Source organism: Pongo abelii, chromosome 3 (genome assembly GCF_028885655.2).
Source record: "Pongo abelii isolate AG06213 chromosome 3, NHGRI_mPonAbe1-v2.0_pri, whole genome shotgun sequence".
NCBI classification, from domain to species: domain Eukaryota; kingdom Metazoa; phylum Chordata; class Mammalia; order Primates; family Hominidae; genus Pongo; species Pongo abelii.
The window spans coordinates 121843221-122131578 of NC_071988.2; the positions used below are offsets into that span (position 1 = coordinate 121843221).

A 288358-nucleotide genomic window follows, 5' to 3' on the forward strand; every position below is an offset into this window, starting at 1 on the left:
GTATCACTGATCATTAGAGAAATGCAAGTCAAAACCACAATGAGATATCATCTCAGACTAGTCAGAATGGCTACTATTAAAAAGTCAAAAAATAACAGATGCTGATGAGGTTGCGGAGAAAAGGGAACCCTTCTACACAGTTGGCGGGAGTGTAAATTAGTTCAACCATTGTGGAAAACAGTTTGGTGATTCCTCAAAGAGCTAAACGCGGAACTACCATTTGACTCAGCAATCCCATTACTGGTCATATACCCAGAAGAATAGAAAGCATTCTTCCGTAAAGACACATGCACGTGAATGTTCATTGCAGCACTATTCACAATAGCAAAGACATGAAATCAACCTAAATGTCCATCAATGACAGACTGGATGAAGAAAATGTAGTACAAATACACCATGCATAGTATGCAGCCATAAAAAAGAATGAGATCATGTCTTTTGGGGGAACACAGATGGAGCTGGAGGCCATCATCTTAGCAAATGAATGCAGGAACAGAAAACCAAATATCACATGTTCTCACTTATAAGTGGGAGCTCAATGATAAGAACTTATGGACACAAGTAAGGAAACAACAGATGCTGGGGTCTACTTGAGTGTGGAGGCTGGGAGGAGGGAGAAAGCAGAAAAGATAGCTATTAGGTGCTGAGCTTAATACCTGGGCGATGTAGTAATATGTACAACAAACCCCCATGACATGTGTTTATATAACGAACCCTCACATGTACCCCCAAACCTATATTTAAAAAAACAACAAAAAATGAAACAAAACAAAAAAGAAATGCGTTGGTGTGAGGGATATCAGTATGCTTGAAAACCAGTAGTAGGATAGCTCCTTTTAGGTCAGAGAAGATGGAGGGGATAATGAAATGTAATTGGGCTCACTGATATTAATGTGAGTAGTGGGATTCTCAGACTTGTAGAGGACTTTAGTAACAATTATTCTGCTAACACTATAATAAGCCACAGGATTCGAGTGGTAATCATAGAATTTTGATCTGCAGGGATCTTTAACAATGCTTAACTGATGATGGGGCCCCTCAAAATAAATGGATGGGCAGCTTGCTAAAGAGATACTTGGCATATGTAAGTGGAAACATTTTTGGCCCACAGTGAAGAAACCTAAGCTGAGTCCTTGAAATGGGCTTCATGCCTTCTATCCAGTTTCTAAATCTAAATTTTTTCGAACACCTAAAGTTTCTTAAATGAGGTGTTGTCCAGGCCCCCTTTGAGGAAAGACATTGCAATATGGACTTATTAATCCTGTAAATCTTTGCGGAAGACATCCTCACAGTTGATCTGAATGCACTTACTACGGTAACTGTTCACCGAGGAAAGGCAAATGCTCTGACTGGGGCTTCTTAGACATTTTTTTGTGAAAGGAAGCTGTTTCCTGGAGATCCCTATTGGCTCTGTGTCCTAATGAGCAGAAGCTTACAGCAGACAGGTAATAGATGGAATCTTGCTCAAATCTCATAGTAGCTCTAGGAGGACTGGGGATAAATATTACAATTATTTATTATCCAGAAAGTTTGGGGAAATTAATATATTTAATAAGAAGCAAATTCCCTTATTGTTGCCCTGGCTTATGAAGTAGAGGATGTTATGGCAGAAAAACTCAAGTGAAAACCCTCGGAACTGCCTTCCAATCCTTCTCTCTTTCCCCAATAATATAATGAACCAAAAGCAATGTCCCATTCCTGGGAATATTGCATAGATTAATGTCATTATCAAAAATTTGAGAAATGAAATGGTAGTTATGCTTATCATATATTATTTAACATGACTGGCTCTTGGAAAAGCCAGAAGTGTCATGGGGAATAACAGTGGACTATAGCAAACTTAATCATTTGGTGATTTTATTTGCAGTTGTGGTGTCATTCTATTTCAATCTGTAAGGAAAATTAGAAGCAGTTTGCAGTTACTTGGCAGGGACTACAGTATACCATCACTATTTTGCCCAAGGGCTAAGCCAACTCTCCTACTATATAAGCAGGAAGTAACAAACACTCTTGATGTCTTCATAAGGCATATGCATTCTAGAGAATAGAAAAAAAAGTTTTAGGGTCTGAAATATGGGTGGGTCAGTGGGCATAATGTGATATCCTTTGTGAAGTGAGAGACAAATTCCTACACCTTACACAATACCCGCCACTTAGAAAAAGGTATGCACCTAGGACCAGTTAGAATTTTGTAGGCAATGCATATATTTGGGTATAATCCTGTCACCCATTTATTGGTAATTCATAAGGTTACCTGTTTTGATTGGGACCTATAGGAAGAATGGGCTCTGCATCAGGTCTATATTGGCAGTGCAGGCTGCTCATTTACATAGAGAAAGAAAGTCTGTATGACAGATACAGATGCTCTTCAAGCCTCTGGCAAACACAACAGGAAATTCGACAGCACAGATATCTAGGGTTCTGAAATAAGGCTGTGTCTTTTTAGACTGACAACTTAAACTTTAAATGGTAAAGCAGTTTTTGGCTTGCTATGGGCTTCGATAAACACTAAACACTTGACCATGGAATATAGATAACCATGCAATTCAAACTTCACCTTATACATGAAGTATTATCTGATCTACATAATTTAAAGCTGAATATGAGCAATAGAATTATACTAAAAAATTGAAGACATATACATAAGTCCAGTCCTGAGCATATTCACTGACTACAGAGGCAGGTGGCTCAGACACATATTCTGGCTGCTTCTGCCGCTTTTCTATCTTTTTGTCATTCACAACAATGACTTCATGGGGAGTTCACAATTATTAGTTAATTGTGGAGACAAAAGCATAGGCCTGATTTAAGGATAGATCATCATGCTTTGCTGACACCAGCTAAAGAAGTATAGACACTGCATAACAATCACACTCAGTGGTGACCTTGAAAGACAGGTGACAGTATAACGGAACTGACATCACTTAATGATTATATGAAAGCTGATGGAAATTTGTATCTCTCCTGAGAGAAGACCATGTATTTTCAATTGGATGAAGGACAAGAGAGAGGTGCAAAGCATGTAGGCTGTGCTGGATACCTTTCACTGGAAACTACAAATCAACTTCCACCCTCCGAACCTCATTCTCTGTTCTGGGAGGCAGATTTGTGTGGATGACATCATAGGCTTCTCTGACTTTCAGCCGAGTATGGTCAGCAGGAATACCGGGCAGGAGATAACAACAAGAGTGAGGTTGGTGTATTTACTCCCTGGTTCTTTTCTTGTGAGCTCACGTTAAGCTAGCCGTGTCCCTTGACTCAACATCTTTTTTGTTTGTTTTGAGGCAACTTCTTCTACATTAGTCTTCCCTTTTGTGTTTCTGGTTACTGCTTTCTCTCCTTGTCCTTTCAGGCCTAAGGGAGATTACAGCACAACTTTAACAAACCCTGAGTTAATGCACAACCCTTATGGTTCTGATCCACCCTTCCTACACTTTTGTAAACAGAACCTAATTTAAAAAATTCTCTAAAATTACCCAATTTGAGAGTGCCATCTGTTTCCTATTGGGAAATATACCTCACACAGTCATCTTTCCTCTGAACCACACACTGTTTATTATTTAGAGCTCACACAATTGCAAGTGACAAAAATATTCCAACTATCCTTGCTTAAACTAAGAAAGCATAGAGATTTATTGGCTTGTATCAGCAGAAAGTCCAAAGGATGGTAGTGTCTTCAGGCATGGTTGAATCCAAGAGCTCACATGATGTTGGCAGAGCTCTCTCCTCTTGGCTCTACTTTGTGTTGCCATCCTTTTCAGGCGAGTCCTTTCCACAAAGTGACAAATATGGACACTGGCAGCTTCTGGCTTACAGTGGCTTTACAAATTGCAGTCCCAGAAAAAAGAACATGAGAGATGCTGCAAGTTTTCTAACACACATCATGCTGTGATTCCAATGGAGAACTGCTGAGTATAGTTGAGGTTGTTTCCCTGGCTGTCACATTGATAGTCATGTAGAACGAGTTAACAAACTCCGCAGTTTGGCTGAGGAGTGGCTGTGAATAGAAAAGAACATTGCTTGGCTCAGAAGAGTATCATCTCCCAACCCTCAGTTGGAGTTCTTTCCCTTTGAAGTACAGGTTTGAAAATAAGGAAGAATACTGATAATAGAGACAGTAGGGCAAACTAAAGGCCTACTTCTGTTTTAAATGGACCGCTCCTCTTTCTAGATACAGCGTCACATGGTCACCTTAGACTAAAAGCTAATTTTGCAGATTCATTTGGAGTGGACTCACAGCCTCAATCTTACTGCCAAATTCATTAATATGGTGAAGAGGGAGCCCCTGGGATGAATAGTGAAGCAGATCTGTTCAAAAGACTTCATACAAGTCAAGAAAGCTCTTTGCCAACTTTGAATTTCGTTTTTGGCAAACCACTCTGCAAATATGACTTGGAGCAGTTTACATGAACCTTTGAGATGAGGAGGCATGTAAAAGAGCCAGCTTGTCTAGGATGGAGGGGGTAGTGGACCCTCTATAACACATAATATGTAAACCAGCTGGGTTATAGCAGTAGACGGAGCAGTCAGGTAGGGTGGGGTGAGCTCCTGAAGGGAATTGCCCACATTTCTGTAATTAGTAGAGCTATGGAAAACCTTAGGGATTTCATATAAAAGTACAGCGTGAAAGTGGCAGTTATGGAAAGTAGCTTTGGCCATGGTATTAAGAGACTGGCGGGAAGGTTATAGCTGTCTAGGAAAGGAGTTCCTGGGGTCTAGACAAGGGAATTAACAGTTTACTAGGGAAAAGTAAGACAAAGAGGGTAAAAGAATTATGCCAAAAATAGAATATGTGTTAAGAAATAGTAGACAGAATTCATTTGCCCCTTACATTCCTGTTTGCACACATCAGGCCAGGAACGAAACTGCCATAGAAATACACATTGTCTCTTTCACAGAACATACAACATTTTGTATTTGGAGATTTTGTCATGCTTTACCCAGCAGACTTTTGTTACCTTCTTTATTTATTACTATGTATTTAATAACTCCTATGAAAAGTATCATGAAATTTAAAACATAGGTTTTGGTGTCAGCAAGCCAGATTTTGAATACCTGTTTTGTCACTTACTAGCTTTTTGTTTTTGGCCAGATAACTGAATGTCATGTGTAACATGTAGAACATCATTCCTGCCTCATGAGATTGCTGTAGGTATTAAATTAGATAATGTGTGCAGAGTGGCTGGCAAAACATTCACTCAACAAATGGCTGCTAGTCTTACCAATTCCTTAATTAGAAATTGACTTGTTAAAACCAGGATGACATCATACTTACGGTTACTTGGCGTGTATATTGATATTTATTCCCCCATCTCCCCACCTCATTTTAAATTGTTTGAAAAAACTGAGTTTGTTAAGACTCACCATCTTTTACTTTTTAGCCTGTTTGGGAAAAGAGTTTGTGTGTGGCTTTTCTGTGGTCTGATTTTATTCCCCATGTTTGGGGTCAAAAGATGGTATATACTTTGTCTGTCAGCCTGGCTCACAGATTGTGCTAGAGGAGACATAGATCATCTTGGCTGAGATTTGGAGATCTAACTGCAGTTTTAAATTTCCAGTCTCTACACGGGCTGGTCCTTATACATTTCAATTTTCCAAATTTTCAGTTTTCATTTTATGTGACCTAATTTTCCTTAGGTAAAAGAGAAATCTTAAGATGTGCATCAAAACATAAAAAGGAACATAACTGTGCAAAGTAGAAGTACCTCACTAAAGTCACATTAAAAAAAAATAAGAATGGCTTTATAAAGCTCAAATCTTTTTTGGTTTTAATTAGTAGGTGTCTATCTATTCAAAATCTTTATGTTAGACATAGTCAGGTTGTAAAGAACAGAGGCATGCTCAGAGTACAAAGGTAATTATATTTATTGGAAAGGTATATTGGAGAATGTGCAAAACTGATGGGCAGCCAAGTCTACCCAACACTAGAGTACCATTAGGGAAAACAGAGTATCCCTGATGACCTGGCTAGTGGTCAAACTTTCCAGAACTGGTGCCTATAAATGTTTCACCATTCTGGGGTCTTAGATTGTTCATCTCTGTTTCTATTGCCTCCACCTCCAGAGGGGGACAGCCCACAAAGACAGAGATTGCAGGACAGAAACTGGTTGAGGAAATTTGGGTAGATGACCTTTGGGGGCATCCTTTTTTTTTTTCCTCTTCTTCCACCAAAAACACCTAATTGTTGGTCTGGTGGTTCAGGTGCCATTCTTTTATTCAAAGTGCAGGGTCACATGTATAAAGCATATGGCCACATGCCTCAGAAGCTATCTGGTACAAGTTACGTGCATTTATGCCTATTATCTCTTTTCTTAACAGAGGACATGGTCGTGGCAAACATTCTAAGTAACATAAACTCTGCAGTATATGTCATAACTCGGAATATAGAATCTAGAAACTTCTAAGAACTTAAAACACATATCCCACCTCATAGCCATTAAGAGGACTACTATCATAAATGAGGTAAATAACAAGTTTGGGCAAAGATGTGGAGAAATTAGAATTCTTGTGCTTTGTTGGTGGGAATGCAAAATGGTGCAGCTGCTATGGAAAACAGTATGGCAGTTCTCAAAAAATTAAAAATAGGATTCCTGTATGATCCAGCAATTTCTACTTCTACTTGGTATATATCCAAAATAATTGAAGGCAAGGCATCAGATAGATATTTGCATACTCATGTTCATAGCAGCATTATTCACAATAGTCAAAAGAAGGAATCAACTCAAGTGTCCATAGATGGATGAATGGATAAACAAAATGTGGCTTATTACATACAATGGAATATTATTCAGCCTTTAAAAAGAAGGAAATTCTGTCATATGCTGCAATACAGATGGACCTTGAGGCTATAATGATAAATGAAATAAGCCAGTCACGAAAAGGCAAATACTGTCTGATTCCACTGATATGATGTATCTAAATTAGTCAAATTAATAAACAGAGTAAATTGGTGGAGAAAAGGGGTGGGAGAGGGAAGTTATTGTTTAATGAGTATACAGTTTCAGTTTTGCAAGGTGAAAAGAGTCCTGGAGATGGATGGTTGTGATGGTTGTACAACAATGTGAATGTACTTAATGACATTGAATTGTACATTTAAAAATGGTTAAGATGAGGCTGGGCGTGGTGGCTCATGCCTGTAATTCAAGCACTTGGGGAGGCTGAGGAGGGTGGATACCTTGAGGCCAGGAGTTTGAGACCAGCCTGGGCAACATGGTGGAACTCCATCTCTACTAAAAATACAAAAATTAGATGGGTGTGGTGGCGTACGCCAGTAGTACCAGCTACTTGGGAGGCTGAGGTAGGAGAATCACTGAAACATGGGAGGTGAGATTGCAGTGAGCTAAGATCATGCCACTGCATTCACTCCAGCTTGGGTGACAGGGCCAGACTCCGTCTCAAAAAAAAAAAAAAAAAGGTTAAGATGATAAATGTTTTTAAAAGTTAGTTTAATAATTGTAAAATACCTTATATACCCAAACAAACCACATGAACATAATGCACACACACTCAGACACCAATACATGATATTACTTCTGTAGTGAAGTTAGCACAGTGTAGTGGTAAAGTCTGCAGTCTCTGTAACCAAGATGCCTAGGCTCAAATATGACAGCCATATGACCTTGGACAACTTAACTTCTCTGGGCTTCAGTTTCCTCGTTTGTAAATAAAAATGCTAATACTGTTTACCTCATAGGCTGTTACAAGGATTAAATGAGCTCATACAACACTCACAACAATGTCTGCAAAATACTAACTGTTCAAGGAATGGTAGCTGTTCTTACTATTTGAGTATGCATAAAGTATAATATTTTATTCTTAACGAATTGAATAACTCAAAGATCAATAACTTTGACAGGTACATTTCCTTTTAGAATCTGAAATACAGAACTTGTAATAGAGGATCCTAATCTTCTAAATGTGACAAAACAGTTGCTTTGGGGACATAATGGGTTGGTTTATTCAGGTCAGAACCATTCACATGTACACCCTTGTATTCTCTATTTGTTAAGTTAGCAGTATCTTTTGCTTGTTGTAATTATTTTCAATTTCATCATTCATTTAAACAAAATATATTTCCTCATTTGGATATTATGCCTCAGCCATTAGTTTTTCACTAACTTTCCTCTATTAGTTACTCTTGCCTTGTATTTGTTGTAGAATAATTTAGTGAGCTTCTAAAACATGGCTGTGGATATTAAGTTTTGCAAATAGGACTAGGCTGGACAAAGAAGGATCATATTTGCATAATGGCCTCAGTACAGCTAAACTTAAAGCATTATTTGCATAATGGCCTCAGTACAGCTAAACTTAAAGCATTTTCCTGTGCATAACAATGACATTCAAATTATTATGCAGCTCAGAATGCAGCAGTCATCTAATCCAGTCTGGTGTCCCAGTTTAATATAACATATTATGGTCTTTTTATCCCTGAACATACCTAATGATGTTACTGCTTATCAATTTTTTAATGTCACAATCCATATAGGGCATCTTAAATGATTGTGTGTGTGTGTGTGTGAACTTTTTTGGGTATTTGATATTCTTTTTTTGTTTGTTTTGTTTTGTTTTTTGTTTTGTTTTGAGACGGAGTCTCACTCTGTCGCCCAGGCTGGAGTGCAGTGGCACGATCTCGGCTCACTGCAAGCTCCGCCTCCCGGGATCACGCCATTCTCCTGCCTCAGCCTCCCGAGTAGCTGGGACTACAGGCGCCTGCCACTACGACTGGCTAATTTTTTTGTATTTTTAGTAGAGACGGGGTTTCACTGTGTTAGCCAGGATGGTCTTGATCTCCTGACCTCGTGATCTGCCCACCTCGGCCTCCCAAAGTGATGGGATTACAGGCGTGAGCCACAGCTCCCGGCTGTGTATGTGATATTCTTATTTACAACTAAAGAATATTTTCCTGATTTGTTTTTCTCCTATTGCAATTATTTCCTCAATCTGTATTCTTATTAGTACAAGTTATTTTTAAAAGCATAGTAAATATGTATGCATTAATAGTAACCAACAACAATTTGTATAGAGGTATACTATGATTCTAGAATACATATCATGTGATTTCAACGTTTCCTTTTTAATTAGACATATTGAGAATATAGGAGTTGTCATGACTTCCACCATGTCATGCTTTACACTGGAGGATGAAAAAATCTGAAAGTGTAGGTTTTATTCATGTTCTCTTTTTCCTTGAATAATATTGGAAACGAACATGAAATTTGGCATCATAGAGGCCCAGATCCCTGGTTTGCCATTTACTAGTTGGGACTCTATTTAATCTCTCTAATCCTCAGTTTTCTTATTTATAAAGTAGGGTAATAATACCTACCACATAGAATGCTAAATGCAAAAATATCTTTTCTAATTATGCATGTATTTCCTATTCTAATGCCTTAAATTTCTTTATGTCAGTTTAATTTTCCACAAGGCATAATTTTTCTTATGTCTGAAAAACTTTCATTTTATAAGATTGTGTAGCGAATTTCTTATGGAGAATAATTATCAGTTTTTGTTTGTCTGAAAAAGTGTTTATTTCACTTTCCTTTTGAAACATATTTTTGCTGGGTATATGTCATGGTCTGGACTTTAGTAACCCCCCAAAATTCATATGTTGGAACTTAATCCCCAATGTGACAATATTAAGAGGTGGGGCTTTAGGACATGATTAGGTCGTACAGATAGAGTCCTCATGAATAAAATTAGTACCCATGTAAAAGAAGCTTGAGAGGGCCTGCTTGCCCCTTCCATCATACAAGGACACAAAAGGTGCCATCTATGAGACATAAACTCTCATCAGACACCAAATTTCTGGTGACTTGATCTTGTACTTCCCAGCTTCCAGAACTGTTAACAATATCCTTCTGTTGTTTGTATAAATTACCCATTATATAAATTCTATTTTTTTTTTGAGACAGAGTCACTCTGTCGCCCTGGCTGGAGTGCAGTGGCATGATCTCAGCTCACTGCAACCCTGCGACCCAGGTTCAAGTGATTCTGCTCCCTCAACCTCCCAAGCAACTGGGATTACAGGCATGAGCCACCATGTCTGGCTAATTTTTGCATCCCATTATATAAATTCTGTTATAGGAGGCTGAGCTAAGATAATGCATTATTCTAGTTTGACAGAATTTTTCTTTTCAGTAGTTCATTGTCTTCTGTTGTACCTCACTTTTGATGATAAATTTTCTCTCATTTGTATGCTTGTTTCTGTGTATGTAATATGTCTCTATTTCTCTCTGACTGCTTTTAATATTTAGTCTTTTTCACTGTTTTTATTAATTGGGTTGGGATGTGCCTCGATGTGGTTTTCTTAATGTTCATTCTGTTTTGAGTTCACGTAACTTCTTGGATCTGTAAGATTATATTTTGCATCAAATTTAGAAAAATTTTGTCCACTATTTAGTCAAATATTTTTCTGACCTTCCTTTATTTTCTAGTTTCCTGTGACTCAAATTTCATGTATATTTTACTTCTTGATGTTGTCCCACCACTAATGTACTAATCATTTTTGCTTCATTTGCTATGTCTTCAATCCACTAATATTTTCTTCTGAGGTAACTCATTTGCCATTAGTTTTACCCAATGTATTTTTATTTAATATATATATATTTATTTAAATATAAGTTGTTAATGATAATAGAGAAATTCTTGTGCTAGTTAGTAGTTTTTTAGAAGAAACATAATATTTTATGCTTATTAGAGCTGGAGTATGGGTTGGTCCAACCACAAGAAGTTAGAGTGAAAAAAATAAACATCAAAAGAAAATTAAGTTAATAATTTTCCTTTGAGATACCAAAAATAGGGATCATAGGTCCTAGATAAACAAAAGAACAACACTATTTATGATAATGTTATTATAGAATTAGAAGTTCTGCCAATCCCAAATTACTTATCATATCCAATTTATGATGTCTGATATGCCACAAAACTAAATTCATTCCTTTTGATTAATGCTTTACTATTTTTATTTAAATCAGTAATTTCCCCTAGAATAGTTATAGCTGTAAATCTCATAAATTACCTAGGGCAAGTAAAAATACAGTAGTACTCCCTTATCTGCTGTTTTGTTTTCCATGATTTCAGACACCCATGGCCAATTCCGGTCTGAAAATATTAAATGGGACATCCCAGAAATAAACAATTCATAAGTTTCAAATTGCATGCCAGTCTCAGTAGCATGATGAAATTTCTTGCTATCTCACTTAGCCCCACCCAGGACATGAATCATCGCTTTGTCCAGCGTATTCATAATGTATATGCTACCTGCCTGTTAGTCACTTAGAAGCCCTCTCAGTTATCAGAAGGACTGTCTTGGTATTGCAGTGTTTGTGTTCAAGTAACCCTTATTTTACTTAATAATGACCCCAAAGTACAAAAGTAATGATGCTGGCAAACTGGATATTTCAAAGCAAAGCCATAAAGTGCTGCTTTTAAGTGAAACAGTAAAATTTCCCAACTAAATAAGAAAATAAAAAAAATTAGATGCTGAGGTTGCTATGATTTCAGGCAAGAATTAATCTTCTATTCATGAAATTATGAAGCAAAAATAAATTTGTGCTACTTTTGGTGTTACACATCAAACTGCAAAAGTTACAGCCACAGTGCTTAATAAATGTTTAGTTGTGATGGAAAAGGCATTAAATTTGTGGCTGGAAGACGTGAACAGAAACATGTTCTGATTGACAACAATTGCATTTGGTACTATCTGCGGCTTCAGGCATCCAATGGGGGTCCTGGAACATACCACCCAGCCCCCAGCAAAAGTAGTTTTTGATATTGGAGAAAGAGACAGAAAGAGAAAGGATAGTAGCTATGGAAGTTGCATTGTGGATTCCGAGAATGGAAGGAATTTAGAAAATGTAGGCTGTTTATGATATACTTTTCCATCTAAAAAGAAACTCCCACTGCAGTTTAAGATTTATAAATTAGACCTGCATTGATGTAAGACCAGAATAGTTTATATAATTTACAAAATATATTATCACCTTTAAAAAACAGATCCCAACAAGGTGTGACTTCTTTAATTCTGGCATGGCCAGAGACTGCAGGGCAAGGTTTGCTGGGTCAAGAGTGACTTTTATTCTCTAATACAATTACTGAGGTTTAATTAATATACAGTAAACCGAATATGTTTAAAGTATACAATCTGATACATTTTGACATGAATATACTCATGGAATTATAACCACAATTAATGAATACACCCATCATACCCAAATGTTTCTTCTGATCTACTCTCCCCATTATAAGGCAACCGGTGATCTGCATTCTGTCACTATAGATTAGTTTCAGTTTTCTAGAATGTTGTATAAATACAATAATCTAGTAGATATTCTTTTCTGGTCCGGATTTGTTTTTTCACTCAGGATAATGCCTTTGAGATTCATCCAATTTTTTGGTGTATCAATTTCTCTCATCTCAGGGCTAAAACTCCTGCATTGTCTAACGTGGACTCCAATTGTGGATGTATTTATTTTTACTTGCAGATACATCAGTTTTTGCCTTATTTTTATTTAAATTATGTAGTCAGGTGCATACATATTTTAGGCTGCTATGTTCTCTGTAATAGTTGATTAGTTTACATTATGAAATAATCCTCTGTCTCTGGTAATATTATTTGCTCTGAAATCTGCTGTCAGCTTTCTTTAATTAGTGTTAACACAGTACATCTTCTTACATCTGTTTACTTTTAACTGTTTGTAAATGGATTTCTTGTAGGAAACATACAGTTGGTTTTGTTTGCATATATTCTGACAATCTCTGCCTTTGAATTGGTATGTTTATGTTATTCATATTTATATTTAGCCCAATTTCTCCTCTCTTTGTGCCAGTGTGTCACCTATCATATTTTGAAGGCAGTAACTATTAAAACTTCAAATTATACTTACTTCTCTTTGCTCTTTTTTCCAGACTAAGGAAGTAAATTTATAATTATAACTTGGCATCCAATATGTTTTTTTTTTCAGTGCCATAATGCTTTGGCAACTGATAAGAACCACCATAGTCTGCTTAAAAGGTATAATTCTCATTGTAAAGCTATCCAGTAATATTCCTTGTGTTGACCTAAAAGAAGAAACTGAGACAAAATTAATATAGTTTCTTTGCAACACACTTCCAAGTTTTAATGGGGAGTGCTCCCTTCAGCCTTTGTTACAAGCATATTTTTGAAGGCAAGAAAGGGGAACGAGTGGGCTGATACAAAATTGTTCATCAGGAATTCTCACTGGTTTATAGAAATAACATTGATTTGTGATTAGCTGTACATTGTCGAGCTATAGGATATGGTATCAGGATGAGACATTATTAGGTTAATTTATAGTTACTGGTGGCAACAGCAAGCAGTTTCAAGAGAATATTACATAGCTCAAGGGGGGAGATAAAATGTGATTGCCTTCTCATTTTAATGCCTCTCTGGGCCTGATAATTTAAAAAGTCTTGCATTCCTCAGATTAGATACATACATACACACACACATGTTTATATATGTGTAAAACATATTTATATCATACATTCATATTATAATATATCTATATTTATATTAGATACTATATCATATATAATAATTTTATATTACATATAATATATAATAAGATATTTCATATCATAATATGATATATATCTCTCTCTCTCTCTCACTGGTTATGTAGCTGTCTTTGTAACCAGGGCTAACCCCGAGAAACTAACTCTGCTGAGTGTACTAATATCCTTCAGAGCTGAGGTTTGTGTCTTTGAACATGATTCTCTCATTGAGGTACTATCACCCTTTGAAGCCTTGAATGGGTGCTCTACCTTCCCAAATAGTTCTATTTTCTCCCTAACTACAACAGAACATGGTTTTAAATGAATATTTCTTAGAGAGTGTCTATGGGGCATTTAAACATTGGAATCATCTAGGACATGGCTTGTGAATATAGATTTCTGGGCCCAAATTTAGGCTAACTGAATTTATTTCAGGCATGAAGGCTCCATGAATCTGCATTTTTAGTAAGTTTCCCAGGTGATTTTTCATGTACATTCAAGTTTGAAAACTGTCATTCTATATCATGAACTCTGATAATTAAACAGATGTTGTACATATCCTCTGAATTTATAATAATGTTTATAAAAAATTTACCCTGGTATTTTACTTTTTACTCCTGTATTACTATATTATAGAGGTCACTGGCAAAAATAAATTTTAAAATTTTGAAATTTAAAATAAATAAAAATGGAAGTTATAATATTTTATGCCTACATTCAAGTAGGTTGCATTTTTATCTCCTCATTTTGTAGACTTCTGTTCAAAACTTTGGGGGAATCTTGGTAGATGTCTATTTTCAATAAGTTCATAAGAAAGAACAAAAACAAGCCAGGAAGGGTGGCACATGCCTGTAATCCCTGCTACTTGGGACACTGAGACGAGAGGATTGGTTGAGGCCAGAAGTTTGAAACCAGCCTGAATTTCTGAAGGAACTTAAAACAGAATTACCATTCAACACAGCAATCTCACTATTGGATGTATACCCAAAGGAATATAAATCATTCTGTCATAAAAACACATGCATGTTTATGTTCATTACAGAACTATTCACAATAGTAAATACTTGAAATCAGCCTAGGGCCTATCAATGGTGGATTGGATAAAGAAAATGTGGTATTATATACAGCAAAGAATACTACACAGCCATTAAAAAGAATGAGATTATGTTTTTTGCAGCAACATGAATGGAGGTGGAGGCTGTTACCCTAAGTGAACTAACACAGGAATAGAACCAAATACCACATGTTCTCACCTATAAGCGGCAGTTAATCATTGAGTACATATGGATGTTAAAAAGGAATAAATAGGCACTGGGTGCCTACTTGAGTGTGTAGGGTGAGAGGAGGGTGAATGTGAATGTATTAGTCCATTCTCATGCTGCTATAAAGAACTTCCCGAGACAGGGTAATTTATAAAGGAAAGAGGTTTAATTGACTCACAGTTCTGCGTGGCTGGGGAGGCCTCAGGAAACTTACAGTCATGGCAGAAGGGGAAGCAAACACATCCTTCTTCACATGGCAGCGGGAGATAGAAGAGCAAAGGGGGAAACCCCTTATAAAACCATCAGATCTCGTGAGAACTCACTCGCTATCAAAAGAACAGTATGCGGGAACCACCCCCATGATGCAATTATCTCCACCTGGCCCCACCCTTGACATATGGGGATTATTAGAATTCAAGGTGAGATTTGGATGGGGACACAGAGCCAAACCATATCAGTGAGGATTGAAAAACTACCTATTGAGCACTACACTTATTACGTGGGTGATAAAATAATTGGTACACTGAACCCTCATGACATGCAATTTACCTCTGCCACAAACCTCCATATGCACTCCTGAACCTAAAATAAAAGTTTAAAGAAAAACAGGAGAAACCAACCTGGCCAACATAGCCAGCCAACATTTTTTAATAGACCTCATCTCTATTAAAAGAAGAAGAAGAAGGAGGAGGAGGAGAGGAGGAAGAAGAGAAGGAGGAGGCAGCAAAACAAATTTTGTTGGGGAATTGATTCTCAACCATGATTATGTCTTGGCTACACTCCAGTCCAATAAATATGAATATGGGATGGAACTCAGGCATTACCGTTTTAAAATGTGATCCTGGTATGCAAAAATCGTTGAAAACCTCTCTATTGAACATGTGTGGGAAGCACTTGGAGAGCTTATTAGAACACGGATCCTTGGCTCTACTTGCAGTTAGGTCTAGGTGGGGCTGAAATTTTGTGTTTTCAACACAATTTTTTGTATTTGTAACAAAATATTGCTGCACTTAGTAGCACACTGCTTCACAGTGATGGTATGGTTGCTCAAGACTTTTAGACAGGTCTTCATCACTGAAAATATCACATAGCTTTTAGTAATTAAATCTTAGACTCAGCCTATGCCTACATTAATAAGTTATTCCTTTGAGACAAAATTATTATTTAAAACAGCTTAATTATGGCTTTTTCTTGAGTATTTGAGAAAGCACAATTATCAGTCACGTACACTAGGTGATGCTGACCATAAATGCTCTGATCTAAATTAACATAGCAGCCATGTGATCTGGACCACATGGCCAAGACCTACTGAGATGACCACAACCTGCCAACAAGTGTATTGACCTGCCCTTCCCTTTTGCTGTAATTGTTGTTTAATAGATACATTCTTGGTATAAGATGGGGCCTGATTCCTATGATTGAAGTTTCTCTTTTTTTCCCAGATTTTCATCTTCTCAAACTTCCTTGGTACCAGTTCTCTAATTGTGTAGACACAGAGGAAGCGGCAGTGAGGAGATTCAGGTCTAGCCTGACTTTGCCATTAGCTCTCTGTAAGTTTAAGAAAGGAATTTTAAATTTTCTGGGCCTCATTTTCCATATCTAGAAAATGATTTGGACAAAATGAATCTTCTTAAGTTCCTTTCCAGTTCTAAAATTGTCTTCTGTATAGTTTCACAAAATACTATTCCCAGAGTAAACAAGTTGTTTATTATGTGAAAGAGTTTGTGATGGTTCAGTAATTCAGTATACTGAAAAAAAAAAGCATTAGCTTTTCAGCTTTTGGGGCACAGTAAATACAATTAAAATGGGTATAGTTCCATTGTGGCTTTGCTGGATCTAGATGTGGCCAGGAAACCTCTCCACAGAATATATTTGAAACAATTAAAATCATCAGTTTTAATCTTCCTTTGGCAAAATGAAGGGGCTGTGTTCTGCTGGCAGAAATTATGATCTTCTGTATAAAAGTCCATGTGGCAAATAAAGAAACCTGAGAACATTATTGTCAGATTCAAAAAGGGAAGATTAGTGGTTTTTAATAAGACCATGATTTGGAACTTTGAATCTGTTACCCCCATATAGAGCTGCTAGGTAATGGCCAGTGACCTGTTGTAAAGAAGGATTTAAAAGGCGGGATTCCGTTTATTATTCATTTTAGGGATAACAAACTAGAAATGTATAATGCTTAGAAAGAAATAAGAAGCATTTTAATTGTTTTATAGAAAAAAAAGAGCACTTGTAAATGAGTGGAATTCTTGAATGGTTAAGAGTGAGTTTTATAATTAACATTTAATAACAAACTTCAAATTGGAAGGAAGTTGGAGGGAAACTTCTAACAATTGCTTCTTTTCCTAGTATAGCTCCTCAGAGGCAAAGACTTTAATATCTTCTGTTTTCAGTTCTTATTATTACTTTCACGGCTTTAAATAATATGCTTCTACTACTATTTCTTGATTTATCAGTGTTTTCTAATCTGACAAACTTGACAAGTTAATGCATTTATTTATATGTACAATGGTTACTGGTGTATTTGGAGTTATTTCTACAATTTCATGTTGTGTTTTCATTTTCTCCACTTAAATGCTTTTCCCTTCCCCCACCCTTTTCTGCCTCCTTGGATTTATCAAAATTTTAAAATATTTCGTCTCCACTTTCTACTACTTATTTGCTTTTACTAGTTTAGAAGTTGTAATTTATAAGTCTTCTGGATATTTAACACACTTAAATTATTGATTTTCAAATGTTAAACCAAATTTATGATAGACATATAAATCCAACTTGGTCATGATATAGTATTATTTTCATCTATTGCTGCTTCTAAGATGATAAAATTTTGTTTGGAATTTTTTACACCTATGTTTGTGAATGAGATAGGCTTATAATTTTCTTTTCTTTTACTGCCATTGTTGGCATTTGCTATGCAGGCAATGTTAATTCTTACTATGCAGCCATAAAAAATGATGAGTTCATGTCCTTTGTAGGGACATGGATGAAATTGGAAATCATCATTCTCAGTAAACTATCGCAAGAACAAAAAACCAAACACCGCATATTCTCACTCATAGGTGGGAATTGAACAATGAGAACACATGGACACAGGAAGGGGAACATCACACTTCGGGGACTGTTGTGGGGTGGGGGTAGGGAGGAGGGATAGCATTGGGAGATATACCTAATGCTAGATGACGAGTTGGTGGGTGCAGCGCACCAGCATGGCACATGTATACATATGTAACTTACCTGCACATTGCGCACATATACCATAAAACCTAAAGTATAATAATAATAATAATAATAATAATAATAATAATAAAAGAAAAAAGAAAAAAAGAAAAAGAAAAAAAAAAAAAAAAAAGAGGGAAGAAAAAGGAAATGCACCTAACCTACTGAATATCATAGCTCAGCCCAGCCTACCTTAACTGTGCTCAGGACACTTACATGAGCCTACAGTTGGACAAAATCATTGAACACAAGCGTGTTTTATAATAAAGTGTAGAACATCTCAAAAAAAAAAAAAAAAAAAACCAGTTGAATTAGTTGAAGACTGAAATACTTGTTCAATTCTCTGGAAGAGTTTGTATGCAATTAAAATCATTTTTTCTTAAATGTCTGGCAGAACTCAGTAGTGAAACAATCTAGACTTGGAGTTTTTTGGTAGGAAGTTTTACATTACCGACTTGATTAATTTAATATTAAAACATATTCAGGTTTTAATTTTAGTTTTTTTATTTTTCACTGTGTCTATTCTGATGAAATGTTTTCAGAATATATCTCTACAAGTTTCAAAATTTTTGCTCTTGGATCTGTAATAATTTCTGTTGTTTCATGACTAAAACTGGATCTCTTTCTCCTGACCACACTCTCAATTTTGTATTTATTTTCTATTTTGTTAACACATTTTCCTCAAATTTTTCTCCCAAGATTTTGGCATGTCTCTTGTGTGTGTTTCAACAACTATATTTTGTCATAGGTAGCAGTAGCTTGCTCATTTGCTTTTCAGTGTTTTCAGAAAAGGACCTCAGCATATCCAGTTCTGTTCTGAGAATGTTCCGAATTAGGTGAAACAGAGGCAAGACCTTATGTCATTCCTTCAGAGAATTCCCACACAGGTCAAAACACACAAACACAATTTCTTTAGAACAAGGTTAATTTTGCTCCCTTTGATACCAAAGACTCACATCAGAAACACTGGATGCTGTCTTCAAATAAGTCAGTGAGTTGGAGTTGTGCAAGGGTAAGTTAAAATGCCACAAAATTCTTCTACTGTGTGTAAGGGCCCTTATATTTTATAATTGTGCATTTCCTTGATTATTATAAACCTTTGATTAAAAAAAAATCTTTCCAAAGTTCTGACAAATGCGATTCTGACAGCTTTTGCCCATTTGGGGGCCCATCATTCTTTGAAATTATTTATCTTCTAACTACTTGTGATAGATTTTTTGATCACTTTTTAGGGCTATATATTTCCTCAGCATAATGTTTTAGTTGCATCCTATACATTTTGATCTAAAATATTTTCAGTTTATAAAAAAAGGCAGATCTGAGTGGAGCTAAGGGTGGACTGTAGTGGATTCTGTGATGTGCTTTCTAGATTTCCCTTCTAGAAAAAATGACTTATTCCTTCAGTTGCTGAGAGTCCTCCTGGCAGATTGCCTACAGCTCTAGGTTCCCTTCAGGTACTCCCTTGGATGATGACAGCTGACTCACTCAAGGTTACATTTCTTCCTTCAGCACTTTGTGTCCAGTGCCTGATTGGCATGAAATATAAATTCCTGACCTTTTTCCCCCAGCTTGGGGCAATGCTGAAGGGTCAGCTTCAAAACTCTTCATAGAATCATCTGAGATTTCTGTTCGAATTTCATCACAGCTGGACTTCTCTCGTTGCTCAATCTGATTTCTTCTTTTTCCATCTACGAATACTGATCCTAAAAGTTATTTCTAAAAATCCTCTGGCAGAGTGATCTTTGTGTCAGTCTTCTTTTCAAGGATTAAACCATGAAGAAAGTCTTTCTAGAGAAGTTGTTAGCCAACTTGGGAACTAGAGTAAATGTACACAAGAATGTATACAGAACCAACAGCTCATATTTTTGGAGCAAAGAAGGTATGTGCATGTGTGTGTGTAAGAGTGGAGTCATTGTGAGAAAGTATGGCAGTATGAGAGATAAACCTAGAAAAGCAAATTTTGGCTAGATCACAAAGTATCTCATAATCTATTTGCGAAGTTTGAGACCTTAGATCCAAGAATATGGGGGAATCAAGAATCCATTGAAATAGTAAAGTATAATAATAATAATAATAATAATAATAATAAAAGAAAAAAAAAATTAAAAAAAAAAAAAAAAAAAAAAAAAAAAGAAATTATCATTTCTTGAAATGTGATGGCACTTAGCCAACAACAAATGTTTGCAGATAGAAATGATCACTAAGTGATTACAGAGTTTCCAACTACCCACTTCCTCATTAGAAGTCCATTCCACTGTTGACTTACCCAGCAGGATTCTGGAAAATGTTTTTACTCTATTGGGACCATGCAGCCTCCTACTCATGGCTTGTAGGCAAATGGAACCCATAGGGAAAATTCTTCAGACTGTTAGTTTCAGATATGCAACCAGATCACTGCTGTGTCTTATTAAAGGCATAAATCTGAACTTGTGCTGAATATGTACAAAGGAAATTTGATTTATACATCTTTATAACATAAAAATAGTTAGTCCAGTTTCCAAAGGCAGCTTACCTGTCTCTTAAATGATCAACACCATGGTAATAGTTTCCAATAGGTAATACTAGGGACAGCTAGAATGCAACAATTATACATTAAATGCAAAATAATACTCACTTCTTCAATTGCCAATAATTCATCAGATATGGAAAAATGCTGATTTGATCATTATAAAAATTGCAGTTAAAAATTGAGCTATTTGGTTAGGAATCTCTATAAGTATCAAGGGCATCAGAGTAAGTGTGGGTGGCAAAAGGAGAATGAATGAGAGGAAGAGAGGAATGTGAAGGGATATATCTACCTATGCTTGATCAAAGAGAAAAATGATGCTTTACTAAAGATTTGAGCAAGCACTTCAAAACTCTGCCACCAGCAGGAAAGTCAGCAGAGTCACTTTGACAATGCATTCAGCCAAATGTTGCAAATCCTGTTGCATAATACAATACTTCAAAAGCAGTATTGTAACTCCCGAGTGACAAACTATTAATTTTACCACTTCATTGTATCCAGGAACAGAAAAACGTGTGTGTATGGAGTTCCATGGGGAAAAAAACACAATAACTGGTGGGCAAAGTGGTATTTTTTGGTCTATATTGGGCTCAGAGTAGCTGCTGCAACAATGAAAAACACCACAATTTAGTAGCTTAACATGAGAAATTATTTCTCACTGATTTAATAGTCTAATAAGGATTAGTTGTATGTGCCCACCTACCTGTTTGGGAGGGTGGAGAATGTCATCTATGTCTGTGGAGCCACCGCCCAAAGTCATCTCTGTATTCTGGCAATTTTGGAGGGTATTTAACTTTCTCTTCCACATGAGCCATCACTCTCCTCAGAAAATAGCAGTGAACCCCCTTTTGAGTTACTTTTCTGATAATTTCTTCATTAGTAAGGCCACATTTGAACTGTATCAAATCTTCTGCATGTTGAAATAAAAACCATTGTATTCAGCTCAATTTGACACAAAAATATTATTAAGGATCCTACGTTGTTGAAGTACTGTGCTAGAGTCTGTGAATGATGATAGTAAAATATTATTAAGGTCTGTAGGGAATTCATAGGGAATGTATTCTAATGAAACCCAATTTCAATACACTACAGTAAGTGCTGGTCTCTTTTAAGAATGCTAGAAGCTTAATCTTTCTATATTTTAAGATGCCATAATTCCTTAGAGGATTGTCACAAATTCAAATACAGTTGTATTGACATTTAAATTAAGTTTACATATGTCATGTGTCAAAAAATGAAACAAACTCGATAAAACTTTAGTAAATCTCTGAAATGTAACCACATAGAGAAATTGACTTTGTATCAAAATTGTTTGATTTTAAAGGAAAGTCTTCCCCATTCTGTCTTTTGGAATAATAGCATCAAGCAGTCAGGCTAGCCAAATGTCATTTTTATTCCATAACATAACACACCCAGTCAGTCTTTTATTAACCTACTAATAATTGATACTTTGTTTTAATTAGTTCAAGAAGTTTTACCCAGCACTTAGGAGTTTGACATGTCAAATAACAGTACAACTGCAGCCATTTAATAAACAGTTTATCTTGACTATGTCATTACTTCCTGTGTTCTTTAGTGGCCTCCACAGCCCAGATGAACCGTTTCTCATTCCACTCTCACACTTTTTGATAAAGAATGAAATGCATTTAGGATCTTCATATGTAACTAGATATTGTAATAGAAAGAAACTAAACCAAAATGGCCTGGGACTGCCGTTATATGACCTGAGATATGTATTCAACCATTCAGTGTCTCAGTTGCTTCATGTGTGAATTCAGAGTTTCAGATCAACAGTTTCAAGAGCCAGTGTATTCTGCTTGCTGAGTCTACTATTCTAACACATTTTGGTAGAATGACGTCATCTATGCAGGGAATTCTAAAGTAAAAAATTCCAGTGGGTATAGGCTATTTCAACAATAGTCCTTGTGTTATTTAGATGTAAACTTATGTATATGGGGATAGTATATTTACTATTTGGAAATTAGTTTTCCCTACAGTATCTTCTGTTATTCTTTAGCCTCTTTTGTGCTATATCTTGCTTCTTATCCCCATAAATGCAAATTATTAACTCCCTGAAACTTATTCCATGAACTACATGGTTAAAAATTTGCACAGTTCTTCATGTTTGGCAAAATTTTACTGAGGAAAATAATGTATTAAAAATAAATAGGCTTGGTTTGGGGAATGCTTCCAATTTTGAATCTTTGGCAGGAATGGGCTTCTACAGGAAAATAAAATTAGCCAAAGCTCTAGCTGAAAATCTTTTGAAAGATAAAGCTATGGGGCTTAATCTAATGTATTCAAGGTGTCCATGTACTTTGAGAGCAGCTAATAATAAGCTCCCTGGAAAATATGATGAAAACGTTGGCAGATTATCAGAGTTCAAAAAAATCAACTTCATGCACATCCAAGACTACCATTTCCAAAATAGATTCTAGTATTTCAGGTTTATCATTTCATTTGGAATGTTAACTTTGGGAGTGTGGGAAGCGTTTTTCATAATCGCAGGGAAGGGGACAGTAAGCTTGCCTCCCACATTCAATGTGTATCCTCATACTGTTTTATTTTAGCATCTGAAATTCAAAGTAGCTTCCTCCAAAGCAAGAGCCCACCCAGGAGCTGAAATGCAAGGAGTATATGGAGAAATTTGTGGTGAAATTTTGCCACAGTCCCTGAAAGCTTCCTTTCTTGTATTTTTCTGAAATTGATATGTTCTACTCACCGAATTCAACCTTTAGGAATTCTGTCACAACACTGTATTTTTCTCAGAGTGATTGGGCTTCAAGAGTGACTAAAGGTATTACTTTGCTGTTCCAAAATACAGAAAACCCAATAAAAATATTTCAGATCATGAAAATCTTCCTAGTAATTCAGTGATACCTAAAGTTCATAGAAAATAGTTTAATTTTCTTAACTGAATAAGTAAACTCTCTTTTTATTCAGGAATTATATAACTTCCAGCAGTCATTTTCAAGTTAAGGAGGTAAAACGAAGGTTATTTTAGAATCTCTTGTGACACTTTGTCAAACCACACATTCTCTCCTCTCAACAGGCCCCACTCTTTCCCAAAGATTGTAGCACATTCCTACCCAGGGGGCAGCATGGATAGAATGTGCCACTGTGATCAGTAGCTACTTAGAAGAGTGGGCTGTATCTCCTGAATATTGGGGTTGGAAAAAGGTTGAGAAACACAGCTCCTCTGTCTTCAAGAAATAGTTCTCAACAGTGTCCCTAGATCTCAGGGGATTCATGAAGTTAGTAATGGAGACCTACAGGCAATGTTCATTGTTTTTTAAAGCAACCTTATAGAACCTGTATATCTACTGACAATAAAGCTGCTCCAGCTGCAGGCTAAAACCTTGTCTCTTGTCTTCAAGCTAAAGTTATATAAACTCCTGGTGATATGCTAACTATTGCAAGCTCTTTGGAAGTTCTGAGGAAGTTACATGTTCCCTAGTGAATAGAAGTGGAAAAATATATTTCTATTTGTCTGTTCATTTGATAGAACATTTCAAAAAATGAGACACATAGATAAAACATAATTAAAAGGTCACTTGGAAACTAAGTTTTGGAAAACATTGACCTAAACTAAGGTAGAACTGAGCATAGAGAAGATATCTGTTGATTTCTCTTTACTTAATAACTTATTTATTAATAGTAACACACACGTATATATAAGCACATATATATGTACATTGTTCCAAAATAGGACTGAAGAAAGAACAGCATATCTATTAAGAATAGAGTTCTGGCTGGATATGGTGGCTCACGCCTGTAATCCCAACACTTTGGGAGGATGAGGTGGGTGGATCATGAGGTCAGGAGATCAAGACCATGCTTGCCAACATGGTGAAACCCCATCTCTACTAAAAATACAAAAATAGCCAGGTGAGGTGGCACGCGCCTGTAGTCCCAGCTACTCAGGAATCTGAGTCAGGAGAATTGCTTGAACCTGGGAAGCAGAGGCTGCAGTGAGCAGAGATTGTGCCACTGCACTCCAGCCTGGGCAACAGAATGAGACTCCATCTCAAAAAAAAAATATATATATATATAGCTGTAATCATTTATTAATTTTAATTCTTATCTTTTAAAATTATTCATGTTTATTTATTTCCAGTAAGTTTGAATTCCACATGCTTGCACTTCCTGGGATGGGCACTGTGGGTGGTGAGATTGTGGGAGGCTCAACTTCAGAATGTGTTTTTACAGAATTCATATCATCAGCAAGTTCTGGGTCTTACATAAGGTAGGAATGCTTGTCCTTAAAAGTATATCTGCAAATACAATGCTATTAATATTACTTTTCTGTATAATGAATTATAAATTAAAGTGTGGACATTGGGTCTCTCTCATTCTATTGTAGAATTAGCAAAAATTTCCACCAGCAAACCATTATTAGAAAGGTTGCTGATGAGGCATAAAAATCATAGAGCAGAAGTAAGAGGCCTTGGAAGCTACAGGTATTAACTTTTGAGAAACAGAAAGTTAGTTCTCCTTTTCTCTGTCTTCTTTCTAATTCCATTTAGAGTTGGAGGAAAAGACAAAAGATGACAGAGCTTTATTAAATGGCAGTGAGGGACACAGATATGAGAAGGTGACATAAATTTAAGCTGAACAAGGATCCGCATCCACTGTCTTGATCTCTAAGGGATCTAGTCAGAAAGCAATAAAAGCTGACTTGGTAATATTCTTGCGTGGAATAAGGGTGTCTTCTAATTCTAAAACTATAGTGTATTCTAGAAGAATTCTGCTTTTTAAAGCAATCACCAAGAAGTTCTTGAGATTCCAGGTCATCCAGTTAAGGAGCTTGAACAGGGAGCAAAAATACATTATCAACATCAACCTCAATTTATTCACTTGTTTATTTAATAACACTTTGACATTCTTGGGGTGATAGTAAATTACATTGTTTTCACCATTCAGCTGGTGGCCATAGTGGCTCCTTGATCAAGTTTTGACAAAAGGAATTTGGAATAGAGAAAGAGAGAAAAGAAATGAAGAAAGCCAAGCATTTAGATTGTGCAATAACATTATATGGACTCATCTTTTTGAAATCCCTTCCTTATCTCCCTGTTTCCGTTGTGAAGCAGGAATAATAATTGGAAACTCAAAAGCAATTTGGCATGTGTAAAGTATCTTTACTCTTGTCAGTGTACATTCTATCTGGACAGCTGCGGAGAGAGGAAGTCAAGGTGGAAATGACTCAAAGACCAACATAATATAGATTCTTCATTCTGTGGTCTATCGAGTCAGAGGGCACTTAACAAAGTCAGGAGGGAAGTTTTCCTGGTCTGTATGTGCTCTGAGTGTCTAACTCATAGCCAATGGCCTAAAAAATCAGCTGCATGGAAAAAAAATCAGGTATCACTGTCCCTCTGTCAGCAAATCCAAAGTTATACTCACCCTGTTTAATTCAGTGACTTTTCTTTTTAATCTTTTATATTCTTCCTTCTCATCACATTGCTTAACCTAGTGCTCTGTATACACAATGGCCACTCAACCATTGTGCGCAGGTTGGAAACAGGATAAATCTGAAAGAGTAGCATGGCCTATAGCTTCCAAGGCTTTTTATCTCTGTTCTATGATTTTTATGCCTTAGAAACAACCTTCCTAATACAGAATTATTTTTTAATAGTTCTGTAATGGAATGAGAGAGACTCAATGTCCAGACCTGAATTTATACTTAATTATACAGTATAGTAGCAGGCTGCCGTGTTAGCACAGAGCCCTGCTTCTGATGGTAAGACTAGCTCATTCCAGTGAGGGGCAGGACTCCTCACGTGGGTGAGGTTGGCTTGCAAATTCTAAGGCCTGGCTGAAATATCTCAGTGCTATGCTGCAGTGTGAGACTCTTCCTATCAATCAACTTTCCTTCCTTTTTCCTCCCCTTCCACAGTGGGCTTTCCCTGCCTCCTCCAGCTTCCTCTGCTTTTCCCCACACAAGGGTTGTCTCCAATAACTCTCTTGCAGGTCTACTACTGTCTTGGCATCTGCTCCCCAGAGGACCTGAGCTAACACAAGAAGAAAGTAAGCTTTCTCCCATGGCTTAGAGCTCTAAATCTGAATGTAAATGTAAAACACACTAGGGAAAACCAAGAGATAAAAAGCAGATATCCAAATAGCTTTTCAAACTGTGCTTGGCTATCCTCTCACCTTCTCAACTCCTCTTCCTCTATTCAGCTCTAGGCAGGGGTTAGCCAACTTTTTCTGTAAAGGGCAAGATAGCAAATGTTTTACACTGTGTGGACAATATGGTCTTGGCTGCAACCACACAACTCTGCTGTTGCAGTGCAAAAGCACTCATGGGCAATGCATGGATGAATGGACATGGCTGTGTTCTGATAAAACTGTGTTCTGTTAAAAAACAAAAACAAAAACAAAAACAGGTGGCAGGGTATATTTGGCCTGAAGATCATAGTTTTACTGAGCCCTGTTCTTTCAGGTTCATATTGGAAATTGCTTTTGGCTGACTTATTCAGCCACTTATTAAGGCCCCTGGATAGCAGATCATTTAAGCTAAAAAGAAAGATCAGAGAAATCTGTGTTCTTCATTGGCATCTGCTGCTTTAGAAATACTTCACCCTGCAGTCAGCATTGGAAATTCCCTTCCCTGGGGATCCTGTGAGTGTTCCACAATGCCCAATCCCCAAATCTCTTTCATTTTGCTTACAGTTGCTGAATACCCCACTTTCTATTCTATTCTATTTCTATTCTAACAAATGAGGCTTCATTTTTCTTATTGCTGGAAATTTTCAAAACTGAAATATAGCAAGAGGATGGATGCATCTTACAAAAGCTTCTAGCAATTACAATAGGGGTCACTATAGCAACTCACATTTTGTTTGGATTAAAGCATTTTGGGGCCCAGGAGCAGTGGCTCACTACTGTAATCCCAGCACTTTGGGAGACTGAGGCAGGTAGATCACATGTGGTCAGGATTTTGAGACCAGCCTGGACAACAAGGTGAAACCCCATCTCTACTAAAAGTACAAAAATTAACCAGGCATGGTGGCATGTGCCTGTAGTCTCAGCTACTCGGGAGGCTGAGGCAAGAGAATCACTTGAATTCGGGAGGTGGAGATTGCAGTAGCTGATATGGCACCACTGCACTCCAGCCTGGGCAACAGAGCAAGACTCAGTCTCAAAAAAAAAAAAAAAAAAAAAGCATTTTGGAGTGGGAACTGTTGAAGAAAAAAATTCTGTATGCAGCCAACTGAGGTTTTGACTTTATCTAGAAAACTACCCTGAAGTTTTCCCAGAGTAGAGGGATTGAGAAAAAGGAATTGGAGCTGAAAAAGGTCCTGTGGCCTCAAACAAAGCCAGGTATTGGAGGGGAGTCAACCAGGTGACCAAGTACTCTGTGGCTGCAGTTGAAACGGGGAGGTTTTACTTCCCTGATTATAATTAATTGGTGGTAAACATGGATATTTTGTCATTAGTATTGTATATACTATATCATTGCTTCATTTATATCCTTACTTGGATATTACACTTTGATTGTATGATTCTCCAAGAGAAGATTGTAAAAAGGGCACTGGGTTTATTTGAATTGCCTTTGGCACTTGTTCTTCCAAATATGGAAAGCAAAAGAATGGCCTCAGTTCTTGGACAACATGGGATAGTGGCAACAGCAATCTTGGCCCACTTCTTGAAAGAGATTTGTGACTCAGAATGGATTTCCAAGGCTTGTATTTGCCTCTCAGCACTTGACTCTTATCCCCTGTCCTTCCCTCCTTCTTTGTTCTTGTTGAGGATTGAGACAGAGCTAAACCTGCAATATAAGTAAGAGGTGGTAAAGCTTCACTTATGTAATGTAACAATGTACAATACTTTCAATGAAGCATCGTTGTGAAGGCTAATCGTCAAATCAATGACAACATAGCATATAATTTACATAAATCAGTAGTAGTTATGAAGCGGCAAATTAAGAATAGTCATAACAATTACTAAAATAACATCATCTCATTTGATTTTCACAATGGTCTGTGTAGTTGTCATTATAGATTAGCAAATTTTGCCTCATAGTTTAATTTTGATTTAATTATTCTATCAAGTTCATAAAGCTGATAATTTGTAAAGTTGAAATTGCTGGCTAGTTTTCTGGCCTCTAAAAACTGGGACACAGGAGTTAGGTGCAAAGACTTGGGAACCAGATGACCTGGGTTTGATTTCCACTTCTGCCTCTTGTGTGATCAGTGACTGAACCTCTTTGTGTCTGCTCCACAGAGTCATTAGGAGGATTAAATGAGAAGTGTTTGGATAATGTTTCCCCCCATGCTTGGTATAAGTACTACATCAGTGTTTTTAAAAGCAACAAATATACCATGTTGCTTCTAAGAAAGTGAATAAATTAGTTGAACCTAGGGAATTACCTGATCTCCCCAAGCTTCATTTTCTATTTATTTGCAAAAGGGAGATTATAATAGTACCTACCTTCTAGACAAGGCTAAATCAGAATGAATGTAAAAACCTTTATATCATACCTGGGATTTATTAAGAGCTCAGTTTCTGTTAGCTATTATAGTTTTTTTGTTGTTGTTATTATCTTCTTATATGGAGCAAAATATGTGCAAATAGATTAGTCAGATCAACATTGAAATATAGGAATGTGAATGGCTAACATAGATAACAGAGATGATATTTTAAAGTTCTTAGGATATCACACATATTATTTAAATATTAATCTAGCTGGCTGAAAAATATTTTCAAAAACATTTTAAGGACATTTCTTCTCATAGAGATACATCTTGTTCAGGCACAAGACAACTTAAGAATAACATAAAGTTGACTAAAAAGATACTAGACTTAAAGGAGACCATTGTATAAAATATTAAGGCTTTCCTTAAGTGTCAAGAGTTTGGACACATCAATAGGACAGCAGGCTTTTAAAACTGCTAAATTAAGTCAGAGTTTCTGCAACATAGAGCACCTCTGCATGAGAGGGAAATTTGTGAAATATCCTGAATGGCTTACTAAAAAAGACCCAGAGGAAATTCCTACAACCTACAAATAAAGCTTCAAGTGTTGACCACAACTGCCCTCAAGCTGCTACTATGAATACGTCAACCCACAACCATTGTAGGCTGGGAAGACCCAGGGCTCATGCCGTGATCCAGCCCCTGCCTGCCTCTCCTCCCCTTTCCTCTCCTTCACTCAAGCTGGAGTTTTCTTGGTTTTACCAGTTAGCTATGTTTGTCCTCACTTTCAGGTCTTTGTTCATGCTATTCTTTTATGTGTGGAATTTTATTTCCTTACCTTCTGGTTAACTCTTTCTCATCCTTCTCTCTTAACTTGGGCACCATTTCTTCAAGGAGGGCATCCATGAAATCCTCACAGAGATTAGTGCTCCATGTACACTGTGTATTTCCTTCTCTTATAGCACTCAACTCTCTTATAATTATTTTTCTTACTATATTTTTTAGTAACTATACGCACTAAGATCCTCTAAAGTTCTGAAGGGCAGGCACTATGTTCACTCTGTATTCTCAGTGCTTAACATAGAGCCTGACAGACAGTAGGGGCTTAATAATTATCATATTTAATTGAATATAAGATACATTGATTGGAAGACAACCCATTATTTCATGAACCCATTAAGAAAGAAAAGAAACCCTGTGAATTAAACTATGGAACGATGCCTTTATCATCACTTAGCATTCTTTTTCTATATTTATTAGAAGATCTCATTTAGTCTTATTTAGACATCGATTTTTATCATGTCACTGTTGCATATTATATATATATATATATATATATATATATATATATATAAATTGGTTGGTAGATTCCTGAACTTCTTTTTCGGAGCCTCTTATGAATTATTTTTATACTTAATTTAGGTTATTCTTTTTTCTCCCCACAAAATATTATGCTCTGTGCCATCAAGAGCCTGATATCTTGAAAAGATCATCCCCTATTGTTAGGGAGAATTTCTTGCAAATTTCATACCCATTCCTCAAATATTTACATGCATAGGCAGTGACAACCTCATCATGACTGCTGCAGGGTCAGAATGGCTTTAAGATACATTCTATTTCTACGAATGTTCAAAGTAAAAAAAAAAAAAGTAAAACAATGAGCATGGCATTTACCAAATAAATGCTGTAAATTATATAAATACGTGTAAAAAGTTCTATGCATGTATGTATGTGGGTAGGTAAGTAAGTAGCCAGAATATTTTCAGAATATTTTGTGTGTAATATGTCTGTGAAAAATGAGAAGTCCTCATCAGCTTGTTTATAGCAGGCCTCCTTGAGAATTTCAAGGTCAAGGCAAGCATGCTGCACTCTGTTTTCTTCTGCTTCTGCTTCCTGCCTCTGTAGGGCTGGAGTGAGAAGAGGGCTAGGGCTTTTGCTTACAAAAGCTTTGCTTATGAAGGAAGCTTGGCCATCTGTTTTTGTGAAATTGGGCACTTTTTCTTCAGCCCCTTGCCCTCTCACTATAACATCTGACTGGATCCTGATTCTGTTGACTTGAAGACTATAATTCTTATCTAGTCAAATCCCTTTATTGTGTCAGAGAGAAAATTGATGTTCATGGTGGTAAGAAGAAACCCATTTGTAGTTAGAGGTGGACAGTTATAAAGCAGAGTAAATTGAGTAGATGCTCCAGGGAAAGGTCTTAGGCTAAGCATTGGGAAGCCTAAATGCCTGATGTGTACATCTATAATACACATTGTTTGCAAGCATCTGTTATGGACTGTATCATGTCCTCTCCAAATTCATTTGTTGAAGTCCTAACCCCTAGTACTTCAGAATGAAACTATTTGGAGATGGGGCCTTTACAAAGGTAATCAAGTTAAAATGATGCTGTAAGGTGGGCCCTCATCCAAACTGACTGGTGTATTTATGAGAGATTAAGACATACAAAAAGAGACACCAGAAACATTTGCACATAGAGAAAAGACAGCATGAAAAGGTAGCAAGAAGGTGACCGTCTGCAAGCCAAGTAGAGAGGCCTTAGATCTTGGACTACCAGCCTCCAGAACTGTGAGAAAATAAATTTCTGTTTTTTAAGCCACTCACTCTGTGGCACATTTTGTTACAGCAACCCAAGCAGATTAATACAATATGTTAATGAGAGGATTCAGACAGGTAATCGCGAAGGAAGGAGAAGGTACATACTTGAATGTCATTAGTAACTTACAGCAAGATTGGCTATTAGATAGTATTATTCAAGGAGTCTCAGAGGAACAAAATCCTTCTTCAAACCACAGCTCTCTTCTTCCCAAGGTGTTCAAGGAAGAAATGAACCAAAAAGACAAGACTGCAAAACTTCATTGCCGTCAGGGCTTGGTGTGGAATTTCCTCAGAGAATCCTGGTTTGCTGGACTGAGAACAGAGAGGGGTTCTTTCCCTCCCCTAAATTCACATCTATCTCAGCTCCCATTTGGTTATAGAAGAGGACCGTACACAAAAGAAGAGAAAATGTCATTCTGGGCACTTTCAGGTTATTTCTTTTTCTTTTTTTTTAACTTTTTATTTTTAACTTTTTATTTTAGGTTCAGGGGTACATATATAACTTTGTTACATAAGTAAATGGTATGTCACGGGGGTTTGGTGTACAGATTATTTTGTCACCCAGATAATAAGCATAGTATCCAATAGGTAGTGTTTTGATCCTCTCCTTCCTCTCACCCCCCCACCCTTAAGTAGACTCCAGTGTCTTGTTCTTTTCTTTGTGTTCATGTATATTCATTGCTTAGCTCCCACTTACAATATGTGGTGTTAGTGTTCGTTCACTTAGGATAATGCCCTCCAGCTCCATCCGTGTTGGTGCAAAGGACATGATCTTGTTCCTTTTTATGGCTGTGTAGTATTTCGTGGTGTATATATACCACATTTACTTAATCCAGTTTACTGTTGATGGGCATTTAAGCTGATTCCATGTCTTTACTATTGCTAATAGTGCTTCAATGAACATATGCATGCATGTGTCTTTACGGTAGAACAATTAATATTCCTTTGGGTATTTACCCAATAATGGGATCGCTGGGTCAAATGGTAATTCTGTTTTAAGTTCTTTGAGAAATTGTCACACTGCTTTCCACAATGGCTGAACTAATTTACATTCCTACCTGCATTGTATAAGCATTCCTTTTCTCTGAAACCTTGCCAGGATCGTTACTTTTTAATAGTAATAGCCATTCTATTTCCTCATGAGCAAATCTAGGCCATTTATATTTCTCCAAATAAAATACATTTTATTTAAAATTTTACATTTATTAGTACAGAGTTAGGCAGATTTTTCCTTTCCAATTAAGAAAAAAAATACTTTATATATTTATTTTTGACCTTTACTCATTGCTTGTTTTGTTTGTGTTCTCCCTCTTTTTTCTTTCCTATTGTGTTGGTTCCCTTTGAAATCTTCAAAACACTCACTCTCACATGTTGTAATTGCCTCTTAACCTGTGATTTTTGTTTGGGTTTTCTGTGTCATAGACGTCATATTATTTTCTGGGCTGATCCTCTGATTTTCATGATAAATTAGTTTTCGACCTATACCTTTTTCTGAGTCTTCATTATCTTGCTCTAGTGTGTCCTACAGCTTTGCTTCATAGGCTGTCTTTAACTAGCTTGTTTACTCTTCGTTGAAAAAAATAGATCTTCAGCTGGTGTTTGTAAACAAATAGAGTATATGGATTGCCTTTGATCTCATTTACCACTCACTTGAAACTTTGTTCTGTTTGTTCAATCTTCTGACAGGCATGGCAAGAGAGAAAATTATACCACACAGTTTCTATTTCAGTTTCCAGAGTTAGACAGGCTTTTACCTAATGCAACCCTATTGAGGTTCAATCATATGGCACCCTCTGCTCAAGCTACCCCATTTTAGCTTTCTTCTGTAACAACTTGAATCAGTACAATAAATGAAAAAGAATAATGCTCAGAATAGTCTACTCCAAGGTCTCTTTTTATGCATGTACTTAAGAACCATTTCTATTTTCTGGCCAGTTGTTTTATGAGCACTGCAGTCTCTTTGTGGATATAGAGACTGGTATGATGTCCTGGGGGAAGGGGGAAGGAAATATCACCCTGCTTGCCTCAAAAAGCAGAATCTATCCAGCGATAGAATTCATGTGCAATGTTTTAGTTGGTTCATATCCTTTCTCTGAGTGGGACAGGAGGGAGAAAATAAAAAGATATTTTCATTTTCATTATCTTGCTTTTGCAGAACAACAGGTTTGTTTCCTTTTTAGAAGCAAAGTATGTGTGGGACCATGATTGTGTTTCCCAGTCCTGTTTTATCACTTTAATTCTAGTTTCAGGCAATTGTATGAATTTTCACCTTCCTCTCTAACTTTTATGTGGGCAGTAACTATACTTGTCTTCCCATTTTAATTCTGATATAATCTCAGTGTCAGGAATATTCTAGGTGCTCAATAAATAATTTATTTAATGAACACATGAATACCACAATTGTCACATTAGTGGGTCTTTAGGAATGAACTAGATCAAGGAAAATTTGATAAAAAGTAATCTAAACAAGGCTTCCCCATTATGATTTCACCTCTTAGTGCCAATTTTACTTCTTTCCAAACTAGTAATATCTCTATAACTCTAACAAGGGTTAATAACTTGATTTGGATATTTTGATATGTGAGAAATTGTATGAAGATCAATCATTCATTCTAAAAACATATATTGAGCACCTATTTATGGCTGGCACTATGCCATCATAGAATTCTTTCCAGCCGCATGGAGGGTAGAGGTTTGGGGTGGCTATACACTAAAAAGTAGTTACAAGATATTGTGAGATATCAGAGAGTTATGTAAAATTTGCCGTGAGATACACTTGAGCTCTGCTTTGAGTCTTCAGAGAAAATAATGAATACTAAGAGCTATAGGGGATGGAGCTGTAAGGATAGGAGTGTTTCTAGGAAAGGTAATAACACCCAGAGTCTGGAGTAGTCAGGGGATTGCATGTAGTTAATTGTGATTGAAAACAGAGGGTGGAAGATAACCGGAAAGGCGTTAAATGCAATTTCCTATAGATCACTGAGAACAGTTTTCACCTAGAATGTAAGGATAATGCTAGATTCAAGAGGGTGGTTGACCATAAGCCATAGTGATAATGACTGGGAAAGATATGTGAGTATAGGGGTATGAGGAGACTATGTGGGTAAGAGTTGCAAAATTGGATAAAGCTTCCCTAAAGAAAATGAATTTAAAGCTGCACTGGATACACTAGAAGAGATAGTGCTAAGAGAATCATTATGTTCTTACAGGAGGAGGTGTGTGCGTGTGTTTGTGTGTGTGTGTGTGATTGTAGACACACCTGAGTTAGAGTTGGAGCTGTGTGGCTGCCTCAATTAGTCAGTGTTTGTTTGCCATCCCTTGAAGTCATGGCATAACACACTGGCTCATATCCAAGAGAGAAAAAACGCAGATAAAATTAAAGTATACGCTAAGAATGCTCAGAGAATGGAACAAAATGAACTACCAGTAAAGCTGTTGGGAAAACATGGTCATAGATTTTCAAGGACACTGATCTGATGTCAGGGGAGTGATGTGCTAAGGAAATGGACAGACTTAAACAGTAATTATAAAACTGGAAACCTACTATTAAGTAAAGGATTTAAGTGAGGCCTTAACTATAGAGTCTCTTGTATAATACCCCATCATGATTGTGCCAAACCTCTACCATTTTATTCAAAATAAAATTCCATTTCATCAACATTAGATTCATTTCTTTCAACATCTACTGTGCCCTTTGGCACAATCTAGGTTTTCTAAATTTTTATTTCTTTATTTTCTCATATATTTTATGTACACACACACATTTTATATACATATATATGTAACTCATATATTTTATGTACACACATGCACACATTATATATATGTGTACATCCTCAGATAATTTTAAAATAATTTTCACATTACATTGAGAAACTATAGTACACTCGAAAAAATTCTTAAGATTTTATTTATATAGCTTAAATGTCCTAGGGGTGAAGGTATACAACATTTTTCTTTTACTATGTCTTCCAGTTAGAGCCAAATTACTGCCTAGCCCAGAGCGAGTACTTATAGTGATGAAATGGCTCTCTCTATTCAAAGAGGCATCCATTGTGTTTCTTTATGTAAGAGATATGGGGTAACAGATCCTGTGATGTGATAAGAACAGATCACTATTCCAGCTAGAAGGTACCTGCCACTGGACACGGTGAAAAGGACCAAGGGTATGATTAAGAGAACGAGACTGTGATGATACTCAGATTTGTTTCCTTGATGTAATTTCATCTCTAGACTTCTTTCAGGAAAGATGGGCACAGCATTATAACAACCACCAGGGGGCTGCTGCTGAAAGGTACCCTAGCCTTTTGCAGGGAGTTTGAGCTGCTTTGTTTAAGTTTGCTTTAAAAAGTAAACATAATTTTAAAAGAAATTAATAAAAATAGCAATGAGCTGGGTGCGGTGGCTCACGCCTGTAAAAATCCCAGCACTTTGAGAGACTGAGGCAGGTGGATTACCTGAGGTCAGGAGTTTGAGACCAGTCTGGCCAACGTGGTGAATCCCCATCTCTACTAAAAATACAAAAATTAGCCAGGCATGGTGGCACACACCTGTAATCCCAGTTACTCGGGAGGTTGAGGCAAGAGAATTGCTTGAGCCCAGGAGACGGAGGTTTCAGTGAGCCGAGATCGTGCCACTGCACTCCAGTCTGGCTGACAGAGTGAGACTCTGTCTCAAAAAAAAAAAGGAAAAAAAAAAAAAAAAAAAGCAATGAGACAAATACCATGTTACTTTTTGTTTACAGACATATTAATTTCATTAATTAATATACTGTTTTAATTCTGGGTGTTCTGATATGTTGGGCAAAATGGGAGACATGATGACTTCACGCTGCCTACTAATAGAAATCATACAAGCTCATCTGCACTGACAAACTTCAGTGGCACGAATTCAAAGAGGCATCAACTGTGAGAGTCTTTAAGAGATATAGGGTAACAGATCCTGTGATGTTTTCAATCGGGATTTTGCACAGGGCACATCCATTTTGTTCAAAATGGAGTTTTATGTATCTGTTGTTTATAAAAGTTGCAGAAGAAAACTTTAAGGCATCACTCAGGGAAGATATTTCTTCAGAGAAATGAAATGGGTTCAGGAATATTATTTCCTAATGATCTTTCTTAATGCAGGGACTAAGTTTAGGGAGTCCAGGAGAATGGCTAATTAAAATGCCCATTACATTATTTCTCTGATATATGATTTGTTTAAAACTATCCATTGGTAACTGCTCAGAGTTGACTTTCGGTAATTCTCTGATGAGAACCTGGAACCAAAATACAAAGATGCCTTGACCAGGTATTTTGTACAGAGTTAAAAAATGAGAGCATGTTCAGTTGTATTTTATTTCCATTACAAGAAAGTTAAACCTGAAATCCATGTCAATTTTCAGAAGTCCTCATTCACCTATGAGCTCCACCCCTTAAGGTTTTGGTTTTTTCTTTCTTTTTTTTTTTTTTTTTGGTTGTAATTAATTTCTTATAGAAAAGAAACTAGCTTTCTTGCCAAGAGCAATCAAAAACCTAAATGCCTTTATCTTTCTTGCTCAAATCTACAGGGCATCAAATATTGACCAAAATGTTTCTTCAAAGGAAAATATTAGCTTAGTAAATGAAGTTCATTTCTAGCCATCCTTGAATGTTCACTGTTTTCCCAAAGTTATTGACAGTGCATCTATATAACAACATGCATTAATTTAATATTTAATATAGGTCTTTTTTCTCCATGGAGATTAAAGCACTCTACAAGGATTTTTATTTTAGATGAATTCAAGATACAGACTTGATAAAGCACAGGACAACTTCAAGTTTTATGTATTTCAAATCCAATATACAATGGACTCACACCTGGATTATTAGAGCTATGCTAGAATAAACATGATTTATTGGTTGAAATGGAACTCACATTTTTTTCACTTTTTAAAAGTATTTTATTTTTTGAACATTATTTTTTATTATAAAAGTGATGTATGTTCATTGTGAACATTATGGAAATAAAAATAATAAAATAAAAATCACATATAACTATTTAAACCTCAGTTAAACTTTTAGACTATATCCTTACACACATTTCCTATGCACTAGTATGTATTAAAAATAATTAGGATATATGACATTACTTATTTGTGAGTGACACTTCATTTAAAATGTATCACATTTTCCCATGTCATTAAATACTAACTATAGTATTCCATAGCATAAATGCACCATAATTCATTTAACAATTTCTTTAACACTATATGTTTAGTTATTTCTAACTTTTCTACATTGTAAACAATGCTATGTGAACATTTCTGTAGACAAACATTTGCACACAATTAGAGTTATTTTCTCCAGTTAAATTTCCAAAAGGAGAATTTCAGGGTCAAATTTTTTTTACAAGTTTTCATACATAGGCTAAACTATCTTCCACAATGGAAATATATGTGAGTGTCTATCTTTATCTTTGCCAACACTAAATGTTATTATATCAAGTTTTTAATAATCTCTAATTTGATATGTGAAAAAAGATTGTTCTTTTACCCTTTGTTACTTTGCTTACCTGAAAATTTTGAAATAATTCATATATTTATTCACCATTTACATTATTGCTTTATACCTTACTTATTCCTACACTTCATTCTTTTTTTTCTATTGGGGTGTATTAAATTTTGTATGAAGAGAATTCTTTATATAAAATTAGGATAATATTGTGTCATGCATTTTACAAGTATCTTTCCAGCTAATCTTTATCACGTTTTGTTATTGAATTTTTCATTTTTAAATTGTCAATTTCTCAAGTGTTTTCATTAAAGTTTCTATATTTGCTTGTACAATTAGAAAACCTTCCTCACAAAATGTTCAATATTCATTTTTATTTTACATATTTGATGATTTGCTTTGTTTTTCATTTTATGCAATTAATGCTTTAATAAATCTGCAACTAATTATGGTTTATCATGTGAGGAGAGGATTTGATCAGTTTTTTTCTACTGTTAAGGAATTGTTCCTGTATGTTTATTGAATAGTACACTTCTTCCTACTAGTTTTAATATTTTTAAATTCAGCTGAAGCTTTTATGTTCTGTAGTTTTCTCCTGAGATTAATTTCTGCTCTACTGATTTCTCTATTCTTCCACATTTATCACAATATCTTAGTAATGCATTCTCGTATCTGGTATTGCAAGTCCTTCTTCAGTAGTTTTTCCCATAATGTTCTTTGTCATTCTTGACTCTTTATTCTTACGTATACTTCAGAATTACTTTATTAAATTGAAAAAGATTCACTTAAGAAGATATGTTTCACTGTGGAAAAATGCCCAGGATACATTAAGCAAAGAAAGCAAATTATGTAACAGTATGTATATTATCCCTCTTACAATGAAACAGAAGTCAGAAAAAACACAGAAGTGTATGTGTATGCTCACGTGTAGGTGAGAATGTTTCTTATAGATACATACAAAAGTTCTAGAAGGATGGCCAGAAAAGTTATTAACAATGGTTACCTGTAGTGAGTGGGAATGGACATTGTGGGGAAGAGGAACTTCTGCTTTTTCACTATAAAGAAAAACAAAACAAAACAAAAAAAATAATCTTTCCTCTAGTCAGTTCTACCTAACCAATGTCAATTCTGGAGAGAAATTTGGGGCAGCATGCAAAGTTTGGGGGTCACCTTTAAGAATTAGTACCTTAGATCACCTCCAAAAAAAAAAAAAGAGTCTTTTCATGCAATTTGAATTTTCTACCATAAACAGGCATTAATCTTAAAAATTTTAAATGCCTTTGAAAAAACCATCCAAAAAATATTAAAAAGCTATTTACACACAAAAGGACAAAAACTGCATAATTTCACTCATATGAGGTACTTGGGTAGTCAGATTCATAGAGACGTAAAGTAGAATGGTGGTTGCCAGGGTGTGGGGGAAGAGGGGAAAGGGAGTAGCTGTTAAACAGGTAGAGAGTTTCTATTTTGCAAGACGAAAAATATTTTAAAGATGGATGCTGTCTCAGTGGTGGTTGTACGACAATATGAATGTACCTAATGCCACTGAACTGTATACTTAAAATGGCTAAAATGATGTTTTATTTTATGTATATTTTACAATAGTTTTTAAAAGCTATTTACGATGATTCACCTCTGGGAAGTTGTATTGAGGAGTCAGGGTGTAGGCCAAGGACAATACTTTTCACTTAACACCTTCTGCATGGCCTGAATTTTTCATGTGAAGCTAGTGTTGTTTTCATAGTGCAAATAAATTAGGAGTCTTTCTAAGATTATTCTGATTTGAAGGGCTGCCTGATTAAGTAAAATTTAATGTTATAGCTAATTTTAAAATGTATTTGAAATTCTAAGTGGAATTATATTACATTTATGAATGACAGGGCTTCTTTATTGTTACAAAGACAATATTTTGTCCTTTAGTCATATTGAAATACTTTTCAAAAAACATTTGAAACTTATTTTATTTCAATAGCTTTAGGGGTATAAATGGGTTTTGATTATATGGATGAACTGTATATTAGTAAAGTCTAGGATTTTAGTGAACTCATCACCCAAGTAGTGTACATTGTATCCAGTAGATAGATTTTCATCTGTTACCCTCTTCCCATCTTCCCGCTTCTGAGTCTCCAATGTCCATTATACCACTCTGTATGCCTTTGCTTGCCCATAGCTTAGGTCCCACTTATAACTGAGAACATGTGGTGTTTGGTGTTTGATTCCTAAGGAACTCACATGTATGATTATCAGAAATAGAATGTTCAATTGAAAAAACTCTCACCTTCGTTAATTCTCTCTCGGTTCTTCTCTACTCCATTATCATTCAATTTTTAAATTTTCCTTCTGCTGATCCTTTAAGTGTTGGCGCTTTTCACTGTTTTATTGTCACCATGTGAACTCTTCCTGCAACTCTTCCATCACCATGTACAAGGGGTCTTCAAAAAGTTCACGAAAAATGCATACTATGAAAAAACTATGCATGAATTTCAATTTCTCTTCCACCAAAAAAAATTATGCTAACTTGTTATAACATGTCTGAACAGGATTTAGTTTGAGGCATTAAGAGGGTTAAGACATCAGTTTGAAAAGTGCCCCTATCAAGGCAACATGAATTCTGCTAAGATTGACGCATGAACAAACATCAAATTTAGGTGAAGCTTGGGTGAAAGAATGGTGAAAATCACTGATGCTTTATAAAAAGCCTTCGAGGGTAGTACCCCAAAGAAATCAGCAGTTTACAAATGGATAACTAATGTTAAAAAGTGATGAGACAATGTTAAAGATGAAACCCACAGGGACAGACCATCCACATCAATTCACAAGGAAAAAAGTTCATCTTGTTCATGCCCTAATTAAAGAGGACTGACAATTATCAGCAGAAAGAATAGACAACAGCCCAGCTCACACAATTCTGACTGAAAAATTAAAGGTAAGCAAACTTCCACTTGACGGGTGCCAAAACCATTGGGCCCAGATCAGCTACAGACAAAAGCAGAGCTTTCAATGGAAATTTTAAACAAGTGGGATCAAGATCCTGAAGCATTTCTTCTAAGAGTTATAACAGGAGATGAAACATGGCTCACTAGTACAATCACAAAGACAAATCACAATCAAAACAATCGTTACCAAGAGGTGGAAATGGTTCAGCCAAAGCAAAAGTGAACTGGTCAAAAGCAAAGGTCATGGCAATAGTTTTTGTATGCTAAAGGCATTTCACTTGTTGAGTTTCTGGAGAGCCAAAGAACAATAATATTTGCTTATTATGAGAGTGTTTTGAGAAAGTTAGCCAAGCTTTTGCAGAAAAACATCTAAAGAAGCTCCAACAGAGAGTCCTTCTCCACCACAACAATGCTCCTGCTCCTTCAAAAAGGGCAATTTTGCAAGTTTCAATGGAAATTCATTAGATATCCACCTTACAGTTCTGATTTGTCTCCTTCTGACTTCTTTTTGTTTCCTAATTTAAAAAAAAAATTAAATGTCACTCAGTTTTCCTTTGTTATTAATGTGAAAAAGACTGCATTGACATGGGTAAAATCCCTGGACCCTCAGCTCTTTAGGGATGGACTAAATGGCAGTATCTTCACTTACAAAAGTGTCTTGAATTCATTGGAGCTTATGTTGAGAAATAAAGTTTATATCTTTCTTTTTATTTTTTAGTTCAATTTTTCCACAAACTTTTTGACATTTTCTCATATATGCTGATGACTTCTAAGTCTATATTTCCAGCTGGGGTATTTCTCCTGAGATCCAGGCATCTAATTCTCCCCACATGTCCACTTAACCCAAAATATGTGTATAAAAAATATGTATTGCAAACTCTACTTCTTCAAAATCAAATTCACTCTCGATTCTCTTATGTTTTTAAAATTGATTCAACCAGTCATTTAAGTGGGTCATCTGGGAAGCATCTAAGGGATATCTCCTTTGCTCATCTTTTATATCTTAAACACCATAGAATTCTGTCAATGTTTTCATTATTCTTCCCTTATGGTAATTGTCTTAGTCCAGGTACTAATAAAATTTAAATAGAACTATTTTAATAACACCACACACACACAGACACACACACACACACACATACACACATAGAGACATTCACAACACTAGACCAGGGCCTCTTAATAGCATCAATTTTTATCTAATTTTTGCTTTTATGGAACTTATTTATAGGGGCTAAATATTTATTGAATGGATATTTAATGGGACTAAAATGTTATTGAATTATGAATGTCCTTATTTTTTAAAACAAGATAGAGGCTTTGGAATTTAGTTTCTCTTTTCTTTTCTTTTTCCTTTCCTTTCCTTTCCTTTCCTTTCCTTTCCTTTCCTTTCCTTTCCTTTCCTTTCCTTTCCTTTCCTTTCCTTTCCTTTCCTTTCCTTTCCTTTTCTTTTCCTTTCTCATCTTGTACCTTCTTTGGAGGTTTCTTGCAGGTTCTTTGGGATTTTGTAACAGAGAACTAGAATAAGAAGAAAAAAAGAGAGACATGGGATAGGGATCATCATGGCGGACGGGAGGCCGGACTAGATTGCAACTCTGACTCGGACAGACAGAGCATGGTTTGGAGGCTGGCATTGTAAATTTTAGCTTCAGATTGACTGCAAGAACAAACCAGCAATCCTGAGAGGACCCACAGACCCTATGAAGGAAGTGAACTGCTCCTACAGGACCCAGGAGACACCACAAATACTGTGAGTGCCTCAACTGTGGTAGAGGAAAAGGGAGAGCCTCCTCTCCTGAACACACACCCTCACTGCAGAAACTGAAAGTCTGTTTGTGTGGAGGAGCTTCCAATCTTAACCTGGAACTGAGTCAATTTAGAGAGTCAAGTGAAATACAGGGGTAGAGAAAGCAGCAGAATGGCTCTGGGAGCTCACTAGGTCCCCAGGCAGGCCATTCCTGCCTGGCACCACAGAGATCCATCAGGAGGGCAGCCAGAGGAGTGAGGGGGAAAACTGCATAGGGAGAAGGAAATCTCCAGCTGATCTTTGTAACAATTTGAACAGGGAGAGAAGCCTCCTGGTCAGAACTCTGGGGAGGGCACAAATCCTATGTGTAGACTCCACAGGCAGAGGAAGAACCAAGCCCTTTACTTTTGCAGCTGGGAGGCAAGTAGTCCGGGGCAAATTTTCAAGCCCAGCTCACCCACCACCTGGAAACAGACTCAGGCCTATTGGGGCTGGGGAATGGTGAGAGTGAGACCAGTCCTTCGGTTTGCATGGAAGCTGGGTGAGGCTGGCTTTCCCCCACTTCTCTGACAACTTGCATGACTCAGCAGAGGCAGCAAAATTCCTCCCAGGTACATAACTCCATGGACTTGGGTATCTCACTCCCATCCCCCACAGCAGCCACAGCAAGACCTGCCCAAGAACAATCTGAGCTCAGACACGCTTAGCCCTGCCCCCACCTTGGTAGTGAAAGACAAAGGGCATATAATCTTGGTAGTTCTAGGGACTTGCCCATCACTAGTTCCTCTTCCTACTACCACAGCTGTGCTCTCTGGAAAGCGCCACCTCCCAGGAGAAGGCCAACAAGCATAAAAATAGAGCATTAAACCACCAAAGCTAAGAACTCTCATCGAGTCCATTGCAACCCTCAACCACCTCCACCTGAACAGGTGCTAGTATCCATGGCTGAGAGACCCATAGATGGTTCATATCACAGGACTCTGTGCAGACAACCCCCAGTACCGGTCCAGAGCCAGGTAGACTTGCTGAGTGGCTAGACCCAGAAGAGAGACAACAATCACTGCACTTCAGTTCACAGGAAGCCACATCCATAGCAAAAGGGGGGAGTACTACATCAAGGAAACACCCTGTGGGACAAAATAATCTGAACCACAGCCTTCAGCCCAAGACCTTCCCTCTGACAGAGCCTGCCCAAATGAGAAGGAACCAGAAAACCAACTCTGGTAATACAACAAAACAAGCTTCTTTAACACCGCCACAAAATCCCACTAGTTCATCAGCAATGAATCCAAACCAAGAAGAAATCCCTGATTTAACTGAAAAGAATTCAGGAGGTTAGTCATTAAGGTAATCAGGGAGGCACCAGAGAAAGGCAAAGCTCAGTGCAAGGAAATCCAAAAAAACAATACAAGAAATGAAGGGAGAAATATTCAGGAAATAGATAGCTTAAAAAAAAAATCTAAAATTCAGAAAAAATTGGACAAACTTTTAAAAATACAAAATACTCTGGAAAGTCTCAGCAATAGAATTGAACAAGTAGGAGAAGGAAATTCAGAGCTCAAAGACAACATCTTCAGGTTAACCCAATCCAACAAAGACAAGAAAAAAGAATAATTAAAAAAAATGAACAAAGACTCCAAGAAGTCTGGGATAATGTTAAACAACCAAACCTAAGAATAATTGGTGTTCCTGAAGAAGAGAATTCTAAAAGCTTGGAAAACATATTTGGGGGAATAATCAAGGAAAACTTTCCCAGCCTTGCTAGAGACCTAGACATCCAAATTGAAGAAGCACAAAGAACACCTGGGAAATTCATCACAAAAAGATCATCGCCTAGGCACATTGTCATCAGGTTATCCAAAGTTAAGACAAAGAAAAAAATCTTAAGAGCTGTGAGAGAGAAGCACCAGGTAACCTATAAAGGAAAACCTATCAGATTAATAGGAGATTTCTCAGCAGAAACCCTACAAGCTAGAAGAGATTCAACCTCCTCAGACAAAACAATTCAAACTCCTCAGACAAAACAATTATCAGCCAAGAATTTTGTATCCAGAAAAACTAAGCATCATACATGAAGAAAAGGTACAGTCTTTTTCAGAAAAACAAATGCTGAATTTGCCACTACCAAGCTACTGCTACAAGAACTGCTAAAAGGAGCTCTAAGTCTTGAAACAAATCCTGGAAACACATCAAAACAGCATCTCTTTAAAGCATAAATCACATAGGATGTATAAAACAAAAATACAAGTTAAAAAACCAAAACCAAAAAAAAAAAAAAGTACTCAGGCAACAAAGAGCATGATGAATACAATGGTACCTCACATTTCAATACTAACATTGAATGTAAATGGTCTAAATGCTTCACTTGAAAAACACACAAGGAATGGATAAGAACTCACCAACCAACTATCTGCTGTCTTCAGGAGATTCACCTAACACATAAGGACTCGCATAAACTTAAAGTAAAGGGGTCAAAAAAGGCATTTCACGCAAATGAAAACCAAAAGCAAGCAGGGGTAGCTATTCTTATATCAACGAAAACAAACTTTAAAACAACAGCAATTAAAAGAGACAAAGAGGGAGAGTATATAATGGTAAAAGGTCTTGTCCAACAGAAAAATATCACAGTCCTAAACATATATGCACCTAACAGTGGAGCTCCCAAATTTATAAAACAATCACTAATAGACCTAAGAAATGAGATAGAAAGAAACACAATAGTGGGGGCCTTCAATACTCCACTAACAACACTACACAGGTTCTCAAGACAGAAAGTCAACAAAGAAACAATGGATTTCAACTATACCTTGGAACAAATTGGCTTACCAGATATATACAGAACATTTCATCCAACTACTACAGAATACACATTCTATTCAGCAGCATATGGAACTTTCTCCAAGATAGACCATATGGTAGGCCATAAAATGAGCCTCAATAAATTTAAGAAAATTGAAATTGTATCAAGCACTCTCTCAGACCACAGTGGAATAAAACTGGAAATCAACTCCAAAAGGAAGCTTCAAAACCATGCAAATATATGGAAATTAAATAACCTGCTCCTGAATGAGCATTGAGTCAAAATGAAATCAAGATGAAAATTAAAAATTTCTTCAAATTGAATGACAATAATGACACAACCTATCAAAACCGCTGGGGTACAACAGAGGCAGTGCTAAGAGGAAAGTTCATAGCCCTGAACACCTACATCAAAAAGACTGAAAGAGCACAAAATGACATTCTAAGGTCACACCTCAAGGAACTAGAGAAAAATGAGCAAACCAAACCCAAACTCAGTAGAAGAAAGGAAATAACCAAGATCAGAGCAGGACTAAATGAAATTGGAATGAAAAAATACAAAAGATAAATGAAACAAAAAGCTGGTTCTTTGAAAAGAAAAATAAAATTGATAGACCATTAGCAAGACTAACCAAGAAAAGAAGAGAGAAAATCCAAATAACCTCACTAAGAAATGGAACAGGAGATATTACAACTGACACCACTGAAATACAAAAGATCATCCAAGGCTACTATGAACACCTTTATACACATAAGCTAGAAAACCTAGAAGAGATGGATAAATTCCTAGAAAAATACAACCCTCCTAGCTTAAATCAAGAATTAGATACCCTGAACAGACTAATAACAAGCAGTGAGATTGAATTGGTAATTTAAAAATTACCAACAAAAAAAAGTCTATGCCCAGATGGATTCACAGCAGAATTCTACCAGAAATTCAAAGAAGAATTGGTACCAATTCTTCTGACACTATTCCACAAGATAGGGAAAGAAGGAACCCTTCCTAATTCATTCTATGAAACCAGCATCATCCTAGTACCAAAACCAGGAAAGGACATAACCAAAAAGGAAAACTACAGACCGATATCCTTGAGGAACATAGATGCTAAAATCCTTAATAAAATTGTAGCTAAATGAATCCAACAACATACTAAAAAGATAATCCACCATGATCAAGTGGGTTTCATATTAAGGATGCAGGTATGGTTTAACATATGCAAGTCAATAAATGTGATACACCACATAAACAGAATTGAAAATAAAAATCACATGATCATCTCAATAAATGCAGAAAAAGCATTTGACAAAATCCAGCATCACTTTATGATTAAAACTCAGCAAAATTGGCATGCAAGGAACATACACCAATGTAATAAAATCTATGACAAACCCACAGCCAACATAATATTGGATGGGAAAAAGTTGAAAGTATTCCCTCTGAGAACTGGAACAAGACAAGGATGCCCACTCTCACCGTTTCTCTTCAACATAGTACTAGAAGTCCTAGCCAGAGCAATCAGACAGAAGAAAATAATAAAGGGCATCCAAATCGGTATAGAGGAAGTCAAATTATCACCATTGCTGATAATATGATTGTTTCCTTTGAAAATCCTAAGGACTCCTCCAGAAAGCTCCTAGAACTAATAAAATAATTCAACAAAGTTTCCAGATACAAGATTAATGTGCACAAATCAGTAGCTCTTTATACACCAACAGCAACCAAGCAGAGAATCAAATCTAGAACTCAATCTCTTTTACAATAGCTGCAAAAACAACAACAACAACAACAAACAAACAAAAAAAACACTTAGGTATATATCTAACAAAGGAGTCAGAAGTCCTCTACAAGGAAAACTACAAAACACAGCTGAATGAAATCATAGATGACACAAACAAATGGAAACACATCCCATGCTCATGGATGGATAGAATCAATATTATGAAAATGACCATACTGCCAAAAGCAATCTACAAATTCATTGCAATCCCCATCAAGATACCACCATCATTCTTCACAGAATTTGCTCTAATTGCACAGAATTAGAGCAAACAATTCTAAAATTCATATGGAACCAAAAAAGAGCCCACATAACTAAAGCAAGACTAAGCAAAAAGAACAAATCTGGAGGTATCACATGACCTGATTTCAAACTATATTATAAGGCCACAGTCACCAAAACAGCATGGTACTGGTATAAAAATAGGCACATAGACCAATGGAACAGAATAGAGAACTCCAAAATAAGCCCAAATACTTACAGCTAACTGATCTTCAACAAAGCAAACAAAAACATAAAGTGGGGAAACGACTCCCTTTTCAACAAATGGTGTTGGGATAATTGACTAGTCAAATGTAGGAGAATGAAACTGGATCCTCATCTCTCACCTTATACAAAAATCAACTCAAGATGGATTAGGGATTTAAACCTAAGACCTGAAACTATAAAAATTTTAGAAGACCACACTGGAAAAACCCTTCTAGACATTGGCTTAGGCAAGGATTTCATGACCAAAAACTCAAAAGCAATTTCAATAAAAACAGAGATAAATAGCTCGGACATAATTAAACTAAAGAGCTTTTGCATGGCAAAGGAAACAGTCAGTAGAGTAAACAGACAACCCACAGAGCGGTAGAAATCTTCACATCTATACATCTGACAAAGGACTAATATCCAGAATCTATGACAAACTCAAGCAAATCAATACCAAAAAATCCAAACAATCCCATCAAAAAGTGGCCTAAGGACATGAATAGACAACCCTCAAAAAATCATAATCAAAAAATCAAAAAACAGTAGATGTTGGCATGGATGCAGTGATCAGGGAACACTTCTACACTGCTGGTGGGAAGGTAAACTAGAACAGCCACTATGGAAAACAGTGTGGAGATTCCTTAAAGAACTAAAAGTAGAACTACCATTTTATCCAGCAATCCCTACTGGATATCTAAACAGAGGAAAAGAAGTCATTATATGAAAAAGAAACTTGCACATGCATGTTTATAGCAGCACAATTCAGAACTGCAAAATCATGGAACCAACCCAAACGCCCATCAATCAACTAGTGGATAAAGAAACTGTTATATATATGATATATATATAATATACGTATATAATATATATAATATATATGATGGAATACTGCTCAGCCATTAAAAGCAATGAATTAACAGCATTTGCAACAATCTGGACGAGATTGGAGACTATTATTCTAAGTGAAGTAACTCAGGAATGGAAAACCAAGCATCGTATGTTCTCACCGATATGTGGGAACTAAGCTATGAGGACACAAAGGCATAAGAATGATACAATGGACTTCGGGGACTTGGGGGGAAGTGTAGGAGTGGGATGAAGGATAAAAGACTAAAAATATGGTGCAGTGTATACTGCTCGGGTTATGGGTGCACCAAAATCTCACAAACCACCACTAAAGAATTTACTCATGTAACCTAATACCACCTGTACCCCAATAACTCATGGAAAATTTTAAAAAATAATAAAAAGAAAAAATAGGCAAACATATCTCTTTTTACTATTAATTTGCTTAAAAAAAAGGGAGAGACATGAAGTCTTGAGATAGGTCTCGACAAAGAATTTCTCAGGGAATATTTGGAGGAGATTTGAGAAAGGTGGGTGCAGTATATGAATAAAATGAATGAGACAGGAAGGGGAGATTTCAGAACATGTTGCTGTGGTCTGAAAACTCCTTATATGTTGACAAATTCATTTAAAAGAAGAGAAATTGCAAGACATAATTTGCAATGACTTTTTGGTTGCCTAACTGTGCACCCAAATTGGGCAACTGTCATGAATTTACTTCTGTTAATTATGATGTGCACCCTGACAAGAGTCACAGATTTAATGCAAATACAGATGATTGAATGCAGAATACATAAATGAAATGGAGAAACAAACGATTGAGTACAGAATATGTAATTGAGTGAACAAATAAGTAAATGAATGAGTAAGAGCCTGACCAACATCATTATACAAATGAAAGGTATTTTATATCTCCATAGAGTTTAGTGCAGGTTGTCCATGGGTAAGGGAGTATAATCAAAGATTTCTTTAGCATTTGATTTGGGAGAGGTGATTTTGATTAAAAAATTTTTAAGCTCAGCTGATATTTATTTAAAAATAATAAAGGTATGTCAATAGAACTATATCCTGATGAACCTACTGGAGTAAATTTATGTAATTGCTTGTCAAAGCACTAAAAAAAGTTTGATGAAATTACTTAATGTTTTCCAATTAAATTGTATTTCCAAATATAATGATTTCCACTTTAATGTAGTTGGTATGGAGCTTTGTGAGTGTGTGCTTCTTTTATTATGGATAATGTTCAACTCCTTTTTATTTGCCTCCTAGTTATAATGGTAAAACTCATATTAACTTAGTGAAGAATGATTGTTTCTTCATTTGCTCTAGCAGATTTATCCAGTCACCAAGTAACTATTTAAATATGTGCTGCAAGATTGAGGATTTCAAGACATGGTTTTGATATTCACATATTAGCAATAGATTTGTCACTGTCACAAATTTATGTCTGTTCACTATGATGTGAGCAATTTTATCAGGAAAGAGCCTCAAGGAAGCATTAATAGTGTAAGAGCAAGAGAATGATGATGCCATTTGGCTCACAGGCAGTTCCTCTTCATGAATTTTCAACATGATGAGCAGTTGGTATAAATTGAAAATAAACTTACTTTAACTATATTCTTGATAATTATTCAATAGCTTGATCAGTATTGATAAGCAGAAATACCTGCTAGGTCTATATGCAACATATTAGATTTATTTATTTATTTCAACTATTATTTTATATTCAGGGAATACATGTACAGGTTCGTTACCTGAATATATTGTGTGATGCTGAGGTTTGAGGTATGAATGATTTAAAAGCCTCCTTTTTTTTTTTTTGAGAAGAAAGCTAGAGAGTGGAAATATCTAGTAGGGCAACTGATTTATCATTTAAGGTCATTCTTCTTTATTATAATGACACAGGTAACTCTTTTTTAAAGGAATTAATTCGATATTTTATCAAATATTTGAGTCTGTCACTAAGGACTGGTTCTGAACTATATGATATTTTAAAGTACTGCTCCATTTCCCTCCCCCAGTCCTTATCCTTGTGGGGTACTGGAGTTACTAAATCCCAGGATTGGAGTCCCTACAGTACCTAGACTTGTGCTGTTCAGTGTGGTAGCCATTAAATATGGTGGTTATAAAATATTTGAAATGTAGCTAGTCTGAATTGATTGCAAGTGTAAAATGCATGCCTGATTTCAAAACAGTTTGACAAAAAAAACCTTTTTCATTGTCTTAAAAATATTTGTATATTTATATACAACTTGAAATAATAGCATTTTGACATATTTGGTTAAAACAAATTTCATATTCATAGTTTTTGATGTAGCTACTAGTGAATTTTAAATTATACATGTGGCTCACATTTATTTCTATTGAATATCATTGCTTTAAGACTATAAAGAAGTTGTCATAGGACTGTGGAGTCTAATGATATGATTTGTCTAGATGATATGATATGATATGATAAGTCTCAGTGGACACTTGAGACTTAACAACTTTATAGCCCAGAACAATCTAATAACAAATTTCTCCATATAGGTACCTATTAAATTCCCTTTATTCTCCTCTCAAGAAGCTAAGTTGATAACAGATGATAAGCTAAGAGTTATAGGTTGATAAGCTATGTTGATAAGAGAATTTGCTTTTAAGTCTTTGGTGACTGAATGATTTCTGGTTGACATGATGAGGAGTTTCGGGAATCCATCAATCAAGATTACATTCCAGGTGAGGATAGAAGGCTATCTGACCATTAAAGTTTAAAGAAAGCCAAAATTTCAGCCTCTTTTATGGAAATGGCTTTGAATCAGAAGTCAGAGACCTGGGTGAGATCACTTGGTTGGCTATGTACAAACTGTGTGCATGTTTTCCACTGAAAAATTATGTTTCTGGGAGCTAACAATGTGTTACCACAACTGTAAAAAAGGGGAAATTAATAATTGCAACACAACCTATGCACAGGGTTACTGTGACAAATAGAATCATAATTCTATGATTGCAACTCATAATTACTCATAATTGTCAGAGTATTCAATAAATTATTTTGTAAAGCCTTATGTATATAAGGTGCTGTGATTTTATTACCTTTCAATCAACATACAGTGAAATAGAGTGTATATCTGTTTTATTATTTTTTCAAAGAGAAAATATATATGCAATATTTTTTATAATAGAGTATATAATGCCACTTGCCAAGGCTAAACTAAACTGAGATTTACTTTTACCCTCTGCTCCTGAATGCTAGCCAGAGATAAGAACCTTTAACCATTTCTGTTTTCAGTTCTTCCAGGATTCATCATTACAATTTTAAATAATAAGCATGTACTTTTTCGTATAATAGCTTTACACAGCAGCTAATAACCCCCTGCTGTGAACGAAAAATAGTTTCGCTCACTAACATTACTTCACACTTTCCCTCCTCTTGCCTCCCAAGTTATAGACTTATATTAGTATTTAATGCTCGTATTGCTTATCTTTTAAATTTTAAATAATATGATTAAATCTTTCTCTTTTTCATTAACTCAGGCAGTATTTTATGGTTGCTGTTTCTGTAAAATAAAGACATTAATGTCTCTATTGTGTCTTGCAACTGTCTTATTTTATATCCCCAGTGTTTATAATATTTTAGGCTCAACTTTAAATTCTATCTACAGGCTTATTCAAAAATTGAGAATCTATACATCTTCCATTATTACGATTAGATTTTAAAGTATTCATTGGAGAACCTCGTAGTAAGATTCAGTTTCTCACAGTCTTTGGACAATTCTGTTGAGGCTTTCTTCTTGTGGACTTGACAAATCATGCCTAGGTATGGTACAGCAAGTCTCGTGTTATTCTACACCAACACATAATTTGTGATTAAGATGATAACGATAGTACAAGATGCACTTTTGTTATCATAGCTTTCACTTTCATGAGAATTTTTGCCTACGTGTAACTTGGTAATGTCTTTTAGTAAAGAGTGGAAATCTGCCTCCCAATACCCATAATAGAAAAGTACAGAATGTAATTGCTTTTTGTTGCTGTCAGTCATATTGGAGTAATATAAGTAGGCAGGTCACCATGATGGTTAGATGTAGTGACTGACCCTGTATGAATTAATTTTTTAAATACATCCCTCTTAAAAAGGGGCAGAGTGGGTTGAGTTAGAAAATAACCCAGGCCTTTAATATAAAGGAGAGAGACTAAGCTGACTGAAGTTTGAGAATCCAGTGTAGATAACAGTGGATTATTAAATAATATTAAGTTCGGTAGCAAATGAAGGGATTTTTCTAGAAATCTTTAGAATAATTTTGTATCTTAAGGTGTAGACCTTTTACTGACTTAGCAAAACACATTTTTAATTAATTGGGCTCAGCTAGAAGAGGAGAGTCTTCCTTGGTCTTTGGTTAAAGAGTATCTCCTAAAATAGACCTAGAGAAGGAAATATAATCCTCTGTCATTAAATTGTCCCTTAAGGATGCTATTTTAAGTGTCAATATTGCATTCACTCTTTGTGAAATATTGACTGTATTTTTCCTCCCTTCGTTCATTAAAAGAACAAAATAAAAAAGATCTGTTGCATCTTTCTTCTGTTTCTTGTTTTCATAAGATACTACCAAGCTGAAATATATTTATAGTTTCTTCAACACCTATAGGAAAATAGCACAAACTTTTCCAGGATGTGATTTCTTTTTATGCTTCAACCTTATGTACCTAATTACATGTCTATGTTAGCTCTCTGCCACATTTAATTTTTTTTGTTTTGATGTTATTATTTTGTATGTTTGGCCTATATGCTATAAATTGTGTTAAATGATTTGCATGCATTATTTTACTCAAGCTTCTCAAAACTTTAATATTGGCATTTTAGAATTAAGATAATAACTGATGGAACCTAGACATGAGCTCATGTCTAATGACTGAGCTCATCATTTATTCCACTGTTATGCAGTGTACTGTATGTAGCTTGAAGTATGAACAATGCCATATAACTTTAAGTTTTCCATTTAATCACATAATTTCACCTGCTCATATTAGTAGTAAGTCAAAAACCACTCTCCTCCTTAGGCTATATTACTTATCTTCTATACTACAGAACAAGATTTGGAAGTAGTTATCATTTAGGAAGTCTTTTTGTAACTTCTGTGCATAAAATAATACCTTGAACTAGTAGGAGGTAATAAAACTTTATTGATGATGATGATGATGATGTGATGATGAAGATAACTATTAGCGTTTGATATTAATAGATGATTTCAATTTCCATTTCCTTCCCACACACATTTCTTAAAACTTCAACCTTTCAAAGCTTCCCACACTTCTCTATCCAGGTAGTTTGACTTCAATTCCATATTTCAAACTCTGAACCTCCACAGAGTGGGAAGCTTAGCTATCAGAACTTTAGAGTTATTGTTCTTTTTTTGAAGTATAGATTTATGTCAAACCTAAGGAGTGTGTCATATCACAATAACAGGATGGAGCTAAGACTTAACACATATTTCTAAGACACCAAATTGAAGTTCAATACATTTCTGAACCACAATTCTTAGATAATAGAGGTATTAATTAAAACCTGCCCCTTGTAGCATGAATGCCACAAATAGTGGCACTGAACTCAGCAGATAAGTGGGCTTTACTGCAAAGCCAGAGAAAACCTCAATAGTGCCTCCTCCTACCCTGTCAGATCATCTAAGCTGTTTGACACAATTAAATGACATTGCAGTGGGAACACCAATACAGTGGCTAATAGTTTGTTTTAAATGCTTTCATTTGCTTTTGTTTTAGTTTCAAGCAAAATACTGTAAATTTTGCATGTTGCTTACATTAATAATTTAAATGCACAGAGCATCAGCAGCAGCAGTTTTTTTGCTAATATATTGCCAGCACACCAAAGAAGCTCTATCCTTTATCATAACACACACACAAATATTATTCTAAAGATTTCTAGAAAAATCCCTTTATTTGCTACCGAACTTAACTACACACACACACACACACACACACACACACACACGGATTTGGTTTATATTTCTGGACAAGGGCATGTGCAGATATCTACAAACATCTGATATTGGAAAAGACCAATCAAGACCTGACACTAAAGTTAAATGCATAAGTAAGGTTTTGTACATAAAACATTGCAAACATTATCTTGCATTAAGTGTGCTTAAGTTGAGATGTTTCAGGTTGACATTTGGCTAACAAAGTGAACATATTCTAGAAATCAAATCTGTAGTTAAAAAATTATTTTCTCGAATTACTCATCCTTATTGTCTTCCTCTTCATTATCAAAACATATCTCTAAACACCAGTGATATTCAAAATACATAATCATAGGTGTGGCATGGATGATTGACTTATCAAAACATACGCTTTCACTGTTGTCAGGCATGAACCCTTTAGGGGCTGGATTCTGGAGAAATCTGAGGGTCTCAGGGTGGGGATGAGGAGGGCATCTGGGGAAGGAGTGGGCCCAGGATAGCAGTTATTTGTAAATACATTTATGTATTCATACATAAATGTGATACATTTCTGTAGTATTTTGTACTAAAGCATTTCTATATTTTAAGTCTCAGACAAATGTCAACCTTGCTAAAAGCTCATTTATATTAATAGGTGGTACTAGAATTATGGTGCTTAGAAATTTAGATGGCTCTAATCTAGTGATAGAATAGAAGGGTTTAGAAATTTTCCCAGCTATTGGAGAGAAGTCTCAGGCTTACCAATTAATCTGGAATGTAAGTGTGAATATTTGTAGCCCTTCTAGTCACTAGAATAAATGAGAGAAAATGTTAATATTTTTATGTCCCCAGTACTTCATAATCTCATTTAATTGTCTCAATAACCCTGTAGGAAAGTATAATCTTTTGTGGGTGCTGCCATTAACAAAGTATCACAGACTGGGTGGCTTAAACAATAGACATTTAGGGTGGGTGCCGTGGCTCACGCCTGTACTCCCAGCGCTTTGGGAGGCCAAGGTGGGCGGATCATCTGAGGTCAGGAGTTCGAGACCAGCCTGGCCAACATGGGGAAACCCCGTCTCTACTAAAAATACAAAAAAAAGCCAGGCGTGGTGGTGCACGCCTGTAATTCCAGCTACTAGGGAGGCTGAGGCAAGAGAATTGCTTGAACTGGGAGGCGAAGATTGCACCACTGCACTCCAGCCTGGGTGACAGAGCAAGACTCCATCTCAGGAAAAAAAAAAAAAATAGACATTTATTTCCTCAAAATCCAAAATCAAGGCATCAGCAGGGTTGGTTTCATTCTGTGATCTTTTTCCTTGGCTTGTAGGTGGCCACTGTGGATGTCTTCAAGTGGTCTTCTCTGTATGTGTTTGTGTGTGTGAGTGTGTATGTGTGTCTGTGTTCGAAACTCCTCGTCTTATACAGACATCAGTCATGTTGGATTAGGACTCCCTCTGGTGACCTCATTTAGCCTTAGTTATCTCTTTAAAGATCTTATCTCTGCAGTCACATTCTAGGTAATGGGAGGACACAATTTGGCCCATAACAGAAAGTTAGTAATATCCTTCCCCCCTTGTGAGTTTCTGAAAATATTTTTTAAAATCAATTATATTAGAGTATATCTTACATACAAAAACATACGTAGTTTATGTGTATAGCTTGAGTTTTGGCAAATATATATGCCCATGTAACCAACACCAAAATCAAACTACGGAATATTTTATCATACGAAACAGTTCCCTTGTGCTTTTTTCCTGGCAATTCTCCATCCCTGAGCTCTGGGCAGCCAGTGGTCTCATTTCTTTTCTAGCATTTCATATCATGAAGCCATGAAGTGTGTGCTCCACTGTATATAGCTACTTTTGTGCAGCACAATGCATAATGTTTTTGAGATGTAGCCATTTAACTCAGGGTATATCAATAGTTTCATTTTATTGCTGAGTGGTATTCAATTGTATGACTATACCACAATTTGTTTACTGTTTACAGCTTTAGGCTGGTATGAATAGAGCTACTGTGAACATTTCATTATAGGTCTTTGTATAGACAGGACAAATGTATTTATTTTTCTTGGGTAAATATGTAAAAGTGGCAATGCTGTATCATATGAGACCTATATGTTTAACTTCTAAAGAAACTGCCAAATTGTTTTCCACATGGTTGTGCAAGTTTACATTCCCACTAGCAACACAGGAAGAGTTCTAGTTTCTCTATATTTCCACCAACACTTGGCATCAATGGCCTTTATAATTTTAGTCATGCCTGTGGATATGTCGTGGTAGCTCACTGTGGTTTTACATTTTCACTTTCCTGATGATTAAGTGATATTGAGTGTCTTTTCATGTGTATGTTGGCAAGTCACACATCTTTTGTGAATTATCTGTTCAAACATTTCCCCCATTTTTTAGTGAACTGTCTTCTTATTTTTAATTTTTTGCACTCCTTACATATTCTAGATACAAGCCATTTGTCATATACATATATATATATATAAAATGTAAATCATCTGTTCTTTGACTTGTATTTTTCAGTTTATTAATTCCCATTTAAAAAGCAGGAATTTTTAGTTCTGATAAAATTCAACTTATCATTTTGTTTTTAGTTTAAATTTTTTTGTATCTTATCTAGGAAATCTCTACTGATTCTAAGGAAGGCAAACGTCATAGATTTGAATTTAATATTTAAGTTTATGACACATCTTGAGTTATATTTGTGTGTGGTGTGAGCTAAGTGTTGAACTTTTTTTGTTTTTGTTTTTTGTACTTGGGTATCCTATTGTATTGAGCCATTTATTAAAAAGACTTCATTTCCCTCATTGAATTACTATGGCACACTTATAAAAAAAAATCAATTGACCGTAAATGTGTGTGTATATGGGAGAAAAGCACTTATTTCTGGAATCTCCGTTTTGTTCCGTCAATTAAATTCTATTCCCCAGTCAGCACCACGTTGTCTTGATTACTGTAGCTTTATATTAAGTCTCTAAATCTAGTAGCATGTCCTCCAACTTTTTGCTTTAAAAAAAATGGTTTTAGCTATTCTAAGTACTTTGCATTTCCGTATAAACTTTAGAACCATCTTATCAATTTTTATAAAAAGGACAGCTGAATTTGGATTGGAATTATGATGGATCTATATATCAATTTAAATGCAAGTGACATCTTAATAATATTGAGTCTTCTAGTCCATGAGCCGGTGTTCTTTAATTTCTCTCAGAAGTTAGACAGTTTTAAGGGTATAAGAAGTGCATATATTTTGAAAAATTTATCCCTAAGAATTTTATATTTGTCGACATTATTCTAAGTATTACTTTTTTAAATTTTAAATTTTCATTTTTTTGTTACTAGCAAAAGATATCAGTGATTTTTTGTATCGATCTTGTACCCTGCAACTATAACACATTCAGTTATTAATTCTAGTAGCTTTTTTGTAAACATCAGGATTTATGTATGATCTTATCATCTTCCTTTCCAATCTATATGTTTTTTTCTTGCATTATTGCATTTGCTATAACTACCCTGCCACCATGCCAGAACAATGTTGAATATAATAGGTAAAAGTGAATATGCTTATTTTGTTTCTAATTTTAGAATTTAGCATTTAGATTTAGATTTTAGCACTTAGATTTTTACCATTTATGTAAGAGTTAGCTGTGGGTTTTTCATAAATGTCCTTTATCAGATTGAGGAAGTTCTCTTTTAATCTTAGTGTAATGAGAGGTTTTATCATAAATAAATATTAATTTTGTCAAATGCTTTCTCTACATCTATTGAGATAAGCATATAGTTTTTCTCCTTTATTCTGTTCATATGTTGAATCACAATCCCAATAATAGATTTTCAAATATTAGACAACTTGGATTCCTGGATTAAATCTCACTTATTACTTTTTAATTTGATAGATTTGATTTGCTAATATTTAGCAAATAGTTTTGATGTTTTTGTACATGAGGGCTATTAGTCTGTAGGTTTTCTTTTGTAATATCTTTGACTGGTTTTATTATCAAGTAATAGCAACATCATGGAATTTGTTGTAAAGTACTCATACTTTCTATCACTCTGACTTAGTCTATTGTCATTAATAAATTTTTCTCGGGGTTTATGGTTCACAATTTACTCCTCTGGGGCATGTATATAATTTTGGATCAAATGGTGGATAATTAGACTTTTATGTTGTTGAGTTGTTGTTATGCTCCATTTTGTTGTCTTTATAAAAGATTGTCAGACTTCGTTCTGGAAGCCTGTTAAATATTTTGTGGATTAGCTTAATTCTTGCAAGGCTATTTTTAAGCTGTGTTAGGGCTTAACTACAGTTGTGTATACTCTAGGGGTGTTTTAGAACAACTACTAAGATACGACCATTCCCAGGACATTAAGAAAGGTGACCAGTGAGAATTTTTGAATATGGTTGACCAGACTTTGAATGTTTCTCTGCTCCATATAAGATGTAGACATTTTCAGCATACAACTATTTAGTTGCTCTTTCCTGGTTGTTCTTTTCCTGGCCTCATGGAGTTTTACTCTAAGTGTGTTCACGCCTTCCTATCCCATTATTATCAGATACAGGATCACCTTTGCAGTTGTTTTTTTTTTTGAGGTCTTTGTGTAGCTCCCTCCTCCCTGGTTCCATTCTCCACAAATTGCAGCCACTTTTGTCTCCTGGTTCCAATCGCTGTCATCTCAGGTTCTAATTAGGGATCTTCTGCTATACAGCTAATCTGGAATGTGTCAGTCAGAGCATTCATAGGGCTCATTTGTTTTGTTTCTCTTTGCTCATGAATCCCAGTTCAGCTCTTCTTCTTGTCTACTGTGTGAAATAGCCGTTCATTTTTCAAACTGTTTACAGTGAGATAGGACTGGTCTCTGTTTTTAATTACGACCTGGAGCATAATGCTTTCATCCCTTTTTATAGATAAGTGCACTGAGGCTTAGAGAGACTAGGTAGTTTGGAGATGGAGAATAGGGATTTGGGCAGAGGTTGGAACTCAAATTTTTCCTATTTGCTCGTTGTACAATCTTGGGCAAGGTATTTAACTATCTGCCTTGATTTTCATATCTTTATAAGGGAGATGTTTCTGCTGCTGCTAATCATATATAGGAATAGTTTCTTACTGTTATTGTGATGGTTAACTGAGATGGTGACTGTGAAGTTTTCTACACAGTTCTTGGCACTTAGTGAATGTTGGATAGGGTATTAACTAACTAATTATATTGCCCATGATCACTTTGCTAGAATTTCTCTTTTTTTAAAGGAAAATATGAGTTTGAATAGTCATGTCTTCTTACTTATTTCTAAATGTCAGAATTCTTGTTCAGACTTGAAAACACTTTTAAACAGTTCTTGGAAGCTTTAAAATTATTCTTGGTGACCTTGGTAGAAGCTCTGACTTCAAATTCAGGAATGTAATATGGATGGCAAAATGAATATTTTCCCTTATTTATCAAAATATTTTTTTCTTTAAAAAGTATTTAGAACAGAAAAAAAGTACATTCAAGCCCAAAAGACAAATTCTCTAGAAATAGGGGCAGAGTATACTCATTTATTGGAACATGAGAAGTCCTGTGTGTGCAGAGAAATTTTAAAGAAAAGATCAGGGGATAATCCATCCATTAAGAATTCTCCATTAAGAATACTCATTATAGGTGTAATTAACCACAATGATGGATATCTTTAACATTAGGCAATAATTGACAGTTTCATAGTGGTGAGACTATTGTCACCCAAAATAAACTTTTAAAGGTCATATTCACTTTTCTTTTCAACCTCATAAAATCTTGAATGACCACAAGTAGAGCTCAACAGAGAATAATCAGGCAAAAAATCAGGAATGTTCATCGTCGAAGGTTTGACTATGTCCTCGGTTGATACTCATAAATTTAAATTTGGTAGGTAGAAAAGAAATAACACACAGATTTGTCAGCCATATGTAACAGAATAGTTCAGTTCAGCAAGGGGAATTCAGAATTCTTTCTCTGCTGGCTGAGCCTGTATGTCAGCCAACAACAGCCACTTAGTCTCAGGTGACAACAGTGCCAGTTAATTAGCTTTTGTTTATGTTTTGACTATTGATAGGCTTAAATCATATTCATATTATCACGCAAAACAAACACAGAGAAAGTCTTGCCTTTGATCTAAATACAGGCACTTCTTTGTTGCAATGATGTTTGAACTGTATATCAGAATAAAAAACTTACAGTAAGCCAGGCATAAAAAGTAGATCATCTAAATCAGATAATTAAAACATATTTTATTAATGATAATTATGGCTTGAAAACAAAATATCCTATCTCAACAGAAGTTTAAGTTGGTTTACAAAAATGCAGACCTTACCTTTGAGATTGATATAAAATGCCATGGACATCTCTGTAAACTTCTCAATCCTCCTTTGACCTTTTTGAAAGATGTAATCTTGTAGTTGTTAGATTAATGCATATTCTTTGTATGCACTTCTTGAACTAGAATAAATTTTATTCTTTTCTGACCATTAAAATTGTTCCCTCTTTCTAATTCTTGTAAACTCTTTCCTAACAATGCTTATGAAATGTAGAGAAAATGGTTTTTCTAGGATCCAAAATAACATACTACTTATAATTTAAATTGAAGGAGAGTTCATTTCTTTGCAATATGCTGTATGTAACATGGCTTTTGCTGAAGATCTCAGTAAATTATCTAGGTGTGCTGGGACTTTTCTTTCTTTCTTCTTTCTTTTTCTTCCTTTTTTTTTTTTTTTTTTTTGAGACAGAGTCTTGCTGTGTCACCCAGGCTGGAGTGCAATGGTGCCATCTCAGCTCACTGCAACCTCTGTCTTCTGGGTTCAAGCGATTCATGTGCCTCAGGCTCCAGAGTAGCTGGGAGTACAGGCGTGCGCCATCATACCACGCTAATTTTTGTATTTTTAGTAGATATGGGGTTTCAACATGTTGGCCAGGCTGGTCTTGAACTCAGAATTTAATTTTTCTGAAGACAAATGCTCTCCGATTGGCATGCTCCAGTCACTGTCTCACCATTTAAAGACTTCTAGATTAAAATTAAGCATGGGCACGACAGCTCCAAAGTGAAAACATACATAGTGGAGATCCCTGCCTTCTTCTCTCCTCTCTTCCTTTCCTTTCTTTCTTTTTTTTTTTTTCTACTTCCTATCCTTCTCAAAGAGACATCAGTCAGAAATATAGATATGCTTATGCTTGCTTGGTGTCCTTGATTATAAATAGTCCAAACATCAGGAAGCTAAAATCAAGGTGATTATATAACTCCTAAAGATGGAAGTTGTCAAAGTACATCACCACAAAACAAATTTTAAAAGGCTATTTTAAATACAAGATTCCATCTTCACTAAACTGCCCCTTAGATCACTAAGATAATTTAGCATCAAAATCAGTTTAGATAATCATACATTAAAAAGCTGCCACCGGCAGCTTATTAGTTCCAAGGCTTCCCAAAAAACCTCAACCAACTTGACACTTTGATCTCACGTGTCAAAAAAGTGGTCAAGGTTGATCAGTTAGCTTTTAACAGAAGAATTTGCTCCTGATGGAGTGGCAGCTATAATCATATGGTATTTTTAGAACAGTGATATGATGAAAAATAATATCATAATTATGTATTTATAAAGTGTTGATTTTCTACAAACCAGAGGTTTAGCAATGATTGCTAGAACAAATAATTGCATTTCTAAAAGAAATAAAAAATGCATGGAGATAATATCAATCAAATGAGTTAATGAAAAATCATGATCCTATTATCTTAATGAATGCAGTATACTGTTATAAATGCCCTTACACTTACATCTTCATCACATGGTATGAATGACAAATAGAAAGACCAAAGAACTGATAAATTACTGTCCCCCTAACAGAGTCTGATATATGAATCCTATGTCCCTTTCTCACTTACTACAGATGCCTTTCATTAGTGAGTTCATATATTCTAATAATCCATCCAAAAATATTCATAATTATGGGAAGACAAAAATATTGCCATATTCACAGTCATGTTATAGTATTTTTAGCGTATTGAGTACAGTAGTTATTTATTAAAAGTAACACGAAAACAGGAATAAAATACTTATATGTACAAAGTAGCATGGTATGATTTCTACCTAATATTTAATAATACACATGCAAATTTTCCCTGCATTAACATAGTGGTAAACAATAAATACTAACAGTAGGTAATATAAGAACACCGAGAAAAGTAGGAAAGTCTTCATGGATAAAAATTCTTGGCCCGGAAAACTTTAAACATTAAGGAAAGGCGTGCCTATCAGGGAGCCCACCTCTTGGGCTGTCAGATTCACTGCTCACAAATTCCCCTCCTAAAATTCCTTTTCCTAGGAACGCTCCTATAAATGGAGTAATGGAATTTTTAAATGTGAGAGGACAGGAGAGCCCTGGGGTTCTTTCTGATTCCATCAAATTATTGCATGTCAGCTGGACATCACTTTACTGGGACAGATGACTGGTACAGGCCAGCAGCAGGTATGAAAGTCGGGATTGATTCTGCAGGACTTTCTCCTTTTCCACCCTTGGTGCATAGAAGCTGAAGATTAAGCCTGTGAGCAACAACAACAACAACAAAGTTCAGATTCCAAGAAAGCGAAGAAGAAATAGAGATGCTGGGGGAGTCCATTTCTTAGTGAGAAATGGTTGTCACTAGCTCCATTTTTTCCACCTAGTAGAATCACTTGACTGTCCCTCAAGCACTTCAAACTTGACATATCTGAAAAGAAAAGCACATTTTCTTTCCCAAATCTGTTCCCCTCACTTCACAATCTCAGTCTTTGGTATTTCCTCCATGATGCATTCAGGCATCCAGCCTGGAAGTGTGGGTATTGTCTATTCTTCCTCATTCCCCATTGGCCACATCCAATCAATCACCACATTATGAAATTTTTAACCTCCAGACATTTTTCTCTATTCTATTCTGCCTCTTCATCTTCCTCCATACTGCGGCTCCCTAGCTTAAGCCTTTCTCTTTTTCCGGTGGAATACTGCAATAGCCTCTGACTTCTCTGCTTCTGGTCTTGCTCTTCTTGAATGAGTCTTCCACATTAAACATACACTGGTGTATATCAAGCACAAATCTCATATTCCTCTTCTGATTAAAGTCCTTAACTGTACCCTATCACTAATGGGATACAGTTCAAGATCTGTTGCTTGGGGTGACAATGTGAGTAATTAAGAAACTTATGGGCAACTTTAAAGCTTTGCTGCTGTCTACTCATCAGGGAGAAGAATGAATAGGCATCAGAAGAAAGAATGAATGAATACCATTTGCCACTTCTTCATAGGAAAGGTAGCCAAGCCTTTGGTTTAGTATTTTGCATTTTTCTCTGCAGTGTAGGAACAACTTTCAGTATTGGTCTATAAAAGAGCAAGAGATGGAGACTTCTGTGTCCCAAGTAGGAAAAGGGCAGTGGCCCAAACTGGCAGAGATTAGGTGGTGTTGTGTTGCTGACGGCAGTGTTGGTGGTTTGCTAGGTTCTGGGGACAGCATGATATGGTGTGTGTGGTGAGGTGTGGGGAGTGGTACTAGTGGCGGAGACCTGTAACCAACTCTTTCCTGGTTTGGTTGGTGAAGGCAAGTCCTTTGATAGGGATGGCCAAACTGTTGCTTTACATGGGGGAAACAGGACATTGGCTGCCATGGCCTGTGGGTAGCAGCTACAGGTATCCATGTCAAGCCTTAGGATAAGGAAAGGATTGTCGAAAAGGATATCCATGACTTCTTCCCAGAGCATCTGTGGCTGCTAGGCGGTCGAGCACATGCCAGAGCATGGTGTAGCTTAAGTACCATGATTAGAAGGATGATTGCAGACAAGGCCTCTCCTTCAATTATTGAACTAGCTTTTTGGGCATATTTTATATCCAAGGTCAAGTGAGGGGTTCCTCAAAATGATAAATGACTTATTTTTTTATTTTTATCTTCTTTTTTTTAAACTTTTAGGTTCATGGGTATATGTATACAGGTTTGTTATATAGGTAAACTGCATGTCATGGGTTTTTTTGTACAGATTATTTTACCCATGTAATAAGCATAGTATTTTTTCAATCCTTACTCTCCTCCCACCCTCTACCCTCAAGAAGTCCCTGGTGTCTGTTGTTCCCTTCTTTGTGGATAAAGGACTTTTGATGTCATTAGTGAATGAAGAAAGTTAGTACTTCATTCTAGCCTCATACAGTCTTTCGTGATTTACCTTGGGAAACAAGGCTTCCTGTGATCTAGTACCCTCTACTACTTGAGCCTTGTTTCCCAGCAGAGGTCAACGCTTCTCAAGCTGTTTATAGTGAAGGACAATGTTGGTTTCTAACAATATCTAATCAGCTACAAACAGACATTTTAAAAAATATACAATAACATGAATGTTGCAGCTGTATCAGATTGCTATAACAATTTTTAAAGTTTTATGATTTCTTTCATATGCCATTCAGTTTCACAATTCTTTTCCTATTTGTACATGCTATTCCCTGTGCCTGGAAAATCTTTCCTCTCTTCACCTAGGCCACGGTTTTTTTTTTTCTCATTCTGTAAGTTTTAGCTCAAATACCATCTCTAAGAAATTTGCCATTAAACTTCACGGTATCATGTCTGTCTTTACATAACACTATGTTATCATTTACCATATTATACTAAAATTATTTTTCTTATGTGTGTGTCTTTCCACTTCTATAAGCTCCTTGAGAACTGCAACCATGACAAGCCCTTTTTATATCTGGGCTAGTACTTGACAAGGATTAAGGTCTGTCACTTTTTGTTCAACTGAGCCATACTCCTCCATAGATGAGTTTTCAAGTGAAGTCAAGAATTTGTAGCATAGTTCAACTGGTAAACATCTGAATTTGTCCTAATAGGATAATGCTCATGATTGATACTGTTTCAATTATTTTCTCAAAGATCAGCAACCTAAATAAGAACAAACTCTAGTTTCATCAGCATGCATTTCACATTGACAATCTTTCTCAAAGAATAAATCTTGCTTCATTAATGATTCTTTACAACCATACCAGTATCAGTCTTTGCTTTTTTTTTTTTTTTACAACATTATAATCCCTCTAAAATTAGTGTGTTGGCTTCAATAATAATGGTACAGGACTGAATAGTCACTGAATCTCTCACAACCTAGATTTTCATATATTTGTGGTTTTTATAATGAATAAATGTCTATTTTATAATAAGATTTCACAATAGTTTTCTTTAACACTACTGACAGCAATTTATAAACAATCAGAATGGCCATAGGAGAAAAGATCATTTTGTCTTGGTTTTATAGATGTGGAACCCAGTGTAGAGCATTATTAAGAAATTCATTCAGGATTATAGAGTACGATCATAATATACAGTTGGCCTTCCATATCTGTGTGTTCTATGTCCACAGATTCAACCAGCTGTGAATTAAAAATATTCAAAAACAGTAAAAATGAACAATGCATTAATAAAAAATTATACAAATTAAAATATAGTATAACAACTATTTATATAGCATTTACCTTGTATTAGGTAGTACAAGTAATCTAGAGATAGTTTAAAGTACTACATGAGAGAATTCTTGTAGGTTATATGCAAATACTATGCAGTTTTATTTACATCAGGGACTTGAGCAACCACAGATTTTGGTATCTCCAGGCCTTTTGAAATCAATCTTCCACCTCCATGAATACAGAAAGGCAACTGTAAATATCCTTTATTTATGATGTTTTCCTTTTAGCTTGTGTTATTTCATTTTAAAATGAAAGAAAAATAATTGAAAAACATGTTAAGCTCTTCTGGAAGTTCACAAAGCTACTCTTAGATTATCAGGGCACCATTTAGAAAATTACAGAAGTACCAGGGAATTGTATCTTGGAGAAAAATGGAAATAACTAACAATCCACATTGCTGAGGGTCTGTGGGAACAGACTTTCATCCAAGCTACCAGACTTTCTAACACCACAGTTCTTCACTGGTCTGAAACCCCCTTCACTCTTCAGCCTTCCAAGGTGTCTTGGAACAGAAGGAAGTTGAGACCTACTGGTGAGGGAGCAGCCAGGTAGCAGCAGATTCCTCCTTGACAACAGTGCAGAGTTGGTCATAGAACAGTTAAATGGCTATCTGTTCAATTCTAAAATTGTTATTTTTCCCTTTCAATTTTATAACTTAGACATGCTTTCATGCTATTAAAAATTATTTCGAGAACTATTTTTACTCATTATATAGCGTCATTGTGTAAAGTATAATTTATTTTATAATTTCCATATCATTAAACATTAAGCTTCTACATATTTGCTACCCCTCTTGTATATGATTTCATGCTCCCATGAGGCAAAGCTTTGCAGAAGGCAAGGTTTATAGCTCATAAATGTTTCAAAATTCCTGTCTGCCCTGCCGAATCACATTAAACATAATACTGTGCACAAAATAGATGATCAATATATGAAGCAACAAGCATAACATATATCTAAAATCTTGTTTTGATATGGAAATTTTTAACATAGGTGATTATTTCTGTATTACTGTTTGCTGTTGCATGAGGGTTCAAGGCTTTTTAACTTCTTTCCCGAAATCTTCTAGGTTTGATGAATTCATTTCTATATATTCTGAATCTCCAAGCTGATATCTAATTTCACGTTGACAACCTAGACAGTAGTTACTCTTTGGTTATTAAATTCAAAGTACAGTGATAGAAATATCTTAAAGAAAAAAGTGAGACAGACAATAGAATTGAACAGATGTCAAACTTGTTTCTTCCCATTACTTTCTGATCTTTACTCTTCAGAACATCATTATATAATTCCAAAATTACAAAGAGGAGCAATAAAAGTTATTTAGCTTTTCAAATCAAAAGCCTTGCAATCTGAGGCTAGGAATATTTTTTAAAGTACAAAAATGTAATGGAATGGGAGTTGAACAAAAATTATTTTTATTAAGCTGGTTTGAAGATCAACACTGTTTCTTGCCTTCTATACACCTTTTCTTTCTTTCTTTTTTCTTTTTTTTTCCAACTTCAGAAGACTTGCTTTTTCCAAGTTGGACAGTTAGTTACTAATATTTGAGCATTTTGGTAATTTAAAAAACAGCCCTTTACTAGCCACTGGGTTGCAAAGCAACCATAGCAAGTAGGAAGGAAGGTTTCCATATATCAGCTAGGGCTGGACAACGTATCTCATCCTCGGCTTCTCAAACTTTGCACCTGAAAGTGTCCATTGCATAGGATGGACCAACTTCCAGATTCCTTTTTTTCCCTTTAAAACTTTTATTTTAGTTTCAAGGGGTACATCTGGAGGTTGGTTACATGGGCAATTGCATGTCATAGGGGTTTGGCGTTCAGACAATTTTATCATCCAGGTAATTGGCATAATACCAAATAGGTAGTGTCTCAATACTCATTCTCTGGTGTCTCTTGTTCCCTGCTTTGTGCCTTCAGTGCTTGGCACCCCCTTAGAAATGAGAAGATAAAGTATTCGGTTTTCTGCTCTTTGGTAACTTCACTTAGAATAATGGACTCCAGGTTCATCCATGTTGTTGCAAAAATAACAATCTGGCTTTCTTATATGGCTGTATAGTATTCCACAGTGTATGAGTACCACATTTTCTTTATCTAGTCCACCACTGATGGGCATCTAGGTTGGTGGGCATCTAGATTCATTCCATGTCTCTCTTATTGTAAATAGTGTTGTGATGAACATACATGTCATGTGATTTCGTAGTAAAACAATTTGTATTTCTTTGGTCTATATCTAGTAATGGGACTGCTGCGTTGAATGGTAGTTCTATTTTAAGTTCTTTGAGAAATCTCCAGGCTGTTTCCACAGTGATTGAACTAATTTACATTCTCACCTGCAGTGTATAAGCATTCCCTTTTCTCTACAACCTGGCCAGCATCTGTGACTTCTTGACTTTTTAATGGTCGCCATTCTGACTGATATGAGATGGCATCTCATTATGGTTTTGATTTGCATTTCCCACATGATTAGTGATATTAGGCACTTTTGCATATGCTTGTTGGCCCTGTGTATGTCTTCTTTTGAGAAGTGTGCATTCATGTCCTTTGCCCATTTTTTAATGGGGTTGTTTTTTACTCTTTCAATTGTTTAACTTCCTTATAGATTCTGGATATTATACCTTATTGGATGCATAGTTCGTGAATATTTTCTCCCATTTTGTAAGTCATCTGTTTACTCTGTTGATAGTTTCTTAGGCTGTGCAGAAGCTCTTTCGTTTAGCTAGGTCTTGTTAGTTTTTGTTTTTGTTGAAATTGCTTTTGGAGTCTTCGTCATGAAGACTAATGCTCAGAATGGTATTTCCTAGGTATTCTTCTAGGGATTTTATAGTTTTTGTTTTACATTCAAGTCTTTAATCCATCTTAGTTGATTTTTGTACATGATAAAAGGTAAGGATCCAGTTGTAATCTTCTGCCTATGGCTAGCCATTTATCCCAGCACTATTCCTTGAATAGAAAGTCCTTTCCCCATTGCTTGTTATTGTCAGCTTTGTTGAAGATGAGATGGTTATACGTGTGTGTCATTATTTCAGAGTTCTCTAACTTGTTTCATTGATCTATGTGTCTTTTTTTGTACCAGTATCATACTGTACTAGTTACTGTAGACTTGTTGTATCATTTGTCATACTGTATTAGTTACTGTAGCCTTGTAGTATCATTTGAAGTTGTATGTGTGTGGCATTATTTCAGGGTTCTCTAACTTGTTTCATTGATCTATGTGTCTGTTTTTGTACCAGTATCATACTGTACTAGTTACTGTAGCCTTGTAGTATCATTTGTCATATTGTATTAGTTACTGTAGCCTTGTAGTATCATTTGAAGTTGTATGTGTGTGGCATTATTTCAGGGTTCTCTAACTTGTTTCATTGATCTATGTGTATGTTTTTGTACCAGTATCATACTGTACTAGTTACTGTAGCCTTGTAGTATCCTTTGTCATACTGTACTAGTTACTGTAGCCTTGTAGTATCCTTTGTCATACTGTACTAGTTACTGTAGCCTTGTAGTATCATTTGAAGTTGTATGTGTGTGGCATTATTTCAGGGTTCTCTAACTTGTTTCATTGATCTATGTGTCTGTTTTTGTACCAGTATCATACTGTACTAGTTACTGTAGCCTTGTAGTATCATTTGTCATACTGTACTAGTTATTGTAGCCTTGTAGTATCATTTGAAGTTAGGTAATGTAATGCCCCCAGCTTTGTTCTTTTGCTTAGCATTGCTTTAGCTATTTGGGCTCTCTTTTGGATCCAAATGAATTTCAGAATAGCTTTTTTCTAATTCTGTGAAAAATGTCACTGGTAGTTTGATAGAGACTAACATTGATTCTGTAGATTGCTTTGAAGAGTATGGCCTTTTTTAACAATATTGATTCTTCCAATCCATGAGCACAGAATATTTTTCAATTGGTTCATGTCATTTCTGATTTCTTTTGACAGTGTTTTGTACTTCTCATTATAGAGATCTTTTGCCTTCCTGGTTAACTATATTCCTAGGTATTCTGTTCTTTTTGTGGCTCCTGTGAATCAGATTGCATTCTTGATTTGTCTCTCAGCTTGGATGTTGTTGGTGTATAGAAATGCTACTGAATTTGGTACATTGATTTTGTATCCCAAAACTTTGCTGAAGTTGTTTATCAGAGCTGGAAGCCTTTGGGAAGAGACTATGGGGTTTTCTAGGTATAGAATCATATAATCTATGAAGACAGGTAGTTTGACTTCTCTTCCTATTTTAATGCCTTTTATTTCTTCTCTTGCCTGACTGCTCTGGCTATGACTCCCAATATCATATGAATATGAGTCCTGAGATTGGGCATCCATGTTTTGTTACAGTTTTCCCAGGAACGCTTCCACATGCTTTTTCCCATTCAGTCTGATGTTGGTTGTGGGTTTGTCATAGAAGAATCTTATCATTTTGAGGTATATTTCTTCAATGCCTAGATTGTTGAGGGTTTTTAACATGAAAAGATGTTAAATTTTATCACAAGCCTTTTCTGACTGCATTTATTAAGATGATCATGCAATTTTTGTTTTGAGGTCTGTTTATGTAATGAATTGCATTTATTGATTTATGTATGTTGAATCAACCTTGCATCTCAGGGATGAAGCTTTCTTGACCATGGTGGATTAGCTTTATGACATGCTTCTGGGTTCAGTTTACTAGTATTTTGTTGAGAACTTTTGTATCTATGTTCATCAGAGATATTGACCTGAAGTTTTCTTGGTTCATTGTGTTTCTGAAGGTTTCATGATATCAGTGTGATGTTAGCCACACAGAAAGAGTTAGGGAGGAGTTTCTTCTCATTTTTTTGGAATTGATTCAGTAGGATTGGTACCAGATCTTCTTTATACACCTGGTAGAATTCAGCTGTGCATCTGTCTGGTCCAGGGCTTTTTCTGGTTGGTAGGTTTTTTTTATTACTGATTCAATTTTGGAATGCATTATTGGTCTGTTCAGGGTTTCAATTTATTCCTGGTTCAATCTTGGGAGGTTGTATTTTTCCAGGAATTTATCTATTTCTTTTAGGTTTTCTGGTTTGGGTACATAAAGATGTTTGTAATAGTCTCTGGATTTTTTGTTTGTTTGTTTGTTTGTTTTTGTATTTCTGTGGGGTCAGTGGTAATCTCCACTATCATTTCTGGTAGTGTTTATTTGGATCTTCTCTCTTTTTTCTTTTTTAGTCTAGCTAAAAGTCTATCAGTCTTATTTATTCTTCCAAAAGGCAAACTTTTGGATTTGTTGATCTTTTGCATAGTTTTTATCATCTCCATGTCATTCAATTTATCTCTGATTTTGGTTATTTTTCTTTTGCTAGCTGTGGGATTAGTTTGTTCTTATTTGTTTAGTTCCTCTAGGTGTGATGTTAGACTGTCAATTTGAGATCTTTCTAATTGTTTGATGTGGGCATTTAGTGCTATTAACATTTGTCTTAACACTGTTGAAGCTGTATCTCAGGGATTCTGGTATGTGGTATCTTTGCTTTCATTAGTTTTAAAGAATTTCATAATTTCTGCTTTAATTTCATTGTTTACACAAAACTCATTCAGGAGCAGATTATTTAATATCCATTTAATTGTAGGGTTTTAAAAAATCTTCTTGGTATTGATTTCTATTCTTATTGCCCTGTGGTCTGAGAATGTGGCTGGTATGATTTTGGCTTTTTTGAAATTATTGAGAATTGGTTTCTGGCTGAGCATGTAGTCAATTTTAGAGTATGTGTCATGCATGGATGAGAAGGATTTATATTCTGCTTTTGTTGAGTGGACTTTTCTGTAGATGCATGTTAGTTCTGTTTTGTCAATTGTCAAATGTAGGTCCCAAACATCTTTGTTAGTAATCTTTCTTGATTATCTCTCCAATATCATCAGTGGAGTGTTGAAATCTAGTATTATTGTGTGGTTACCTATGTCTCTTTGTAAGACTAAAAGAATTTGTTTTATAAATCTAGGTGCTCTAGTGTTGGGTGCATATATTTAGGATAGTTAAGTCTTTTTGTTAAGTTGAACCCCTTATCACTGCCTTTCTTTGTCCTTTTTGATCATTTTTGGTTTAAAGTCTGTTTTGTCTGAAATAAGAATAGCAACCCCTGCACTTTTTTGTTTGTTTGTTTTCTATTTGCTTGATAAATCTTTCTCCATCCCTTTACTCTGAGCTTATAGGTGTCCTTGAATGTGAGATGGGTCTCTTAAAGACAGCATACACTTGGGTCTTTCTTCTTTATCCAATTTGCCACTTTATGCCTTTTAAGTGGAGTGTTTAGCCCACTACCATTCAAGGTTAATATTAGTATGTGTGGTTTTGATCCTGTCATTCTATTGTTACCTGGTGTTATGTAGACACGATCGTGTTTTTGCTTTATAGCGTCAATGGTGTATGAACTTTAGTGTGTTTTTGTAGTAGCCAGTAATGGTCTTTCATTTCCATATTCAGCACTCCCTATGAACCTCTTGAAAAGCAGGTCTGGTGGTAATGAATTCCCTTAGTATTTGCTTGTCTGAAAAGGATTTTATTTCTCCTTTGCTTATGGGGTCTGGTTTGGCTGGATATGAAATTCTTTGTTGGAATTTCTTTTCTTTAAGGATGCTGGATATAGGCCCCCAGTCTCTTCTGGCTTGTAGAGTTTTGGCTGAAAGGTCCAGTGTTAGCCACTGCTGGGGTTCCCTTTGTAGGTGACTGGCCCATTCTCCCTAGCTACCTTTAATAGTTTTCTTTTCACATTGACCTTGGAGGATCTGATGACTATGTGTCTTGGAGATGGTTGTATTATATAGTATCTTGCTGGGGTTCTCTGAATTTCCTGAATTTGAATATCAACTTCTCTTGCTAAGTTGGGGACATTTTCATGGACAATATCCTCAAACATGTTTTCCAAATTGTTTGCTTTCTTTCCCTGTCTTTCAGGGATGACAATGAGTCATAAGTTTTGTATTTTTCATAATCTCATGTTTCTTGGAGATTTGTTCATTTTCGAAAATTCTATTTTCTTTATTTTTATCTGACTATATTAATGTGAAGAACTAGTCTTTGAGTTCTGAGATTCTTTCCTTGACTTGGTCTATTCTGCTGTTAATACTTCCAATGTGTTATGAAATTCTTGTGGTGAGTTTTTCAGCTCTATCAGATCAGTTTTGTTCTTTCTTAAAATGGCTATTTCATCTTTCATTCCTTGTATGGTTTTGTTGAATTGCTTAGATTCCTTGGAATGGGTTTCAATCTTCTTATTCTCAATGATCTTCATTGCCATCCACATTCTGAATTCTATTTCTGTAATTTCATCCATTTTATTCTGGTTAAGAATCACTGCAGAGCAGCTAGTTCAGTCATTTGGACGTGAGGAGGCAATCTGGCTTTTACAGTTTCAGGAGTTCTTGAGCTGGTTTTTTCTCACCTATATGGGCTGATGTTTCTTTAATTGTAGTGTAATTTGAGTATAGTCAGTTGGTTTCATTTCTGTATGTTTTCAGAGGGCTGAGGCTTTGTGCAGGGTCTTTATTTGCAGTTGAGTTCTTGTCCTTGGTTTTACAGAGGACTATATTACCAAAGTATTATTGGTGTTGAAGTTTGGTTTGCAATTCAATAGATAGTGCTTAAACATAATGGCTGATAGATAGGCTCTTACCCAGCCATGCAGCCCCTCTGTGTTTCCTCACATTTGTAGCCATGCTCCTCCTCAGTGCTCTGAGAGTGTGTGATTCTCTCCCACTCAAGTGCTGGTCATAGATCTCAGCTTAGCACTCCCAGACTGTGCACTGCAGGCCTGAGACAAACTTAGGATTTTTTCTGTCTCCCCAGCTTGGTGGCAGCAGGGGCAGGGACCTTGGCATGCCACTCAGAGCCACTGCCAATTAGAATAAACAGCTGGGGAAAGGTGGTTGCATTGCAGGCCCAAGCTGGGGGCTCATGACTGGTGAAGAGCGGGAGGGCAGGGGAAGGCAGTCTTGCCTCTTTTCCATAGGGCACTGCGGCATGCTGGAGGTACACAAATTCCAAGATTCCTAATCCATCCCTAATTACTGGCTAGAGAGGGATAAAATTCTGATACTGACACATATGTTTGGATGGCACTCCTCTGACCCTGTCTTCCGCTACTGGTCAGACAAGCACAGCAGGTACCATTTATTCTACAGGAAATTTCTGAGTGTCTGTAACAGAACAGTGTTAGTAATTAGGGAGTAGACTTAGGCCATGAATACAATATTTCTCATCATGGACACTTTACCTAGAGTGACTATCATTGTGGTCAGGCCAATTCTGGACATGTATTTATTTTATTTTATTTTATTCTTTATTGTTAGTTGCCAAAAGGTAGATTCTTCTGAAAGTTTTATAAAACCTCAAAAACTAAGTGACAACACTTAATTGATACTTCTTGTAACAAGTCAATTAAAGTCAGAAGAGCATTTCCTTACTTAGTTCTAGGAAAGTAAAAGTCAATCCCATACCAACTGGGAAACTTAATTCCAAAGCAGGTTTAACGTTGGCCTCAGCTGTTTACTAAAATAAGAAATGTACCTGCCTTGAGCTTACTCCTGGTCATGACATGGAACATACTTTTGAGAAATTTCCATTTTTTACTGATTCACAATTATTTTAGTAAGATTGATCATTTGTATCTGGTTTTGTCAAGATATCTGGAGGGCTGTGTTGCTTGGCTGGTTACACAGCAAGACTATGCCTACATGACCAGCTGAGTAAAAGGAAACCTGGCTGAAACTGAATTTTAGATCATCTTGTTGGAGGTGTTTTTTCCCACACATCCATGGCTTCTGGACCCAGAGAGAAAATGTATTCTGGTATGGTCCTTACAGAGAGAGGGCAATTGGACCCTTCACCTAGCTTCTCTGAACCCATTTCCCTGAGCCAGCCTATGGCTGTGATACACGTCTTTACTTTAATGCAGTTTCTATATTTTATCTTTTTCTTGCAATAAACTGCAAATTTGCAAGCACCGTCACTTGGATCCTGCCAGTCTTTGTTAGCAACAGAAGCCTGTGTAAGTGCCACATGTAGTGTGTGCTTACTGACCTAGGTAGGCAGACTGAATTTACAAGGAAACATTAACAACAGGCAGAAAGAGCAAATTGTGTCATTCCTTAGATAGGCAAGAGAATTGGACAAATCGTCTACAACCACCAGGTCATTCATTTTTTGGCAATTTTTGTTAGAGTTTGTTTTTAGACAAATAGACAATGATCATTGCATTGACACAAACCATTAGCTTTTCAGCTTTTGAAATTCTTTAAAAACAATCTAAGCTGCACCAGGCTAACAAAACAGATATTAATGATTGTCTCCATGAATGAAATTGGGAAACTTACATAATTATTGCCTAGGTGTGGAGAGAATTCCTCAAGCTGTCAGTTCTTGGTTTTTCCTTGTGCAGAGTGCTCACCTGAGAACAGAAGATACGTTTTGATCTATAAGCTCAGAGACTGAGTAAGGATGAAAATAAAGTTTCTTAGCTTTTTTCTATTTTTCAAGGAAAGTTCAACTTTCCTGCAAGAATGTCATTACAGCCACCATTTGCCTCTTGGTATTGTCTAGAAATTAGTCACCAAAATATATGAACTTTTCCCAGACATCATCTGTTTTCACTTCAAAGTAGCAATAGGAAGTCCTGAGTGGGATAGGTCAGGGGGCAGTGGGGGCGGGAGATGTGAGTTGGGAGATGATAACATTAGAGAAACCCTGGGGAGTAAGTACTGATTTTTGCTTGTTACATGAGCTGGCTCTGCCTAAGCAAGCCCATGTCATGTATTTAAAGTGCCATTTTATCAGGAAGACATTCTAGGGTCCTTCTGTTTAAATAATTCAGTGAGGGTTTTGTGAAAATGAATTTATAGGCCAATGTGAACACTTGGGTGATATACAGAGCAGCGCAGGTGCCATTACTCAAAATCCCAGTGCTATTCCACCATCCAATATACAGAGAAATATTAATCTAGGATGGTGGCAAGCTGAGAGGCCCCAAGTATTTTTCACATGCCACTGGATTCATGACCAATATATTTCGCATTACTTGTGTCCTTCAGGTAGAATCTAGTATCAACCTCAGTCACATAATATAAAAGCAATATAGGTCAAATCTCCAGCTTTTAGAATAATTCTCATCATTTTGCTCCAGCTTTTGTCTGCCAGTTGTTAGGAAATCTGTCCTCTGGGTACTCTGAGGATGTCACCTGTTACTTGTACCATCACGGCAATAATAAATACTGCCAGAGACCTCTGAGGAGAACAAATTCAAGACTCCTCTTCAAGAGGTCCTTTGGTTCTATGCTCTGACAAATGTTGGGCATAGTTCTGCAGCACCCCCAGCCCCTGCTCCAAGGCAATCTTTTGCTAACTATTGTTCGTTTTGCAAAACACACAGCGCCTGCTTGGAATCCATGGCTATGAAGTACTGGAATGAGAAGTAAATAAAATAAATATTGATTCATCCCCTAGCATCTGCCAGAAGTCATGCAAAGCAAGTCATTGAAAATCTTTACAATTCTTAATATTCTTCCTCAAGGTCTGTCTAATTGACAGACTAGAAATTTTGAGAAAAATTTAATAACAATATGATATCAGTAACAAGAATAATGATATTTATAGTAAAAGAAAACAATCCACACACATATCTAGTGAACAAAAAAATCCAGAGGGAAATATATCACATGCCAGTAGTGGTTGTATGAAGGTTGTTTCATGGGTAGTTTTAAATTCTTTTTATTCTCTACTTTTTTCTATTTTTCATTATGCATAATCTGGTCAAATATTAAAATGGTAGTTTCAGCCATGAAGAAATATTAAAAGGCAGTAATATATGTTAATTTGCCAAATTAACAACATGTTAAAATGAGGGAAAGACCATTTGCAGTTGAAACAGTCAAGGAAACTTTGGTGGAAATGTAGATAATGAGACAAATATTGAAGGGCTGGGGACAGAAGAGGATTCTACATATGGCTTTATAAATCTGTGAATGTTTTGTTCATTTTTACTCTGTGGTCCATTTTTTTGTTGTTAATGAACTTTTATTTGTAAAAATAAATAAGCAAACAAAGATGACTATGCACTTAATGAGTAATTGCCATAGCACACTAATTAGTTTGCTAATGACATATTAATCATATGTAATTACCATTAGAGGGGTAAGCGTACGTGACAAAGGAGAGCAAGAGACTCTCTCTTGCTTCTAGAAAGCTGGGTTCAGAGAGAGAGACAGTCAGGGGACAGGGAAGGGAATGAATGAAGTCAGAGAAATATGCATTATTATTGTATATCAAGTGCTTTCAAAACTGAGCTAGAGAAGGCAGGCACATCATGGAAGGTGTTGCAGACATGCTAAGGTGTTTGAACTTAATCTTAGGTTATTACTTATCAGAGTCTTCCAAGTAGAGGAATATTCTAATGAATTCAGATCTGATTTTTCTTACTCTAAATGGTTCAAAATCAACTGATGCCTTGAAGCTAAGTTTAGTGATGCAATGTTTTTCTTCTTCCGTAGAGTCATATATTTCTAATTTCAAGATTTTTCTTTATAATTTATATGACTTGACATATTAAAAGTGAGATAATGTGTATTAACTGTCTGAGATGATATAAATAAGAATCATGTTTAAAACGCATGTCACACATACATTTTTTAGTCAATCATGGTGATGTTTAACCTGACAAGATCGCTTACTAAAGCTGAGGAGTAGCTTATATGTTCTTATAAAGGACTCCTTGATCTGCAACATTTGATGCCCATTTTTTTCCTGAAAGCATCTTCTTGTTATACCCTAGTAAGCTTTCTCTTTTACATTTAAGAGAGTTCCAAATTTAAACATGTATGAGTTACAATTTCAGCAGAAGACCTTATTCAATGAAGAATATATTTAAAGGAAGCAGGGAGTATGGATGGATGAACATCAACCATATTACTTACTCCATGACCTAATTGAAAAAGAGGGATTTGGGGTCAAAGAACTCTCTTCCCTGGAGAAAATGACCAGAACTTTAACTGTGGCTCATTGAGGCTTCTAGAAAACCAGAAGATTTGGCATCCACTGGCATTTTCCCTAAAAGTGGGTGGCTGCAGAGGGCTGTTTCCTTGGAAACATTGTTTATTGGTCTGTACCAAAGTAAAATGTCCAGGGTTTCTACACTGAAGCAATGACAGATTCAAATAATTTTTATGACCACTGAAGCTCAAATTTCATTGTGTTACCCATCTATGCTCATTAATTAACATTGTATTTCTTAGGTCTTGAAACAAATAAAGTAAATTGTAACAGCCATCAATTCTGAGTAGCTGGTGGTCAGATATTTGTTCTATCAATTGTTTTCTGTATTTTAAAAATTTCTAAAAATTTTTATATAGGCAGCAGTAGAAAAATTGAGTTAAGCTTGTGAACTTGTATCAAACCTAACCATTTAAGTTTTTTTTCTACTTATTTTTTAGGAAAGATGTCAGTATTAGGCAAGAGAAGTTACTTAAGTAAAAATAATTTTAGTAATGTAATTTCTCTTGAGTGTAGTGAGCATAGCATTATAAAGAAAAGATATTTGAATACATTTTGAAATGCAGTGGGAAGAAATTTGTTTGCTAGTGTTTGGGGAGCCACCAGGTTCTGTTAATGATAGACTTGAATAAAAATTGTGGTAGTACAAGGAGCATTTGGATAGCATTATATTTTAGATGATAAATTCTGGGCTACTGAAGTCTTCTCTGAATCATCAATTTCAGTGTTGCCTTATCACCAAATATTTTCCATGGTAATCATCTGGGTTGCCCTTTGAGAGGTTATTTTGCTAAAAGCAATGCAATTTCTAAATTGAAGTTGGCAGAAATAAAAGTACCCGAGAATATATCTTACTATTTCCATGATAATATCTCCCTCTTAGACCTGTGACCTGACAAGTTATTTTTGAAGAAAAGGAAGTTAGGTGGACTAAGGGTCTATTTAACTAGTCTGCCACCGTCTATTCCACTTACTGCTATGGTCACCATGAGACTGGGAGAGAGCCTACATAGAATTTTCCCCAGGCCTTAGAGTCTGCTATTACATTTGCAACGAAGAAACACGAGGTTCTCTGAGGTTTTCCCCCTGCTGGAAGTCATGACTCTAGTGTCAGTTGTTCCATTTCTTTGGTAGAAATGGGTGGTAGAAAACTGATCCCAGCATCCTCCTCACAAGGAGAGCCAGGAGCTTCTACACAGGGCACTTCCAGGTATGTTTAGCACCCTAATTCACCACTTGGAGAGCCAACATGACTGCAGAGTGTTTGGAGTATGTGTGATGCCTGCTTGCAAGCCACAGGCAGATTCTGAGGTCTTTTCTTGATAAATCGTGTAGTCACGCTTAGGATCTCTCATGTGCTTACTCAGGACTGGTTCACATTTAGCCTGCTTGAGCACTTTTTTTTTTTTTTTTTTGCCCTTTTCCCTGCTAGTAGAATAGGCCTGGCTACCTAGTAAAGGCTGGTGAATAGCCAGGAGAAAACTGTGAGTGGCTTCTAACCACTCTATGGGTACATTTTGCTCCTTTGCCCCCTTCAGATGGTTCCTCCTGAGAGAAAGTATAGTATGGGAATAAAGGAAATATGTGTATTGGAGAGTGGAAGAGATGCAAGAGCAAAGGAGATCTCTCCTAAAATAAGATGGCTCATGTGAGGGGTTTCAGCATTCCTGTGCAGGCTTCAGCTGTTCTTGCTCTTCACCTCTTCTGTTTGCCTCTTGCCGTTTGTTCCAGTTTGAATTTACACATGAAATTGAGAACACTTTTAGCCTTTAATATCTTGCTCTTGATTTGGGACAATATTTATAGTTTTCTGTTTTACAAAATTATTTTGAGCCACCAGAAATATTTATAATATAGCTTATTCAATTGGGGAATTGGATATTGTAAATGTATTAATGCAACATGATATTTAAATTAGACCCACGTGGTTTTTTATATTTTTATTTTATTTTTTTTATGAAGTCTCGCTCCTCTGTCACCCAGGCTGGCATGCCGTGGCACGATCTTACAGCTTCCGTCCCCCGGATTCCAGCATTTCTCCTGCCTCAGCCTCCAGGGTAGCTGGGATTACAGGCATGCGCCACCATGTCCAGCTAATTTTTGTATTTTTTAGTAGTGACAGAGTTTCACCATGTTGGCCAGGCTGGTCTTGAACTCCTGACCTCAGGTGATCTGCCCGCCTCAGCCTCCCAAAGTGCTGGGATTACAGGCATGAGCCACAGCTGCCAGCCAGATTATTTTATAAAACTAATAATTGCTTTTAATTGATCTGTTTTGTGATATCAATGGTTTAAATGTCTGATCTACTCAAAACAAAGAAAAATCCATGATTTTAATTTTGAAAAGCTATCTAGCATCACATTTTTTCATTGTTCTTGACACAAATCATACCTATATTTTGAAAGACTTTTACAATTCCAATCAAATGAACATACCTAAGAAACTGGAAAAATTCACATTACATCAATAGAATATTATATTTTACCTTTATGGAGAGGCTCAATTAAAGGTATATAAATGATATAAAACATGATTTACATTTTAACTGATGACCAGTTTTTTTGACTTTTTGACCATATGTGACTCCATAGCCAGCACCAAAATGAAACAAAACAACAGCAATAATTTAAAAACTTGTTAACAAATTTTGTGATCTTTCTGCCACTCCTGCAGAATAGGAAATGCCTCCAGCCATCTACACATCCACACATCTGTAGAAAGCAACCTCTAAAGGCCACACAGTCCAATAATCTTACCAAATTGGTAAGATTTTTCTTTCCTTCATGGGAGAATTTTACATTTATTGACAGTAATTGGCTATTTCTAAAGAAGTTAGGCCTTTTGTTTATGTTTCACATGAACAAAATCCGAGTTTATAGTTAGATTCTAAAATAACTAATTTTCATCTAATCAACTTGTCTGGAAACTTACCAGACTCATGAGAAATTGTCTTAACGGTAAGAAGCTTCACGCTCTCTTTATCAGACTGAGGTCTATTTGAAACAAAAAACATTAAATTAGCACCACAGTAATCAGCATTGTATGTTTGTGAAAGTATTGTGACACAAACAGAATGACGAAGATACATATGCATATATATATGTGTGTGTGTATATATATATATACATGTATATGCCTGTGTGTGTGTGTATATATATATATATATATTTCCATGGCAAGAACTTTGTCTTTTCTCATAAAAATACACATATACTTTTTAGCAATTTTTACTTTTCCTGGAATCAAGCCAATAAATCCCTGCCACTCTCTTATAGTGGTGATTGTCAAATAAATTAAAAATTAGTTTGAGTTGTGTGAAACACTTGGCACAAGGTCCATATTGCACATGTCTCCGATTCTGAATTATGGAGAGGAGGACATAGAAATGTTTACAAGCCTTTTGGGCTTATGCTGAATTCTGGCGATATTTCTTTTCCTGAAGTCCTGAGATACTGTAGTACAGTATCTGAACTGCCTATTTTAATCAAGAGTTCTCATCTATCCAAAAGAGTTTCAAACTCTAATTATTTCCTTTGGACATCTCAGGAGTCTCTAAGTCATATGAATAGTAATGTAGCATTATTTCTAAAGTTTACAACCTTATGAAACATAAAAACACTTATATAAAGGTAGACCACAAATTCCTGTCAACAAGGAAAACAGGGTTCGTTTTGACATGAAAAACAATTCATCATGTCTCTTTGCAGCACCTTGGTTGTTACAGTTGCCTGGATTGCTAAAATCTGCTTTATTTTAATCAAGTCAAAGTGAAACAGCCATCTACCTTAAAGGCACTGAGAACTGGCTCAAGGTAGAAGCACAATTTTCCCTGTGATAAACATATTAAAAATTTCACTGGGAAACTATTTAAAAACCTAGGTATTTTTTCTATGATATTTTCCCTCATAATTATATTCATTCTTCTACTTTTCCATTTCATCTTTTTATTTCCTATTTTACCATTCTAAGATTAAACGTGATCTTACATTTGGAATTTCTCTGTTAAATGGAGAGAGCTCTGACAAACAGTCAAAGCCAATATGTAGATTTTCTACACTTTAGAAATAATCCAAAAAAGTATAAGTAGAGTAACAATAATTTTCACTACATAAATGGCAGGGTCTAACCAAAAGATGATATGGGCTTACTTACTGATCATTTCCATTTTCTGGTGTGCCTAGGAGAAGACGGAGTTGTTAGAGTTGCAGAGAAGTTGGCTACCAAAAATCTGAGCAAGCCCCTGTACCCCCCTCACCTGCTGTCCACTCTTTTCTATGCAGAGATGTTTCTAAGTCATTTTAAAACATTTTAATTTTCCCCTTGCCAAGCCATTTCCTCAGGTATGGTTAATACTTATCCTGGCACTCATGGGATAGTCCTAATTAGGCCAAGTCCACTAAACTTAGTTCTGGACTAATCTTGATCTTGTAGCTTCATATCACTATGTGAAATTACTGTTCATTATTGCATATCCCATGGACAACAGAAAATGTCTGTTTATTTCAGTATCTCTGAAAAAATTCTATTAAAAGTATTGAAGATTTTATGCCAGAGAATTGAAGCTTTGACTTTCCTTTATACATTGTTCTTTTTTGGGATACAAATCACTGTGTTTGTGGTGAGCTACAAGGTAGATACTATATCTAATTGTATCTTAAACCCACTGATTCAGCCTCTCAAAAGAGCCCTGCAAAATGTCACAGAGGCTACTAGCTGCAACTAATCTTTTGTTCTCTTTGCCAGGCCGCTTCACAACTGTCTGGTAGAAAACACCTGGGGTTTAGAGTGAGAACTCAGAATGATTCATTCTGCACAAGGACATGGCCTCTCTGGAGTGAATGTTGGTGATCAAATCTTGCATTAATCTATAGCCAATCAGGCCAACTGTTTAATGTGATTGCATAAGGTTCCCCTTGTTGTGCTCCTTTGCTCTGGTTTTATTCCATTGCTACTCAGCTTCTGTTTCTTAGATTTCCTTTCATATCTAATCTAAATCTCGTCATTGAATATGCCCTTTGAATATAATTCTCCTGGCTTTGACTATCCTTGTTTTATAAAGACCTTAACTTCCACTTGTATTTTGGCGGCTTCTATTTCTGTCATCTTGGTTAAGATATCCCATCATAACTCTTAATCCCTAGGATTTAACCCATGGCACCATATGCTGCTCACCAATTAGACTTAACCTCATCTTTGCTCCATCAGTAAGGATTTAACAGCATTTTTTGATTCCTATGTATCATATACAATATCACCTGTGATGCTAATAGCCCTGTTTTAAAATGAGTTGATTTTTTTCATTTATAATTTTTGTGGGTACATAGTAGGTGTAGATATTTATGGGGTATAAGAGAGATTTTGATATAGGCATGCAATGCATAACAATCACATCATGGCAGTGGTGTATCCATCCCCTCAAGTATCCTTTGTATTACAAACAGTCCAATTATATTCATTGAGTTATTTCAAAATGTATCATTAAGTTTATTATTGACTATAGTCGCCTTGTTGCGCTGTCAAATACTAGGTTTTATCCATACTTCATATATTTTTGTACCCATTAACCATCTCCACATCCCCTCCACTACCCTTCCCAGCTCTGGTAGCCATCCTTCTACTCTCTAGCTCTATGAGTTCAATTGTTTTGATTTTTTAGCTTCCAGAAATAAAAACATGGGAAGTTTGTCTTTCTGTGCCTGACTTATTTCACTTAACATAATGACTTCCAGTTCCATCCATGTTGTTGCAAATGACAGGATCTCATTCTTTTTCGTGACTGAATGGACGTCACTGTGTAAAAGCACCACATTTTCATTATCTATTCATCTGCTGATGGACACTTAGGTTGCTTCCAAATCTTGGCTATTGTGAACAGTGCTGCAACAAATGTGGGAATGCAGGTATTTCTTTGACATATTGATTTCCTGTGTTAAGCATATATACCCAGCAGTGGGATTGCTGGATCATATAGTAGCTGTATTTTTAGTTTTCTTGAGGAACCTCCAAGCTGTTCTCCATAGTGGTTGTATTAATTTACATTTCTACCCACAGTGTACGAGGTTTCCCTTTTCTCCGCATTCTCTCCAGCAAAATGTATTGAGATTTTTATATGCCTGTTTTAATATTTTTTCCCTAGGAAACTACAGCGATAGTCTTATTAGCAGATAGATGCAAGCCAACAGACTATTTTCTGCATATATACCATTCTTATTTGGTTAAAGCTCAGTCCACTGTCAACCTTGTCCAGATAAGCTTCATTTCTTATTGAAATCTCTGATTCATGTTGTCTTCCACAGAGCAGAATGGTTTTACTAATTTCCCAAACTAGATAAAGTCTCTCCCACATACTTGAAGAGGGATTAACTGCAGGTATTTAATGGTGCTAATTTAATGATAACAGTGCTGTAAATTCTGTCTCAGAAACAAAGTTAACAACCACCAAAAAGATTTGGCTAATTGTACAAATTGCCAAACTTGACTTTAAAATACCCATGTCTTCAGAATAGCTATCCATAGTGGTAGGAACTTTACACATCCATAGAAGCCGCTTTAATAGAAAAGGTCAACTTTTCAAATAATGTATTCTTAAATCTTCCTATGTAAAGTAATTTTTAGTATAGCATATTTTTACAAATAAATTTAGCACATTAATTTTTACCTATCCTGCATTCTCAACACTCACAGGCTTCAATTTGGATAACCGATTTCCAGTAAAAGACAGGATTGGCAGGTAGTTCAGAAACTTAGAGAAATTAAACTGACTTATAAAAATGCTGTTTCCCCTCTGAAAACTGAACAAGGAGACATGTTTCAGACATGAAGAAGTTTATTCACTAATTCCCAAAGGAAAAGGCATTGATTTGTTTTTACTTTTCACCAAGAGCTAAAATGAACTCTGCTGGTTTGGTCTCCTAGCTTTTCTTGGTACTGTCGCGATCATACTACAACTGTCCTTGCAATGCATGGTGAGCAGGTGGCTTTAGGGATAGCATTCATTAGTGTCCTGGGGGGCACACTGTCCATGAGGTAAACAAAGAATAATGCAACTTATATTCCTTATAAAAATAATTGCTTTTTACCTTCTAACAGTTTATGAGACTTAGATTTTTTTTTCATATTTAGAATTAAAGTGGGGAAGGAGAATTCTATTTACTGTACATTTAAAAATGTAACTCAATAAGCATATAGTAAGGGCCTGCTGTATATTAGGTACCATGCAATGTGAACAATATGTGATTTGTGACTTGGAAGGGTTGCCTGACTTTCAAGAGAGGTAGGCACATGGAGAAATAAGTAACTGTACTATGGTATGATAAATGATATAATCCAAATCTGTAGTATTACAATTAAAGGTAGAATTCATTCTGCTTGAAGAAGTGGTGTGTTATAAAAAGATACAGTAAATTTGTGTTTGAGTTGAGTCCTAATGGGTAAGTTGGAGATTAGGTGTGTTATGAAAGGTAAGAGGTGGGCTGGATATTCCAGAAGGAATAGTATGGATGAGGGCATGGATACATGCTACTACATTATACGGCCAGGGCTGGGCTGTGAAGTGGATAGTTTGGAATTAAGTCTAACATGACAGCTGAGCCATGGGAGTTGAAGGTATTTAGGTGAAGGTTGAGTAAAGAAGAGGAAAATTTCCTGGAACAGAAAAAAGACTGAGTAAAGACTAAAACAAATCAGAATTTAGTTAACAATAATTTATCAGTATTAGTTCACTAATTGTGACAAGCATACCATCAGATCTTAATAAGGGAATAAGGGAAACTAGGTGTGGTGACTCCCTGTACTATCTTTGCAGCTTCCCTATAACTCTAAGTCTACTCTAAAATAGAAAGTTTATTTTTAAAAAGGATAAAAAATATAACATGGTCTTGGAAGATACTTTCGTTGAGTGTGTCTCCCAGGAGAGAAATTAGTCACAGAACATTTTTTGAGATTACGGGCCCCTGAGCTGAATTCTTAGCAATCCCTCTCTTTATTTTCTGTTACACAGAAATGGAGTTAATCTTTACCATAGACAAGTTATGTCATTTTTATGCGCTCTTTACTACGATATTCTCCTGACCACCCACAAAATTTGGGCTATTTTATTAAAAAGAATTTCCCCATATTTGATAATTTCTACTAATAATATTTAATTGCCACTCTGCAATTCACTAGCATTCAGTGGGTGTCTGTGCCCTTCGTCCTTTGTTTCTGTGATCAGGAAATACGACATTTCATTTCTTTCTATAACTCTTCTCTCCCTTTAAGAATTTAAAATCAAGTTTAAACTGAGCATTCATTCTTCTTTCAGGAAAACAAAACAAAACACTGTTACCTACCCGGATCTACCTTCCAGCACATTCGGTACAAACCCACCAGAACAAATACTGAAAGTGTTATTACAATCAAAGCAATAACCACCGGCAAAATAATACCTAAAAAGAATGAGAGACATTGTCAATTAGAGTGGCTGCTGAATTTCACAGCGATAGTTTGGTAAGTGAGCAAAAGGATGAGTGCTTCCTTTCTTCTTTAAATACCATTCTATTAAAAACATTATATTTTAGGCAAAGATTCCTCTGATTCATGGGGTTTGCTCTAGTTGTCATCTTTGACATAACCACTTGATGTCAGTCTTGTAACCTTTCTGAAACAAAATTCCAACCTCAGAGAGAGTGCCCCCATCTTCCTGGAGACTGAAGAAGTGGGGAGATGGGAGACTGGAGAAGTAGAAGATGTACTCTAGATTATAATTAAATCCACATTCACTCATTACATTTTTTAGTACTTTATAATGAAGTTACCAAAATATATATAACCCAACTGGGATTGCTTTAGTCCTAATGCTGGCTTTCTAAAACACTCACAAATTTCTTTCTATAATAATATCTTAAAACTAGAAAAGGCATAAAATAATGTAAGTAGATATCACAGTGAAGATGATTCTTGAAAATGAACATGATTCAAGAGAGATATGTGTATGTGTGTCTGTTTGGGGGAGTGATGTTGCTGCAGTAACTTAGGGTGAGTTTTTCATATTTGTATTAAGAGGAAGAGTATTGCCTGCCTGTCTGCCTTCTTTCCTTCCTTCCTTCCTTCTTTCCTTCCTTCTTTCCTTCTTTCCTTCCTTCCTTCCTTCTTTTCTGATGGTTATTTCCAAGGTTAAAAGTACTGTGATAAAAGCAAGAGAGCTGTCATAGACACACAACTAAAGGAAATTAAGATGACTATTAGTTTAGCATATTTGCTTGCATGTGTACTCCTTATATATTGATCGGGGTGAGACTTATTCTCCAATTCATCTGTAGGATGGTTTACACTTCCATTGTCAGAGTTAAATATTTGTTTTAAGTAAGTTCTGCTGATTTCTTAATAGACCTTAGGTGAAATCATTATTGCCTCCCAAAATGAAGACGCCGTGAATCAGCAGGTCAGTAATTTCTACGATGACTTATTTAATGGAATGGGTTTAACTAAACTTAATACAGCCTTTTATAATAACAGTTTTGAATATAGTCTTTTTATTCTTAATTAATAAGGAAGTTATTTAATATTCTGTATTCGGTCTTAGCACACACATAAATGTTATATGACATATATAGGTTTTAGTTAAAATGGAACATTTCTTAAAGGCCGTTTTTAATGTTCTATGAACGCAAACAATTCATTTTTGGATATAATTTATTTATTATTTTAATTATTTACTTGACAAAAATGAAATATATTCAGGGTATACAACCTGACAATTTGGAAATAATTCACTTTTATGGGGACCTCTACCTGTGCATTTTGGCTTATCTGAAACTAGTCCCATCAAGTCATCCTTGGCCCTTGATCGTAATTGCTAAACACTAAACTAAGAAAAAAATTGCCAAACTGTGCTTTTTTTTTTCTTCTCTTTTCTTTCTTTCTTTCTTTTTTTTCTTTTCTTTTCTTTGGTCATTAAGACTCACTTGTGGGAAATTTTCAGAGCAGGCAGCAGTTAGATGGGATTGTAATGGGATTGCAGGCTCAGTAAAGTTGAGAAAAGGCTGCCCATAATCTGATTCCTCTCCTTTACTGGTCACATTCAAACATTCTGCATATCTACTGCCATGAATGAAGGTACTGCTGTTACTCACTGGAATAAGACCGGCTGGTTGCTGAAGTGCTTGCATTTTTTCCACCCTCAGTGCCTATTACTTTAAGAAAGAAAAAAACAAGTCACTTTTGGTTAACATGTGCCAATCCTTGCAGTCCTCCCTCCACCCTCATTTAAGGAAACAGCCATGATTTGTAGGTATGATGCTGCAAGTGCAAAAGATTCAGTCTCATTCTGAAGGAGCTCTGTTTTGTGAGTCAAGATTGTTAGGGTTTCGGTGAAGAAAGGATCAGGTAGAGCAGATTTCCACTCAGGCACACAGATATCATACCTTGAGACTGTGAGGTGTTTTCTGGAATTGTAACTGGTATTGAGGATAATGTACCAGTTTCAGAAGGTGATGCATCTGGTTGTAGAATGCTACCTGTATGAAAATTACAAATGCAGAATCAGGCTATGGTATTAAGCCTTCATATGGGATTTCTTTGCAGATTCAAACAGTTTGCTTTTCTGAAGATCTGTGAAAACTATTTATTGTCAAATAGTAGGATAAATGCAATCATAACACTAAACCATAAGTTCATCCATTCTTCCTGGAAAGATAATTAAATTTAGAATCACAAAGCCTGAGTATCAGTTTTACATCTTCAGGAACTCTCCAAGAAAACTTCAGTAAGTTTTTTAGCATAGATTACAGCCTGTATAACCTACTGCATAAGACTCTTGTGGGATGTAAATCTATGCAAAAGCATTTTTCAAATTTCAGATATAACTTTGGGTGATAGTGATTTTTTTCTATCACACATAGTTAAAATGGTCATAACTGCATAGGACTTCAGATTTTATAGTATTTATCAGTGATCAAAGAGAAAAAAATTGCAGTTGAGGCTTTGGTTAGAAGAATTGAGGAAAAATCAAAGAAGACTCCTTCATTTTCATCCCTAAAGTTCAGCAGCTGGTTTTATTATGTGCCTTTTCTACAGTAACTTCTACTTGACTGTTTTTTTCACTAGCATCCAGGCTCTTTTTTTTCCAAGGAAAATATAAATTAAAAATTTATTGTTATCGTTATTTGTTTGTTTAGTTAACATTTGCCATCTTCAATCAGAAGGACTGAAGCAAAAATTATAAGTAAAAATCTACTATTCAAAATCCATAGCTGTCAATAAGTTTAAAGGAAATATAAATAATTAAGTGTTGTATAAGTTGAAAACATTTATTCTTGTGAATTTGGAATAAAGTACAATTTGTACTTTGAAAATTTTTTGAAAATTTATTCTCTTTCTCGTGCAGTATGAAGTGCTCTATTTAAATCATGCCTGTTTGCCTTGCCTCTTCACTGAATTGCAAGTTCCTAGAGTGTGAGGGCCATACTTGTCCACACACCCAACATGGAGCTCTGGCCACAGGGGGTGTGCAGTCAAATGTAGCTGACACTAAGAGGCACTTCTTATGATTATGGCTCCTTGGGCGTATTGAGGCCATGTATAATTGCACCAAAGAAATTGATATTTCTATGACTGCCTTGGCTCATTCCTTCTTCACCACCCACATCCCAGCACACACTGCATGCTCATGCATTTTTGACATCTGTGGGTGAAGAATAATGTTCAGAGTCTGTACTGTTCTTGCCATGCAAGAGATCTGTGGGTGGAAGCTAGATATATGCCCATAAGAACAAAGAAAAATGTCAGGCTAGTGCACTAAGCAGGCAGAAAAAGGAATATTAAATGAAAGAGTGGGAACTAGCTGAAACCTTGGTACTTTCAGCTGCCTTTTCCAGTGTCAAGTAGTTTAGTGAGGATGAATGCTCTTTCAGTTGTCTTGGTGGAGAAGAAGGTGGCTGATTAAATAACCAATGATGTTAATCCTTTTGGGATTTTCCAAGGGTTAATTGTCCTACCTTATTATCTTCTTGTAGACAGGCTAAATGGCAGCCTCAGGACTGAGTGTAATCCGTCTGGGTCAGAACAGACTCCCAGCTTCCCTGCTTAAAACGTGTTGATTGCCCAGTGCCAATGGTTATTGCTAATGACCCATGGGTAGGCCAAAATGTTAAGACTTCATAGGAGAAAGATTTGGTGGCTGCTTGAACAAATACTTTAAAATTTTGTTTTGTTTTTCTTTAAACTGCAACCTTCAGTTAAGAAATTATTTCTGAATCCAGCACACACACACACACACACAATTACTGGTCATGATCCAATAATGGAAATTAACCTACAGTTTGGGAAGCTCTGTTTTTTTAGCATGATCATATTGCTGAAATTATGGTACTTGGCTGAATCCATAAAATGTGAGCCTAAAGTTGTGCTTTCTGTGACTAAGATGCGGAATCCATGACATACTCAGAGCTGATGATCTACACAGTTTTTGTTGAGACTGTATTATCCTACATTACTAACAAAATAGCATTGCCAGAGGAAGTATAGGAGAGCTATAGCAGAGTGGCTAAGAGCATGATTCTGAAGACAGGATACCTGGGTAGAAATCTGACTCTAGCACTTACCCCTGTGGAATCTTGGGCAAGTTGCTTAACCTCTATGTGCCTAGGTTTCCACATATATACATGGAAATTATAATAGTTCTACATCATGGTATTGTGAAAATTATATGAGTAAAAATAAATTTAAACTGCTTAGAAGGGAATGTGATATTAATATGTATATATTATATATAATAATAATGTTCTATGCTTATATTATGATTATTCCCCTAGAGAGTTGAACCTCCCAACCAAGGTCAGTTTGTCTAATTTTCTCAAAAATTCTAAGAGTGAAAATATCTGAACTTCAGCCACTTCTGTGTTTTCAGATGCTTCTTTGCTCTAGTCAAGAAATAGAGGAACTGGAGAAACTGGAGTAGAATATGGTACTCTTAGATGACATAGATTTGTTCTTGGACCCTGACTTTTGGTGATTGTTATGATTATTGAATTTGTGGTTAGGTTGTTTCAGGATTTAAGTCCAGCCTGGAAGCTTCAGGTCAGAACTTTGAGCAAGCAGATGAGACAGAGACCCTCAGAGTCAAGTCTGTTGTAATAATGTATGTCCAAATTTACCCCATCAGCATCTGACAATGGTACATATTTGGACCTCACTGTAGACCAATTACTTAATAAATCATTAAGAGTTTTAAAGACAGAAGACCTATCAATGTCCCAAGGCACCTGTGATTGCCATAATAATGCTCCTCACAGAACTCCAACTATAGAAAGCATGAGTGACCAAAGTTACCCATGTGTCCTCTGAAACCCATCTCTCTGTTTGTACTGGTGCCATGTCTCTCTAAGGCTGCTCCCAGCCAGTGAGTGGACCTTCCAGGAATATTAAGGCTGGCTTGTCCTGGGAGGAATGTGGACTGGAGGATTCCCTGATGGTCTTCCTGAACCTCCCCTAGAATGCATGGCAGCTTAGATGCTTCTGCTCAGCATCCCTGTTCTCTCTCCCTATCACCATGTCAGATGTGCATTTCAGTCTGGTAGCTCTTCTAGACTTTCCTTGTCCCTTCACGGGCATTTTTTCTCTCATAGGTATTTTCCCCTAATAAAATCCTTGTACTTTTAACTGAATCTTGAACTCTGATTCTCTGAACATTCAGATTAAAGTAGTCTCCCTGGCAAGTATTTAAAAGGCCACTTCTTATTGGGAGCAGAAATGAAGCCTCAGGAATTTTAAACTGGACTTGGAAGACTTGGGCACTGGTTCATAAGGGAAATATCTGTTTGTTTAAACCTTTTATTTTCCCTTTTTTTTGGAAGCCTAACTCTTCCTATGAAAAATCACCCCTTCCCCACTTCATGTGGTCATGAGATGCCCCTTTTTAATCCAACTTCAGAGTCACTATATGACCAAAGTTCTCTCCTCAGAATTTGAGTGTGTAGTGATTTTGAGTTATTCTCAGAGTGAAGCTCTGAAGGGACTATCTATGGGCATACAAAATCCCTGAAATTACTACGATGCTATCCTTCTTTATTCTGCGAGTTTCCCTCCCCAATTTTTTTTTAGTTAAAACAAATCTTGGGCAGGGCATGGTGGCTCACGCCTGTAATCCCAGCACTTTGGAACTGGTCTCTAATTGCAATTTGATAGATTATTCATGTCCCGTTTAAAAAAATAACTTTTCAGCCTTTGACACAAATCTTTCTCTTCTCCTTATCACATTTTCTTTACGTGGCTACCGATAGAATAGAGCAGACTCTATTGATTTTTTTTTCTTTTTTGTCTCCTTGGTTGGTTCCTCCTATTTCTTTTTTTAAAATCTTTTTAATTTTTCTTTTTATATTGAGAACAGAACCTTGCTCTGTCTTCCAGGCTGAATCGCAGTGGGGCAGTCACAGTTCCCTGCAGCCTTCATTTACTGGGCTCAACTGATCCTCCTGCTTCAGCCTCCCAAGTAGATAGGGCCACAGGTGTGCACTACCATATCCAGCTAATTTTCTCTTTTTTTTTTTTTTTTTTTTTTTGTAGAGATGGACCTTGCTATGTTTCTGAGGCTTGTCTCGAACTCAAGTGATCTTCCCACCTCAGCCTCTCAAAGAGCTGGGATTATAGGCATGAGCCACCACATCTCTCCCCTCTTTTTCTTGCTAAATTATAATCTTGGAATGTCCCCTAGGGTTTAGTCCTTGGTCCTCATCTCTAATGACCCTCATTTATTTGGAGATTTCATTCAATTTCAAGGTTTAAGTGCACCAATGTCACTGATTCCTCAACTTATACTTCCATTCCAGACCTTTTCCTGAGCTCTGGATTTATAAATCCGGATACTTACTTAGCAAGTAATAGACATTTTAAACCCAACATGTCCACACTTTAATTTCCACTCTATCTGAAGCCTTCCTATCCCAGCTTGGAGCAGACATTCCTTCCAATTGCTCAGGCCAAAGACCTATTTTTGGCTCATCTCTTTCTATTCTATTCCACACGCAATCATCAGGAATAGTTATTGGCTTCACCTCCGAAATAAATCCAGATTTTGGAGATTTTGTGCCATCTACCCTGTGATCACCCTGGTCAAAGCCACCACCTTCTCTCTCCTGTATCCTTTCTTCAGCTGACAGTGTCTCTTCATCTCTCTGAGTTATAAAACATGAGTCAGCTAATGTAACACTGCTGCCCAAAGCCCTCAGTGATTCACCATTCCACTTAGAGAAAATGCCGAAGTCCATGCAATAGCCCACAAAACCCTAGGTAATCTGCCTGGCAAATCCCCTGCCTCAACTCTGCCCACTTGCTTAATGCTGTCCCTTAAACATGCCAGGCCTCTCCTCAAGTTCTAGCTCTGCCTGGATGTTCTTCCTCCACATATTGGGTGACTCACTTCCTTCTTGTATTTACTCAACTCTTTTCAGGGAGACTTACCTTGGCCACTTTTTGCAATCTTGCAAACCCTTCCCTGCCTCTCCAGTGCTTGTGATCCCTTCCTCCTCTATTGCTGCACATTTTCTCTTTCTCAGAGCACTTATGCCTTTTAACTTACTATATAATTTAGTTAGTTATTATTTTATTGGGTATAGTTTATTTTTCCTGCTAGAATATAAGAACCTCTGGGGCAAGGATCTTTATTTTGCTCACTCATATTTCCCAAATGTTATAACAGTGTCTGGAAGTAGGGCCCATCACTAATCACTGAATGTATAAACAAACTTCTTGGCAGCAGAATTGACTACTAAGAAAGATGAAGTGAATTTATGAGATTACCTTTTAATCTTAATATTGGGATTGGCACATATTTAAAATCATGATATTATTATTTTTTCTCATTCATTCGACAACAACAACAAAAATAGAGACCTACAGTAGGTCCACCACTAAATGTTGAAGAAAACACAACACAGTATGAGAGGTAGCTGTTGCATTTAAGGAGCTCACATTTTAGTAGGGGAGGTGAGAAGCATATCCCAAAATTGATAGATGTGAAACATGCAATAAAGAACAAGTAAAACAGCATGGCAAAGACCAAGGATCAAAATAGGAGAGACTATGTTATTGTTTATTAAATTTTACTTACAAGTCTTAATAAAAAGAACTTGAGGAGCTTAAGCAATTATACAGACCATAAGATGAATGAAATTGAAATAAGAAATCAGAACAAATGCAAATGGAAGAAGTAAACAGGCCCCTTCTAAGAGTTAATATCTGACATAAACATAATCGTTGGTGTTGGCCACAAGAATGGACTCTGAGCACTCTGACACTCAGGGAAAGGAGAACATGAGGTCTACTCTGGGCTGTTATTATTGGAGAGGAAAATAATCTATTATATAAGTGATACATGAGTGGTATAGACAATAAGTGCTATGACTATAGTTGATGCAATTCTGTGTTTTGGAAAGGGAACATATTGATATAATCCTGGAGTCTCCTCTAACTTTAGGATTTTAGATTCTTTTCAATCTGTGGCTAGTATGTATTTTCACACACAATGGCGCCTCCTGTCTACTTCATAGGTAAAATATCACAGGAGGAATTTTCTGCCTTCAGATGATGAAAATTAATTCCCGCTCTCATCTGACCTTACCTTTCTGACCTTACCTTTCTGACCTGGTTGCACTCTTGTAGCAATGCAAAAAAAGTCTTACCTTAAATTTCCTTTGCTTTGCTTTGGGCCATCAATGTTAGTAACCTGAGGTAATAACATCTTCTAACCCAGAAATAACGGAATAACTGAATGGAGATTACTTTAATTCTGTAGAAATATTCATTGTAGAAAAAAGATATATTTTTCTTTTTGATTTAAATAGTAGTTTTTACAAAATTATATATGATGAGAGTGAATGAGGCACTGTGCTAATTAATTCCATATGTGCTAATTTATTTTATTCTTAAACAAACATTTTTAATCCTGTGTTTTAAAGATGAGAGATACTGTGGCTCAGAGAGATAAGGTAATATATTTAACATTAAGTGCAAGGCTAAACCATAAGCCAAATATGACTCAAAATCCTTTCTGTTTTCTTTCTAATATGCCATGTAATCGATAGATTTTAAATTGTTTATCTTAGTTGCTTATGGCATCATTATCAATGGAATCAATAAAATCTATTCTTAGCATTCTGAAAGTTTTGAGATATTCTCACCTCCTCCTGCCTCATGAATATAGACATGAAAACATTAAAAAGGATTTTATTTTCAAACCCTTAAAAGAGACTAGGTGACAGACATTGTTCTAAGTGTCTTACAAATATTAACACACTTAATTATCGTATTATTAATATTTGCATTTTACAAAGTAGAAACTGATACCTAGAGAAATTCATTTGCCCAGGGCCCCACAGCAAGTAGGTGGTAGAGCCAGGATTTGAATGCAAGCTCTAGAGTCTGCGGTATCAACCCCAAAATTATGCTGCCTAAGCTGCTGCATTTCAGTAGGAATGAGTTATAAGGACATGACTCTTATTTTTGTTACATAAAATATAATCTATTTTCAATTTAGGCCTCAATCAAAAAGGCATTTTTTCTTATCAAAATAAGCCAAACACTTTCCTTCAACAGGTCAAACCAGACCATGCAGATAGTCACAAGGAGACAGGGAGAATTATTCCTAATATAGTAAATAAAGCATGTCGTAGAGTTCATTGGAGAACCATACCCCTTTAGCAATACCAGGAAATGTGTTGCTTCCTAAAGTGATTGCTGGGCAGCTCACCAGTGAAGACTGTGAGTTTTTATGACTTTTCAGTGCAGACTAGGGTGGTGCAAGAACAGTGCAGAGCACTACTTTGAGATTCAGCAGATCTCTGAACTAGATAAGAAACCACTTAGCCATACCCGGAGTCTGTACAATTTTCTAAGGAGAAGTTTGTACCAGACACTACCACATACACATTGATATATTTCTTATTCCATAATTGAATTCTTTTATTCTCAATTAATTTTCTAAACATCCTAAAATCCTATGTTAAAAAAATCTAGATATTACTCTGCTAGAGGTATATTTCTAGCTTGAGTGGATCCTAACTAAACGACAATAGTAGGATTCTGTCATTCAAAGTTAGAAAACTTAGATAAACTACCCCCTATAGAATGGTTCATGTTTCACTTTATATAAGTTCCTAGAGGTTCAGCAGCCAATGCCCAAAGATAAGAGTGTCAAGCACAGTGAACATGCTCAGACAGGATGGAGCATCCTCTTTCCAAAGGCCTCTGGTCAGGTTCGGTGGGACTTCTAATACCTGTTCTGGCTTTGTTTTTCTATCAAATGTAATGACCACAATGCAACTGAGACTCTGAAACACAGTTAAGGAAAGTAAAAAAGATATGTATGATGAGATCTTTCAAGTTACGCTAGTTGCTGTAGGAATATTGTAATGATTAATTTTATGTGTCATATTGAATGGGCCACAGGGTGCCCAGATGTTTGGTCAAGCATTGTTGTGAGTGTGTCTGTTAGGGTGCTTTTGGATAAGGCTAACATTTGAATCAGTATACTGTGCAAAGCAGATTGCCCTCCCTGACTGGTTGCCTCTCGTCCAACCAGTTGAAACCCTGGGTAGAACAAAGAGGGAACTTCCTCTGCCTGACTCTCTTGAACTGAGACATTGGTCTTTCCCTGACATAGGATGCAAACTGAAACATTGGCTCTTCTTGGAGCTTGAGGCTGCCAACTTTTAGACTGGAACTTATGCCATCAGCGACCCTGGTTCTCAGGCTTTTGTACTCAGGCTGGAATTACTCCATCAGCTGGCTTGAGTCTTTAGACCTCTCAGCCTCTATTATCACATGAGCCAATTCTTACAATACATCTCTCTCTCTCTTTCTCTCCCTTTCTGCTCTCTCTCTCTCGTTCTCACTTGCTCTCTCTCTCTCTCCCCCCCATCCACCTATCTATTTCTCTCTCTCTCTCTCTGTCTCTTGCTCTTGCTGTCTATACACAACCTATTGGTTCTGTTTATCTGGAGAACCCTAATACAGTTGTTTTCCCCAGAAAATTAAGGGTTAATGGCTTATTCCTTTCTCAATTCGGTAAGGCACAATGGTCCATTTTGCTCAGGGCTGAGGTCTCTTATCAATGAAATCAAAGGTTCATTTTCAAGGACAAGTTATTAGCTCTGCCTGTCTGTGTGAAAATGATAAGGATAAGAAAAATGAATTCCATCATTGCTTAAAATTGTTGTAATGGCTATGCAATGTTTGCATTTATCTTTAGGGAATAAACAGCCCTTCATCACTTTTCAGAGGGTCTTTTAATCTCCTCATTAGGTCTGAACTTAGAGCTAGAAAAATGAATAGGTACAATAATCTGGCTTCCAAGGAGTCAATTCTTTCATGAACGCTTTCTCATCTTTTAAAACCGGCCTTTTTTTTTCACCCAATGGATACCTCAACCACAGCCAAAGGAAAAAAACAAAAAACAAAAATTACTCTGTCTTCTGATCTTACATAAGATTATCTGAAGTTCACCTATGACATATTACTTTATACCTACATGACTACTAGAATTATTATAGTTATGTATAATATTGACTTGTGTCCTTAGTAACTGCTAATGGCAGGCTCCATGTATCATTCCTCTTTTAGCTAGTGTACACATAATAGGAACAAGATGAATATTTATTAAAAGCCTTGGTTAATGGTGGTTGATTAAATATACCATTCTGTATAGTTAGCATAGTTTCATACCAGATTTGGGGCCTTACCAGATGTGTTACAGTGGGCAGTTGCAGTTTGATTTTCCCCAATACTTTAAATATTGAGCATAATTTTCTCATGTTAAGCATGATTAAACACAGCTTTCTACCACTTACTACCATTGTGCTATTGAATGAAATGAGTGGAAATGTCTTTAGATCTTGATTGATCAATTGATCATTTCCACATAACTATTATCTTTCTTTGATCTCTCATTTTAATAATTAAGTTTTTTAAAATAAATGTTATTGTATATATTTAAAGTATACAACATGATATTATGAGATATATTTAGGTAGTAAAAGTTACTATAGTGAAGGAAATGAATATATCAATCATCTACATAATTATACATTTTAGTTGTTTTTGTGGCAAGAGCATTGAAATCTACTCATTTAGCATGAATCCCAAATACAGTACAATTGTGTTAACAATGTCCTTATGTTGTACAACAGACTCCTAGACTTTATCCCACATAGCTGCTACTTTGTATCCTCTAATCTACATCTCCCCATTTCCTCTCTGTCCCTGGTAACCACTGCTTTGTTCTCTATCTCTGTATATTTGAATTTTTCTTTTAGATTTCACATGTAAGTGAGATCATGTAATATTATTTCTGTGTCTAGCTTATTTCACTTAGCATAATGTCCTCCATGTTCATCCATGTTTTGGCAAATGGCAAGTCTCATTATTTTTAGGACTAAATAATATTTCACTGAATATGGAATATTATTCTTTATCCATTCATCCATTAACGGACACTTAGATTGTTTCTACGTCTTGGCTGTCATGAAAATGGGAGTCCATACATCCTTATGTGGTGGTAATTTCATATCCTCTGGGTATATGCCCAGAAAAAGGGATTGATTAATGGATCACTTGGTAGTTCTATTTTTAATTTCTTTCAAAATCTCCATACTATTTTTTTTTCCTTTTTATTTTGACAGAGTCTCACTCTGTCATCCAGGCTGGAGTGCAGTGGTGCCATCTCGGTCCACTGCAACCTCTACCTTCCAGGTTCAAATGATTCTCCTGCCTCAGCCTCTTCAGTAGCTGGGATTACAGTCAAGTGCCACCGTGCCTAGCTAATTTTTGTATTTTTAGTAGGGACGGGGTTTCACCATGTTGGCCAGGCTGGTCTCAAACTCCTGACCTCAGGTGATCCTCCTGCCCCAGCCTCCCAAAGTGCTGGGATTACAGGCTTGAGCCACTGCACCCAGCCAAAATCTCCATACTATTTTCTATAATGGCTGCACCAGTATGCATTTCCATCAACAGTGTAGAAGAGTTTCCCTGGCTGATAAAGGCTGGAAAGATCTTGAATCAACAACCTAACATCACAACTAAAAGAACTAGAGAACCAAAAGCAAACAAACCCCAAAGCTGGCAGAAGACAAGAAATAACCAAGATCAGAGTGGAACTGAAGGAGATAGAGACACGAAGAAATCTTCAATAAATCAATGAATCCAGGAGCTGGCTTTTTGAAAAAATTAATAAAACAGATAGACTACTATTTAGACTAATAAAGAAGCAAGGAAAGAAGCATCAAATATACAAAATCAGAAATGATAAGGGGGATATCACCACTGACCCCACAGAAACACAAACAACCATCAGAGACTACTATAAACACCTCTGTGCACATAAGCTAGAAGAAATGTATAAATTCCTGGACTCATACACCCTCCAAAGACTGAACCAGGAAAAAACTGAATCCCTGAATAGACCAAAAATGAGTTCTGAAATTTAGGTAGTAATAAATAGCCTACCAAGCAAAAAAATAATTAAAAAAAAGCCTGGAACTGGATAGATTTACGGTTGAATTCTACCAGAGGTACAAAGAGCTGGCACCATTTCTACTGAAACTATTTTGAATAATTGAAAAGGAGGAACTCCTCCATAATTCATTTTATGAGGCCAGCATCATCCTGATACCAAAACCTGGCAGAGATACAACAAAAATATAAAACCTCAGGCCAATATCTCTGATGAACATCAATGCAAAAATCCTCAATAAAATGCTGGCAAACTGAATCCAGCAGCACATCAAAAAGCTTATCCACCATGATCAAGTTGGCTTCATCACCAGGATGCAAGGTTGGTTCAACATAAGCAAATCAATAAATGTAATCCATCACATAAACAGAACTAAAGCCAAAAACCACACGATTGTCTCAATAGATGCAGAAAAGGACTTCAATAAAATTCAAAATCCCTTTATGTTAAAAACTCTAAATAAACTGGATATTGAAGGAACACACCTCTAAATAATAAGAGCCATATATGGCAAACCTACAGCCAACATCATACTGAATGGGCAAAACCTGGAAGCATTCCCCTTGAAAACCAGCACAAGACAAGGATCCCCTCTTTTACCACTCCTATTCAACATAGTATTGGAAGTTCTGGCCAGGGCAATCAGGCAAGAGAAAGAAATAAAGATATTCAAATAGAAAGAGAGGAAGTCTTATTATCTTTGTTTGCAGATGACATGATCCTGTACCTAGAAAACTCCATTGTCTCAGTGCAAAAGCTTCTTAAGCTGATAAGCAACTTCAGCAAAGTCTGGGGATGTAAAATCAATGTGCAAACATCACTAGCATTCCTATACACCAACAGCACGCAAGCAGAGAGCCAAATCATGAATAAACTCACATCCATAATTGCTACAAAGAGAATAAAATACCTAGGAATAAAACTAACAAGGGAAGCAAAGGACTTTTTTGAGGAGAACCACAAACCACTGCTCAAGGAAATCAGAGGAGACACAAACAAATGGAAAAACATTCCATGCTCATGGATAGGAAGAATCAATATTGTGAAAATGGCCATACTGCCCAAAGTAATTTATAGATTCAGTGCTATTCCCATTAAACTACTATTGACATTCTTCATAGAATTAGGGAAAACACCATTTTAAAATTCATATGGAACCAAAAAGAGCCTGAATATACAAGGCAATCCTCAGCAAAAAAGAACAAAGCTGGAGGCATCACCCTACCTGACTTCAAACTATATTACACGGCTACAGTAACCAAAACAGCATGGTACTGGTACAAAAACATGCACATAGACCAATGGAACAAAATAGAGGACTCAGAAATAAGACCACACACCTAAAACCGTCTGATCTTCAACAACCCTGACAAAAACAAGCAATGGGGAAAGGATTTTCTATTTAGTAAATGATGCTGGGAGAGCTGGCTAGCCATATGCAGATAACTGAAACTGGACTCCTTCCTTATACCTTATACAAAAATTAACTCAAGATGGATTAAAGACATAAGTGTAAAACTCAAAACTATAAAAACCCTAGAAGAAAATCTAGGCAATACCATTCAGGACACAGGCACAGGCAAAGATTTCATGATGAAAATGCCAAAAGCAATTGCAACAAAAGTAAAAATTGACAAATGGGGTCTAATTAAACGAAATAGCTTCTGCACAGCAAAAGGAACTATCATCAGAGTCGACAGACAAAGTACAGAATAGGAAAAAATTTTTGCAATCTATCCATATGACAAAAGGGTAATATCCAGACCCTACAAGGAACTTAAACAAATAAACAAGAAAAAAAAACATTTTAAGAAGTGGGCAAATGACATGAACAGATGCTTCTCAAAAGAAGACATTCATGCAGTCAACAAACATGAAAAGAAGCTCATCATTGATCATTAGAAAAATGCAAATCAAAACTACAATGAGATACCATCTCATGCCAGTCAGAATCATGATTGTTAAAAAGTTAAGAAACAACAAATGCTGGTGAGATTGCAGAGAAAAAGGAATGCTTTTACATTCTTGGTAGGAGTGTAAATTAGTTCAACCATTGTGGAGGACAGTGTAGCAATTCCTCAAAGACCTAGAGGCAGAAATACCACTTGGCCCAGCAATCCCATTATTGGATATATACCCAAATGAATATAAATCATCCTATCATAAAGTTACATGCATGCATATGTTCATTGCAGCACTGTTCACAATAGCAAAAATATGGAATCAACCCAAATGTCCATCAATGATAGACTGGATAAAGAAAATCTGGTATATATACACCATGGAATACTGTGTAGCCACAAAAAGTAATGAGATCATGTCCTTTGCCTGGACATGGATGGAGCTGAAAGCCATTATCCTCAGCAAACAAATGCAGAAACAGAAAATCAAACACTGTATGTTCTCACTTATAAGTCGGAGCTGAGCCATAAGAACACATGGACACATGGGGCGGGGGACAACACACACTGGGGCCTATCAGTGGTGGGAGAGGTGTGCAGGGGAAGAGAGAACATTAGGAGTAGTAAATGGTTGCTGGGCTTAATATCTACGTGATGGGATGATCTATGCAGCAAACCATCACGGCACACATTTATCTATGTAACAAACCTGCACATCTGCACATCCTGCACATATACTCTGGAACTTAAAATGAAAGTTGGGGGAAAAAAAGAATTCCCTTGTCTTCATACCCTTGCCAAAATGTGTTATCTTTTGACTTTTTGATAATATCCACCCTAATGGGTGTGAGGTAGTATCACATAGTGGTTTTGATTTATATTTCTCTGATGATTAATGATGTTGACCACATTTTCATGCACATGTTGGCAATTTTCATGTCTTCTTTCACAAAATGTCTATTCAGGGTATTTTGCCCATTTTTTAATCATGCTATTTGTTTTTCTACATTTGCATCTTAGCCCCTTATCAGGTATGTGGTTTGCAAATATTTTTCCCCAATTTGTAGTGTGCTGTTTTATTTTGCTGATTATTTCCTTTGCTGTGCAGAAGCTTTTTAGTTTGATGTCCCATTTATTTATTTTTGATTTTGTGGCCTGAGCTTTTGGTCTGATATCCAAAAAAAAAAAAAAAATCATTTCTGAGGCCAATGCCTAGCAGATTTTCCCCTATGTTGTCTTCTAGGAGTTTTATAGTTTCTGGTCTTACCTTTCAGTCTTTCATCCATTTTCAGTTGATTTTTGTGCATTGTTTAAGACAGGATCCAATTTCATTCTTTTGCATGTAGAAATCCAGTTTTTGCAGCACCATTTAGTGAAAAGACTATCATACACTCATTGTGTGCTGTTGGTGTCTTTGTAAAGAATTTGTTGACAGTACACATTTGGATTTATTTCCAGGATCTTTATTCTGTTTCACTGGTCTATGTGTCTGTTTTTATGCCAGCACCATATTGTTTTATTATAGATTTGTAATATAATTTTAACCCAGAAAATGTGATGCCTCCAACTTTTTTTTATTTTCAGAATTGTTTTGGCTATTTGGGGTCATTCATGTTTTCATACATATTTTTGGAATGTTTTTTATTTCTGTGAAGAATGACCTTGGGATTTTAACAAGGATTGTGTTGAATCTATATATTGCTTTTTGACATTTTAACAATATAAATTCTTCTGATTCATAAGTACAGTGTATCTTTCCATTTATTTCTGTCTCCTTCAAATTCTTTTATCAATGTTTTCTTTTTCAGTATGCAAATGTTTCACTTTCTTGGTTAAATTTATTCCTAATGACAGACGGTCCTCAACTTACAAGTTTTAACTTTACAATGGGGTTTAAGACATAACCCCATTGTAAGCTGAGGAGCATCTGGACTTGTGATGGTTTGACTCAACAATTTTTCAACTTTAATATGAGTTGAAATTCACGGTATTGAATGCATTTTTGACATACAACATTTTCAACATATGATGGGTTTATCAGAATGTAACCCCATGGTAAGTCAGAAAGCATCAGTAATTTTTTATGGTACCATAAATGAAATTGTTTTTTCAGTTAGATTGTTATTTGTGTATGAAATGCTACTGACTTTTCTATGTTAATTTTTCCTTTGCAACTTTACTGAATTCATTTATTAGTTCTAACAGTTTTTTCTGTGGAATCTTTATACATAAGATTATTTCATCTGCAAGTGGAGATTTTTTTTTCCTTTTTGATTTTGATGTCTTTTATTTCTTTTTCTTGTATGGTTGCTCTTGCTAGTACTTCTGGTACTACGTTGAACAGAAATGACAAGAGTGGGTATCCTTATCTAGTAGTGGATCTGAGTGGAAAAGCTTTAACTTTTCCCCATTGATTATAATTGTAGCTGTGGGTTTTTCATAAATGTTTTTTATTATATTGAGAAACATTCCTTTTATGCCTAAACTGTTGAGAGTTTTTTTTTAATCAAGAATTGATGTTGGACTTTGAAAAATGCTTTTTCTGTGTCAAGATCATTGTGTGGTTTTTATCTTTCATTCTGTTAATGTCATATATTACTTTGATTGATTTGTGTATGTTAAACTAGCCTTGCATATCAGAAATAAATCCCACTTGGTCACAATATATAATTCTTTTGGTATGCTGTTGGGTTTAGCTTGTTGTGTTGTTGGGTTTAGTTTAATCCTCAATATTTTACTAAGGATTTTTGCATCTGCATTCATCAGACAGATTGGTCTGCATTTTTCTTTTCTTGTAATATCTTTGTCTGACTTAGGTATCAAGGTGATGTGGTCCTTATAAAATGTGGTTGGGTAGGTTGCAAAAATTTTCTCCCACTTTGTAGGTTGCCTGTTCACTCTGATGGTAGTTTCTTTTGCTGTGCAGAACCTCTTTAGTTTAATTAGATCCCATTTGTCAATTTTGGCTTTTGTTGCCATTGCTTTTGCTGTTTTAGATGTGAAGTCCTTGCCCATGCCTATGTCCTGAATAGTAATGCCTAGGTTTTCTTCTAGGGTTTTTATGGTTTTAGGTCTAACGTTTAAGTCTTTAATCCATCTTGAATTAATTTTTGTATAAGGTGTAAGGAAGGGATCCAGTTTCAGCTTTCTACATATGGCTAGCCAGTTTTCCCAGCACCATTTATTAAACAGGGAATCCTTTTCCCATTACTAGTTTTTGTCAGGTTTGTCAAAGATCAGATAGTTGTAGACATGCGGCGTTATTTCTAAGGGCTCTGTTCTGTTCCCTTGATCTATATCTCTGTTTTGGTACCAGTACCATGCTGTTTTGGTTACTGTAGCCTTGTAGTATAGTTTGAAGTCAGGTAGCGTGATGCCTCCAGCTTTGTTCTTTTGGCTTAGGATTGACTTGGTGATGCGGGCTCTTTTTTAGTTCCATATGAACTTTAAAGTAGTTTTTTCCAATTCTGTGAAGAAAGTCATTGGTAGCTTGATGGGGATGGCATTGAATCTATAAATTACCTTGGGCAGTATGGCCATTTTCACGATATTGATTCTTCCTACCCATGAGCATGGAATGTTCTTGCATTTGTTTGTATCCTCTTTTATTTCACTGAGCACTGGTTTGTAGTTCTCCTTGAAGAGGTCCTTCACGTCCCTTGTAAGTTGGATTCCTAGGTATTTTATTGTCTTTGAAGCAATTGTGAATGGGAGTTCACTCATGAGTTGGCTCTCTGTTTGTCTGTTGTTAGTGTATAAAAATGCTTGTGATTTTTGTACATTGATTTTGTATCCTGAGACTTTGCTGAAGTTGCTTATCAGCTTAAGGAGATTTTGGGCTGAGACAATGGGGTTTTCTAGATATACAATCATGTCGTCTGCAAACAGGGACAATTTGACTTCCTCTTTTCCTAATTGAATAAAGGGCTAATATCCAGAATCTACAATGAACTCAAACAAATTTAGAAAAAAAAAAAACAAACAACCCCATCAAAAAGTGGGCAAAGGACATGAACAGACACTTCTCAAAAGAAGACATTTATGTAGCCAAAAAACACATGAAAAAATGCTCACCATCACTGGCCATCAGAGAAATGCAAATCAAAACCACAGTGAGATACCAACTCACACCAGTTAGAATGGCAACCATTAAAAAGTCAAGAAACAACAGGTGCTGGAGAGGATGTAGAGAAATAGGAACACTTTTACACTGTTGGTGGGACTGCAAACTAGTTCAACCATTGTGGAAGTCAGTGTGGCGATTCCTCAGGGATCTAGAACTAGAAATACCATTTAACCCAGCCATCCCATTACTGGGTATATACCCAAAGGACTATAAATCATGCTGCTATAAAGACACATGCACACATATGTTTATTGTGGCATTATTCACAATAGCAAAGACTTGGAACCAACCCAAATTTCCAACAATGATAGAGTTGATTAAGAAAATGTGGCACATAGACACCATGGAATACTATGCAACCATAAAAAATGATGAGTTCATGTCCTTTGTAGGGACATGGATGAAATGGGAAATCATCATTCTCAGTAAACTATCGCAAGGACAAAAAAACAAACACCGCATGTTCTCACTTATAGATGGGAATTGAACAATGAGAACACATGGACACAGGAAGGGGAACATCACACTCTGGGGACTGTTGTGGGGTGGGGAGAGGGGGGAGGGATAGCATTAAGAGATATACCTAATGCTAAATGACGAGTTAATGGGTGCAGCACACCAGCATAACACATGTATACATATGTAACTAACCTGCACATTGTGCACAAGTACCCTAAAACTTAAAGTATAATAATAATAAAATTTAAAAAAAATGTGGTTGGAACTATTCATTCTACCTCTATTTTTTTAAAAAGAGTTTAAGAAGTATCAGTATTAATTCTCTGAAGGTTTGGTAGAATTCAGCTTTTATAAAACTATCTGTTTCTGGGCTTTTCTTTGTTGGGAAGTTTTTTGTTACTTCTTCGATCTCTTTATTTTTTATTGGTCTGTTGTTCAAGCTTTCTATTTCTTCTTGAATTGATCCTGGTAGGTTTTAGGTTTTGTTTTTTTGTTTTGTTTTGTTTTATTCTTTTTTTAAGCAATTTATCTGTTTAGATTATCCAATCGTTGGCATATTTTTTTGTAGTAGTCTTATGATCCTTTTAATTTCTGAGGTGTTTCATTTTTTTCACTTTAATTTATGATTTTATTTATTAGTCTTCCCTTTTTTACATTTAGACCAGCTAAAGATTTATCCATTTTTTTTATTTTTTGAAAGCACCAACTCTTAATTTTATTGATTCTTCCTATGATTTTTCTGTTCTCTATTTATTTCTGTTTTTATTTTTATTATTTTCTTCCTTCTGCTAATTTGGGGTTTAATTTATTCTTCTTTTGTTAGTTCCTTGAAGTGTAATGTTAGATTACTTATTTGAGATTCTTTTTTTTTTTAATGTCGGCATGTATTGCTGTAAGATTTTCTCTTTGAACTGCTTTTGCTACATTTCATAGGTTTTGCTATGTTGTGCTTTGATTATTTTTTGTCTCAAGATATTTTTTAATTTCTCTTTTTATTTTTTCTTTGACTTATTGGTTGTTCAGGAGCACATTACTTAATTATCATATAATTGTGGATTTTCCAAGATTCCTCTTATTATTGATTTCTAGTTTCATAGCATTACAGTCTGAAATGATATTAGATATTATTTCACTTTAAAATTTAGTAAGTCTTCTTTTGTGGCTTATCATATGGCCTATCCTAGGGAGTGTTCCATGTGAACTAAAGAAAAATGTGGTATATTATCCTGCTGTTAAAGTAAAACTCTGTATATGTCTGTTAGGTCTAATGGGTGAAAAGTGCAATTCAAGTCTAGTATTTCTTTACTAATTTTCTGTCTGGTTGATCTATCTACTGTTTTTAAATTATTTTTTATTAATTTTATGTTCTTATTTTATTTTAATAGCTTTTGGGGTACAAGTGGTTTTTTTGTTACATGGATGAATTTTATAGTGGCGAATTCTGAGGTTTTAGTGCATCTGTCACCTGAGTAGTGTATATTGTACCTAATGTGCAGTTTGTACTCCTAGCCCCACTCCCACCTTCCCGCTTCTGAGCCTCTAAAATTTATTATATCATTCTGTATGCCTTTGCATACTCATAGCTTAGCTCCCACTTGTAAGTGAGAATATACAGTGTTTGGTTTTCTCTTCCTGAGTTACTTCACTTAAAATAATGGCCTCCAACTCCATCCAAATATCTGCAAAAGACATTATTTCACTCCTTTTAATGGCTGAGAAGTATTCTATGGTATGTGTGTATATATATATGTGATATATATAAATATATATCACACTATTTATGCACTCATTAATCAATAGGTACTTAGGTTGGTTCCACATTTTTGCAGTTGTAAATCATGTTGCTATAAACATACATGCGCAAGTGTATTTTTAATATGACGACTTCTTTTCCTTTGGGTTGACATCTAGCAGTGGGATTGCTGGATGATCTATCCGTTATTAAAAGTGGGGTAATACCAGCGCTTTGGGAGGCCAAGACAGGCGGATCACAAGGTTAGGAGATTGAGACAATCCTGGCTAACATGGTGAAACCCTGTCTCGACTAAAAATACAAAAAAAAGTAGCTGAGCATGGTGGCAGGCACCTGTAGTCCCAGGTACTTGGGAAGCTGAGGCAGGAGAATGGTGTGAACCTGTGAGGCAGAGCTTGCAGTGAGCTGTGATTGTGCCACCGCACTCCAGCCTGGGCAACAGAGCGAGACTCTGTTTCAAAAAAAAAAAGTGAGGTATTAAAGTCCTTCAATATTATAATATTGCTCTTTATTTCTCCCTTCATGTCCATTAATATTTGCTTTATGTATTTAGGTGCTCCAATGTTGGTTGTATACATATTTACAATTGTAATGTCCTGTTGATACATTGACCCCTCTATCATTAAATAGTGACATTCTTTGTCTCTTGTGATAATTTTTGACTTGAATTATATTTCATCAGGTGTAAGTACAGCTACTCTTGCTCTCTTTATTATTTGCATGGAATATCTTCTTCCATTTCTTTACTTTCAGCCTATGTGTCCTTTAAAGCTTAACTGGATGTCTTGTAGGCAGCATATAGTTGGATCTTGTTTTTATTCATTCAACCATTCTATGTCTTTTAACTAGAGAAATTAATTTATTTGTATCCAAGGTCATTATTGATAGGTAAGGACTCATTACTGTCATTTTGTTATTTGTTTTCTGATTATTGGTAGCTTCGTTTCTTTCTCTTTCATTGTCTACCTTTGTAATTTGGTAATTTTCTGTAGTGTTAATCCTTGATTCTTTTCTCTTTATCATTTATATACTTGCTGTAGTTTCTTACATTGTGGTTACCATGAATCTTCCATAAAACACCTTATAATCAACTATTTTAAGCAGATAATAACTTAAATTCTGTTGCATACAAAAACTCTATACATTTACCTTTCCCCTCACAATTTGCTTTTGATGTCACAATTTTCATCTTTTAATATTGTATATTTATTAACAACTTGTTATAGGTTTAGTTATTTTTGACCATTTTGACATTTAACCCACGTGCTAGAGATACACATGATTTACACACCGCTATTACAGTAATAGAGTGTTCCTGATTTTACTATGTATTTACCTCTATCAGTGAGTTTATACTTTATAGATACGTCATATGTATTTCTAATTGTAATTGTCATTTTTTAAGATTCCCATTTGAAGAACTCCTTTAAGCATTTCTTGTAAGGCAGGTCTAGTGGTGATGAATTCCTTCAGTTTTTCTTGTCTGGGAACAATTTTATTTCTCCATTTTGAAGGAGAGCTTTGTTGAACATAGTATACTTGGCTAGCAATGCTTTTGTTCTTTCAGCTCTTTAAATATATTATTCATTCTCTCTTGATCTGCAAGGTTTCTATTGAGAAATCCACTGATAACCTAATGGCAATTCCTTTACATGTGATTTGATACTTTTCTCTTGTTGCTTTTAAATTTCTCTTTGTCTTTGACTTTTAAGAATCTGGTTATAATGTGCCTTAGAGAGGATCTCTTTGGGTTGCATATTTTGGAGGGCCTTTGAGCTTTATGAATCCAAATGTCTATATCTCTTTTAAGATGTGGGAAATTTTCAGCAATTATTTTATTCAATAAGCTTTCTGTCTCTTTCTTTGTCTCTTTTTCTTTTGTAGAATGTGCTTGCTTAATGATGTTCCATAAGTCTTGTAGGCTGTCTTCAGTATTTTTTATTCTTTTTCCTCTGATGGAGTAATTTCAGAAGACCTATCTTTAACTTCACAGATTTTATCTTCTGATTGATCTAGTCTGCTCTTGAAGTTCTCTAATATATTTTTTATTTCACTGATTGAATTCTTTGGCTTCAAGATTTCTGTTTGGTTCTTTTTATATCTGTCTTTTCATTGAATTTCCTAATTATATAATGAATTGTTTTCCTGATTTTATTAAATTGTCTATTTGTATTCTCTTGAATCTCCAAGTCTCCTTCAGTTTATTATTTTATTTTATTTCATTTTTATTATTTTTCTGAGACAAAGTCTCACTTTGTCACCCAGGCTAGAGTGCAATGGTGTGATCTTGGCTCACTGAAATCTCCACCTCCCAGATTCAAGAGATTCTCCTGCCTCAGCCTCCCAAGTAGCTGAGATTACAGGTGTGTGCCATCACACATGGCTAATTTTTGTATTTTTAGTAGAGACAGCGTTTTGCCATGTTGGCCAGGCTGGTTTTGAACTCTTGACTTCAAGTGATCTGCCCATCTCAGCTTCCCAAAGTGTTGGGATCACAGGCATTAGCCACCACACCCAGCCCAGCTCATTACTTTAAATCACTTTTCAGAGAGTTTGTAATTTCTGCTTCTTTGTGGCTAGTTATTGAAGAACTATGGTTGCCGTGTGGTACCATGCTTCCTTGCTCTTTCATGTTCCTTGTGTCCCTGCAGTGATATCTGCACATTTAGTGATGTAGTTTCCTTTTTCAAACTCTAGTAGGGGAAGACTTTCAGTTGCATATGGGTCTGAGGCTGCCAGTTGGGCAGGGTGCCTCTGGTTACATGTAGGCACAGTGGGGTAATCAATGTGCAGCTTCTTTAGTTGTGATCAATGTCAGCAATGAATGTAGGTGCCTCATGGCCTAGTTTGTAGGTTGCTAGGGCAAAGGCTTAACAATTCTCCTGTTCTTGTCTTTCCCACAGTGGGGAGTCTTAGCTGAAGAAAACTATTTTTGTGTTTGGTCTGATATGGCCCACAGGCAACCATAGCAGCACTGGGAGCCAGGGCATAGGTGCTCAGAGTAGCTTTGGATATAGGTCATGGGCTCACGGTCTTGTGACACTACTGTAGCACCTTGGACTTGAGGCACAGGTTCACTTTCCAAGATACAAATGAATTCAATTTCCCCAGTAAGGCAGGGTCTGTTCCTCTGAGGTGCACCTCAGCATCTTAGGCCCAGAGTGCTGAAATATAGCTGAGGTTGTGACCCTGGTGGACATGGGACACCACTGGCACAGCTTGGTAGAAAAAGGAGTTCTCTAGAAGCTTGGGTCCAGGGAGCAGAGAATAGCTGTAATTTGGGACCAAGAGTCAACAGAGGTCAGCAAAAATGTAGACATTTGGTGATGAGGTACTATGTAGTGGTGACTCTGGACCCTGGGATAGTGGGACATATCACTACCCCAGGCTCTGTGAGGCCAGGTACAGCAGCAGCAATGATGCAGAAATGGCAAGACACTGCTGTAGCTTGGACCTTGTTGGGAGGGGTGCAGCACAGCACCAGTCCCCCAAGAGGCAGCATGTCAGACTGCAGGGTTGTAGTGCAATTTTGCATGGGCAGGCATGTGGCTGTTCAGCCTGGAGGGCAGGGTGGCACAGCTCAAGCCAAGCCTTAATTCTTTGGGATGTGTTGTGCCACATCTGTCTGGCCCCAGAAATCATGTCCATATGGGTCAGTGGAGCCTCTGGATCCCTGTGGGGTGTGGTACTGCATCAGCTATGGCACTGGGGTGTGCAATTATTCTTGTGTGCCAAAGGCTCTGAGCCCCTGTGGGTAGCATGCTGTCTTATCTGTGGTGCCAGGGCTGGGAGTTTACTGCTTTAGTGTAAGTCTGTGATCCCGGATGGTGGTGGTGGGGTATGCTGCCTCATCTATGGCATTGGGGGACATGACTGCTCTGCTGTGCAGAAGACCTGAGGTCCCTGAGGGTTGGAGTGCCATTTCAGTTCAGCCCTGAGAGGAGGGTGCACAGTAACTGGAATGTGAGGAGTGGAGTAGCTCCATGGAACTTGGCCCTAGGGGGTAGAAAGTAGTAGCAGCTTGGCTGGCGGATGGTATGCTATTATGTGGCTTGTTGCAGTGGTAACAAAACATCAGGGATGGAGGGGTGCAATGCATACTCACGCTTGGAGCAGGATGCGCTTGTTCCCAAGATTGTACAGGGCAGTAGCAGCATGAGCCATGAGGCAAGAGGTAGGGGCTGAGAAGAGGAGGGAGGGGCACAGCATCAGCTCCTTCTCTAGGGATAGCTCAGTATGTAGACTCTGGGGAGCTCCCTCAGCTGGCCTCAAACCCTATAAGGACTGCAGAAGTCTCTAGTGCAAAGTCTGCGTGTATCCGTGGAGATGATGGAGGTTGTTGGGGTCCTCTTGCTTACCTTTTTCCTGCAGAAAGGGGTCTCTTCTGGTTTTGAGTTGATCCCAACTAAGGAAATGGGATGGCAGAGGCATGGTGTTTCCTCCTGTTTCCTATGTGGCCATCCTGTGTTTCAGTGGTCTACAGGATTTCTGCTGCTGTTCTCCAGAGCTTTCCTTTAGTTATTTTGATCGAGATGTAGTTGCTTATTCATTATTTTTAGTTTTTTGTGGGAAGTGGGAAGAGCACTAGAAGCTTTTAGTTGGCCATCTTGCTGATGTCACCAACATGGATCTATTTTTGTTTTATAATGTTAAAATACTATATCTATGTACAATTGGTCATAATTTACATTTTATATAGAATCCTTACTTATTTTTAATCCCCCAAAAAGGTTCTACATAAAATCATCATCAATTTCTGGACGCTTAATAGTAGTTTTTGAAGTCGTTGTAAAAATGTAACTTTTCAAGGAAATTAAAACTAGCTGCATAATGTTAAAGAAAATATCAAATGTGAGAACTGTGTGTGATATATTCAAAGACTGAATCCATATTTGCTTATATTTACAGAAAGGAAACAGGATTAGTAATTCTATGGGCTATAATTTTATGTCAACTTCTACCAGAAACAGAAATATGAATTATTTTTAATAAAATGCCTGCCTTTAATCGCATGGATGAATATTTCACAAATTTGGTATTTTAACATCTTTGATGCCAAATACATAAAACTAAAGAAGTGTTTAATCTGAAAAAAAAACCCAGAAGTATAAAGAATACCCTGTTAATAAATTTGTTAATTCATCTTTTGGGGGATGGTGATTCCTGATTTAGTCTTTAGCTGCAATTCATATTTGAAGTTTGAATGTAAAAAAATGAGACTCAATTTTCTAGTGACTTATAGGACAAGTCTCATTTCTTTCTAATCCACTACTCAAATAAATTGTTTGTTTCTTATTTCTCTTAGGAAAATTAGTTTACATAACTTGAAAAATAAAAATAGCCTAAATGAGCTTTTATTTCACTAAAATCAATTAAACCTATAGCTGGCATTTTGTGAATAAAATTTATTTAAACAAAATGAAGGATCCTTCAGTCTCTCCTCAAAAAGAACTGACAATTTGGCTGCTTCCCAATTCTTCAACTCTGACTTCTCCTTGATAGTCAATCTATGAAGCAGAGGGAAAAAAATATCTTCCCAGAACTGCATCAGTCTTCTCTGACTGGATGCATTGTTTTTGTTTTGTTTTGCTTTTTTTCCCTCTAGTGCCTGCCAATTTTTAGCCTATGAAGATGGAAATAATAAAAAATATTGTGATTAATGAATTAAAAAATGGTGATTAGTGGAGTAAAGGGAATTAATAATATAAAAATAACTTCTTTAATAATGAGATATATGATATAGAAGAAGATAATTATTAAAAGTTAAAAGCATAATAATTTGATTCAAATTCCTTGAACACAAAAGGTAGAAGTTAGACTAAGGTGATTACTTAGAATATTTGCTGGGGGGAGGAGCCAAGATGGCCGAATAGGAACAGCTCTGGTCTACAGCTCCCAGCGTGAGTGACGCAGAAGACGGGGGATTTCTGCATTTCCATCTGAGGTACCGTGTTCATCTCACTAGGGAGTGCCAGACAGTGGGCGCAGGTCAGTGGGTGAGTGCACCGTGCACCAGCCGAAGCAGGGGCGAGGCATTGCCTCACTCGGGAAGAGCAAGGGGTCAGGGAGTTCCCCTTCCAGGGGTGACAGACGGCACCTGGAAAATCGGGCCACTCCCACCCGAATACTGTGCTTTTCCAACGGGCTTAGGAAACAGTGCCCCAGGAGAGTATAGCCCGCACCTGGCTCAGAGGGTCCTACGCCCACGGAGTCTCGCTGATTGCTAGCACAGCAGTCTGAGATCAAACAGCAAGTCGGCAGTGAGGCTGGGGGAGGGGCGCCCGCCATTGCCCAGGCTCGCTTAGGTAAACAAAGCAGCCTGGAAGCTTGAACTGGGTGGAGCCCACCACAGCTCAAGGAGGCCTGCCTGCCTCTGTAGGCTCCACCTCTGGGGGCAGGGCACAGACAAACAAAAAGACAGCAGTAACCTCTGCAGACTTAAATGTCCCTGTCTGACAGCTGTGAGGAGAGCAGTGGTTCTCCCAGCACGCAGCTGGAGATCTGAGAACTGGCTGACTGCCTCCTCAAGTGGGTCCCTGACCCCTGACCCCCGAGCAGCCTAACTGGGAGGCACCCTCCAGCAGGGGCAGACTGACACCTCACACGGCTGGCCAGGTACTCCAACAGACCTGCAGCTGAGGGTTCTGTCTGTTAGAAGGAAAACTAACAGAAAGGACATCCACACCAAAAACCCATCTGTACATCACCATCATCAAAGACCAAAAGTAGATAAAAACACAAAGATGGGGAAAAAACAGAGCAGAAAAACTGGAAACTCTAAAAACCAGAGTACCTCTCCTCCTCCAAAGGAACGCAGTTCCTCACCAGCAACGGAACAAAGCTGGATGGAGAATGACTTTGACGAGCTGAGAGAAGAAGGCTTCAGACGATCAAATTACTCTGAGCTACGGGAGGATATTCAAACCAAAGGCAAAGAAGTTGAAAACTTTGAAAAAAATTTAGAAGAATGTATAACTAGAATAACCAATACAGAGAAGTGCTTAAAGGAGCTGATGGAGCTGAAAACCAAGGCTCGAGAACTACGTGAAGAATGCAGAAGCCTCAGGAGCCGATGCGATCAAATGGAAGAAAGGGTATCAGCCCTGGAAGATGAAATGAATGAAATGAAGCGAGAAGGGAAGTTTAGAGAAAAAAGAATAAAAAGAAACGAGCAAAGCCTCCAAGAAATGTGGGACTATGTGAAAAGACCAAATCTACGTCTGATTGGTGAACCTGAAAGTGACGGGGAGAATGGAAACAAGTTGGAAAACACTCTGCAGGATATTATCCAGGAGAACTTCCCCAATCTAGCAAGGCAGGCCAACATTCAGATTCAGGAAATACAGAGAACGCCACAAAGATACTCCTCGAGAAGAGCAACTCGAAGACACATAATTGTCAGATTCACCAAAGTTGACATGAAGGAAAAAATGTTAAGGGCAGCCAGAGAGAAAGGTCGGGTTACCATCAAAGGGAAGCCCATCAAACTAACAGCAGATCTCTTGGCAGAAACCCTACAAGCCAGAAGAGAGTGGGGGCCAATATTCAACATTCTTAAAGAAAAGAATTTTCAACCCAGAATTTCATATCCTGCCAAACTAAGCTTCATAAGTGAAGGAGAAATAAAATACTTTACAGACAAGCAAATGCTGAGAGATTTTGTCACCACCAGGCCTGCCCTAAAAGAGCTCCTGAAGGAAGCGCTAAACATGGAAAGGCACAACCGGTACCAGCCACTGCAAAATCATACCGAAATGTAAAGACCATCGAGACTAGGAAGAGACTGCATCAACTAACGAGCAAAATATCCGGCTAACATCATAATGACAGGATCAAATTCACACATAACACTATTAACTTTAAATGTAAATGGACTAAATGCTCCAATTAAAAGACACAGACTGGCAAATTGGATAAAGACTCAAGACCCATCAGTGTGCTGTATTCAGGAAACCCATCTCATGTGCAGAGACACAAATAGGCTCAAAATAAAAGGATGGAGGAAGATCTACCAAGCAAATGGAAAACAAAAAAAGGCAGGGGTTGCAATCCTAGTCTCTGATAAAACAGACTTTAAACCAACAAAGATCAAAAGAGACAAAGAAGGCCATTACATAATGGTAAAGGGATTAATTCAACAAGAAGAGCTAACTATCCTAAATATATATGCACTCAATACAGGAGCACCCAGATTCACAAAGCAAGTCCTGAGTGACCTACAAAGAGACTTAGACTCCCACACATTAATAATGGGAGACTTTAACACCCCACTGTCAACATTAGACAGATCAACGAGACAGAAAGTCAACAAGGGTACCCAGGAATTGAACTCAGCTCTGCACCAAGCGGACCTAATAGACATCTACAGAACTCTCCACCCCAAATCAACAGAATATACATTTTTTTCAGCACCACACCACACCTATTCCAAAATTGACCATATACTTGGAAGTAAAGCTCTCCTCAATAAATGTAAAAGAACAGAAATTGTAACAAACTGTCTCTCAGATCACAGTGCAATCAAGCTAGAACTCAGGATTAAGAATCTCACTCAAAACCGCTCAACTACGTGGAAACTGAACAACCTGCTCCTGAATGACTACTGGGTACATAACGAAATGAAGGCAGAAATAAAGATGTTCTTTGAAACCAACGAGAACCAAGACACAACATACCAGAATCTCTGGGATGCATTCAAAGCAGTGTGTAGAGGGAAATTTATAGCACTAAATGCCCACAAGAGAAAGCAGGAAAGATCCAAAATTGACACCCTAACATCACAATTAAAAGAACTAGAAAAGCAAGAGCAAACACATTCGAAAGCTAGCAGAAGGCAAGAAATAACTAAAATCAGAGCAGAACTGAAGGAAATAGAGACACAAAAAACCCTTCAAAAAATAAACGAATCCAGGAGCTGGTTTTTTGAAAGGATCAACAAAATTGATAGACCACTAGCAAGATTAATAAAGAAAAAAAGAGAGAAGAATCAAATAGATGCAATAAAAAATGATAAAGGGGATATCATCACTGATCCCACAGAAATACAAACTACCATCAGAGAATATTACAAACACCTCTACTCAAATAAACTAGAAAATCTAGAAGAAATGGATAAATTCCTCAACACATACACCCTCCCAAGACTAAACCAGGAAGAAGTTGAATCTCTGAATAGACCAATAACAGGAACTGAAATTGTGGCAATAATCAATAGCTTACCAACCAAAAAAAGTCCAGGACCAGATGGGTTCACAGCCGAATTCTACCAGAGGTACAAGGAGGAGCTGGTACCATTCCTTCTGAAACTATTCCAATCAATAGAAAAAGAGGGAATCCTTCCTAACTCATTTTATGAGGCCAGCATCATCCTGATACCAAAGCCTGGCAGAGACACAACAAAAAAAGAGAATTTTAGACCAATATCCTTGATGAACATTGATGCAAAAATCCTCAATGAAATACTGGCAAACAGAATCCAGCAGCACATCAAAAAGCTTAGCCACCATGATCAAGTGGGCTTCATCCCTGGGATGCAAGGCTGGTTCAATATACGCAAATCAATAAATGTAATCCAGCATATAAACAGAGCCAAAGACAAAAACCACATGATTATCTCAATAGATGCAGAAAAGGCCTTTGACAAAATTCAACAACCCTTCATGCTAAAAACTCTCAATAAATTAGGAATTGATGGGACGTATCTCAAAATAATAAGAGCTATTTATGACAAACCCACAGCCAATATCATACTGAATGGGCAAAAACTGGAAGCATTCCCTTTGAAAACTGGCACAAGACAGGGATGCCCTCTCTCACCACTTCTATTCAACATAGTGTTGGAAGTTCTGGCCAGGGCAATTAGGCAGGAGAAGGAAATAAGGGTATTCAATTAGGAAAAGAGGAAGTCAAATTGTCCCCGTTTGCAGATGACATGATAGTATATCTAGAAAACCCCATTGTCTCAGCCCAAAATCTCCTTAAGCTGATAAGCAACTTCAGCAAAGTCTCAGGATACAAAATCAATGTGCAAAAATCACAAGCATTCTTATACATCAATAACAGACAAACAGAGAGCCAAATCATGAGTGAACTCCCATTCACAATTGCTTCAAAGAGAATAAAATACCTAGGAATCCAACTTATAAGGGATGTGAAAGACCTCTTCAAGGAGAACTACAAACCACTGCTCAAGGAAATAAAAGAGGATACAAACAAATGGAAGAACATTCCATGCTCATGGGTAGGAAGAATCAATATCATGAAAATGGCCATCCTTCCCAAGGTAATTTACAGATTCAATGCCATCCCCATCAAGCTACCAATGACTTTCTTCACAGAATTGGAAAAAACTACTTTAAAGTTCATATGGAACCAAAAAAGAGCCCGCATCGCCAAGTCAATCCTAAGCCAAAAGAACAAAGCTGGAGGCATCACACTACCTGACTTCAAACTATACTACAAGGCTACAGTAACCAAAACAGCATGGTACTGGTACCAAAACAGAGATATAGATCAATGGAACAGAACAGAGCCGTCAGAAATAATGCCACATATCTACAAGTATCTGATCTTTGACAAACCTGACAAAAACAAGAAATGGGGAAAGGATTCCCTATTTAATAAATGGTGCTGGGAAAACTGGCTAGCCATATGTAGAAAGCTGAAACTGGATCCCTTCCTTACACCTTATACAAAAATCAGTTCAAGATGGATTAAAGACTTAAATGTTAGACCTAAAACCATAAAAACTCTAGAAGAAAACCTAGGCATTACCATTCAGGACATAGGCATGGGCAAGGACTTCATGTCTAAAACACCAAAAGCAATGGCAACAAAAGCCAAAATTGACAAATGGGATCTAATTAAACTCAAGAGCTTCTGCACAGCAAAAGAAACTACCATCAGAGTGAACAGGCAACCTACAAAATGGGAGAAAATTTTCGCAACCTACTCATCTGACAAAGGGCTAATATCCAGAATCTACAATGAACTCAAACAAATTTACAAGAAAAAAACAAACAACCCCATCAAAAAGTGGGCGAAGGACATGAACAGACACTTCTCAAAAGAAGACATTGATGCAGCCAAAAAACACATGAAAAAATGCTCACCATCACTGGCCATCAGAGAAATGCAAATCAAAACCACAATGAGATACCATCTCACACCAGTTAGAATGGCAATCATTAAAAAGTCAGGAAACAACAGGTGCTGGAGAGGATGTGGAGAAATAGGAACACTTTTACACTGTTGGTGGGACTGTAAACTAGTTCAACCCTTGTGGAAGTCAGTGTGGCGATTCCTCAGGGATCTAGAACTAGAAATTCCATTCGACCCAGCCATCCCATTACTGGGTATATACCCAAAGGACTATAAATCATGCTGCTGTAAAGACACATGCACACGTATGTTTATTGCAGCATTATTCACAATAGCAAAGACTTGGAACCAACCCAAATGTCCAACAATGATAGACTGGATTAAGAAAATGTGGCACATATACACCATGGAATACTATGCAGCCATAAAAAATGATGAGTTCATGTCCTTTGTAGGGACATGGATGAAATTGGAAATCATCATTCTCAGTAAACTATCGCACGAACAAAAAACCAAACACCGCATATTCTCACTCATAGGTGGGAATTGAACAATGAGAACACATGGACACAGGAAGGGGAACATCACACTTCGGGGACTGTTGTGGGGTAGGGGGAGGGGGGAGGGATAGCATTGGGAGATATACCTAATGCTAGATGACAAGTTGGTGGGTGCAGCGTACCAGCATGGCACATGTATACATATGTAACTTACCTGCACATTGCGCACATGTACCATAAAACCTAAAGTATAATAATAATAATAATAATAATAATAATAATAATAATAAAAGAAAAAAGAAAAAAACAAACAAACAAAAAAAAATAAAAAAGAAATAGAATATTTGCTGTGAAAATAGAGCACTCATAATTTTTAGTGTCACTCATAATTTTTTTATTTTTCTAATTTTTAAAAAGTTTTATGAACCTATAGGTTTATTTCATATTTTTAGTTTATTTATTTTCATTTTTAAACTTTAATTTTAGTCTCAGGGATACATGTGCAGGTTTGCTATATAGGAAACTCGTGTCATGGGGGGTTGTTGTACCAATTATTTTATCACCCAGGTATTAAGCCTAGTACCCAATAGTTATTCTTAATGCTCCTCTCCCTCCTCCTACCCTCCACCCTCAGGTAGACCCCAGTTTCTGTTGTTTCCTTCTTTGTGCTCATGAATTCTCATCATCTAGCTCCCACTTGTAAGTAAGAACATGTGGAATTTGGTTTTCTGTTCCCGTGTCAGTTTTCATTTAGTTTACATATATCAAAGATGACCAGCATTGAAAGCTTATGAGATTTGTCATTTGTATAAGTACCAGGTAGGATGTAGAAAGATAAAAATCCCTCAGATAACTATGATTTCTGAACAGGGAGACTCAACATTGTCATCTTCCCCTGCCCAACGATCAATTCCTATTGCTCTATTATCCAAAAAACATTCAGTCTAAAACTAAGGGTGGCAAATACGAGCACTAATTGGAATGATAGCATTTTAGATTGTTAACTGTGGTTTCTAACGTCATCTTTTTGGATACTGTGACCAGATTTTGTTAGAAAATAAGAGAAGACATTTTGTACTGCTGGGAGAGGTCACACTGACAACAGAAAGAGATCAAGAACAGTGGGTTTCGGGGTAGAGGACAGAGGGCAATTTCACAGGCTTTATACATTTGCTAGAGCTGGCTCCACTCACCTTAGTCACAGAACACTTAGACATGTCCTTATATGTTCTCCTGGTCTGCATTTTTTTAAACTCAAGTTTTTCTAAACATTTTATTTGTGATGTAATGTTTTCCCTTGTGCTATTTCTTCCTGCCCCCAAACTGATTGGTGTAATTTGTTTTATTCTTGAGATCTTACCCATGAAAATACTAAGAGAGAGAGAGAAAAAAAAGAGCTTACCTGGTATTTCTGTTGTTTTAATTGAACTCTGAGTCTCAGCTTTAGAAGGAAAAAAAGAAAAAAAATCAATACAATTAAATGTTGAATATCAGATCTATTCTCACAATTGTTTCAGGTGGTAAATGAGTATGAATTTTAGCTCATTTCTGGTTCACTGTTTTCAAATCATAAAATCATGATTCTTCATGATTACAAGAAACTTCAGAGAAGGTTTTTAAGAAAAAGTGCTTCAACCAATTTTTCCCTTAAGGGCCAAATATTTTAGATTTTGTGGACCATAAATCTCTGTCATAATTATTCAACTCTGCCTTACACAGAGAAAGCAGCCATACACAATATCTAAAGAATGGAAATAACTGTGTGCCAATAAAACTTTATTTTGAAAAAGTCAGGGTATTCAATTTTGCCCGTGGGCCATAGTTTGCTGAGTCTTGCTTTATAGGATCTGGTATGCCCTCACACTTTGAATATCCTGAGATAACATAGAAAACAAAAATCCTACAGTAAGTGCTTAATGAATGTGGCTGCCATGTGTTGTAATCCTACTAAGACAAGGTGCATCTCATGACCTGTGGAAGAAGCAGCAAAGTTCAGACAGATACTTTTAAAACGTAAGAAATTATTTTATGATATAGTCCAGGAGAGCTTTCTGCAAGGAAAGTTACTTGGAAGAATTATAATCAAAGATCACTTCAACACCTTTGAGTACATGCAGCATTTTCAAGATTTGGCACATGAAAAATACAGAAAATAATCTTGAAACAAATAGAAGCCCAATAATGACATTTTTAAAAGTCTACTCGCCAAGTCAATCCTAAGCCAAAAGAACAAAGCTGGAGGCATCACGCTACCTGACTTCAAACTATACTACAAGGCTACAGTAACCAAAACAGCATGGTACTGGTACCAAAACAGAGATATAGACCAATGGAACAGAACAGAGCCCTCAGAACTAATACCACACATCTACAACCATCTGATATTTGACAAATCCAACAAAAATGAGAAATGGGGAAAGGATTCCCTATTTAATAAATGGTGCTGGGAAAACTGGCTAGCCATATGTAGAAAGCTGAAACTGGATCCCTTCCTTACACCTTATACAAAAATTAATTCAAGATGGATTAAAGACTTACATGTTAGATCTAAAACCATAAAAACCCTAGAAGAAAACCTAGGCATTACCATTCAGGACATAGGCATGGGCAAGGACTTCATGTCTAAAACACAAAAAGCAATGGCAACAAAAGCCAAAATTGACAAATGGGATCTAATTAAACTAAAGAGGTTCTGCACAGCAAAAGAAACTACCATCAGAGTGGGAGAAAATTTTTGCAACCTACTCATCTGACAAAAGGCTAATATCCAGAATCTACAATGAACTCAAACAAATTTACAAGAAAAAAACAAACAACCCCATCAAAAAGTGGGCAAAGGACATGAACAGACACTTCTCAAAAGAAGACATTTATGTAGCCAAAAAACACATGAAAAAATGCTCACCATCACTGGCCATCAAAGAAATGCAAATCAAAACCACAATGAGGTACCATCTCACACCAGTTGGAATGGCAACCATTAAAAAGTCAAGAAACAACAGGTGCTGGAGAGGATGTGGAGAAATAGGAACACTTTTACACTGTTGGTGGGACTGTAAACTAGTTCAACTATTGTGGAAGTCAGTGTGGCGATTCCTCAGGGATCTAGAACTAGAAATACCATTTGACCCAGCCATCCCATTACTGGGTATATACCCAAAGGACTATAAATCATGCTGCTATAAAGACACATGCACACGTATGTTTATTGCGGCACTGTTCACAATAGCAAAGACTTGGAACCAACCCAAATTTCCAACAATGATAGAGTTGATTAAGAAAATGTGGCACATATACACCATGGAATACCATGCAGCCATAAAAATGATGAGTTCTTGTCCTTTGTAGGGACATGGATGAAATTGGAAATCATCATTCTCAGTAAACTATCGCACGAACAAAAAACCAAACACCGCATATTCTCACTCATAGGTGGGAATTGAACAATGAGAACACATGGACACAGGAAGGGGAACATCACACTCTGGGGACTGTTGTGGGGTGGGGGGAGGGGGGAGGGATAGCTTTAGAAGATATATCTAATGCTAAATGATGAGTTAATGGATGCAGCACACCAGCATGGCACATGTATACATACGTAACTAACCTGCACATTGTGCACAAGTACCCTAAAACTTAAAATTTAATAATAATAAAAAATAAAATAAAATAAAATAAAAGTCCACTTGCTTCCTTTGTATATTCACTTGACTCTCTACATCAGCATCTTAAATTTAAAATGCCCCAAACAGAACTCTTGACTGTTATCCTGAAATCTGTCTCTTCCCTTGCTTTCTTGGTTCAATACATGGTGCCATTTGTTTTCCAGTTGCACAAAACAAAACGTTAGTAGCCTGTCTTGAGTTGCCTATGTTTCACACCCTTATCAGCTCTAGTTTCAAAATGTATTCCAAATTCAAACATGTCTCACCACCTTTTCTGCTACTGCCCACCCAGCACCTGTATCTCTCCTCTGAGAACCTGCAATAGCTGCTTAGGAAAATCTTTTTAAATTTAAACTTCACTGCTCCAATGACTCCCTGTTGCTCCTCAACTCATCTCCAACCATTCAGACCCTGTTTCACTGTACTCCACCTCGTGGCTTTGCTGTGGCAGATTGAAGGCACAAGGAAGGCCCTTTCTACCTTGAAGTTTTCTTTCCTTCCTTCCTTCCTTCCTTCCTCACTTTCTGGCTTGCTTGCTTGCTTTCTGACTCTGCTCAGAAGTTGCTGTTCAGAGAAGTCTCCCCAACCACCTTCACTAAATTGTTTCCACAGACCTTTTCACATCATTCCATCTCATTGCTTCATTCATTCAACAGTACTTTTATTACTACCCTGTATGTACTTTTCTTTAAAAAATTATTATTTTCTGTCAGAACGTAACTCCATGGGGGCAGATTTCTTATCTTATTCAGAGAAGTGATTCCAGTGCTTACCAGTAGACACATATGGATAGAATGAATGACAGTAGAAAATAATAATATAAAAAACTAATTCTACCTACCTGATTTCAACTTTTAAAGAAAAATGAATACTTTATTTAAAATTTCCTAGTTGGATAATTATAGTTACTATTTGTAAGCAACTTTTATGATCAGTTTCATGTCTTATTAGTTGATTCCTATAAGGGAAATATTATATTTCCATTTTGCAGATCTGTAAACATTAGCTGAGAGTAGTAAAATTACTTTCTTAAGGAAAAAACCAGGTATATAGGCCAGGTCTGTTAGCTCTAGTTTTCATCTTCTTTCAGTAAAATGGACAGCTTTTCCTTCCACTAAACAGTTCCAAATAGAAAGCTATGTAATTAATTCCTACTTTTGATAACTAGTTAAAACACTTTTGAACATGGCATTATGCTGCATTTGGAAGATACAATTAAAATATCTATTAGCTGCAAGAGGGTCAGAATACAAGGGAAATCAAAATCCTTGTTCCTCTTATTATCAGGTCATAACCTTTCTTGATAGACTTCACTGAGAAGACAAAACCTTCTGATTATCCTCTCTTTGAATTATTTTAGCCTTCAAAAATGTGTAATAGTTCTAGAGGAACATAATAAAAGAAATAGAACTATACATTAAGGCATAGCTGAGTCTTCATAAAACACATCACTTCAAAACCCTTCTATTGAGCAGTGTAAGAGGTTTGGACATTTATATATATAAATGAATACATTGATATTTTGAGGACAAAATTCTGTGAGTCTCAAATATTTAATCAAGTATAGAATATATTCCCTTTTTCCCTGAAATCAAGAAGATATTTTAAAAATGATAAAGTGTTTTTATATAAATACAACTTTCAAATTTGGACTCAGTTTTGTGGAAACAAAAGCTTAGTAAAGATGAGTGCTATGGAATATGGCTAAAGTTGTGAGAATTAATGAGTGAAGATATTTTCAATTATTCCTGTTTATTATTTATAACTTTAATGAAGCATGTGTTTTTGAGAAAAGGCCAAGCTTTGATCTTAAAAGAATCTCAGAAAAGTCAAATAGCAAATTAGCAGTGTGCTTAGTTAACCATTCTCAAACTTAGATGTTTAGTAAGGACCCAAAGCTTAGTCAAGGTGGTTGGCAACTTACAATCTGTTTGTTGAGTTTAATTTTTGAATATGAAATTGAAGTCTTATGAAATGTAAATGAATTTTGAAATGCTAATCACATTAATCCAAAGTTAAACTTTGCTCAAGCATTTAGTTTTTAAATCAGAAATCTTGAGCAGCAATACAACAAATAACTTTGCTAAATATTCTTATCCACAAAGGATATTGCAGGATATTTTGAACTAACAGACTTACACATAGAACATGATAATATCATTAACAGGTGCAAGAAAAGAACATATACATCTATTCCCATATATAATTATCTACTGATCTGCTGTTGAATAATTTATTATGACCAATTCAAATTCTCTTCATCCTTTCTCCATATGGCATTGACTGACTCATTAGACATGAGATTACTTCTCATCTGGCTAAACCATGACGTGTGACTAAGACTTTATCATCCTGAGGAGTACTCTTGTATCTGCCTACTTGAAATGATATAAATTAATTAAATCGCCTATGAAAAATGTTATAACTAAGTCCCAAAATAAGTTTCGTAGACAAATGGTGCAATTCACAAAATAAATATTGAAGCTGGGTGGGTAATTAGATAAATTAGTGTTTTCTAAAGTGTTGGATAGCCTTGTGTGAGAGATTCTATAAGGTAGTACTGGAAACCAGCATTAAATAAGATGGAAACATTTAATGACAAAGTTGTTTCCTTTTCAGCTTTCTTGCAGTTTACTTGGTTATTTTAATGAGAAAATTCTAAAATTTTAATTGGATGCACATATATTGTTAATGTCTAACATGTGCTTATCTTAGTTTATTTTTTTAAAGAACAAGCATGTCTCAAGCCCAGAACCTCTAGCAAAGAACAAATTCTATCTAGAATTTTATTTATTTATTTACATAGTAGTGATTTTTATAGATATTGTTTATTTATGCCAAGCAAAACTGGTTTTTCACTTACGGTAGTTTATTTTTCAAACAAATTTAAGAATAAGAAGTGCATCAATTTAAAGGAAAACACTAAATAAATAATAGCACAGATGATATACATCTCTAGCAACACTCATGAAGTTGTGGGAAATATCAGGGTAAAATCTAGTAGAGGTCCTTGATGAATATGAATGTGTAGAATTTGAATCAGCATTTAGAGGAAGGAGGAGGAAAGAAGGAATAGAAAATATACAAATGAGGGGACAAATGAAAAATATACACATTCAAGAATAAATCAGGCATAGTGGGCAAGAGGACCACCCTGGTTAGAATTGCAGGTTTATATTTATTCATTCAGTCAGTATCTTGTCTTATATTTATTGAACACCTACTCATCGAGTGCATGATACACCTAATTAGAAGCTAGTTGTTTTCTAATTCCTTAGATTTAGATACTTTGTGTAAAATAGTTGTCATGAGAACAAGTGTGGTATAGTGAAAGGTGTATAGGGTTTGGGGCAAGAAAAACAGGGTTTTAATTTTTAAATTTAATCTTGGCCAAGTCATTTAGTGTTTCTGAACTTGTTTCCTTATTTGTGAAATTGGTATCATATGTACTTACTTTGCCTGGCTTTTATGAGAAATACTATGACTAAAAAAAGAGCTAACATGTATTGTGCTTTTGTGTGTGTGTGTTTATTTCTTTATATGATTTATCTCCCTTAATCTTCACGAAGATCCTGTGAAAGTATAATCCTATTTTAATTATTTTACAGATGAAGAAACTGAGGCACTGAGAAGTTAAGTAGTGGATTAAAGACCACACAGCACAAATAAATAGTTGTGCTGTTTTTTGAACGTAAGCAATCAGACATCATAATCACTATTCATAACCAATAAGCTAACTTACTCTTGGCATGACTGAAGTGCCAAATTTTTATTTTATGAAGGGTATGATGCCTTGAAGAACAAAGACCTGGGTGTTGGTCACTCTCATGTCCAGCTAGTGGCTTATCTAAAATGCGTACTTGGTTATTATAAAATTATCTTTGCTTTTTGTATAAAAATAAACTCCATATTAAACTAAGATAAACTATGCAAAAGTAAATACATTTGATAACTTATTTATTACATATAAATGTTATCAATTCCTACTTAATAGTGTACTGGCTGATTATAAATGTTATTAAGAAAAGCCAGATTATCTTTTCAGGCTTCAAATCTCTAATATCGTATTCACTGTGGTAGAAGAAACTCTCACTTGGCAAAACCCTTAAAGGCGTTTCTATCCAAGTACTTGCTTTAGTAGAGTTCTATATTGGAGTTCTGCACATCCCAATTTATCATCTATCTATAATCTTATTCTGCATTCTTGCCTCAGCCAAGTTACAATTCAGTAAAGGGAAAAAGAGTAATAGTCTCTCCTTCCCTGCCAATCCCTTACAGTGTGCAAGATATCTCCTTTAAAATCTGGTTATAGATACCAGAATGGCTAAGTTACCAGCAAGAAATGCATATGTATTGTTTTCTTCCCTCTATCTCTTCTTCTTTCCTTTCTCTTCTGTCCTCAGAAACCAAGAGGATATGCAGATAGCATCATGCTACCTGACTTCAAACTATACTACAAGGCTACAGTAACCAAAACAGCATGGTACTGGCACCAAAACAGAGATATAGACCAATGGAACAGAACAGAGCTCTCAGAAATAATGCCACATATCTACAACTATCTGATCTTTGACAAACCTGACAAAAACAAGAAATGGGGAAAGGATTCCCTATTTAATAAATGGTGCTGGGAAAACCAGCTAGCCATGTGTAGAAAGCTGAAACTGGATCCCTTCCTTACATCTTATACAGAAATTAATTCAAGATGGATTAAAGACTTACATGTTAGACCTAAAACCATAAAAACCCTAGAAGAAAACCTAGGCAATACTTTTCAGGACATAGGCATGGGCAAGGACTTCATGTCTAAAATACCAAAAGCAATGGCAACAAAAGCCAAAATTGACAAATGGGATCCAATTAAACTAAAGAGCTTCTGCACAGCAAAAGAAACCACCATCAGAGTGAACAGGCAACCTACAGAATGGGAGAAAATTTTTGCAACCTACTCATCTGACAAAGGGCTAATATCCAGAATCTACAATGAACTCAAACAAATTAACAACAAAAAAACAAACAACCCCATCAAAAAGTGGGTGAAGGATGTGAACAGACACTTCTGAAAAGAAGACATTTATGCAGCCAAAAAACACATGAAAAAATGCTCATCATCACTGGCCATCAGAGAAATGCAAATCAAAACCACAATGAGATACCATCTCACACCAGTTAGAATGGCAATCATTCAAAAGTCAGGAAACAACAGGTGCTGGAGAGGATGTGGAGAAATAGGAACACTTTTACACTGTTGGTGGGACTGTAAACTAGTTCAACCATTGTGGAAGTCGGTGTGGCGATTCCTCAGGGATCTAGAACTAGAAATACCATTTGACCCAGCCATCCCATTACTGGGTATATACCCAAAGGACTATAAATCATGCTGCTATAAAGACACATGCACACATATGTTTATTGTGGCATTATTCACAATAGCAAAGACTTGGAACCAACCCAAATGTCCAACAATGATAGACTGGATTAAGAAAATGTGGCACATATACACCATAGAATACTATGCAACCATAAAAAATGATGAGTTCATGTCCTTTGTAGGGACATGGATGAAGCTGGAAACCATCATTCTCAGCAAACTATCGCAAGGACAAAAACACCAAACACCGCATGTTCTCACTCATAGGTGGGAATTGAACAATGAGAACACATGGACACAGGAAGGGGAACATCATACACCAGGGACTGTTGTGGGGTGAGTGGAGGGGGGAGGGATAGCATTGGGAGATATACGTAATGCTAAATGATGAGTTAATGGGTGCAGCACACCAACATAGCATGTGTATACACAGGTAACAAACCTGCACGTTGTGCACATGTACCCTAAAACTTAAAGTATAATAATAATAAAAAATAAAATAAATAAAAAAGAGTTAATGAGTATGTCATGTTTCCAAGCCATTAGCAAAAAAAAAAAAAAAAAAAAAAACTCAGGAAGAGAAAAAGATTTGCAGTTTTACAAGGAACTTTTACACTCAATCCCTCCACAGTTTAGCTATTGAAGGGTGGGGACCTTTGTTATTGACAACTGATACTTCTTTTGAAGCACCCCTCAGTGCCAACCAACGTAGCTCTGCATATAGTCAATGATAAATGTATGGATTATGAAACCTAGGTATAGTGAGGGCTAATGCAAGGGCCTGGTCTATGGTGAGTTAAATGGTGACTCCCTGACCCCCCTACTCCCAAAAGATAGGCGGACCTGGAACCTGTGATCTTATTTTTTTTAGCAAGAATATAAAACTAATATAGATCATCAAGATACTGTGAGATTTCTACTCTAAGTAATCTAAACACAAAAGTCACTATCCTCTTTTGCTAAGCATACAATTTCTTTTTCTGCGGAATGTGTTTTGGGTGAGAATACCAGATAACTATCACCAATGATGTCAAAGTATAGATCTTTCTATAGATACTAATTAAACATTTGGTGTCTTGTACTTTCTTTAAGAAAGTCAAGATTCAAATAACTCTCTTTATCTTTGATAAAACTCCTTCCTTTGAAACCTTCTCTGTCTGATATTATTGTAGTCCCTTCAACTTATTTTAATTAGTTTTACCAAGTTATACCTTTTCCTGTCTTTTGTTTTTAATAAATTTATACTTAAGGTGGGTTTTCTGAATGCTGCACATATTTGGGAAGAGGTTATGCTTTTTATCCAGTTTAACAATCTTATCTTTATAAATAAAATGTTTAAGCCATTTTATTTTATGTGATAAATTATTATAATTGATTTTAAGTACACAATCTGATTTTTAAAATTTTCCATCTGTTCTCTGTTTCTTTTTTTCTTGTTTATTGCCTTCTTTTGGATTGAGTCTTTTTTTAAGATTTTATTTATCTTCATTACTGATTTTACAACGGTATATTTATAACCTTTCTCTCATTTTGGCATTTGTGCCATTGTTATACATTTTGTTTCTACATATGTCTAAAACTTTCCATACATTTTTGTTATTTTATATTTAAACTATAAATTGTCTTTTGAAGAGACTAAAAATGAGATAAAAGTCTTTCATAGTTGCTCACATATTTGCCATTCTAATGTTCTTCATGCCTTTTTTAGATTGAAATTTCCATCTGGTACCATATTTTTCTGTTCCTGAATGTCTTTACTGATATGAATTTCGCAGCTTTTATATGTCTGAAAAAATATTTACAGAATTCTAGGGTGGAAAGTTTTTTTTTTTTTTTGCTTCCAGTACTAAAAATATTGTTTCATTGTTTTCTGGCATGCATTGTTCCTGATGAGTCTCTGCTGTAATTTTTATCATTGTTCTTCTCTATTTAATGTATCATTTTTTTCAACAGCTTCTTTCAAGATTTTATTTCTGGTTTTCCATGATTTGATTATGATGTGCTTTGGTGTAGTTTTCTTCCTGTTTCTTCAACTCGGGGCTCATTAAGTTACCTGAATCTATGGGTTTATAATTTTTTACACTTGGATTATCTTCCCTTTTGTTCGTTTTCTCTCTTTTTCTTTTTTCTTGATACAGGGTTTCACTCTGCCACCCAGGCTGGAGTGCAGTGGCATAATCAGGGCTCACTGAATTCTCGATCTCCCTGGCTCAATCAATCCTCCTGCCTCACCCTCCCAAGTAGCTGGAAATACAGGTGCCTGCCACTATGCCTGTCTAATTTTTGTATTTTTTGTAGAGACAGGGTTTCACCATGTTGTCCAGGCTGGTCTCAAACTCCTGGGCTCAGGCGATTTGCTCACTTTGGACTCTCAAGTGTTGGAACTACTTTGGGGTGGGTGAGACACCACACCTGGCCCTTCTTCAAATATCTTTTCTGTCCATCCTTCTCACATCTTCTTCTGAAATTATATGTATCTTAGGCCCCTGGGTTGTCCCACACCTCACTGATGTTTTATTCTTATTTTTCTGGTCTTTCTTCTCTCCAGTTTATCTAGTTTCTACTGTTATGCCTTCATGTTGAAAAACCCAAAATATGAGTTTTTGTTGATCCACTTTATAGTACATTTGCTTTCCAATTCATTAATTCCTACTCATATTTTTATTGTTTTCTTCCTTCATTTTTTGGGGGGTTTATTATTTATTTTTTTCTGCCTTATTGAGATGGTTGTTCCAGTAATTAAGTTTGAACCATTCTTTTTCCTGCCTAATATATGCATTCTAGAGCTATAAATTTTACTGTAAGATTGGCTTTAATTATATTGCCAGTTTTGGTACTGCATATTTTTGTTATCGTTCAGTTCAAACTATTTGCTGATTGTCATTATGATTACTTCTTTGACACATAAGTTACTGTAGTTTAAAATTTATCAGCATAGAGTTATCTTCTAGTTTTTTTTGTTTAGATTAATTCCTCTTTGATCAAGAGACACACTCTGTATCATTTAAATCATTTAAAACTTGTTGAGACTTGCTTTATGACACAGGCTATGATCTATGATAGTAATGAATTCTTATCTACTTGAAAATAGTTCACTTTCTGTAGTTGAGATAGTTCACTTTCTGTAGTTGAGATAGTTCACTTTCTGTAGTTGAGATAGTTCACTTTCTGTAGTTGAGGTGCAGTGTTCCACATATTTCCATTAAATTAAGTTTGTTAATCATTTTGATTTATGCTACATCAATACCTATATTTTGTCAACTAATGAGAAAAGTATATTAAAATTTTCACTAGAATTGTGGATTTGTGTTTTTCACTAAATTTTTGCTTTATATATTTTCATGCTATATGATAACGTAAAATTTTTAACTTGTTTTATTTTCCTGGAAAATTAAATATTTTAGTATTATGAAATGTTCCTATTTATTTCGATTTAGTTTTTTTTGCCTTAAATTCTACTTTTTCTGATATAGATGTATTTTTTTCAGGGTATATCCTTTTTCACTCTTTTAAATTTAACTGTTGTATGTCTTTTTTAAGCAACATATAGTTTGGTTTTGTGTGTGTGTGTGTGTGTGTGATCATTAGGGTTTTCTATTAATAAGATCATGTTATCTGAGGACAGAGATCATTTTACTACTTCCTTCCCTATATGACTTCTTTTAATTTGTTTTTCTTCTGATTGCTCTGAATAGAACTTTCAGTACTACTCAATAAAAGTGATGAGAGTGGACATCATTTGCTTTGTTCCTCTTAGAGGAAAAGCTTTCAACTTTGTACTGTTAAGTTACTTGTGGACTTTTCATATATGAACTTTATTATTTGGGGCAATTTTTAAAAATTTATAGTTTATTGAGCATTTTTATCCTGAAAAGATGTTGAATTTTGTCAAATGTTTTTCTGCACCAATTGAGATAATCATGTGGCTATTGACCTTCATTCTGCTAATGTGGTATATTACATTGATTGATTTTCCTATATTGAACCATCCTGCATTCCACAAATAAATGCCACTTGAAACAAGATGTCTAATCCTCTTAATGTGTTATTGAATTTGGCTTGCTAATATTTTGTTGAAGGTATTTGCATCAATATTCATTAAGAATATTAGTCTGCAGTGTTCTTTTCTTGTAGTTTTTGTGTATGATTTTGGTATCTGCCTAATTTTAGTCTCATAGAATGCATTTGAAAGTGTTCCTGGCCAGGTGTGGTGGCTCACACCTGCAATCCCAGGACTTTGGGAGGCTGAGGTGGGTGAATCATGAGATCAGGAGTGCAAGACCAGCCTGGCCAAGATGGTGAAACTCCGTCTCTACTAAAAATACAAAAATTACCCAGGCATGGTAGTGGGTGCCTGTAATCCCAGTTACTCGGGAGGCTGATGCAGAGAATTGCCTGGACTGGGAGGTGGAGTTTGCAGTGAGCCAAGATTGTGCCACTGCACTCCAGCCTGGGCAACAGGACAAGACCCTGTCAAAAAAAAAAAAAAAAAAAAGTGTTTCCTTCTCTTTATTTTTTTATAACAGTTTGAGGAGGATTGGTGTTAATTCTTCTTTAATTTTTGGTGGAATGCTTTAGTGAGGCCATCTGGACCTGAGCTTTTCTTTGTTGGGAGGTTTATTTTATGTCATTATTTTATTTTATTTTTAGGGCTGTTTGAACTGCTAGGCTCTTTGGTAACAGTATCTGGGGCCTAAAATATTTCCAAGGGTCTAGTGAAATCTTTGAGATCTCAAACACAGAATCATTGCCTCCATTATACAAAAAAAATCAGCAAAATCTAAATTAATAAATGATTCCCTAATGTGTCTACAAAATGCATACAACCTTAAAATCCATTAAGGTCTGAAACAGCTCTGATCCCAAGCACTTTGAATAAGGGATATTCAACTTGTATCACTTTTATAACTTTTGATAAATTTTTATAAGTTTTTATAACTTTTATAATTTTATAACTTATAATCTATAAATTTAATTAACATAGGATGTGGGGGCAATTCAATGTTTGAGAAGGGGGACCTAAAGTCAGAAGGCCTAAAGCTAACAAAGGCCTGAAAACAGCCTGCTCTCCAACAACAAACATACTCTATCTTCTTTTCAATTGACCTTCACTCACGGTTTTCCTTTTCCCAAAATGACTCCTCCCTTCTTTGCAGCTGGTGCTTACTCCTCAAAACTTATTCAGTACTAGACAGAAAACTCTGTCTCCTCAGAAGGCTCCACCTTTTGCGGTTTGAAACTTCCTTTATCATGTTCTGTCTTGATGGTAAAACCTCATAAACATTTAGCCTTCCCCTGGGTGCTAGAGGCTCTTTTCAGCATGGAGAGAGGTTCTTTGCCCTGAAAGATTTCACTGTTGAGCTCGAGAAGCAGGCAAATCCACATGAAAAAAAAATCAGTATTAAACTGACTTTCCAGTGGATGGCAAGTCTTCTCTGGCTTTCTCTTTCTTGAGAATTACATGAATTTGTAGGACTTCTTTTATTTAGTTTATTAAGTTGGACAACTCCTCCTAGCTGGAGCCATTGCCCACAGATGCTCGCTCTCTCTCTCTCATCTCTAGAGAGAGAGACAGACAGAGAGGTTGTTTTCTAATATTTTCAGTATATGAAAATATTTTGTGTGTGTGTACACCATATATATACATATGGTGTACAATGTGATGTTTTGATATATATGTGTATTGTGGAATGATTAAATCAAGCTGATTAACATATAATCTCACATACTTATTAGTTTTTTTGTGGTCAGAACATTTAAAATCTACTCTTAGTAATTTTCAAGTAGAAAATACATTATTATTAATTATAGACACTAGGTTGTAAAATAGGTCTCCAGAAGGTATTCCTCCTGTCTAACTGAAACTTTGTATAATTTGACCAACATCTTCTCATTCCCACCCTACCCAACTCCCCACTTCCAGCCTCTAGTAACTACCATTCTACTCTCTATCTCTATGAGTTCAACATGTTTAGATTCCACATGTAAGAGAAAACTTGCAATATTTGTCTTCCTGTGCCAGACTTATTTCAGTTAGCATAATGACCTCTAAGTTTATCCATGCTGTCACAAATGACAGGTTTTCCTTTTTTTTTTCCAGGCAAAATAGTATCCCATTGTGTATAGATACCACATTTTCTTTACCTCTTCATCTGTTAATGGACACTTAGGTTGATTCCATATCTTGTCTATTGTGAATATTGCTGTGACGAACATGAGAATTAAATATCCCTTTGACACACTAATTTTATTTCCCTGGATATGTACCCAGAAGTAAGATTACTGGATCATATGATAGCTATATTTTTAATTTTGGGGGAATCTCCATACAGTTTTCCACAATGGCTACACTATTTTATATTTCCATCAACAGTATACAAGATTTCTCTTTTCTCGATATCTTTGACAGCACTTTTTATCTCTTGTCTTTTTGATAACGACCGTTCTAACAGGTATGAGGTGATAACTCATAGTGGTTTTAATTTGCATTTCCTTGATGATTAATAATGTTGGGCATATTTTCATATGTCTTTTGGCCATTTGTATGTCTTTTTTTGTGAAATGTCCATTCAGGTCCTTGGCCCGTTTTAAAATTCGGTTATTTGTTTCCTTGCTATTAAATTGTTTGAGTTCCTTATATATTTTGTATGTTAACCTCTTAACATTTGTATGGTTTGCAAATATTTTCTTCCATTTTATAGGTGTATTAGTCTGTTCTCACACTTGTAATAAAGACATATCTGAGACTGGGTAATTTATAAAATTAGAGGTTTACTTGAATCACAGTTCCTCATGGCTGGGGAGGCCTCACAACCATGGCTGAAGGCTAATGAGGAGAAAAGTCACATCTTGCATGATGGCAGGCAAGAGAGTTTGTGCAAGGGAACTGCCTTTTATAAAACCATTAGGTCTCATGAAACGTATTCACTGTCACAAGAACAGTATGGGAAAGACCTGCCCTCATGATTCAGTTACCTCCCACCAGGTCCCTCCCATGACACGTGGAAATTATGGGAGCTACAGTACAAGTGAGATTTGAGTGGGGACACAGCCAAACCATTATCAATAGGTTATCTCTTCACCCTGTTGATTGTTTCCTTTTCTGCCCTGAAGCCTTTTCATTTGATACAATCTCATTTGTCTAATTATGCTTTTGTTGCCTTTGCTTTTGATGTTATATCTGAAAAATCACTGCACAGACTAATGTCAAGAAGCATTTCTCCTAGGTTTTCTTCTAGTAGTTTTACAATTTAGGTCTTTTGAAAATGTAAATAATATCATATCGTTGCCCTGCTCTCAACTCTCCATCACATTGTGTATCCAATTAGAATAAAATTCACTGTCCTTACTATGGCCTATGTAGCCCTGTCTGGACTGACCCCTTCTTCCTGCTCTAATGGCATGTGCTATCTTTTCTTCCCTTCATTCCTTCCAGTCAACCACAGATGACTCCTCTTTATTCAAACAACTTAAATCTACCCACATATCAGCACCTGTGCACTTTGTATTTCCTCTTTGAATTCTCTTTCCCAGATATCCATATGTTCACTTCTTGACTTTATTTAGTTCTCTTTCCAAATGGCACTTGTTCGGAGAGGGATTCTTTGAACACCTTATGAAAATTGGCACTACCATCATCACTTGCTTTTTTGTACTGTTTTATTATTATTTAGAGTATCACTGATATTGAATTATTAATATTTAACTTATTTATCTTTTTCATCCACTAGAAGGTAAATTTCATGATAGCATGGTCTGTCTAATATACAACGATTTATCACAATCCAGAATAGTGCCAGGTACCTAGATAATCCGCTGAAAAATTTTTAGTGAATAAGATAATTTTTAATTCAAAAAGCCCACATTTTTAAAATAATAAAGTCAGAGCACTAGATTAATGAGAAGTTCTATCTTAAAAATTCTAGGATTCTAGAAATTGTTTCCTTTTAAATAGGAAAAATACACACCACTCTAAAAGAATGGGAAAAGATTAGAGAGAAATGTTTTGAGTGTGATCTTCTTTTTGGATCTGAATTCCAACTTTCTAGGGAATAAAGCTACAAATCTCACTAACTCTTCTACTCTAAATTAAACCTGTACTTGTTTTCATCTTGAGATGAAATACCCACAATGTACTTGTCTGATATTTCCTATCCAAGGAACCATTGCCCAGATGTTTAAGAGGGAGCCGAATCTTCAGCTGTTCAACCTTTAGCCAACAGTGGATTGTTTTGTTTTCTCTCTATCTCTCTGTCCTGTATCCATTAATCCTAAAAGTGTTTATGTGTGATGGGCGGAAAGGGAGTGGTGCTCTGCTAACCAGGAATCTGGGAAAGGTCCCGGTTTCATCACTTGGCAAATGGAAATGTGTGCAAACACATTATATCAAGTAGGATCCATGTTGGGCAGTAAGCACCTTGAGAAAAGAGAGGGATCTAGGGAATAATGGCTGACCCAGAAATAAGTGTAATAATAAATTCTAAAACATTTTGTATAAAACTTGTTTGTCAAATAACAAAAGCAATGGACAACAGTAAATACGCTTATTTCATTATTCTGCTTTCCAGAGTGTTTCATTTCTTAAGAAAATGGCTTTGATGTATTTTTTTAAACTACTTGGAAGAAAGCCATTTTAAACTGATTTTAGAAGCTAAATCAATAGAACAGTCCCCAGAACTGAGATGCAGAGAGCATTCTACTTCATGAATTGAAGTGGAATTAAAAGTCTTAACTGACTCATGGGCTGACCACATACTTCTGAAATGTAGTAGGTTTAATAAATCACAGTCCCTGAATGACATTTTCTTCCTCACAAGTCACTGAATGGGTGAGTATTTAGTGCGGGATACAAATTATTTGAGTTTAATTTTCCAGAAGCTGCTATACACTTTGCAGACATATATATATAATAGTTTTATTTTTATTTTATAGGGGCCATCATATTATACATAGATGAATTTTGGTTTCCTGAAGGTACCTTTTAGATATATATTACTTACAAAATAGGTTCTACTTATCAGAAACCAAACCACTACTACACGAAAATGTTATTCATATGAAGAAGAGATGATTCTGCTCTTCAAATTCCTCTACGGGGTGACTGTCCCATTAAAAAGAAGTATTAGTTTACAACTATGGTGTGAAATTAGTCTCCTTCTAGGCAAACTTCTGTATGTTGTGCTTGAGATGATTACAATAAAAAAGAGAAAATTTATGTTTCTGACGTTTCTAGACAAGAGTAGGTCTTGGACAGCCACAATTTCTATTTGTCATCTCTTTCTACCTTAGAGATTTCCCAAGAAAAGACTTAGACATTGCGAGTCATCTGTAGCCATTTCTTATTAAGGACTATGGATACACCAAAAATGCATCCATTACTTATATTGCTAATTCTTCCAGTCAAGTGTGTTTACTATACATAGAAATTACTTATATCATGGAGTCCAGAATGTGAGAAGTACCTGTTGTGAGAAAACTGGAACTGGAAAGCTGTCAGAAATTATGGGAGTTCTAGCTTCTACTTCTCTCTCTGCCTCACAAAAACAATTTAATTTTGCTCACAGGGTATTCCCATCTCCCAACATACTCTCCATTCTTTTCTGTCCATTTGTTTACTCATGATACTGCTTCTGGATGCCATAGGTATGCACATGAATTAGCATGACTACTGCAGACTTCCACTACTAAACTTCGCAGCTTCAATTCCCGTAGCTAACTCCTGCTGTTTGTTTGTCGGGTTTTCTAGTTCAGACTACTCAGAAAGAAAATTTGATTGGCTAAGCTCATCATTTTCTTTCCTTCTGTTTTTCAACAAAGCTTTATAAAAAATATGATTTACACACCATTAAATGCACTCATTTTAAGAATACAAGTAATAATTTTTAGTAAATTTGTAGAGTTGTGCAACCATCACCATAATCGAGTTTTAGAACAGCTCCATCGAATGAAAAACTCCTGTGAGCTTATTTAGAGTCAATCCCCACTCCCATCTCCAGCTGCAGGCAACCACTTATCTGCTTTCTGTCCCTATAAAATGTCTTTCCTGCATATTTACTGTAAGTGGAATCATACCATGTCATGTTTTGTGTATGGCTTCTTTCATTGAGTATAATGTTTTTGAGGTTCATACTTGATTACAATAGCTTTAGAATAAGTTTTGAAATTGGGTTGTGTCCTCCAACTTTGTTCTTTTTCAAAAGTGTTTTGACTATTCCAGGTCCTTTTTATTTCCGTACAAATCTAGGGTCTTCTTATCAATTTCTTTAAAAATCTGGGATTCTGGTAGGGATTGCATTAAATATATTAATCAATTATTGATCAACTTGGAGAGAATTATCATTTAAAATATTGAGGTTTCTAATCTATAAACATGTAATGTATCTTTAGATATTTAATTTCTCACCAAAATAGTTTGTAGTTTAGTGTATAAATCTTGCACTTCTATTGTTAAATTTATTTCTACATATTTCATACTTTTTGATGCTATTGAAAATGGAATTATTTTCTTAATTTTATTTTGGATTGCCACTGTTAACATATAAAAATATAATTTATTTTTATATATTTTATATCCTGTGCTACAAACCACTCTTTGGTGGTTTTAGTTTTATAGTGAATTCTTTGAATTTTCTACCTAGATAATTATGTAGTCTGCTAATAAAAAATGCTTTACTTCTTCCTTTTCAATCTAAAGGTATCTATGTATTATCCATTGTTGAATTGTACTATCTAAAACCTCTGGCTATAATGTTGAATAAAACTGATAAGAACAGACATCTTTGGTATGTTCCACATCTTAAGGGGAAAACATTAAGTCTTTCATTATTAGGGTATGATGTTAGCTGTAGGCTTTTTGTATATGCCCTTTATCAAGTTGAGGAAATTTCATTATATTTCTAGTTTATTGAGAGTTTTTAATATGAGTGAATGTTAGATTTTGTCAAATGCTCTTTCTACATGTACTGATTTTACTAATATATTGTATTACTTTCTTTGGTTTTCATATGTTAAACTAATCTTGCATTTCTGGGATAAATCTGACTTGTTCATATTTTATATTCCTTTTTAGGTGTTATTGTTTTTTTGCAATATTTTATTGAGGATATTTGCATCTATGTCTAAGAGCCATATTGGTCTGTACTTTTCTTTACTTGCTTTTTCTTTTCATTCTTTTCTTGCTTTGGTGTCAGGGTAACATTAGCCTCAGATAATTATTTGTGCAGTGTTTTCCCCTCCTTTACTTTCTAAAAGAGTTTGGGAAGATTTGGTATGATTTATTTCTGAAATGCTTTATAGAATTGACAATTGAAGCCATCTTGGCTTGGGGTTTTCTTCATAGCAATATTTTTAGTTCCTATTTCAATTTCTTTAATCATTATAGGTTTTTTCAGATTTCCATATCTTCTTGAGTCAGTTTTAGCAATTTATTTCTTTCTAACAATTTTTTCATTTCATCTAAGTTGTCTAATTTGTTGGCTGAGCTGTCCTTTTAGTGCCAGGTAATATCATAGATTACTGCTCAGTCTTGCATTAATCTTCCTTGTGACCCATTCATTTGTGGCTGCAGTGGGATAGTGTATCACTGTAAAAGATGAGGCTGCCAAATAATTGTTCTATTGGGTAGAGATTAAGAGACAATTTAAACAGGGCATAATTCCTTGGCAGTTGTATGCTGGAAAACATTCTGAAACCAGTTTTATGCAACACACTAGTTTAACACTTCAGCACAAATCCTCATACTTACTCTTGGGTTTGGAACTTTGTAATGTTGAAACAGCATTTGGAAGTGTAACAATTGTTACTGTTACGTTTGAAACAATGGACTCATTCTTCCTGACATCAGTGGTTGTGACTTTCAATCCTGTAAAAAGAATGAATGGTCATCAGGAGTATAACAAATCACCAGATCATCTTATTAATATTCATATTAATATCCAACTAAAACTTGAAGATTAATTTCTAGAAGTCTCTGACTAAGCCTTAGAAATCCAGCATTTTAACATTCACCTTTTGGTGATATAATTAATTACTTTAAAGAATGTGGAGGGACATTAACTTTCTTGTGTACATGCTGTAGGTTATCTCACTTGATTGTCATGGTAATCTTATGAATTAAATAATCATGATGATGATTATTTTATATATAAGACTCAGAGGAATTAAATAATTTCCCCACAGTCACATAACTTGTAATAGGAGAGAACCATGACCTAAATTCAAGCCTTTCTGATGCAAAAGTTAATCACTCAGCTACCCTGGGAAAAGAAAGGTAAGGATGTGGTAGTAATTAAGTATGGCACTATTGTTCTCATGCCACTTGGGAAAATATTTTCAAGCAGGTGGAATAGTCAGGGGATAAGGGATAATTGGACATAAATGGAATACACTTTTAATTATACTTAGTTCATTTTTTTTAAAAAAAGAAAAATTTACAACAAAAATATAAGCTGAGCTTTTCAAAGATAACATTGGAATAAGATGACTTGAAACAACTTATATTTGCCCATATATTCTGAAAAAAAATCAATGCCCTTCAGTTTTTTCAGTCTAATGTGGAAACATTGGGCCAGTGAAGAAAATGCAGACATGCCATTTACTGCATGCTTGGTGTTAGCTAGATGTGATGCTAGCTGGAGATGAGGGGAAAGCAGTTTAGTAGATCTCTAACACGGAATAGAATGGAGCAAGAATTGCTGGTGCTTTCTAGAAGTGCAGTCAACTTCCATTCTATGTCAACAAGCATCTACTGTGTAATACAAATTCTTAGTGCAGTTGAGGAAGTCATGCTGAAGAAAGGGATCATTTGCAAGAAGACTTCATAGACAGTAGATAAATATATTTTCCTTCGGGTAAAAAGCCTTTGGGAATTAGTGTGCAAACAAAATGAAATAAATTCAAATGTAGTCTACAGTGTTAATCCTGCATATGAGAGAGAATGACTGGAAATAGCCACACATTTCAGAGGTATCATGAAGTGTTAAATCGGGAGGAAAATATGTGAAGTAGAGATAATGCCTTATTACAGCAAGAAAGCAGAAATTGGTATTCGTGTTAGCATGGAAGTGGGACAGGTCAACCAAGGTGCAGAAACTCAACATTTGAGGATGGAGGAACTCCTGGGGGTAAAGATTTTGCTTCCCACTGAAATTCCAACATATGTTTGGGAAAGATCAGAACAGGAGTTTCTCTTCAGAAATCTTTGGAGAAGAATTCTTCAGCTGAGCTAAAATTGGAAAGCATGAAAAAGCTATCCTGAAGGCCTAAAGAGTTCCCTAGTATCAAACAGACTCAACAGTCTTGGTGGAGGGAAAGAGTATATATAGCTAAGAAAGATGTGGAGGGCTGCCAGATTGGAAATATGCAAAGAAAGGAGAAAAATAATGGAATAGCTGGGAATGCAATGCCAAAGATTTTGCTTAGAGAATTGCCTATCATAAATGTGGAATATATTTCACAAATGAGAATTAGAGCCTACACTCAACGTAGGACAGGTTGTCAATTATACCACATGAAGTAGGCCTTGGAGCAAATCTTGAATGTTTAAGATAAATCAAAATATTTTAAAATATTCATGGCAAACTCAAACTGAATAGAATAAAAGATGCTACCACAGCCACAAATTTTTAAACTTTACTAATATACAGAAATGCTTCAAATCCTAGTCTCAGGAGACAAGAATCTATGCATGGTTGACTAACATTTATTAAGATACGAGAATCATAGTCACATTAACATCTTTTCGAGAAAATTTTTCCGGTTGTATTTATAGTTAACACATAGTTTATTCCAAACTACTGCCAATGAGTAATTCACACCTTCAGAGAAAAAGTAAATCAATCTTAAAGCTGGTCTTTAAATCTAAATACTTTCTACTTTCCCCTACAAAACAATATGTACCTGCTTTCATCTACAGTTATGAATTGCACTATAATCCTAGGCAATAGTGCATGCATTAGGTTTCACAAACATAATTTTTCTGGAGAAATATTAATTTATAAGAGAATTGCATCAAGATACATTGGCTTTACATTTATGACTTGTGTTTTTGAGATTCATGTATGTTTAAATCATAGCTTTTGGTATAGGTGGGACACATTAAAGACAAAACATAATGAATTTATCCATATTTGAGTTGGAAAAAATAAGAATTTAACACAAGAGATGCTTGAGGGAGTCGTATCAGTACCAGATTGTAAATGCAGAAAATAAACCTTTATTCCAAGCATGTCCTTAGGTGAAAACCACTGTGTAGGGCTGAGAGGAATGTGAGGGAGAGGGTCTGTTTTATAATGATCTTGGAATTGTTAACGTGAAATTTATTTTGTATATTTTGAGGAATTAAGTTTATTGAGGAAAACAATAAATCAGGACATTAACTATATTAGGAATCTAATGTGTAGTTACCAATTAACACGAAGGGACAGTTTGTGGTCATGGATTTTAATTTTATAGGGAGGGAGATTGGCAGCTTTATTCCTTTGGAATTACATAATTTGAATTACAGCATTGTTTTATCTGATGCCCATAGGAAAAATGTCTGACCACTTTGTCTTAAGAAACAGAATAAAAGGTAAGAGACTTTTGGCAAAGTTAGCATTTACTAAAATACACGCTGTAGACTACTAGTACTGTGGTATATTTGGTTTTACATGAATAAAAGATGCTCTTAAAATATTTAGGAATAAATATAATCAAGGAAATGAAAGAGCTGCACACTGAAAACTATAAAACATTGATAAAAAAACTAAAGAATTCACAAATAAATGAAAAGATATCATATGTTCATGGATTAAAATAATTAATATTAAAATGTCCATATTACCCAAATCAATATATAGATTTTTAAAAATCCCTACCAAAATTCACGTTATTGTTTACAGAAATAGAAAAAAAATAATTTGTATGGAACCACAAAAGATCCTGAATAGCAAAACAATCTTGAGAAAGAAAAATAAAAGTAGAGACATCAAACTTCCTAATTATTTAAAATTATATCACAAAGCTACAGTAATCCAAACAGTATAATACTGGCATGAAAACAGACACATAGACCAGTGGAAGAAAATAAAGAGTCCAGATATAAGTCTAAACATATATGGTCAATTAATTTTCAACAAGGGCACCAAGAGGTTACTATAAGGAAAGGATAGTCTCTTCAATAAATTGCACTGGGGAAACTGTGCTACCACATGCAAAAGAATGAAATTGGACCCTTATTTGACACAACACACAAAAATCAACTCTAAATGGATAAAAGACCTAAATGTAATACCTGAAATCATAAACCTCCAGAAGAGAAGATAGGGGTAAATCTCCTTCACATTGGCCTCAGTAATTATTTCTGGATATTACATCAAAAGCTCAGGCTATGGCCTCAGCAATTATTTTTGGATATTACATCAAAAGCTCAGGCTACAAAAGCAAAAGTAAATAAATGGGACTACATCAAACTAAAAACCTACTGCACAGCAAAGGAAACAATTAGCAAAATGAAAAAGCAGCTTACAAATTGAGAAAAATAATTTGTAAATTATGTATCTGATAAGGAGTTAATAGTCAAAGTTTATAAAATAAGTATTTAATTTAAGTCTTTATCTTGAGTTAATTTTTGTATATGGTGTAAAGAAGGGGTCCAGTTTTAATCTTCTGCATATGGCTAGCCAATTATTCCAGCTTCATTTATTGAACAGGGAATCTTTTCCCCATTGTTTGTTTTTGGCAGCTTTGTTGAAGATTAGATAGTGTAGGTATGTGGCCTTATTTCTGGGTTCTCTATTCTGTTCCATTGGTCTATGGTTACTGTATCCCAGTAGTATAGTTTGAAGTCAGGTAACATAATGCCTCTAGCTTTGTTCTTATTGCTTAGGATTTCCTTGGCTATTTGGGCTCTTTTTTGGTTCCATATGTATTTTTAAATAGTTTTTTCCAGTTCTGTGAAGATTTTCAATGTTAGTTTAATAGACAATACCATTTAGGACATAAGCATGGGCGAAGATTTCATGATGAAGATACCAGAAATAATTGCAACAAAAGCAAAAATTGACAAATGGGATTGAATTAAACTAAAAAGCTTCTGCATAGCAAAAGAAACTATCAAAAGAATAAGCAGATAACCTACAGAATGGGGGAAAATTTGCAAACTCTGCATCCAACAAAATTCTAATATTCTGCATCTATAAGGAATTTAAATTTACAAGAAAAAACAACCCCATGCCCAACAACATGGGCAAAGGACATGAACAGACACTTTTAAAAAGAAGACATACATGTAGCCAACAATCATATTAAAAAAGTTCAACATCAGTGATTATTAGAGAAATGCAAATCAAAACCACAATGAGATACCCTCTCACACCAGTTAGAATGGCTATTACTAAAATGTTAAAAAAAACAGGTGCCGGTGAGGTTGTGGAGAAAAAGGAAGGCCTATACATTGTTGATGGGAGTGTAAATTAGTTCAAACACTGTGGAAGACAGAATGGCAATTTCTTTAAGACCTAAAAACAGAAATATCACTCAACCTAACAATCCCATTACTTGGTATATAACCAAATGAATAGAAACCATTCTATTATGAAGCACACATATGTTCATTGCAGCACTATTCAGAAGAGTAAAGGCATGCAATCAACTTAAATGACCCATCAATGACAAATTGGATAAACAATATATGGTACATATACACCATGAAATACCACGCAGCTATAAAAAAGAATGAGATGATGTCCTCTGCAGGAATATGGATGAAGCTGGAGGACATTATCCTTAACAAACTAACACAGGAAAAGAAAATAAAATATTGCATGTTCTCATTTATAAGTGGGAGCTAAATGATGAGAACACATGAACACATAGAGGGGTCAAGGAATAAGTCATTAAAAATATTAGAAAGTACTTTGCAGTAAATGTATATGAAAACATAATATACCAAAATTTACGGAATGCAGAGAAAGCAATGGAAAGAAGGACATTTATAGGTGTTAACACATATTAAAAAGAAGAATAATCTCAATCAAAATCCTCACTGGCCAATTTGAGAAACTAGAAAAAGAAGAGCAAACTAAACTCATACGAAGCAGTGGGAAAGAAACACTAAGGATTAGAGAAGAATGAAATAAAATAGAGAATAGAAACACAACACAGAAAAAAAAAACAAAAGTTTGTTCTTTGAGAAGATCTATAAAATTGATACACTTTTAGCTATGCTGATAAAGAAATAAGAGAGAGGAGTCAAGTTATCAAAATTATGAATGAAAGAGGACTCATCATTACCAACCTTACAGAAATTAGAAGGATTATAAGGCAATGCTGTGAACAACTATATGCCAACAAATTAGATAATCTAGATTAAATGGGCAAATTCCTAGGAAATCACTAACTACAAAAACGGAGGCAAGAAGAAATAGAAAATCTAATAGACTTATAATAAGTAAAGAAATTAAGTTAGCATTTTAAAAAATGTTCATAAAGAAAGCTCAGCACCAGGGTCTTCCCTAGAAAATTCTACCAAATATTTAAAGAGCAATTACCACCAATCCTCATAAACTCTTTCAAAGATTAGTAGAGAAGGGAACACTTCCCAACTTATTTTATGAGGCTGGTATTATTTTGATTTCAAAACTAGACAAATACATCACAAGAAAACTACAAACATATATTTCATGAATATAGACATAAAAATTCTTAACAAAGTAATATAAATAAAGTTTAACACCATGTAAGAAGAATTATACCCCATGACCAAGTTGGATTTAGCCTAGGAATTCAAGGTTGACTCAACATATAGAAATCAATATCATATGCCACATTAACAAAATAAGGAATTTTTTAAAAACATGATAATCTCAATATAACAAGACAAGGCATTTTAAAAAATCCAATACCCTTGCATAATAAACACACTCAACAAACTAGTAATAAAAGAGAACTTCCTCATTCTGATAAAGGTCACTTATTAAAAACTCATAATTAACATCATACTTACTGGTGAAAAACTGACAGTTTTTCCTGAAAGTTAGAAACAAGACAAGGATGTCCCCTCCCACAACTTCTACTCAACATTGTATTGAAGGTGATAGCCAGGGTAGTTAGGCAATAAAATAAATAAAATAAAATTATAAATAAAAGAAAGTCATCCACATTGGAAAGAAAGAAGTAAAACTATCTATATTTGCAGATGACATAATCTTGCACATAGAAAATTCTAAGGAATACACATACACATATACACACACACAAATTAGAGCTAATAAGTTAGTTCAATAGAGTGGAAGGATATAATACTAACATATAAAAATAAATTATATTTCTATATAGTAGCAATGAATAATGCAAAATTGAAATAAAAAATTATTTTATTACAAAATAATTTTATTTAAAATGAATAAAATATTAAGAATAAATTTTACAAAAATAAGTTTAAGCCTTCCACACTTGGAAACTACAAACATCATCAAAATAAATTGAAGAAGACATTGATAAATGGAAAGATATCCTGTGCTCATGAATTGAAAGCTCTGATTGTTAAGATGGCAATACTCCTCAAATTGATCTACAGATTTAATGCAGTCCCTATCACAATCCCAGCTGGCTTTGCAGAAATAGACAGGTTGATCTCAAAATTCACATTAAAGTTAGTGTGATAAAATTGGTGTGATAAAGTTGAATAGCCAAAACAATCTTGGATAAAAAAGAAAAAGTTGGAGGACTCACATTTCCTGTTTTCAAAACTTAATACGAAGTAATAGTAATCAAGAGTATATGATTCTGACATAACAATAGGCATATAGGTATAAGTGGAGTAGATTCGGGAGTCCAGAAAAAACTCATATTAGGTGGATGCAAATACAATTGCAGCTTTTGCATTGTTGGAATGTACCATTTGATACTGGCATACATTCTTAAATAAATGTGGTTATGTTTTATAGATAGATAGATAGATATCCCTATCATAAAATGAACTTCTAGATATATATTCTAGAAATATATATATTCTAGAAGTATATATATATATATATATATATATATTTTTTTTTTTTTTTGAGATGGAGCCTCATTCTGTCGCCCAGGCTGGAATGCAGTGGCCCAATCTCGGCTCACTGCAACCTTCGCCTCCTGGGTCCAAGCGATTCTCCTGCCTCAGCCTCCCGGGTAGCTGGGATTACAGATGCGTGCCACTGCGCCCGGTAAATTTTTGTATTTTTAGTAGAGACATACACATACTCGGGGTTTCACCATGTTGGTTAGGCTGGTCTTGAACTCGTGACCTCAAGTGATCCACCCTTCTCGGCCTCCCAAAGTGTTGGGATTACAGGCGTAAGCCACTGCACCCGTCCATGTTATATATAATTTTAATGGGCATTTCCCGTTTCGAGATTTTTTTTTTTTTTTTTTTTTTTTTTTTTTTTTTTTTTTTTGCTAATGACATCACTTGCTGTTTATTTTATGTTTACTTTAGACTGTGGAAATGATGTTAGACAAAAACAAATCCGAGCGATTTTCTTATTCGAGTTCAAAATGGGTCGTAAAAGAAGCGCAGACAACTCAATATAAACAAAGCGTTTGTCTCAGGAATTGCTAATGAACATACAGTGCATTCAAGAAGTTCAAGAAGTTTTGCAAAGGAAAAGAGATCCTTGTAGATGAGGAGCATAGTGGCCAGACATCGGAAGTCCACGATGACCAATTGAGAGCAATCATCGAAGCTATTTCTGTAACAACTACATGAGAAGTTGCCAAAGAACTCAAACCTTGACGATGCTACAGCCCTTTAGCATTTGAAGCAAATTGGAAAGTTGGAAAAACTCGCTAAGTGGGTGCCTCATGAGCTGAACGAAAATTAAAAAATCCTCGTTTTGAAGTGTCATCTTCTCTTATTCTACACCACAAACCATTTCTTGATCTGATTGTGATGTGCGACAAAAAGTGACAACTGGCAACAACTAGTTCAGTGATTGGACTGAGAAAAAGCTCCAAAGCACTTCCCAAAGCCAAACTTGCAACAAATAAAGGTCATGGTCACTGTTTGGTGGTTGGGTCCACTGCAGCTTTCTGAATCCTGGCGAAACCATTACATCTGAGAAGTATGTTCAGCAAATCAATGAGATGCTCCGAAAACTGCAACATCTGCAGCCAGCATTGGTCAACAAGACTCAACTCTTCTCCATGAAATTCTAGCCCATGAAAATTAGAGATTTTCAGGCTTCAAAAGATACTATCAACAAAATTAAAATATAACCTATAGAATGGGAAAAATATTTGCAAATTATCTATCTTGTAAACTTCTAGTCTTGAATGTATAGAGAACTCTTGCAACTCGACAATAAGAGGACAAACAGCCAAATTTTTTAAAAAATAGACAAAGAATTTGAGCAGACATTTTTCCAAGGACAATATACAAATGGCTACCAAACACATGAAATATGTTCAACATCATCCATCATTAGAGAAATATAACTCAGAGTTACAATGAGATACCAGTTCACACCCACTGAGATAATTATAATTAAGACAGACAAGTGTTAGCTAGAATATGGAGATATTGGAACTCTCGTACGTTGCTGGTGGAAATGTAATATAGTACAGCTGCTTTGGAAATCAGTTCCTTAAAATGTTAAACATAGAGTTAACCTATGACTTAGCAATTCAACCTCAAGACATATACTTAAGAGAAATGAAAAACGTAGGCAGACAAAAACTTGCACATAAATGTTCATAGCAGCATTATTTATAATCATTAGCAAGTAGAAACAATGCAGATGTTCATCAATTAATAAATGGATAAACAAAATGTGGTATATCCATACAATGCAATATTATTTAGTAATAAAAAAGAATGAACTACAGATACATGTTACAACATGGATGAATTTGAAAACATTATGCTAAGTGAAAGAATCCACACACAAAAGGTCATATTTATATGAAATGTCCAGAACAGGCAAATCTATAAAGGAGGTTAGTGGTTACCAGAGGCTGGGGAGGGGGATATGGGAAGTGATTGGTAATTAATACAGGGTTTCCTCTTGGGGAGATTAAAATGTGCTGAAATTAATAGTGGTGGTGGCTGTAAAATCTTGTTAAAATACTAAAAACTTCTGAATTGTACACTTTAAAAGGATGACTATTATGTTATGTGAATTATATATTTTTTAAAATTGTAGAAAAATGAATCATCACTCACCTTCATCTTTACTTGTTAAAGTAACTGCTGACATCAGAGACATTTTAAGTAATTCGTTGGTGATTTTTCCTAGTTTGATAAAATAGATTAAATTATTATTAATCATAATCTCATGTTATCTGTCAATAAATAAATAAAAGTAAGTTAGATCTATAGGACTGGCATTCTCCTTTGTCTATCTTTAATTTTTCCCATTTTCCAGTTCGTTTTGTCTAAAGAATATATGTATATTAAATATATGTATATTAAATATTTGGGTGGCCTACACACACACACACAAACACACACACACACACACATTTTTGCATACTAAGTCCCCAAAACAAGTTTCCACTGAAGATTGTTACTTAGGTATCTTTAAACATGCAAAAAATTATTACAAAATTCTAAATTCTGATGTTTAAAATCATTTTATTTTTCCCTGTGAGAAAAGTGACATGGTCAATAGGACCTAGGAGTATCATGCCTTTTTTTTTTCTAGAATTACATTTCATTTTATTGATTTAGTTATGGCACTGAAACTTCTAAATGAAAATAAGTCATGAAGGAATTTGAAAACTTCTGTATTAATTTATGTGCCCTTCTTTGTTCTTGAGGGCAGTATCCAATTCTAGTCACTTTTTTTTTTTTTTTTTTTTTTTTTTTTTTTTTGGAGACAGAGTCTCGCTCTGTCGCCCAGGCTGGAGTGGTGCAGTGGTGCGATCTCGGCTCACTGCAAGCTCTGCCTCCTGGGTTCACACCATTCTCCTGCCTCAGCCTCCAGAGTAGATGGGACTACAGGCGCCCACCACCACGCCCGGCTAATTTTTTTGTATTTTTTGTTAGTAGAGATGGGGTTTCACCGTGTTAGCCAGGATGGTCTCGATCTTGTGATCCTCCCATCTCGGCCTCCCAAAATGCTGGGATTACAGGTGTGAGCCACCGTGACTGGCCTCTAGTCACATTTTTAATCTTAGTATCAAGAATTATTCCTGGCATACACTAGGCATTTAGTCAATGTTGTTTCAAATAAGGAAGCACTCATATAACACATGAAAATCAACAAAGGGGCAAAAATCTGCCCTAAATAGTCAACATGACTCATCAGTTTGATACCTACTTTCCAACTCTCTGTAATAGTCTTTCTCCCTCCCTCCCTCCCTCCCTCCCTACCTCCCTACCTCCCTTCCTTCCTTCCTTCCCCTTTTTCCTCTCTCCTTCTTGCTTGACAAGGTCTTGCTCTGTCACCCAGGCTGGAGTCCAGTAGTATGAGCATACCTCACTGCAGAATCAGACTTCTGGCCTCAAGTGATCCCCCAATTTCAACCACCCAAAGCGCTGAGATTACAGGTGTGAGCCATAGCACCTGGCCCCTCTTCTTTGTTCCTTCCTTTTTTAACAATTTTATTTGCAGGTTTGTTGCATGGGTATATTGTGTGATTAGGGCAAAAAGCTATTTATTTTTAAAGATATTATATTATTTTGAGTCAATAAATGTTTATAATAGATTAAATTATTAAGATACCATAATTTTATTCTCTGCAAAATTGTTTCTTAAACTAGCATTCATTCATGCCATTTTCCAAAACAATCTTTGAGAACCATGTTGAATTCTATTTAGGCTACAACTGTTTCAAAGAAATATCTAATTTGTAAACATTTCGTATTTTGTGATGATAAACTAAAAGCAAAGCATCAACTTTGCCACTTCAAAATTCTATGAAAAGGAGAAACCAAAAAATCATGTACAAAGATATCCCAGGCACTTCGTTTTCTATTCAAATATAACAGGGAACAGAAAGACAATGAATAAAAGGAGAAAGACTACAGAGAAAAATGGGGGACTCAAACTCATTTTTTTCTGACTAATCATACAAGAAATTTCCAAGAATGTTTTTAAAATTTTGTTCTTTATAGTTGTATCTAGTTAGTTTCTACATAGAGGATGTACAACGGAAACATCGCCATATTTAGCACCCTGTGTGAGATAGGTGGCCAAAAGCGTCAGGCTCCTTTACTGACCTCAGCTGAAATTTCTGGTACTAAATATTTTAATACCAGAAATTGTTAGTATCACTGTTGAGAAACTTTTATTCCTGCATTATAATTCAACTCATTGAAAAATACTAGACTATTCAATGTTTTTAAAATGAAGCTGAATAATAATCAACTTTTTAACTTAAAAAAATTAAATTTCAAGTTTCTTTTTTATCCCAGAAGTTCATTTTATGATAGGGATATTCAACATCTGTCAAATGTTGATTTTTAACTCCAACCTTTTGGCCTTTGCACAAAATGTGCAGTGCACTTGATGTACATCTAGGAAGAGGTCAAGTCTCATTTCTCTAATTGGGTGAATCTCTGAGAGCAAGCCCTGCTCCAGGCGAAGCTCTATCAATCACGTCTGCCACTTCAGTGATTATGTTGCTGCAAGAAGAATTCTCATCTCAGTTGCACATTTTCCACTTTTCTGATGATAGAATTTCTGCCATTGGCAAGAAGAATAAATTGTATGTGATTTAGAGAGACATAAGCATTACTAGACCAATGATCTTTTGACCTTTAAACAAAATAATTCTGATTAGGAAGCCTTAAAATGAAAATAAAGACGCTTCTCCATGTTGTGTTTTTTTGGTAAATACTTTCATCGTGGCTAAGAGGACCATATTGGACATGAGAAAGAGGGAATAAGGGACTTCTTCACTACAGATACCTTTTTTTTTGTATTATTGAGTAATTTTAAAAATTATTATTTTGGAGAATGGGACAATGTATAAAACTCCTCCAAATTTAAGCCCCTCACAGGCCTGAAATTAGTAAGTCAAATTTACTGGTACACAATCCCTAGAACATGATAATTCTTAAGATAAATTCTCCATCTCCTTTATTACTGTATACTAATTGTGTTGCCCTTTGGAGAATGGGCATATTAAGTGTACTTAGTCTGACTCATCTAACCCTTAATACACAGTGGTGATCAAGTAAGCCAGACAAAAAGGAGTTATTTTCTCTGTCTTCTTTGTCCAGTATTGTTCCCTTATTCTCCTATAAGCACCACGGACCCCAATTTGCCTAACGGCTTTCTCAGCCCTACCACCGTGCCAGACTTTCTGTTTCCCACTCTGGATCCAAGCAGCTGGGGACCTGAGAGCCTGCCTTTCCTGCTTTATCTCTCTTCCACCTCGCTCTCTCAGTAGCTCTCATTAGAGACCCTAGAATAGACTAATCTCCTTCCTTTAATTTCCCTCCCACTGCTAGATTTATGTTTCAAGATTTTAACCCTTAAAATTCTCAAAATAAATATCAGATGATACTAAAGTATTATTATTTATTTGGAAGATTTGATGATAGCATTGTAGCTTTGTGATTGTCTATGTTTTTTGAGATGCATATTTAATGTATAGAAGTAAACTGGCATGAAGTCTGGGTTCCCTTCAAAGTACCTTGACCACCAAATTAAGAGAGAGAGTGAAACAGAAAGAAGGCAGGAAGGGGAAATAAAAAGAAAAATGAAGCAAATGTGATAAAATCTAGATAAAGAGTGATTTGGGGAGATGGACATATGGAGATTAATGACAGTATTCTCTGCTTTCGGATATAGCTGTCTATTTTTATAATAAAAATTGATAAACAAAAAGTAAAACTTCTCTGACCCATTACATTTTTTATAATTGTATATGAATAATTTAACACTCAAGTGCATATCTACTGAAGGAGACAGACAACAATGTTGTTTATATTAAATGGGTAACAAATCAGTGAAAGTGTCCCAGAAAAGGAGTGTGTGTGTGTGTGTGTGTGTATGTATGTAACCTCAAGTATTCTATGCACTTGCTTCAAAGAAGGATGCTTCAGCGTTCTGCTATGGAAGGGCCCCAAGTAGTAAAGTTGCTAAAAATGGTTTGGTTTCATCTTATAATCAAACAACGCAGAAATAATGGACTATGATCATAGTACTCTTTGTCTCTGAGAATCACCACCCTATTCAAGCCCAACAAACTAGCTTTCGTTGGTCTTCTGCATACGTTTGACCCTAGTCTTAGACTGAAAATTAAGGAGGAATAGAGAGACGTAAAAAAGACAGCATAAGAATTTCAGTTATCTATTCATCAAGATATATGATTTTCTGGGGTCTTTCTATGACCTTAGCATTCTAACCAGAGTTTTTGCCCATAGACGATCCACAAATCTGTTTTCTTTTCCGTTGATTACAGGACCTGTGTGATATGCCTTATTTTTTGTGTGTTGCAAGATGGGCAGATGCAGTATGCATTGCATTGATAATCTCTTGTTTTTTAATGGAAGTATTCTAATAGCTTTTGACATTTTTGTGGATGGTAATCTCCTTTAATACCTAGCTAGATATAGTTGTCACTCAGTCCAGCAACAATAATGATTACATTGCTACTGAAACGTACAAATTAAATCTATTATCAACAGAATGCAACCAACAAAACCAATCTGTTATTAATACAGTTTCACCATGTTGGCTGTGCTGCTTAGGTGGAGAACTGGAATATTTAGAAAGATATTTTATGACTTAGGACATGGCAATTCCTTTCTTCTCTAAAAATAAACTTTATGTATGTAACATTCACAATAGAATCATTCTCAAACAGGTTGTGATCCCAAAGAATATCAACAAAGCAGCCCACTGAGATCTCAGGGTTTTGTATGGAACCCCAAATAACACATTATTTCAAAATCATGAAATAGCAGTGACCTTTAGAACAATCAGATATAAGATCCCAAATTATTTTTTCATACTGATGTATATACATACTACTAATTTTATTTGTTAAAGTTAAACTAAATTTACTAACAGTTAATCCTACCTTTAGGAGTTGTTCCAGTTGTTGGCGTGATAACATTTTTCTGTAATGATTCTGTGTTTGGTGTTGTTATAGATGTTTTTATTGTAGTAACAACAAGTGAATTATTAGCTGCCTCTAAAACACCTGAAAAAAGTAAATTAAAGTAGTTGCATTAACATTTATATATAGTTTGCCAATTAATAGACTAGTATATTTAAACAAGTGTACTGTATATATACTACTGCTAACCTGGTCAGTTGAATGTGAATTTGCAACCAATTTTCCAGTTGTAATCAATTTATCCTTAGCTCAGCATTTATTCACTAACTGCATCTACTTCTCCCCAATGGCATGAATTTTCAAGATGACTGGTAGGAGCAGTTTGTGATTTCAGAGCAATATAATTTCTGAGAAAACTAATGAGGAATAAATGTATAAATTTGAAATTTAATAATATTTTTAATCCAACTAAATTAACCTTGCCAGATGAAGTGCTTAAATGGGCACTCTCTGGGCAGTAGATGTTTCACTAAATATTTTTACATCACATTAAAGTTATTAAGCAGTAAAATGTCAAAATTAGTATATGTCTTTTTGATATAAAGCACTCTATATAAATGTGTACTATATAAAGTATAAAATATAAAACATTATAATTAATAAAGACAAGAGTATACATATATACATATACATATATGTGTATATATACACACACATATATACACACAAAGATAAGTTCCAAAGAAAGACAATAATCTTTAATGAAATTCAACAACTGCAACATACTTAAAAGTAATAGGGCCACCATAAATCCACATTTTTTAATTGTTTATTTCTCTAAATTTTAACATTAGTTGGGCAGGCAAAGGCACAGAAATGAAGGCAATACATTTTGATCCATATTATATATTTCTTTTAAATAAGAATTCTTAAAACTTCTATTGAAACAAATGATGAAATCAGTCTTCTCTTACAACCAGAGTTGGCAAAATCATCATTTCATTATTATTTTTCAAAGTGAAGTATGTAAGATTTAACTCAGTGTTCTATGAAAAGATTTACCTCACATAAAATTATTGTAATTTATTAGCATTTATAAAATATTTTTAGTCCTGTATTTTGCTGTTTTCCTCTCTGGAAATACAGTTTTATGTTAAAAATCAAAATACAGCAAGCAAGTGTATAAGAGAATTTGGAAAAAAATATTCACATCTATGGAAAGCATTGTTTTTTGTTGTTACTTGGTCTGGATAGAGTATATATACCATGTTAGTTAAGAGGATGGACTTTGAATAATAAAGGCATATTCAAATCCCAGTCAAACTGGGTATGTTATTATAGTAAATGTATGTCAATTGTATGACTTCTCAAATTTAACTTACATTTGAAATGTTCCTTTTTGAATCTGAGAAAAACCAATAATCTAGCATGTCAATGAAACTAATATCTCAAATGTCATGACATAGAGTATACGTGCTGTATAATTTTATAGTCTTGAGATGCTTGGAAGTGTTAGTTCTTGGCACGGACTGTTTATAGATAGCACATAGAAATTGCTTGATGTATTCAGCACACAGAGAAAAGTGTTCAGCACATGCAGAAATGATAGAATTGCATTTTCACAGGCTTTATGGAAATCAAGTCAAAAGCTTTTTTCACCTCTGGAGGTGCACTTCACACCCTTGGTCTTACCTCCCTACCCCACAATATTCAGCAGGGAGCAGGAACGCAGCCTCTAGAAGCTTATCTTTTCTCCATTAGTCATTTTGTTCTGGCTATTTTTGTTTTAGTCTTAACTTCTATGATGTAACACTAATTTTAAATTTCATATTGAGGTTGAAGAAATTACAAAAAAATGCCACTTAGACAGGAAAATTCACCTATAAATAGCCTGAATGATCCTCATCTATGGACTTCCTAAATAGTAACATTCTTAATTTCTGAGCATAATCAACATCTTTAGAGATGTTTTCCTTCCTTCCTTCCTTCCTTCCTTCTTCCCTTCCTTCTTTCCTCCCTCTTTCCTTCTTTCTCTTCCTTCCTCCCTCCTTCCTTCTTTCCCTTCCTTTCCTTCTCTCGTTTTCTCCCTCAATATTTATTGAGCAACTACTTATGTAAAAATCATGATTAGATACAATAAAAGACTCTAGGATTTATCACATGGTATCAAACATTACTTTCAATCTGGTAGGAAATATAATGCCTATGCACAATAAATAATAACGTATATCATATATGGGTTGTATAAACCAGTGTTTTTCATACTGCAGGTTGTGATACAATTAAAGAATAATTAAATCTCTGTAGTAGATTATAGTCAGAGATTTTTCCAAGTTGGTAAAGAAAAGAAACAGTATGAGAATGGTATTGCAAATAATCGGGTAACTATTGTTTCATGAAGCTTTGGTATAGGGGTGTGTGTGTGTGTGTGTGTAAGTCTGCACGAAATGTGTGCCAATACAAAATACATTTCTTACTGTGATTCTAGTTAAAAACTTGAAAGCTGATGGACAAACAATAAATTGGACAAGACTTTATAAGATAAAATGAGACTACCCTGGTGGCATGAATAATGAATACTTCATGCTAGGAGCTAGGACTGGAAGAGTAATAATATATCCATACAGGGAGAGGAAAGGGCATGAGCAGAGCTCTGGAGTGGAGAAGTGAAAGGTATTTCAGAGTACTGAAAACAGTTCTGTCTAGCTGGATTGCAGTGTGCTTTGAAAGAACATAGTGTGCATGATCTGGGAAAATACTGGAGGCGAACTGTAGAGGACCATGAACACCCAGACCAAAATTTAAGATTTTATCAAGTCACTGGAGAGCCATGGAAAGTGACCAAACAGAAATTCCACCCTAGGAAAGACAATGGGAAAATGCATGGGGCAGAGAATGAGAAGACACCATTTGGATCAAGCTGCAAACCCTCATATTTATATTTATTAATGTCCTCTGCCCTTTTGAAGTCATCATGTGACATCAATGAGTTCACACCCAAAAAATGACTTTATGAAAACTACAATTAAGTGAATTTCTAACCACTGGTGCAGTAAGATTGAGATGTACTATAAGGCTTTTCCTCCTCAACATCCTTAAACATATTTGGCCCCTGATTTCCCCTGAGTCAAACTTTAATTAATTAGTACTCTTTAACATCTCTATTATTAGTTCTTTGGGTTGTTTAACAAACAGCATGCCCTCTTTTGGCAAGGTCTGACAACTCCTAAAAGTACTGAGTGTGCCATATTCCAGGCTCAATGTAAATACTTTCTGTGGGTTATCTAATTTAAAGACACAAAGAGGCTCATATTCTTATGATCATCATTTTATGGATAAGCACACTGAGGCTCAAAAAGGGTAAACAGTTTGCCAACACTATGCACTGGTAAGTGATATAGTTGGAATTTAAATTCAGACAGCCTTGACTTCAGATAATATAGTCTTAACCACTACACATCTGGCCTTAAGAAGGTAGTGTTATGCAAAGCTACATACCTCAGCTCCACCTGCTCTCTGCTTTTGACAGGGTGTGCTAGTGACTAGGCACACACATGTTTTGCTCTTATGTAACTACAATGAGGAAATAGACAAAATAGTTCACTATTTTTTCTTTAAAAAAACAAACATTTCAAGTGCCACATATATACATGTATATGTATACATATGAAGACATAAAATGTTTCCATATTAGACTTCAAGCTTCAAAGGAAATCTCCCATTGGATAACACTATTTAGATCTGAAAAATGAAAAAAAAAAGTTTTTTCATTTAGAAAAATTTTGCAACTGGAAACTTTGTCTTACCATGTGGTGGAAAAGAATTATTTCCTCTAACTACCATGGTTGAAGGTTTTGTAGACCATGATGCAAGTAACACCAGATATGCTTTTACTGTATTATCTGTAAATTCCTTCCAGGTCTTCTTTGATTTTGTAATAAACCATTGAGAGGAATAGCTTATTCTAAAGTATCTTCTTTTCACAGGACATGGTGAGATACTATTTTTTTCCTCTGTATGTCAAAATGATTAAAGATAAATTTAACAAGGCAAATTGAGCCTCATGACTTCACTTGTGCCAAAGCAGATAGCGCTGCTCTTGGGATGTTGTAAAAGAAACAGATGGTATTTTGTCCTGATTCTACCCTGTCCCCGTATATCCAGACTTAGAGAGCTCAAGGGATACTGTGATACCAGTCTCCTGTACTACAAAGGATGAAGCGTTATCTGAATATTAAGAAAATAACTATTCTAATTATAAAAATTATATGATAGATTTTTGCTAAGGTCTTTCCATAGATTCTGAAATAGTTCTGTATTCTCTGAAGTTCAATATAGGAAATTCCCAACTATGCACATATAGGATCTTTCATGTGAACTTGCTTTGTTTTTTGTCTTTGAGAATTCAGCTTATAGTTGGAAACTAAATATATTTTCTTCTGTTTTCAAATGATAAAGTCATCTACTCTTTGTAATTACAAGGCATGTCTAATCTTTGAAATTATATTTTTAGGTAATTGTCAAATAGTCACTAAAAGGTTTTTGTTTAAAGGGACAGGGTCTTGCTATTTTTCTCAGACTGACCTTCAACTCCTGCGCTCAAGGTATCATCCCACCTATGCCTCCTGAGTAGCTAGGATTACAGGTGTGTACCATGACTGGCTAAAGTTAGAGTTTTTATCCATTCTTATAATGAGTAGTGCTCTCTCCAGTTATCTTTCCTCTTTGGGACAGTGGATCATCTCTCCTTTACTAAGTCCACACCTAAAGTCCAGTAGAAATCCACTACTAAAGAAAGTAGATCTGGCTTCTTCTAGATCAACACAAACATTGAAGACAGTAACTTAAAATTCTAGGATGATTTGAGATCGGGAAATAAATTTTTTGGTATCCTAATGAAATATAATCTTTGCATTTTCTAGCTTAGACAAGTTATGAGTTTAGGGTAGTTTCAGAAGATCACAGCACCAATTAGTAAAAAAGCTTCTTTTATTTCTATTTCAGTACTCTTGATTACATGATATACAAAAATCTGTTTTTGTTTCTAATTATACTACTTGGGTACATGGAATGCACTTGCCCTCTGAATTATCTCTGAGAAAATATTTACTTGCCAGTTTGCTCTATAAACAAAATTTTGGAAGGAAGATTTAAACTCTTAAAGAAAATGAAAAAATGATTTCTTCAAAAATATATAATTATGGTACATAAAAAATGCTAATTAACAGGTGGTCTTATAAATGTCAAATGTCCTATTATTAGGTAATAATGTCATAACCTAGACCAACTAATTTATGGAATTGATATTAAAACAATCTTAATTCTCAACAACTTACAATGTATTATTTCTACAAATTTATATGGTCTTCATGCATTGCTACCTTGTATTTATTCCCAGCAACTCAGTCTTTTACAATTTTTTGAAAATTTTATCTTAAAATAAAATAATTGCCAGTTTTTCAGTTATAATTTTGTGCATTTTTATTCTCTGGTGTATCACAGTATAGCATGAACAAAAATGTACTTCTTAAGTTTGCATGTAATGGCAATACATAAATTGGGACTTATAAATGGTAGGAGGGTCCTTTTTCATTGTAATTTTTCAGTAATTGCTAACATTATAATTCTTATTGTATACTTTCTATGGCAGTAAATGACCATTAATGAACTGTAAGTTGAAAATTTCTGTCTTTCTCACATATTAAAGGATATATAAAATATATACATAAAAACATAATAAAATATACAAAAAATAGATACAAATAAAATAAAGTACTGTTTCCATATTTGTGTCAAATAGTCTTCATAAAAAACCTGGCACCAACTTCTTTTTGATTATTAATTTCATATTAACATGGTTGTACACTAGTAGTGACCCTTCTCTTTTGATATGGGAGAGGTCACTTTGATCCACGGCCAACCACATTAAATGCAGCAATTTTTTTCAGTTAAAAGAAAAAAATTATTATGTGATGATGCAGCCTGGATAATTTCTTCTGTTTGCCTTCCTCCAAAAATTGTATGATATCATATAAAAATGTATAAGTAACTCATTAGCCAAGAGTCATTTGCCTCAATAAATATTTATTCAGCATCAATTTCAACAGATGTTAAGCACAATTTTAAAACGTGTGTTTCTCCTAGAGTAACTTAAAAGTTTTTTTCTGATGCTTAAGCTATAAATACATGTGAAACAACTAGAGGATTATGCTTGTAGTTGTGCCACATAAAAATGGTGTTATATAATTAGTAGCTGGTTCTACACAATATTAAGTGAAATCAAAGTGAGGTCATGTCTCTCTATGTGTCTGGCATAATCAGAAATTATTTTCTTGGAAGAAAATTTTTCAAGAGAAGCCAGATAACTGAACACAACAGGGAAAGAAAAAAGTTTATATTCAAATAGAAGAGAAAAACCAATAGTGCCAATAATAGGAGGTCCAAGAAGGGACATTGACAATGTTACACATTAATAAGCCTAATATTATGGGAGGGGAAATCAGGAAAATCCCATTTACAATGAAAACATCAGAGCTAGGGGCAACTCTTGTAAAAGAAGATTTTGAATTTAAAGTACATTTTCAATTAAAGCTAAAAAGTATTGTAGCAAGCACAACAGTTCTGAGAATGTTTAAATTTCCTATATGAAATGACTTTGGAAGATAAGTAAGAAAATCTCATCTCTCACAGAGAGAAAAATATTCAGATAAGTGGGAGAAAGCTGCACCTGAAAGAGGAATCTCCTCAGGTTGCCAGCCATCTGTGAGGTGGGGAGGGAGTGCCAAGCCTGGCAGGCTCTGAGGATGGACAGGTGTCTCAGCCACCTGGCTGCTCTGGGGAGAACAGGAAGACAGCATTCCAGTGGTGAGTTTGTTAAACAGAAAACAACAATATCTGCAAAATGGACCCAAGAACCTGAGATGTCCTGGCTGACAAATGGGTGGAGGTGTACAAGGTAAATTGCCTACACTCACCCAGGTGTCTTGTTCAAAATTACGGGGCCATGCAGTTATTTTTCGTTCACAAATGGATAATTCTTCAAAGATCATGTTCCATAGTAATGAGTTATTTTTAGATTGTGGACTTCAGTATAAGGAGACGTTTTATATATTACAGCCAGTTTGGTTGAGGAATTTCAAATCCTGAGGTAAAAAAGGCAAAGGTTACATTTAATATTTATAAATGTAAGAGTGGGAGGAAAAAGGAATATCTTGGCAATGCTCCTTGGCCCTCAGACACTTGTCTTGAGATCACTTTCTTCCTCCATACAGTTCTGTGACTCTACAAAGGAACTATGGTTCTGCAGCTCAAAAACTACCCTCCAATGAAGTAAGATGCTGGGGCTCAGCACATCCCTGTAAGCAACAACAAATCCTTATAAGGAAGCTCAGCACATCCTTGTAGAGAGCAACAAAAGCAATCAAGTCTCTTGGATCCATCTCATGACTTCAGACAAGGGATCACTTTGGGTGCCCTCCCAGTCCTGAGGGAAGCAGCACTGCTTTGTCCCTTCTCTGGGCTCCACATAGAGGAGGGGAAAGTAGGAGAGGATGCAGTTCCTATTATCTCTTGAATTAAGTCTCCGGCTTTTGATACAGTTAGGAGTTGTGTCCCCACCCGAATCTCATCTTGAATTGTAATCTCCATAATCCCCATGTGGCAAGGGAGAGACAAGGTGGAGGTAACTGAATCATGGGGACAGTTTTCCCCATGCTGTTTTCATGACAGTGAGTGAGTCTCATGAAATCTGATGGTTTTATAAAGGGCATTTCCTATGCACTTGCACACATGCTCTCCCGCCTGCCGCCATGTAAGACGTGTGTTTGCTTCTCCTTCACCTTCCACTGTGATTTTAAGTTTCCTGAGGCATTTCCACTAGTGCAGAACTGTGAGTCCATTAAACCTCTTTTCTTTATAAATTACTGAGTCTTGGGTACTTCTTCATAGCAGTATGAGAATGGACTAATACAGCTTTCCTCTGAACTTCAAAGGTAGCCACTTAAAATCTTCATTTTTAAACTACTGGCTCTCCTGAGCACTTCTTTGGAGACAAGGAGAGTCTCACTGGACACTTTTTACTAGCCAATCACATTAGTTTAGTATAGTGACTTGCACACATGAAATGGCATGATGGAAGAAAATTACAGACCTGGCAACTCTGACATTAGCTAACTGTGTAACTGTGTGAGCCACTTTACCTTGCTGGGCCTCCATTTTTTCATCTATAAAAAGTGACTGTTGAGCAATGTCTCTTCAACTATGAAACTGTATTACATCTAAGGTTCAGTTACAATATAAATATCCATCATGACAAATAATAAAGAATAACTTGCATTTATACATATCAAGGGGAAGCTTGTATTTCAGGAGTTCTACGTAATTGGTCTATGGAGTTATTAACTTCTTACATCGGAGAAATCTGTGCCCAAAAGGGAATTGTGTATTTTAGGGGACAAAGATAACTACATTCATTTACAATTTGGTGATGTTGCCTGGACTAAATGTATTTCCCTTTAGTGTGTTGGTCTACCCAAAACTAGAGAAAATGTTAAAGGTAAAATTTGAAACAGACATTTGGAATACTTTGCTTTGGAATTTTCTTTTCACCATAGAAGAGCAAGTATAATAAGATGAAATCTTTTTATAGATAAACTAATTCCTACCTGAATAAACAGAGCCCATATTCAATATGTTAGCTAATTCCCTTTTAAAGTGTAGTATGTGTATGTTATGCCTATAATTAGTGAAAACTGAGTTTCTAAAAATAGTCTACCGTATTGCACTTGAAGCTAGAACATGATATTTGACTGAGTCTGAGACGTCTTGCTTTTCATATTATCTACTCTTATTTTTCTTTTTTTCTAAATGTAAAGAAAAACTATTTAGTTGATTTAAAATACTCTTTAGTTTGTATCAACTGAAAGACTAGTTATAAAGGGGTAAAATTTTAAAAGTTATTTTTATCTTCTAAAAAATCAGAGAGAATATTTTTTGCCCTAAAAAGTTGTTTTAAGTTACAGAAAATGTAACTTAAATGACTGGCATTCCAAGAAAACAAGCACATATAACAATAATTACTTTTATTTACATTATTTGATTCTAATAACAATTTTGTGAAACAGTTGAACAGGCACTACTTGTATCTCCATTTTATAGATGGAGAAACTGAGGCCCTGGTAACCAATTTTGACTTTTGAAAATGCAGAGTCAGAAAGTGTTAGAGCCTTGTTCAAATTCAGGTGATCTAGTCTCAGCTTCCATGTTCTTTTTCTCTACATTGGCTAGAGGTTTAGAACTATAATATGAAATTATGCTGTTTGTGGTTGCAGTATTCCCATGCTACTACTTTAGTACTCTGATGACTTTAAAGAGTTTGTTTTTCCCTTATGCTATTCCTAATCATTATGAAAATAAATATAACGAATTAGGGTATATGATCATATGGTAATTCTATTTTTAATTTTTTGAGGAACCTCCATACAGTTTTCCACAATGATGGTACTAATTTACATTCACACCAACAGTGTAGAGTCATGTGACACATAACACCATTTCAGTCAGTGACAGACCACATATGCAAGAATAAGATGATAAAGGAGCTGAAAAATTCCTGTTATCTAATGACATCATAGCTGTTGTAATGTTGCAGTACAATGCATTACTGACATGTTTGTGGTGATGCTAGTATAAAAAAACCTGTGCTGCCAGTCATATTCAAGTATAGCATATATTATTATGTATAGATATAATATCTGATAATGATAATAAATGACTATGTTACTGGTTTATGTATATACCATACAGTCAACCCTCTGTATCTGCACCTACAAATTCAACCAAATGCGGTATTTCTGGGATGCAAAACCTGTGGATACAGAAGACCAGCTTTTCATATCTGTGGCCTCCACAAGGCCAACTGTAGGACTTCATGCCTAGATTTCAGCACCTGCGGGTGTCCTAGAACCAACCTCGTTGGATGCTGAAACACAACTGCATTACTTTATTATCAATATTTTAGAGTGTACATCTATTTATTAATACTGATGATCATAGCCCTGTGTAGGGCTAGGCTAATATGTGTTTTTGTGTCTTAATTTTTTACAACTTGAAAAAGTAAAAAAAAAAAAAAAAAAAAAGATTAAAAACAGAAAAAAGCTTATAGATTAAGAATATAAAAAAAGAAACTATTTTTGTTCAGCTGTGCAATGTGTTTGTGTTTTAAGCTAAGTGTTATTACAAAAGACTCAAAAAGTTAAAAAAAATTAAAAATGTCATAAGGTAAAAACATTACCATAAGCTAAGCTTAACACATTAGTATAGAAAAAAAATAATTTTTATAAACTTGGTATAGCCCAAGTATACAGTGTTTATACAGTCTATATAGTATTGTGCAGTAAATTCCTAGACCTTCACATTCACTCATCACTCACTCACTGACTCACCCAGGGCAACTTCCAGTCCTGTAAGCCTTATTCATGGTAAGTGCTCTATACAGGTGTACTGTTTTTACTGTGCCTTTTCTATGTTTAGATACATGCATACTTACCATTGTATTTAAACTGCCTACTGTATTCCAACATGTTATATTGGTTTTTAGCCTAAGAGCAAGAGGTTACACCATAAGGTCTAGGTGTGTAGTAGATTGTGTAAGTGCACTTTATGATGTTCATACAATGACCTAACAAGACGTTTCTTAGAATATATCCCCATCATTAAACACTGCATGACTGTACTAGGGTTCCGTTTTCTCTACATCCTATCTAATACATATCTTCTTTCATATTTTTTATAGTAGCCATTCTAACAGGTATGAGGTGGTATCTCATTGTGAATTTAATTTGCATTTTCCCTAATGATTAGTGACATTGAGCATTTTTTCATATATCTGTTGGCCATTTATATGTTTTTACTGAGAAATGTCTCTTCAGTTCTCTTACCCATTTCCAATTGGGAATTATTTTCTTTCTATAGAGTTGTTTGAGTTTCCTATATATTCTGGATACTCTTTTATGATAGCTGTGGCTTGCAAATATTTTCTCCCTATCTATGGGTTGACTCTTCATTCTGTTGTTTCCTTTGATGTATAGGGCTTTTTATTTTTATATAATCCCATTTGTCTGTTTTAGCTTTTATTGCCTGCATGTGGGGGATCAAATATAAAACAATCTTTGCCTAGACTAATGTCTCTATTCTGTTCCATAGGTTGATGAATCTATTCTTATGCTAGCACTATACTATTTTAATTACTATTGCTTTGCCAAGGAACTAGCTGCACCACACTTGGGAGTTTAACAGCTCTCTGCATGGCCTCAAAGTCCATCTCCAGTTCTCGCCAAGGGAGGGAGATGACCATCACAGCAAATTTTAGCAAAGATCAGAGGCTAAATCTGCCATACTATGAATTTAAACAGTGTTCAGCCAAACCTTAAAGCCCCCCTCCCTCAAGGCCTCCCATAGGCAGGCGGGCAAACTTCAACTGTGCAATTCTACAGAGCAAAGCAATTGGTCCCATCCATCCTGATCAGCAACTCCACCTAACCTTAGGGACCCTTCAACAACCCTGTCCAACTCTTAAAATAAAATAATGGTACCACTTGACCAAGGAATAGACCCTGTATCCTGGCCCAACATGAGGTGGTTGCAGTGCCTATCCAGCAGCTTAGCCTGATTACAGAGGTCAGTCAGTGGTCTTGCCACATAGCAGAGCCCAGCCAGCTGCCTCACCCAAATTCATAGCAAAGGCAGTAAGCCAGCTATCTAGAGAACTCAAAAGCAGTCTCTCTGACCAGGATTGTTACCAACTGGTTCATCTAGAATCACAGGCTAGACTAAATAGTGAAAGTTTATCCCTTCCAAAGAACACCAGTGAAATTTAGAAAAAGTAGCTGTCTCCTCAAATGTACAGACACCAATGCAAGGAAACGAGGATTACAAAGACTTAGGAAATGATGACACCTCCAAAAGAAACTATTAAAGCCCCAACAGTAACCCTAAAGGGAGATCTGGGAAATGACAGGAAAAAATCAGAATAATTCTCTTGAAGAAGTTCAATGAACTATAAGAAAATAGGAATAAAACATTAATGAAATGAATACACAAACATTAAATGAAACAATACGATACACAAAATGAGAAGCATGACAAAGAAATAGAAACAACTTAGAAAACCAAATAGAAATCCTTGAGATAAAGAATACAATGACTAAACTGAAAAATGCAAGAGAAAGCTCCAGCATCAGACTCAAAGAATCAGTGAGCTTAAAGATAGAACATTTGAAATTGTCCAATCAGAGGAGCAAAAAGAAAAAAGAATGAAAAAAGCCTGTAGCAATTGTGGGATACCATTAATAGACCAAACATACACATAATGGGAATTTAAGAGAAAAGCAAAAGAGGAAAAGAAAGAGAAAAGAGACAGAAAGCATATTTAAAGAAGGAATGGCTGAAAACTTCCCTAATCTGGGGGAAAATTTTAACATTCAGATACAGGAAGTGCAGATGTCTTCAATCAAATTCAATCCAAATATGAGTTCACCAAGACACATCACAATCAAACTACTAAAACATTAAAGATAAATAAAAAATTCAGACAGCAACAATAAATAAAAAACACATCATATATAAAGGGATCCCAACTATCAACATACTTCCCAGAATATTATTCTTTAATATATATATCCAATATCCTTTGTGAATGGAAGAGAAGACACTAAATAAAATAATTTATTACCAAGAAAAAAAGCAAGGGGTGGTGTAGTGTAGGGAGTAGAAAACGGGGTCTGGGGGCCGTGTTGCCCAATTTGAGTCCAGGCCCCATCACTTATCAGCTATGTGACCATATGCAAATAGCTTAACCTTTTTAGCCTCAGTTTATAATCTCATAGAAATCTACCTTATAGACTTTTTGTGCATATCTAGAGATTAAAACATATAAAAAGTTAAGAAGTACAGCTAACATCTGGGTTACACTTGAATTTATCATGTTTATAACTCAATGATATAAAGTACATTTAAGAGTTCTACCATTAGGTTATGTTCCTTGCTAATACTGTTGCTATATAGTCAGTTAACTAGTTAATGGGGCCATCTCCAACCCATTTAGTAAGTTCAGGACACTAAAATCTTTTGAATCAAAACTTAATCTCCTCCCTAACTCATAATCTTATTCTCCGAATTTTGTCCTAAATTTGATGACCACTTTTCTAGAATTTATAAATTATATTTATTATTCTCTTTTTCTAATATCCTTTCACCATTCCTTCTAAGAAACTGTGATTATAGTTGTAAAACAAAAAGACTGCAGAATAGAAAAAAGCAAACTTGCAAATTGGGCTCATGTGGTGGAAGAAAGAGATTTTACCTATTATGGTTCTGTGGGCTCCACATTAAGTGCTCTCATGCTATAGACCTTGGGCTACTGGGATCTGCAGAGTTTACACCAGGGATCTTTGAATCCATATTCACACTAAATATTGTCTATATATGGATAAAATGATTTACCCACATATGCTACTAATTTTAAAATCAATAGCTTCTATTCTGATTAAAAGCATATGAAATTTTGGAAATTGCAAAATATTTAGTAGCATTTTATTTCTGTTTCCTCAATTGATGAGTGCAATTATTATTTTACAGGGGGGGTGTTTCACAACTTTTTTCCATATAAATGAGTTATTTATATTTTAAGAGCTGGGGGACCACTCCTCTGTGGATCTTCAATTAGTATAGCAGTAGAAGTAGAGTTTATTTAAATTCACTCAAGTCTTCATATAGCATCACAGGACAAATCCACAATTTGATAGCTTTTCTTATTCATTCCCCGCAAATAGTCAGAGACTTTCTTCAAACACTGATGACTCATACTTTTTAATTAAAAACAAATAAGCAAATACCTACAGAGTAGAGGATTTATAGCTCTTTCGTTCCAGGATATACCATTTCTAAGTGCTAGGACAAAAACATATCTTTTCCTTTTCCAAATTTGTTCCCCCAGTTTCTCCACATTGGATGTGGAAAAACTGCTCTGAACCACATGCTCAGCAAGAGCCCATCATGTATTTATCCAAGAACAAAGAAGAATTCATGATTGTCTGATTTTTGATTTTTTATACTAGCTTTTATATGGTATAGTTTCCAAATTAAAAATATTTTGAGCTATGTCATTAAGATGCCATCAAAGAGTTACTTGTGGTGGGTTAATTAAAGCGAACACATTTAGAAATAACTCTGCATGTTGTGGGACAGATGTAGCCTTTGGAGAAAGAATGAGCCTACACTGAACATTACAACATATTTTTGTATTTAGTAATAGGCAACAGACACAGTTCCAGAATATGCTCAAAGTCTGGTTGGGGAATATCTGCTCTGCTGACAGTGGGAGAAATCAGGAATTCATATTTAAAAAGAAGGAGATCAAGAAGTAAACAGTGTATCTTTGCTTCTCAATCAACTCAAACTTGCCCCATTATTTAAAAGTAGTACCCTGTTGTATAACATTGGCCAACTTTAACTAGAAAAACAAACCACTCCAGAATCCCTTCTCAAATTCCAAGACACAGATGAGGACAGAAATGATAATTACCTAAGAACACATGGTCAGGTGTACCCTTGCAAGAGGCAATTTTGGAAATTTAAAAGAATGTCTAGAACCGAGAGTAAAAGAAAGAGCTGAAGATAAATGAATTTTTCTGCTGTGGAAAATAAAACTTGTTATACTTTTTTTTTTTTTTGCCCCATGAGTATGGGTAAGAGAAGAGAAAAAAGGTCAAGAAAAAATGAAGCATCCAAAGGACTTTTAAGAACAAAAATATCTAAAACTCACCCTTTGCATTACTGTGATGTAAACTTCCTATCAACTACCAAGATTTTAATTAACTGTATTTTTTTGTCATCCATGAAGGAAGGGGAACTACATTTTGTTGTTGCTAATGTGAATTAAAAAAAAAGTCATAAGAATCCAAAGAAATATGAGATTTGACAGATGCAGGGAGCTGGGAAGAAAAGTGAGCATGAGAACTTAGTCCTCCCTCTACCACATGGGATTTGCAGAAATTGGTGGCATTGGATTTTTGAGCATAGAATAAGTCTTTAAACTCAACATATTTTATATTAAAGGGTGGCAATACCTAGATGATATTTGAGTTACCTAAGATTTTTTTATTTCATTAAACATTGTTTACAAAGCTCAAATCAAATTTGCTGAGTCACAATAATGAGTTTGACAAGCAGAGGATAATCACAAATTTGTTCTATAATAAATTATTCCAAACAGTTTGGCTATAAATTGTTTACTTACAAATATGGCAGGATAATCAGAACAAATAAAATCTGAAGCTATGGAATAAGTACTTCAATGCAGCCTCAATATACTTAAATCTGAGATATCACCTGTATTAAGTAATAAAGTGTTTCCTAAATGTGAAGACTACCATTACAACAGAGTTAACATTTGTAAACTGACTTATCTGGTTTTGAAGACAAATTCATGCCAGAACAATTAAATTTACTTTCCTGACAGAGTAACAAGGATATAAATAGGAGAAAACCAATCGATGTAATCTCATATTACGATCAATACATAATTTCTTTTATTGAGACCTAAGAGATATGGTGCTTTGTATAATTAAAATTTTGTTAGTTTAGAGTCATTATATAAAACATATAAGACTAATCAGTTTTCAAATAACTTTAATATATAGCATTAACATTTATCTGTGTATCTTTAGCTACTAATGCAGTACTTGATTTTAGGCCCTCAATAAATGTTTATTAAATGCTAAATATAAGTAAATTTATTCTTGAATAGCCAAAATCATCAAAATATTAGGATTATTCTATCATTTTAAATAGAATTACCATCTGCTAAAAGTACAAGAGTAAAAAACTGTGTTGAATTTATATTGATTATATGATTTACTGTTGAAACTTCATATTGAAATAAAATTTCTTGGCTTAAATTTGTTTGCAATTTTTTACATATAATTATTATTTCTAAACACACCTTTGCTCTTTTGTGACCTCAGTAGTGTTCAATGCTGAATAAATATGGATTTATGATTTTTGTTTTTCAGATAGAGGGTCAGTTTAAAATCTGGGAAAAATCATAGAACATTGCCCATGTTCTTGGCATTTTTCTTATCTCTAGTGAGACTCTGTAACATTTGAAAATACTACTCTTCATATTCTCCTGGGTGATAAAGGTTGAAGTAAAATATATTTGATAAGTTCAGAAGAGTCATTTACCAACTATCAAAATGTCCTAAAAGCTCTTGTCGATTTTAGCAGCCTTCTGGGGAGAAAAAAATACTGGCGAAAGGAAATGCCAAATTTGGCTGTAGCAGCTGCCTGTGGTTTAATCTCCAGAAATGTGTGTCCAAAACTTCATTCACTTTCTTAGCACCTTTACGAGTTTTTTCATATTCTTTATTATTTTCTTACTCTTTTTCTTAAAATTACCTCCCTTTAAATAATTCAATTCAATGTTCCAAAAGAAATGTTATAATACTACCACAAAAGTGGTAATAGAAATAATTACAAGAACAAATACTGTGAAAAAGTAATTCAGCTCTAGACAGGTATCATTAACTATGATGGTTTCATGCTTGAACCTTGCTCTCTTGATGTTAAAGAGTGAACTAGTGAGTTTTAGGGCATGGTAAAAACAGGAAAGCACCAAACATGTATGTTCTAAATTAAAAACCAGAAGTAGATTAGAGATTTGAGTCAATGTTATTTAATTCTATGGGCATTTATGGCTAAAATTATCTTAAGTACCAGAAGTTGTACCCTATTACACAAATTGGAAATATTGCTCTAGATAAAGCTTTTTAAGGTCTCCAAATCAGTCATGAAGGATTTTGTAATGCACCAAATGATAGCTTCTCCATATGACAGAAAATGAGTCCCATTCCATTTTCTCTCCTTTTTTTTTTTTTTTTCTCGTATTAGCATGCCTTAAGAACTGTATTAGCATGCTTTAAGAAATAAAGTCAGGGAAGCGCAAAGTTCAGTATTGTTTTAGGGACTGATAATATAGGTAGAAACTAAGGGCCATGTAGTTGATTAAAAACCACTTAATTCTAAAGTCCCTATGGAAAGAAAAAATTATATATAAAAAAGGAAGTATAAGACCTACAATAATCTAGCTAGACTTGAGTAAGGCTTTCGACTTTTGTCTCTTGTTACTATTAAAAAAAAACCAAAAAACTAGATTAACCTATGAGCCAGTAAGTAGCAAAGTCAATCTAAAGAAGATTTAGTACAGCATTGCAAAGGAATATGAACTTTACAGTTTAAAAAGTAATTCAAATCAAGTTTTTTTTTGTTTTTTGTTTTTTAGACGGAGTCTCGCTCTGTCTCCCAGGCTGGAGTGCAGTGGCCCAATTTCGGCTCACTGCAAGCTCTGCCTCCCAGGTTCATGCCATTCTCCTGCCTCAGCCTCCTGAGTAGTTGGGACTACAGGCGCCCAGCACCAGGCCAGGCTAATTTTTTTGTATTTTTAGCAAAGCCAGGTTTCACCGTGTTTGCCAGGATGGTCTCGATCTCCTGACCTCGTGATCCGCCTGCCTCTGCCTCCCAAAGTGCTGGGATTACAGGCGTGAGCCACCGCGCCAGGCCCAAATCAAGTTTTTAAAGAAGAGCAAGTTGAACTTCATTTTTAAGGTCTTGGATAATACTAAGGAAAATGACAACATAAAAATAATTTGAGAAATTATTGCTCATTTATAGGATAAAGTTCAGAAGAAAAAATATAAAGTAAAAAACAAAAGAGCAAAAAAGATACATAAAAATTTAGTAAAATGGTATAGGAGTAAATGCATCAGGAAAGATGTAAAACCAAAGGAACCCTAAGTAGGAAATGAGTCATTAATATGATATTTTATTTTAAAATCTTATTTTCAAATGGTACTAGAGTGATGAGATCATGATATTTAAGTATTAAGAGATAACTATTGCTGTTTTTTTTCCACTAGTGGTTGGATTCTTATTACAGCATGAATTCAGTTTTTATTTGTGAATTTTGAACATGGGCAAAGTTGTCAAAGAAGAGAAACTAATGTGAGTAAAGATGTAAATTGGATTCCAAGAGGAGAAGGAAAGGAGTTGGAATGATTTACTGTTTAATCTGAAGAAACAATGTCTGAAATGAAATTTAATTCCAACCAAATTTACACATCTATATCATTTGCTTATCTTAATTTTCCAATCTGTAAATGAAAGTAAAAAGCATTTCAGCCTAAAATTTCTGTTTTGCTAGATGAAAACAAGTATTTATTTTCCTAGTATTAGGAGAAAATAAATAGGCAAATCTAGTTCATGAACAAAGTAACTCTCATGGAGACATATCAAGGAATGTAAATTATAATTATAAGCTGAATCAATTAGTAAAATATCTCTGTCATGAAAGTAACATGATACTTTCCATAATTACAGTGTATCATTTTTTTTTTTAGACAGAGTCTCGCTCTGTCACCCAGGAGTGCGGTGGCACAATCTCAGCTCACTGCAACCTCCACCTCCTGGGTTCAAGCGATTCTCCTGCCTCAGCCTCTTGAGTAGCTGGGATTACAGGCGCCCACCACCATGCCTAGCTGGCCAGGCTGGTCTTGAACTCCTGACCTCAGGTGATCCACCCACCTTGGCCTCCCAAAGTGCTGGGAGTACAGGCATGAGCCACCGTGCCTGGCCTGTGCATAACAATTATTAAACTCTACATTTAAACACTTAATGAATCTTTTTCATTCATTTAACACAGATAATTACAGAATGCCTATATGTACTAGGGCTGTGCTAGGTGATGATATAAACATTAATTATTTATTTTCCTTATCAATTCAAATAATTTACTTATATATCTTATATTCATTATACTACTATTTAGCATGCTTTGCAGGTATGTTCTTAGAGCTATTAAATGTATTCTTTAAAAAATATCCTCAAGTGTATATTTTGTTTGCAGAAAAGATTTTTTCCAGTGGTTAATTAGGCTTTAGAAGTTAATGTTCCATTTTTTTTAGGTTACAGAATCAAAAAATCTGTTTATCTTGTAAGATTTTAAGTTTAATTTACAAATGTGATTATTCCATTTACTAATGTAGTGAATGCAGTCATCATTCTAGGGATCCATTAGCATTTAATCCCATTTATATATTTTGTTAAGTAAACTCCCTTAAGTATTCAAAACTCTATTATTAATTGAAAACAGTTAACATTTACCACTTTGACTGCTTTTAAGGGTTTTGTAGAACTAACGTATGTAAAGGTATTTTGTAAACTTTCAGTTAAATACACAAATATGGCAATATTAGTATTACGTTATAATGTCAGATGTGTTACCATATTGAAATGATTAATCAAAGAACAAACTTCATGGCTTTGCTCATAAGTGCTTTAACAATTGGTTGATTAGTTTTTAAGAAGTTTACATTTTTAAATTACCTTTTCTGCCCTGAATTAGATAGGATTTGAGGAAAATCAAATTTAAGTGAATTAAAGTCTTCAGAAGAATTTAAACATTTCTCCAACTAATAATAGTCTGTCTTAAGCACCAAGAAGCATTGTAAGCAAGCTTCAGTTTGGGCTTCAGAAGACAGCCTCGTGACAAACCTTTTGTCCTAGCCTTTCAACAAGGACCCCATGCAGAACAAGGATTTTGAAGTGTGCAGTTAGCCACAAATCCTTGGGGTCAGTTTTCAATCTAGTGGCATGACAGATAAATCAATTAGTGTATAACTAATTAAAGATGGTGAATACCTTTAACTACTAAAATAATTTGAGGCAGTCACATCTTACAGAAAGCTATCTCCCTACAAAATGACAAGCCTAAGCAAGCCTTACCAGTGAGGCTTTGAACCCTAAATAGGTAAGGTTTAATGAGAAACTGAAATTCAGAATAGCAGAGTATCATTGAGAGTAAATTGATAATAGCTAAATTGAAGCTTGAAAGTATAAAGTATATCTTTTTCATTCATAGGGGATTTGTTCTAGAGATGTGGGGAAACGGAAAATCCTCAAATAGTATACAAAGAATAATGATAATAGAGATTTATTTGTAAAAAAGAGTTTGTTATTGTCACAAAACTCATCAGAGGCTGCTGACATTTCTCTCCATGGTTTTCCTGATATTTCTTAAGATTTTTGAATTAAATACATTCAGTCTCTGTTAAGTAGTAATCATTCTTAAGACCTTGAAGGATCTTATCATCTCTCCCCAATAAGACTTTTAATAGATTCCCTGCTTCAATTTAAAATTCTTAAACTCAAAATCTGAGTTTTATTTATTTCTGCCTAATGTTTCTGACAACTATAAAAGCTAAAAGACCAAAACATGACAAAATATAAACGTAAACATAATGAATAAATCTTAGCCAAAACCTGGTGTAATCATTACCCAGATTAAAAAATATAATATTACCAGCAGTGTAAAATCTCCTTGGGACTGTAAATGTATCATTTATATCCCTCTTCCACTACTCTAGAGGTAACTGCTAATCTGATTTATGGTAATCATTCTTAGCCTTTCTTTATAGAACTACTCTCTATGTGTACATGTGAATATAATATAGTTTAGATTTCAGTGTTTTAATTTTATGTAAATAGCAACATATTGAAGCATTGTGTTTTGTTCAGTATATTTTAATTTTTTTCATTTTGTTGATTATAGCTATAGTCATTGTCATTGCTATATACAATACATTGAACAAATAAAGCATAATTTACATATTTATTTTGCAATTGATAGACATTTGAGCTGTCACTAATTTTGGGCTATTCTCAAAAGTTCTGCTATAAACATATTTTTATTTCTATTATTGCATAAAAGGAAAGTACTTACTTAAGTCTGCCAAATTTTTTGATTGGGTTGTTTTTATTTTTCTTACTGATTTGTAGTTTTTTTCTATATTAAGATGAGTCATTTTTTGGTCAGTTATATATACATGGCAAATATTTTCTCCCATTTTGTGGCTAGATTTTCAATTTTGCCACTGCATCTTCTGATAAATAGAATAATTAATTCCAATGCAATGAAATATATGTCTTTTCTTTTATGGTTAGTGCTTTTTTGTGTATTTTCCTGAAATAAGGTTATAAAGCTATTCTCCTAATTTTTTTTAAGTTTTAAAGATTTCCATTCCATATTTAATTCAATGGTTCATCTGGAATTAGCTTTCATATGTAGTGCTATCTAGGAGTCTATTTTTTTCCACTGGCTACCCAATGGTACCAGCAGCATTTATTGAAAAGATCAATCATTACTCACTGCTCTGTTGTACCATCTTTGTTTTATATCAAAGATCTATATATCTGTAAGTCAGTTTCAGAGCTCTCTATTCTTTTCTATTCATCTATGTGGCATCAATGTGACTACCACTTGATTTGTCTACCTTGCACCAATTTGACTGTTTTAATTACTATATCTTTGTTATGGGACTCTATAAATGGTAGAGTATGTTATCCTTTCCTGTTTTTCTTCTTTAAAAATTACTAAGGTTTTCTTGGTTTTGTGCACTTTTATACAAAATTATAAAAAGCTTCTTATATTCCACATACTGGATTGCCCAGTCAATCCAGTTTTCTTTATTTCAAGTTTTCTTTAACTTTTCAATAAAGTTTTATAATTATTCTCATACAAATAATGCACATCTTTTATTATAATTATTTATAGGTGCTTTTTTATGTTTCTGTAAATGGCATATTGCTACATTTTCTTTTTAATTATTTGTTGCATCAATAGAAATACAATTGATTTCATAAACTTTATATACAGAGACCCTGATAAACTCTTTAATTCTAGTGGGTTTTTGTTTTTTTTTCGGTAAGTTCTCATAAATACTGTACTTAAACAATCATGTTTACGTGGTGTCATTTGTTTGGGGAAATACCCGAGGTTCGTCGTCTAGTGCTAAGGAAATTGAAGATGCAGCACACAAGGAGTGGGGTTAAAAGTAGGAAATTTAATAGTGAAAGAAAGAAGAGAAAAGCTCCCCGATGCAGAGGAAGGGAGGTTCCAAAAAGGTCTTCCTTTTCATGGCAGGATGCAGTGGGCTTAATACAGGGGCTTGAGGAAGTGGTGTCTGATTTATATAGAACATAGTGGATTGGTTGGACTAGATGTGACATTTACATAGCTCACGAAGAGCCTGGCTGTCCCACCCTAATTTCTTATTATGCAAATGGGATCTTTACCTGGCTGGGGCCATGTTACCTGCACATGTGGCAAGAAAGAAAAGGGAAGAGAAAACCTCCATGTTGAATATACCTGGCTTCCAGGTATCCCTTTTTTATTGGTACAATTGCAGGCATTTACCTATGCAAGCTTGCATATCTATGCTTGTGGCTTGATTTTTCAGGCCGCCCTAGAAAAAAAAATGATTTGGGGGCTGCTTTTTATTAAAAGGAAATTCCACCAAGAAATCTTTTATGCTTATTAACTGCCTAAATAATTTCTTTTTAACTCCTATATCAATGTCCTATATCATCCACAAATAATATCAATTTTGATTTTTTCTTTCCAATTCTTAATATATTCATTTTTCATGTTTTACAGCATTAGCTAGGATATTTTGTACAAAATTTTATAAAAGTAGAATTGTTGGGCAAGATTGTTTTATTGTTATTCTCACAAAATGCTAATATTTTACTATTATTCACGATGATTGCTATAGTTTTTGAAGCTGCTCTATTAGATTAGGAAAATCCTCTTATTGTTTTAGTTTTCTAAGCATTTTTATCAGCAATAAATATTAAACGCCCAGAAGTGTTTTTTCTGCTTCAATGAGATTATCATATATTTCTCTTTATTTTTCCACGTAATGAATTATGTCAATTGATTTTCTAGTGTAAAACCAACTTCACATTGATAATATAATCTCAATTTGATACAATAAAAGTATCGTTTTAAACATTGTGCTGGTTTTTAAAAAATCTTTTTTCATAATGGGATTGGTTTATACCATTTTTCTTTCATAACATTCCTGTCAGGTTTTGGTTTCAACAATAAGCTAACTTTGTAACATAAGTTGGAAAATAAAACCTCTATTTTTATTCTCTAGAAGAGCTTATATAAAAGTGAATTTATTTATTAAATAAAATAAAGTTTTGTATAACTTCCATGTGACACCTACTGGGCTGGAAATTTTTTGTGTGAGAAGATTATTAATTGCTGATTCAATTTCTTTTACAATTTAAGGGCTACCAAAGTTTTGTATTTCTGCTTGTGTCAGTTTTGATAGGCTACAGTTTTTAGAAATTTATTTACTTTACATAAATTTTCAAAATTATTGGCATAAGGTTTTTCGTAATATCTATTTATTATACTTATATTTTGGCAGAATTTGCAGTAGTATTTCCTTTTTCATTTCTATTCACTTATTTCTGCTCTCTTGATTAGTATCAGCAGAGGCTTACCAACCTTATCATTACACATGGGTGATCTTTGCACTATGTATTTCTTTTCCATTTCATTGGTTTTGCTTTTATTTTTATTATTTTCACCAATCTATTTTTTTATTTTTTAGTTTTAAGACAGGGTTTTGCTCTGTCACCCAGGCTGGAGTGCAGTGGCGTGATCATGGTTCACTGCAGGCTTGACCTCCTGGGCTCAAGCAAGCTTACCACCTCAGGAAGCTGGGGTGGTGTGCGCTACCATACCTGGCTTACTTTTGTATTCTTTTGTAGAGACAGGATTTTGCCATATTGTCCAGGCTGGGAAAGATACGGATATTTTATTTTCCTAATTATAATATTGATTTATAATCTAATTATATTAAACCCAGAGAAAATACACATTCAGATCTTTAGTTATTTTCAAAGGAAATGTTAGTGCAAGATATCAAGCACAACATGTGAATACTAAAGTTTTAACCAGGTATCTAGATATGTTAAATTACAAGAAGATGGGAAACATAACCATATGCAGATTTTCAAGTAAAATATCTATAACCTGTTTGATAAACCCTGTAAACCCTTTACCTAGTCCATGAAGTAAAAAAAATCAAAGTATGTGTGCAGAGAGAGTAATTATTTGAGAAGAGGTTGTCTTTGTAGAATATTATTTCTGAATCCCATTCCCACCTCTTCCATCCCCAAGGAGAAGGGCTTGTCTGCTCCCTCAATTCAAACCTACTTTAATATGTGATCCTTACAGTCAGAAGGCATAACGGCCTAGGATCTGACTCACTCCTGGGAAATCTAGAGAATTAAAGATAGCTGATAGCTGCCTAACTGCCTTGATGTAGGACCAGGAGAATTGTTAACCATGTTGAGAATAAGCCTTGTGGGCGGCAAGCCATCCAGGCGCTGAGGCAAGAGACCAAGGGCACAAACTTTTCCAGTATAATAAAATATATAAAACAACAAGAATTATACTAGATCTGGATCATAGACATGATTATATATGAATGTCATTAACCATTAGTTTGTAGCAATTACTCTTTATTCCAATATTATAATAATCCTCGCTCTGTAATCATAACCTAGGGAAAACCAGGCCATACAGAGATAGGAGCTGAAGGGAGATAGCGAGAAGTGACCAGAAGACAAGAGTGCGAGCCTTCTTTTATGCCCGGACAGGGCCACCAGAGGGCTCCTTGGTCTAGCGGTAATGCCAGCATCTGGGAAGACGCCGTTTGCCAAGCGGACCATGGTCTAGCGGTAGAGTCAGTGCCAAGGAGAAACACCCGCTACTTAGCAGACTGAGAAAGGGAATCTCCCTTTTCCCGGGGGAGTTCAGAGAAGACTCTACTCCTCCACCTCTTGTAGAGGGCCTGACATCAGTCAGGCCTGCCTGCAGTTATCCAGAGGCCTAACCATCTCCCTGTGATGCTGTGCTTCAGTGGTCACACTCCTAGTCTGCTTTCATGTTCCATCCTGTACACCTGGCTCTCCCTTTTAGATAGCAGTAGCAAAATTAGTGAAAGTACTAAAAGTCTCTGATATGCAGAAATAATGGCACAAGCTGTCTCTCCCTCTCTCTCTGCCTCGGCTGCCAGGCAGGGAAGGGCCCCCTGTCCAGTGGACACGTGACCCACGTGACCTTATCTATCATTGGAGATGGCTCACACTCCTTACCCTGCCCCTTTGTCTTGTATCCAATAAATATCAGCGTAGCCTGGCATTCTGGGCCACTACCAGTCTCCACGTCTTGGTGGTAGTGGTCCCCGGGCCCAGCTGTCTTTTCTTTCATCTCTTTGTCTTGTGTCTTTATTTCTACAATCTCTCATCTCCGCACACGGGGAGAAAAATCCACTGACCCTGTGGGGCTGGACCCTACAAAGCCTGCACTGCTGGATGTTGCCAGGGAAAGAGGTATTGGACTGTTTCCTGTGGGCCAAATAAAAGGGAGAGAGAATGAGAGTGTGGGCTTAGGGTTATCCTGAATTCCATTCCTTAGCTCTGCCTGGAGAACTGGGAACATTAGGAAGCTCTCAGTTAACAAGGATGACCAGTGCTTTGGAAGGGGTAACCAGTGAACTCCCAGAATAGGGATTCACCCACATGAGGCAAGGAACTACAGAGGAGAGAGGCTGAAAAGTGCACTTCTGAGGAACCCTTGAAAGTACACCATTCAGCAGTTGGGCTTTAACTATCTCCCAGACTGTGAGCACAGCTTATGGCACCACATCAAGTAATGTCTTTCATTCATCCTCTCACTCCTCCCTTACACTTCTCCCAGTACAGTTGGTCAGAAAGGAGCTTGAGAGGGAACAGGGAAGCAGAAAAATAGAGAACCTCTAAAAAAAAGCCACTTTGTAGAATCCTACTCCACACTGGCATGACCTACAAGAGAGAAATTTTAATTATAATTTTGGATTATGTATTCTAATTTCTAATTGATACACTCTGAAAATTTGGTTGTCCACAAAACTGTCCATTTCTTAAGGGTGAGCAAAAAAGCCATAGGTTTCCAACAGTTTCATCAAAGATGAAAAGTTTATATTCACCAAATCAATATTAAAGAGATAGTGGGAAACAAAAATAAAATGGAATTTTAACTACATTTTATGATTTGTGGTTTCTATGTTTTTAAAATCATTTTCTAAGTTTTGTGCTTTCCTAAGACTATGAAACAAGAGTGGTAATCACTGCTAAGTTAATTATTTATAGTCACATTTTAATAAAAGCAATCATCTTTATGAAAAATGGAAAGATTTGGCACCTAGAATGTGTCTTCAAAATTCCGAGATTCAGCTGGCAAGCCTAATTAATCGTAGAAAAAGGCTCCCAGAACCCTATCTTTTCGATATCCATTGAGTCACCACAAACATAGTGACAGCTTTGCAAATTGTATGCCTAATGTTTAGACAAAACCCTACAGCTACTATGAAATAGGTGATGAGATTAACCCAAATGCCCATGGGTCATGCAGAGAGGTAAAAGAGGATAAGGTAGGGTTTAAATGCATATATGTTTGTAGAAAAAAGGGGCATTTCTCAATTTAAAGGGGTACTTATTACTCAGATCTAACTGAATAATATCATGAGGGGATATGAAGTCCGATTTGTCAAAAAAACCCTGAAAATACAACTTTATTTCTTTTATTATTGTTATGCAAAATTTCCTTATTTTAAAATATTTGTAAATATTTATACAGTCATAAAACACACCTGGTATATCACATGTTTAGTGTGGCCAAACAACACACACATTCAAGTTAGAGGTCAAGGGTTGCTAGCTTGTAAATTCTGGAAGATAGACTGCTAAATTCTTCTTGTAAGTTATCCTAATTCATTAAGTAATGGCAAGCTAATGAACCAGTTGACAAATTTCAGTCTGTTGATTTTTGATACTAGAAGTGTGACTGCCCTTCTAGCCTAGATTCATAATATCATAGCTTCTGCATTTTTTTCATGCTCACAAATGCTAGTAATTTAATCCTCTATATATTCTTAAACTCTTCTTACAGTTAACAGTTCTCTGGGAACCAGAACTGTTTGTGTTTGGATTATCTAATGCATCTTGATCCCACTTGAAACTCTGAAGGGAATACCATAGTTGTTTCTCTAATAAAACTGTTATTAAATGTGGCTAGATTTCTTGAGTACCCTATAGGATAGAGGCCCAGGATCATTCAATGTTAATGAAAACATGAGGGACTTTAATAGTAGAAGTGAAAGCAATTGATATGATTTTATACTGATTAGGGGATGAAGGGCACCTCTTTGCGAGGAGATTGTCAGACAAAGCTGGAATTTAAGCCTGTAGGCCTAGTGAGATTTCAGCACTTCAAATAATATTTGTATTAACCAAATCTGTCCTTGGCCAAATTTATCTTAAACTAGTACAAGCAAAAAATAATAATAATAATTTAGATTAAATTTATACCAATATTTTCCCTGAAAGCCCTAGACTCTAACACTTTCCTTAAAGGGTAAACATCTCTGCTTTCCTTGTGGGTATGGGACAGTGAAAAGAACACACTGCACATTGAGTGGATGGAGGGAAGAAGGATTGGCAAGAGCTTTAATGGCAAGAAGGAAGAACTCCACTGGGTACTGGCCTTGTAAGAGTGGCTAGAGGGCCTGTGCGGAATACTCTTCCCAAATTCTTAGAGCAATTATGAGTTTCCCCATCTCCTCTTCCCAGCTTCCCAGCTTTCTTAGACAGTTTCTCTCTTTCTCCCAGCCTCTGTCATTTCCTCAATCTCTTTGAGGAAAAAGAGATTTCCTCAATCTCTTTTAACCTCATTTTTCTTTTAAACTCATTTTTTAATCTCTTTTAACCTCATTTTTATTCTCAATGTTTTTTCTGGATGTTGGTTTCTGTCCCCACCCTCTCTCCAAGTCTTTTTTCTAGCCCCACTCCTAACGAATGTCTCCAATTTGCATAAAAATGAGACCACATGGAAAAATGAAAAACATGTTTTTTTATTGATGTGTACTATGAGAAATATCTCTCATGACAGAGAATTGGCCTTTTACATGCAAAGCGGGTGCTTTCTAACATCCCTAACTGAAAAATCTCTTAAGGAAGTAAACATTAGGGAATAGAATAAAACATCTTGCTCCAGAAGGAGCATATCTAGTGATAACAGGATGAAAATGAAGCAAGATAACTTCAGGCAAAATGTATAAGAATTGTGTGTTACACAAAGATTATAGAACTGTAGATCTGGAAGAAATCTTTCATATCACTTGATTAAACCACATTCATTTTATAGACATGAAAATTAAAGCCTTGAGAGGTTAAAAATTTTGCCTGCCTCAGTCACACAGCAAGCATGTGGCCCCTGGTAACTAACCCAAGTGCTCTTGGCTCAAAAGTTCAGTGTACTCTTCATCACTACAGTATGCTGTAGTGTCACACCAGTCAGGGCTCAATGGGAAAAATATAAGAAAGTTTTTATATTGCCAAATACATTCTTTTTTTTTTCGAGTGAAAGTATCCTTTCTTTTATGTAATATTCTAATGAATAGCATATGTATTATGGGGAAAGGATTCTGTATTTAACAAAGAACAAGGTGGTTTATCTCACGTCAATTGCACAGAGGGCGTTTGGATTATTTACTGATCTAGGAACAACTGAATTATGTGGTGCTTTTGCTTCTGCACAAGATTAGGATAAAGTTAATTACTCAACATACTGAATTAAGACTTCAGAGTTGGAAAAGCAAACAATGTGATCAAAATGCCTTTACAATTGAATTTTCATAATTTTACAGTCTATCCTAGTTGGGGTGGGGACTAATCTGATCTAAATGGTTCAGAATTACCTGATGAATTACAGACCACTAATTTTTGTATATGTGAGCAAGTAATAGGAATGACTTGGCACTTGTATTCAGATATTCACGACACTCTGGTATGATTTGAACAGTCACTATAATTCAAAGTTAAGTATTTTCTGCTATTTATACAACAGTAAGATGGTAGGTCAACTTCATAAAGCAAATCAAATAAGTTTAGCCAACCAAAAGAGTATTCCAAAATACACTTACTGCTTCCCCTCTACAGAGGCCAGGGATAAAAATAAATATTGCCCTCAAGTAACTGAAAACAAATCTAGGAATGCCTTGGGTATTTTCAACTCTTCTGACTTTTGAAGAAACACAATTCTCCAAATTAAAGCAAGGGCTAGCTACTAAATATCACCTATGTGCCCAAAAATAGGTCTTGGGAAACACACACAAAAATAATCACTTAGAAATTGTCCTTGCTTCCTATGTACAGTTAAGTTGTAACAAAACCTAATAATAGATGTTTAAATGATTTTTTCTTCTCCTTTGTATACCTTAAGAATTTTAAACTTTAATTGATATAAAACTTGTACCCAACAAATGAGGCTGTCAAAAAATGAAAAGGAAAGAGAAAAAATAAAAAAAGTTCATTGATCACATCATTTAATTATTCTAATCCCAATAATGCAATTACTTAATAAATCTTTAAGTTAGTTCACTCTGTGCATTTAAAAAAGGTGAGTCCCACTTTTAAAAACTGGGTTTGCAGAGAGAGATAATTGGAGAATTCTCGTGGTTGTTTAGAGTTGTCACAATGGCTTTGAGTTCATTAATGTAGGAGTGGCCTTTGTATCCTGGGGAGAGTGCCCAAGAACTCAACGCTTATGTTCTCACACTTGCTGAACACCCTAGGAGAGCGATTTCACAGTTCATACCACAAAAAAGTATTTCTTTTCCCACTTCAGTTAAAAATAAATTCAATGTGTGATACAAATGGTTTTCCGTGTTTTGTGTGTGTGATTTTTATAACTGAAGCATTATTTCAACACATGGCCATTTGGATATGAACAGTCATAAAAATTATGTAAAGGTATTATGGCTAAAATAGAAATGATACAATGGCAGTTAAAGGCTCAAATAGTAAGGGAAATTTCTGAAATTTATGGAACGGTTTCCTATTTCTCTCTTGATTCTGTGAGTTAATGTTAACTTATACAATAACAGCTAATGTTTTAGTAGTAATTTATGACTTGCACAGTATCTAAAATGGGTAGTCCCATTGTCATGTAACACCAATACCATGTCAATATGTATCTTTCTTCCCATTTTTCACATGCAGAAACTGGGATTAAGAAAGATTTAATGTCTGGGCCAATTTGAACATACTTAGACGCTAGACTCAAACTTAAGTTTTCACATTAAGACCGTGTTTCCTTCCACTAACATATTCAACCTCTCAGATTAAGCAACACTCAATACTTTATGAGAGTAGTAACAACATTTGAGGATGTTGACCATTTTCAGACTAAAAAGAATTTTAATTAAATACAAACACAATTTTGCTTATTAATTTGAGTGATTAGTTTACAGACGAAGGTAAATAACATAAATCTGAAATGTATTTGAGAAAATACACCTGTTTGCATATAATGTATAAAATTGTGCCTGCATATATTGTGATTAAAATATTACTTGGCAGTCATCTTACAACAGTTCTATTGTGAAAAATTTTCAGATGCTCATTTTTCACTTTGTGAGAATTAACATTATAATTGTTTAAATATTTTCTGCTTCTGGATTGGAATCAACTTAGAAATAAAATATTTCATCTACGGTGCAGAATATGAGTTCCAAAACTCAGCAAAACTTTATATAACATTTATCTCATATCAGACACTATTCTGGGTGCTTTCTGCATATTACCTTGTGTGATTCTTCCAATATCCCTATGAGGTAATTCCTTGTAGAGATATTGCAAGAACCACATAAGGCAATCATCTCCATTTTACAGCTGAGGAAGCCAAAAGTTGAGTAACTTGTCCAAGTTTATACAGCTAGTAAGTGGCAGAGCTGGAACTTGAACTCAGACAATCTGTCTCCAGAAGAATTATAAATGTGACACCAAGTGATTAATTCACTGATAGCTATTTCCTCTTTGTTTCTTTCTTTCTTCTCCAAGTCCCGTATTAGATTCGCTGACATTTATAGCCAAGTACATGTTTTTTTCAACCAACGTAACAATGACTGGTAGGCAAATGCCTACAACTCCTTCCAACCCATCCCCTAAGAATTAATCGAATCCAGAATATTAAGAAAACATTATTGCTAAGTAAAAATTCATTTATGGCATTATAGTCTTAGTTGTCAGTTTAGAAGGCTGAAGTTGCTGTGAGGTGCAGTAGTGACTTCTAAATTACTCGAGCGGCAAGTCTTTATCCTTATTCTTTTTCAGAAAACTCAACTTACTGAAGTGTCACTACAGCAGAAGGTAGCTGAAGAGCGACAGTCCTTGCTTTGATTTTAAGCCACACCACCCTTGTGTAACTTTATACTATTTCCAAGCATCTGTTTCTTAATCAGTAAGATGGGATAAAGCTGGCCTTGAAATTTGTGATGGAAGTAATGTGTGTAAAATGCCTGGCACAATAAATGGTAGATGTTAGTAGATGTTGTGACGATACTTCTTTGGGTTAACTTGGACTGTTCCCAACTGTGATCTCCATTCTCTAGTCTTTGACACAACTAATACAGGTTTCAGCTAGAGTATGACTGATTCAACGGATTTAAAAAAAACAGTTCACATTTCAGATGAGAAGTACAGAAAGAATAAAATCACTGACATCAACATTTTTTACTACTAACCTCACAGTATAATTCATTACTGCAAACAGGCAAATAATTGCCTTAGAACAGAATCTGTTTAGAATATTGTTAAGCTTATTTAACAAAAGATTGATCAAAGATATTTCATTTTCTTTGAAATGAAAAGGAAGAAGGGTAGTACATATTAATTAGAGTGTCAGAGAAACCGAAACTAATCTTTACTTAGATATATACTACCATCTAAACTAAAATGTTCTCATCAAGAAAAATAATAAATCCTGGGTTTTCCTAAATAGCAGAGCCTGAAACAAGGGCTTCTGTTCAGTTTATAAAAAAAAAAAAAAAATCTCAGGAAGAGGAGAAAAGGACTAAAACAATGAAACTGGAGCAGGAATATAAGAGAAAAGCATTTATGTATTCAGTGGCTCCATTCCCTCTTCTGTCAGGAGCTGTCTCATAGAATGCTAATGCTCCCGCACTTCTAGTTCAGACATCTGATAATACCAGATTCTGAAACGCACCTTTATATCAGAATAGCACCAGAAAGAAAGCAGGATATATGCATTAAAGTGAGGCAAGCGGCTGTCAGGTTACACCCGTGCGTAGCTGGTTGCCATAGCAATGGCTGGAGTAAACGTGGCAGGAGAAGATGTAGGGAAAGACACAACAGGAATCTAATGCTCATAAGGTGACTTCTTCTACTTTGGGACTAATTATGATTATCTCTACATATATCATTCTACAGGATATGAAACCTCTATTCAAGTTTTAAAAATCTATTTTTCTTATGGTTGCTCCAAATTTGGGAACCATATAGTGCCCTTTCTAGATGTAATTGACACCACTAATGTTTCCCATGGTGTGCAACAGTACAAAAAAGATCTTGTTTGCTAACTGAGAGAGCTTCTTCTATCAGTCAAAAGGTACTATTAGCCTAACCTAACAGACCTGCAATGGATAGGAATTCAGTAGCTGGAAAGGATTCAGTACATAGGAATTGAAAGTTACTTAAATTCCTACTCTGAGCTGGGCATGGTGGTTCATGCCTGTAATCCCAGCATATTGGGAGACCGAGGCAGGTGGATCACCTGAGGTCAGGAGTTCGAAACCAGCCTGGCCAGCATGGTGAAACCCTGTCTCTAATAAAAATAAAAATATTTAGCCGGGCATGGTGGCGGGTGCCTGTAATCCCAGCTACTTGGGAGGCTGAGGCAGGAGAATCACTTGAACCCGGGAGGCGGAAGTTGCAGTGAGCCAATATCACACCATTGCACTCCAGCCTGGGCAACCAGAGCAAAACTCCGTCTCAAAAAAAAAAAAAAAAAAAAAAAAACGACTCTGACATTCAGTATTTAGAAACGTACATCTCATATTGTTCTTAAAGACAAAGAGGAAGTTGGAAAGTGATTACTAAGAAAAAAAGAATGTGAGTAACTTGAATTAGATAATTATTCACAAGTTAAAATATTTAGCTGCAGCTTGGAATGTAACTTCACCAATGAAAAGGAAAGGATGGGCAGTTGTCTAGTAAATTCAAAGCTTTGTGAAACCCTTAAATATTCATTTTTTCTTAGTTTTCTGGATAACTACAATCTTCAAGATAAAATTGCCAGAGAATTTGTTTCTGACAACTGTTATAAATCTTTTGAAAGTAGGAGTTCTAGAATTATCACTTCTACTTTTAGGTGGGGATTATTAAAAATCAGCAGTGAAGAAAGAATGCAAAGAAATGGTTTGCAGACTAAATACTTTTCCATTTGGATTTGTTCTATGTTGGTCTAGTCTTCCTACAATAGACTACCCATTTCAGGTAAGAGATACTGGTGTGGATTAAGCTCAACAGAAGTACTTAGCAAAATTATCTACTCTGAAGCAACTCACGTTACCTATAATGACTCATAAAGATGTATGATTTTTTTTTAACTTTCTTCCAACTTCTACTTTTGTAAACTTCACTTCTAAAAAAGCCATTTTGTATTTTTGAGAAGTTGGTTGAGAATAAGATATCACCTTGAATACTTTTAACTATAGGAATGTATTACATTGAGTATTTGATACCCAAAAATAAGTAGAGCTGGTTCTGTTTAGATATTCTTCCCCACAGTGGTTATAGTTTGAGAGCTGGCTAACCTTTGATAAGAATCCCTTTCCCTTATATTTGGTGCTCACTTTCATAACTGAAATCAAAATAATCGACTTTTTTCTATATTATGTTCTCTGATTCATACTCGTCCATAACTTTTTCATAAGGACAAGATAGTAAACTGTTAGGTGATTGTCATAGGAAGAAATTAAAATATGAAAATAATAAGGAGGCAACTATTTCATTCAATTATCCATTCATTCAGACAACTATGTCCTTATTATGTGTTCAGAACTGTTGCTAAGCAATCTGTAACAAATATAGCCCTTACTTTCAAGGTGCTTATAATGTAGAGAAATAAGACATTCATGCAAATAACTATGACAGAATTGGAAATAAGTGCCTTAGGAGAGTTAGATATATGGGCATCCAGAAGAAGGATAAATTGCTTCTCTATGTTATTAATGTTACAATGGGCAAGATTAAGAAATATTTGGATTCAGAACTAAAGAACATTCACCTCTCAACATCACCTCTGGCTCCAGGGTCATTCCAACTACGCATCAGACACTTTTAATTTACCATTGAACATCTCTACATAAATATCAGGATTACAAAATCACCATGTCCAAAACCAAATATCATTTTTCTCACTAAACCGACTCCTCATATCTTTCCTAATCTCTGCTCCCAAGCCATTTTCCTATTTCTGGTATTAAAAATCTCTGTCTCTGCATTTCAGTCACATTCTCCTTCACTGCCAGTCAATGATATGTCAAATCACACACTTTCTACTTCCTTAAAGCTCTTCCTAGACCCTTCTTTTCATTTTATTGACACACGCTCAGACTTGCAATGACAGTTGACCTAGTTTCCTTACCTTTTATTTCTCTTGACTCCAGTAGTCTAATCTATATTCTGCTGACTGATTAATCTTCCCATTTTATAGCCATGATCATATAATTCCCATACTCAAACACATTTACAGACTCAAACTAATTAACTATATGAGTCAATATTTCTCATCCTGGTATTCAATATCTCCTGAGGCTATATTTCCAACCTTATTTCTCAGTACTTAACTATGCCCAAATTGTGACCTCTTTAGGTTTCTAGACTAGAATATACCAATGTTTCAATATATCTACTCAATAAATTCCGTTCCTCTAGAACCTCTTGATTTTCAAGCTTCAATGCTTATAATAATTTCCACTTTTATATGTAGCCGTTTCAGATGTCCTTACATCCAAAACCAGACTAGTTTTAAATTTTCTATGTCAGTATTTACCTCTTAAAACCTACAATATAACCAAATTTATAATAACTTCCTTCATCTTCCTCTGTCCTCCACTTCTATGGTGAGGGTTAAGTTTTATTAAGTTCTATAAACCTATAATATTTAGCATGCAGTCTGCTGATAGTGTGTTTGATCTTTCTTTTTCATGAAATTAATGTTCAATCACTAACAAATGAATTTCTCCAAGCAATTAAATCCTTCTTCATATACCAGTAAAGAAAATGGTGTTTGTCCCTGTCTGAGAATGCCTACAACATTTTAATATTTCCCAAGTTAAGGTAAATTTCAAAAAGCAAGTGGCACTTGATGAGTAAATGCATATTGTTTCCTTCTTCTTGGAGAAATCTCTCTTCATTAACTTCTCTCAGCCCTGAAAGTCAAAAGCTCATCCATACATCTAGATTTAAAAGCCACTGTAGGGGTCTATTCAGTTTTAAATACAATTTAGAAAACCTTAAGAAAGCATGGCAGTTCCCTTTCAGAAATCTTCCATACATATTTCAATAGAACAGCTTTCCAAATTGGAGACTGAAAAAATATTATGCCACCAACCAAGTAATAAAAAGTAACTCACTGACTGTGATGTAGAAAGATTCCCTTGATTTTCACAAACAGCACGAAAGACTATATTGTATTTATTTAAATCTGAGACTGACAAAAACATCAGAAGAAAAGAAAAGTAGTCAATTTATCTAAAAGATCATTATTTAGGAATAAATTACTACACAAAAGAGCATGGATCTGCTTGACAGCTTGTGAATTTAAGGCAGATGAAATGCCTCCCTCCTCGCCCCCAAGAATCAACTTTGCTGATGAAATATGTTAATCATTCCTAAGTTTGAAGAACATGTAAAACTCTGAAATCAATGTGGATCTGGAACTAGGGGTTAAGGAAAAATAAATGTACTCAGTCAGCTTAGGAAATGCTTTATTCCCTGTGCCCAATCTGCAAAACAAAAACAAAAACCACAAAAAACAGGCAGAACCAGGTACAACAAAATCATACATGTAGATGGGAAATTATCTTCCAATCCTTTCATGCTCCACTCAAATGGTCAATTTATACTCTTGAGCTATAGCCTCCTCTCTAAGACAATTAGAGTAGGTTTGGTTTGTTTGTTGGTTTACAGATACTGGCCTTCAGTTAACAAGTAGACTTGTTGGCTGACTTGAAGGAGATAGTTATTATGTAACTATTGTCTCTGCTCAAATGGGAAATTATCCTACAGGGGTTAACAGTTCATTAGAAAGAAGAACTGTTAACAGGTTGAGCTCATTACCAGTGAGCAAAAGGAGGTTTGTATTTTCCCAAAATGACCATAACAGAAAAACCTGCCAGGACATCTCTGGATTGTCCTTCACCTTCATGTCTTTCTTAAGGCCAGGTATTGCAGGCTACTTCTATTGATGCTATTCCACTTTACTTTCGGAAGGATGAATGATCTATTCAGAGTTTAACAATGCTGGCAAAGTATTGTACTCGTGGATGCTTGCAGACCTGGAGCAGCGAGCAGCCTAAGCCAGACTTTCAGACTTTATACTAATCTGACACATCTAATTGTGAGCAATATTTTCCATGGCATTGAGATTCCTATCAGTCTTCCCCAAGCGGACTGAAGTTACTTATAAGCTAGTGCAATGATTTCTGTGGCACCACATAAATGTTCTTTATTTTAAAAAATCAGATTCTAGTAACTCTTCTAAGTTAAATTTTCTGGCCTTGATACCTGCTGCAACTTAACCCCAGAAACTCCAAGATGCATGATAAGCAAATGTGCGTGAATTTGAAGTGTTTTTAAATTTGTACTAAATTTACATAGATATTTACATAGAAATGACTGATAAAATGTTGTTCAGGGAGGGATGTACTTATCTTCTTCCGACATTATCACTGTAAATTAAGATTTTGTAGGCAGTAATCTTTTAAGTTGAGAATGAGCAAAATAAAATTAGAAATGAATGTTTTTGTTTTTTTTCCCCCCAAGACCCCTCAGAGTCTGAATCAGTCTTTCCCAATTGTGTTCTTTTATGGTAGTTTGTTCTTCAATTTTCACACTTATTAAATCTATTTTGTATTAAAATCACATGCTTATTTCTCGCAGTAGTACTTCTACCACTGTGGGCAAGGACTTCTTACTTGTTTTTATATTCCTTGCAGTACAGGGTAGGAACCTAATAAATATTGATTACATTTAACAGTTTATTTTCAATCACTCAGGAAGGGTTAAAAGTCAAATGTAAATCGTTCTTGAAATTATCCATTAATATATTCAAGGCTTATGAAGATACAAACCTATTTTTTATCTGAGTTTCTTAACCAGAAGTCAATAGGTAGGATTTTTATGTTTATAAATTCCTGAAATGTTATGCAAAATATATGTGTATGTTTAGATATATGCATATTTCTTCAGCAAAAGTCTGTAGACGGTAATCAAATGAATCTCTCTCTATTCACCCTACCTCAAAATATTAGGACTCACTTCCCTAGGCTGCTTTACTCAACTCCTCAATTTATCAGAGCTGAAAAATAGTTGGGAAAAATACAGGCTAACATCTGCAATATAATGTCTCCGATTACAGCCTTTCATCCACGCACGCCCATCTTATTATTTCTGAACTATGTCTGAAAAGAATACATTTTTGAGAGAGAGTACATTTTTAACTAGCATTCTATTCCCAGATTTTTATACTCTAAAGAGGCCATTGTATATTTCCAGTACTTTCTGATTTCATCAAACACGCTTTCAGGCTGCTGTACCCGCAAACATTTCCCTTCAGTAGAAACAAATACCGTCTCTCTCAAGCCTTCTCCATGCACTCCAAGTCAACATCCAAACACTCAACTCATCAAAGGAATTGCTGCATCTAAGTGTCAGGGGAAGATCCCTGAAAGTAAACTGAGGCTGAGTCACCTACTAGTGATTTCCAATCTGTACCACCAGAGGAATAAGAGACAAAAATACCTGTGCTGTTACTGCTGCAAATACTGGGCAGAAGAAAAAGAATGGTCACTTGAAGCAGTTCCATGGTGCCCGTAGATGGTGTCAATATCTTCTCTCTCCAGAAGCAGGCAGGGACAATTCCCTCCCAGCCTGGCAGGGCCTTATTAGCAAATGGAAAAGGTGTAGTGAATGTGAATAGCCACTGCCCATTCCTACTTATTTTGGGGGCTCTGATAAAGAACGGGAGGAAATACACACACTCCCTTTGGGAGTTCAGCAGAGAGGAGATTTATTGTTTCAGTCCCTTACAGGAACTCTTTTTTTTTTCTCTCTCTTCCTTTGGCAGCCACTTGTGTTTTTGTTACTACGTTATTTTGTTCTTCTTCAACAGAAAGGTCAGGACTGGTTTTGAACAGAAACAGATCCTTCTTGAGAATGGATCATAGCGCCTTCTAACTTTTGTTTTGAAAGTGCATTCTGAAGTGGTTATAAAGGGGCCTCATTTAGCAGCTACTCAGTTGGGATAAAGAGGCTTTCACTGCCCGACGAGGATTAAATTTTAGAGCAAAATCCATCAGGAATCAACTTAACTTTTCTCTTTCCAACTTGAAAGCCAGATTAGTGAAGGCCACCTTTTGGATGTAAGTGAAAAATTGTATTAAATAGATTGTGCTCTGCTCTTGAGTAAGCAAAAAGACTTTCAAAGGGTGTACAGAGAAGTTTTTCAGGCTTTTTTAATATAATTAAGCAAAGACATGTGAATGTCTAGTGATCAGTCCTGGTTTTTACTAAAGAACTTTGATGATGAATAAGGAACAATTACTTATAACACCTCATAAACACTCTTCTTTAGGGGACACGATTGGAATGGCAGTGGGTGAAATGCCATCACACATCAGTGAAGCTGGGAGAGGTTGACTCTTTAAGACTGGAATGCCAACCAGGCTGGATAATCTATATAGCAGGGGTCACGTTGATGTCAGTTGTGAGTGATTAAAACGTGGTGATAACACTGCCACAGTCCTGGGTACAAGCCCCGTGTGTGCCAGTGACGTTATATTTTTCTTCAGCTGCAGGCTTCATGTCTCATTTTAGCTGATCATCCTTTTATGTACCTTTACTCATGAGACTTTACTGGACAACATTGTCAATGAATCGGTGTAGATTCATTTTCCCCACAAAACAAACAAACAAACATAAAAACAAAAACTGTTCAAAAATTATACCTTTATCTGTTTGCAAGGAGGGCACACAGTTTCACTATTGCACCATGCTGGAAAATACTTCATACAAAACGAGTTAGACTGAGTCAACTGCTCAAAACACTTAAAAACGTTAGCTTGTTTTATCCAATGTTATACCAGGGTCAGAAGAGCTAAGTTTCTATTTTGTGCATAAGATTGTATTTTACCCTCTTCTAGTTGATTTTCTAAAACAGACTGCCTTTGGCGTTGTTACTTTATTTGGCATATCCTGGAGAATATAAAGATAGGAACATATGTGAATAGATGTCACATGCACTTTCCAGAAATAAATTGGGGTGTGGCCATGTGAAATCACAGTCGAACCCTCACATTGCCTCACTTCCTGCTCCTTCTGTACTCAAGTTGTCAGTACTCAGAGTCACCACTGATGCTCGTCACAATAATTTCTTCAGGGATTCGATCTCATTTGGACTTCTCAGCACTGAGTGCTATGCATTTCCATTTAGTACACTAGATACCTATTCTAAGAATGCTTGACAGTAGAATATTAAGGCTACTTAAAAGACAAAGGGCCTGTTGATGAAAAACAAAAACTAAGAAACATCTTAAAATGCTAGCCAAAAAAAATTTAGAATATAAGAACAGAAAAGAAAAAAAAAAAGGAGTAATAATGAGGGGAGGGGTCAGCCTTGCTTTACTAAATCGGAAGGTATTTTTAAAGTAAAATATTTAATTAAAACAGTAATGATTGCCAGGGGAGACAAACAGATCAGTGGCATAGAATAGAAAGTACAGACACAGAAATATTTATATTTGTTGCTATCTACATAAATATACACACAGATATATTTACAGATATGTGTTTGCATATGCATGCTTGTGTGTATATGCATATATATAGAGAGAGAGATTAAATATAGGTGAGTTTAACATGTAGTAACTGTGATGAATAGGGTATATATTTATTGTGGGGTTTTTTGACAATGTGTTAACCATCTAAGAAAATTTTAAAATTAAGTGTCTATTTTACTTAAAATACCAAATCTTACATGTTAATCTTATATGTTAAAGGTTTAAATTTAAAAAACAAAGCACAAAATTCTGGGAGAGAATATGGGCTACTATATATAATTGAGGTAAAGAGGACATTTTATGCATGACACTAAAGGCAAAGCACATAAAAGAAAGACTTCATACATTTGCTTACACAAAAATTAAAATATTTTTGGCATAACATACCATGAGTTTGAAAGGCAAATAAAAAATTTTGTCACAGTACATGATAATTTATCTTAAAAAATTACTTCTGATCTAAAAAACAATGACTCTACATCTGAAAAAAGGCAAAAAAAAAAAAAATCTCACAAGAAATGGAGGGCCAGTAAAATGCAAAACTGTATTCATCACACCAGAGATCAAACAAACGAATATCTCAACATTGAAACAACGTATTTTGCCTTTTATATATAATTAGGTATAGTTTATAACAATACTCATTTTTGATAAATGTTCAAATAAAGTAACTATCTTATTCTTGGGATATGACCTTTCTGAGATGTGACTAGGCAATATACATCAAAACTGTTAAAGAACCACACTCTGAGCTTGCAATTATATGTTTAGGAACTTATTCTAAAAATGAAGATGTTCATTGAAGTCCATGTAATTACAAAAATTTGTCAAAACATTAATTATTGAGGAAGAATATTATTCTGCCACAAAATACTAATTAGATAACTTTTCATAGATGCGGAAATATATTCATGACACTTTGTTGCATATATATGCATATATATACATATGCTTATCATGTATATATGTGAATGTACTTGTATATATGTATATACATGTAAATGTGTATATATGTATATACATGTATATGTATGTATATGTAAATACACATATACATACATACACATACAGAGCAAGAGAGAGTAAGATACAAAATGTTAACATTGCTTATCTTCTGAAATGAATTATGGGTAGTTTCTATCACATTTTTAAATTTTCCATAAAAAGATCTTCCAGATTAAACACATACTGTTTTTGCCTCTTAACAACAAAAACACTTCTCTTGACCTGATACATTTTGTTTAATTTAATATTTTGAGTGTATATTTATACATATATTTATTAAACATTTTGTATTCTAACCTGCTGGAATGTTTTCATTATTAGGAAGTGTATAATTTAAAAGCACTTTAATAAAGGAAAATATGTGAAGAGAACTGAACCACTCTAACCTGAGAGATGAAAACATGTCTTTGCTCTTTTTTGTTGTTGTTGTTGTTGTTTGTTTCTTTTTCACAATTCATCTTCTGAATTGCTTGCTGAAAGAAAAGGTAGCTGCTAGGAGGTCATGCAAGAGCAATCTTATAATTCTTTCCAAATGCATATCAAGGCCTGTCATTGACATCTTTGACACTGAAGAAATTGTATAATGAAGACTCCAACACTCATGATTTATGTTAGCTTATGTGGCACTGAAAAGATTTATTCAGATAGCACCATTACTAGGGCCCCAAATTAAACTCCCTTTCCATACTTGCCTTCTTCCTCTTAGCCGGCTCATTACCCTGAATAAAATTATCTAAAATGAGAGGAAAGCCAAGAAGTAATTTCATAAACTGGCAAAGAGCATGATCTCAAGTTCAAATCCTGTCTCTGCCTTAGTTTTATGTGACTTACTGAGCTATTTGGCCCCTCTATGCTGAGCTATTTGGCCTCTCCATATTTAGCTTCCCCACAGAAAAATAGGATAAATATCATGCCAACTTTCTACTGTGGTTTAGAGGATTAAGTGACATTCCAGAAAGTCTTCTAAAAGTACATATTAAAACAAAACAAAAAACAGAAAAAAACCTACTAACCTTAAACTTCTAGAATCTTTCAGTTGTTAGGATTTTTTATAAACCATCATATTCTAGAGTGATTAAGAAATGTCCTAAGAAATATTCAGATGATGAGAGTCCCAAAATATTGGTTTGAACTGATTATACAGAATCCCAACTCTAATCATCAGGAATTTGTTCTATGCTCTACTTCAAGGTACTTTAAATATCAAGTGCTTTCTTCAATGGAGATGCAATCAAACAGCTTGTTTTTGTTACTTGCCTATTTGAAATGGGAACTGGGTGATCTCCTGAAGATTAGTGGGAACGGAGCTGAAATCAAAGAGATATTTAGAGCCCATGATTGTGGAGATATTAAGTCTCCCTTCCTCAGAGCCAAAATGGATAATGAACATCAACAGTGGGAGGGCCCAGCCATTTGGCCAAACTTATGCCAGTAAAATCACTATCTTTCTCACCTACCACATTCCTATTAATCAACTGCCAGTGACCCAGGTCCAGTGGTATTTTGTTATTGCTTATGTGAAAAGAAAGCATCATAGCAAATTGATTCTTGAAGTTTCTCAAGAGCTTATCTCTCACATTCTCCAACTGTCCATCCCAGTTTTATTCCTCAACATGTAAAGATGGTTCTCATACCTCACATCAACTCCCTAACCTTGAATAAGTCTCTTGATATATAAGGACATGAATACAGGGAAATTATAAAACCACAGTGGCTCAGAGATGAGACATACAAAAAGTTAATTTAGTACAAATTTGTCCTAACACAGGAACACCCCTGCAAATGCTGAGTGAGCCTCCATGCTGACAGATGAAATGATTGAGGCTCATTACTCTGTCAGGCAGTCCATTCTCCTCCTGGACAACTCACGTTTTTAAAAAGTCCAAGTACCATTCTTTCATCCTCATCTGCCTTAAGAAGCTCTGGAAATCACTGTCATGAATGGATTCTTCCTATACAAACTGAGCTGCAGAGGATAATTTTCATTAATTATGTAAATCGTAATAGGAAAAATGAGACTTTTCCAAGAAGTTTATAATTCCTAGTATATATTAATACATCAATAATCAATCTTAATTGTATCTAATGAAGAATTGAGATGATTATTTCTTTGGAATTCTGGAATATATAAATAAATTCTGAATAACAAGGCAGCTGTAAAGTTCTTCAACAGTTTGTTCAACTTTCCATATAGCTTAGCTATTGCCAGCCATGAACTTCATGTCCAAGATTTCTGCTCGATGTCCCATTTTTGGTGTTCCAGGAATAGCATCTTACAGAAATATTCTTCTCTTGTATGGCACCTATTAAAAAATTATTGGGTGTCTGGCATATGCCAGGAATTTTTACATACATGTTCATACAAAAATGTGACATTTAAGTGTGTGACACCTAAATGCAATTCATGTTTTACCATATGCATCCTCTGTCTAGCTTGATTAATTTATCTGTGATTATATTTTAAATAATCCTTTCGTACACCCGTTTAGTTCTTGTTTTCAGTTTGCCGAGTCCCCTTTTGCATTGTCTGGCTCTGTGTAATAATCAAAGGAAACTTTCACAGGACCAGATCTGAATCAACTTAAAAGTACGATATATTTCTTTTTCACTTCCTAACTTCCAGAGCAATGAAAGTTGGAGTTAATTCTTTAAAAAATGTATTTTTTTTCTTTTTTGCAAACGAAGAGTATTCTGGTATTTTCGAGTGCTCTGGTATTCATAGAAACATGTAAATTTTAAGTTATAATAGAAATGGAGTATCTGCACTGGTTTATTCCTCATAACAAACCCTTCCTCCACATAACTCAGTGAAGGAGTTACCTTACTAATGGCTCCTGGACTAATCCTCAGGGATTCGAGAAACTGCTTCTTGCTCTTTGCCTATATTTCATTCCCAATCTTCTTTAGTTACTCTCTTCCAGGATTCTTTTAGCCCAGCCTATACCCTTCAGAATGGCCTCTACCTACTGGTAGTTTAGTTTGATGTTGTCTTTGGGTACTGTATCTCACATCAACATTCTGCTCTCCTGTGGAGACATTTCGCAAATGATAATGTTCTACACCTTTTCCCCAATACTCTTGTCAAAACTGGCTTACATCTGTGGCGAAGATTTCTACTGCTTACTGAATGACTAATTCTCTGTACTGGGTAGGCTGATGTGACTAGTTCTGGCAGGGGCTTTAAGCAAAAGTGACGTGTGTCACTTATAGTACAATGCATAGAAGAGCAGATATGCATACTTTATGTTTTCTATTTGTTGTTCATGTGACCTTTGATATCCTGTATTCCCAACGGTGCAGTCTGAGTCCCTGGGTGACTGTAGAGCAGAGCTCTCCAACCCTGACCACAAATCTACTGTAAATTTGGATGAGCAACACATAAACATTTATTGCATTAGGCCACTGAGATTTATTTTTTAATTTAATTTAATTTAATTTTAAGTTCCAGGATACATGTCCAGGATGTGCAGTTTTGTTACATAGGTAAACATGTGCCATGGTGGTTTGCTGCACCTATCAACTTATCACCTAGGTATTAAGCCCCTCATACATTAGCTGTTTATTCTGATAAGCTTGAGGCATCAAACTACCTGACTTCAAACTATACCACAAGGCTACAGTAACCTAAACAGCATAGTTGTGGTATAAAAACACATGCATAGACCAATGGAAAAGAATAGAGATCTCAGAAATAAGACTGCACATCTACAACCATCTGATCTTAGACAAACCTGACAAAAAAAGCATGGGAGAAAGGATTCCCTATGTAAAAAATGGTGCTGGGAAAACTGGTTAGCCATATGTAGAAAACTGAAACTAGACCCCTTCCTTACATTTTATACAAAAATTACCTCAAGATGGATTAAAGACTTAAATATAAAACCAAAAATTATAAAAACCCTAGAGATTTCGAGTTTATTTTGCTACTGAAGCATAGCATAGCCTATCCTGACCAGTAAAATTTCTTATTACCTTCTCTTGAAAATGTTTTTGAGACGGAGTTTCTCTCTTGTTGCCCAAGCTGGAGTGCAATGGCACGATCTCAGCTCACTGCAATCTCTGCCTCCCGGGTTCAAGTGGTTCTCCTGCCTCAGCCTCCTGAGTACCTGAGATTACAGGCATGCATCACCATGCCAAGTTAATTTTTTGTAATTTTAGTAGAAACAGGGTTTCACCCTGTTAGCCAGGCTGGTCTCAAACTCCTCACTTCAGGTGATCCCCCCACCTTCTGCCTCCCAAAGTGCTAGGATTACAGGCGTGACCACCGTGCCTGGTCAAAAATCTTAATTGATGAAATTAAGACTGAACTGGTCATGCTTTTCAGACATTAGTAGCCTTCCACACTAGACGGTAAATTTTTCAATGTCAGAAGTTTGTCTCAGTCATTTATCCCCCTAGTTTTAGCCTGACACAAAATAATTAACTTTTTAAATAAAATAGATTGACTTCTCAGCTCTGACCTCAACCTTATGGAACATCTTACTGGGTTCTGTTTCCTACTAACTTTCCCCCAATCACCTGCTCCACTTAGCAATAAAATGTAATTGCAGCCTCACTGACCCAATTGAAAGCTCATGAATCACTTTTTGGCTCTTAACTTCTGTTTCACATCTAGGCTTTTGTTTTCAGTCCCCCCTCAGGTTCAGATCTTGCCATCTCTGTCTTGATTCTTGGGCTGGCCTGAAATCTCAGAAACTTAGGAACAGGGTGTTAATAATTAAAAACATGACCATTATCAAATTCCCTGCCTTGCTAGAATGCAAACAATTTTAGTAAAATGCAAATTGATTTTCCATCCAACTTCTCGAAATAAACTCTTTTCATTTCATCATCAAATAAAGCTATTTACAAATGTTTTCAACTTTATTAAACTAGGATTGGCTTAGTAATTTCCCATCCCATATATATGACTAAACATAAAAACATCTTGGATGAACAACAAAGCTGGGACCCAACCCAACCCATTCTTTCAAATCCAGTCTTTGGTCAGAGGAAATGACATCGTAATGGCTTTCACAAGCAGATGAGTGCTGCATCTGAACACATTTCCAATCATAGAATCCAAATTTCCTGTCCCATTAGGTTTTGAATTCTGATATCCTGTCCTAACACTATAACACCGGCAGTGTTGCCCGTGTTTAACCTCAAATCTTAGTATCAGAATTACCCCATGGAGCTTTTCAAAAACATGTATGTTTAAGCCTCACCCATGAAATTTCTATTTAGAAAGTACAAGGTAGAGGCCAGGCATGCATATGAGAAAAAAAATCCACCAGTGATTCTGATGGTCACCCTCAGTTAATAATTACTGACTTAGACCATTATAAAATGTGTGTATATATACACACACAAAAAATATATATATATTATGTATATATACTTTTATACATAAGAAATATATATGTATATATATGTATTTTTAAGTGTGCTTCTGACTATTTAAAAGATAGCAGCAGCATTTCTTGGTCTTCACTGCTGACATCCATGCAGAAGGCATTCACTTTAGGATTCTTTAAGTGTTCCTAATTGACTCCTATCAAGCCTTCTTAACATCAGCATATTCAGATTTTTAAAAGCAGAAATTCACTTTTACAGAATTTTTACCAGTTTATTTTAAATTATAAATGTTATTTATATGGCCAACTCATAACTAATTAAACCTGGCTTGATCTTTTCAAATGGAAATGAGTCCAGGCTATGGGAGAGAAAATTATTTCTTATGATTTGAGCCCTAAATTCCAAACATACCAAATTGCCTGTAATTATCACTCATAAATTCCCTTTTGAATCTTATTATATTTGCATCCTGATTTATAGAACAAGAAAAAAATACCTCTAACTCTTGAAGGAAAATGGTTGTATTCTCAGTGTTTTTCTAAAAACTTTTAGGAAAAGCTTTTTCTTTCTATTTGAGATGTTTTTGTGAATGTTCAAGTTTGAGACACAGTGATCAAGGTGTGATTCCATTATAAAGGCATTCTGTCCCATAAGTTTAATTATAGTATCATGTTTTATTTCATGCTGTCAAAAAAAAATTCCTAATTATAAGTTTGCTACCCAAGTAGAATTCTCCTCTTGAAAAAATAGCCTGCTGACCCATCACCTTAGCAGTAATTATGCTCTGTTTAAATTAATAAGTTAAATTTGTGTTTCTATACACCCAGTCTCTTCTGAATATAACTAGTTTTGTTTAATACTCCACAGCTGATAAATCTGAGTTTCTGATCTTATTAAACTGAAAGCTAGGCTCTGATCCATTGTGACCCAACCAAGTCATCTCTCTATGAAATCCGTCTTTATATGTCACTGGATGGCTTCTCTATTTTTATTGTTGCTGCTGTTCTTGTTGCTTCTGTCACAAAAAGAAATTTCTAAATTTCATTATCTACTGTATTGTATAGAACACATTGCTCTCTTTTCTTCATTTTTTTCCCCAAATCAGTATTTTATATATTTATTTTTATTATTATACTTTAAGTTCTAGGGTACATATGCACAACATGCAGTTTTGTTACTTAGGTATACATGTGCCATGTTGGTTTGCTGCACCCATTAACTCGTCATTTACATTAGATATTTCTCCTAATGCTATCCCTCTACCCTCCTCCTACCCCATGACAGAACCCGGGGTGTGATGTTCCCCGCCCTGTGTCCAAGTGTTCTCATTGTTCAGTTCCCACCTATGAGTGAGAACATGTGGTGGTTGGTTTTCTGTCCTTGTGACAGTTTGCTCAGAATGATGGTTTCCAGCTGCATCCACGTCCCTGCAAAGGACATGAACTCATCCTTTTTTATGGCTGCATAGAATTCCATCGTGTATATGTGCCACATTTTCTTAATCCAGCCTATCATTGATGGATATTTGGGTTGGTTCCAAGTTTTTGCTATTGTGAATAGTGCTGCAAAAAACATACATGTGCATGTGTCTTTATAGTAGCATGATTTATAATCCTTTGGGTATACACCCGGTAATGGGATCACTTGTTCAAATGGTATTTCTATTTCTAGATCCTTGAGGAATCGCCACACTGTCTTCCACAATGGTTGAACTAGTTTACACTCCCACCAACAGTGTAAAAGCATTCCCATTTCTCCACATCCTCTCCAGCATCCATTGTTTCCTGACTTTTTAAGGATCACCATTCTAACTGGTGTGAGATGGTATCTCATTGTGGTTTTCATTTGCATTTCTCTGATGACCAGTGGTGCTGAGCATTTTTTTCATGTGTCTGTTGGCTGCATAAATGTCTTCTTTTGAGATGTGTCTGTTCATATCCTTCTCCCACTTTTTGATGGGGTTCTTTTTTTCTTGTAAATTTGTTTGAGATCTTTGTAGATTCTGGATATTAGCCCTTTGTCAGATGAGTAGGTTGCAAAAACTTTCTCCCATTTTGTAGGTTGCCTGTTCACTCTGATGGTAGTTTCTTTTGCTGTGCAGAAGCTCTTTAGTTTAATTAGATCCCATTTGTCAATTTTGGCTTTTGTTGCCATTGCTTTTGGTGTTTTAGACATGAAGTCGTTGCCCATGCCTATGTCCTGAATGGTAATGCCTAGGTTTTCTTCTAGGGTTTTTATGGTTTTAGGTCTAACATTTAAGTCTTTAATCCATCTTGAATTGATTTTTGTATAAGGTGTAAGGAAGGGATCCAGTTTCAGCTTTCTACAACTGGCTAGCCAGTTTTTCCAGCACCATTTATTAAATAGGGAATCCTTTCCCCATTTCTTGTTTTTGTCAGGTTTGTCAAAGATCAGATGGTTGTAGATGTGTAGTGTTATTTCTGAGGCCTCTGTTCTGTTCCATTGGTCTATACCTCTGTTTTGGTACCAGTGCCATGCTGATTCAGTTACTGTATTCTTATAGTACAGTTTGAAGTCAGGTAGCGTGATCCCTCCAGCTTTGTTCTTTTGGATAGGATTATCTTGGCAATACAGGCTCTTTTTTGGTTCCATATGAACTTTAAAGTAGTTTTTTCCAATTCTGTGAAGAAAGTCATTGGTAGCTTGATGGGGATGGCATTGAATCTATAAATTACCTTGGATAGTATGGCCATTTTCACAATATTGATCCTTCCTATCCATGAGCATGGAATGTTCTTCCATTTGTTTGTGTCCTCTTTTATTTTCTTGAGGAGTGGTTTGTAGTTCTCCTTGAAGAGGTCCTTCACATCCCTTGTAAGTTAGATTCCTCGGTATTTTATTGTCTTTGAAGCAATTGTGAATGGGAGTTCACTCATGATTTGGCTTTCTGTTTGTCTGTTATTGGTGTATAGAACTGCTTGCGATTTTTGCACATTGATTTTGTATCCTGAGACTTTGCTGAAGTTGCTTATCAGCTTAAGGAGATTTGGGGCTGAGACAATGGGGTTTTCTAGATATACAATCGTGTCATCTGCAAACGGGGACAATTTGACTTCCTCTTTTCCTAATTGAATACCCTTTATTTCTTTCTCTTTCCTGATTGCCCTGGCCAGAGCTTCCAACAGTATGTTGAATAGCAGTGATGAGAGAGGGCATCCCTGTCTTGTGCCAGTTTTCAAAGGGAATGCTTCCAGTTTTTGCCCATTCAGTATGATATTGGCTGTGGGTTTGTCATATATGGCTCTTATTATTTTGAGATACGTTCCATCAATACCTAGTTTATTGAGAGTTTTTAGCATGAAGGGCTGTTGAATTTTGTCAAAGGCCTTTTTTGCATCTATTGAGATAATCGTATGATTTTTGTCATTGGTTCTGTTTATGTGATGGTTTATGTCTATTGGTTTGTGTATGTTGAACCAGCCTTGCATCCCAGGGATGAAGCCCACTTGATCATGGTCGATAAGCTTTTTGATGTGCTGCTGGATTCGGTTTGCCAGTATTTTATTGAGGATTTTTGCATCGATGTTCATCGAGGATATTGGTCTAAAATTCTCTTTTTTGGTTGTGTCTCTGCCCGGCTTTGGTATCAGGATGATGCTAGCCTCATAAAATGAGTTAGGGAGGAGTCCCTCGTTTTCTATTGATTGGAATAGTTTCGGAAGGAATGGTACCAGCTCCTCTTTGTACCTTTGGTAGAATTCGGCTCTGAATCCATCTGGTCCTTGACTCTTTTTGGTTGGTAAGCTATTAATCATTGCCTCAATTTCAGAGCCTGTTATTGGTCTATTAAGAAATTCAATTTCTTCCTGGTTTAGTTTTGGGAGGGTGTATGTGTCCAGGAATTTATCCATTTCTTTTAGATTTTCTAGTTTATTTGCGTAGATGTGTTTATAGTATTCTCTGATGGTAGTTTTTATTTCTGTGGGATCAGTGGTGATATCCCCTTTATCATTTTTTATTGTGTTTATTTGATTCTTCTCTCTTTTATTTTTTATTTGTCTTGCTAGTAGTCTATCAATTCTGTTGATCTTTTCAAAAAACCAGCTCCTGGATTCACTGATTTTTTGAAGGGTTTTTTGTGTCTCTATCTTGTTCAGTTCTGCTCTGTTCTTAGTTATTTCTTGCCTTCTGGTAGCTTTTGAATTTGTTTGCTCTTGCTTCTCTAGTTCTTTTAGTTGTGATGTTAGGGTGTTGATTTTAGATCTTTCCTGCTTTCTCTTGTGGGCATTTGTGCTATAAATTTCCCTTTACACACTGTTTTAAAGGTGTCCCAGAGATTCTGGTACGTTGTGTCTTTGTTCTCATTGGTTTCAAAGAACATCTTTATGTCTGTCTTCATTTCGTTATTTACATAGTAGTCCTTCAGGAGCACGTTGTTCAGTTTCCATGTAGTTGAGCGGTTTTAAGTGAGTTTCTTAATGCTGAGTTCTAATTTGATTGCACTGTGCTGTGAGAGACAGTTTGTTGTGATTTCTGTTCTTTTACATTTGCTGAGGAGTGCTTTACTTCCAACTATGTGGTCAATTTTGGAATAAGTGCGATATGGTGCTGAGAAGAATGTATATTCTGTTGATTTGGGGTGGAGAGTTCTGTAGATGTCTATTCTGTAGATATCTATTAGGTCAGCTTGGTGCAGAGCTGAGTTCAAGTCCTGGATATCCTTGTTAACATTCTGTCTCATTGATCTGTCTAATATTGACAGTGGGGTGTTAAAGTCTCACATTATTATTGTGTGGGAGTCTAAGTCTCTAAGGACTTGCTTTATGAATCTGGGTGCTTCTGTATTGGGTGCATATATATTTAGGATAGTTAGCTCTTCTTGTTGAATTGATCCCTTTACCATTATGTAGTGGCCTTCTGTGTCTCTTTTGATCTTTGTTGGTTTAAAGTCAGTTTTATCAGAAACTAGGATTGCAACTCCTGCTTTTTTTTTTTTTTTTTTTGCTTTCCATTTGCTTGGTAGATCTTCCTCCATCCCTTTATTTTGAGCCTGTGTATGTCTCTGCACATGAGATGGGTCTCTGAATACAGCACACTGATGGGTCTTGACTCTTTATCCTATTTTTCAGTCTGTGTCTTTTATTTGGGTAATTTAGCCCACTTACATTTAAGGTTAATATTGTTATGTGTGAATTTGATCCTGTCATTATGACGTTAGTTGGTTATTTTGATCATTAATTGATGCAGTTTCTTCCTAGCATTGATGGTCTTTACAATTTGGCATGTTTTTGCAGTGGCTGGTACTGGTTGTTCCTTTCCATGTTTAGTGCTTCCTTCAGGAGCTCTTGTAAGGCAGGCCTGGCGTTAACAAAATCTCTCATCGTTTGCTTTTCTGTAAAGAATTTTATTTCTCCTTCACTTATGAAGGTCAGTTTGACTGGATATAAAATTCTGGGTTGAAAATTCTTTTCTTTAAGAATGTGGAATGTTGGACCCACTTTCTTCTGGCTTGTAGAGTTTCTGCTGAGAGATCAGCTGTTAGTCTGATGGGCTTCCCTTTGTGGGTAACCCAACCTTTCTCTCTGGCAGTGCTTAACATTTTTTCCTTCATTTCAACTTTGGTGAATCTGACAATTATTTGTCTTGGGGTTGCTCTTCTCAAGGAGTATCTTTGTGGTGCTCTCTCTAGTTCCTGAATTTGAATGTTGGCCTGCTTTGCTAGATTGGGGAAATTCTCCTGGATAATATCCTGAAGAGTGTTTTCCAATTTGGTTCCATTCTCCCCATCACTTCTAGATACATCAATCAAATGTAGATTTGGTCTTTCCACATTGTCCCATATTTCTCGGGGGCTTTGTTCACTTCTTTTTACTCTTTTTTCTCTAAACTTCTCACTTTATTTTATTAATTTCATCTTCAATCACTGATACTCTTTCTTCCACTTGATTGAATCAGCTATTGAAGCTTGTGCATGTGTCATGTAGTTCTCATGCCATGGTTTTCAGCTCCATCAGATCATTTAAGGTCTTCTCTACACTATTTATTCTAGTTAGCCATTCATCTAATCTTTTTTCAAGGTTTTTAGGTTCCTTTCAATGGATTCCAACATCCTCCTTTAGCTCAGAGAGGTTTGTTGTTACTGACCTTCTGAAGACTACTTCTGTCAGCTCATCAAAGTCATTCTCCATCCAGCTTTGTTCTGTTGCTGGCGAGTAGCTGTGATCCTTTGGAGGAAAAGAGGCTCTGTGGTTTTCAGAATTTTCAGCTTTTCTGCTCTGGTTTCTCCCCATCTTTGTGGTTTTATCTACCTTTGGTCTTTGACATTGGTGACCTACAGATGGGGTTTTGTTGTGGTTGTCCTTTTTGTTGATGTTGATGCTATTCCTTTCTGTTTGTTAGTTTTCCTTCTAACAGTCAGGTGCCTCAGCTGCAGGTCTGTCGGAGTTTGCTGGAGGTCCACTCCAGACCCTGTTTGCCTGGGTATCACCAGTGGAGGCTCAGTTGGAAATGCGCATTGATCTCACTGGGAGCTGAAGACCAGAGCTGTTCCTATTTGGCCATCTTTGAACAGAATCCCAAAATAATTATCATAAAGGTCAAGGATGGCTCGCTAAGCCCTAATTTCTGAAATTTAATGAAAAAGTTTATATTTTTCCTTAGTATACCTTTTTTTGTTTTTATAAACATTGATAGTCTCCCAGTGATTAATGTTTATTTTGTTCTAAGGAATGACAAATAACAGTTACAGCATTCTTACAATAACCATGGCTCTATGCAATGAGTACACTACTCTTACAATACAATCAGGTACTTTGTCCAGAAATTTCTCTTTGTAGACTTCTCTTTCTTCACTTCCAAGATTAGATCCTAGAAAGTCTGTAACTGATATTGATGTTGAACTAGTTAGCTGTGAATTTCTAAGAACTGTTTTAATGGTGTTTTAATTTGTACCAAATTTCCACAATTCACTGAACACAGTTGATCTTCGTGGCTGTTTTGTTCCACTGATTGCTTGCTTGTTCTTGAGTGTGATTTTTGGAGGACGATTTATAGTATATTGAGGAGAAGTCAAGAAAAGAGAAAAATTATAACTGTGTGATTTAGAAGGATGTCTGACAGTCATTTAAAACAGCAAAATTTATACACACCCATTTCTTATTCTAATATTCCATGTTAGCACCTGAAAAAACATCTTACTTCAGTATTTTTAAAAATTTAAATGGATTATAACACTAGAAACAAAACAAAACAAAAAAAATAAAAACTAGAAAGAACTTTTAGATGTGGAAAGCAAGAAGGAAAACACTTACTGCCTATATGTTAGGGCTGGTTAATGTATTGGTCTCTAAGCTGATGTGGTACTGGCTAATAGCCATCAAAAGAGTCCTAGTTTGTAAATATAAGCTTGAAAATACTGCAGCAGAGTGATTTTCTAAGTGTGGCAGTGAATCACAAACATAAAAATCACCATGAATGCTTGTTAAAAAATAAGCATAGGTTTTAAGTATGGACTAGACAGTCAAAATCTAAAAAAATAGGTCCAAAAATTTATATTATTAAGAAGCTCACTCAGATAATTCTTATGCATGCTAAGGTTGTGGAAGCACAGCTATAGTTTGTGTGTGTGTGTTTGTGTGTGTGTGTGTGTAATGTGTATTTCATTTCTTTTATTTGTTTTCCCTACGGTTTACTGAGTGAGAATTCTATGTAGAACCTGAGACTTGTCGATCAACAGCTAAGGGAATGAAACACTTTGCACTTGATGAGAATCAACATGGTTTTCCTGAAGATATTTCAACTCATGTTGGACATTTGAGATCTGATCCAAAATAAAGAGGTTCATCCCCCTTGGACTGCAGCCTTGCCCTGCATACATCTTTTCTAGCTCATTGGTAAGTGTCAGAATGTCAATGAAGATAAAATAAAAGGGAATGTTTCTGTTTGCTTATGTGCTGGCTTAGTGATTTTATTTGATAGAGAAAACAAAGCCTCACCAACTACAAACAGCTATTTTGCTAAGCTCAGAGGTGATGCAGTAAAATATGTGCTTTGGGGAACTTGTTCATAGCTAGCCTTGAGTTTGACATTAGCAGTTGTGTTACAGAATGAAGTTATTTACTGATGATTACAATAATCTGAGATGTCTGGAGGACAAGGATTACATATAGAACAGAAACACAGACATTAGGGAGACATTATCATTGAGGATATGAAAAGGACTCATAGCTTACTGAAATACATTCTTTTGCATTTTTTCAGACATGTCCTTATGCTAGCTATCATTTTGTGCTCAGAAAATAACCTAAATTCCCAAAAAGGAATATTAGAATACATCCCCTTCGATGAATTTTTTCATGATGAACATAATGAAAAGTAAAAGCACCTGCTATAACCAAGTATAAATTTACTTTCCCCTTGACCTTCCAAGAGACAAAAGATCTAGGAGACAAAGTACGAGGCTCAGACTAATGGCTTTTTAAGAGGTTCACTCTGATGGAAGCCAGACTCCCTCTCCACCCCAGTGGCCTCTCCCAGTGTACATTCTGTAAGAAAAAAACATATATCAATGGATGAGACTTCACCAGAGGCAGATCTGGGGGCAAAGACAGAATTACCACAAAGCTCATGAAATTTAGGCTTGAGTCTTTCACTTGCATTTGCTCATTCTGAGGTCATGTGGCGGGACCTAGCAATGTATTCATGGAGTCATACATTGTTTTTATTTTTTTCTGTAAAATTTGCAAAATGAAGATGCCTTTACCAAAATCAGTTAAGATTATTTTCTCTTTCTCCACTGTTGCCATTCTTCTGCTGGGTAGCATAAGAAGTGGATATTATGGGGATATGGCTAAGGGGAAATTGAGTTGGGAAATTTAGTTAGGATTTGGTGGTATATAATTATGTGGTATATAGTCACCTCTATGTCTCATTAAGTTATGGCTAACTGTTACAGTGTACTAACTAGCACTTTCAGGGACATGTCTACTTCTTACCGCACTGACAGCCCTTGCTTTGTGTGTAAATGGGCAAGGCCAGTTGTCTGATTGTAATATAAATGTGTTTTACGGTTGTTGGTGCTGGGATTCTATGGGCTGTGGAAGCAAAAAAGTCTGAAATGTACAGAGTCCTATGCTAGTTTGTGGATAATTCTTCTAATCATTGGTTTCATCAACTTATAAGCAGAGCATGTGGCTTCCTTTGTTCTCTTTTGTCAGGAAAACACTTAAAAATGCCATATATTCAAGTATGTAACACAATGCAATTTTTTCATTTTTGATGAAACTAATGAGAAACAGAATTTATCATGTTACCTCTATTTCTTGTCAGTGGTACAAAAAGCAAGCATACATGTGTATGAAATCGTATATTTCAATATTCCAACTACATGGAATGTAACCCAAATTTTGTTTACTCCATCTTGAGAAAGACTTTCTCTTTTCCCTGTAGAAAAGAGAAAGTTTTATAAAAGTGGTAGAAAGTGGTTTTACAAAATCTTTGTCATGTGAAATAGTGATCAAATATTACAAAGACAAAACATGTAGAAAATAAATTAGAGAAGGATGTTTGTATGACCTTTGTGGGCATTTAAAATATGTGATTTGCTGTGCTATTTTCTCTTGTTCTACATGAATGATTACTTTTATACCCTATGTCTTTTCCATAAAAAATGACCATCACATTTTATAAGCTTCAGGCCCCATAAATTCTTGTTTTTGTCCTTCCTAGGAGGGCTAAGTAGAGTATATTAAAATGTCTAAAATATTCAAATGAAATATAATGTGACTCTGAACAAAAGTCAACAAAACTGTATAGAGTAGCATTGAACCATATCAAGTCTCTGCCTCTCAATCTTTCATTCTCTCTTACACACACAGGCACACACAAATACAGAACCTGTCTAGTCTTTTCATACTTTAGAGGACAGAGCAGACATTCTCAATGTTCAACATTATAATTTACATAGGAGATCAATCACCCTTACAAAGAGAAGTCTGAAGTGGGTTTTATTTTCTTGTTTCTTCAAAAAGGCAAATACTTCTATTTTATTGACACCAAATCAACTAGGAAAGTACACTCTTCTCAAGCCCCTATGTATCTAAACAATGTTTATCTGCTTTGTGTGTCTGAGAACAATCTCTAAACTCCTCTTATATTCCTGAGGAGTTGTCTCTGATTATTTATGCTGCAGACGCTAACTAGTAAAACAACTCAAAACCACTCAGGAAAAAAATGTTCAGTTCACTCTGGGAAAACCATAGAAAAGAAACCTCTTGATCAGATGAATAGATCATATAAGTAAATCTACGAAACTAATGATGATTTTATTTTTTTGTACACTATCTATAAAACAAAGAGAAGTCATTTGGCTGGGTGCTTTTACAGTAAAAGAAACTTGAAAAGTCCTCATTTAGTTCGATATTCACACTGAAGTCTTGGAAGCTAAGCAGGTCAGTGTCAGGCTCTGTACCAGCCTCTTTGCCCTTGGTCCACTCCTATGCCCTCTCCAGCACTCTGATAAGAGAGAGCCGGACTATAATAACAATGGATTCAAGTTCAGCATCCCAAATTAAACTTGGGGCTTAAGAAATAGATGGAGAGGTGGAGCAAGATGGCAGAATAGAAGGCTACACCAAGCATCCCCTCCCTACCCCCTCTCGTCCCCTGCCACAAAGCCACCAATTTAACAACTATCGACATAGAAAAAAACACCTTTCTAAGAACCAAAAATCAGATAAGCCCTCATAGTACCTGGTTTTATAACTTCATATTGGAGGAGGAGCCAAGATGGCCGAATAGGAACAGCTCCGGTCTACAGCTCCCAGCGTGAGCAACGCAGAAGACGGGTGATTTCTGCATTTCCATCTGAGGTACTGTGTTAATCTCACTAGGGAGTGCCAGACAGTGGGCGCAGGTCAGTGGGTGAGCGCACCGTGCACCAGCCAAAGCAGGGGCGAGGCATTGCCTCACTCGGGAAGCGCAAGGGGTCAGGGAGTTCCCTTTCTAGGGATGACAGACAGCACCTGGAAAATCGGGCCACTCCCACCCAAATACTGTGCTTTTCCGACTGGCTTAGGAAATGCTGCCCCAGGAGATTATAGCCCACACCTGGCTCAGAGGGTCCTACGCCCACGGAGTCTCACTGATTGCTAGCACAGCAGTCTGAGATCAAACAGCAAGTCGGCAGCGAGGCTGGGGGAGGAGCGCCCGCCATTGCCCAGGCTCGCTTAGGTAAAAAAGCAGCCTGGAAGCTTGAACTGGGTGGAGCCCACCACAGCTGAAGGAGGCCTGCCTGCCTCTGTAGGCTCCACCTCTGGGGGCAGGGCACAGACAAACATAAAGACAGCAGTAACCTCTGCAGACTTAAGTGTCCCTGTCTGACAGCTTTGAGGAGAGCAGTGGTTCTCCCAGCACGCAGCTGGAGATCTGAGAACCCGCAGACTGCCTCCTCAAGTGGGTCCCTGACCCCTGACCCCCGAGCAGCCTAACTGGGAGGCACCCTCCAGCAGGGGCAGACTGACACCTCACACGGCTGGCCAGGTACTCCAACAGACCTGCAGCTGAGGGTCCTGTCTGTTAGAAGGAAAACTAACAGAAAGGACATCCACACTAAAAACCCATCTGTACATCACCATCATCAAAGACCAAAAGTAGATAAAACCACAAAGATGGGGAAAAAACAGAGCAGAAAAACTGGAAACTCTAAAAATCAGAGTACCTCTCCTCTTCCAAAGGAACGCAGTTCCTCACCAGCAACGGAACAAAGCTGGATGGAGAATGACTTTGACGAGCTGAGAGAAGAAGGCTTCAGACGATCAAATTACTCCGAGCTACAGGAGGATATTCAAACCAAAGGCAAAGAAGTTGAAAACTTCGAAAAAAATTTAGAAGAAAGTATAACTAGAATAACCAATACAGAGAAGTGCTTAAAGGAGCTGATGCAGCTGAACACCAAGGCTCGAGAACTATGTGAAGAATGCAGAAGCCTCAGGAGCTGATGCGATCAAATGGAAGAAAGGGTATCAACCCTGGAAGATGAAATGAATGAAATGAAGCGAGAAGGGAAGTTTAGAGAAAAAAGAATAAAAAGAAATGAGCAAAACCTCCAAGAAATGTGGGACTATGTGAAAAGACCAAATATATGTCTAATTGGTATACCTGAAAGTGACAGGGAGAATGGAACCAAGTTGGAAAACACTCTGCAGGATATTATCCAGGAGAACTTCCCCAATCTAGCAAGGCAGGCCAACATTCAGATTCAGGAAATACAGAGAACGCCACAAAGATACTCCTCGAGAAGAGCAACTCCAAGACACATAATTGTCAGATTCACCAAAGTTGAAATGAAGGAAAAAATGTTAAGGGCAGCCAGAGAGAAAGGTCGGGTTACCATCAAAGGGAAGCCCATCAGACTAACAGTGGATCTCTCGGCAGAAACCATACAAGCCAGAAGAGAGTGGGGGCCAATATTAACATTCTTAAAGAAAAGAATTTTCAACCCAGAATTTCATATCCAGCCAAACTAAGCTTCATAAGTGAAGGAGAAATAAAATCCTTTACAGACAAGCAAATGCTGAGAGATTTTGTCACCACCAGGCCTGCCCTAAAAGAGCTCCTGAAGGAAGTGCTAAACATGGAAAGGCACAACCGGTACCAGCCACTGCAAAATCATGCCAAAATGTAAAGACCACTGAGACTAGGAAGAGACTGCATTAACTAACGAGAAAAATAACCAGCTAACATCATAATGACAGGATCAGATTCACACATAACAATATTAACTTTAATTGTAAATGGACTAAATGCTCCAATTAAAAGACACAGACTGGCAAATTGGATAAAGACTCAAGACCCATCAGTGTGCTGTATTCAGGAAACCCATCTCACGTGCAGAGACACACATAGGCTCAAAATAAAAGGATGGAGGAAGATCTACCAAGCAAATGGAAAACAAAAAAAGGCAGGGGTTGCAATCCTAGTCTCTGATAAAACAGACTTGAAACCAACAAAGATCAAAAGAGACAAAGAAGGCCATTACATAATGGTAAAGGGATTAATTCAACAAGAAGAGCTAACTATCCTAAATATATATGCACCCAATACAGGAGCACCCAGATTCATAAAGCAAGTCCTGAGTGACCTACAAAGAGACTTAGACTTCCACACATTAATAATGGGAGACTTTAACACCCCACTGTCAACATTAGACAGATCAATGAGACAGAAAGTCAACAAGGATACCCAGGAATTGAACTCAGCTCTGCACCAAGCCGACCTAATAGACATCTACAGAACTCTCCACCCCAAATCAACAGAATATACTTCTTCTTCAGTGCCACACCACACCTATTCCAAAATTGACCACATATTTGGAAGTAAAGCTCTCCTCAATAAATGTAAAAGAACAGAAATTATAACAAACTATCACTCAGATCACAGTGCAATCAAGCTAGAACTCAGGATTAAGAATCTCACTCAAAACTACTCAACTACATGGAAACTGAACAACCTGCTCCTGAATGACTACTGGGTACATAACGAAATGAAGGCAGAAATAAAGATGTTCTTTGAAACCAACGAGAACCAAGACACAACATACCAGAATCTCTGGGATGCATTCAAAGCAGTGTGTAGAGGGAAATTTATAGCACTAAATGCCCACAAGAGAAAACAGGAAAGATCCAAAATTGATACCCTGACATCACAATTAAAAGAACTAGAAAAGCAAGAGCAAACACATTCAAAAGCTAGCAGAAGGCAAGAAATAACTAAAATCAGAGCAGAACTGAAGGAAATAGAGACACAAAAAACCCTTCAAAAAATTAATGAATCCAGGAGCTGGTTTTTTGAAAGGATCAACAAAATTGATAGACCGCTAGCAAGATTAATAAAGAAAAAAAGAGAGAAGAATCAAATAGATGCAATAAAAAATGATAAAGGGGATATCACCACTGATCCCTCAGAGAATACCACAAACACCTCTACTCAAATAAACTAGAAAATCTAGAAGAAATGGATAAATTCCTCAACACATACACCCTCCCAAGACTAAACCAGGAAGAAGTTGAATCTCTGAATAGACCAATAACAGGAGCTGAAATTGTGGCAATAATCAATAGCTTACCAACCAAAAAAAGTCCAGGCCCAGATGGGTTCACAGCCGAATTCTACCAGAGGTACAAGGAGGAACTGGTACCATTCCTTCTGAAACTATTCCAATCAATAGAAAAAGAGGGAATCCTCCCTAACTCATTTTATGAGGCCAGCATCATCCTGATACCAAAGCCTGGCAGAGACACAACCAAAAAAGAGAATTTTAGACCAATATCCTTGATGAACATTGATGCAAAAATCCTCAATAAAATACTGGCAAACAGAATCCAGCAGCACATCAAAAAACTTATCCACCATGATCAAGTGGGCTTCATCCCTGGGATGCAAGGCTGGTTCAATATATGCAAATCAATAAATGTAATCCAGCATATAAACAGAACCAAAGACAAAAACCACATGATTATCTCAATAGATGCAGAAAAGGCCTTTGACAAAATTCAACAACACTTCATGCTAAAAACTCTCAATAAATTAGGTATTGATGGGACGTATCTCAAAATAATCAGAGCTATCTATGACAAACCCACAGCCAATATCATACTGAATGGGCAAAAACTGGAAGCATTCTCTTTGAAAACTGGCACAAGACAGGGATGCCCTCTCTCACCACTTCTATTCAACATAGTGTTGGAAGTTCTGGCCAGGGCAATTAGGCAGGAGAAGGAAATAATGGGTATTCAATTAGGAAAAGAGGAAGTCAAATTGTCCCTGTTTGCAGATGACATGATTGTATATCTAGAAAACCCCATTGTCTCAGCCCAAAATCTCCTTAAGCTGATAAGCAACTTCAGCAAAGTCTCGGGATACAAAATCAATGTACAAAAATCACAAGCATTCTTATACATCAATAACAGACAAATAGAGAGCCAAAGCATGAGTGAACTCCCGTTCACAATTGCTTCAAAGAGAATAAAATACCTAGGAATCCAACTTACAAGGATGTGAAGGACCTCTTCAAGGAGAACTACAAACCACTGCTCAAGGAAATAAAAGAGGATACAAACAAATGGAAGAACATTCCATGCTCATGGGTAGGAAGAATCAATATCGTGAAAATGGCCATCCTTCCCAAGGTAATTTACAGATTCAATGCCATCCCCATCAAGCTACCAATGACTTTCTTCACAGAATTGGAAAAAACTACTTTAAAGTTCATATGGAACCAAAAAAGAGTCTGCATCACCAAGTCAATCCTAAGCCAAAAGAATAAAGCTGGAGGCGTCAGACTACCTGACTTCAAACTATACTACAAGGCTACAGTAACCAAAACAGCATGGTACTGGTACCAAAACAGAGATATAGACCAATGGAACAGAACAGAGCCATCAGAAATAATGCCACACATCTACAACTATCTGATCTTTGACAAACCTGACAAAAACAAGCAATGGGGAAAGGATTCCCTATTTAATAAATGGTGCTGGGAAAACTGGCTAGCCATATGTAGAAAGCTGAAACTGGATCCCTTCCTTACACCTTATACAAAAATCAATTCAAGATGGATTAAAGACTTAAATGTTAGACCTAAAACCATAAAAACCCTAGAAGAAAACCTAGGCATTACCATTCAGGACATAGGCATGGGCAAGGACTTCATGTCTAAAACACCAAAAGCAATGGCAACAAAAGCCAAAATTGACAAATGGGATCTAATTAAACTAAATAGCTTCTGCACAGCAAAAGAAACTACCATCAGAGTGAACAGGCAACCTACAAAATGGGAGAAAATTTTCGCAACCTACTCATCTGACAAAGTGCTAATATGCAGAATCTACAATGAACTCCAACAAATTTACAAGAAAAAAACAAACAACCCCATCAAAAAGTGGGTGAAGTACATGAACAGACACTTCTCAAAAGAAGACATTTATGCAGCCAAAAAACACATGAAAAAATGCTCACCATCACTGGCCATCAGAGAAATGCAAATGAAAACCACAATGAGATACCATCTCACACCAGTTAGAATGGCAATCATTAAAAAGTCAGGAAACAACAGGTGCTGGAGAGGATGTGGAGAAATAGGAACATTTTTACACAGTTGGTGGGACTGTAAACTAGTTCAACCATTGTGGAAGTCAGTGTGGCGATTCCTCAGGGATCTAAAACTAGAAATTCCATTCGACCCAGCCATCCCATTCCTGGGTATATACCCAAAGGACTATAAATCATGCTGCTATAAAGACACATGCACACATATGTTTATTGCGGCATTATTCACAATAGCAAAGACTTGGAACCAACCCAAATGTCCAACAATGATAGACTGGATTAAGAAAATGTGGCACATATACACCATGGAATACTATGCAGCCACAAAAAATGATGAGTTCATGTCCTTTGTAGGGACATGGATGAAATTGGAAATCATCATTCTCAGTAAACTATCACAAGAACAAAAAACCAAACACCGCATATTCTCACTCATAGGTGGGAATTGAACAATGAGAACACATGGACACAGGAAGGGGAACATCATACTTCGGGGACTGTTGTGGGGTGGGGGGAGGGGGGAGGGATTGCACTGGAAGATATACCTAATGCTAGATGACGAGTTAGTGGGTGCAGCGCACCAGCATGGCACATGTATACATATGTAACTTACCTGCACATTGTGCACATGTACCCTAAAACCTAAAGTATAATAATAATAATAATAAAATAAAAAAAGAAAAAAAAAACTTCATATTGCTGAAAGGTTCACTGAAAAAATAGAAAAAACACTCCTGAATTGCAAATGCCACCCCTTCCCCAGCCAAGGCAACAACAGTGGCATGGTGTAGAGAGCTTCTCTGGGCACTGGGGGAGGGATAACGCGGCAATTGTGAGGCACTGAACTCAGTGCCATTCTGTTGGAGCAAAAAGGAAAAGCAGACCAAACTCAACTGATGCCTGCCCACAGAGGGAACATTTAAACCAGCCCTAGCTAGAGGAGAATCATGAATCCCAGCAGTTAGAACTTGAGTATCTACAAACCTTGCCACAGAGGGCTGCAGCACTCTCTGTCTTCAAGTAAATTTGAAAGGCAGTCTAGGCCATAAGGACTGTAAATCTTAGTTGGGTCCTAGTGCTGAACGAGGCCCAAAGACAGGAGACTGGCGGGACATGCGACATACTGAGACAACAGCTAGGGCAGCCAAGGGAGTGCTGGCATCTCTCCTCACCTACCCCCAGGCTGCACAGTTCATGGCTTCAGAAAAGACCTCTTCCTTCTGCTTGAAAAGAGGAAAGGAAAGAGTGGGGAGGACTTTGTCTTGCATCTTGGATACCAGCTCAGCCACTGCAAGACAGGACACTGATAAAAGTCATGATGCCTCCATTCCAGGCCCTCTAGGTCTCAGATGACATTTCTAGATACACCTTGGGCCAGAAAGGAGCCTACTGCCTTGAAGGAAAGGACACAGTGTCTGCAGCATTTGTTACCTGCTAATTGAAGAGTCCTTGCATCCTGAATAACCAGCAGTGATACCCAGGTAGTACATCAAGGGCCTTGGATGAGACTCTGAGACTTGCTGTCTTCTGGTGAGACTCAGCACATTACCCACTGGGTTGGCTACAGGGCAAAACTCATTCTGCTTGAGAAAAGCAGAGGGAAAAGTAAAGGAAATTTTGTCTAGCACCTTAGGTACCAGCATGGCCACAGAGGGGTGGGGCACTGAGGGGGCTCAAATATAATCTTATATTTGAAAAAACCTAAAGACTCTGCAAGAAAACTATTAAAACTGATAACAAATTTAGTAAATTTGCAGGATGCAAAATCAACATACAAAAATCAGTAGCATTTTTAAATGCCAACAGTGTACAATGTGAAAATGAAATAACAAAGTAATCCCATTCGCAATGGCCACATATAAAATTAAATACTTAGGAATTAACCAAGGAGTGAAAGATCACTATAATGAAAACTGTGAAACACTGATGAAAGAAATTGAAGAGGACACTAAAAAATGGAAAAATATTCCATGTTCATGGATTGGAAAAACCAATATTATTAAAATATCTATACTACCCAAAGCAATCTACAAATTCACTGCAATCCCTGTAAAAATACCAATGACATTCCTCACAGAAATGGAAAAAAAAGTCCTAAAATTTATGTGAAACTACAGAAGACCCAGAATAGCCAAAGCTATCCTAAGCAAAAACAACTAAACTGGAGGAATCATACTACCTGACTTCAAATTATACTACAGAGCTATAGTAACCAAAACAGCATGGTACTGGCATAAAAACAGACACATAGACCAATGGAACAGAATAGAGAACCCATAAACAAATCCACACACCTAATGTGAGCTCATTTTTGATGAAGGTGCCAAGAACATACACTGGGGAAAATACTGTCTCCTTGATAAATGATGTTGGGAAAACTGGATATACATATACAAAGAATGAAACTTGACCTTTTTCTGTCACCATTTACAAAATCAAATCAAAATGGACTAAAGACAAATCTAAGACCTCAAACTATGAAACTACTAGAAGAAAACATTGAGGAAAATCTCCAGGACATTGGTTGGTCTGGACAAAAAATTTCTTAAGCAGTACCCCACAAGCACAGCCAACCAAAGCAAAAATGAACAAATGGCCTCACATCAAGTTAAAAAACTTCTGCACAGCAAAGTAAGCAACAAATAAGGTGAAGAAATGAGCCACAAAATGGGAGAAAATATTTGCAAACTACCCATCTGAGAAAGGATTAATAACCAGAACATATAAGGAGCTCAAACAACTCTATAGGAAATAAATCTAGTAATCTGATTTTTAAAAAATGGGCAAAACATTTGAATAGCCATTTCTCAAAAGAGGACATACAAATGGAAAATAGACATATGAAAAGGTGATCAACAGAGAAATGCAAATAAAAACTACAGTGAAGGGAATGTAAATTAGTACAACCACTATGGAGAACAGTTTGGAGGTTCCTCAGAAAACTAAAAATTGAGGTATGATATTATCCAGCAATCCCACTGTTGATATATACCCAAAAGAAAGGAAATAAGTGTATCAAAGAGATTCCTGCACTCCTAAGTTTGTTGTAGCACTGTTGACAATAGCTAAGATTTGGAAGCAAACTTAGTGTCCATCAACAAATGACAGGATAAAGAAAATGTGGCACATATATACAATGTGGTATTATTCAGCCATAAGAAAGAATGAAATCCAGTTATTTGTAACAACATGGATGGAATTGGAGATTATTAAGTGAAATAAGCCAGACACAGAAAGACAAACCTTGCATGTTCTCACTTATTTGTGGGATCTAAAAATCAAAACAATTGAACTGATGAATGTAGAGAGTAGAAGGATGGTTCTTAGAAGCTGGGAAATAAAGTGGTGGGATTGCGGGAAGGTGGGGATGAATAATACATACAAAACGACAGTTAGAAAGAATGAATAAGACCTACTATTTGATAGCACAACAGAGTGACTATAGCCAATAATAACTTAATTGTACATTTTTAAATAACTTAAGCCATGCAATTATATTACTTGTAACTCGAACGACAAATGCTTGAGGGAACGGATACCCCATTCTCCATGATATGTTCATTTCACATTGCATGTCTGTATCAAAACATCTCATGCACCCCGTAAATATATATATGTATTATGTCCCACAAAAATTAAAAATAAAAATAAATTTAAAAAAGAAATAGATTTCAGACTTTTGAATAATTTGGGAATGCTATGAAAAACTAAAGTAAAAAAATGCAATAGTATGTAAAGATTAAATCATCATTCATTCAGCAAATATCTGTTGAATACCCATTATGACCTCACCAACTGGACTCTAAGGAAGTTAAGTATGAAACAATGAACAGGGCAGACATACACCTTTCTTATTTAAGTAACAATATGTAACTATTTATTTAATTAAAATATAGAAATATAATTATAAACAATTATTAAAAATTATTTAATTACAGTTGTGATGAGTTATTAGAGAAATGTGTATTATGCAATGAAACTATATAACAAGGGAAATCAATTTTAGTAATTGAGACTTCTCTGATGAATAGGTATTAAATCCAGACCCAGAGGATGATTGAGTCTTAAACAGGCAACGGGAGAGTGTTGGGAAATTGTGAAGGACTTGAAACAGCAAAATCTCATTGCACTCAAGGCAGAGAAAAATAGGTCATTGTGGCTACAGAGAAATGAGCAGGAGGGTGGTAGCACAACATGAGACCAGAAAGACTAGCAGGAGCCAGGTCATGTAACTTGCCTTGAGCTTTATATTAAGGGCCAAGAGATTTCAGAAAAGCCTTCTAGGCAGGGGAGTGAGTTGCTGATGTTGTGAGAAGGGAAATGCTGTTCTTTACCATAATCCTTAGCAAAAAGAGATAAACAAATGAAACTAACAAGGCTGTTCCTTACAGGAGAAGTTGCTGAAGGAAAACTAGACTGTAAATCACAGACATCTGTTCATGGGGGAGTCAGGGGAAAGCAATTAAGTATAGACTGGTGGTTTAGAGAAGAGAAGTGCAGCAAAGGCCAAAGAGAGGGTAGGCTACCTTGGACTCTAGGCAACTCTCTGTGAAAACACACATCTTCAGTAAAACTACAAAAATGAGAATAAGTTTAATGGGACTAGATTTCTTGTGAAAGGTGCAAGAGGTGTATTTTCCACCAAGTTCGCTGAGAAGGTGGAATACAAATAGCTCACAAAGATCCATGAGTAGAAAAGGAAGGAAGCTTGAGGAAATCAGGTCAGTAATTACAACAGCTACCATTTAATTAGCAGTTTCTATGTGACAGGCTGTGCTGAGCTACTTACTTGCATGTCTTCATCTTATCCTCACAGAGATTGTGGGCCATAGTATAGTTATCTTCATTTATCAGAAATGGAGGCTTAGAAAGGTTAAGTAATTTGCAGAGATCACAAATATTGGGTGGCAAAGCCAGTTTGAATACAGGCAGCCTAACATTGGAGCTCAGCTTTTAACCAGTATAGTAATTTCACCGGGATTATGTAGAGGACATTCCAGTCATCCATATTTTGAAGTTTTCAGTAATATCTAAATCTTCAAAAAGAGAGAAGCCCCTAAGGAATATTCTATATACTTTCATTCATTTGTTTATCCAGCATATCTTAACAGTCTATTATATGTTCATTATTGTTTCAGTCACTAGGGACAAAATGGTGAGCACCAGCAAAGTTCTTCTCATGAGGCTGGCAATATTCATGAGAAGATTGGTTGGATTGGGGCTGGAAAAAGATATTAATCAAGTATGCATAGTAATTGTCCATTTTAAACATCTATTTGATATGACATGCTATGAGAAAATATTATTTGAAAATTTGATTTAGTAGAATTTGTATAAATGAAAGATTTTATCCAGTTAGGAAATATGTCAAGGCTTTCCTGGAAAAGTGACAATTACATTTCAATTTGAAGGATATTTAAGAGTTAACAAGTCAAAGTAGCTGGGGCAGAAAGGAAATGGGGATGACCACTCCAGACAGGAAGAAAACCCACAAAGGTCTTGTGGCAAGAAGTAACACGGAAGGGACAAGGTACAGAAGGGAGGCCAATGTGTCTGGAAAGTTAGTGCAATGACAGACACACAGGGTGAGATAAGGTTGCAAAGGAAGTTGAGGAGGATGAGGTAAGGGTTTGTGAGCTGTGTTAAGAATATAAGCCTCTATGATAAGAGCATAGGAACAGATTTGCGTTTTGACAAGATCACCCAGTCTCCTGTATTGAGAATGGATTTGACCGAGGTAAGAGAAAATGTGGGAGTCTAGTAAAAAAGTTACTGAAAAATTCCAGGCACAAAATGATAGAAAACTTGAACTAGAGTGAAGGTAGAAGATATGAAGAGAAATGAATAAATTAGGGGGAACTTGGAAGGTAATATTGAGAGCACTTGGTGAAGGATTCAATTAAGGATTGAGGAAGAGTGAAATGTTGCTAAGTTTCTGCCTTACAAAATTCAGAGAATAGCAGTGTCATTTACAGTGGTAAAGAACAAAAAAACTGACTAGGTTTCAGGAGGGGCTCATAAGTTTGGTTTTGCAGATGTTGAGGTTTAGGCTGTCTTGAGCTATTCAAGAAGAGATGCAAATAGGCACCTGCATTCTATCTGAAAGTAAGTGGAAAAGTATGTGCTGGAGATGCAAGTTTAGTATACCTTGTGTATACATTGTCATTTAAAGTAATAGGATGGATAAAATTGCCCAGGGAAAAAGGGCATAGAAGACAGTTATCCTTTGGTATTCACAGAAAATTGATCCCAGGTCCCCCTCCATGGATACCAAAATCCACAGATGCTGGAGTCTCTGATATAAAAAGGCATAATATTTGCATATAACTCATGCACACCCTCCTGTATACTTCAATTCTATGTTGCTTATAATACGTAATACAATGTAAATGCTAGGTAAATCTTTGTTACACTGTATTGTTATTTATTTGTATTATTTTTAATTATTGTATTGTTACTTTATATTGCTTTCGTATGTGTGGAATATTTTTAATCCCTGTTTGGTCGGTTGAATCCACAGACGTGGAATCTGCAGATAAGGAGGGCTAACAGTAATCCCAACATTTAATTGCTGGGTAAAGAATGAGGAATCTACCACACAGACAAAAGAAAAATCCAAAAAGATGAGGTTAAAATCTCTTGACAGAGAAAAGGAAAGAAAATGTCTCAAGGCGTGGAGACACCCATACTATTGAATGCTATTACAAGGCTAAGTAACATGAGACCTTTAAGTTTCTCTTTGGATTTAGCCACATGGAGGTTGTGGCGTGATGACAGGCTGTTCCAAACAGGTGATGTGAGTGAAAGTCATATGGGATGGGTTGATGCATGATTAGAAGATTGAGGACTAACCTGAGGAAATGTAGATTTCAAGAATAAGAGAACATTTTTGAGAAGTTTATCTGGAAAGTATAGGAAAAGATGAAGAAAGGATTTCTGGGACATGGAAACTCTTTTGGAGTGGATCAGTCATGATTAGGATTTGGGAAACTGAGATAGGGATGGGAGTCAAAGATAATTCTCAAATGTCTTGTGTGAATGATCAAATGAGTTACAGGGTTGTCTATGAAGAAAAGAAACTACAGGAGTTGCTGCTTTGTGGGGTAGAATATGGATTAAAGTTTGAGCATGTTGAGTTTGGGGTGTCCATAAAAACACCAAATAAAAATAGTCTGTCAAGGCCAGGCATAGTAGCTGACATCTGTAATCCCAACGTTTTGGAAGGCTGAGGCAGTAGGATCACTTGAGCCCGGGAGTTCTAGACCTGCCTGGGCAACATAGGCTGCAAAACCTTGTATTTACAAGACCCTGCAAAACCCTGTATTTATTTAAATATTATTTAAAAATTACCCAGGTGTGGGGTGTGCACCTGTGGTTCCATCATCTCAGGAGGCTGGGATGGGAGGGTCACATGAGCCCAGGAGGTCAAGACTGTAGTGAGCTGTGATCACACTGCCACTGGACTCCAGCCTGGGAGACAGAGCGAGAACCTGTCTCAAAATAAAAAAGCCTATCAACAGATGGAATGGGGCTCAGAAGAAAAGGTGAGGTCAAAGATTCTAGTGGGGGCAGCTCTGGATTATACTGTCAGTTAAAGTCATGGAATAGATAAGATATCAAAGAAGAGCATGTACAGAGAGAAGTAAAGAGAGACTAAGTCCAACCTGGAGGATCCCTATCACTTAAAAAAATCACAGTATCGGACAATACATGAAAACAGCAACCAGAAAGATAGGAGGAAAATCAGAAGTTTCTGTCTTGAAAGACAAAGACAGAGATTGCCTAGGGAAGAAAATTGTCAATTTACATCCGATAACTCTGAAAGGTCAAATAAGATGAGGATTAAAAAATGTTATTGGATGTAGGGCCATGAAGATCATTGATCACTGTACTGGAAGCTATGGAATAAAGGGTTAGAGTTAGTGTGGGAGCCAAATTTTAGAATTTACAGGATATAAAGATGAAGAAACATTATGTAGACAATCCTTTCAAGAAGCTTGAAAAGAGTTGAAGAGGTAGTAGTAAAACTGAGAAGGCTATAGGGCTGTAGCAGCTGTAGGTACTATCAGTTAGTTGTATATACTATGTGGCTCTTCATATTCCTGTGGCACCACCTGCCTCCCAGACCATTGGCCCCAGTGCAGGACAACTAATTGTGTTTGGCCAACACAGGTTCACATCTGGGTTCAACTTGCCCTGGGAACACCAAGCCCTCCATCGTGGCTACTTTTTATGCAGCCAAGATGACAAGCTGCACCCCTTAATTTTTTGGCTTCTCTTGCCATTTCTGAGCTTGGAGGAATCATAACCACACTGACAGAGTCCAGTGTGGAATCTGACATCCAAAAGTACCAGACCACAAAATTCGAAACAGTGGAGAAGTGAACTCCTCGAGGGCTACACACTGCTCAATAGAAAACAAGAGCTAGGAGGGAGTTAGGCAAATCAATTTCCTCACCTTTCTTTCTTCCTGGGACTACTAGGGTCACGTTTTCTTCTTGCAGCCTGCCTGGAAAAAATTGCAAATGTCAAGCAATTACATCTGTTGAGCAACCTGATGTACACTTTAGAGCTTTCATGAGAAGTGGTAGCTATTTGGTAACATCTCATTTAGTATTGCTTTACATTCTTCCTTTTCTCATTTTTTCCCTCTTGAACAAGACATCAACACTTTCATCTTGGTATGAGGCTCTCTAGTTTATAGTAAAACTGAGGTAATACAAGGGTGGATTCAGGGAGCCCTTTTTTCTTTTTCTTAAAGCGGGGAAGAGCTGAGCATGTCCAATTACTGATGAGAAGAATCTACTTAGGAGGAAATGTTGAAGATGCAGGAGAAGGGGAGAATTATCACTGGGATAAGGTTTTCAAGTAAGGAGGAGGGAGAGGCTCCCTAGCATGCGTGGAAAGTAAAACTAGTTTTTCTGAGCTTTAATTATGTGCCAGGATCTCTTCACAATGATGGATTTTTTTTTTTTTCATTTTGGTCCTCACACCATCTTCTGAAGTAATTCTTACCGTTGTCTTCATGTTGCAGATGAAGAAACTGAGACACAGAACTTCTAAGGAATTTTCCCAAGTCACATAATTTAGGTGGAAGAGAAATTATTATAACTCAAGCTTCTATTTCTAGAGCAAATATTCTGACTCAGTGTATTTTACTGTCTATCTTTCATTAAAGAGGATAATTTATTCTATCATGATAAGAGGAAAGGAAGAGAGGTTGAATGCAGTTGCAGATTTGAAGATGTTCAGTTTGCGGTGGACTATACTAGCAGTAAAGAGTAATTGGAAGAAGGGCATTTTGGGAATTTGGCAACAGTAAGAAAAATTGGAAATCCCTTCATGTATAGCCTAAGTTCTTGTAATATCCTGCCACCCATTCACATTGCTTCTGCCCTTGTCTTTCTCCAATCTATTCTCAACACAGCAGTAGACTGATTCTGTTAAATTGGGGTCAGATCATATCACTGTGCTCAGACACACCAATGACTTCCCATCTTGCTCAGTAAGAACCAAACAATTCTTATTAAGACCTGCATGGCACTACATTATTCAATTCTGTCCCTATCTCTCTCCTCTTTGAGCTCGTCTACTTCTCTTCCGCTTGTTCACTCAGCTCCAAACTTCCATGAAAACACCGCTCATGATCTCAGTGCTGTTGCACCTACTACTTCCTCTGCCTGGGATAGAGAACTCTTTCTCAAGATGCCCAGGAGTCTGGTTTCTACAGCTCTTTCAGGTTTGCTCAAAAGTTGCCTCTTAGAGAAGTCTTTTCTGGCCACACTCAACTGCCCTACCAATATTTTCTATCTCCTTCTCTTCTATACTATTTTCTTCTTAGCACTTATAATTACCTATCACATATACTTTAATTTTTTGTCTTATTGTCTGTCTTTCCCACTAGAATGTAAAGCTCCTCAAGGAAAGAGCTTCTAATCTATTTTTTTTTCAGTATGATATCCTTAGCAGCTAGCATAATGCCTGGCTCATACTACCTTAGTAAATACTTGTTGAATGAATGAATAATTGTGGAGAGTGGGAGAGCCAGGTGCCTGGTAATATATGCTAAGATAGCTAGGCAATACAAGACATTAGGTTGAGGGTAGTGACCAGGAATATGTAGTTTTCTGCTACATTTCTCATTTGCTAGAGTACAGATATGAGGTGGGGTGTTTTTTACACCAGAATTTTTTCTAGACATGTGTTTTCTGTCTTGTGTTCTACCTTAGACAAAAGCTTGGACTTCTTTTTATGTCTTATGAATCTTTAGACAGACAAAAGCTAATGATAAGCCACTTTTAGAGGGATTTTAAAAATTCAGATGGGCATTATTAATTGTTATATATATGAGATATATTTTGAATAAAGGAAATTGTTTTTGTACCAACAACATGAACATAAATTCAGACCTTAACTTATATATCTGTTTTTTTTTTTTTCACTTAGGAAAAACTTGTTATTTGTTGAGAGACATGTGAATTTGCGGCTTTAGATGTTCTATTCAGGCAGCATTTAAGTTTGGAGGGTCAACAGACCAGACTTGGAGTCCTGATATGTAAGTTAGTACATTTCCATCTAATTTTCCACTCCCAAGAAATGGAAAAGTTTGAGTCATTAAGTGATAAGAAGCTTCCTAATTGAGACAAACAAGTTTTCTATTGCAGCATAGAAAGTTAGACCTAGCTATAATTGAGAAGACCAAAGATAAAGGAGAAATTCTTATGAGAACTTAAGGAAAGTCGCATGATCTTCAACAGGTTAATGGCGTTCACACAGGAACAGTGTTGGTTTTTGTTTGTTTGTTTGTTTGTTTTTTCGAATTTTCTGAGCACAGGAACTCCTGAAGTGTTTGCTAAATGCAGAATCCCCCAGGTTTAATGTATGAGCATCTGTAAAGCTAAGGCCCTAGAATTTTACATTTTAATAAACACCACAGCTGATTTCGTTGTAAGCCATTAATAAACCAAACATGGACAAAGATTATTGTATAACATATCTTGTAATAAAAAAAGAAACATTGGCCACTAAGTTAACCAAATTAGTGAAAGTTAGACACTAAAGCTCCTACGTGTTCCTAAAACAGGAAACTCTATGGACTCTTTCAGTCTTTTCACTTTTGTTCTAAACAAATGTATGAACCATTGCTTGGTTGTTCATTTTAAATTTGTTTAATTGAATTGAAATGGCAATTAGAAGAGCGAATGATGTCTGGTAAAGCCAGGCAGGCTGAGGTCTAATAAAAACTAACAGCTGAGAGTCTGTCGGGGAATAAAGAAAACAACAATTTCCAAAAGCACACAAGAGTGCAGAAAGCACTGCAGTCTAGGACCTGTTTAGGCAGGGATAAACAGATCTCAATCACTCCAGAGGGCATTCCTGCATTACTGCCTAATAATGTCCCTGAGTTAGAAACAAAAGATTCAGTCATTCTTAGTACTCTCTGTTTAACATTTCAGGGAGGCACAGTGAGCCTTCTAAAGACTTAGATGCAGAAAAATAATCTGAAATATATATTAGAGTTAATTTCAGTTATTTGGAAAATTAACAGAAGTGGAAAAGTTTATTCCACAGAGAAATGAAATACATACTTTCCGTGTGGACAGTGGTTAAACCCTCTTCTGTTGGACTTGTGATCTGGTGGGTGATAATATAATTTTTCCTTTATATTTCCTTTATATTGCCAGAAATTGGGGAAGATTACTGCCTGAGACAGCACAGGGCAGCAACAGTGAGAGACGAAGACAACATCAGTGTGCGCCAGAGCTTTGCAACTCCACACGCAGTCCATCATGGACCAACAACTGCAGCATCACCTGGGAGCTGTTAGAAGTATAGACTCTCAGATCCCACCCCAGATTCCTGAGTCAGAATCTGTAATTTGATAAGATTCTCAGGTACATTAAAGTTCAAAAAGTGGCATGTTAGTGAACTGAGATTTCTATGTCAAGGGATGTACTTGGTGTTGAAGAGCTGAGTTCAGAGTTCAGAGAGTAGTTGTTCAAAAGCAGGTTCAAGTCATACAAAAGAGCCAAGAATAACCTAAGAGCTTCCACGTATCTCTGTAAACAGGGTTAGAGGTTGTCAGGATCACATGCAGGACAGATACCTTGCACATTTTTTCTTAAGAAATCTCAATTATCAATCTCAAATTTTCTTTAAAGTGTTTTTCACTACAACACAAACATTGAAACACATGAATGTGTGTACAAATTAATGCATTTTAATACTGTTTTACTGAGGTAAAATTTACATGTAATAAAATGCATAACTTTTGAAGAATGTGTTGTGTACAACAGATAATTGCTACTCTGACTGAAATGTAAAACATGTTCATCACCCCAGAAATCTCTCTCTTATCCTCTCAAATTAATTTTTAGCCCCTAGGCAATTGCTGTTTTAATTTCTATCACTATAGATAGTTTTACCTGTTCCTGAACTTAATACAAATAGAAGCAAACATTATATACATTTTTTGTGTCTAGATCCTTTTCTTTGACATAAGGCTTTTGAGATTAACCTTATATTATTGTACATATCAATAATTTGCTGCCTTTTACTAGTGACTAGTGTTCATTCTCCTGTTGATGGACGTTTGGGTTGTTTCTAGTTTTTTGCTATTATGAATAAAGCAGCTATAAAAAGAATATTCTTATACAAGCCTTTTGTGGGCAGTGCTTCATTTCTCTTAGCTAAATATCTAGGTGTAGAATTGCTGTTAACTTTCTGAGAAATTAGTAGTTTTCCAAAGCAGTTGTACCATGTTATGCTCTCACCAGCTGCACATGTTTGCTAGAATTTCATTTGCTCCACATCCTTGCTAGCATTTAGTGTGGTGTTATCAGTCTTTTTAATATTAACTATGTGAAATGGCTATGAAATGGTATGCTTGTGAAATGGTGCATTTCCCTGCTTATGAATAATGCCAGACACCTTTGTGTGTGTGTGTGTGTGTGCTTATTCCCCTATATATCTTTTTTAGTGAAGAGTCTGTTCAAGTTTGTGGCAGACATATTTGCCAAAATAATGATAATGAAAATAGGTACAACAATATCTCCCAATCTCCCATAACACACATTTCTCTTATGATGCATTTTTTTTTTTTTGGAGACAGAGTCTAGCTCTGTCACCCAGGCTGGAGTGCAGTAGCACAATCTCAACTCACTGCCACCTGCACCTCCCGGGTTCAAGTGATTCTCCTGCCTCAGCCTCCTGAGTAGCTGGGATTACAGGTGCACACTACCATGCCAAGCTAGTTTTTTTTTTTAATTTTTTTTATTTTTAGTAGAGACAGGGTTTCACTGTGTTGGCCAGGCTGGTCTCAGACTCCTGACCTCGTGATCCACCCATCTTAGCCTCCCAAAGTCCTGGGATTACAAGCGTGAGTCACTGGCCGGACCTATAATGTGTTCCTGACATTCCTACCATCAGGTGGTTGGGAGCGTGTCACTTTATCTGAAAAAAGGAGTGAAACCTTGCTACTGCCTTGGATGATAGATAGCTTATGGTGGAAGTTTTGCTATATGACTTCAGAGGCTAGATTATAAAAGGTGATGTGCTTCACCTAGTTCTGTGGGAATGTCTCTCTTTAGAGCCAGCTATTATGCAGTTTGAAAACCTGTGCCATTTTGTGCAGGTGTCCAACTGGATAGGAACCTATAGCCAACACCAACTTGCAAGATGTGAGTGCACCATCCTAGAAGTGGATCCTTTAGCCCCATCTGAACTGCCTTAGCTGATACCAAGTGAAGCAGAGACAAGTGTTCCCCACTGAGCTTTATCCAGATTGCAGATTCATGAGCAAAATAAATGATTGTTGTATTGAGCTGCTTATTTATGGGGTGATTTTTTTTATACAGCATCAGTAACCAGGACAGATTTTGGTTGTTTCATAACAAAAATTGGCTTTGTGACTAAATGTTGAGAAAAAGACAATGTTAGTGAAATTCCAAGGCCTTCAAGCAGCAGCCTAAGAAAACCTAGAAGGCTGCCAATGAAGCCTCTAATGTAATGAAATTGGAACCTGCAGCAAAGGGGACTTTCGTAACAGTGAGATGTGTGACCGCACTGGCATCTGAGGTAATGAGAAAAATAGGAAATTTGTCAAATTTATCAAAGTACTAAATGAACTCCATATCAGATCATCAAGAGTCAGCAAGCTTTTTCTTGATGGGCTGGATAGTACCTATTTTGAGCTTGGAGATCATAGGGCTTCTGTTACAACTTCTGAACTATGCCATTGTAGTGTGGAAAAGCTATAGAAAATACATAAATAAATTGGCATGAATATGTTATAATAAAACTTTTTTACAAGAATGGATGCAACTATGGTTTAGATATGATTTGTTTGTCCCTAGGAAAACTCATGTTGAAATTGTATGCCCAGTGTGGCAGTATTAGGAGGTGGATCCTAGTGAGGGGTGTTTGTGTTATGGAGGCAGATCCCTTATGAATAGCTGGGTGCTTTTCTCTTGGTAGCGAGTAAGTTCTTGCTCTTAGGAATGGGTTGTTGTAAAGCCAGGATACCCCTCAGGTTTTCTCCATTTTGCATGATTCCACTTCCCCTTTGATCTTACCCACGCTGTTGTGACACAGCACAAAAGCCCTCGCCAAAAGCCAAAGCCTCACCCTTGAACTTCTCAGCCTGCAGAACTACGAAATAAATAAACCTATTTTCCTTATAAATTACCCAGTCTTAGGTATTCTTTTATAGCAACACAAAACAAACTATGACAGACACTGTCCCACAGAGCATGGTCTGCTGATTCATCATATAACTAAAGAGATTTCCAGGCAGAATATTGAAAGGGTCACTTGATATATTCTTGTTGTTGATGGTAAAATTCAAAAAGAGAGAGAGGAATCAAAGATGAAATGTATAGGAACCAAGACTTGCTAGATTTGGAAAGAAAACTGTTCCTTATTCCCTGTCTCTCCAGATGGCAGAAGATTCTCAATGTAACAATATTTTTAGGGAAAAGATCAAATCCAGTACAGTAATTTCAGAGCCATTGTTAAGATCTCAGGAAGATGATAGTTTATAGAACCTTTCTCTTTTTTTGTTTTTGTTTGTTTGTTTGTTTTTTCAATAGTGTCTCACTCTGTCACCCAGGCTGGAGTGCAGTGGCACGAATATGAGTCACTGTGATTTCCTGAGATCAAGTGATCTTGCCACTTCAGCTTTTTGAGTAGCTGGGACTACAGGTGCACACCACCATGCCTGGTTAATGTTTTATTTTTATTTTTATTTTTATTTTTTTGTGGAGATGGGATCTCACTATGTTGTCCAGGCTGGTCTTGAACTCCTGGGCTCAAGCAATTCTCCCACCTCAGCCTCTCAAAGTTCTGGGATTACAAGCATGAGCCACCACACCTGGCCCATAGACTCTTCCAAAAAAAAAAAAAAGGTATGAATTCATGAGCTACAGAGTATTATTTTAAGGAAGCAGTACTTGACCCTGATCAAGAAAGTGACAACATGTACTGAGATGGTTTTCAGAATTGATATTGACCACTGACTGATGTCTGTGACCTATTCCCTGCTTCCCTCCTTTTGAATCTGTCTAAAGCAGTTAATTATGTCTTTTTCACTAGCACTTGCTGGATATGTGGGGGGTCATATACCTTGTTTCTTTAGTTCATATAGCTTTATATTGAAAGGAACCATGTTAAGAATATAAAACAATCCATCTTGTCTGCACTGGTATCTGGTTTAGATGACAAGATCCTGGACTTCAAAATTCAGACTGATGAGGTAATGGATGAGACATTTGAGGGTTTTAGAAGGAGGTGAGTGTATTTTAGATGGAAAAAGAATATAAGTAATATATGGCCAGAGGGTGAACTGTGGCACTTTTAAAACATAGCCCCCAAATTATTTTACACTTGTTCCATTAAGATACAGGTTCTACAGCCCATTCCAAAATCTTTGTAATTGCTTTACTAATCCATTACAGCAGAAGAAATATTGAGCCAGTTTCTGAGCCTAGACTTAATAGCCTGCAGCTTCCACTTCTATTTTCTCCTTCAATGCTTACACTTAGAACCCAACTACTCTGCTGCAAGGACCCAAGCACCCATGTGGACAGGCCATGTATGATATGTTATGGACAATAGCCTCTGATGAGGTTCCTGTCTCTATCCAGAAACAATTTCCAGACATGTAAATGAGCAATACCCCCAGGTATTGAGTTATCGTCTATTAATGCTTTCATGTTATCTGAGCCATTGCTGCATTAAGCAGATACATGCTGCCCCCTTGGAGCCCTGCCCAAATTGCAAATTTGTGAGCAAAATAAATGATTGTTTTTGTTTTCAGTCATTAAGTTTGAGATGGTTCATTACTTAGGGATAGACAACTGGAACAAAGTTTTTTGCTCATTTTTAAATTGTTTTTTTTTAATAGTTTGTAGGAGTCTTCTGTATATTCGAGATACAAGACTTTGTCAGATATAGGCAGTGAAAATATTTCTTACCAGTCTGACTTGCTTTTTCCTGTACTTAATGATTAGTTTTGTCTAGCAGAAGCTTTAGTTTTGATGTAATACAACTTACTTTTTTTCTTTTGTGGTTACTGCTTTCTGTTCCATTTTTGAATGACACTGCACCTACTCTAAGTTGATGAAGCATTTTTATGTTTTTTTTCAAGAGGTTTAGAAATTTTTGCTTTTAAATTTAGGTCTGTAATCAATCTGATTTTTTTTTTTCAGTATGGTGTATAGTAAGTGTTGAAATCTGTATTTTTCTATATGTTAGCTAGACATTCCAGCATGTTGATATCATCCAGCTATGTTGGTAATACGATTTTTCCCCAATTGAATTGTTTTGCTACCTTTGCTAAAAAATTTTGGCCGGGAGCGGTGGCTCATGCCTGTAATCCCAGCACTTTGGGAGGCCGAGGCGGGCGGATCACCTGAGGTTGGGAGTTTGCGACCAGCCTGACCAACATGAAGACACCCCGTCTCTACTAAAAAATACAAAATTAGCCTGGCGTGGTGGCACATGCCTGTAATCCCAGCTACTGGGAGGCTGAGGCAGGAGAATCACTTGAACCCGGGAGGGGGAGGTTGCTGTGAGCAGAGATTGCGCCATTACACTCCAGCCTGGGCAACAAGAGTGAAACTCCATTTCAAAAAAAAAAAAAAATCTTATAACTCTCCCTTCTGTTCCACTAATCACTTTGTCTGTTTTTCATGCTAGCATGATTAATACAGACTTACAGAAAGTATTGAAATCAGGTAGTGAAGTTCTTCAAATTTGGTCCTTATTTTTAAAAATTGTTTTGCTTATTCAAGATCCTTTGCTTTTCCATATTAACTTAAAATCAATTGTTAAATTTTTACAAAACAGCCTATTAGAATATTGGTTGGTGTTAAGTTAAATCTATAGATCAAGCATGGAACTCTTATCTTAATAATAGTTTTCCAATCTACAACCACAATTCCTCTCTCCATTTTTCTCCAGCTGAAAATCAACATTTTTCTCTTATTCTCAATCTAAGGGGAAACACATACATTAGTTTACTATTAAGTATAATTTGCTATAGGTTTCTTTTTGTAAATGCTTTCTGTCAGGTTGAGGAAATGTATTTTTGTTTCAGGTTTGATTAATGTGCTTTACTGCATTTACTGAGATATGTTTTCCTTTATTCTCTTAACATGGTAAATTACACTGGTGATTTATGCCTATGAAACAAACCTTGCATGCTGGGATAAACCCTACTTGCTCATAATAAATATTCCCATCTATATATTGCTGAATTATATTTACTACTGTTAAGAATTTTTGTCACTATGTGTATGAGGGGTAATGGACTCTATTTTTTTGATACCTCTAGCATCTTTGTCAAGTTTTGGTAACAGGGCTAAGTAGGTCTCATAAAACAGTTTTTGATATGTTTCCTCTTCCTATGTTTTCCAAAAGAGTTTGTATACGTTTGTTATTATTTCTTTCTTAAATGTTTGGTAGAAAATACCAGTGAACCCATCTGAATCTAGATTTTATTTAGGGGAATATTATTTTTTTTAATAAATAAAATTGATCTTTTTAATAGGTATATAAAACTCTTTACATTTTCTATTTCTTATCAGTCTTGAAAGGTGTTTTTTGATGAATTTGTTCATTTCATCTATGTTGTTGAATTTCTTGACCAAAGATCTTCCTAACATTTTTTTATTATCTACTTAGTATGTATAGGATCTGTAGGGATAAGCTGTCTTTCATTTCTACTACTGCTAATTTGTTTGTGTGCACATTTCCCCTCTTGATTAATTCCACTAGTGTGTTTTCAATTTTATTTATCATTTCAAATAACTAATTTTAAACTTTGTTAACTTTCTTTATTTTTTCTTATTCATATTTCATTAATTCATTCTGTTTATTACTTTTTTCTCTTTCCTTATGGTTTTATCCAGTCTTTCTTTCTCACTTCTTAAGATGAACACTCATTACACTGATTTTAAATCTTCCTTATTTTCCAAAACCACATACTGCATATTTTGATATATTGTATTTTATTATTATCCAATTCACAATGTTATCACATCTTTTGTGATTTCTTCTTTCACTTGTGGGTCACTTAGAAGTGTGTTACTTAATTTTGAAATAATCATGAGGGGTGTTAGATATATTACTGAATTTTAATAATTTTATTACTTAATTTTAGTTTAATTTTTCCAAGAACATATTCTGAATGGTTTTGTTCTTTTTAAATTATTGATACTTACTTTATGACCCAACATATGATTTAATTTGGTGATCAATTTATGTGTATTTAAACATAATGTGTGTTCTGCCATTTTGGGGCAAAGTATTGTTCTCTAAATGTCAAATAATTCGAGGTAATTGATAATGTGGTCATGTTTTCTGTGTCCTTCCTGATATATTAATATTTTCTTGTTCTAGTAATTGATGAGAACTGAGTATTAAAATCTTCGTCTATGATTGTGGATTTATCTAAACTTCTCTTTAAGTTTTTGTGTGTATATAGGATTATAATGTCTGCATGAATAATTGATCATTTTATTATTATGCAGCATTCGTATTTATTTATGGTAAACTTTTTCTCTTTAATTTATTTTGGCTAATATTTACATAGCCGCTCCAGTTTTTGCATGTTTATGGTTTGTATAGTATATCATTTTTCATCTTTTTATTTTTAGTATGCTTGTATTTTAAATTTACAATGCATCTCTCCCATACATTTTACTTTTTTTTTTAATTTAACCATTCTTGAAAATTTTAGTAACTCAGTAAAACAAATACTGTTATACATACTTTTATAAAGTGGGAAACTGATGTAAAGAAAATTTAAAAATCTGGCCTACTCCTCAAACTATGATCTTCTAGCTTACAACATTGTATTATCTGAACAAGATAACATAAACCATTTGATTTATCAAACTGAATTTGACCCAAAATAATAAATATAGCATAGGTTAGTTAAACATGTGTTGTGATCTATTTGCCTGATATCTTCAGCTTCAGTTGCAAATCTTACTATAATCATAGGAAGATATAACAGTTATATCTAACCTCAATCTATCTTCTGAGCTCCATTTTATATTTACAATAACTTTTTAGAAATTTTTGTTTAGATAAACGGTAGGCATTGCAAATAAATAATTCTATTTTTTCATCTCACTTTGTCCATAAGATCTGTCTCTTTTTATTCAGCATTTTGGTTAATTAAACCATTAAAACTTCACTGATCAAGTCATCTTTTGCTTTTTGTTTCTTATTTATTACTCCTATCTAATAAGTCAACCAGTTTTCTTTTCTTTCCTTCTATTTAAGATAGTTCTTTAACACATCCCTGCTTCTCCAGTTAGACTTCATCTTCTCAGTTGTAAACTATTGCAAGAGTGTCTTAGTTGGTCTCCTACATCCAGCCATTTTCTCCACCAAAATCACGGTGACAACCAGAATCATTCAACGATATTCAACCAAATCTGTAAATCTTTTTGTAGCTATGCCGAAAAAACAGAAAAACAGTTCATGATCTCTACGCTTTATGGTTTGCAGGATAAAGGATCTCTATTTAACACATTTTCTTTACCCAGTCATCTGTTGACAGACATTTAGGTTGCTTCCAAATATTGGCTATTGTAAACAATGCTGCAACAAACATGAGAGTGCAGGTGTCTCTTTGATATACTGATTTTCTTTCTTTTGGGTATATACCCAATAGTGAGATTGATGGATTGTATGGTAGCTCTATTTTTTGTTTTTTTGAGGAACCTCCAAACTGTTCTCCATAGTGGTTGTACTAATTTTATAGCAGAACAGGGTGACCATAGCCAATAACAACTTAATTGTACATTTAAAAATAACTAAAAGATTATAAATAGTTGTTTGTAACACAAAGGATAAATGCTTGAGGGGATGAATACTTGATTCTCCATGACGTGGTTATTTTACATTGCATGCCTCTACCAAAATATCTCATGTACCCAATATATATTATATACCTATTTTATACCCACAAAAATTAAAAATGAAAAAAGTAAAGATCTCTAAATTTGGCAGATATCAATTCTCTTTGCAATGGCATTTATTACACTTTCATGCATTTACGCTTTCTACTAACTGAGGTATTTTCTCTCTACTCTCTGCTTGGCCATGACCTTCTATCTATTTCTCTGCCTTCCTGTCTGTCTATCTATCTATCTATTCTTTGAGTCTCAATATAAACGTGACTTTCTTGTCAAAACTTCCTTAACTCCTCAGCCCGAGGCAGTTAGATGCTCCCTCCTCACTATGATTGTTCTCTATCCTTACACGATAGATTCTTAAAATTTTTTCATCATTATTTTGTTCTATTTTAACATTGCAAACTGTGGCTTATGATATTGAATTCCAGATACATTAATAACTATCACCATAATAATATAAAACAAAATTTACTTTTTATATAGGTATTTATGTGATCTGCTGTATATTTACTGGTAGAAGGGTCAGGTGGGCCACACCATGCACTTGACTAATTTTATGGTTTCCACTGAATAAATAAATCTAGATTAATTTTTGGAATGAATCTATGTCTATACCATCTGAAACAAATAATGTGCTAAAAAGCAGCAGTGTACAAGTTACCTCACAGCAATTTGTTTTTATCTTACCTATACATTGTAACATTTTTGATGTCTTCAACTATATTATGAATTATGTGAGAGAAGAAATCATCATTTTTTATTCATCTCTCTACTTTTCTAATCACCTGGCACAGTTACTATCCCATAGTAGGCTCTCAGAAATGGTCTTACAAATAGAGATTTTCAAAATCCCATAACTATGGAAGCCAAGACTTAAAGGGCTACATGCTATAAAACTATAAAAGGATAATGCGTTTCATTTAATAGTTTATTTTAGAGATGGGCCACTGAGTTCAATAGACATGGTGGCATGAAGGGATTTGGTACATAAGAGAGTTCAATGCAAAGAACCTCATTAAATGTTTAATCAAAATTTCATGATTTGTGTAGGGAATTGAGAAAGTGCCCTGAGAAGTCATAAAAATTAATTTGGAGGAGAATTTTAGAGACTCATAGTGCTGTGTAAGTGGCTTTGTGTGCTATAAAGCTCTCTAAATGTGTTTATGAGCTGAGCATCCTGTCCTGAGCTCATGAAATAGGAAACAAAACATCAGTCTTGGCATCTCCTGGTATTTGAGATGCTTGGAATTATTATCTCATACTCTTGGCTGTCTCAAAGGAAACAAAACAGAAATGTATGTTTGGGTTAGGCTTTAATTTTCCAGACTGAAAAATTAAATCACTGTCTACCCAGACACAAATCTTGTCTTATTTTTCTTTGATCAGAAATTTGTTCTTCTGGGACTAGATGAAAGTAATGGGCAGTATGGGACGGTGCTATCTCAAGAGTATTTGAGCACTTGCTCCACATTTATTCTCTCCTTCTCTCTATCAGCTTAAGTTCATGGTAGAGACGATTGTTTACATTTCTCTAACTTGGTTTCCTTATGTATTAATAGTGAGTAAAAAATAATGATGTATTAAGTAAGATATATAAATATAATGTCTGTGACTGCAAGTGTAAATTACAAAGTATACTGTGAAAAATCATAATGAACACAGAAGACTCACTCCAAAAAACTGGATACATGAATGTGAATGTAAAATAAATAGCAATATAATGTTAAAGCTTTAGCGTTTAAATGTTAAAAAGTTAAGTCATATTTAAAATAAGTATTTGCATAACTGAAATGACTTATTGTACACAGTTTTGGTAATATAGTCATTTTCAAAAGTTGACATATAAATGCTAAAGAACCAATAGCAATAGACAATTCTTTTAAAAATGGTTTAAAATGTGTTCTGTGATGACCAAAAGATTTTCCACCTTTTCAACTACAAAAATGTAGGGGAAGACAAAATGTATTTTAATATTTTAATTAGAGTTACGTTCAATGTAGTGCACATTACAAATCTGAGTTTATATCCAATGTACACTTCTCAATAATGAAATAGATATTTCTACATATCAATCATTATATTCTATAGCTTTCATAGTAGCAAAAAAAGGAGATGATTATTTTTGCATGATTACCAAAGGACACTGGGCTTTGGGTAATGGGGATCTAAATCAAGGTAATTGATAATAGTTGAGAGTAGCTGAAATTACACATAAGAAAAAATGCACTTATAAGCAGTGTCCTTAGAACCCACTAACTATCCAGAAATAAAACAATTTACTGTGTTAATATATGAGAGAAATTCAAAAGGCTGCAGGAAACTGGAGACCAAGGGTAACAGAATCTTCTGAATTTTTCAGCAGCATCCAGGAAACATGTTCTAGAAAGTGTCCTCAGATTGAAGACCACTAATGTAAACATCAAGCTGTAGAAGGAGAAAGTGAGATATTTTTATCCTAACTTTTCAATGCGCATGCTGGAGTAAATAATAAAGGAGAAAAACTCAGAGGACTGAGAAAGCAGTCAAAATTGGAATTAAGAAGTTGTTCAGAAGAAGGCAGTCCAAAAGAGAAATAGAATATTCACCGTTCCTTGAAAGGATATCAGATTGTTATACACATACTTTCAAATCCTTCTAAACAAACCCAGAAAATCTGGTCTATTTTCTCCATTTTACTGATGAAGATATTGAGATTTAGAGAGTTTTAGTAACTTCCCCAATGCTGGGTGACTAGTGAGTGGCAGAGTTAGAATTCAAGCCCAGATATGTCTGGTTCCAAAGCACATTACAGGTGTAAAGTGATTGTTTGTACAGTAAAAAATCTTGGTTCTTGTGAAAGAACCAATATTCCATAATCTATATAATAATCAGAAAAAAAATCTTCTTTTATCCTGATATTAAAAGATTTGCTGTGGTGGCTGGTGATTCCCATCCTAAAACATTCAGAGGGAGCCACCTAACATGGACTTTTATAATGTAGTTAACTTTACTATATTAAAGAGATAATGGAAAGAAAAATTATACAACTCAAACTCCTTGATCACTCCTTGCTTTCCCTGATATACAAAGCTTCATATAAATGAGAGTGCTTAAGAAATCAGAAGCGTATTTAATGACTTCAAAATTAGGGTGGATAATAAAATACTTCTGGGATCATGGCAGCTGGAAGGCAGGACTAGATTGCATCTCTGGACAAAGCAGCAAGCAGAGGATTGCATTGTGAATTTTAGCTCCGGTAATCACAAGAGCACCCACAGACCCTCTGAAAGAAGCAGACTTCTCCTGCAGGACCTGGGAGACACCCCCAGTACTGTGAGTTCCCCAACAACTGCGGAAGTGGGAAAGAGAGACCCTCCTTTTCTGAACACACACCCCCACTGGAGAAGATGAAGGTCTGTTTGCAGGAGAAGTTTCTGACTTCACCTGGTGCTTAGTCAAATTAGAGAGCTCACCGAAATACAGGGTTAGAGGAAGCAGCAGAAAGGCCCTGGGAGCTCACTGGGTCTCCAAGCACCCACTCCTCCCTGGCACCACAGGGATTCATCAGGAGGGCAGCCAGAGGAGCAGGGGGTAAAACTCCACAGGGAGAAGGAATTCTGTAGCTGAATTTTGTAACAATTTGAAAGGGGCAAGAAGCCTCCTAGCCAGAACTCAAGGGAGGGCATGAATTAGGTGTGCAGACTTCACAGGCAGGGAAGAATTAAAGCTCTTTTTTCTTGCAACTGAGAGGCAGATAGCCTCGGGCAAATTTTCAAGCCCATTTCACCCTCTACCTGGAAACAGACTTGGGGCTGTTGGTGGGGAGCACGGTGGGAATGAGACCAGCTTTTCAGTTTGCATGGGAGCTGGGTGAGGCTGTGACTGCTGGCTTTCCCCAACTTCCCTGAAAACCTGCTTGACTCAGCAGAGGCAGCCATAATTCTCCTAGGTACATAACTCCAGTGACCTGGGAATCTCACCCCATCACCCACAGTAGCTGCAGCAAGACCAGCCCAAGGAGGGTCTGAGCTTAGACACACCTAGTCGCACCCCCACCTTATGGTCCTTCCCTATCCACCCTGGTAGTGGAAGACAAAGGACATATAATCTTGGGACTTCTAGGGCCCTGCCCACTGCCAGTCTCTCTCCACACTACTACTACAGCTGATGCTTTCTGGAAAGCGCCACCTCCTGCAGGAGGCCAACCAGCACAAAAATAGAGCATTAAACCACCAAAGCTAAGGACCCTCATGGAGTCCATTACACCCTCTGCCACCTCCACTGGAACAGGCACTGGTATCCACGGCTGAGAGACTCATAGATGGTTCACATCACAAGACTCTGTGCAGACAACCCTCTGTGCAGACAACCCTCTGTGCAGACAACCCTCAGTACCAGCCTAGTGCTGGGTAGACTTGCTGAGTGGCTAGACCCAGAAGAGAGACAACAATCACTGCAGTTTGGCTCACAGGAAGCCACATCCATAGGAAAAGGGAGAGAGTACTATATCAAGGGAACACCCCATGAGACAAAAGAATTGGAACAACAGCCTTCACCCCTAGACCTTCCCTCTGACAGAGCCTACCCAAATGAGAAGGAACCAGAAAACCAACACTGGTAATATGACAAAACAAGGCTCTTCCACACTCCCAAAAATTCACACTAGTTCACTGGCAATGGATCCAAATCAAGAAGAAATCTCTGATTTATCTGAAAAGGAATTCAGGAAGTTAGTTAGTTAGCTAATCAGGGAGGGACCAGAGAAAGGAGAAGCTGAATGCAAGGAAATCCAAAAAGTGATACAAAAAGAGAAAATAAGAAATATTCATGGAAGTAGACAGCTTAAAGGAAAAACAATAAAAAATTCAGGAAACTTTGGACACACTTCTAGAAATGCAAAATGCTCTGGAAAGTCTCAGCAATAGAATTGAACAAGTAGAAAAGAGAAATTCAGAGCTTAAAAAACGAGGTTTTTGAATTAACCCAATCCAACAAAGACAAAGAAAAAAGAATAAGAAAATATGAACAAAGCCTCCAAGAAGTCTGGGATTACGTTAAATAAACAAGCCTAAGAATAATCAGTGTTCCTGAGGCAGAGGAGAATTCTAAAAGCCTGGAAGACATATTTGGCGGAATAACCAAGGAAATCTTCCCCAGCCTTGTGAGAGACCTAGACAGTCAAATATAAGAAGCACAAAGAACACTTGGGAAATTAATCACAAAAAAGTCTTCACCTAGGGACATTGTCATCAGGTTATCCAAAGTTAAGATGAAGGAAAGAATCTTAGGAGCTGTGAGACAGAAGCACCAGGTAACCTATAAAGGAAAACCTATCAGATTAACAGCAGATTTCTCAGCAGAAACCCCACAAGCTAGAAGGGATTGGGGACCTATCTTCAGCCTCCTCAAACAAAACAATTATCAGCCAAGAATTTTGTCTCCAGTGAAACTAAACATCATATATGAAGGAAAGATACATTTGTTTTCAGATAAACAAATGCTGAGAGAATTCGCCATTACCAAACCACCACTACAAGAACTGCTGAAAGGAGCTGTAAACCTTGACACAAATCCTGGTAACACATCAAAACAGAACCTCTTTAAAGCATAAATCACACAGGACATATAAAACAAAAATAAAAGTTTAGAAGCAAACCAAAAAGAAACCAAACAGGCAACAAAGAGCATGATGAAAGCAACAGTACCTCACATTTCAATACTAACATTGAATGTAAGTGGCCTAAATACTCCACTTAAAAGATATAGAACTGCAGAATGGATAAAAACTCACCAACCAAGTATCTTCTGCCTTCAGGAGACTCACCTAGCACATAAAGACTCACATGAACTTAAAGTAAAGAGTGGAAAAAGGCATTTCATGCAAATGGACATCAAAAACAAGCAGGGGTAGCTATTCTTATATTAGACCAAAGAAACTTTAAAGCAACAGTGGTTAAAAGAGACAAAGAGGGACAGTATGTAATGGTAAAGGGACTTGTCCAACAAGAAAATATCACAATCCTAAACATATATGCACCTAACACTGGAGCTCCTAAATTTATAAAACGTATTTACTAATAGGCCTAAGAAATGAGATAGACAGCAACACAATAATAGTGCGGGCCTTCAATACTCCATTGACAGCACTGGACAGGTCATCAAGATAGACAGTCAACAAAGAAACATGGATTTAAACTGTACCTTGGAACTAATGGACTTAACAGATATATGCAGAACATCACATTCAACAATCACAGACTACACATTCTGTTCAACAGCGCATAGAACTTTCTCCAAGATAGACCATATGTAGGCCATAAAATGAGCCTCCATAAATTTAAGAAAATTGAAATTATATCAAGCACTATCTCAGACCACAGTAGAATAAAACTGGAAATCAATTCCAAAAAGAGCTTTCAAAACTACTCAAATACATGGAAATTAAATAACCTGCTCTTGAGTGAGCATTGGGTCAAAAACAAAATCAAGGTGGAAATTAAAAAATTCTTTGAACTGAATGACAATAACGACACAACCTATCAAAACCTCTGGGATACAGCAAATGCCGTGCTAAGAGGAAATCTCATACCCTCAAATGACTACATCAAAAAGTCTGAAAGAGAACAAAGAGACAATCTAAGGTCACACCTCATGGAACTAGAGAGAAAAGAACAAACCAAACCCAAACCCAGCAGAAGAAAGGAAATAACCAAGATCAGAGCAGAACTAAATGAAATTGAAATAACAACAACAACAACAACAACAAAAATATAAGAGATAAATGAAACAAAAAGCTGGTTCTTTGAAAAGATAAATAAAATTGATAGACCATTAGCAAGACTAACCAAGAAAAGAAGACAGAAAATCCAAATAACCTCACTAAGAAATGAAACAGGAAATGTTACAACTGACACCACTGAAATACAAAAGATCATTCAAGGCTACTATGAACACCTTTTTCACTTAAACTGGAAAACCTAGAAGAGATGGATAAGTTCCTGGAAAAATATAACCTTTCTAGCTTAAATCAGGAAGAATTAGATACCCTGAACAGACCAATAACAAGCAGCAGGATTGAAAATGGTAAATAAATATTACCAACAAAAAAAGTCCATTAACAGGCAGAATCACAGCAGAATTCTACCAGACATTCAAAGAAGAATTGGTACCAATCCTTTTAACACTATTTCAAAAGACAGAAAAAGAAGGAACCCTTCCTAACTCATTTTATGACTTTTACATCATTCTAATACAAAAACCAGGAAAGAACATAACCAAAAAAGAAAACCATAGACCGATATCCTTGATGGTAAAATCCTTAACAAAATACTAGCTAACTGAATCCAACAACATATCAAAAAGATAATCCACCATTATCATTTCATACAAAGGATGCAGGGATAGTTTAACATATGCAAGTCAATAAATGTGATACACCACACAAACAGAATTAAAAACAAAATCACATGATCATCTCAATAGATGCAGAAAAAGCATTTGGCAAAATCCAGCATCACTTTATGATTAAAACTCTCAGCAAAAATCGGCATACAAGGGACATACCTTAATGTAATAAAAGCCATCTATGACAAACCCACAGCCAACGTAATACTGAATAGGGGAAAGTTGAAAGCATTCCCTCTGAGAACTGGAACAAGACAAGGATGCCCACTCTTACCACTCCTATTCGACATAGTACTGGAAGTCCTAGCCAGAGCAATCAAAAAGGAGAAAGAAATAAAGGGCATCTAAATCGGTAAGGAGGAAGTCAAACTATCACTGTTTGCTAACGATATGATTGTTTACCTTGAAAACCCTAAGGACTCCTCCAGAAAGCTCCTAGAACTGATAAAAGAATTCAGTAAAGTTTCCAGATTAATGTACACAAATCAGTAGTTCTTCTATACACCTGACAAATGACTAATATCCAGAATCTCTACAATGAACTCAAACAAATCAGTAAGAAAAAAAGACACAATCCTGTAAAAAGGTGGGCTAAGGACATCAATAGACAATTTTTAAAAGAAGACATACAAGTGGCCAACAAATATATGAAAAAATGCTCAACATCACTAATGACCAGGAAATGCAAATCAAAACAACAATGTGATACCACCTTACTCCTGCAAGAATGGCCATAATCAAAAAAATCAAAAAACAGTACATGTTGTCTTGGACACAGTGATCAGGGAACACTTCTACACTGCTGGTGGGAATGTGAACTAGTACAGCCACTATGGAAAACAGTGTGGAGATTCCTTAAAGAACTAAAAGTAGAACTACAATTAGATCCAGCAACCCCACTACTGGGTATCTATCCAGAGGAAAATCAGTCATTATTCGAAAAAGATACTTGCACTTGCATGTATATAGCAGCACAATTCACAATTGCAAAATCGTGGAACCATCCCAAATGCCTATCAATCAACAAGTAGATAAAGAAACTCTGATATATATATATAATATATATATTATATATATATATTATATATATAATATATATATAATATATATATTATATATATATAATATATATATTATATATATATATATAATATATATATTTTATATATATATATAATATATATATTTTATATATATATATATAATATATATGGTGGAACACTACACAGCCATTAAAAGGAATGAATTAACAGCATTTACAGTGACCTGGATGAGATTGGAGACTATTATTCTAAGTGAAATAACTCAGGAATGGAAAACCAAACATCATATGTTCTTACTGATATGTGGGAACTAACCTATGAGGACGCAAAGGCATCAGAATAATACAATAGACTTTGGGGACTCGGAGGAACGAGTGGGAGGGGGGCAAGGGATAAAAGACTATAAATATGGTGCAGTGTATACATGGGTGATGGGTGCACCAAAATCTCTATCAGCACTAAAGAACTTACTCATGTAACCAAATACCACCTGTACCCCAATAACTTATGGAAAAATAAAAAAATAAAAGATTTCTGAGCTAAGATTTTTAAAAATACCTTCTATTTGAAAGGGAAAAGAAGAAGAAATGATATATATGATGGATTATGTGGATGGTAGCAAAAAATGCAGAAAGTGAGAGAACTACTTGGCTCACAAAATAGTAGTTTATGGTAGTAGAAATATGGGATTCTGCTGTAGCAGAGACTGCCCAATATTTTCATTAATATCCAGGTTTTATTTGTCTTGGCACACTGCTAAATTACAACAGACCCCCCTTTCATTTGGGATCTTGTGATGCATTCTCTCCAATGGAATATGAGAATTAATATGTGTCTGGGCTGATATGATTAAAAGCAGAGCTTCGAAAGCTCTTTCTTTTCACTTATCTATTGACCTGGCATATTTACCTGTCTATTGACCTCAACTGAATGATCCAGTTGAGGACTCCAAGGCCCTTAGGAATGGTGAGTCCTCTTGATCCAAGTAGCCTGGATCCCTGAATGATTGCAGGAAATACAGATCTCTGTCTGCTGACTTTGTGCTATGAAAAAAAAATAAACTTTTATCATGTTTAGCCACTGATATTGTTACTACAGTCTGTCTACTGTGACGTGTCTTCCAGTAGATGGTGTATGCTTTATTCTTACAACAGCAACAACAAAAACACCTAAGCTAATCACTGTTTTAAGCTGAATTTTTAATTCCAGAAAGATAATGCACTGAAAAAAACTGGGTCCAGTGAGTTATAAGAAGTATGGCAGAACAGTGTTAAAAATGATCCCCACTAATTTTCAGGATAAAATAATAGTAAGAAAAACCATGAGTAACATGTGTTTTATGAGATGTTTGTCCATCAAGGTAAGGGTGTCCACATGATGAACTTGGCATTATAGTAGAAGGAGGTGTACAATGTCTCATGTATTACTGAGACTTGGTAGATAGAGCTCTTGGCTACACTATGACAATGCAATAGAAATCTTTATTTCAAGAACTGAGCTGATTAGAAAGGGTGGCAAAATTGTATGTGCAAGACAGTACTCTCCTGCTTTTACCATTCTTGCTCATCAATAGTTGTCAATATTCTAGACTTCAGGGGTCACTTCTGTCCATCTGACTTCAAATATCATACTACAGTCTAAGCTAATACTTCTGTATTTTCTGCACCAGACTGGACTCAAGCTTAGTTTTGATAAAAGGAAAATTATATAATGGACTCTGGTCATCTCATCTCTTCTCCAGGGCCACCCTAAAATGTGGGTGGATCACCCTATGGCATTGTCACTTCAGTCTGACCCAGCCTGATCTTCTTCTCACTACTTTGAATAAGAATTCCACATAGCTGACCACCATGTCTTATCTTAGTTATTAAAGCACTAATTGGTAGAAATCATGATATTATTGAGGTAGTATGCATTTGGAAGGTATCTGAGTGAGAATAAAGAGGGTAAAATAAGAGAAAAGCAATAGCAATTGCTGTTACAGGAGTTAGCATATTAGACCAGTTGGCACATTTGGATACTGCAATCAACATACAGGAACACAGGGGTGTAAATAATATATAAAAGACACAAAAGCGTATTGAAGCCCTCATATATAATGATGTCCTCTGGAAGTCTCATTCCTCTTAAAGTAGAACATCTGATACATGATCGAATTTTTTCACTAATAGGTTCATTTTTTGGAAGCTACTATGGGGATTGCTACTTTGAACATCATTGAAAAAAAAAGAAGGGCTGATTTTTGGTGTATAAACATTGACATAAAATCAAAGGAAGGATATACACAGGGTGTAGTCCTGTGCACTGGAAAACAGCTTTAAAATATTCACAAAAAGCATGACTATGTTTATGAACTTAAAAGAAGAGGGTAATTCAAAAAGGAAAACAATCTCAAAAGAACAAAAAGGATAGGAATCTGCAAGAAAATAAATTCTGACAATTCAATTATAAATAATCCCATAAAAGAAGAAAAGGGGGGTGACATAAAGAAATCATTGTAGCTATACCAGGGGTTATCTGAGAATGCACAAATGATGGAAGAAGAGGCACATTTCAAAGGAAGAAAATAAAGAAGTATTCTAACCAGAAAATTCATTACAAAAATATTAAAACCCAGAATAAGTTAGGGTTTTGAAACACACTGATGAAAACAAAAATATCTTCGTTACTCTATTGTGTATGGAAAAAGACCATAAAGAAAGATTAGTCTTGGCCCAGATGATGTGATGTTAAAAGGGAGAAACGAGAAGAAGTGAGTATTTATTTTACTTCCACTTTCCATATGAAAGACAACAATCTTCAAAGTGTACAAGGCAATACTTTGCCAAGAAGAAATTGGGCTTAAGGTAGGCAAGGAAGGAAAAATTAAACCAACATTTATTGACATCTACTACGTGCCATGTATTTATTCAACAATTACTCTTTGGAAATTTTCTATATATGTACTTTTCTAGTCTCCAGATATATAGCAATGAATAAGTTAAATGAGTCCCTGCATTCAAAAAGCTTTCATTTCCAGTGAAATTGTATAATACATTTCATGGATTACTAGGAATTTAAAAGATATATCCATTACTTTTACAGAAATAGAAATCAAAGCTAAGAGAGGGTCATTAAGTTGCCCAAGGACATAAAGCATATTTAGGATAGACACTGGAATGGTAACCTAATGCTGATTAACTCCCAAACTCTATATTTTCTATTTTCTAGTATGTAGCTTTCTCCAAAGTGGAAAGTAGAAGTTTATATGAATTGCATCCTAGAGCTTGCAGTAATTGCAGGTGTAATTGTAAATAACTGTTGGCATTTTACAAAATTAGAAATATGAAAAAGTCTACTACAAAAATATAAACATTTTACCATTCAAAGATGGAAAAAATATATATCTATATATTTCAGAAATTACAAATAGGCAAATCTAGTGTGTATTTAAAAATAGATTTTCACCAGTAACATATTAATACTTAAAAATAAGTAATAACCACTGCTATAAGTAATCAAATAGCAGGCTGTGTGGTTTCTAGAAATACGTGCTAGACTTAGTTTGAAAAACATTGTGATTTCAAGAAAGTATTTAACCATTTAGCTCAAACATTTTCACAGTAGTATTTCTGGTGTCTTAATGCTTAGTGATACAGGTAGATTTATGTGTTACTGCTGTTTGAAAATTATTTCAAAAATTACTGAGCCAGGCATGACAGCTCACGCCTGTAATCCCAGCACTTTGGGAGACTGAGATTGACAGGTTGCTTGAGCTCAGGAGTTCAAGACCAGCCTGCACAACATGGCAAAACTCCATATCTACCAAAAAAACACACAAAAGATTAATGGATTTGGTGGTGTGTGCCTGTGGTCCTAGCTACTTGGGAGGCTGAAGTGAGAGGATCACTTGAGCCTAGGAAGTCAAGGCTGCAGTGAGCCGTTGTTGTACCACTTCACTACAGCCTGAGCAACAGAGTGAGACTCTGCCTCAAAAAAAAAAAAAACAAAACAAAAAAAGAAAAATAAAAATTACTGGAAGGACGTCTTGGTGCCATAAAGCTCTGATGTTGGGCCTACTTTCATACATTTTAAACTACATCATTAACAAAGACATAGAGACCTATTTAGAAAAATTTTAGGAACAGAAAATTGTGAAGAGTAGCTAATACATTGGACTTCTGCATAAAAATGAAACCTAATTTTGAGAAGTCAAATAAACAACATGAAATTTGACAGGGGAAATATAAAATTTTACACTGAGTTTCCAAAATTGAATATTAACAAAGAAGGGAGGATTTGCAGCTCATGGTTTCTTCATGCAAAAAAAAGTCCCAAAGGATTTTTGGTATGACAAGTCCAATTGCAGGCAACAGTATACAATAGCTTTCCGTAAGAAAATAATAGCCCGGGTGCGGTGGCTCAAGCCGGTAATCCCAGCACTTTGGGAGGCTGAGGTGGGCGGATCACGACACGAGGTCGGGAGATCAAGACCATCTTGGCTAACACGGTGAAATCCTCTCTCTACTAAAAATACAAAAAAAAAAAAAAAAAAATTAGCCGGGCGTGGTGGTGGGCGCATGTAGTCCCAGCTACTTGGGAGGCTGAGGCAGGAGAATGGCGTGAACCTAGGAGGCGGAGCTGGCAGTGAGCGGAGATGGCGCCACTGCGCTCTAGCCTGGGCGACAGAGCGAGACTCCGTCTAAGAAAGAAAGAAAGAAAGAAAACAATGTAATCTCAGCCTCATTTATATTCATTTACGCAACCACACAAAATATATTTTAAATGGGACATTGTCATAATAAAGTCCACCCAAAAGAGAGGTACAAAGACATGTAAGATCAATAACTATTTTAACCACTTCTGTATCTCCAGTGCCTAGCTGTGGGTCTGGAACAAAATTTTCATTTAGTAAATATTTGTTGAATTAATAAATGATAGACAACATATATCACGGAATATAGTTAAGGAAAGCTCTAAAGAAAAGAGGTTTAACAGGGTGATAGTAGTGGCCCTTAAGTAAAGAACAGCCTATCATATAAAAGATGGGTGAAAATTTTTTCTGGTAGTCCTGGGGAAAGTTAAACATTTTTTTCTGCAGTAGAAATAAATCTCAAAATGTTTACAGGTATCTAAAAATGGAATGGTAGTCTTTCCAGGTGTGAGCTCCTTGATACTTTATATGTTAAAAAGATAAAGGATTATCAGATTTAAGGGTGATGCTGGATAAGTCTCTGCTGCAAACACTTCTAATGGAAAAATCTCTGATTCTATGTATAATTGTGGTTGCATTTTTTTCTTTATTGTCTTTTGAAGTTTCTTATTTCCTCAGTTCACTAGTCCTGAAAGTGTTTCTGGGTTAGCTCTAAAACGTTCCATCTAAAGAACATGGAATTTAGTGTTTAGACCATCTTAAGATTGAAAAAAAGCCTACTTTTTCTGTAGAAAAATGAAACTGAGACAAATTAGAAGAACAATAAAACTGCCTTCAATTTTAGAAGATAAATTCAGAGCTAAGATGGAGAGATCTGACTGAAAATGGGTTACAGCAGGTGAAATTCCAGCTTTGTGAGGACTGAATTGTGACATGAAGTACGATGACTGCTAGAGCTTGCAGAAGGCACCATGTGGCCTTCTTGGTGCTGCCCATCTCCCTCTGCTTGCCCTGGCATAGCCCTCATCACATGTTTTCATCAGCAACAACTTTTCCTTATGGACCCTCTTCCTCAGTAGGCTGTGAGCTCTGTCGGGCAAAGACATTTTCTATCTGACTAACCCTTAGATCTCTAACAATGAACAGAGCGCTTAACACATTAGACTTAATAAATATTTGTTAAGTAAGAGCACAAATAGATAATGGAATCTTTACTATATCAAAATTATATTTTAGATGTAGCAGCCTTATTTCTGGAGTGCAGTGATGACAACTTCATTACAAGGATGCTGAAAATTTACCTCACTGGTAGTGAAGTCATTTAAAGATCTGATCTCTTGATTTTAAAAGTTACTTTTTTTGTCAATTAGAATATTCTCTATTACTATAATATTATATACCTATCATTCAAACTTATTATTTTTAGCTTTCATTTTGCTATCAACAAAAGAAGTGTTGGACTACCTCCTAGCATAGAGGAATGACCACTATATGAAACAAAAGAAACCCTCTATCAATGATTCTGACAGACACTCCACTAAGGTAATAAAGATAGAAAAATTAGTAGGACACAGGCTGGGCTTGGTGGCTCACGCCCGTAATCCCAGCACTTTGGGAGGCCGAGGCAGGTGGATCATGAGGTCAGGAGTTCGAGACCAGCCTGGCCAACATAGTGAAACGCCGTCTCTACTAAAATAAAATAAAGTTAGCTGGGTGTGGTGGTGCACACCTGTAATCCCAGCTACGCAGGAGGCTGAGGCAGGAGAATCGCTTGAACCTGGGAGGCAGAGGTTGTGGTGAGCCAAGATTGTGCCACTGCATTCCAGCCTGGGTGACAAATTGAGACTCCATCTGAAAAAAAAAAAAGAAAAGAAAAAAAGAAAAATGAGTAGGACACTGTCTCTGCTTTTAGAAGCTCTCAGTACAGTAGTAGAGACAATGTATAAATAGATGTGTATACCATAATAACAATGTATGAACAAAGTTGGTACACTTAAGGGGCATCTCTAAAATAAGTAATAATGCAAGAGAGATGTATCAGGATATCTAAAATACATACAAGGAGGAACTAATTGATTTAAATAATGGTTGAAGAGGAGAGAAACATAGGGAATTTTTATCGTGTATCTCAAAACCATGCATGTAAACTATTGATCTTTCTGGGTGTTGGGGGAGCATGTGTTGAAATTATGAATGAAAGCTGTAATCATCACTAACATTTGTATAGTGCTTTGCTGACCACTAAGCTCACAAAACCCTATATCATCACTATTTTATAGATTAAACTGTGAAGCTAAGAGAAGAGTTAGCCCAGATCTCTTAGCCAGTAAATGATAAAACTAGAACTGTAGCCCAGCATCTAATACCAAGTGTTTTTCACTCTTATATGAGAAAAGATCTTCAGACCTGCTTAACACATTAAAATAAATATTCCATGCATGTATCTCATTTCTGTAAAATTATTTGAATTCAAGGATTTTATGCATAAAAGTACCATCTAAATGTGACATAAATTTTACATGATCACGTTAATTCAATACAGAAGCATACTCCTCTGCCTTCCCCATCCTTTTCCTTATCTACCTGTGAAATAACCTAGGAACATTGCTCAAGTTGGAAGCACACAGCCTCTGTTAGCATTAACAAGAAAACCTATCTGCAATGTTGTTCTCTTTCTTTTAAAAAAATGGTCTGTGTAGATGAATGGCTTAGTTTCTTTTCATCGTAGTGATGGTATTCTGAATTGATGGCCATGACAGATCTGTTTTTTTACACTAAAAAATAATGACACTTTCAAGGTAAGTTGCTGTCATGTACTGATTACCTGAGCAGAGATAAGAATAATAATAATAATCATTATAAACATACTTGCTTCTGAGTTCAGAGGAATATTTGTGGTAGGATGAAAATTTTTACTAGAATTATAGCAAACTCCAAACCCTCTTTCATATTTTAATTTATACTTCGGAGCTTTTGAATTTCTTACTAGGAAGGCTTTGAGTTTATAAACAGAAATAAAATTGAAGTGGAAATTATTTATGCACTTTAATGTTTAATGCTTTACATTAACTAGCATTATTAGCGGTGGTCTTAACATGAGCTTTAAAGTAATATAAACATGGGTTTTAGGTTTCTGCTTCCACTCATTAACATTGTGACTAAAAACAAGTTATTTAAAATTTCTGTGCCTCAGTTTTATCGTCTGTAAAATGGAGACGTTAAAATTTTAGAGTGACATATAATATGTGAGGTAATATTTGTAAAGTAAAGTGATTAGCATAGTGATTACCATGTTAAAGGCTTAACAAATATTATCTATTGTTATGGGATTCCAGAAAAAAGGTTTTGAAGACAAGATTCTTTTGTTTGTAAACATTTTGGAAGGATCAGGTGATTCAATGGGTTAAATAATTATCTGGGGCTTCAGTAGAGATTAAGGTACAAGACCCAATTTTGTCTTTCCTAGTTTTGTCTCTTAAAACATCTCACCTTATTTGCTACAAATTTGTCAGCACCAAAAAGGAAATAATGCTATCCATTCTAACCTTAGGATTTTGAATCTAGAAAAGATCATAGGCATGATTGATTGCAATTTATTTGTTTTATTAGAAAAGAGACTGAAAAATAAAATCTAAAGAATTTTTTGTGACTGTATGAATTAAAAACTAGCAACAATTTTCCTTCCAGTTTTTGTTTTTGGTAGAAAAATAAATTGTGCATGAATTAGAAATAATACAGCTAATACCACATCTAGCTTTCATTTTTACAGTAAACTCTCCATCCACATTTGAAATCTTCATTTAAAATAATGTGTTGGGCTGGCTGTGGTGGCTCACACCCATAATCTCAGCACTTTGGCAGGCCAATGTGGAAGGATCACTTGAACCCAGGAGTTCGAGGATGCAATGAGCTATGATCATGCCACTGCACTCCAGTCTGGGCAACAGAGTGAGAACTGTGCCCCTCTTCACAGAAGAATAAATAAATAATTAATAAATAAAATGATGTTTTGATTTGTATCTGACATTTCCATCCCTGTATAATTAATCTAGTGAGTGGTCTATTTAGCATATTGGGCACAAGAAGGGGATCATTTAACAACACCTCTCTGCTATACAACAAAACTATTTTCCGTAATATTCACAAAATGAAATAAATAACAAAGCAAAAAGAAGAATAGATGTAAAAATGTTCTTTTATTGAACTTCATATAGCTATGCAAATGGAAACTAAGTGTGGTAATACTAAAAGAAAACGGTAGTTAATACTTTTTAATTTAATTAATTTCTTTAATAGAAAACTCACACAGAAAGAAGGGTTTCCAAAGAGTAAACTCTGAAAGTTTCAGATAATAACTTGAAAACTAAAAGACAAACTAGAGTGGATTAAAGTCCTGCTTCCTTGACTTTATAATCACTGTGATCACATTTATTTAAGTATAATTTGTAAATGCAGAAATCTGTAGTACCACAGGACTTGGATAATCCAACTCACTGTAAGATTATCCAATATCGTCTTGGTGTAGGTTCACATTAGCTCACAGGTAACTATTATGGACATCTCTTCCTAAATTCTTGCTTAGTGACATCACATTAGTGATTTGATTATTAATTCAGATTAATCATGGAGGATGCAATAATACCAAGGAAATCAGCAAGCGCAACAAATCAAGATTTTTTTCTTCAGTTAGCCAATTGTTAAACACTTACCAGTACATCACAAACCAAACTGTACTCAAAGTGAGCCCAAACTATTTCAGTTGAGAAATTGCTCTCAAATCAATAAACTGTAGTGAGTCTATAACAGTTGGGAGCCAACTATATAACTAACTGGTAGTTCTCTGAATTAACTTTCACATGAACACAACATAATTAGAGAATTTGTTTAGAACTTAGTTGAAAAGTCATTCAGAATTGTTGTTTCATGGTGATAATGAAAAACAGACTGATTTCAAATTGGTTTTAGTATTGGTTTAAGTTTTATTTGTGAAATCAATTTTATTGACATAATTTGTTTGCATATTTTCACAATCTGATGAATGTTGAGAGTTGTATAAACTTTGAATTCACTGTCATTATCAACAAGCAAGCATTTCTAGAACTAACAATAGACTCCTCTTGTCCCTCTGCAGTGTGTAGCTCCCATTGCACAAGCCCAGGCAACAACTGATACGGTTTTGTCATTATGGATTAATTTGCATTTTCCAAAATTTTAAATAAATTGAATTGTATACTATGCATTCTTTTGTGTTTCGTTTTATTTCATTGAACGTAATGATTTTTAAAAAACAGTCATTCTTTGTGTTACATTTATCAATAATTTATTATTTTCATTGCTGAGTGGTTTCCCATTGAATGTATAGTCTATATTTGGTTTATCTATTCACATATTGGTGGATATTTACCTTGTTTTCAGTCTGGAGACTCTTGTGAATAAAGGTGGTAAGATTTGTGTTCACATCTTCTAAATGACATATGTTTCTATTTCAGGGTATAAATTATTAGGAGAAAAATGCCTGGGTTGTATGATAAGTTTATGATTGACTCTTAAAAGAGGACATTTTTCTAAAGTGGTTTCATCATTTTTCAACCCAACCAGCAGTGCAGGAACGTTCTAGTTGCACCCCATCCTCACCAACATTTGGTTAGAGGGAGTAGATCACTCCTTCCCAGTAGCCTAAGTGAAGGTCTTAAGAACTTTATTGGAGCTGACCAGGTCACACAACCTTCCCAAAACAACTATTGTGGTTTCTGTTTGCTCAGGTCTGCACCATGGATCTATCTTGTATCTGATATTTGAGTCTGATCCACTGTAAGCCACAGGCTGAGGGTTGAGGAGGCAGCCTTTTCTCAGGGGGAAACCAGGAAACTGTTAGAGAAAGTTGAATGGATTCCAGGAGGCCAAAGGTCAACCTGATTCTGCTATATATTTCCATTATGTATAGATAACTCCTAGAAATAACAGCTTTTTAAACTTAGAAGTGCATAATTAAAGAAAAGTCTGGTTTTGGTTGGAATAACAGTACAATGAAACACAGCAACTAATAAACATATGCTCAGGACGCATAGTGAAGAAACTGATGGGTGGGTGTTGAGAAAAACAGATTAAGTCCATTGCTTTCTGTTTCTTTTTTGTTCAAAATTCATGGAAATCTGTAAGGCAACTGAGTGTACTTGCTAAAGGCAGATGGTTGTGTTCTCTTGCTTGGTGGCATAGAAAGCTGAAGGAGGTACAGATGGCCAGACGGGGGAGGCTTTAGAAATGTGTGTGAGGCCAATACTAATTTTAGGAATCATAGCATTTATGAAGACCTAAAACTTTTGAAATATTTGTTGATCTGACAACTTATAGTCTAGAACCTAGGAACATTATTGTTACTATTCAACCTTGGCCTTTGGGCACAGAAGGAAGGAGAGCTGGATCATTTCCGCTTGCATAGCCATGTATACAAAGCTAAATAAAAGAACAAATTTTCAACTATGATTCTTCTTTGCATTGTTACTTATTTCATTTTGTGAATATTATTGAAAATAACTCTGTTGTATAGTGGAGAGGTCTCATAAAATGATCCCCTCCAGGTGCCCAACATGCTAAGTAGTCACAGGCTAGATTGATTATATAAGCATGGAAATGTCTGGTATAAACCAAAATATCCTTCTATTTATTTATTATTTATTTATTCTTTTTTAGTGGGGGGCAGGGTTCTCACCCTGTTGCCCAGACGGAACTGCAGTGGCACAATCATAGCTCACTGAAACCTTGAACTCCTAGGCTCAAGTGATCCTTCCACCTCAGCCTCCCCCAATCCTGAGATTATGGGCATCAGCCATCATACCCACCCCAAAACATTTTTTAGCTGCTTATGTTCCTTGAACACGGTTTATGGGGATGAAATCTAAAATTTGGTTAACTGGTCCTGTTTCTGTTCATTACAAACTGAATGGTGATTTCTGAAAGTTATTTAAGTTAAACAAAACATTTTATTGACTTTACATTTTGTCTTACCATTCCTATCCCCCTTACCCTGCTCACTTGACATATATGTATACACACACATGTACATATATATACACACATATATATACAATTAAAGATGTGTGGATACGTATTTGTAATATATACACCTCAAAATTTATTTATTTTTACTATTTCTCTTCATCCTCTCACTGAAATGTAAACTTTATGAGAGAAGACTATTTTATATGTATTCTCTTCACTGTTTTATTTCTTTCACTAAGAAAAATTCCTGACATGAAGTAGGAACTTCATTATAGTTGCTGGATATTTTGTGAATATGCTTTGGATAGGCAGTGGAAAGTTAAAGATGTGGGTAGGGACTTAGCCTGACTTATTCAGTGATATATCCGGAATGCCAACAATAGTGCTCAGCAAATAGTAGATTCTTGATGAATGTTTATTGAATAAATTACATATCTATTCTTCAACCTTTTTTGTGAAGAAGACAATGTTAACTACTGGTTAGTGAAAGAAATTGGGGTGCCGGTGGTTTGAAAGAAATTCTGAAAGTTTGTAATAATTACTGTGAGCAATCATAAAAATAGCCAGTCAGAAACACCAACTCTCCCACTCACCAAAGGATTTTACAGATGAAGAAACTCTGTATTTCTAGTGGCTCTAACCTACGTGAATCTATAATTTCCTTCAGCATCGCTCAGCTATCAAAGACAAGCTGATAGTTGTATTGACTTAATGACACCTCTCCACCCTTCCCTACCCACCACCCCCACCCCGCCCGCCAAACAAAACTCCTATCTAAATAAAAATCACCATGATGTGTCTTGGGATTTCGATTGCACAGTAATAAAAGTGGCTCCACAGTGGACAGAAAGACTGCGATAAAAGGTACAAAGATTAGAAGACAGTAGAGTCAAGGAAGAGGAATAGTGGAAGCAGTGAAAGACTGAAGATATGAGCAATTTAGTCACAGAATGGGATATTGGAACTTGTTTTTTAGGAAGCATTTCAGTTTCTAGGTAATAATATTTAGCCTGAGGCCAAAGTAAAATGCTAGCATGAGTAGAAGTAAGTTTGTTTGAGGTTTCTGTAGCAGGGGATAGGAGTGGAGAATCCAAGCAGTAGAGAACTAGTTTCTAGGTTGAATCTTCGAGAGTTGGGTTGAGTCATGTTTGATATCTCAAATGAACGAAAGAGTGACAGAGACAGCTATAGGTGGCAGTAGACAGGAGGAGTGGGGTTGGGGTAGTATAGACAGACAATGGAAGCTTCAGAAGAGAAAGGGAGTGGTCAGTTAATGTCTTTAAAAAGGTAATAGTTGGCTAAGAGAGAATAGGGTTGGGGTGAGATGGGGTTGTCTTAGTTTGGATGGCTATAACAAAAATGCTGCAGACTGGGTATTTTAAACAACACACATTTGTTTCTCACATTGACTTATGGAACTATATTTCTAGAGGCTGGGAAGTCTTAGATCAGGGTGCTGGCAGATTCAGTTCTGGTAAGAGTCTACCTCCTGGTTCATAGGTGGCTGTCTTCCTGCTGTAACCTCATGTAAGCAGAAGGAACCACGGAGGTCTCTAGAGTCTTTTTGTAAGGGCAGTAATATCACTCATGAAGGCTCTAACCCCATGCCCTAATCACCTCCCGTAGGTTCTACCTCTAAATACCATCACGTTGTGTGGTTAGGATTTCAACATATTAATTTTGGAAGGACACAAACATTCAATCCATAATAGGGGTCAAACCAGGAGTAAGACGACCAGTTGGAGGCTATTGCTGCTGTACAGAGAGACGCATTTGTGGTTTAGACCAGGCAGTAAAGGTGGAGGTGGTGAGGAATTGTCATTTGAGGGACATTTTGTGAAGGTAAAACCATCAGAGTTGGCTGCTGGAATCAGATGTAGGGCATGAAGCCCCTTGATATTTTGATCTGAACAACTGAATTAATGTTAATGCTAGGTGGAAAAGACAAAGGAATGAGTCAGTTTGAAGGAGAAAAGAAAGATTTTGTTTGAGTTTGCAAGTTTAAAGAAGTTGACAGCTACTTGGACATTAATAGATGTGTTGGGAACTGCGTCAACTGCTTTCATATACACTATACCATTTGTTATATTATCCTACCGATCCTATGAGGTTATGTACTAATATTATTCCAAATTCATGGATCAGCTTTAGAGAATGAATAACCCACCCAAACTCATATAGTCAGAAAGCCACAGTGGCAAGATTTGAACCAAGGCTGACTAGAGAACTCGCAATCACTGTTCTATACAGCTTAAAATCCTTCTGATCAAATGGATCCATGTTTTGTGATGTCGAATGCACATGTAATTTGGGAGGACACTTTAAGAAAAGGATCACAAATTTACAGCTACAAATGAGAAAGGAAATCATCATGAACTGTAAACTTTTAAAAACTGGCAAATATTTTAAGCATTAAAATATCTAGAAAATTAACATTCTTAAATGTTAGCAAATGGATGAACTTTTATAATATTTCTCCACATTTTTGTCTCCATCATTGTTGACCATCTCTTCCTGTGACAAATTTTTGTAATGCCATTTTCTATAAAGATAAATTAGTAATCCATCTTCTATGATTAAAATTGATCAATTTCTAATTATTGATAGTCTAGGAAAATTTCTTTCAGGTTCACAACTTATTAATGGTAATACTACATAAAGGTTTATGAATGTTGGGAATTTATTGATGACATCTAAGAAAACATTCAAGTTTTGCCACAGTGTATAATAAAGCGATACCTCATTAGAACCTCTCCCTAGGTATTCCACGGTAGCCATGTAAGGCAAGGACCAGGAGCTTCAGTTTCATTCACTTCACCTTGAATTCACCTCTTAAACTGGCTTCTCTCCTGGTAGTTGGGGACACCAAAGCAGGGCGAGGAGGCCCATGAGGACATTAATCCCATGTGGTATAACATAAGAGTTATCTTTCCTGAGTAGTCATTGAGGAAATTGGTTGTCTCCTCAGATGATGGAACTCACAGCTCTTCAACTGTGAGGTGAGAGCCAGGAGGTAAAAAAGGACAAGACTGGAGAAAATGACCTTTTCTCACAAATTTCTTAACAACTGTTTTATAAACATAATAAAACTGGCATTACATTTTTCTTATCTCCCAATGAGTCAATACAATAACATACTAAATACCTATTTTGCTCAGCTTTCTATTATTTTAAAATATTTCCTTTTGAAGTCCAAGTGTAGGTAGAAATTTAAAATTTTTCTTTATAATTAACTAATCAATATTTGAAAGACTTGCCATGGCTATTCTCCTACTGAGGCACACTGTTGTAAAACAGTGATTGAACTTGAATTGTACATGGCTTTCCTTATTCTGTCAAATAATTTTCCTTCAGTTGAAATAATTACATATTAAAGACTCTGATGTTATATAGAAGCTGTGAAATGAGAATAAGTTGGTTCAAATTTTTGTATTCTTGGGCTTGAAAGATAGATGACAACTGGAATAATCATTACAGAAGAGTGACTGTTGTGGTAGGGAAAATGTAAGAAACTTAAAGAAACAGAAACAGTATGAGAATGAAAAGAATAAAAAGCCAAGAACATGGTATTAAAAAGTGGTTTCTGGGATGTTTAAGAACCCCATTTAGCCCAATTTTCCTTCCATATGTTTAATAATCTGAGAAGCAGCAACAGGGCTCCTTGATTCAATTGAACATGCTTAATGGAACTTCAGAAGTCACTGTAAGTAGTTTGGCTAATTCCCACCAGCCCAGAGTAAAATAACATTCTTTAATTGATATTTCAGTGTCCAGACTCAATGCTCCCACTTGGTGAAATCAGCAGGAAGACCCATCTGATATGTCAAAAAGTCCCTATGGATCCCAACTTCCTAGCTGCTTGTTAATAGAATAGAAATCCAAACTCATCCTAGAGGCTTGAGGAGTCCTTGCCTGGGTGGGCAATGGCAGCTCTCAGGCTGCCAGCACACAAGAGAACCTCCTGCTGCTCAAAGGGCAGGAAATCACGGAGTCCACTGTTGCTGAATTCAGAATGTCCCCGACTGCATCTGGGCATTCTCTGTGCTCTCAGAGCTACTTTTGTTATACTTGGCTAAGAGGGTGGGAGGGAAAGATGAGCCCTAAACCAGATCTATGATGTCAGCAAAGTGTAGGCCTACTTGTACTTGCAAGTGCTATAGACTGAATGTTTATGTTCTCAAATTCTTACATTGAAACGTAATCATCAATGTGATGATACTTCAAGGTGGGGCCATTGGGATGGGATTAATGTCCACATAAAAGAGACCCCAAAGAGCTCCCTTGCCCCTTCTGCCATGTGAGGACACAGTGAGAAGACAATCATCAATGAACCTGGAAGTAGACACTCATCCAACACACTGATACAGGGATACACACGGATTCAGTGTGTATCCACTGGTACCTTGATCTAGGACTTTCCAGGCTCCAGGCTGTGACAAATAAATTTTTGTTATTTATAAGCCATGGAGTCTATGGTATTTTTGTTATAGCAGCCCTAGCAGACTAAGAAAATCAGACTTAACCACCTTTGCTGGAAAACTGCCAGTTTGATCTGAAGGGGAAAGAGACAGGAAGGACTGAAGGAAGGCTGTTGGACTTCTTGGATTTTAGAGGATGGTACCATCGAGTTAATTGGCTGGTAGCATGTTATTCTTCTAGATAAGGAAGAATGACTCTGAAGACAATTCAGAGATCATCAGGGTTGCCTCCTTGGTTTCAAAAGGGTGAACCACAGTCTTGCTTTCAATAGGCCAGATGGCCTCTGCTTGAAAGAACACTAAGGATGAGATCCCAGCTGGGTAAAGCTGCAGGGAAAGGACTTCCCTGTGGGTTCTGAAGGCAGGACCTCTACCGCAGTAGATCTGGAGGGCAGAGCATTAAGCCAAGGAGGATTACTCTTAAGCCTTAAGGTCTGATGGAATTTGTATTGTTGGGTTTTGGACTAACTCCTAACCTATCGCTCCTTTCTTATTTCCTGTTTTTTCCTTTGGAATGGCAACACCTCTCCTTTATCTGTTCCACTCTTGTATTTTGAAGCACATAACACATTTGCTTTCACAAGTTCACAGCTAAAGGAGAATTTGCCTCAGAATGAATGATACCTTGAATCTCACCCATATCCAATGTAGACGATATTTAGGTGAGACTTTGGACTTTAGACTTTTGAGTTGATGCTGGAATGAGTTAAGACTTCTGGAGCTGTTGAGATGGAATGAATGTATTTTGCATGTGAGAACATGAATTTTGGAAGCAAGAAGTACTTACAGACTAAGTGTTTGTGTCCTCCCAAAATTTGTATGTTGAATCCTAACCCCCAATATAATGGTATTCGGAGGTGAGGTCTTTGGTAGCTTTAGACTTTTGAGTTGATACTGGAATGAGTTAAGACTTTTGGAGCTGTTGAGATGGAATGAATGTATTTTGCCTGTGAGAACATGAATTTTGGAAGCAAGAGGTAGACTTACAGACTAAGTGTTTGTGTCCTCCCAAAATTTGTATGTTGAATCCTAACCCCCAATATAATGGTATTTGGAGGTGAGGTCTTTGGTAGCTGATTAGGGCATGAGGGCAGAACATTATGAATGGAATTAGTGTCCCTATAAAAGAGGTTTTGGAGAATTTCCTTGCTCCTTCTCCCATGTGAGGACACAGCAAATGGCCATCTATGAACACAGAGGAGGGCCCCCACCAGAACCTGACCATGCTGGCACACTTACCTCAGACTTCTAGCCCCCAGAACATGAGAAGTAAATTTCTACTGTTTATAAGTCACCCAGTTTATGGTATTCTATTATAGCAGCCTGACAGACTAAGACAAAGTGCAAAAGTGAATATTTATGTAGAATGAGGAAACATGTGTTGCAGAATCCTTAGAGATTCAGATCTGATTCTTTTGAGAGTCTCTTTAGGCAGTTTGCCAGAAATGCTCCCTAAATTCAGTTTGGCTTTCACTCTTCTCACAGAACACTCTAAACTCCCAACTCTCGCACACTCCAAGGAATCTGGGTAAGGAAGGGTCCCTGAAACTGAAGCTCTATTAGCTTCAGTAAATTCACCTCTGCTGTACTGCTGATTGCCCAGGTCTCTGTCAGAAACTGTTTTGGCCCTATCTAGTCTGGATGATTCATGCACAGTCATCACTTAGATTGTCCCCACCTGTTGAAGTCTGGGTGGCACTCAAAGATTTGGCCAAATCAGACTATCACATCCTGTCCTCGCTGCCTTGCCAGTGAACTCCTGCCAGTTAAATGCAGGCTAAAGTAGTTTTTTGTGCTGTGAAAGAAGATGTGACTTTCTTTCATCTTTATGTAGTGAAGGTGCCCATTGACTAAATGAGACTACCATACACCATTTTAATTATATTCATTTGTATTTATTTTTCCTATCAGTAGTAAAAGATATGCAATGAAGGGATCCCTCCAACCTAACACTCGTCTCCTCCTGTTACTCAGTATTCCTCCTTAATGATATCTTTTCTTGGGCAGCCTTACAGAAATATATTTTGCAAATATAAACAAATGTGTGTGTGGGTTTTGATTTTAAATTCTTTCTTTTTTTACTGTACTAGAATATTTTATATAGCACATTTGTTCTCTGTTATTTCATAATTAGTTAGAATTCTCTGGTCAAATGATCTGGGTACCATGCTTGTGAGAGAGTTGGGCAAAAAGGAAGTCCTTTGACATCTTTATTTCTTTCACAGTGACACTCTATATCATATTGGGTGTAAGCTCGCACCTGTTATGACTTTCTTTCTTTCTTTTCTTTCTTTCTTCCTCCCTTCCTCCCTCTCCTTCCTTCCTTTCCCTTTCTTTCTTTCTCTTTCTCTCTCTCTCTCTCTCTCTCCCCTCTCTCTCTCTCTCCTCTCTCTCTCTCTCCTCTCTCTCTCTCTCTCCTCTCTCTCTCTCTCCTCTCTCTCTCTCTCCCCTCTCTCTCTCTCTCTCTCTCTCGACTTTCACTCTGTCACCCAGGCTAGAGTGCAGTGATGTGATGATAGCTCAATGTAGCCTTAAACTCTTGAGCTCAAGTGATCCTCCCACATGAGCCTGCTGAGTAGCTGGGACTCCAGCCACATGCCACCATGCCTGGCTAATTTTTTGTTTTTAGCCCAGGCTGATCTCAAATTCTTTACCTCAAGCAATCCTCCTACCTGAACCATCCAAGTCACTGAGATTACAGGCTTGAGCCACCATGCCTGACTTCTTATTTTGTTTTAGCATATCATTTCACTTTATAATCCAAATAAATAATCTTTTCAGGCTACTAGGTGAGTTGGGCTTAATTATGTTTATTGATAGGACTGATTTTTTTGTGTCATATTATCTTAGATTTTCTCTTTTCAAGGCTTTAAACATACCATCTTTGCCTCTGCTTTCTGTGTTGTTAAATATAATCTTATTTTTAAAGACAGTATCACAATATTTACTCTTCTAATTTTGCTCATTTTTTAAATTATTGCAGATTATAATGTTTACATTTGGGCCTGAACTTGTAGCCTTAACATTTGTTTAATATTTGTTCTATAGTTGAATAGATTCAATGATCACCACAAATTTCTTTGCTGTGGCTTTTCCACTCATTTCTTGATTGGCTAAATCTTGCTCACCATGAGATTCCTCAAGAACAGATGAGAGTAATTCTCATGAATTCTTGCATTTGGTATTCCTTGAAATGTATAGGCTGAAATATTCTTTTATTTTAGCAAAGTCTTAATAAATTATATATTTAAACACTTTTGTGTCTCTTTTTATTTTAATTTATTTCTCTGTAACTCCTAGTATGCTATATTTGTCCTTCTTGGTTTATCTTTTGCATCTATGAAGACGTAATGCAATATCATTAGTTTTTAATTTATTTTCCCCTCTATAAAGAAGAGAAACCAAAAGGAAGTTTGTCCCTGAAATGCAAATAAATATTCCTTCAATACTTGTGCCTAGATTGTGGTCAGACATCTGCATGAAATTTAACCAATGATATTTTCCAGGTCTTGTTTGAAGTTTCACTGGGATATGCAAAGTGGGTGGTCTCAGATTGTTGAAGGCAGTATAGGTTTTGTTTCTGTTGGAGCTTGGAGTCTTGGTCCAGAATATCAAATGATAGTATGACTGGAGAGAACCGGAAACTCCACAAATTATGCCACCTATCCAAAACAAAGTGATACTTACTTTATAGGTTTTGAAATATAAGTGTTTAAAGCTTTACCTATCTGTTTATCTCCTGTAACCTTATGAAATGTTCTAAAAAATCTGAAGACACCAGAGAAATAATCATGTTGGCCAATAAGTCCCTAATGTTATTGGTTCAGACCAGGTCCAAAGCTACTTTCAGGGCAGCTGGCAGCCCTGTGCCTGGTTCCCTATTTTTTGGCTACTTTGGGTGGCCATCCTACTTTCTGCTGTTACTAAGAGGAATGTGATTGGTGACATTCTGTAACTCCCAGGCATAGGGACAAAAAAAGGGAACCAGATCCAGGACCTGCATGATAAAAAAGGGAAAAAATCTACGGGAAGTGAGTCGGGAGTGTAAAGAGTGCCAAAACATATCTCTGATTTAATTCTTCAGCTGCTCAGTGAGTTACATATCTTCCATTCTGCAGATATTACACATATTTTCCTGTTTTTTAGTGTTTCCTTTTTCCACTTTCTGTCAGAGATAGGGGAAAATGGAAATATTTATCCCTGCACATATGGCAATCAATTTTGCCAGTAAGCACAGATCTTAAAACCATGTTGACCCTCTCATAAAATAAGGTATTTTCAATTGCTTGCTCATATCTTGGAAGTATGCATCATTTTGCATACTCATACTCATATCCTTAGTAATCTGTCATGTGTCTGAATATCTTATTATCAGTGATACTTTACTATCTATCTATCTCTGCTCTTTCAAGTGCCTGTATAGACTTTAATCAGTCAATAAAAGAACATCACAATATGTGGTGATTAAGAACATGTACTCTAGTATAAGATAACTTGGTTTAAATGGGCAATTTACTTAATGTCTCTAGGCCCTGACAATAGGAAATGTGCTAATAACTACCTCATAGAGTTATGATGAGGAATAAATCCATTCATATGTTTAGTAATATTTATTGAGCACCTACTATGATAAGAGCTATGAAGAAAAACAATGCAAGATGAGGGGAAAGAGAACGATGGGGTGCTACTTTAGATACAACTGTCAGAGAAATCTGCTCTAGGAAGATTATATTTGAGGAAAGATTTGAATGAAGTGAGGAAGTATGTCATGCAAATACTTGGGTCTGAAGGTTCTAGATAGAAGAAAGAATAATTATAAGAATGCTGTGTTGGGAATCTTATTACCATGTTCAAGAAGTTGGATGAATTTATATTGTGCTTTTCTAAATTTGAGCTGTCTAGATTTAATGGCCTCAAGAAGACAAAGCCAGGGTTGGGTGGGGACAGCTGTACTGCATAAGAGTTCTCAAAGCTGGAGTCCTTCTTAAGGATTGCAGGCCAAAAACAAATTATATTCTACATATAGAATGTAGTGTGGAAGGGGGCATCTTATCATCTGGAGTATGTATGTATTTACTACATGAGTGTCTCAGTCCATTCATGCTATAATGAGAAATAACTGTAGACTGCATAATTTATAAAGAACAGATTTTTTTGCTCACAGGTCTAGAGCCTGGAAAGTCCAAGATTACGATGCCAACATTGAGTGTCTGGTGAGGACTGTTCCCTGCTTCCAAGATAGTGCCTTGTTGTGACCTTACATGGCAGAAGGTGAAAGGGAAAAAGGGTCTTGTTAGTTATCTCCAGCCCTTTTATAAGGCACTAATTCCATCTATGAGGGCAGAGACCTCATGGCCTAATTACTCCTAAAGGTGTCATCTCTTAATATTTTGCACTGGGCTCTCAATATATTCCCCCAAAATTTTTTGTTGGGTATTTAATCCCCAATGCAACAGTGTTGGGTGGTGTGTCCTTTTTGGAGTTGATTAGCTCACAAAGGTTCTGCCTTCATGAGCAGATTAGTGAGTTATAAAACGGCTTATGGGAGTAAGTGTGCCCTCTTTTTTGCTCTTTTGCCACGTGAAGGCACAATTTCATTCTCTCTCACCCTTCCACCATGTGAGAACACAACAAAAAGGCACTTATCAAATGCTGACATCTTAATCTTGGACTTCCCAGTTTTCAGAACTGTGACAAATAAATTTCTATTCTTTACAAATTACCCAGTCTGTGGTATTCTGTTGCAGCAAAAACTGGACTAAGACAGGGATTACATCTCATAGTGAATTTTAGAGAGAACACAAACATTCAAACCATAGCAATGAGTAAAAGATACTTACCGTAGAAAATTTTAAAGGCACAAACATAAAGAAGGAAGAGTAGAAAAGAAAAAGAATGAAGGGAGAAAGAGGAGAAAGAAATCATCTGTTAAGCTGCCACCCAAACATAAGTACTATTGTTTTATTTGTTCCTTTATGGCAAACTTCTATAAACTCTATTAACCTGTACATAAATTTTTAGATCATTTTAACCATATCTTTTTATTAGCTATGTACTTATTCTTAATAAAGTTGAGCCATAATTTACCGAATGATTGTAACCTTATGATAACCTCTCTTCATAATGTTTAAACATTTTTTTTCTTCTTATGACAGCAATTGTGCTTCCAATATCCATGAAAGGAGAGAACACATAATAATAAAAATGTTCCATGAATTATGTGATACCTTCAATGAGTTTGTAGATCAATAACCAGAACAATATCTATACACATTTGAAAAATTAGTTAGTTGACTGATAGAGAGATTGATAGATAATAGGATGTAAAGATTATTCAATTTAAGAACATGCTTGAAACACAAGCTCTTAGACTCTTTGTAAAAATTTTAGCCATCCTCTCTCCCACAAACAAGCAGCTACTCACAGATTAGGATGTACAGGTTAGGTAAGGCAATGGTCCTTAGAGTATGCTCCAGGGCCAACTTCATCAGCATCATCTACAAATTTGTTTGAAATACTAATCATTGGCCCCCATCCATGACCTACTGAATCAGAAGCTTTAAGAGTGTGCTGTTGAATTCTGTTTTATCAAGACATCCTGGTGATTCTGATGTGCACTGAAATTGGAGTACCAATGAAAGTGAGCTCTCCTTTCATGACAGTTGAATCCTGTAACTACTAGTAATTAGCAATTGAACTTCCTACCCATTATATCCTCTAAGCTTCAATTTTCTCATGTCTATAAAAAAACAGAATAAGCAAACCAACATTATACTGTTGTAAAGATTAAATGGTATAACTCGTGACAGCAACTAGAAGTGTCTCTGGCATACGATATACACATTCATTCAAGGACCAGTTAAGTACCTACTATGTGCCAAGCACTGGTAGAAAAAGAGAAGATCATCTTTTCATGAACCTCATCTAGCAAGTGAAGACAAGCAGGTGTGTATGTGTGTGTGTGATTAATCAAATGTCATATTTGTCATGATAACATTAAGTTGGGGCCCAAGGAAGGGAGGAGTTAATTACATTTGAGAAGGGCAGAATCAGGAAAGGCTCCATAGAGGAGAACTTTTATCCACAGAACCCAGATAAGTTAAGCCTTGGAAGTGTGAAAAAAATTAAGCCTGTGAAGGTGGTAAGAAAAGGTCACCATATATAATCTGAATGAGACAACAAAATTTACTTCATTATTGGATGCAATGAAAGGAAGAGAGCAGTCAAAGAGGAAGCCACAATAATTAAAAGTGACAAAATTTCAGAAAGAGAAAAAGATAAGGTAAGAAATGAGTGAAGGATTTAAATGGCTTTATATTTCTGGTGTCCCAACAATGTTAATTTCCCTCTTTTTCCTTAACATTTTTATCCTGGTGAAATCTGATAAAAACTAAGTTTTTAAGTCAGCATTGATACTGGAGGTTTGAGAAGGGGAGCATAGAAAAGCTGTATTACAATATGGAGCCCAAGTGGAAAGGTAAAGGAACCTTAGGAATTTTTTTGTTTTTGTTTTTTCTCATTCTCTAATTCTCTGGCTGATTGCCAGAATGACTGACAAACCAGCAGCTTTTGGGGAGGAAATGGTGGGGTTGGAGGGGAAGAAGAAAGGTAAAAGCAAGAAGGAAGAGAAAGAGAGGAGAGAATTGGAGGAGTCCTTTAAGGAATTCATCATACTCAAGGTCAGGTAGCCTGAAGCAGATTTTTAGATATACTGAAGTAATCAGCCTTTGAGTTCTTTGGATCCTCTGTGGCACATTATTTACGACTGAGTTCTTTGTATGTAGTTATTTTTAATGACTTTGTTCCCAAACTAAGCCCTTGGTACCTTTGTGCCAGCACAGCCCCTGCGAAAATTGACCACTTTGTTCTGTTTATAAAGGACTACAGATTTACAGATGCTGAAAATAAAACCCACAGAGTCCATAATGTTGACATTCTTGGTCTTCTGTCTTACCTTATTCTACATTTAAAATGTTTTCCCAGCCACAGTCATAATAATGGTTTATTGCATAGCCCAAAGATAGAGGCCCCAGAGCATTCACTCCTGTAACACAATTAAAGACAGTAGCTTGGACCTTCTCTCCTTGCTACTCTCATCTCTCCTGGTAGGACAGAGAAATGATTATGCTTTATGTAAATATTATGGATGTGCATTCTGTCTCTGTATCTCAGGGTTTGAAATTTCCCACTTTAGAAGACATTTACCACTTTCCTTTTCTTCTCCCAAAAATAAAACAAATCTCAAAGAATAAAGGAAAGTTAGTTGACACACCATAATACGCAGTTGCAATATCATTAAATTACATACACATAGTCACACTCAGAGAGAACTGGGACGTCAGCTTCTAATTTGCTATCAAATAAACATTGTCTCCAGTTATTTTCCAGAGGTTGGGGTGGTAACTTCAGTAATTGAAGAGGGGAATAAACAAAGTTAGCATCAAATTATAGTCTGACACAACTTTAAACTCTGCATTTTAAGGTCTGGGTGAGCTCATCTGTCATGAGGCCTAAAATAAACAAGTGTCCAAGATGGAAACAATGGTGTAGTTAAAATCATCCACATAAGTGAGTCAAGCACCCAAAATGCCTTCTGCCAGGGACAAAGCGAAATTCTGAGGGCGGAATCTGATGATTGTCCCTTTAAGACATTAAGATATTTGAATTACTACAGGAACACAACACACATCCTTTTATTCTACTTGTCAAATGTTGTAGAATAATCACGTTGATAAAATATGAAACTATTGGGTTGTCCACGTTCTGAGTTATAAGGCTTTACAATACCAGGGACTTTATAATATCAGAAGATTTAGGTTTTTCAAAAATCCAAATGGTTAGGAAATGGAGAGAGGGAATGAAATAAAGGATTATTTCTCTGAATGGACTGCAACAGATCAAGAGACAAGATCAAGGCCAAAGAGCAAATATCAAGGAGTTTAACAACTGACATTCTTCTCCATCTCAATAAATTACCAGAAACTTGGAGTCATCTTTGACTCTGCTCTTTCTCTCCTATTTTATATCTAATCAAGTCACAAATTCCAGCAGCACTGCCACCACCCTGGTCCAAGTGTCAGTCATTGTCCTGCGAGTTTTGCTATGGCTGTAGCTTATAAATTGTTCTACCTTCATCCCACCCTTATGCCTCTGTATTCTATTTTCAACCCGGCAAGTGGAGTGATACTATTGGAATTTAAGCTAAACTCTATTGATGACTACCCACGTCTCTTAGAATGAAATCCAAATTCTTTACAGTAGCCTGAAAAACCCTACTTCTTCAAGCCTTCTCTACTTGTATGATGTCTTCCCTGACCCCTCTGCACCTAACTGCTTCTTGCTCACTTCATTGCAACAACATTGGCCTCCTTGTTTTACTTCACACCTGCTGAACAGGCTTCTGCCTCAGGACATTTGAATTTGCTAACCCTTCTGCCTGAAATACTCTTCCCTTAGATATCTGAAAAGTTTTCTTCCTCATCTATTTATGTGTCTTTGGTTTAAAATTTTACTTTAAAAAGTAAAACATTTCATGACCACCCTATTTAAAACTAGTTTCTTCCCTCACTCCCAGGATTCCCTGGCCCCTACCATTCTTTATCTTCTACTATAGTAGTCATTATCTCTTACAAACTACATATTTTATTTGTTCTAATTTTTTTTTTAATCTGCTTTCTTCCACTAGGGATGTTTGTTTCTTTTTGTATGGCCATTTTCCAGAGTGATTAGAATAGCAGGACAAGGCAGATAGGGCCTCAATAAATAGTCATTAAAATGTTAAAAAGACTTTCAAACAATGCTAATTGTGCTACTTATAAAACCAGCCCTGTTTTAGTCCCTATGGATATTTAAAAAAAAAACAACAAAAAAAAAAACAGATCTGAAGAGTCCCAGGAGAACACAGACCAGGTTTGCAGCTTTGAGACAATGATGACTTATAACAAAAAAGGGAAGAGAAAATTCTGAGGAAACTGGCCATCCAGAGAGGTTTGGTGTACTCAATGCACTGGGGACATCAATTCGGGAGCAAAGATTTAGGAAGGAAAAAACCATTTTAAAAAATGGTTCACCAGAAATTTACCAACAGCATTTTCCTAAATTCATTAAAGTTTCAACAGCAATGTCCATATTTCCAAATCACAATGACATTCGATGTAATGGAAAAACACATCTGGCATTAAAAAATATTAGTGTTAATGATAAGAATTTATTCATATTCAAAACTTTGGGTTAAAAAAACAGGCTTACTTGCTTCCAGACTAACTCTTTGTGAATCCACTGTGACTTTATTTAGGCCCTGGATTAGTGAGACCATTTTAATTTCTCAAACCTTGACTAGGATTAAAATTTCCATGGTACAGACAAAGAAATGACTTGGTTAAAAGAGAAAAAACTTTCCTTCTTCTAATTTTGAATAGAGAATGCGTAGTGCACTGAAGACCTTCAGCGATGGTTGTGTGTTATCTGAAAGCTGATCCCAATGGACTTATGACAATGCACACTGGTGTCCACCATTCACTTTCAACTGGACACGTCTCTATCCTCAGGCTTGCTCTCCTGAGGAGGTGGAGAGAATCTTAAGTGAGAACTGAAAAGGAAAACTTCTAGGTAAAAAATAGCTTCAGTAGAGAATAACATGAATGATTCTACTCAGGATCATCTCAAATGCTGAAATGAGTCACTTTACATTTGAAGATATTACAACAACATCAGATGCACAGAGGATTCCTTTTCCTTTTTAACAATATCAAGTTGAGTCTTATGGCTCACTGGAGAAGCTGAATCACAAAAATGACATAGAAGCTCATGGCCAGTATCTTAAAGAGGCATACAAAATTGCCCACTCTGTTATTTTCTGAGAGAAAATATCTTACTTCTTTAAAACATGCAGGTGGTGGAAGAGCATATCTAAGGGAGCCGAATCAGATAGGAGCATTTCAGAAACCCACATGGAATCCATGTGGTACCAAAAGTTCTCAGGAGTTAGCAGCATCCACATGTCATTGCATTTTTTTACTCTCCTTGATAAATTTGATGTCATAAAGTGATAGTTTCAGTCTTAGCCCCTTCTGTTAAAAAGGAATCAATGATTCAAAGCCAAATTGTTTCTATTGTAAATAGTAGCATTTCTTGCAACTCCTAGCCACCTTTACTGCCAGAAATAAAATATGCATTGTGAGAGCTAAGAAGACTAATTCCTTTATATTGTTGTTTCTCTTAATAAGAAATCCTTTTGGTTTCAACTGTGTAACTTCAACATTGGTCCACTCATATTTCCCTCAGTTGCTCAAGTTGCCAAGTGCAAGGAATATCCTGTTTGTTCAATTAAACTTACCACTGCTTTTCATTTTATCCACTCTGAGCTTCATAAGCTTCTTTGGGTACCATGCAATGGACTTCAGAGGCCAGCTTAAAAAAAATTAAAAAAAACCAACAATCTGCTTTGCAAAGCTGAGTAAATATGCATAAACACGTTCACACTACCTGTATCAGAAAGAGTTAAGAGCTCCTGAACAGTACTTCAAGGTCAGCAGTTTGCTTTCATCTGTTTCCAGAACTTTGCATAGCTGGCAGCCCTCCACCCTTTGGAGAGTAGAGGGACAGCAGAGTGCACAAGACTTACAGTCTCAGCCAGAATTTCCATAATCACATCAACAGATGGAATAATAATCACTGCTGAAGTTGCTGCACAAACTTTCTGATCCAAGGAAACTTCCTTCTGATTTAATTCAAAGTTATTTCTGCTGGCAACTTAGACACAGGGATTCTTATTTTCTGGAAATGTTACAAGTTAAGGTGATTTTAAAGTAACTGAACAGTATAAGACCTGCATTTGAATATAGTACTGTGGAGGGAGCCACATGTGTGCAGGGAGGTTGAGCAAAGGCTGGGCATTTCTGAGTGCTACATGGGACATGACATTTCTTTGGTGACTCGCAGCAGTGACTGTGAGGTCTGCTAATCTGCAACATTATGTCCTGGCCACCTGGGCTCTATCTCCACGGTTGGGATTCTAGTCATGACTGCTTGAAGCTGTCCTTCCCCATTCTCTATATAGCAGGTTATCTCTATTCTTGATTACTCCATGGGGAAAAAATCAGTTATGTTGAAGAGAATATTAGATCAATACAATTAGAATCATACTTTCTAGAATCTGGTATATTAGGGTACTTAATGTTGATTTCTAGACAACAGCTATGAATCTACCTAAGCTCTGAATCTGCACCGTATGAAAGTGTGACAAAGTTAAGATACCCATAAATATGACAAACGACACCTCTATTGTGTAGATTTTAAAGTTGTTTTGAGGTTTAAGGCTTCATTACATCAAGAATTATCTAAGAGTATCCGGAACTAGACATTGATTTCTCGAATTAATTCTTCTAATTATTCATCAATGGGAGAATTGTTTACCAATATAATGTCCAGGTCACATATGTGGTCAATTTGAATAACCATGAGAGTATAATATAAACATGGATCTGTCTTCACTTGAGAATTCATAAAAAGTGCCATGGTAATTATGTCTGTGTGACATAATCTACTAAAAAATAATGAAAATGGTAGGAAAAAAATACATCACTTCAGGAGAAAAACAAAATTTTAAAAAGAAATTGGCTTATTTTTTAGTGGCTTTCTCCCACTTCAACTTAGTTATTTCTTGTTTGATTTTTTTCATTTTGTCCTTTTTTATTGAGATCTCCTATATGTTTAGCACTATTCCAGACACTAAGGATAATTTAAGAGTCTGTCTTTCTCTCTGGACATCCTAAGGTTGCTTAGAGTTTTCATCTTTTACATAGCTTCAGCCGAAATCTACAAGTCTCTGAAATCTATATTTTCAGTAGCAGCTTCTCTTCCAAGCTTCAAACCAATATTACATACCTTGAATGAGGTAGGGGGAGGATGTCTAAAGTTACCAATAAAATGTGTGATACCCAATTAATTTATCCTGCAAGAAATACTAAAACAGGTTCATTGCTTGTCTGCCATTTAAATTTAACTAGGCTTCTTGTGTTTTAATTTGCTGATTTTGGAAACCCTGGGGATGGGGGTCAAGATGCATTTTGTTCTTTTGTGTTTTGATCTCTGCATTTCCCATTCTCTTGATTCTGAGCAGTAATCAAGCTCTAAGAACTTCCTTATCTTATGGATTTGTACAGAGCATAAAGCCTACACTGTAACTTGATGAAAAGAGGGTGCTCCTTGCTTAAAGGGAGGAGGAGATAAAAAAAAATTAAAAGGAGACTGAGCTACGGGAGGGATTTCCCCTAGATGAAGAGTGGTCAGAGATTGGCAGATTTTACATTTATCAGGGGCCAGGACATTGCTTGGAAACAACAGAGCAGGGAAATGGCAAGACTTTGAACGGATGGTTTGGAGGAATGGTGCACCTAAGGAGGTAGTATCCATGCCACCAAAGTTCCCAGCCTCAGCATCGACTCACATGCTTGACCAATAATACAGAAGCAGTGAAAACATCAGACTTGAAGGTACTGCGTGCATTGCAACAAGGAATGATTCAGTGAAAACAAGTGTTGGCTGGTGAATTGCTGGGTTTTCATTAATGCTTTGGGATCAAATAATATCACAGAACATTTGCACCGGGAAACCTAGATTATAGACTGTGATTGAATTTCCTCCTATGCAAAGAAGTAAGAGCCTTATAATGTAATGCAAGTTGATTTAGAGGGAATAATGAAGTGGGATATTTCTTCCATACTTCATCTGTGAAATCAAATTTAGAACCTTTTCTGTGGCAGACAATGATGGTTACTTACTCAAAAACCTCCTTGTTTTCCAAATTTATCTTTGCTGTGTCTTTATCAGTGATGAGAAGGTAACCCAACCCAAGCCACTGGGACCTGGAAATTTTTCTTTTTCTAATTAAAGAAAAAAAAAGTTATGTAGAAAAGAAACTATCATTTTGCCTTTGGACTTGGTTGTGAGGATATGCCCCCTGAATTTGTGACAAACATCTTTTGATTATGAGGAAACCATTATAAGAGAAAAAGACAATCTTCAGGAAGAGAAAATGGAGAGATGAAAGGAATTCGAAGTTGTTATGATATCATTGAATTACTCATTAGTTAACTCTGCTGCTTTCCTGCTTCAGAACTTTTTATGAGATAACAAATTTTTAAGACACATTTAGTGGGCTATTTCATAGTTTGTATCTACAAGAATCCAAAATGATACATTGTTACCATCACAGATTGGGTTTCCAGAAGCAAATGCTGAGACAAAGTTTAAGTGCCTTGTGTTTACTAGGGACGAACAACTGCAGAAAGGATGGGGAAGAAGTAGAACTGGGCAAAGGAAGAAGTAGAAGGGGCAGGGAGCTCTGAAGCAAGTGTTGCTCATTAGATGTTGTGCAACAGGTCATGATGGCTAGAACTTTATACCCCTGCCATGCTCAGTCACTGGGGGCAGGCTGCTCTGGTAGAGATGTGACCTCAAGCAAAGGATTTATCTGAATCTGAGGCAGATCTGATGGGCAAGATAGCAGGACACTGGCTTCTGACCACATGCTCTGCAGCTAAACAGCAAGTCCTTCCTTCAAGGCTGATCTGGGTATCTTTGTGTTCACATCAGCTATATGCATACATGCATATGTATTCACATACATAAATACATATATACACACACACATACCTACCAAATGTATCGTTACTCTGACATTCAAATACCTCAGATTCAATGGGATCAAAATTAAAAGATGGTTCCACTCATGAAGATAATTTAGGATTGACCTTTCAAATCATTGTCATGTCTTTCCTCCTTGCCTTCACCCATCAATGACTATTACTGAGCCTAGTAATATCTTACTTCAGTCCTCATTTTTACTCATTCACATTGATGTTACTGAAATCCAAGCCTCATTATGCTTCAAGTAAGGCTAAAGTCATTGAGTTTCCTAACCTTAAATTTGATTTCCTAAACACTGTTATTAACTTGTGTTTCATATAGCAACAGTCTGGTTGTGCCGTTCCTTCTCTTAAAAACCTTCTCTAACCCTATTTTGTCTATTAAGTCTCAGCAACCTTTATTGGTTTTTCATCCAACAAAAACCTCAAGATCCTGCTCCTAACTTATTCATTTATTTTAAGACAATGAGTTGATTAGTAATTCTAATGGAAGGCATTCTATTTCTTACCTTTCTGCCTTTCTTTCAGCCATGCCAGTCTGGAAATCTTTCTTTACTCTCATTTGTGCTTTCTAAAATTTTATCGAATAGAAGTATGACCCACTAAACCCACCAGTCAGTAAGCCACACCAGGACATACTGGTTGAATGTTTGTCCTAACTTTAGTACGTCACATAGTCTGCCTTGTATTATGTCTTCAGGGCTGACTTACCCAGTAAGCACACTAAATAGCTGCTTAAGGCACCAGAAAATCAGGACAGAGCAGATTGAGTTTGTATGTCACTATGATCTATATACTTGTTCTGCATGTAGGCCAGAAAGTGTCGTAGCACCAGCACAAACTGTTCCATCATGACTGTAAATCTGGGACTCAGTTGGCAACTTCTTTCTCACATTGATTTTAAATATATATCATGTGTTTCTCACTTTATGCCCAGGGTTTCCTGTCGGAGCAGGAGATGTTGTGGAAACTACTCAGTGTCCACACATGCATAACTTATGGGTCACACTTGAAACAATGTGAGACAGGATTATAATTTGTGCATGAACCTGACAAGATGGGCCTTCCCTTACCAAGGCTGAGCTAACCTTACTCCTGCTGAATGCTCAACCTGCTGGCAGCAGAGACCAAGATTGAGCACTAATATGGCTGCACTCCTCAGGGAGTCCAGTTAGCCATTTGGTGACAGATCAGTTTTGTCTCTTTTCACTTTTAAGAGGGCAGTAATACATTCTTATAGAAATTATTATATACAACTCCTGTGGGGTTGGCATACTAACTTCTGGAATGCACAGTTATCTACCAAGCCACCTTACTCAAAAGAAAACTTTTGCCAATGCAAAATAAGTTACACCAAATTAGAGGTCGCAGCCACCATCTGGCCTTTTTTAAAGCAAAGACAGGAGTTACTATACTAGTGGGAGTAATCAAGCCCATTTACCATGAAGAAGCTAGGGTTGTTGCTACACAATGGACTTAGGGATGAGTATCTAGAATTCAGGGGATTAACTGTGTTGTCTCTTGTGACTCCTACATCAATTGAAAACTATAAATGGGCAGTTGTAACAATAATAGCTTGACAAGGGCAAGACAACTATGGGATGAGATGTCTTGGGGATGAAGATCTGGGTTTTCCCACTAGGCTGGCAGTACACCAAGCAAGAATGTTAGCTGAGGATGAAAGAAATCTAAAGAGGGAGACAATGGAGAAAGATGATGAGTATCACTTACAGACCAGGAACCAACTGCAACAGTGGGTACCAGAGCTTGCTTTGCTGACTCTTTTAAAGGCTTTTTTGAAGGTTGAAATGTTGATAAATTGGATTTGTACGTCACATCCCAGGGAGAAATGAGAGCATCTTTACCTTAGGAAAGACATGGATATATGTCATTAGAAGACACGAATGGATCTGAAAGGGAGTTTTTGTTTATGTGACACCCAAATTCATGTGCTTGCTTTGCTTTTGGGCCAGAGTGAGTGTTAGCAGCTGTTTACATCAATTCCATGGTCCTGCAGCCAGATTTCTACTTGTTGCCACCATCTTCACTACAGACCTATAGCCTGCCTTGCAGTTTACTCCTAGTTACTCCTATTGTCCACATGAATTCTCCAACAGTTCCTACATCACATCATACTGTGTACCTTTATCTCATGTTCTGGCACTGTCCTGGTGCCACTGAGGTATGAGTTACCCCAAGATTCACTTAGCATTTATGCACATGCAACCCAAGTGCTGGGATATCAGGCATGAGCCACCATGCCCAGCCAGTCATTTGTTTCTTTAAAACATTTTTAATTGCAATTTTTTGTTTTTCAATGAGTGCCTTGTGGAGTTTTTGTGGCAATTAAAAATTTTGGAATATGAGTTTATTGTTACAATAATGCATTGCTAATGTCTTCTGGTGTGCAGCTTGTCCTTTACTCTCTTTAAGGCAACTTTTAGTGAAAGAAGCACTTGATATTAATGAAGTCCAATTTACCAATTATTTTAATTGTTAGGACTTTTGTGTTCCGTCTAAAGCATCTTTGCCAAATCTAAGGTGAAGAATATCGTCTCCTAAATTTTCTTTTAGATGTCTTATTTATTTATTGCATTTCGTTTGAGGTAAATCATTCACTTCAATTTTTTTAATACACTGGAAGGTAGGGGAACAGAGAGCTTCTTGGATCATGTTATTTGATGTGTTACATCAGTTTGAGAAATTCTGAGTCAGAGTTTCTTTAAAAACTCACTCTCTTCCATTTTCTCTCTCCAATTATACATGTTAGATTTTATCACATGCCAAATGTTTCTTACTTATATTGCTTCCTGTATTTTTAATGTATTTTTCTTCTCTATGAATCATTTTGAAGACTTTGCAAGGAGTTTCGTAAGAAACTGCCAAACCATCTTCCAAAGTAGCTGTACCATTTTGATTCCCACCAGCAATGAATGAGATTTTCTGTTCCTCCACATTCTCAGCAATAGTGTTTTGGACTGGGCTATTCTAACAGGTATGGAGTGGTAGCCCATTCTTGCTTTAATTTGCAATTCCCTAGTGACATGTGATGTTGAACGTCTTTTCATATGCTGATTTGTCATCTGTATATCTTCTTTGGTGGGGCATCTGTTCAGGTCTTTACCCTTTTTTTGCATTATTAATTTTCTTCTTGTTAAATTTTCAGAGTTCTTTGTATGTTTTGGACAAAAATCTTTTATTACATATCTTTTGCAAATATTTCCTCCCAGTCTGTGGCTTGCCATCATTTTCTTGGCATTTTAATCATTTTTAAGCCTATAGTTCAGTTGCATTAAACCCATTCATATTATTGTGCCACCATCACACCAGAGCTTTTTCATTTTTCCAAACTGAAACTCTGTATTCATTCAAAAATAACTCTCCATTTATTCCCACTGGCCCATGGCAACCACCATTCTATTTTCTGTCTTTATACATTTGGCTATTCTAGGTACCTCCTATAAGTGGAATCAGATATTTGCCCTATAGTGACTGGCTTATTTCACTTAGCATAATATCTTCAAGGTATATTCATGTTGTAGCATGTGTCAGAATTTCCTTCCTCTTTAAGGATAAATAATATTTCATTGCAAGTTTGTACCATATTTTTTATCTTTTTATCCACCTATGGACACCTGCATTGCTTCCATCTTTTGGCTGTTATGAATAATGCTTCTATGAATATCGATGTATAAATATCTATTCAAGTACCCATTCAATTAACTTTACAAAATAATTTTTGATAAGTGACAACTATGTTATATTTTATTCTTTTTCCAAATTGTTCATTCTCAAGTTAAATTCACATTGTAACCATTTAAATATTCAGGTTTTATTTCATTTCTCTATACTTGCCAATGTTTACCCTTACTATGTTATCATTATGAAAAATTTAAATGTTAACAAAAATAATGTAAAACTATTATATTTTGCAAAGGTGCTACACTGTAGTTCCCTTTGTGAACTACTTCATTTTGCTCTTACAGCAATTCCACTTGGAGTTTATAATTTTTACTTTATGTATCATCTTTCTTTAATTCGCTTGCTTAGAAGAAACAACTACTCATTGGTCAAATGATGAGCAACATATATTGCAACAAATTTCAAAACCATTCTTGCACCATTTTAAAAATATCTCGTGAAAAAGACAATATAATCAGAGAAAGGATGAACAGGCCTGGATGACCAGTCTGATGTGAAAGGACAGCACAGGTAGTGAGGTGGGTCTGGATAGCCAGAATGTCATTTTCAGGAAGCATTGGATTCAGGCAAAGATCTAAAGAGTTAAACAGAGCAAGACCTCAGGGACGTGTTCCATCAGCAGAATGGCATGTACAGAAAAAGACATGTAGGCAGGTCTGATAGACAATGCTTTAGCCTCTGGAAAGATTAGAGAATAAGGCAAGAACCTAGCCTCTTGGAGCTGGGATACTAGAAGGGAAACAATCAAGAAATTGGGAATAAACAACGCTCTGGTCTAAATGTTTGTGTCCTTTCCAAATTCATGTGTTGACACCTAATTCCTAATGCAATGGTATTAAAAGGTGAGGTCTTTGGGAAGTAATTAGGTCATGAAATTGGACCCCCAACACACACACTCCATGAATGGGATTAGTCCCCTCACAAAAGAGGCCCGAGGAAGCCTGTTTTCCCCCTTCTGCCATGTCAGCACACATAGATGGCATCATCTATGAGGAACACATGCTTACTAAACACTGGAATCTACTCGTACCTTGATCTTGTACTTCCCAGCCTCTAGAACTGCAAACAATCCATTTCTATTGTTTATAAATTATCAAGGCATTTTGTTACAACAGTCTAACAAACTAAGACCAATAACAAGATAGAGACTATTTACGTATCTGTCTCCTTTATTGGACTGTAAGTAAACTACATGAAGGCTGGTGCAGTCTGAGTAAGGCAATAGCAAAGCTGATGAAACTTGGGGTCCTTTAATTTATCTTTTTTTATTGGTTGAAGGTTGTAGAAGTGGGCTAAATCTCCAGAGGGTGTTAAAGTGACTTTGCAATGACTATTAAATGACCACAGGAACAAATATTCAAGCATGTATATTCCATTACATAATTTTTGTTCAATTTGGGGGGTTCAGGGGAAGCTATAGAATTCTATGCTGCTATAGATTTTTCATGCCCTCTCTCTTCGAGATTATTTCTCTGTGCAGATGAAAAGAAAATCTTCTTGTATTTGAGAGGAATATGCCCCCACCACTTTACATATGCATTAAGGAAATGTTAGAATTTAAATAATAGCTGTGGTTACATTATTCTCAAATATCTCTATAAGAAGGAAATGATTTATGCAATTTATCATTTATCTAATCTATTTTAAAGAATATGAATGTGCAAAATGTTTAAAAATGTAGGAGTCAAAAGTAGAGGAAAAGAGAACAGATGCAAGAAAAAGGATAATAGATTCATAGTGTAATAAAGGAATCATTTAGATTTATATTTTTTAAGTTGGTTCAAGTCAAGAAAACAAATAAGATTCTCTCATGTATAACATCCTAATATTGCATTTAAATGAGAAAAGAACAAAAGACTCAACACAGATTACCAAAAAATGTCCATTGTCTCCAGGAGATATGTGAAAAACCCTTGGAATACAAAGGATACACTTAAAACCAAGATATGAGAACTGAAACTCCATGTTGGTAAAATAAAATAATTTTAGGTAATTTTTAAAACTAATAGCTTCTAAGAGTTTAAGTTTAGAATCATGGTTTTGTAAAGCATTGATTAGGCATTATAGACAAATTATGTTATTGAAGAACTATTTTGAAATTATGTTTTGCTTCAATATTTTTAAAAGTTAGGTCTTGCAAGAGTCTGAGAAAAATGCGACTTACTTCTATAAAAATGAACACAGTCAGAAATCATGAAGTGAAATCACTTCAGACTAGTAGACAGCAACAACAACAAAAAAAAAAAAACAGTTGAAGGTAGATAGAAAACATCATAGATAAATTTAACAATCTTAGAAACTGCCTGGAAAAGCTACTCTTAATAGGGAAAAGACTACTCTTTTGAGCATTATGCATAGATATATTGCAACTTTTTCCCCTCTCCTCTAAAAAGTAGGGAAAGATATGAGAATTTAAAAGCTGAAAGTAATTCTAAGAAACCCAATTAGCACATTTACTTTACTTCTTATGATGAAAAAGATTAGATATTTTGCATTAAAAAGAAAGTGAAATTTTAAATTGAGAACTATCTCCAAGGCTTTTGATATCAAATTGACGGAAGAGCCAAGTTGAAGCTTGAGGCATTTTAGTGTCCTAGATAAAATTTTGACCTTAAGAAAAATTTTAGGCCAGGGGTGGTGGCTCACGCCTGTAATCCCAGCACTTTGGGAGGCCGAGGCAGGCTGATCACGAGGTCAGGAGATCCAGACCATCCTGGCTAACACGGTGAAACCCCGTCTCTACTAAAAATACAAAAAATTAGCCGGGCGAGGTGGCGGGCGCCTGTAATCCCAGCTACGCGGGAGGCTGAGGCAGAAGAATGGCGTGAACCCTGAGGGGCGGAGCAAGCAGTGAGCCGAAATCACGCCACTGCACTCCAGCCCGGGAGACAGCGAGACTCCGTCTCCAAAACAAAAAACAAAAAACAAACAAACGAAAAATTTTAGATTGACATTACGGTGTTCTGTTTGAAACAATAATTTAATTAAAAGGAGATTGTGCACAGGTAAAAATTGGTAAGAAAGACAATTTATTTCACCTACAATCTATTTCATAAAACCTCTAAATTTTTTTCAAAGTGAAATAATATAATATATTAGTAAGTATAAGGATTTTAACATATTTTTATTATTTATTATTTAAATTTGGGGAAAGAGCTGACTTTTAACATGGTGAACCCCATCTATAGGAAATTCTGACCATTTATACCATAGAATAATATCTTATAATCCAGGCCATATTCCTTACATACATGGAGGTGGTAGCTTAATAAAATTTCAGGTATATGTCTGGAAAAATGTAGGATAGCTTCTGGAAAACGGACCCTAAATTATCAAATATATTTAATATAATTGCACGTGGGCTGAAAACACATCTTCTCTCATTGACTCACTGACAGTTTGCAAAAAGTCATGAACTGTGAAAACTCTTCAGTTCTGACTCATTAACAGGGAGAATACGGACAAATCACATAGTCTTTTAGTCCTCTACTTCCTAACTAATAAAATGGGCATAACCACAACTGCCTCCATAGTTTTGATAGGAGAAATGAATAAGATTGTGTTGTAAACACTTTGCACAATTCCATTACAGAAAGGGTTCAGTAAATGTCAATTACCGTCTTCTTTTACCATCAAAAATCTTACCATGAATTTACACAAGAGCTTTTGAACAGCAGTGATGTTAATATTTAGTTAGACAGAATCTACCATTCTGGAAGGAATATAATGTTGGTTACTTGTGTGAGTCCCCTGATTCAATTTATTCTTCAAAGGGGAAAGCTAATGATTCAAAGCACATCTCAGCTTATCAACAGCAGCAGTAAGATTTCCACTGGAGCATTTCTACCCAATGATTGGAGGTCCGTTTTCTCACCAGAAGCAAGACTGCTCTAAAATGGTTCATCTTCTTCAGGATTGTTAGAGATATAATATTCATTTATTCATTTCCTTAATAGACCTGCTCATAAGAAGGCTGAATTCTTATTGCCTCAATAGCTTTTCATACATTGTGAGACAAGTTTTACAACATTAAAACTAAAACATGCTCTAGGTCAACACTTGCCTATAAATACTTTGTAGCTACTTATGCTTTGCTGTCAACTTCAATGCAGTTTATAAGCAACCTTGATACTTGTTCTTTTCCTTATTACACAAAGGTGAGATTCATCTAAAGACAAATTTAATGCAATATAACTCCTCTCTCTAACCCAATTTTTGTTTTTTACCATCTCCTCAAACATTTACACCATGCTTTCTGAAACCTCATTTCAGGTCAAATTATTGTATGTATTTTCATAATTTATTGTATTTTTATAATTATTTTATCCAACACTAAACCTTAAAAAACCCTGGCTCTTCCCATGAACATAGCCCACTTTTTTTTCAGCCCCTTACTTTCTCATATTTTCTTACATCTCATAATTACCTTTTCTTTCATTGCTGCCTATATACAATTTATGCTCCTAAATTCTACTAAAAACTATTTTTTAAGGCTGATACTTGGCTCTACCAATCTCTATCTCACCTTAGTTATTTCTACTCAACCATCTGCTGGCTATATCTCTACTTTGATTGAATTTGTTAAATTTGGCTCACAGTTTTGTTTTTCAGCCCAAACCCTACCTTCATCCTTGGTATTTTCTATGTATTAAGATACAGCTTTTTTTTTTTGCGGGGGTAGGGGGGGGCTTTCTAGGTTTTTCATAACTTGGTCATAACGCAGGCTTCCTTTTCTTTTCTTTTCTTTCCTTTTCTTTTCTTTTTTGAGATGGAGTTTCGCTCTTGTTGCCCAGGCTGGAGTGCAATGACACGATCTCAGCTCACCACAACCTCCGCCTCCCAGGTTCAAGCAATTCTCCTACCTCAGCCTCCCAAGTAGCTAGGATCACAGGCATGCATCACCACGCCCAGCTAATTTTGTATTTTTAGTAGAGATGGGGTTTCTCCATGTTGGTCAGGCTGGTCTCGAACTCCCAACCTCAGGTGATCTGCCCACCTCGGCCTCCCAAAGTGCTAGGATTACAGGCGTGAGCCACCGCGCCCGGCCAGAGACTTCATTTTCTTAGCAGCAGTTCTGCCATTTGATCCATTGTCTCTATGCATCCTGACTTCCTCTGCTTTTCCAGCACATAACCACCCCCATAGCTTCCATCTTTTAGCTTGCCTAAAACATAGTATCTTAGCCTGAAACCCAAATCTTTAATAGAGATAAGTTATTCAACTCCAAACAGGAAACATGTAATCAAATCACAGAAGGGTTGAGGGTGGGCAGAATCACGTAGTAAAGAAGGAGTGTAGTTCTTTGAAAACTGATTGTCCTAAGGAGGAAATACAACTCGGATAAGATCAGCTACAGTGCTACTTCTCTGCTAAAGATTTTTCATTTTCCCATCTTTGTAGCATTCAGGATATGTCTACATTTCTTAGAGTAAAATTCAAAGCCCTTTGTTATCTGGCCACCGCTTCTCTCTCCAGCTGTGTCTCTCCTCCATTCCACTTTCATTTCTCTCTTCAGTAATATCAAATATCTTTTGGATTTTAGATCACAATGGGATTTCTCTTGCTTTGCAGTCTTTTCCCCTTTCACTCTCTCCTTGGATAATGCTTTTCATCTCTCTTCCTTGCATTGTAAGCCCCTCGCCTACCTTCCAGTTGTAATTCAGGTGGGGTCTTTTCAAGGTCTTTTATGAATACCTCTTCTCTTACCAATCTGCTGGCAAAAGCAACCTGCCCCTGGCACCTTTAGCACTTGGCACAACTTTCTATCATGTCCCTATTCACACACTATTGTAATTTCTGATTTCTGTCTCCTCTACTATATCTTGTTCTCCATTTGATTGTAAACTCTTTGAGGGTAAGGACCTTGCTTTTTTTAAAAAAATATTCTTTTTATATCATCTACCATCTAGCAATAGTGCCTGGAGTTTACTATATACAGCACTCAGGAAACATTTGTTGAAAGGAAGGAAGGAAAAAGAGAAGGAAGGAATTAGAATGACTCATTATAGCCATTCCATCATCAATTGATGACAATTGCTAATATCTGGTATAATGTATTGTGAGTTGAAATATTTCTGTTTTAGGAGACTATAAGCATAACAGTTATGTAAATATTATCCTTTTTAAACTGCTCACATAGCACCTGAATAAAATCAACTGCTTTGCTTACTAACCAAAGTTTACTCTGAACTATTCTTTGAGATTCATAACTTCAGTAGCCCAATAGCATTGCTCAGGGTGATAGAGCCACTAAATCAAACATCTCCCCTCTTAGACATTTGCTTGTCTTTAAAAAATGTAATGATGATCCTTAGGTACTTAAAAACAGTTGATGAACAGTTGCCTTCTTGTTGTTGTTGATTTTTTAAATCAGAATCAATTGTGTTTTGAGAATGTCTTTAAGAATGTCTTCTGTAATCACTAAGAACCGGACCAAGAACATAAGTAACAAAATAAATCAACATCAGCTTAAATGGCAGCCCAATAATTTGTCATATGATAAAACCAGTATTTTAAATATCATGTATTAAACTTTAAAGAAGATAAGAACTACAGGTGTAAATATATAAAGCTAGTTAAACATATCTGTGCAGCTGAATTATCTCTTTGAGGTAAACATACAGAGGCACAAATATTTGTCCCAACTTAATCATCTTCCTGTTTCCACCAACATAAATACCTGAGCTCCTATAGATAACTTGTCATCTCCTTTCTCTCCACTCCATTCCAGTGGCATGATATTTCAACCTTTTTCCTATTTGGGATACAGTCCTTGTTCTGTCTCTATGGATATGTGATACATATAACCACCTGGTCTGTCTAGCCATGAACATTTGAGAATCATCAAAACCACTAGTTCAATACCCTGGTCTTAGTTCACTATCATTAAGCCCATATTAACATTCCTCAGAGAGCTACTGATTGCAGCTTTTGAACATTTTATTTCAAATGGACTTCTCAACTGCTGTTTTGATCATCTCATTTATCTTCTTCACTACCTGGCAGAACTCATCTGCTATTATTGCTTCTGGCTCACCTACATTTTTCCATTTATGTCATGCAAAATGGCATAACCTTTATGATGCCTGCCAAAGAAGTGACTTAAAGAGCATTATGAGAATCCCTTAATTACTCAATGAGATTTTGACTTGGCAAGCCAAGGATGTAGCCATGGGTGCCAAGACACAACAACCCATTTATTCTCCAATGCTGACTTACCTGTGAAAGGACTACGTCATGGGTAGCTGCCACTATGAAAGTCCTGAGCATTTGTGTAACCACATCCTCCATCCTCTGATTTATGCCAGAAGTGACAGTACTTTGGCAAAGGTAAAGCAAACATCCTATCCAAAGGCAAGTGAGGCAACAGGAGGTGCAAAGCAAGAGGAAAAGAAAAGATCCTGAATTCAGAATTAGGTTGGCTATCTTGGTAACCTAGCCCTTGAGTTTGGCTTTGCAATGCTGTCATCTCTACAGCAACTAAAATAGAGGCAATGTCTCTTCATCTTTTCTAATGCTAAGGGAGGCCTGTTGGGTTTGGCTGTGCCTCAGTCTTGAAAATACATACATGTATTATATAGAATAGATGATGGATTATGTAACTATGATTTGTTCATATTTTATAAATGGAAAATACTCAATGATGATAACATACAAAAGGTTTTTATATGTTATCTTTTGTGTATTTATAAATAATTAATTACAGCAGTCTTTCCAAATAAAAATGATAAAAACTAAAATTTTCAAGATTAATAATCTTTATTAAAAATCATAATCTATGTATGGTGGGTAGAGATAAAATTCTACATGTTTCACTGGAGTTATTTATTTCACAGACACTGCTCACAGCCTGCTTTGTTTTCAAGCAATTAGCAATGTAATAGAAAAACTGGCATCTTTACTGTTTTCCTATACAGAATGTGTTATTGTATGTATGTATATGTGTATATATATACATCTAAATATATATATAAATATATATGTATGTATATGTAAATATATATGAAATGTATATATATTTCATAGGGCACATTCACATATATATATACACACACATATATATATCCCATAAAACATCTGATAAATTAAAATTTTCTTTATTTAAAATTTTGTAGTTGTAAAATACCTCTTTCAGTGTAAGGCATATGTTTAAGAACTATTCATTCATTCACTGAAAGCCTTACATTGCGTAAGTCTTGTACAAAGCATTTGTCTAATGACTACAGGGAACTTATAGTCTAATAAATGTTACGTATATACATTTTTCATTTAATATTACTTGGTATATGCTGTCGGAATATAAAGCTATTTATTTCTGATATACCCTCTTAATGAAAATATTCATAAATATATGAATAATTCATGAAGGCACACTGCCAATATGTATGTGTATGTTTGCTTGCATGTGTATGTATTTCTCCTATGTTCTCAGGGCTATTTAATCCAATTAGTCCTATCAAATTTAT

The 288358-nt window shown here is 36.0% G+C and overlaps 1 protein-coding gene and 2 long non-coding RNA genes across 3 annotated transcripts; 2 read left to right on the forward strand and 1 right to left on the reverse strand.

The window, feature by feature from the left end:
* The first annotated feature begins 16217 nt into the window (after nt 1–16217).
* LOC129059042 (uncharacterized) lies at nt 16218–185626 on the forward strand. The gene is made up of 3 exons (XR_008524659.2): nt 16218–16327; nt 86269–86453; nt 185422–185626. It is a non-coding gene; the product is annotated as an uncharacterized LOC129059042 (long non-coding RNA).
* Nucleotides 61223–192311, reverse strand: EMCN (endomucin). Its single transcript, NM_001135500.1, is given in 12 exon segments — nt 61223–63057; nt 75299–75372; nt 80898–80959; nt 82119–82143; nt 86297–86392; nt 88079–88138; nt 88370–88462; nt 120689–120727; nt 140066–140182; nt 149504–149572; nt 154318–154440; nt 192136–192311. Coding segments are annotated over 11 exon segments (783 nt in total). The 5' UTR covers nt 192200–192311; the 3' UTR covers nt 61223–63057; nt 75299–75337.
* Nucleotides 192312–208045: 15734 nt separating this feature from the next.
* On the forward strand, nt 208046–228852 carry LOC134761293 (uncharacterized). The gene is made up of 3 exons (XR_010139756.1): nt 208046–208366; nt 227025–227133; nt 228263–228852. It is a non-coding gene; the product is annotated as an uncharacterized LOC134761293 (long non-coding RNA).
* The last annotated feature ends 59506 nt before the right edge of the window (nt 228853–288358 follow it).